The following is a 273171-nucleotide window of genomic DNA, read 5'->3' on the forward strand; positions in this document are numbered from 1 at the left end:
CAGATTTGAGATTGCAAGTCATAAACTTTCAGACAATAATTAAGTCCATTTTTTTAGCTATTTAGATGAGCAAATGAGGTTACACTGTCGGCTGTTTGATACGCAGTTGTCATTATGAGTTTAGATTCCCATTCGGTGGGTGCAATAACATGCGGGAAATAGACGGATACTAATAGGAAGAAATAACTTGCATCAGTGTGCTGATTGACGCGTCATAATTACAACCCAGCCAAAATGCCCGCACGACTTGGCTATTTAAGACTTGAGGAAAATCCAATGTGACACTGCGCACCAAGTTTGGAACCACTAAAAATTAACAGTCGGTTGCGTGATGCTCGTGCTTTAATGTTGTTTTGTCATGTCAAGGTGAGTCATATTTCAGACTCACATTACTAAAGGTACAAATAAAAGTTAACCAATGGAACAAGGGAAAAAAATTTGCTGGGAAAGTTTTTTTTCTTTTAATTTAAGAGGTTCACTGAACCAACATTTTGTGTAACTTAATGGTGAAATTTTCCTGATACGTTAAAATAATAATTTCAATAACTGTACAACCTTCAGTGTATTTAGAGGTTCCACTGAAATGAGAATCGAAAATCTGATGACTTCTTTGAAACAGACTTGCACATCCCCAAAGAGGTCACAGATGAGGGTCAGGCACAAAATTCATTCATTTGACCTTTTTTTTTTTTTTTTTTTTTATCAACACCTACAAGTGTGACTGAAGCTTAACCCCAGATTGTCTATTTGAGTTCCGCCCCCACCGCATTGCATAATCTCTAACCCTCACCCTATGCTCCCTTTTTGCACAAGGTCTTCACTTCAAACGAGGACGCTTAAACTGTCTCCAACTCAAGACCCCATCTTCATTTCCTAGACTCATTATAAAGAACAGAAAGAACCTATTAGATCCAATTTTAGTGCGTCACACTGACATATCAAGTGTAATGTTGTATCATTTTTGTGTAGTACAAGCTTAGTCCTTTCATTTTATACAAAAAAATTCTGTGGCCCTTTGTGTGACAAGAACTATATCAGTGTTAGTGACGTGCGGTGAGGTTCATGACTGGGGAGGCACTGACCCAACCCTAACCCTTAGGGGGGTATATGGTTTTAACACACACGAGCAACTATGTTGCAAATTTTTCCAGGATAAAATATTTCAGGTCCCTCCGAGATTCGAACTCGCTGGGTTCAGAGTGCAGAGTGTTTCTCATTGAATAAGAACTAAAACAATTTTGCACATACATGTAAATAAGGCCTCAAATGCATCTGATTGGCAAACGTGATGGTCCGTGTCTCTTTTGGGCATTACGTGAACTTTATTTATGTGAGTGACGTCACAGGAAAACAACCAATCGGGAGGTGGGGGTGAGGGCAGTTAAGATTTGACCAAGAATTTTCCCTAATGAAGTGGCCTGTTATTAGGTACACCTCGTGACGTCACAAAGACAACAGCCAATCAGGAGGTGGGGGTGAGGGCAGTTATATACTTTAAATTTAATACTTTAATAGGTACACTACACGAGGTAAAAATAAACAAAACACGAACTCCAGTCCTCGGGGGCCGCATTCCAACATGTTTTCCAAGATTCCCTCGTTAAGTGCACCTGTGGCAAAAGTTTAAAGTCCTGCAGAACTTGAAAACGAACAAAATCTGTTTAACGAGGGTAACTTGGAAAACATTTTGGAACGCGGCCCCTGAGGACTGGAGTTCAACACCCCTGCACGACACTATGGAACCTTGGCTTGTATGGCATGGAAGCTATATTGTTTCATCGAGCAACTAACAAGCGGATATGGATAGATCAATGCCAGAATGATTTTATGGGGGAGCACCATTTTTGCAAATTTTTCCAGGATAAAAAGTTTGAGTTCCCACTGAGATTTGAACTAACATCAGATTCTAGATCACTATCCACTACACTATGGACCCCTGGCTTGTATAGCATTAAAGACATATGGTTTGATCGAGCAGCTCACAAGCGAATATGGATAAGCATAGATCAATGCCAAAATGGTATGATGGGGTAGCACCAAGCACCTATGTTGCAAATTTTTCCAGGATAAATAATTTTAGTTCCCACTGAGATTCAAACTCACACCACTGGGTCCAGAGTACTAACCACTAGACCAGTGTTTCCCAACCAGTGTGTCGCGGTTATACTAGTATAAAACCCTACTTTGAAACCTTAACCCTAGCTTTAAACCCTACTTTGAAACCCTAACTCTAGTATGAAACCCTACTTTGAAACCCTAACCCTAGCTTTAAACCCTACTTTGAAACCCTAACCCTAACCCTAGCTTTAAACCCTAACTCTAGTATGAAACCCCAACCCCTAACAACAACCCTGACCTCTAACTCTAACCCTGATCCTAACCCTAACGTCAACCCCTAACACTAGCCCTAACCCCAACCCTATATGGTTTTAAGGGGCAGCACACGATCAACTATGTTATGTAAATTCTTCCAGAATAAAATGCTACAGGTAGCTCCAAGATTCAAACTCAGGCCGCTGGGTTCAGAATCCAGAGCACTAACCACTACACTATGGATCCTTGGCTTTTATAGTACGAAAGAGATACGGTTTCATCGAGCAGCTAACAAGCGAACATGGAGAATAGATGAATGCCAAAATGATTTTATGGGGGAGCACCAAGAAACTATGTTGCAAATCTTTCCAGGATAAAATGTTGGAGTTCCCACTGAGATTTGAACTAACAGCACTGTGTTCAGATTCCAAAGCACTAACCACTACACTATGGAACCCTGGCTTGTGTATCATGGAGGATGTATCGTTTGATCGAGCATCTAACAAGTGAATATTGCTAAGAATAGATCAATGCCAAAATGGCTTTATGGGGTAGCACCGAGGACCTATGTTGCAAATTTTTCCAGGAAAAGTAATCTGATCTCCACTGAGATTTGAACTCACATCACAGGGCCCAGAGTCCAGAGTGCTAACCGCCACACTATGGAAGCCTGGCCTATAAGGTATGGAAGATATATGGTTTGATCGAGCAGCTAACAAGCGAATATAGAATGCCAAAATGGTTTTCCAAGCCATTTTGCTCATCTAAAGAAACACGATGTTACAGACAGATGACAAAAAACACTAGATATTATATACATCATCTTAACTACGGCAATTAGTTAATAGAACCACAGTGTTTGAACACTTAAACTGCGGCATAGAGACAGAGAAGTTCAGTCTAACTGCATACCCTGTCAGCATAGGCAGCCATATGATTTCACAATCCTCAGTGGAGGCAAGGCAGGAAGTTGCCTCCTCCGAGCGACTCGTCTTCGGTTTAAACATAACTATAAGAATTCAGCGATTTTGGTTTAAAATAATACAAAGCTACTGAAATTAAAAGGAAAATGACTTTATAATAAAAAAATTGGATGACTATGACAACTGAATATGTTTTTCCCCTTTTCATGATGGCAGGGGAGGCACGGCCTCCCTTGCCTCCCCTGACTGCACGTCCCTGAACAGTGTGTACGTCCATCTGTAGCCATTATGGATCAGGACTGTAGAGCCCACACACTGTCAAACTATCCGCCTCAATGCCCTCAGGCACACGCTTGTTGTTTATCGTTTTGTATATCCCTCTAAAACGTAGTCGGGCATATCTTAAAGGTGGGACCGTGCTCCATATTTATGAAATTGGCTCTGTGTGAAATTGATTTTTACCTAATGGATCCTTTGCATGGGTGCTCCTCCTGATACCGCTGCTTCAGCTTATTGGCACGGGAGTCACACACAGGACGCAACTGGAAGAGATAAATAAACACTAAAATAATGGCTGGCAAATGAAAGGGAAATAGCACTCAAACGAGAGGAGAAAAGAGTCACGGGCGCCATTTATATAAATAGTAATGATGTACTTGGTGTTTTTGCGGCATAAAAAAGACAATCTAGCAATGTATCACAAGCTATTACAATACATCAAATAAACTCCATTAATTGCTGCGGCATAATAGATAATACAGAATTAACAATTGTCGCCTAGCTCTGATTTTATTCAAAGGCAAACAAATGTGCTCTAAGGATTCTTTCACAGGTTTTAATAAAAATGATGATTGAAAAAATGGTTTTAAGCATCAGTGTAACCTTAAAAAGCCTCAGATGGTAATTCTCTGATATTGCAAACATGGATAAGGTATGTTATCGACTTCAACATTAATGTAGTAACGACAGAATTTAGAATATGAACCTTTTAATCAAAATAGTAATGGTCTATCTCTAAAGGCTTATAATCCTAATAAAATACAAACCTGGATTGCAGTTTTAGGCATTACGGAAACTCCCAAGGGAAAATTAGATCGTGGATTTAAAGCGAATGAGTGTTTATATGTGTGTTAAAAACATTTATTGACAAATTAATGCTCCCATTTTCCCTTCATTCTAATTTATATATTTTATTTATAGCGTCAGAAAAATGAGGACAACTGCACAGTGGGAAAGGAGGAAGAGGAGAGAGGAAGAAAAGAACGTGAGATGGATGGATGGATGGATGGATGGATGGATGGATGGATGGATGGATGGATGGATGGATGGATGGATGGATGGATGGATGGATAAGCCCCATCCCATTCACCCTCATCCATCCTTAGTGTGTTGGCAGCAGTGCCTGCATACCAGATAATTCATATTCTCTACCTTCACAGCCCCCCAACACACAAAGGGACCAAAGCAAGATAGAGAATTAAATGATTGATGATTAATATTCTTCCACATTCTGTTGAAAAAATAATCATCATTCTAAGCAGCACAATATATTCTCTGCAGGTTTAGTGTTGTACGTTCAGGGACATTTCTTCTTTCCTTTTCGAAATGCTTGCTGACCTCCACAGAACTTTTCAGTGTCATTTTAATGTAAATAAAAAAAATAAAAAATACGGAGACTGCTGCAGCACACAATGTTAGTCCTGGCCAGGAACTGTCAGATGCTCAGGGCAGTGTGAGTTGCCTCGTTATGATGAAGCAGCCATAAATTTTCTCGCCACACCTTTCACCTCTTTGCACTCAATGAAGCAGACATTCGGGACCTGAGTAAGGTTCTTTCACGGAACATAGTCATTAAGAAACTAGCATCTGACAAGATACCAAAAGTTTCCTCACAACATTTTAATTAGCCTTGTTTGAAGAAACTCTCTCCTCATTTCCTCCTCCCCTTGCTGTCTCTCCATTGGTTCGTTGCAATGCAGCAGACGTCGCAAGCAATCTTAACCACTGGATGAGGACAGATTGTAGGCTTCGGCAGCATAGCGGAACCGATAGGTGATTGGATTGAGAATAATTCCCTCTAATGACGAGGCCAGCTCAAGGCTGTTAGTGGTAATTAGAACACAGTACGTGCGAGGAACCAAACACAGCCTCGTCTCCCAATGCACCACCGGAGGCAAGGAAGCTGTGCACGTACGTGCACGCCAAAACACAAAAAGAGAACCACAGACAAGGACGGGCACACGGTGCAGTAGTACAATTGAGTCATTGTGAAGCTTCAAGTAGATGACACAAGACCCTGGGGGTTTAAATATTTTGGTGCTGGGACAGAAGCACGATTTTTCCAAGGACCACGTCCATCTGTGTATTTTCACCCAGAGCAGGGCTGGACTAGCACACACACAAAAAAAATCGTCTCTGTCATTTTGACCAGTCTGACTACTGGTTGTATCTTGTAAATGGATTGATGGGCTAAAACGGTTTCTTATGTTAAAATGGAGGAAAATAGTAATTAGTGCCCCCGAAAATTGCCGGCCCACTATGCATTTAACCAGTCTGCCAGATGGCCACTCCAGCCATGAAAAGATTTTCATAATTTTTGCCAAATTGAACATTTCAGCATACAGTTCATTCCATCACATTAGCATAACACAGCTATTAAAAAATCCCTCCGTGTTTACACATGAGTACAAATGTTTATTTTTGTTGGCCATTCATGCTTACCTGCTCGCGGCTGTTTATTCTTCCCTGAAAGAGGCCTGAGGCATTGGCAGGAGATGTTATGGCCGGGCGCCGCTGTCTGGTGCTTCTAACTGGCACGTGGGCTCACCATTGGTGTGTCGCAAACCGCCGACCAGGCGCACATGTTACATGTATGTTGCCAGAAAAGACGTTTCCGCACCCCTGCCGCACATGCTGTCGTGTGAAGGCAACGGAGCATCCCTATGTCATCTTCGCCTTTCCCCACACGTACAATTATATGTGCACTTTGCTCACCTACAAGGCAGGTGACTTATTTAAACATAAGCACAAACACATGCTGCCACACAAGGGTAAGAAATTAACAGATGCCGCTACACGCATATATACACACTCAAGGTGGCATGAAAAATGCAAATAAACACACAGTCGCCCCCACACACACAGACCTATTTGTCGATAGTGTTCATAATAGCAGGCAGATTGTGTTTCCGAGTGTTGGGAGCGTAACCAAATGATGCCTGCTTGTGGTTGATTAATCATAAAGCTCAATCGCCGTCCCCTGTGTGGGAGTCAGAGCAGACGATGCAAAATAGTAGCACTTCACGTGCACTTTTTAATGACGGATCGCCAGATGCTCAATGGAATGCTCACTGGAGCCCGTCGCTGCCGAGCGTGATGGTGAAGGTCCTTGTGTACCCGCGATTCCCTCGTCCATTGGCGAGGACTTGACCGCTCGCAGCAGTCAAGCAGGTCATTCCAGACTCTGGAGACAAGGGAAAGTTTTAGAAGACTAACAAAATGCTATGTTGTAATTCCCTTGCACCTCGAAGGACCTAGGTCAGAGGGGTGTCAAACTCATTTTTGTCACGGGCCAAATCTTAGTCATAGTTTCCTTTGGAGGGCTATTAAAACTCTAACCCTAGTTTTAAACCCTAGTTTGAAACCCTAACCCTAGTTTGAAACCCTAACACTAATTTTAAACCCTAGTTTGAAACCCTAACCCTAGTTTAAAACCCTAATTTGAAACCCCAACCCAAATTTGAAACCCTAACAATAGTTTTAAACCCTAGTTTGAAACCCTAACACTAGTTTTAAACCCTAGTTTGAAACCCTAACCCTAGCTTGAAACCATAACTCTTTCTAATGCGAAAACATTTTGTAATTTTAATATCCATCCATCCATCCATCCATTTTCTATACCACTTGTTGACATTAATTCGAGGGACAATTGGTCTTCGCGGGCCACATAAAATTATGTGGAGGGCCGTATCTAGGCCTTGAGTTTGATATCAGTGAGTTCTAGGAGATAGTTGTTTGCTCTAATCTACTGTGAATTATTTAGGAATTTCATAATACATCCAGTTTGTTTACGTCATCCCGAGCCTTCGAGTCTCCTAAAGCCACCCGGGGGGGAGCTACTGCAGTTCAATTTACATTTAAACACTGCGGCTTATCGGCAGGGATTTTTTGTGTATCCTGACAATATAGTAGGATGATTTAGGCAGAAAAATAAGTGATTCCAAGAACAATGAGCCTTTGTTCCCTGATTCTGCTATGGGTGTCCGCTGCTGCTGATTAAATGAATTTCCAATGATGAACAATCCTTGTGATGCGTCAACCTGCTGTGACAGTGATGAGCTACTACCTGCAGTCATGTTTACTAAACACAATGAGTGCTTAATGGGGAGGGGGGGCACATTGCTGCAAGCAATCTCCGCTCCTGTTTGTTGCATTAAAATCTATATTATTGCGTGGAAGTATCATTAATAGTTAGATGGGCATCATTAATTTTCAGTTTTAGTCTGAAAATGACTTACAATTACCCTGCAGTGCAGTTTGTGCCCTTGTTTTTTTTTTTTTTTTTTTATAATAATAAATGAGTAATTAAAAGTCATTTGGTTTCCTCCAAACAAGTCTAAGGACCATTTACTTTTTTTTTCTACTTCAAAAGGAACTCGGCTATTCCTTTTCTCCCCAAACAGGCAGCTTAACTACAACAAATTCTGCCATCCGTAATGCAATTGAATTGCGCCATTGGTTTTGAACCTCCGCAGCCCGGTAAGACACTTTACAAAGAGAAAGAATTGAATTGAACGTCTTCTTCGAAACAATAGCAAACAATAGCGTGCATTGAAAGCAAAACAAAGGAGGCGAGTCGCACTTCAGAGAAAACAATTAATCAGAAAATACCCAATTTTACTGGATAACAAGAGCCAGAATACAAATTGTCAATCAGGCTCCAGTCTCTGTCTTTTATTCTCCGCAGAGCTGTCAACACTTCCAAGTGACAGCCGACTAAACTCGTGCAGTTTGTGTATGATGTGCCGTATCAGTGTGTACTCATTCAGCAAGACATTCCATCCTGTTAACTGGGTTGGCCATAAAAAAGAGCTGAGATGGCACTAGATACAGGCTCCGAAAAGTAGCCAGTACAGTTGTCATCAAAACTCTTTTCCATCTTAATATATAAGTCACAAAAGCAAGATCTAGAATTTTGTTCATTTCACAATTCGTGGGATTTTTGTCCGGGTTGATTTCTAGTCACATACAGTACATTGCTGCTTAAACGAGAGCAGAGGTCCCAAAGGTAGAGGGCAGCAACATTAACTGTTGTGGTTTTAATAAAAGCATCAGGCATCACTCGGGGAGGAACCTTGATCTGATTTTATGGTGCATTTAGTGCAGGTTGATTAGTCGGCTGGGCCGCAATAAAGCGCTTGTAACACGGCTCTTAAATTTTAACCTGTCGCCAGCAGCCTTCCACCTAACAGCCCACCAGGGTTTGTCGTTCTCGTATAATTGCTCCCTTTGATCTGATCCACTATTAGGAAACATAACTAGTGTCTTGTTCTCTTGACATTTTTGTGAAGGGTGTTACCAGCATGGCACTTGAAAAGCAATTTAATGGCTTTTGTAGCAGTAGGAATTTTTGCATTAACTGTAAAAAAAATTGTTTTCTTTTCCAAACCAGTAATATCTGATTGACCGCTAATAGAGGGAATGATTAACATTGTAAATCATCAAATCATTTTTATGACAGAAAGGTCAGAGTAGCAGTAAAAAATATAAAGACAATTTTATGTTAGATTCTCAAATATTTGCTGCCATCCAGACTGAAACACTTCAACATTCAGGTTTTAATGTGAGACCTGAATTCCTTGTGAGTTTTAGAAAAGAAAAAAAAAAAAAAAGAATATGTTTTCGGTCTAAGGTCAATTTTATTGACCCTGGAAGTTCCACTATTAGAATAAATTCAATCACTCATCATTCATCTACTTCAATTATAATTATAAAAAGCTTTCAGAGAATTTCTAAGTTTGGCTTTTGCATTTGGGAAGATGTGATGAGACTAGTTTCCGAAGCTTAGATAATCTAAATTAACTTTGGCCAAGGTAATTCTTTGGTAAATTGACGGACGGTACACATTTTTAATTAGAAATTGACCTCTTTCTGCTGTGCCTTCTGATTGCTTTGTTAGAATTGCTTGTTTTTCCCTCACCACTTGTCTCATGCAAGAAAAAGAATATAAGAATAATAATAAGAAAAAAATATATCTTTTAAAAATAATCACGGGGTGCATCCCGTGTCGCCATTTTGGCATAATCTCCAGTACATTTTCACACAGCCATGCAGAAAAGGTGTTAACTTAATTGACAATCGCGAAAGCACAAACCACCTCATCCTCTCTCTCTCCAATGTGCCCTTATTAAAATTTCAAGATGTCAAATATGTGTGCGGCTTCAGAGAGGTAAAAACGTCTTTTGGGTCATTTCTGAGTGAAAAAGATGGCCGTGATAGGGAGCATAATGAGAATTAAAGACGAGAGTTACAAAATGATCCTGAACGGGGCTCTCTTTCATTCACACGTCTATTTTTGGCCGCATAGAGGAGTCGATATGAAATAGTAAAAAAAAAAAAAAAAATCCGTCCAGGCTGGTCTTTCACCGTTTACCCCTTCTCCGTGTCTCCTTGTACTCTGTTAAACCCATTACTTCATTTCACTTACTGCCTGCTTCAATTGGCAAGAAGCACACACATTTTTCAACATATCCAATGTGATGGAAGAGCAAAATGATATCAGTATTGAAATATGGTCAAGGATACCTCTTGTTAGATGTAATCATCATATATAATCCTGCCCATTATTTTCGTAATCATACATCATGAAGATAGTCACATTTTCTATCTCTACTCCTGTGCATTCAACACAATTTCACAAACGGGTACATTAGTGGATGTAAAGTACTTTTGTGATATCTGGCTGATGCAGATTTGTGAGCTCATTTGTAGGCGTCATTGTGACGCTTGAAGTAGATGACGCAAGACTCTAACTAGAGGTAAAAGAATATCTTGGCATTATAACAAAAGAGCAAAACTCATTTGAGCTCTTGACACTTCTAGATCTTTGTTGTACTAACAAAGTATATTGTAGATCTTAAGATTTTTTTTGTATTTGAAAACAAAGGGTAAAAACAAATTACCTTCATAAAACGTGTCTACATGTACTAATGCATGCGTATTTGGTCTAAACATCAATTTCTACCGCCAGTGCAATATTCATTCTCATATACTTGAAAGTAGTCACCTGTGCAAAGCAGCCAGGAAATGATTAGCAAGGACAATTACCCAGAAATGACCTGGCAAACAAATAGAGTAAACAAAAAAGCATCCATTAGCGTAACGTACACCTTGTTTCCAATTGGGGATCTTTGTCCAGGGCTGCTGGCAGATGTAAACAGACGTAATGGAATGTTTTTAATGTAGTCCCACATGTAAACTAGGTTCTTGGACATGTTAACAGTCCAAATAAAACCCACATGGTTTCTAATTAGCTGGACTCAATGATGAGCTAGACCGGGCGGCTGTTCAAAGAAAAACATCGACAGTTATAATCCAGAACCAATCGGAGATATCAGATGAACAGACGTTTCAATTTGGACCGTCAATTTTCCACTCAGCAGTTGATAATGTGTTCTGAACTTGAAATGGAAAGGAAGCTCCAGAGGTTCTTGGTTATATGTATACTCAGCGTTTAAATCAGGGCCTTCCTGAACACCGGCTTACTCCATTCACATCATCCAAGGCTTCATTTGCCACTCAAAGCACGGTGACTTCTGAAGTCAAGACATGTACATGCCATATCTTATTCATGTCAATTGAGTGGTCGGGTGGCTCTTCTTGAAAGTCGGACGCAATCACTTTTACTGGTAAACACAAACTTAATGGGTGCGTCTGACAAAGAAGAGTTGCTGCCGGAGAGGTTGGCATGTATAAAAAATGAGCATCAAGGATGTGTAAGACACGGACAAAAAGCAGACAGACAGAAAATCCAGCCTTGTAGAAAATGTCTCTTACTAAAAAAAGGATGAGACAATATGCTCGGTTGAGCTCTCCGCAAGAAAATTATGCTCTCAAATTTTAGATAGCACTGGCCGTCTTTGTGTATCCTGACAAGTTGGAAACACATTTTATTTTATTTTATTTTATTTTATTTTATTTTATTTTATTTTATTTTATTTTATTTTATTTTATTTTATTTTACAGCCCTATGCCAAAGATGGCTTTGTCACAGCAATACATTTTGATTATTTATACATTCCAATTCTGGTGTCATATCAAGTTGACTAAGGCGCTTTCGAGTTGATTTGTTAGAGAAACAGCTTTCCACTTCTCCCTGGCAAAAAGATTCAAATCCTTCAAGAAGTTGTTTAGGGGATTTTTGGACCAGGCTTTCTCCCACATCCCACCCACAAGCTTGTAGAATATGCACAAAACTCATTTGCATGCACAAGCTGGTGTTCAAGTAGGAAGTGAATCCAAAAAGTCGAAACAAGACAGAAAAAAAAAAAAGTCTCCTTTGGTAGTTTTCTTCTCTGTTCATTAGTGCAAACCTATAATGGATGCAGTATGAAAATACGAATATGGCTAATTGGGCAAGGCAAAGAGCAGTGCACAGCACGTGAGGTCGACGCACAGAAACATTCATCCATGCTGAACATTTTTGTACATGCTGATGAACTCACATTCGCAAAGTATGTAAAACATTTTTTCATGTTGTTTCTTTGAAAAGCATGGATTGTAGTCAAATGTATGCATGACATTAATTGAGAGCATCCATCCATGTAAGAGTCCCGAGAAGCTTGAGACAAAGGCCGATGACATTTTTGACGAGTCAGCGGGTAACTGGCACATGCACTGCCCCCTCCCACCCCTTGAAATGTGTTTGGACCCCCCCAGGTACCAAACCAGACTTTGGTGTATTTTTGGACTTTTCCAGTATTTTCTTTTCATATTCCACCCATCCCTTGTAAGGAACAGGTGATAAATCTTCATGACCATTTTATGAATACTTTTGCGGATTTGTAAAAATTGTTTTGCAAAACGAGGCAAATTGTCTTGGCTTTCAAAGTTAATTTATGGAGATTTCACTTGATTACACAAATGTTGCTTTTGGCTAAATGCACCATACTGTGCTTGGTAATACATGATGTTTCTACTTTTACATGCTGGTTAGTGCTTTCCTAGGTGCTGATTGTGCCCGCATGTAGACTTGGGACCACGCTATGTGTAATCTATTTCTACCAACCATTTGAAGCAATTGCGTGAGTGGGTGTGTGAAAGAGTGGAGAACCTGCCAATTTTTTTGCCCGTGAGATGTACAAAAACGTTCATATGTGATTATTTTCGTTCCAGCAAACGTCGACTATTGGTGATTTTTTTTATATATATTTTTTTATATATTTGTTTTTACTAATGAACCAATGAAGCAGTTTGTCACCTGCCATTTTTTGTTTTTTGTATTTTTTAAAAAGTTCCATCGTGCAAAGTAGGTGGCAGATATTTTAAAATCCTTTATAGCCAATTTTTTCCACACACTCAGCAGACAGCGCTATGTGTCAAATCGTATACGTAGCTTCCCTTCTGCGCTCATTCATAAAACGTTTCATACTGGTGTGCTGATAATGTCACCACTAGATTTATGCAGTGCGGGCAGTAGTCTATTCTCCAAATGGAACTGACGCAAGTTTATCTGTTTTATATGCTAATGAATTCAAACGGGCAAAAAGTCAGGTTTGCGGTTCGACTTTTATCATGCCAGACAGTTCTACAAACAGCTCGGAGAAGTGAGAAGACTAAGAGGTCAATTGCATTCAATTGCGGTTGCCCTCACCCTGCATTTAACAGGTCCGACTGACAAACTGAATAACATGTATAGAAATAAACAAATAGAGGGGGGAAGGGAAATCAATGGCATTCATTTCTCTCCCTCATTCACATTCACACAGTGAAGGCCCATCGCTCTCGGGCGGGTGATCTTCAACTGATTTCTTGGCGCTCGTACCCATCAGCGTATTTTCACCGTCATGTATCAAAGCTGTCGTGTGTATGAATAAACCCCCAAACCAAGACGTCACAACCTGGCAGAGCCCCAGCGATATTGAGGAGCACATTAGAAGTAAGCGGGGGGCCACGGTGCTGGAGGGACTTGCATAGGATCATCGCGGGAGACGACGCTATACATCAGCAAGGACATTGGCTGTCAGAGCGTGAATAGGTTTTGTCATGAATGAATAACTACTAGAAATGTACAACGCGCAGAAGAAGAGAGCTTTGCTTGCCTAGGCCTTTTCATCTTCTGTGAGACTAACTTGGGAGAATGTGCAGAAATAAATGTTTTTTCTTAATTGGAAAAAATGCGTAAAGACAGATGCATGTTCACTGTGAAATTTGGGAGACAAAAATGGAAATCGATCTACTGTCTGTGTATGTAAGTGTCGGTTTCTGATGTGAACTGTCAGTGAGCTTGGCTTTTAGAATGAAGAGACTGTGTCATTAACATGATCGTAAAATTAAATATTTGTATGAAAAACGTGTAATTTTATGCATTTATTTTGTTATTTTTGATTATTTTAATAAATAACAGAAGAAGGTGTGGGTTGTACATTGGGGTTTTATGTGGTCGATGAATGCAAGTATTTGAATCCACTTCACGTGTCTTTAAAATACCAAAATTACAGAAACTAGTTCTCTTTTGAGGGATTATAATCATTTTTGTTACTAATACTGAGTAGATTTATTAGTGCACTTTACTAGTACAATTTAAATTTGTTAATAGTATTTTAACAGTATTTTGCTGCAAGTGAACGTGAAAATAAACAGTTCGCCGGATAAAAGTGGTTCATAAAGATTGAGTCCTCCATCCCATAGGAAGAAACAGTCCATACTGTGAAGAGGTGGGTGAGAATGAGAAGGTGAGGAAGCTGGGCTGAAGTGGGAGTGGACATCAAATCTTGCTTGTACACTTGCGCCACACTCTAAGCATACCACCTGCTGATTTCCCGTCTGCCTTGGCACTGCCTCTCCTGTCAGTTGGCATCCCATCCAGGGAATGAACGCAACAATGGTTTGGAAGGCTAAGCTGCCGGTGGTGTCAAAGATGAGCTCCACCTCTCACTCAAAAGCTTCTGCTCTCCTAAAACCTTTTGACCTTTGAGTCTCACTCATTGATGCGATTCGTTCACGCGTCAACGCCAGGCGACACGAACAGTCCGAAAATGTTCTGCCCAACCATTCCAAAACTCACTGAGCAATATAATGAAAGTTATGTTTTTATGTATATATGCACTCAAAAGCCACAGCATAAGGTGATGTAATTTTTACCATGTCATGAGCATCACCTCAATGGGAACACTCCTTTTAAGCAGCTTTTCTATTCTTGACAAAAAAAAAAAAAAACATAATTCTTAGAACTTTGTGAACTATGGAAAAATATGAAACGAAGTGAATAAAAACGAATTAAACGACAGACACCATCAATAATATGTTCTCAGAAACTCTGAAAAACACTTCAAGGAACTCTTGAAGATAAAAATTAATTGTCAACCACACAAGCTGGGCACGCAAGATTTCACCACAAAGCTAAGTACGGTTGATGGAGCTATTCTTTCATCTCACTGACAAGCCTGTCATAAGTGAAAACAACCTCCATCTTCAATAGAGGTCAGGAAAACTGTTTCTTTGGAAGCCCTTGTTCAAGGAGCTCTAACTTTCTTTTTAAATCTGTGCTTGAGAACGAACACCAGCTGTCATAGTCCAGAAACGACATGTCAAAGGTGCTAGATATACAAAGCCAGAGTACATATATTAATGAAATTCCATTGGGAATTGAGTTAATAGGGAGATTGTGGACTTGATAGCTACGCCTTTCCATTCATCACCATGTCCTCTGCTAAGTGCAAAGTTACGTCTTGTCCACTGGGGAACGATTGGTTGAGCTGGACTTCTCATCTGCATCCCTGATCATCATCCAACCTCTCTTGGGGTGCCATTGTGTTCTCTCCTTCTTCATTAAGATAGACCTTAATGGACTTTTTACACTCCTCAGAGTGCCTGCGTAGAGCGATAGAACCACAAAGATGTGAAAGGGCGCAGGAGCTATTGGATAAATGCGTACTTGCGCTTCTAAGAGGTGGTCAGAAAGGAAGTAACGACTCTCATTCAACTTGTTGACCCATTCAGAGATGGACAAATTAGAAGAACGGAAGTATTATGGGCAAGCAATGGCAATGTCATCTTGCATTAGGTTTTTAATGCTCTGCAGGCAAAATGAAGGTCTCAACCAGAATAATAATAATGACTATTGAGTTTACTGAAGTATTGAAAATTGACAGATGAACGCAAAAAAGTCATGGTTGCATTTGGTACTGCACCTTAGCATTAACTGGACAAGCAATTACAAATACATCACAGCAAGAAGTCATTGTTCAGCTCATTACTTCAAGTCTGAATGGCTGAAAAGAGAACAAAACATGATGAATAGGCAGAACATACTGAGCTTTTTTTTTCAGACCAGCTTTGCAGTAAACATACAGTGACTCATAAGCCAACCTCTTGTATGACAGATAATGAATTAAATTAGGTAGCTCATTAGCTAGCGAGTACGTGACAGACAAGCAATTTGAAGTGTTTTTTTTCTGGCTTTAACGCTAACAAGCAACATTGTTGCTAATCTTTCAAAGTGTGCTGGAAAGCAGAAAGAATATCAATTATATTGATAAAGAGCTCTTCCAAAAGAAGTTGGTAAATCCCAGTGACCTTTTAAAATAATAATTGTGAAAACAAAGACTTCAAATAAATAAATTAAAATAAAATGAGAAATAAAAACTTCAACATGAATTGTAATATAAAGAAGCTGCAGCCGTTAAAAAAAAAAAAAATGTACAATGGCATTAAAAAGGTGTATTTTTATGATAACCTGGATTGCATTGTGATTAAAAGACCAAAAGATTACCATACTCATGTTGCCTAGCAACTTGTGCTGTGGACTCCTTGAGCCAAACCTTGGAGGAAAGTGGCCATGTGACTAAGTGTGAGCTGTTTGTTTTTATTTTGTGGCAATACTTCCAAAGGAAAAGGATCAAGACTATCTTTTTTTTTTTTTTTTTTAACCACGATTAAAATGTGAAATTTCTTGTGTTCAGTCTTAATTGCTCGTTTTTCTTTTCACTTATAAGTGGAACAACACTTAAGTTGCACACTTTTTCAACTTTGGAGTGTAATGTGTTGCTCCTCTTTAAATCCGCTGAGATAAAACTCACCACACTGGCAGGCCCACAACTGAGCTGAAAACCAATAAAGAAGAAGCTTCCCTGACTTTTTGCAGCTCTACCTGTGTCAATTTCAGCGTTTCTGAAGTACATAATCCGTGACATGGGGCTCTGATCAGGCACTTGTTTATGGTGCTGCATTTCAAGTTTAATCTGCACGGGAGATATCAGACAGAATCTTCTCGGGGTGATGTTGAGTGGCTCGCCGAGTGTCTGATCGTGCCTTTGTATGGATAGTAAGGGATTAGTGAAGAGCGATTCAGTGTGGAGCAAGAGAAGCGGAGAAGGTATAAAGCTGGATGTGAAACCTGCAATATAGGGACTGAACGACATCTATGGTCATTGGTACATCTTGTACTGAGAAGAAGAACTGCTCCTAACAGAAAACAGGTCGGTGGATGACGCAGGCAACATACCTCGACCACGCAAGGCTCCATTTGTGGATTTGAGCTTTGTGTTCAACACCATCATCCCTGAAGTCCTCTCCCTCTTCTGCGCAGCGTCTCCTGCCATCTGCCAGTGGAGCTATAGCTTCCTGACAGGCAGGATACAGAAGGTTGATGCATCATCAACACACATCATCATCTTCAAACAAGGGTTTGAGTTTCAAAGTAGGGTTAGCAGGTTTGTTTTATGTCTGAGCAACCATGACATTTGACTGATAGACAATTCAGTAAAATGTCAATGAAATTGAGTAATACCAACAGTGCAGGCATGCGACTTCCACGTAGTCATAACAATTAGACAAAAAAAAAAAAAAAAGTGATATGGAAGCCAAGTGACTGCATGGTTTTTCAAATGGAGGCTTTCCCCGAGACCCGACTGGGAAGGAGAACTGAAACACAACAAAATGAGGGGAAAGACACAATGAAATGCTAATATACACTGAAATTAATTAAGGGATGTCAAGTCTGATTTAATCTGACAGGGAGGTAATTTGTCTGTCTCTGTATGCCTGAGGATGGCGTTGTGTGTGTGAGATGTGTTTGGTGTGTGTGTGTGTGTGCATTGGATTTGTAATTGCTTTGCGCCAATGAGGGCAACTTCCCTGAGTGGAATGTGACTGCAAAGTGAGCGTTTTTCATTTTTTTTAAAACGTGCTTACTTACAACTTTAAAAACGATGCATCAGCTGAATCAGACAGGTAAAGGACACATAGCGAAGTCACAACCCACAGAGAATACACGCATGAGGAAAACCAGCTGTTCAACCTCCAAACCCAATCCGGGGTTGATTCTTGGCAAATGCAAATTTCTTTCAGACGTTATGAACTTTCTACATCCTTAAATAAGTAGCTTGCCATATTTGCTCAAACAGCCAGTATGTCCTAATAGTAATGCATGAGGAAATAAAAACTGCCTGTGTCTCTCTTTTGATATGTGAGAAATCACTACGCCCGAGGAAAAACTATCAATGAGAAACAGAAGGCATGACTAATGAGGTGTCAATCATTTTCCGAGCTTGTCGAAGCAAAGGTAATTCAACCAACAATATCTAGCCTCTTCCTCCACTGTGAATGTTTTATTTTGCTTCTGCAGTGGTGTTGGATATTTTCACAGCTTTTCAAAGAGCTTTTTATGTAGCCGCAGACATAAGGTCAAAATACGTATCTGCAACCTATAAAGGAATCCACACGGAATCAAGATCTAAAACTGCGTATCTTCAGCTGGCTGCTAGCTAACCCAAATCAAGGTTCTTTTTCTTTTTTTTTTTTTGGAGTGAACATTTGAGCGTCATAATGCTAACAACGTCTATCAACTGTGAAAAAAAACAAAGCCTTTGAAGACTCTAAAGTCTTTATTAGCACTTTTCTTATTACTGCGTGTCAAACTGTCGTCTCTGAAAAGGCGTTGGCGGGATAAAAACGGAACTTCTAACTCACTACAAACAGAGTCCAAATCGAACATTATGATGTGCCTTTTTTTCCCCCCCTGACTATGTGAAAGGACACAATTATGCTTCTGCTGTAAACCAACAAAGAAGTGTCTTCAAGTCATTATGTTGCACATGAATAGCGCCGCGTAATTGCAATGGAGAGTTGATGTGAACAATGACGCCTCCTCACTTAAGACTGCTGCTTAATTAAAATTCAACATTGCCCACAATTGGTATCATTTATCACTATGCCCGCAGTGGTATTTTCTAGAAGAGGAAGTCACTTCATTCCTTGCCATTAACTCAATAGACATGAGGAAATTATATATTTTTAATGTCGTGGCTTTGACTAATTGTAATGACAGTGCTCATATCGCTCTTAAATGGAAATTAGTACATTTTTGTTCTGGTCATTGAATGCGGTCTGTATGTTTGGAGGCATTACGTGCTTGTTGGTGTGTGTCGCACTAATGTAGTAAATATGTTGCACGCTTACACAAGGAAGATGTTTTAGATAAATGCCGGACTGCCCAGTGAAAACTGAACCAAAGGTTGAACAATGTTGAATTCAAACCGACTATTCAGAGCAAACTTTGTTTGTTGGATGGTGTTGGATCTAAGAAGTGTCATATTTAATTTGAATTAATTGATGTTGGGTGCAGTAAATCGAAATGTGAGAACTGAATTTGAATTATGAGAAAGGAATATGATAGTATGTAGAGTTGAATTTCCAAATATAGTTTTAGGTTCACTTCAGGTTCACTTTTCCAAAGCAAAATTCAAAATCACCCATATTTCAATCTATAAACAGAAAGCAGAGATAGTAATTCATCAAATTTTGCAATACATTGTGTACTCCTAAAGTGTCTGTTGGCGTCACGGACAGACAGCCATGGAAAAAAAAAAATCCAATATAGTGTTTCATAATATAAAGTCTCAAGGGGGATCGTGGAACTGCTTAGCAGGCTTTGTACCGTCCGTTCAATCACAGGCTGCCAACATGCTGGGATTTCGACGCAGGCTGCACCCGCGCCGCAAGCAGGCTGAGAAAAAGTGATAAAGGCAAAAAAGTAAATTCTATTGGTATACATGCAAACTGTTGAATATGATCATCTGAAATGCTGTTGGACACATACATGGTGCACCCACTGAACATTGGCCAGGTTTGTTGCTGTGACAACGAAGGAAACGCTCTTTCCAATAACATTTATTATTGAAATCAAACTGAGTTTACAGCACTGAAAAGGCGTTTCGGCAAAGATTGATGAACTGTCAAAGTGCTGTCAAAGGCTTTTTGCGTAGACGCATCAGTCAATCAATTCGCCCAAAGACGCTTGGAATCATTTGCATTCAACAATGCCGATCATTCTTCACATTTGATGAAAATCTATCCGCTTTGTGTTGTTGATGTGTAAAAGTTAGAGAAATGGCAGGAGCTGCTTGTTTTGATCTCACTCTATTACCTTCTTTAGGGGAGCTATTTGACAGGGGCTAAAGCTTCTTATTGGATTTGTGATGATAATTCCGTGACTACCCATCATGCGGCTGATGTCTTCATGCTTGAGCAGGAATCAGACCGTAAAAACAAAATATTGCCTTTATCCAGGGTTTAGTCTTACAATATGTCTTTCTTGGTGGCCAATTTGGCAATTCCTGTAAATTTGTATTACAAATCCATGCTGGCCCCAGTAGACGATCCGAAGGGTCACTTTCAACAATGCCAGCTATAAATGACATCGGCATAGCCCGTCTTTAAATATTGACTGATCTTTATTTATACTGAATTAAAAATATAGTTTTGACAGATTCATGTAACAAAACAGGAAAACATGGAAACATCTTTAAATGTTGTTTTGACAGAAATTTACTAATGAACCAGTGAAAAGAAACTATTTCTGCCTATAAAGTGGTTCATCGTAATACAGTGTGTGTATTTTATATAATATATATATATATATATATATATAATTTTTATTTTTTTTTCTCCGTGAAAAGTGTACATGAAAATGACTGTGAACTTTAATGAACTGCAAATAGACATATTATCTTACATTAGGCTAGGTTTGCTGCCAAAATAACTATTCATATATTTAAAAAAAAGTAATTAAAAAAAACTGTAGTAAACCTACCTTATCAGGCGGAGACATTTAATTGAACCAAAATGTATACCCCCCAATGAACATTTAAACATAATCTCAGTAGTCATTAGTTTACAGTGTATTGTAAAAGCACTTCATACACAGTTTCTATTTACAACACAAGTTGTGCTTCATTCTGATTGGAAAATTGTGCATCCACAAAGCGGTTGAGAAATAACCCTAACCCTCCTGAAACTGTAAATTTATAACTAATTATGCAACTCTGAAATGAAAGACGTGCCCAGTAAACCTTGGTGCCCCAATCTATACCGCACCATTCATTCGGCGTCTTCTCACTTGTGACTAATGTACAAAATACCAAGCATGATCATACGAAGATGTCAGAAAAATCCTCATGTCAAGAAATGATTTGAAATATTTTTCACACCACATATAGAGTGAATACAGTATATAACTGCAATTATTGGTGAAGCACAAACAGTAGTTTTCAAGAGATTATTCTAAAAGACCAGATTTCAACAAAAGGACGTTTCCCTTTTTGAGTGGATCATTCAATGTCCCTCTGGGTCGTGATATTATATTGCTACAGAAATCCGCACTGCACTCACGTGTGTACTCACCCCTGAAAACAAACATTGCAAAGTGATATTAAACTACCCAAGGAAATCCAACCTCAAATAATCAGAGCGTGGATTGCAATTGTTGAGAAAAACGTATATTGAATATCTGTTAGTATTGCAAGGGCATCTTAAAACAATACAAAATGTCGATAAATACCATTGAGTGAATTATGGAGAATATGTGAGTATACCACACACATGATAATAATGATAATAATATAGAAACTGCAAAAAAAGTGAGCAATAGCGGAGGTCACAGTTCACCAATTTGTGCTGAAAGTACAATCCCACAATCACAGGGAGATGACGGGCTAACAAAGAGACCCAGCAAGCATTTTAGAAATTTCTCAAATTACGCTTACGTAATATATATATACTGTATATATAAGTAGATTCTAAAGCTATTTACAGAAATTTAGCCCTGAAAAAAAAAAAAAAAAACAATCACACAAATGCAACAATGCAAAGAGAAATATCGACAAAATCTTCAACTCGGAAAAGAAATTTCAGAGCTGTAACCTACTCAAGTTCTGTCAATGTATTTTGAATTTAACAGTAAGCAATGATCGGCAAATTATCTTAAAATATTTGTGATTAGGTTGTAACAAAAATATCCATGAATTTACAGTCGCACTATAATATAATTACATTGTAAAACTGTGCTTGGTCAAATGTGACTTTTGTGACGGCAGTGTATGAATGCCGACGTTAGAAATCATGTGCGGCTGGCACACACTTCGGATACAGTTTATTTACAGACACAGATTGTTCTTGTAAAAAAAAAATTAAAAAAACTAAATAAAAAAAAAGTGATTAAGTGATTTCGAGTGACCTTCTCATAGAAGAAATATGCACATTTCCAGTTTTTCTATGTAGACCATTTCTATGTTGTTGCAGACATGATGAATGTAGAATCAACTCAACATCTTATCAATTTTTAAATAAGAATCACAGCCTCTCCAGAACCTAAAAAAAATATCCCATCATGTTAGTGAGTAGATACAGACAAAGAGTTGAGATCAATCAATTTGAAGTCAAGTACTATTTACTCGAAGTACTCTTTCAAATGAAATCACCGAGACGCTGAATCAGGAACCAGTCGAGGTAAGCAAATTGTTTGTATACAATCAATTAATAATAATAATAATAATAATAATAAAACCTCTGTTTGCAAAATATCTTCCTTCCAGTTTCTTTTAGGATGCTTATAAGAAATGGAGGCCTCAAGCCGTATGAAAGCTAATTAAATTACAAAAAAAAAAAAGGCTTCTTCAACAGTTGACTTGTTTAATACAAATATAACCACGATGATCATTTTTATTGCCTGCTATATCCTTGGAATTGGAAACAAAAACATTTTATTCCCTCCTCCGGATATCTATACATATTCTCCTTCCTCTCCAATAAATATGACCGTAAATCTGAATTAGTAGATGAGCAGAACTAAAAGGGTGTTCGGCTATAAAAACACGGATGTAACTAAGCCAAATTTCACATTAAACAACATCATCATCATCATAAAACCGAGTATATCTTTCTCCTGAAAGATAAGCAAGAGAAGAATGACATTTGCGTTGCACTATCTCACTGCTTTCACAACACCGATGCATCGTTTCTCGGATGCTAATACGCAAATCTCATACTGACTGTGAGATTTCAACCTATTGCCTGTCATTGAGGGTTTCTGAGTGGGCGCAATGGGTGACATGTTGGGAAGTGCAATTTCTCCCAGGGAACCACAAGGAAAGTGGATAAAGTAGCATTCGAAAAAAGCTAAAAGCCACTTGGTTGCAAGAGAGCCCCAATTGTTGTTTTTTTTAAAATCCATAAGACTGACCTTTTTTCCCCCCCATTGAGATCCATTATGGAGCCTTATGCTGACTCTCAACAACTGATACTTATGTACATACGTGAGTACCAATAACACCTGATGCCTAAAATTGACTTATATAACCACATGAACAACTTAGCATACAAATTATGGACTTGCTCTTTCTTTGGAACTAGGAAAATAGAAGAAAACATTTGGGGGTTTGACTGTGAGAATTTATGTCCATCCAGAAGAATATTTACCTTTATAAACCGTGATTGGTCCACATTGGTTTAGTCATGCTGCGTACAGAAAGGATCTTTCCCAAAACCAAAGCACTTAGCTTGTGAATTTAATATGGAACAACAGAATTGAACCTAGACTGTGATTGATGGAACGCTAGCTGGATAAAACTATTTTGACAGATATATAATTTATTTATACTAGGTGCTCTTTTATTTTCTATTACCAATCTTCATGGCTGAGTGGCAAGAGAACAATAAGGAAAAGTAGATAAGGTTACTTGAGTCAAACCTGTAATCCTTTCAATGCTTTCCGCCAGACGTTAAGCTAAGGATACATAAAATTGCACTGACATTTATTCAGCGTCAACTCTTTCTGCGCACAGCACCTGTGTCATGGTATAAGAACACCGTACATCCGTCTGACAGTTAATGGCGCTTCTCTCCAAGAATACATTTTAGGTGGCAATGGGTTTATCTGAAACGTGAATGCATTTAGTTATGAATTCATGTTTGGCGTGTCGAGGCTGGCGGCAGGTGATCAGAACAATACTGCATGTGATAAATATTTGAATTCCATTACTGGTGCAAACAAATGCAAAAGAAGTGTGTGGGTTTGCAACATCTGGGCTTTAGCATGACTGCAGCTTTTTGCTGGGAGGTCACGACAACTCTGCGGCCTTGCATCATTTTCACAGGCTACTCACAAGCAATGCCAATGTGCGCTTGGTGCCATCAGCAAGTTCAACTCCGTGGGAAAAATTCGCAAAAGGCGACTGGGATTATTAGCGCATGATTAGGAAAGTAGTAGTTTAATGAATCAGTCATGGCAATTATCCTCTCTTTGGATTTTTGGATCGTTTCCACCTTCATCAGTAATTTTAGTGATGGATTACTTTTGTCTCTCTGGACATACTACACTAAGTGCTGTTGCGTTAAAAAAATAAAACGAAACCAGAACATTAGGGCTGTGTAAAAGAAAAGAACGTTTTGTAATACTGCTAATGTAGCACTGTCGGTACATGCTGAGTCTTTGAGTCGGGATGAAATCACAGAGGCGTTTGCACCGGGTACAAGAAGAACTCACTTGGAGAATGTTTGCTACTGTGAGGGTCGCTCAAGGCTCGTACTCCCGCTTTCGGCGTGCTACAGGTGGGCGACTACACCACAGTGTTCCTCTGTCTGTAGGGCGGGGGCGGTAACACATTGCCGGCTTTCATAGCCGCCTCGGACAAGTATTCCTGGTTTTCGGCAAGGGCGGGGCGGATGCGTCCGTTCTGCCTGTAGAAGAAGCGTGTGCTGCAGTCCTGCAGGTACTCGGGGTTGTGCAGAGAGGTTTTGGGAGGGAGACTGTGCTGCCAGTATTCAGGATTGTCAAAAGAAGCTTTCTTGCTTTTCTTATCCAACATGATGGTGCCGCCGGTAATGCCTGAGTGCACGGCATGTCCCGTATGCCCTGGATGCAGCGTGTGTGACGGATACGCAGGGTGGGGGAGGTGGCCAGGGGCTAGGACGTATCCAGAGGAGGGGACTGCGTGGCTTGATGACGATTTGTTGACTGTCTGTGATACTGTCTGGGCAGCGGAGGTCCCCGGGATAGCAAAAGATACGGTGGAAGCTAATCCGTTCTTGTCCCCGGGGTTAAGAAAGGTATTCAGGTAAAGTGGCTCGTTGATGTATTCATCGTTCCTGTGGCTGCCGGAGGTGCCGGCGGCAGAAGCGGCCATGACCATGTGCAGAGTATGGCAGCCTCCGCCATCAACTCCCGCGTTGGCATCTCCATTTCTGCGACGTGTTATGAAAGGGTTCTCCTCGACAGGGTTGATGTACTCTGCAAACAGGAGGAGGATTTATATTATTATTATTATTTTTTTTTTTTTTATAAATCCGCAGAAGTCAAAATTATGTGATAGTCCTGATGTTTTTGTAGTTTACAAACAGCCTACAGGTCCTACTGAAAATTCTAAACCAATAAAACCAACGACCTTCTCTGTTTCCTTTAATCATGTATACGATGTACTCACCCTGTATTTCTTTATATAAAAAAGAAGCTAGCTAATAGCTAATTAAGGTAACCAAAAAGAAATCTCATTCAATATGTAGACACTCACATTTGAGTAACTAGATGATGTGAGGCTGCAAAAAGGTTTGTATTAAAAATGACATGAACATAAATTATTTAGTAGCTTTCTGCTGTCCGGATTGTTTTGTTCTTTCCCTCTAGAAAAAAAATGTAGATAAAGTGTGGCTAGCTGTCAAAAAATGGAAATGGTTTCATCTTTTTTTCAAACGTGTTTATCCACCTCAACCTGCTGATCCTTTGCTAAAGTCTCCAGGCGCACCACATCATTTAAAACCAATGTAATAAAGCGTTTGATGATGACTCCTCACTGCATATATTTAGTTCCGCAGAAATGTGTCTGCTCATTACTGTCAAAGTAACCTGAATTCTTTTTCTCTCTCATGGTACTCGCAAAGGGATCCTTTTCCTTCTCCCCCTTGGCACCTCGTTCTGCAAGCAGACCAGTTGGGTCGGCACTGTAACGCTGTCCGCCGCAGTCCTCCCGCCCAGCTATTGAATAAAAAAAAAAACAGACATAATGACCGACTTATATCGTCATCTTAATCTAGATGATGGAACCGCAGTGTTAAAATGGAGGTTTGAATTATACCGACCCGCCTCGTCATAAAATAACATTCTCAGCAGGTTTTTACCTTGTCCTGTAGAAAGTGCTGATCCAGCACCAAGGACGCTTGATCTCGGGGAGGCTTGCTTCCTTAAAGTGCCGTTGCATCGTGGATCGTCCTGTTTAGCACGGACAAATCCACCAGCGGTCTGCCCTCCCGAGGCCAGGTCTGGGGAAATCAGACAGGCGCCGCTGACAGGCGGAAGAGAGACCACTCTTTGGAGGGTGGCCATTGTATCCTGCCTGCTAAATTTAGAATCCTGGCAGCAAAACTGTTTTTGGAAAGAAATAAGGATAGAGCAGAATGGCAGGAATTTTAGATGAAAATATATGATGAAAAAAAAAAGCCGGAACATATGAAGATTACGACAACATCACAAAATACACACACACACACACACACACACACACACACACACACACACACACACACACACACACACACACACACACACACGCGCACACACACACACACACACACACACACACACACACACACACACACACACACACACACACACACACACACAAAAAAAGGAAATCAGTATTTTCTTATTAGTGTCATTTCTATTTTGAGCTGGGAAGATCAGCATTCATATCTGTCCTTTTGGAACAATTATTACAATAATCGATTAATCTGTCGATTATTTTGTCAATTAATCGATTAATCAAATGATTTTTTTTTTAATTTCCATCCAATGATTAAAAAACAGGCCATCATTTCACCAGTGCAGAAAATGCATGTAATAGCAATATAAAAACAATCCACTCATCCATTATCTGATTCGCTTATCCTCACCTCCTAATTAAAAAGCATAAAAAGTAGCCCGCAGCCAGTAATCCTACCATCTGTATTCCCTTATACTGCAAGGATCTTTGAATTTCATCCCATTGCTATACAGTCCACATTTCCTTCACTATTCCTTCAGCCATAATTTATTTTTCATCCTCCCCAGACACCCGTAACTTTTCTGTACAACACGAGAACATCTTCATGGACAGAGGCAAATCGACAGTACCCCTTCAAATGAGACATGAAGCAGTCAGCGTTGCGAGTGTGCGATACGAAGCGATGAGTGAAACACAAGGAAGATTATTTCCTCCCCTCACATCGCTACTCGTGGTACGCCCGCAGCTATTAGATAGAACTAGCGAGCTCATGCCGTGCTCTAATCTGTCTGTTGCTATGCGGTCGAGATCACTTCCGCTTCAAATTTTCATCATTTCAAAATACCTTGCTGGGGTCCATGTGTGTTTGCGAAGTATATGTCAGAGGTGGGATATTCAGGGAGTGTGGCACCACATACTCCTCAGCATCCATCAGGTCTTCCAGCTCTTCTTCATCCAGGAGGCTTTGAAAGAACTTGCTATCGTTTGGACTTGGCAACTTCATACGGTCATCGCCCTAAAAACAAAACGATATGTCTGTCAAAATGTCTCAGATAAAGAGCCAGCGCTGAATTAACTTTGTCAAACAGTGATCACCTCTGATGGAATTTCCTTTTCATTGATCCGAAGGGAACCAAACACAATTAAGTGTGACAGTTGTTAAGTTGACAAAAGGGATGCATGCAATTTGGCATACAGATTAATAATTTCATCCTTAAACAAAACGACAGCAGTTTGACTACAATCCAAGGTGCTGGAAATATAAATGTGTTAAGGGCAGTTCATGTTTTCAGCAGACGTAAATAGTATTTAAGTCTAAAACAGCTTTCCTTAGCAAATAATCATATTAACCTCCTTGACATAGTAAATATTTGAAATCCGTGTAAATGTTTGACTTGCATAATAAAGTCGTTGGCAGACGGACACGGTCAATATCAAGTTTACTTTCGATTATATTCATACATATTCATGCAGGTACGCGCATGGGGATTACTCCAACCTCTCTAAATTGAGTTAACATGGAGAGAATATCATGACTTCATTTGTAGTGATGAAGATTTTAATTCTTTTCATTAAGGTTCAGCGAATCCCTTGGGACCAAAGTGGCACATTCCAAGAGTCTTACATACTTGAATAACAAGGTATCGCTGCGGATCACGGGCCATCCTGGTGAACTCTGCCGCCAGCTCTCTGAACTTGGGTCGGCTGTCTGCATCAATCATCCAGCCTGAAGACGTGATGATAATGTCAAGTTTCAATACAACAAAGATGTCGATTGTTTGTGTGATTTATTTAATGGTTGAGAAAGAATATGCGGTGAAAAAGGAGATAAGCGTAGTTAGCTGTGAGCTAGGACCTCTTCTAGCTTTTGAGTGTGTGCCTGCTTGCTTGCTTGCCAGGTGGCTGCTGGTTCAAGGTGTCACCAAAAAGCAAGGTGACTGGCAGCCGTCAAGCTGAGGTGACACTGGCATGAAATCAAAGGTTTACGCCAGGGCAGGGTGAACAATCAATGAAGCCAACGAGCTAGTGCTGAGGTCACGGACAGCTCGGGTGACAGAAGTTGCACGCCTTACAAACTTTATCTGATGCATTTGCCAGATAGAAAATATTATATATATAATATTTAGGAACGAAAGGCCACACCACTGATCAAAATCTTGATGACATACATTTGACTAAGACCATATAGACATCAATGGTGCAGATAGGCGGCTGTGGCAGACGTTCCCCTTTCTCCAGTAGGTCTGGAATATCTCTGGTTGAAATTCCATCATACGGCTTCCCTCCGAAGGTCATCAACTCCCAAATTGTTACCCCTGAAATCAATTAGGGATAAGAAAAACTCATTTCAAAGAAAAAACGGGATTAAGAAATGGACAATAATTAAGGCTACTTGACTAAAGGATACAAGAGATCTTAATATAGACTTCGTTGTCCCGAAACTAATGAATCAATCTTACCATAACTCCAAACATCACTCTGATGAGTAAACTTCCTGTAATGAATACACTCCAGAGCCATCCATTTAATGGGCATCTGTCAAGGAGAACAGTGACACATTACTTCAGTCACACACCAGGGATTGGCACGTTTCAATGAACTTGATTGGCAACCGATGACAATATTTGATTATGTCAAAGTTACTGAAGAAGTGAGAACTCCATGACTGATATGAGGCTTATATATACCGCCGGTCCCAAGCCTATAGACTACATTAAACTTTTTTTATTGGGTAAAGTTTGCATAGAAAATTACTCATTAATTTTGAATCATTGTTATCACTGTCATGTTATCAGTCTGGTTGAAAACAATTATATATGTCAATGTATAATATACATTGACTGAGATGCTTATAGCTTATGAATATTTATGAAAATAATGCATTAACATAGTACGGATTGTACTTTAATAAGATTCTTGTTCTTCTTATAAGCACAAGCGGCTATACATGCATTTCCCGCTGCCAGTTAGACTCCAAATCGAATGACATGCTGTTGCTGATTAGCGACGAGGCGCTACATGGCCGCGCTTCTGGCTGCATTAATGACCTCGTTGTTCCTCATGCCGCCTAGCGACTGTGAGCGTCTTCAATTCGCGGCTTGCAATCTAAACAGAGGGCCTGCCGCGAAACAAAAAGTGACGTCTCACTTACTCTAAAGCACTTAGACTATATCTTTTCTCTGGTGTGTTTTTTAATTTTGTTCAATTGTACAAACAGAGCTTGCATCATCCATCTTAAATTCTATGAGTGCTCTAATTGAAATGATTAAATTAGTATTCCATGAAAATTTCCATAATTGTCTTGTTCCATTTAACAGCCAACACCGGGCGTAAAAAATTGTTATATATATTAATTATTTGGTGTCTCAATTAGCGGCTCACTCATTCATGGCCGAGAGCAAATATTGCTTTCCACATTCTTAGCCTAACCGAGACAGAATATTGATGATATTTTATATTGACCTGCTTCTGATATGCAACATTGTGAAATTAAATCAGCTACATTTCTCATCCTGAACTTTGGCTTTACTTCTGTCGTATGTGTAAATGCAAGCGTTTATGATTTACCTTTCCACCATCTGCATTATATTCCTTCTCATTAACATCAAGCAAGCGGGCTAATCCAAAATCGGTGATCTTGATGTGGTTGGGGGATTTCACCAGGACGTTGCGGGCTGCCAGATCCCTGTGGACCAACCTACGCTCCTCCAGATACATCATCCCCTGCAAACACGTACATTGTACAGTACATTTACTTTATATTCTTCTCATTCATATGCAACACGCAGTCATGCGGGCATCGATACGTACTGGCAGTGACCTGCACAAATGAACACACGTAAGATGGAATCGAGTTCAACATCGCTGTCTGTCTTGCCATTCTCATCGATTTAATGTGATACGACCGCCGAGACCTCATTAGCTTTTTCGTAATTATTGTTGTAATTATCATTATTACCACACTGTTATTTTCCCACAAATTCTCATCAATCAACAACCCGACTGTGGAAAACTGCAATAATGTGAACCTCCATAAGAGTAAAAAAAAAAAAGAGTAGGCTTTTCAATTAAAACAGAAGCTATAGGAGGAAGAACACCCATTTTACCAAGTACATTTCATAATAAATCAAGAAACCATCCAGTCTGACATTGTCTATGTTACAAGTTTGAAGTAATTATCTCCTTAATTAAGGCTATATATGATTTTGTTTGGCAAGTCAGGAAGCAAACATTCTCACTCCAACACAGTCATAACAATGGTATAAAACTTTGTAGATTGTTTTACTTTGAATTCAATAAAACACATCTCATTTCTTATACAAACAAAATATGGCGGCCCCGTCATATATACCATACAGTAACTTTCAACGCTTTGTAAAGACATCTCCCTTCTCTCAAAATCCAATTGTATGCCTAGAGTTTCCAGTTGATGAAAAAGCCACCAGATCAGCAATGTCAGGGGACAAATCCTTTGGGGACTACTGAAAATGTCACCACAACACTATCTGTGTCACCAGCCAATCATCACTCGTGGAAACGGACCGACTGATCAATAAGACGACATTCTACTCCTGAGCTTTGTTGCTGCCCACAAACTCTTCATAAGATAATTTTTTTTGTGTGTTTATTTATTTTGTCTGCTCGTTTGGAAAATGTAGTTTTACTTCTGACTCTACTTCAACTGTACAATAACACGTAGCTGATCACATTTTTGACACAAATGAATTCATTGATCATTAGAGAGAGAGAGAGAGAGAGAGAGAGAGAGAGAGAGAGAGAGAGAGAGAGAGAGAGAGAGAGAGAGAGAAGTTAATCCACAGACTATCGCCATGCTAGATATTACACCTCAAGATGCACAATGCCTTTAAATCTTTAAATCTTTGTCACGACTTTGAATACAAGAGAATTTCCATCACTTATGCATTTACCAACATGTTATGAAAGAGTGGGTACAAGGACTCTTACTTCCCATTAATAGCCATATACCAGGTCAATAAAAATGTTTGTACCCCACAAGGTTAAAAAAAAAATGAAAAGAAAGAATGAATGAAAGAAATAAGAAGAGGAAAAAAAATAAGGAACAAACAAGAGGAGAAAACGAGTGTACATGTCCGAATACTTTGTGCTCAGCCGCACAGTAAAGAAGTTATTTATGCTTATTGCACAGAGTCAGAAGGAAAAAAAAAAAAAAAAACGGCTCAACAATATTTCCCTCCAATGTGTTTTGGGAAGACAGATGTGGCGGTGAATAAAGTGAAGGGCTCGAGATCAAATCAATAGCAGAAGAGAGTGGCCAGGTAGCGCCCATTCTTCACCACTTGGCACTTCCCATTGCAGTTAATTCTGACAAGAAAATAAATACACAGAGGAAGCTGTCAAGACATTCCAACGCCACGTGGGACACTCCTAACGTGATTCATGAGGAAACACTCCTAATAAGATTCAACACTCACTTTGAGATGTGTGTGTGACTTACTGTTTTTTGTGGTCACACTATCTAAACTGTTTTTCATCCTCAGCGGGCAAAGAAACTGATTTGTTGAATAATCCAAATCACGACAACAATAAACGGAAACCTCTTTCACCGCATCGTTATCAGGTTGTTTTTTTTTAACAGCTCCTGCACTGAGTTTAATCTTTGTATAAAACATGACACGTAATGTTTGGAAATAAAAGTTATTTGACGAATTGGAAGGATGAAAGGAAGTCTGGTTTGATTCACCTTTGGAAAATTCACATCAACAAAAGACGGTGTTTAAAGAGCTTCTGTTAAATCTGATGAAAGTGACAATATAAAATATACTTTCTGATAAAGATAACCACATCTTGGTCAAGTTACCCAAAAAAACTGAAGAACTATAGAAAATGGATGCATGAATGTTTTCCTGTGGCCTCAGTTCTCTACTGTACAAACAAATCAATTAGTTTACTTGAAACATCTTCATTAAAAGCATTATTTCAGATGCAGCTTTTGGAGTGGATCTAATTTAATTGTGCAGATACAATATAGCTAATTTCATGGCTGGTGATTTTAAATCAAATTAATAAATCACCCTCCCTTGGTTTAATCCTTTAAAAGCAAAGGAGATTTTGTCGAAATACCAGAGTTCATTGAAAATAGTGCATTAACCAAGGTAGATTCTCTTTGAAAAAATTGTCTGTAACTCAATTTGTTCAAAAACTAGGCCATCCGTGAACCGAGTTTATCCTGTATTTGAACTGCTTCATTTACTCATTTTCATAAAGGATGATGGTATTTCTCAAACATACCGGATGTTTGGTTATTATTTCTGTGTGATCATATGACGAGTGAACATAATCGGAGATTTGTGGCATCGGCACATCATTTGGCTGATGTAGCACACGCATAATGAACGCTATGGATAAAAAAAGATCCCAGTGGGCATGGGAGAGGGTGAATCATTGTTTAAGGAATGAGGTGTGACAAATCAGACCAACGTGGGAGAGAAACAGAAATGATTACACAATACTGATGAAAGCAGCTTTTCTTTCAATTCGAACTAGCATGTCAGAATGGATTTAAATGATGACGTTGGGGGAAAGCTTCAATATGAAGCAGCAGACGAGGTAAGCAGGAAGTGCGAAGGGCAGACTTTGTGTTGATGAATTTATTCCCTCTGATGAATGCCAAATGCAACAGATATAATTAGCAAGCCTACAGCACATATATCGGAGTTCCTACCCGTATGTGAGCGTCATCAATTTATATTTAAAACGACAGCATATAAAGACCACAACAAAGGTGGAAACAGCTCGGTAAATATTAATTCGGTCAGCTGACAACACTCAGCTCCCAAGGTATAGCCCAACTCATATTGTTCAATTTCACTTGCAGCCTGTTTAGACAGCAAACAGGTCGTGTCGAAATGTATTGCTCACACAGCCGGTTGCAACGGATTGTGGAAGTAATATAACACAGCCACGGAATAAATCTAGATTAAATAAAATAATTCTGAGAAAATGAAAAAGCCACAAGTCATGCCCATCTCTGTAGTAGTTTTTTCTAAATAAAGACTAAATAAAGAAGTCTTTCTTTATTAAAAACAATTTAAAGAAATAATATTTAATTTATTTCAAATTTTAAAAAATGCATATAACTGTCTTAAAATAATATTTAATTTATTTTAAAATATACAAAAAAAAAAATGCAAATAACTGTCTTGACTACAAAATTGCCAAATTGAATCAAGCATCATTTTAATCCACGCATCTCTACAGCGATGTTGCTTGCAACGTAACATCATGGGTGAAAAACCTAAAGGCCTTTTGATGAAGGTTTCTTGAAAGTTCAATGAGGTGAGGAAGATCCCCTTGCTTCCTGGTGGGAATTACCATCTCATTTCTTAATAGATTGACCCACTGCTGTGAATTTTCCCACGCTGTCAGAACCCATACCTTCACAATTGTAATGTTCTAATCATATTGCGTTCTTGGAGCCTATCACTCTCTGACACTTCCATGCAGATCAAAGTACATATTTTTAACATGGTAACTTCTTCACCATCTTCCTTGTTTATTTACAAATAATCTTTTATTAAGTTTACCAGAGCAATAGAAATGAACACCCACCCCAGAGGAAGAGAAAGGACAAATTCCAAAGTGCACAGAGGAATTTTTTCAGACCCACAAACTGTGTTCCAGACATTTTTGGCATCTTGTTACTACGAGTGCGTGGCTGTTGCCAGAAAGCTGGTGTGCCAGGACCCTGCAGGCACATTTGGGATCAGGTGGCACATTCAAACCATGAGCCAACAACATGACCTTGTCCTGCAAAGGCCAGTCCAGCGGTAATGGGGGCGGGAGGGACTTTTAGAGTGTTAGAGGAAGCAAAAGCATCAGACACCAGATGGATATGTTAATACACTTGGCAAACGTTTTACGTACTACTATGATTTTCAAATTATAATTTTTTCAATATTTGTTCTGCATTTGTAGATCTTTCCCGTAATAAGCTTCTGTAATCCAGATAGTTCCTTGAACACAGCGATAGGATTTATGCAATTAAACGACACCAAGAGACCCAAAGATGCCATCTGCTTGACATATTTAGCATTTTTATTTTACTGTTGTATCTGAAAAATAAAAGTTGGCCCATTCCTATAAAAATTAACGGCAAGTTAACTGATGTTAACGGTGCTCCTCGTTAATATTTTCGACATTTCACGTCAACGGTTAACATCAAACTTACAATGAAACACTCATCAGTAAATTATTTGTTTGAAGTTACCATCTTAATATATGCAAATTTACAATAAACCAGTCTAAGCCTTTACGCTAACTGCAGTCCAACTTTTAGTTTTTTTAACGAGAGGAAATTTTCAAAACAAGCCATAGGCTAATGACATATTCTATTATTTAATGTAATAGTTCAGCATGTACTTTTAAATGAGCTATTTATATTTTTCCTGATGAAACACCTTCATAAAATGACATTCTTAATCGCATCGGTTGCACATTGACTGTCACAAGCTCGGGTTATGACGAAGGTTGGCGACTGTTTGAGACAGAATCTATTTATACAGCTGTTCTAATTTCTTCCGGGTATGGGTACTCCTCTCTTTCTGCTGAGCTAATCGCCTTCTTGTGTTCAAGAGTAGGCAGCCCATTTTGGTTGTGCTTTTCAGCGAGGCAGCGTGGGGATCGCCTCAGGTTGTTTGCAACAGGGCAGACAAGTTGAAACACATTTTGCTTACAAACATTCACTGCGCCTGGTCGAAACAATATAATCTTTTGCCCGCACAAGAATGGCTTTAAAATGTGAGGTTTATTTTGAAATAGATATCACAATGCAGTTTGTCCAATGCACTATGAATACTAAACAACTACCAGTTGTTATTCTGACCCTCTCAAAAAAAAAAAAACACAACAAAATTAGATGCACAAGTCAACTGCCACTATTGGAAAAAAAAATGTGTGGCATTATGGGAAAAAAAAATCTATTTGTAGCATTTAACCTAGATTTCACCAATATATTTGAATGACCAATTATCTCTACTATCAATACGTTTGAATGACTTTGGATAACGTTCCAACGACATTCAAAATGATTACTTCCACAGTGGCGGTACCTTGCCTTCCATAAACACATTAAATATACGCTTTGCTAAAAATACCAGGCATGGGAGAAGAACTGCCCTGGGCTAACAGAATATACAACACACTGTCTATGCAAATTGGGAATAGTGGCAAAACAAATGCAGGCCATCTTTCCAAGTAAAGCAACCAATCGGAACAGTCTAAGACGCATTTGTTTATACAGCTGCGCAAAGCAGACGCTGCAACCTAGACTAAAATTTTCATCATTATCTGTGTTGTAAAACCCAATTTATATTTCAGCAAAAGTGCTCATTTGACCACCACTATGTATTCCAGATCATTTGTCACAGACGATCAAGAACATTTTGTGGCCATTTTGTGGCTACAATAGAGGAAGTCCATGAATGTGAACATCTGAATGGATAGTTGTCACATTGCAGGTGTGTTTGGTAAGCTTGAGAGAAGCTGAGGTCAAGAAGAGAGAATAAAATATTCTACAGCTTCTTCCTCTGAGCCTTGAGATGTGTCGCTGTGTACGTGCCTGGATGGACGAGTGGGAGAGTGTGACACCTTTATAGCCAACTTCAGTCATGCGAGTTTGAAATGTTTCTTTGGTAAAAAAAGAAATAAAAATAACAATGTTGAACTGAAGAGCCAATTAAGGAAACCAATAGTTTGGTGTCATTTGCTCCAAAACAACCTTGAGCTCTAACAATTCAACAAAGCATCACCTGGGATTTTGAAAAAGAGCCGCAAGCAATGAAAAAGATAACATTAAGCTTTTCAAATATGCTTGAAAATGTCCACAGACACCGGCGTGAAGATTCTGGTTAATGACAGATTAAAATAAATTGTCATGGAGACAATTCATGTATAACACCTTTTGATAAATATTGTGCACTGTGATATAAAGTAAAACACCTAATGAAATTCTGCTAGAGAAAATGTAAACATTTAGCAAGACACTTTGACTTGCTACTACAAAAAATAAAGAATACAAAGAAGAAAAAGCACAATGACTTTCAAACAAAAATTCCGAGCAAAAGCTCACAACTTCAATCCTGTTGAAGTAATTTGGATACTTAAAGGCTTACATGCCCATCGGATATGTAAGCTGCTTGTACTCTCATACATTTCTCACAATGCCCTACCTCATCTGTGTGTGTGTTTGGAAAAGACAGCGACAGACTGAAGGTCTGAGATACAGTTGCTGCCACAACAGCAAACGGCAATAACAAACTGTCACCACAGCAAATTAGTGCTGGACTAATCTGTTTCTTTCTGTATTTTTTTTTTTTCTCACTGTTGAGGGAAATCTTAAAAGCATCTAGCAGGACTCAATTAAAAGAATTTATTGTAGCGGAGAGCCGGGTTGTATTTTACAGATTGATGCAATGGGACTTGCAAAGATAGTAAGTCACCAGTGAATGTAACGCTGTGATTTCAATTCTGCTAAATATCGTGAAAACTGGGTGCTAAAAGCTTAAGAAAACAAAAGTCCTTGGATTCATGTGCAAACCAGGTCAGACCAAGCAAACAGAACATGCAAAGGGTGACTTTAAAGCACACCGTCCCACGGAAACGTAACAAGATAAAACAGAATAACATCAAGTGTGCCTACATCACAGCGCTTATAAATCTGCTCATTAGTAGATCTCTTGAGGTGGTGATCATTACGAAGATATGGCGCTGGTGACAGAGGGGGAGCGCAGAGATTTACCTCTGGCAGTGAAGTTCTGTCACTTGGAAGAGACCAGCGTACATAACATAGTGCAAGCCAAACAGAATTGATGCAAACAAATACGATGTCTTATCTGAGAAATTTGGGAACGTGAGTTCTGTTGTAGGTTAAACTGTGCATGAACTTGCAAGCAGCAAAGAGACATGATTCACCAATGAGCTTAAGGTTAGCTTTAAATCACTGCCATGTTTTTTTTCCAGAGACTCGCACATGTAATTGAAATCCATCACCGATGATCAAAAGCGATGACGATACAATTGCAAATGTGCCTCATCACCGAAGATGCTGTAACAAATTTCTTCATACACTCCCCAAAACAAATATAATGGAAAACATCTAAAAAGGCTTTGACATTTACCTTAGCAATCTGGACACACCAGTTGAGCAACAGCTGTGATCCAATGTTGTCCTTATGCTCGTAGACGTAGTCGAGAAGGCAGCCGTGAGGCATCAGTTGCGTAACAAGCTGGATTGTTGGACTCAGGCAAACACCCAGCAGACGTACCAAGTGAGGGTGCTCCATGCTGGCCATAATTAGGGCCTCCTGAAAGACACACATTTGTATCAGATGTGTTTTAGGATCATTGCATTAAAAAGCGCAGTTGAACTTGAACAGTTGAATAATGGAGCAAAAGAAAAATGTAGTAAAAATTACACGCAGGCATTTTTTTTTCTTTTTTTTTAATTTTGGTCAGTTTTTTTGTTGTGTGTCAAAAAAAGCAGTTCAAAGACTCAGCATACCCTGTTTACGAGTTAAGCAGCAAAGATCACAAGGCTCCTTATTCTGTTTAAAGCTCAAGATTCTCCTGAAGCAGTCAGGTTCCACCCAAGTCAAAGAGTGTAGAATTTTATCTGATCGCAGAATTGTATTTTACCATAATGGATGGTTGCACAACAGGATTCTTGCCTTTTTGTTATGTAATAAATACACAATTGAGTTAGTCCCATTATATTCTATCTAAGGACGTTAACTTATGGGTTAATTCCTCACTAGCCAGCTCGTAATGTAACACGTGCAACACATTACGTTAATGCGCTTTTGTGCATATCAGGCAGAGCGACATGTTGTACGTGCGACACGTCTTGTAAAGCTCCGGTGAACACCGACAGCAGTGATATCACAAAAGAGGATTAATACGTTGCAAGTATCACAAGGCTTGGATAATAAGATGGCGCAGAGATAGGAGCAGTAGGATAAGAGGAATTTATGATATGTTTAGATGATAAACACAATACCAGCAAAGCATATTTGCTGTACTGGATACTTTACTGGATCAAGTGAGTGTACTGTATAGTAACTATTCTTCTATGCTCTCATAAAATAAAATTTAGTTTCTCCTTTGGTTGCCAAAACAAGCTCTCAAAGCACACTGCATTAATTATAACAAACACTGAAGGACAGCCAAAGTAAGTGTAAAAAAAAAAAATTGTGCAATTGGGTCACTTTCCGTATGTGTGTGTCAGAAGTGTGTGTGTGTGCTAATGAGAATCATTTCATCTGCATTGCATCATCACTAAGAAATAAGCTTGATCTTTTTCGGGTTTTCTTTTTAAAACAAGATGAACTGTGAATATCGGGAAAATGGATTTTAGTGAATGCGCAGTGGATGTGAAAATCTAACGAGTCATGACAATTAGAAATGAGGAAATTGTGACTGTATTTACTCACGTCCATGAACTCCACATTTGCCTTGGGCCCTGTGGCTTCGTTGAGGATTTTAATGGCTACAGGTATCTTAACTGTCTCACCTTCAGGAATCCAAATTCCCTAGAGAGAAATACAAACAAACAAACATGGAGCAAGTGAGAGCTAACCCTTCAATTTTTTTTTTATATATTTTTTTTTATATATGACTTAAGCGTAAACCAGAATACACAACTCTGAGAACAACCATTTCCACTTGGTCAGTTTTAAAAAGTTAACTTATTGATTAACGTTAGTGACAATATTTCAGTCACACCCCCTCCCATCCCCAAAAGCTTTATTCCTGAACACCCTTTTCCACTTTCATGTTAAATAACGGCTATGCTCTCTCTGTCTCAATTAGTAAATTGATCACTCCTCCACCCCTGTCACCTATTTTATCTCCTTCCTTTCAACCCGTCATACAAAATCCCACCGGGGTAGTCGGTACTCTGATGAAATAGTGCATGCTGAACGATTAAAAGTTATTTTGTCCTTCAAAAAGGGGGCAAAACTATTTTATCATGTTGAAGGATCCAATTTCAACTGTGATTAAAGTGATTTAGCAGCTGCCAAAATGGTCAAATCATTTAAAAGAGGAGGGAGAATTCAAGTGGCTCTCAACTTTTCAACAAGCTTCAAATGAGTTGTGCTGCCGCCAGAACACCCCCCCCCCCCCCTTCCTCCCCGCCCCCCCATGACAGCAGCCTTAACACCTCCACTAAAGTCGGGCTAATTATGGCGCACTGAGGTTTAATTTAATCAAATTGAACTGCGTTTCTGAGTAAAAACCGTCAATATTTCAGCAAGCTCATAACAGTTCATAATCCTAATTGTCCTGTGCTACTCTTTATTCTTACCACCCACTCCCACATTAATAAAGGGCTTTTTATTGGCTTAAAGACATTTTTAATTTTATCTCATTATTAAACCGTACCACATCCTGCCAATGGGAATATTACAGTGCTGTTAAATTCTGATTAGGGGCAAAAGAAGCAATGCCCACCTAAGACAAACATGCTACAAGTAGACAATTTGTTCTACCTTGTATACTGTCCCAAAGGCCCCAGAACCGAGGATCTTGACTCTTTTGAGTTCTGTCTCTTTCAAGATTCGTAGCTGAGCTTGGTTAGGTGCCGTCCCACTTGGTGTCAAAGGTTCCACCAGCTGACGAAACAGAACATAACACTCAGAATTATTAATTACACTGCAGTGGCTGGTCAGTACTTTAGAAATGGTTAAAAATGACCATCACATAATTTCCAACCTTTGACTTCACACTGTTGTATCATCACTTCTCTTGTACAACAGAGCAATAAATACAAGTGGGAGGAAATTAGAAAAGGGGAAAAAAAAACCTTTACAGAAATAAAACAATAGGAAGGCAGCAGTGAGGAATCAGGCAGCTGACTTGCTTAGAGAGGCAAAATCACACAAAACGGAAGCAATATAAGGAGGATTAGGGAAAATGGTAGCCGGTATCCGAGAAGAGCGGGCGGGGAGGCAAAGATAATCACAAAGTGTAAATCAGCCAGACATGAGTCGGCAGCCCCGTTTGCCTCTGGCTGCTGGTTGTTACAGTTTGATTAAAAACAATAGCAATCTTTCAGTGAAACTGAATAATAAATCAACATCTGGAGGGAACCACACACAGACGCACACAAACAATCCCGAGTGAGTAAACAGGCTGCAAGGAGCTGTCCAGCACGGTGGTGGTGCTGACGCACAGGAGGAGCTGTCCACATTCTCACTCTAACTAGTGGTGCTGAAATGGCACACAGGAGGAGCTGTCCACATCCGCACTCTAACTTGTGGTGCTGAAGTGTTGCATGCGATTTTGTCAACTGGGTTAAACAGCATATGAAAAAGGGTCCAATCAGCAGGCCCAATTTTTGCTACTCTTTGCGGCTTACATTAGCTCGGCATCCTAAAGGTTCCTCCCACATGGCAGCGGATCATAACACGCTTGGCTACTTTTCTCCCTAACTTTCTGCAAGTTCAGCAGTGCTCAACTTCCCGCCTGCTCTACCCACTCCTCCTTCAAGCACCTGCTTCCCTTTGACTATGTCTGCCATTATCCACTGCCCTATCACTCTCCACCTCTTGAGGATCATCCATGGATGAAGCACCTTTTTTTCTGTAGGTAGACAACCACAATAGGAGGTCGGAATAGAAAATGTAAAGGTAATGTTCGACAGAGCTGCCACTTTTGTGAAGCACTGGACCAACCACAGCAAACTCTGATTTTATTTTTGAGTCTGTTCTCCCATAAGGACCTTACTCACCTCTGTTTCCAGGAAGCGACGAAGGGCTCGCTTCTTCTTAATGTTGGTCCGGCGCACGGACACCGCCACACTCAGCACAAAGATAACCACCATGAAGAGGCTGCCAATCACCCCTGCTGCGATCAAAGGGGTTCTGAGGGCAAATATTTGGCATAGCAAGAGAAGGAGGAAACATGGTATAAATTAGTAGAATGGCTGAAGAAAGAGATTTTGTCATCATCGTTGTGAGCGTAATTAAAGGTAGTGACACCACCTACTGTTTGTTTTGCATATGGAGAAAAACAAAACAGACACGTATATAAGTGGGTGGATTGTCTCGATGTGTCCTGTCAGTGAGCGCTGACAAGTCTAAGCTGTTCCCATGTGTTATATAAAGTCATATGTTCTAATGATATGTGGTAGACCAGGGGTCACCAACACGGTGCCCGCGGGCACCAGGTCGCCCGTGAGGACAGCACGAGTCGCCCGCAGGACTGTTCTAAAATTAGCTCAAATAGCGGCACTTGTCAGTGAGCTGCATCTATTTATTTTACAGTCAAACCTCGGTTTACGAACGTCCTGGTTCTCGAACAAATCGGAATTTGAACAAAAAATTCTAGATTTTTTTGCTTCGGTTGTCCAACAAAATTCGGAGGTCGAACCTCGCGAGATGAGCCGGGAGGACCCGAGAAAACCCGACCGCGCGGCCCGGATGCCGACTGACTCCGTTGTTATTATATTTTCGTTACTTTGAGGATTGTATTAACCCCTAATCATGCCTCCAACGAAAGCAAGTGGGAGCAGTAAAGCCATCCTAAAACACAAAGACGCTCTTAAAGTAATGTGACAGTGAGTGCCCGGCGCGCTGCGGTTACGCGATTGGACCATATTAAGCTTCCTGCGCACTTAGGCCCACTTACATTTTGGAAAGTACATCAGGACTTAGATTTAGAGTATTTTGTAAATTTTAGCGACGGCTCTGTTACATTACTGCGACCAGCGCGGTGCAGTTGCGCAGTTGGCGACGCGCTACTGTTGCGCATTCGGCGGTGCGCTTCAGTTGCGCGATCGGACAAAATTAAGCTCCCTGCGCACTTAGGTCCACTTAAATTTTGGAAAGTACATCAGGATTTTAAAAATATTTTCTAAATTTCAGCGACGGCTCTGTCACAATAATGTGACCAGCGCGATGCAGTTGCGCGGTGCAGTTGTGCGGTGGGCAACGCGCTACGGTTGCGCGTTCGGTGGCGCGCTACAGTTGCGCGATCGGACAAATATGCGCAAGTGAAAAAATGCTTAAAAATTCCATTATTTGTAATGGGAAAAATAGATTCGGAATTCGACCGATTTGCTTCTCGAACCGCCTTCTGGAACGGATTGTGGTAAGAAAACAAGGTTTGACTGTATTTTTGCTATTCTTGTTAAAATCACACTTACATGTAGTGAAAGCCAAATTGAGCAAATTGGCTATTTCAGAAGTGTGTGTCAAACTGGTAGCCCTTTGCCTTAATCAGTACCCAGGAAGTAGCTCTCGGTTTAAGAAAGGTCGGTGACCCCTGTGGTAGACAATGGATGGATGCAATGCCCTTTACGTGACTCAATAATGTTCCTGTAAATCTACATCACATTATCTTTTTTTTTTTCCTGCCACAGACAAACATCAACATCAGAAATATGTAACAAAGTCCATCAAAGAAGGCAGCCTTGATTAAATAAAATGATAAAGAACCACGGATGAGAATAGTCAATTTTACCGAGTGAATACAGAGTGACATCTTAATCAAATGTCCTTTCACTGAAATATTGGCCTATTGTGATAATGAATGTGTGATAAGCCGCTTCAAATCATGCTCAAAAGGCAACGCTGCCATTGGGCGGCAGATTTACAAGACATGTGACACCCAAGCTACTGGATGAGCTCGACGTTGAATGTAGCACAGCAACTGCTATCAGAGATCTGATAAGAGCTGATCCGCTCAACAGGTCAGCTGAGTTACATTCGGCTGCTGCTCCTTCTTTATCCTGTTAGCCGTGTGTCTCAGTGGTGAGTAGAAAAGTCGAGATTTTCATCAGTTCTCTAAAGCTTCCCCAGGATTTGTAGTTATCTACTTCACCATCATTTGCCCTCAGTAAAAGGATGCCTATTCATCAGTGAAGAAGCTGCTAAAAATAGATGGGCAACAGGAAGTGAAAATAGAAATAAGGTGAAATCACCCTCCCACTTGGCAGCTATAACAACTCCCACTCTTCTATAAAGATTTTCCACAAGATTTTTGTATATGCGTGATTTCTTTGTCCTTTCGTACACACAAAGGTCAGAGGTCACTGATGTTGCGCAGGGCCTACTGGTTCATCATTTTTGTTGTATTTCACTCAAAAGCCATTTAGTAGTACGAGTTTGGGTGAGAGAATAATATCAGGACTGGCCAGTCACGGTGTGCTGATCCGATATCAATATCAGATACCAGCCCGTATCAGCCAAAAAAGCAGTATCGGATGTTATCAGGCTATGTCCAAAATATCTGATTGGAATAAATAAATGAAAATAAATTAATACATGTATTGTTCCTGCTGATATCGTGTAGAATCGGTAGCAGATCTTGTGCTGGATCGGTAGTGGTATTGGACAGTATGCTATGCTGCAAGAGCGGTATCGTATCAGAATAGAAAAAATTGTATCTGACACACCTAATTCAACAGTTATGCACTGTTGGAGATGGATGTGATTGTCTCTATGTATTCTCTGCACAGCACTACAAGCATGCTGCGGTTTTGAGTTTGGACGGTAACAAAATACTAATATTGTACCTGTCCATCCAGCCAATACAGTCTTGGGGTCTTGGCCCAGTGCACCTACAAAAACATAATGAAGGGAAGTTAAAAGATGTCTGAAAAGTGTATGAGTGTGTTATGAGCATGGTTAAGGAACAAATTAAAATTAAATCTCAATGTGCCATTATATATTTCATTGGATGTAAACAATTTTACAGTTTTACAATATACACAGCCACATTTTAACAAATATTTAGCTAATAAAAGAGGTACTAAAGCAAACTTTTTTTCCACGTAGCAGATCAGCTTATGTAAGCGATCGAGATAGAAAATAAATTTTAAAAATGGATAAGGGATACAGGACATTGGTTGAAGTCCTGCTTTGTCACTTCATTTTTGTCTGATCCCTCTAATTCCCCCGGCTTGTCTTCTTGAGAGGTAGAGCTGCTTATGAAGCTGTACCTGTGACAAAGTGTCAGCCCGGTGTTTTCCATTTACGACTACATTGTTATGCTCCAGTGAGCCGGGGGGCTGTCACTCAGGAAAGGAGAAATAACACACTCGAATGACACACGCTCCCCGTGGAGTAAAATATAAAATCTAGCCTCACCAACCAGTGTTGAATATTACATGGAGAGATGAGTGGCTAGAGTGAGTGATGGAGAGAAACGTGAAGGACTCGGCTCATTTTGTTCATTCGCTCTTCTATCTCATTTTCTCTATCACGCCTCTATTGCTCTGGTCTTGAAAGATCTCATGATATAAATATATGTTAGAAGAATGCAGTATGAGATTGAGAAGAAAGGAATCATTGTAACAATAGAATCTAAATATACGGTATGTTGCTTAAGTACTCTTGTCACTCTTTGATTTGTACGCCAAAAAAACCTGCAAATTTAGTCCTTTGATGATACTCGAGTTTCAGCATTTGAAAATACACATGAGCGTCTTCATCAAGTCTTTCATTACTTACCCTTGTGTGCAGTTAGCATGGCAGGGATGACACTCATTGTTGCTTTCTGCATACTTAAAGATGAAACTGTTTGCGCCTTGCACCCCGTCTGGGCACTTTTCCACACAGTTAGGACCATCCTTAAAATGGATGCATTTCTCACAGTTCTCTGGGCCCTGCAGAAATAATTACAAAAATATTTTTACGCGGCTGTAGTGAAATTATAAAAGCAATCAATTATAAAATCAATTACGAAAATCAAGTCCAAACATGTTACTTGGAATTGTCCGCCCATCCATCCATCCATCCATCCATCCATCCATCCATCCATCCATCCATCCATCCATCCATCCATCCATCCATCCATCCATCCATCCATCCATCCATCCATCCATCCATCCATCCATCCATCCATCCATCCATCCATCCATCCATCCATCCATCCATCCATCCATCCATCCATCCATCCATCCATCCATCCATCCATCCATCCATCCATCCATCCATCAAAAATTTAGTCTTCAATTAACCAATCTTGTTTAGAATAACAAGTAAAAGTAAAATTGACACCCTTAAAAAAAACACAAGATAATCAGCAAAACCCAGTATTTCTAACAAATAAATGAATGAACAAGTGTGTGTGTGTGTGTGTGTGTGGAGGGCCAAAAGCAAATGAGAAACATAAAGCAGTGTGAGAGGAGCAAGCTCATAATAACCATTGCTCAAAGCACTCACTATGACCATAACAATCCGCCTCGAAGAGGATTTATGGTACTAATATATCCGAGGAAGGAGTTAAGGAAGGAGAGAAGTGTTCTTTCACACAATCAACAGGCACGAAGAACACCTAATTGCCAAATGGCACACATGCACCCACACTCATATATGACCACATTGTATTTCATCCTCAAACCATCCAATCTGAGGACCTCAGCCTAGCTGCAACCCAACCACTGTCAAGATCGCCTTGTGCTTTTTCTGTGATTAGAAAAGTACTGTACATGTATAATTCCATTTAAGAGCAGTATGAAGGTGAATGAGTTTGAAGCAGAGGGGATTGTCATTCAGAAAAACAACCTTATTGATCTTTCTCGTGACAGTCATCTCATATGGCGTCTACAACACGGCCTGCCGTGCTCACAAATGTGGTCATGTCCCCCGGACACACTACACGGGGCATTAGGCCAATCAAATCACTTTGTGTAAACTCTAATGTAATTGCTATGGGCTCTGCAAGCATAACACGATTGGCGTAATCCATTTGGCCGCCGCTGCTGCACACGCGGTTGCTACAAGGGTGCAACAGGTTAATGTGAGACATTCCCATCATACACTGCATGACAGAAGACAAGGGAGGGAGGAAAGGGCTTGTGTGCACAGGTGCAGACATGTCTGTAGCACTAACAGCTTTTTTTTTTAAACATATGGGCCCAGAATGTCACATAAAATCATAATTTGAATTAAAAATAAAAATGACAGCTCGCTGGATGAAAAGAAAATTAGGACATAGAGGTAGGTGAGTAATTAATTTTATTGATTAATTCATTTTTTTTCTCATAGTGGCAATTTATTTAAATAATATATATAAGTTTATTCTACTTAATGCTTAGAAAATCGTTTTCAGGGCTTATTTGCCATGAGAAAAAAAAATTCAGAAGGGAAAACAAAAAAAAGAACAAAACTTTCAATAGTTTATTGGTATTTGTATTGCGAATGGGCAAAAAATGATAAACATCAGATCATATATATATATATATTTTTTTTTTTTTACATGGTCAGGCCAATCTATTGAAAAACACTGAAACACCAACCCCATTTTTTATTTTAATATTTCACCGATAGACATAAAGGTTGAGCACTAATTTGTCCCAGGCAGTAATTGCACGTAACAGCAAATTTGAGGGAACTGGGAAAAAAAAAAAATACTTATAAAAGCTTCACAATAAAAACTCTGACATTTGCAACCTTAATGATTACAAGAATGACTTGACCAATCTTCTGAAAAGTGTAGTTTGTCAACCTTGTGCCCTGACCGCTCCACACCTGTCAATCAAACAGCAAGATAAGCTTTTAAAGGTCTTCACTTGAGCGTGGGTGCTGTGCAGCACACCCAGATGGAAACTTTTTTTTTTTCCCACTCTCTGACAAAGTCAGGCAGATAATACAAAAAAAAAAAGCCTGCCTTTGCTATAATCCCCAAAAAGAAAAACGCAGTGTAAAAAGTAAGACTTGTAAAATTTACGGTATTTTATTGGAAATTAACTATGCATATATATTTTTTTCATTTTAACAAGAGCAATATTCCATCACCCATTTTCTCACCTAATATGAGATGATCGATAATCTCCACATCAACATTCAGGTTGCTGACTCGAGTAGCGTACTTACCGAACCGTGGCAGGTCAAAGAGTTGCCGTCAGCGCGCTCACATTGGGGATCACACTCCACACACATTGACTCGTTGGCAAACTCACGAATCTCCCTGAGTGATAAGTCGGGCGGGAAAGACAATGCAAACAGCAGCTAGTTACACAATATATAATATTAATATGTATTCATAATATTTCCACATTTTTTGCCACTGCTGCCGAGTTGTCACTGTATTTTTATTTTTTTTTAGCCCTTTTCCACCTCTGATGCATCCGGTCGGTGCACGGAGGGTCTCAGATAAAGAGCAACACACCGATATAGATCAGTCCAATATGCAACAGTATTGGGACACCTGCAAGATGTGAAAAGAAATATTCAGTTGGGCCTCCCCCCTAAGCAGTTGGAGTTCAAACAAACGTAGCTAAAAATTGAATTGGTTCAAAAATGAAGATTCAGACATCTTGCCCAGATGTGTCCCAAGACTGCGTTGCCGTAATTTATAATATAAGCAACGGCACGGTGAGGGATTGCTTATGGTGCTGTGAGGGTGCAGGCGGTGCTGACGATTTTTTGGACAGGTAGGCACGGCGTGGCCCCGTGCGCAAGCAGTGACTGTGACACGCAGTGACACGCCTAGCCCCCCCGCCCTGTCCACACCTCCGGTCCGCCTCTTCCTCTTCCACCACTAGATTGTTCTTTCTAACAATCAGTTATTATGTTGAATCATTTTGGGGGTTATTGGTCGAACTCACCAGAGGGACAAGCTGTGTTGGGTGTGAGGTGGAGAACATCAAGCTAAATGTTCAAAGTCAAAACATCCCCCTAATGACACTCCTCAGGGCTGCTCTTCAAAGTGACTTACCTTCACACTTTAAATTGTTCTTTTGAACCGTCGGAGTTATCAACTATTAATTACTATCCTGAGTGGCTTTACAATATTGCCGGACTTAAAAGCTACTGCTGAAACTTTACTTATGACTGACAGCTTATGCCACAATTATGTTTCATGGAAAGTATCATCAGTTCTGGTAATTGCCTAGTCAATTTCATACATTTTATATAGGCAGAATTCTAAATGCAGCTCTTGTATTGAATCTCATGTGATTATTAATAAAACAATAAAATTAAAATAATAATAATAATGATTATTATTACAATTATTATAATAATAATAATGTAGCATTTAGCATCGGTTAAAAATCGTTTACATAAAAGTAATTAATTGTTCATCGCTAATCTCAAAAACCTTGCAGTTTTGTCAAGAATAAATAAGCAAGGCTAGAAGATATTCCTGTAAATTGTCAGGAACGACTTACCCTTCATACAGGTTGCATTGTTCCACACAACCTTGTCCCCTGCTAAAGTCCCTGCACGAGAGACATTGGTCTTGACCGGGACCCCAACATCCAGAGTTGGAACATAACGGATCGCACACCAGGTGCTCCTTGGCTGCTCAAGACACAAAATCAATTTGTACACATTGTCATGAAAAATGCAAATGTGAAATTGTTTCATAATTGTAGATTGGATACAAAATATTTAAACCACCAATTTTTAATAAGACATATTGGCGGGGAAAATTTTGTGTTTGTGTTTAATATATTCTTCATCCTTTTGAATGTATATGTAAAAAGTGTGAGTGTGAAAATGTGTGGAGCTACGCTGCTCCTTTATAAAACTACAGAGTCAACAATGACAGAGAGGGTGTTCTTTCAGTCAGTTTGTTTGAATAGAAAATCAGGAGAGAACATTCCAACTTCAGGGTCTGGCAGCTTGAAATAAGTCGTTCAACAGTAGAACACAGCATCCCCCAAAAGATGGCATTTTAAATTGGTTACCAGTAAAATATATTGGCATCTGCTTCCAAAAATACACATCTGCCAAAGAGATTAAAGTGGCACCTGCATACTAAAAAAACACATTGTCGAATGCTTGGAAAAGCATGAAAAGCTCCAATTAAAGCACCAATGAGGGCGCCTGGGATGAGATGAACCAAAATGCGTCACCAACCATCTCAGTATTGCTGTAAATATTTTACCTTTTGTCTTTGTTGTGTCTCTTTGTCACCTTTATAAACATAAGTGACTTTTTTTTTTTTTGCTAACTTGCACACAAAAAAAGTGAACTAAATGAGGATGAAAGCTCCATCTTTGTCTGTCAGGTCCGCTTACAATGAAATACTCAAAGAAAAGGTTGCATTTATTTTTTAACACGTACTAGAGGATCAAAACATTTCTTTTTTTCTCCTTTGATGCGTCTGGTAAAGAGACGTTGATGGGTCTCGAGCTGACACGGTATTTTCAGGTTAGCGTCAAAACACTCAAGCGGGGGCTTTCGTCTCAGAAGGATTTATGATACAAAATCCGGTAATGAACTCTTTCAAACGGTGGCCTTTTGAAAAATATCATTGACCCTCTCGCAGTGTGACATTCTCTTTAACTATTTAACTTGTGTAGCATGCTTGCTATTGATTGCTATTTGATTTTTTCTTCATGATTCTGTTCTCTGTGACCTTAGAGCTGAACTTACAGCACGCCCGTGGGTCTCTGTTGTTGTGGGTCAAAGCTTTCTGGTTGGCCGCACGGAACAGTCGGGTCCAGTTGACTGTGTTGTAGTAGCACAGCTGGCTATTCTCTACAATGTGCACATTGCCTGCGCTGATCTCACGGAGAGACTGAAGTTGAAGTGATATGATGCCATGCTGCTTTAACACCAGCAGGGAGATTCCACTGAGAGGGGAAGAGTAGGCGGATGGAAGAAAGGAAACCAAAAAGAAGAGGTTGAAGAAGAATCACATATAAGGGAATGGAAATGAATATGACTGATGTTTGTCTTTACTCAAGATCACACTTCTTTTTTTGTTTGAATTTAATTAAATCATTTCTCCCCTGACTACATTAACAACAATGTTGAAGGAAAGTGAAGTGCAAATTTAGAGCCAAGTTTTGGTCAGAATATTAATTTTACTTTTTTAAAAGTGATTTCCTTTCTATGTCTAGCTATTTGTGTTATACCAACTTATGAGCAGAAACCTTATTGCTAATGTATTCTTTGTGCGTTTGGGTATTCTTGGTGGACACGCGTGAGAACATCCATTAAGTTTTCTTTTAAATGTCAGAGAAAATCTTTAGAGCACATTCGAAGAAGAAAAATGAGTGGAAAATTAATGATCTTTAATGATTCACTTGTCCGACATTTCAGAAACACCAAGAACAGTACAACACATAAGCAGACTTTATCGTATTATCTTTTTGTAACACGCTGTTATGGCAAAGGCTGTTGTGAAAGTGTTACAAATCATGTAAAATGTGTTTACAAAGTATTTAAAAATGTTTAAGTGTGGTTATACAACCAATTCAACTGTGTTTATTTATTTATTTTTTTTTTTTAATGAAAGTTTATTTTTGCACATAACACAGTTTTCATGGAATTTACCAAACTTTTGCAGAGCGATGTTACAAAAAAAAAAAAAAAAAACCTGTATACCTGTAAAGCGATCTTCCCCCTATCGTTACCAAGTTGCTGAAAACACTCAAGTCTGTTATGTTGTCGGGCCAAGACTGGATGCTCAAAAATCCTAAATGGGGACACAAACACAGGTTATAATGAGTCACTGCCAATGACAGAACACAAAATATGGTGTGTGTTTGTGTGTTGGCATCCCTCGAGAAATAGCAGCATTCCAGGATACGTATAGTAACCACGCTGCTCAAGGCTAGAGTTGGGTGCCAGCTGTGTGTCTGTCTCATCAATTCCCATACATCAACATTTTTTTGCATTTCCTTTAAGCGATCCGCATCCCAGGCATTGAATCATTTAAAAAGACGAGGGAGCCGAGAGGGTGGATGTGGCTCATTTAAGATTTTCAATAATGGATTGAAAACTATGAAATATTCAGTAGAGACCAGTAGGAGGTACAATCCTCTAGCCAATATCAGAAGACAAACAAAATAAGTGGATGGGGGAGTAAGAAAGTAATATCAGGTGGAATAATGGATGGGAGGTGGAATGAACTGAAATGCAATGAAGAAAAAAAAGCCTTTCTTGAAGATTAAAACAACACTTTGGTTATGTTTCCTTAATGACAAACACTTGCATCATAGCAAAGATGTGGTGGAGATAGCAAGAAAATCATTGTGGATGAGATGGGCAGTGTTCTGCTTTCTCTAATCAATGAGCAATCAGACTCCATTAAATTAAACTGCATGTTTTTTTTCCTCCTCTTGAAGGATGCATAATGTTTACTCAGGAAAGGGGAGGGAGGTTGCTGAGAGGTAAAAAAAGAGATGAGGCAAATAAGGAGCCTGGTTTTTTTTCTGTCAACAAGAGGCCAATAACCTTCAATGGCATCTTTATCAGTTTGTGGACATTCTTTTGTTTATAGTGATCTCCCTGGAGAGCCGCAGCATCAGAGTGCTGTCGGAGGCATATTAAGAGTGTTTGATGAAAAAAATGAGAAAAGACAAAAGTTAGGTAAATGTGAGAAGACACAAAATAAAATGAGATTACCAACAAGATGGCTACAAGGAAAGAATTTTTATTAAAATTATAAGAGACTGCTGCCATTAAGGAAGAAGTAATTTTGATTAAAAAACATTTTAGAAAATAAGTGTCATGTAATAAGATTGCGTAACATTTTCAGAAGTTGTTATAGACTCAGGTGAGGACTGTGCTTCTAAAGAAGACATGTCAAAATATCTGAAACATGCTTCAGTCCAAATGGATATTAAATGACAGTCAACTATTCCTCCTCTTTTTTAACCATGAGTTTGAAAAAGCAAATGGTGGAGGATCTTACTCCCCCCCACCCCCTCACCAGGCAAAGGGAAAAGATCACGTACTTCAACACATTCTGCTGAGAGCACATTCATGTCCAAAGCAAATTACAACATGTACGTCGCCACTTAGGAAGAAAGGGTCAACGCTCACAAGCAACGCTTCGGTAGGTTCGAGTTGTGGTAATTATAGCACCAGTCCCAATCATGAGAACGCCGGCACAAGACGGGTTGTTTTGATTCGATTGCCTACTCAACAATAAATATGTCGAAGAGACAATAAAAAAAAAAAAAAAGGGCGGGGGGGTGGGGGGTGGAGAAGAAAGCAAGACGAGTGTGTTATGTGTCGGATTGGCTCATTTAAAAGCAGAAGGAAAAGCACTTGTGACCTTGAGGTCACAGAGGCAGGTTGGCTGCCTCCGTCAAATGTCTTGTAGTCGTGACAGCTCAGGGAGATGACAAGCTGAGGGGACACAGACTCTCTTACAAAGTCCTGTTTGGTTTCAACACCCACTAATCAAAACAAAATTGTAATTCATGATAAGAAACACCTTTCTAAAATGGATTCATTTATTATGATTAAATTTGTATTTTGTCCTTGACTATCAGCAAGTAAATTAATGACAAGATGAAGGAAAGGTATGAGTTGCTGAAGGATTCATGATGCAAGCCACATGTTTTCTTCATGGTGTATGAAGGCAAGACTGGAAACGTGTAACTGAAGGCTAGGCACCTCCTCAAGGGAAAAGCAGCAGATTGAAAGACTCATCAGATATTCAACTTATGCTGCTATGTCTGTCCTCAGTGTGGAGCGTCTCTAGCGGGAGAATGGTAACAAGACTTAGCCAAACACTTAAAGCAAAACACACTCTATATGCACCGAGAAAAAAATAAAAATAAAAAATAAAAAAAAGGATTTGCACATTTCTGAAGACCAAATGGTGCCTCTGCCAAGGAAACCATCATTGCTTGTATGTTAGCAGGATTAGCATAAAATCCAAATTGTGGAGGAAAGGGAAAATGGGGCAAGTAAGAATCTGATGATCAAATTACTGCAAGGGTAGTTTTGCTTTATCTCAGGCAAATATAGAAACGAGGTACACATCTAAAAAAATAGAGGTAATTCTGTTCAAATTCCAACTTGATGCTTGTAACTTCGCTGGAAGCCAGAATATGCATGAATAAAAACAAAGAAAATCTTCTGTCATTGCCGTTCTTCCAAAACAAACAGTGAGTATATAAAATGTGTTAATATTCAGTAAAATATTCAGTATTAATAATTTAGCAGTACTATTTTTAAAAGTACATTATCTTTTTTATTTCTATTTATTGAAACAGTACTGTTAAAATCCACACATATTAAACATTCAACTTTAGCAATAAAATAACATGTCAGTCAAAGAGCTTCTAAAATCTGGTACATGAACCATCAAAAAAATTAAATAAAATGATTTTGTGAATTACAAATGTTTACTTATTTAGAGCAGTGCTTGAACAAAACTTACCGGTAATTTCTCTAACAGTGCGGAACACATTCAGTTTTTCTGGATCCAAAGCTTCAATGTCATTATAGACATCCCTGTGAATGATAACGAGACAACAAAAGAATAGGAACAAAGTTGTTATTCTTCAACTTAATTTTTTTTTTCATTTTTGATACAATCAATTATGAGTATGTTCTCACCCTTTAATTCCAGTGATGAGAAAAATCAAATTGCCATTTATTTTTGTGCAATTTACAAACTTGTCAATGTTGCTGGAGTCCACTGTCTGAGCCATCTGTAAACTTGCAGTTCCGATGCCATCGCAAGCTGCAAAACACAGTAAGACAGCAAAATGCATTAAGTTAGTCAAGCCGGGAAATTAAATTTTTTTATAAATTAAGCCAAGGATATGGTATTGCACATTTTTAGGGGGAAAAATGCCACACAAACCTTTTAAAAAGTATCTTGATTTTTACAACCACACCCACCTAAAAAAAAAAAAAAAAAAAAAAAAAAATCACCTTTTGGGCAGATGTCGGAACAAGGAATGCACATCTTGATGCGGTTCTCCTCCACCTCCATGGTGTTACTAGGACACGCTCGCACACAGGAGCTCTGGTCCACCACAAAGTTATCTGAAAAAACATTTAACTGTAAATGTCAACTACAGATTGTTATACAGGCAGGGTACTTTTAATAAAAAAAAAGGGTGAAATGTCACTTTCTTCTGTCTGACTCACAATGGTGGAAAAGACAAGATTTTTTTTTTAAGCTACACATAAACTGCTGTCTTTTATTTTGAAAAGGAACAGAGCCATCTTAGAAGCAATTCTCTTGATTGATTATTTGAACAAACATATAAACACAAAGGTTCTAAATATAGAAAATAATCCTGTAGGTGGCCATTGTTCAGACATACGTGGACATTTCTTGACACAGAAGGCTCCGTAAGTATATTTTGCCCGAGGGTTGTGTTCAACCTGGAAGGTGGTGGGGTTGTACAAAAATGGCTGTGGACACTGCGTCACGCACGCCCCGCTGTCGTTGAAGTTAGTGCATGCCTATTGACAAAACAAAATATCGCACAGTTAGTAAGAAAAGACTGAAGATTACAAAAATACAATAACTACTATTTACAGTAAATGGTCTTGTGGTAGATTTCGAAATCCAGAGCTGTGTGCATGTATGTGTGTGTGTGTGTGTGTGTTTGTGTGCGTGTGTGTGTGCGTGTGTGTGTGTGTGTGTACTCACAAAGCAGTCAGTGTCTTTTGGACCAAAGCAGCCACCTGCACACTCACGATGGCAGCAGTCACTCACATAGGGGCCAAAACAGCGGCCATCGCACTGCACAGCACACACCGTCTTAGTTACTGTGGATATAGAAATTACATAAAGGACCCAGGAAAATCTTTAAACAGCACTCTGAGGGTTGTTTAACATGTACTCAGTCACTTTTGAATGAACTATCATTTCAGGTGTGTGGTTCAAAATAAAATGGCTGACTTTATTTTAGAATGCTTTTCAACCAAATGACCAGGACAAGACACCACGCTGATTTGAGTATTTTCTTTTATAATGAAAAACAATGCATCGCTAAAAGCATGCCCGGAAGCTTCAATTTCAATAAATTGTGGCTAACAGCATTCGTCACATCCTCCATTTTTAAAAGGTGACAAACAAATGAACTGAACAAGAGAGGTCTGATAATGTCTGTGCACCTTTGCAATGTTGACTTGATGATGATTTGATCATAATATAAAAGTCTATAAGTGAGTGTGCTTCTAAACTTTTCTCCCCCAATGACTCAATAGTGCAAATTCCCTAAACTGCCCGATAATTCTGTAATCTTGTCTTTATTGAGAGTAATTTTTCGTTCCGGGCTTGCTCGGAAAGGGTGTGGGGCTAACAATTAATTAATTGACAAACTGTTTCACACATTGTTAATTGTGTGGTCAACACCGAGCAAAGCCGACCTACAGACTCTGCGACTGTGAAGTGAAATGGGGCGAAAAATGAGGAAGCGACCTGCTGTTGCCAGACAAAGACGAAGACGCAAGCACCTGTGGTGACTTTTGGCATAACGTGGCGCACAAGTCAGTCAAAAAATAAAAAGTACAAGGAGAACCCCATATAGGCTAAAGGTTAGCCTAAATCTTCCATTTTACTGAGTACTCTTTATTTCCCAGATATGTTTATAATTACATCTGAAAATGTCAGCTCATTTTCCTTATCATTTGGCGCAGTTAAGCAAAACAGAACGAAAAGGTTGTGAGCGCAAGTAAGGCAATCAAGGATGAATCATCACATGCCTGTGTCTGGTGTGAGATAGAAAGCATGATAATGGGAAACAAGACGGACGGGCCCCCAGTGCTTATCCGCGGCTCATCTGTAACATGTTGCTAGCAGTGATCTCCAAGTTCATTCCTCATTATCTTAATGGGATCATGACCACGAGACAACTACATCAAGATCTACCCACGTTGAAAGCCCGAGATTAGGTGGTGTGACCAGAGAGATGGACGACAGATGAGAAAATGGATGTCAAGGAAAAAAGCGATCAAATAGGAGTAGCTGGGACATAAAACAAACAAAACAATGTATGGGGGTCAATTGCCACATCTGTGCTTATTTAATTTAACCTGTGGAGAGAATTGCCAAGAAAAAATGTGAAGTAAAAAGACAATAGCTGGCATTGGGATTGTCCACTGTAGAGTGCTAATCATTCACAAACAAACATAGATCTTTATATGAGGAGAGTCATGATCAGAGTTGCGTCACACCCCATAATCGTCGGGGTTATCGGAAGACCTCTTCTTACCAAGCCATTTTGAGAAATTCTTTTGTGAACAGTTTGGGAAGTCATTTTCTCTTCCTCTGTGACAATACCCAGAAGATGAACCAAAAAAAATTGTGTAACAATCAGCATTCTAGTCCACACTCCTTATCGGCTAAGTCCGAGTTCCAAAGTGGTAATCGCACATACCAGATAATAACATGCAGTTTTGTCCCCATAAAGATGCATTCACACGGAAAGTGACTGATAGGATGGGATGTTAATTGAATACAGTGATGAGAAGAGATGACAGCAGGCACACACTCTATGATAATCTCAACTTTTTGGGGTGCGACTGCACAGACTAGTAATGGTATCTGAATAAACTACTCATTTAAGAATCAGTAAGTGTTATGGCAGCAAAACACAGCCCGAGATGTCTGAACGAGAAATGCAAACAAAACATTCTTTTCAAAAGTGACTTGGAGTAATTCTAATTAATTTATTATGATTAAATAACTCACAGGTTTGACACTGATCTTGTTTAGGTCCCCAGCAACGACCATTACAGGATCGATGGCACTTCTGACCTGCAAAAAAATACGGAATACTCATGATTAGTTTTCTTGACAAAACACACCAAAAAAACCTCTACACATCACACAGAAGTAAAAAAACAAAACAAAAAAAACCCGTCATACTTTTCAAACTTTACTCAGTGCAAATTTGGCTGGTTTTGGAGAGCTTAATTGACTGTCTGGTAATTGAGTGAGAGGGAAGTGAGCCTGTATAAGTGCAAGAGTGCTGTCCTCTGTCCATCAGCCTCTCCAGATGAGAGCTATTAGCGCCGAGATTTACTCTCATACCCAACATAAGTCTCCATTTTCCGCCTTTCCACTGCATACTTTCATTCTCCATCTACCCTCCCTAATGCATCGCCACACCATGGTTCTCTTTCACTTTATGCCCAACATTGTCGTATACATTTCTCTAGCCTATTGCTATTTTTTCTCCCTCCTCCTTCGGCCTGACTCCCTCTAGCGTGTTGACAGATCTCAAGAAGAGGTGGACTGCATTTAAAGCGGCGCAGAAAAACAAATGACAAAATGACAGCGTGCTCTGAGTTGTTGCCTCAGAATCTGTCGGCCTGTGAAATCAAATCAGACCAGATTTCATTTAAAGCTCAAGATTTGATCTCTCTCATCTAATAAATTCTTAGTGACTCACAATAAACATGTCCCGGTACTACCCTCATATTTTGCAGTGATCTTTAAACAGTCCCTGAAGATTGCGTTGCTGAGTTCGCTTCCAAACTAGGAAGGGCAAGTAAGACATGTTGTGCAGATGTCAAGCTTAATGGAAATAAAAAAGTGAAACAAAATAATAAAATTCCGGTTCAGTTCAATTTGCGTATTTTGATACTCACATGTGGTACTACTGTTTGTGGGCACAACCACGGGATAGACACCTGAGTTCTTGACAATGTCCTGCCAATGAATGGTGTCCGCGTGACACAGGAAGTTGTTTTGGTGAACATAGACACCTCCACTTAGGATCTCTGTAAAGATCAAAGAGGAAAAAAAATCAATTAGTTGGAGCCAACAATGGATCATATGCTCCTTCAATGTCATACTTGAAGTATTAAAAGAAAATTTAAATTAAAAATAAAATATGCATAATGTCTCCTGTGCCATCTGAGATGAATAATGGACACAATCATATTACATAACACGCTATGAAAAACATGTAGAACTCAGTCAGGGTTTATTTTTATTAACCATTAAGTGCAATTTGTGGCCAGGGGAAATCAATTGTTCAATTCTACAGCATTAATGATTGTTTTGGGCAAAAAAACAGTTTGGTTTGTTGATGTACTGTAGCTAAAGTGTTTATTATCAAGCGCTTGTAGTGAAAAATAAAATCTGTACTCATTTGTGAATACGACGAACAGGAAAAATAATGGACAACAACGCAGTGCATGACTACTGGAGGAAAACAATAAGAAATTCAGGGAGGCAGAACGAATGCATGCGGGCACTTATATCGGCGGTAAGCGTCTGCTGTGAGTGTTTCTCTGTGTTTTATTATTGCAGCGGGGGGATGAATATGATTAAGAATGCGAGGCAAATAATGAACCAATGATGAGGGGAAAAAAAAGAACATGTTAATGAGTCTGTGAGAATGAATAAATTAAGTCTTGAGAAGATTGTTGAAGATTTGCGTAGGAGAAACATGGGATTGTTTATTCTTGTGTTGGACAACTGGAATAATTCATATCACGGATTGGAAGTACCTCGTGTGACTACCATTAATTCTGCTCTCAAATGTATTTTTCTTAATAAGGATGCCAATGACTTTCAAAAGGAAACCCAGCAAAAAAATACTCAAAAGTACATACTAGACATAAATCATTCACTTTGTGTAATCCGAAACTTTGAATATGCTTTGATACCACTAAGATTGATTCTTAAACCTTTTGGTATTTTGTGTATACAATATCTTGCCAGAATGGAAAGCAGTGATATCGATTAACAGAAGCACACAAGTGATCACAAAATGTGCATATGCTGCAAAATATCAGATTGGTGTCAAGTTTTAGACGCAAGTAATTGTAATACATACACTGCTATAATACATTGAATCATTTAAACCTTTATATTACATTAAAGGATTTTTTTTTTCCAGATCAATTGTCACGGGAGGGTGGATGATAGGCGGGCAATTTAGGGATTATAGTATTAAACCGAAGCAAGGCTGCACATCCGCTTAAAGATGAGGAGACCACCCCCCCATCCTCAAGAAAAAAGAAAAACAAAACAGTAAATTATGACAGTATGGTTGTGAGATATACAATAGGATTGCGTCCTTGCTTGCTTTCTTTAATCTTAAATTGGTATAAAACCTTGGTGAGCTGTGTTTTATGGAAAAGCAGAAGGCCTATACACTGATAAGATAAATCTCTGCGAAAGAATGGAAAACAAAAGAAAATAAATGGAGACAAAAAGACAGGAAAGAGAATATTATCAAGGCAGTCAATGATTAAAATACGAGCAAAAAAGACCTTCAGGTGAAACGGCAGAGGGCCATTTAGCTTATCAGGGCTGATGTGTGATCAGCCTAATGCTTGAATAAAAATGAGCCTGTCTCCAAAATAAGCAAAATTAAACAGCAGAAGTCAAAGACACAAGGCTGGAGAAAGGAGAAAGCACGTAGGTAAAATAAAGAACACCAAATTAGTTGTTTGCAAAGGCTGTTAGCATGTGCTTGACTAAGGCGACAACAAGTCAGATGGTTAGACCAGAGGGCAAGAATCAATAACAACCAAGTAGAGTCTTATAAAAAGAAAAGAAGGTACTGATCATCTTGATAGAGCAGGTCAAATGATAAATTGAACAGGATTGAAGACAAGGTCTGAAAATGAAGACAACAATTTATTGACCTTAGATACAGCTGAACAGGGAAACGGACAACTGCATTTCTGTGGGTATTGTGGAACATTTTGACCTCAACTATCAAGTTTCTCATGACTGACATCCCAACTAAACATAGATATTTGACGTGTACCTGCAGCAAATGATCAATATCATGTCCTTAAAAAAAAAAAAAAAAAAAAGCACTGGAAAAAAATCTATAATGTACGTATGTAGGTGTCAAACTCAAGGCCCGGGGGTCAGATACGGCCCGTCACATGATTTTATCTGGCCCGCGAAGACAAATTGTGCATTGACTTCATGTGTCAATGCTAAAATTGAAAATTGTCTTCATTTTTAAAAACTACAGATATTGCTAGCAATTTTTATTACCATGCATCTTTTTATAATATTTGAACAATTTTTCTAGTGTCTGATTCTGATTCTGAAAATGGCCAAATTCTGAGTTAAGTGTATTTTTTAAGGGACAATGGCATAGATCAGTAAAATTACTAACAATGAACTAAAAAAACAAACAAAATATGGATTTCAAGCAGATAATGGTGTCTGAAAATGAATTATGATCATGCTTGGTGTTGCATGCAGTAACACCCTTTCTATCCCTGTGGAAAGCTGAGATGCACACGAGAGTCCTTTTCATGTTCCATTACCCACCACTGCTCCCATCAATATGTGCTCCACTAACCAAAGACTCCAGGCTCAGAGGGAATAAAAATATGTACATTATATCAATTATTAAGGTGCCAGAGGCTAGTCTAGGGTCGGCGGGTGAGAAGTCCAAGTGCATTCATTGCGGCTATTTAACTTGTGTGATGATTATAGTTTGGAAATTAATGGTTAATATTGAAAACGTGAAGGGGTTTCGTGAGCAATCATTCCCTCATTTATGCCTGATATTTTTATGGCGCCCATTAGATTAGAACAAAATTGATCCCGAAGGAAAGTCTGTTAATTAAATTACTCCTAATTTGGATTTACACAAATATTTAGTGTTTATAAACCAATTTATGCCAATTTCTACTTAGAAGTGGCAGAAAAAAAAACGTTTCAAGGAATGTATCACTTGTTTCACATTTATCAGCAAACCACCTTCTATCTCTAGCCTCAGTATCTCCATCACAGAGCGGCATTACTGAGGAATCAATTGATAGAAAGCACAAGTGATGGCCAGTTTTGGACTTCAATTTAACACTCGCTTCTTCAAGATTCACATTAAGGGACTTGCAAATGTGACAATATGAATGTCGTCCTTCAAAAAGAATGTCCCGCTTTCACCCTTCCTGAAGAAGTGAAATATTGAGTGTGACATGGGAGTAATTGCATGGGAAGTAATCAATTAGTCAGACAATTGAAGGAGACCTGAGGTCTGTGTGCTGCCAGGCAAACGGCTCAACTGAATTCTGCTAATGCACACTGAGCTCAACTTGATTCCGTTGGCGTAATTGCTCTTTTTTTTTTTTCTTCTCTTAGTAGATACTGAATGGTTGGAGATCAGAAGGTGGTAGCAATTAAATGCCCTTTCCTCAGATGCACATGGCCACAGGACTCAAATTGTCCTATTTCACCTTGACCATCCATCCGTTGTCTTGCCCATCATTTAGCTTTACGTTCCTCATTGACCCTGTGACTCTTAAATGAGCCGAATACCAGCAGTTCTTTATTTATAAATTCAGAGTATTCATCAGGCGCACTTTACATGTCGGAAACAAATATAAGCATAACATTGCTTGTTCTTCACGCAAGGTATCGATATGGAAAATCAGGAGCATGAAGTGAAACAAATGAGGGACTGAGAGCCAAAAGGAGAGTGAGAAGAAATGAAAGTGAGACAGTAAATGAGACAAATAAAGAAAGAGCAGATGGGCCATGAAGAAGTGGATAATGCCTTTGGCGTATACTGCGGGCTTCTGTACATGCGTGCAATGAGAGAAGATCATTCAGCAGATGGGGCCTCAGTTTGGAAGTTTCATTTTTGGACAGACGCAGTGCAGGCGTAGAGGCGTTTAGAAAGATGAATCAACAACATTGAACAAACAAGAAAGAAGATATTGTAGCTAAAATGAGTACGGGGGGGGTGCAAATTGTGTTCAATCAGAAAACTGATTTGAGGTTTTTTTTTTTTTTAGTCGGGCTCTGAAAGTATTCTTCGACGGGGTTCATGTTTATTTGAAAACACACAATTTCACATTGTTTACATTTAAGGTAAGATTGTTTGTAAGATCCTAAATATTGAATAAACACCCTCAACTTTGATTTCTAATTCACTTTGTGTTCACAGAACATCCCCAAACTGTTTTCCTAACATTTTTTGCGCTTAAGTTGGCTAAGCTTGATTGAAAGGTGCATCGGAGGGAGTCCTATCCTCAGCCAGGGGACCTCCTCTACCCCATCCTTTAGCCCCCACCCCCCTCAAGTCCGCAGAGTCTATTCACAGCACTCAGCGAGGAAGCCGGGAAAATCAATAAGTGCACTGCTACAATACACTAGCGACAAATTGATTTCATCCAAGGCAATTTCAAACCAAGCAAAATGCACGTGGATTTCATCACCAGGGGGTTATTTTACACCACCTTCCCCCCGATTAGCACTTATGTGGTTAATATATTTAATCCTCTTATATATGTTATATTGTACATCGATTCTATCGACCTCTTTCACCATCTCCTGGGAGCAACTGGCAGTTGAACAATGAACTAATTTGACAGCAAAGTCAAAGCCTCTGTGATAAATGAGACAGCTGACCCAAAGCCGCCAAAGCACTTGAGGGTAAAAAAAAAAAAGTTTTGAACTTTGCTGTAAGATGTCAAATAGTCGATCGACCCTCATGATTCAAACACGGAGAGTGGCTTTGGCATAACAAGTGAGCTGGTGGCTGAGCGAGAAGAATGGTTGTCAAGAGAATGACAATTAGACCTCAAGTTTGGAAGTGAGTCACAACATTTTATCTGGATTTTATTTTAGTTAATTCAATGCTAACAATATTTTTGCTGAGACTCATTTTATTTATATTTTATTTATAATAATAATAATAATAATAATAATAATAATAATTATTATTATTATAATAATAATAATAATAATAATAATAATAATAATAATAATAATTATTATTATTATTATTATTATTATTATTACTATATTTATTTTTCATTTTATTATTAAGAGCTGACAGTTAAGAAGTTGAATATTATTTTTGTTTAATTTGAGAAAAATAAAATAAAATAAGTCCCAATCTCTGCTGTTGACTGGTCATTCCACAATTGCTGATTTAATTGAAATTACTGCTTAAACTAAAGAAAAGTGTTTTTTATTATACTGTATTGACAAAAAAAAAACAAAATTGATCCGAATAAAAAAAACCTCAACTGTGAAGATGAACAGTGATAGAGACTCAGCAGACTCAGACTGCGGCTGTTATGCACAACTTCCCTTGCACATAATGGCTGGAGGCCACGGATGGCGCATCAAACAGCGGCCTTTCACAAAGTCCAGCCTGAACTCCCCAAGCACTATAGCATCAGCCTGGCACTATAATAAAACGGACCATCTTGGAAAAATAAAGCTGCCAGTGGTGGTATAAAAAAATAAATTCCCAAAGTATAGTGCAAACAACATGTAAGAAGAAATCCAAGTTAGAATATAATACACAAGCTCATACGAAAGTTCCACGAACAACTGCTGCATGCTCTGCTGTTTCTTCGGGCTAAAAGAAAGGCGTGAAATACTCACTAATGATTACTGATCAATTTTCCAGTCGTGGTCACCACCCCCCAAGAAAAAAGAAAAGAAAAAATAGATCTTTCACGACCACCAACAGTGTAAATAAAATTTTTTGATTCACTGTTTGGCAACTGCTTTATCAACTTTGCCCTGAGGTTCGAGATACTTTCCAATTTGTCAAGAGCTTTATTTCTTTCTGGCTTTTGGGCTCAGAATGCCTAAAGGAAATCCATCAACAAAAATGTCCATTGTTCAAAAGGACACCGAGTCACCTACAGGTCTCCAAATCAGCGTTCATAGTCTACTAAATGAATGAAAAATAAATTACAGACACTTTAACATTCTTACACCTAAACCAGCCAAATGTCACTCACCTGTGAGGTTCCTCAGACCCAACTGACGCAGTCCAAAGTTTCCATCATGTCTGTAGTTGAGGAAGATGGCAAGCGAGTAGTGGTCCTCATACAACTTTGTCCCTCGGATGATACGCAAGTTCTCCAACGGCAAGTAGTCAAACTGGTTCAGAGCCACCAGGACATAGCCAGTCACTTCTCGGATCGACTGGAAACACAACGATGGCATCTGTTAGTAAATCTTAAAAATGAAAAGAAATAAAATCGGAAGTGATCAAACAAGGGTCGTCAATGTCCTCTCAGTGAAGACCCTTTCGCTTCTCCTCATTTGCTGGATACATTTATTTACATTTCTTTTAATCAAAAGAAACAGATCGATATTTTTCTTTGATTATATTTCTGTATGTTAAAGGCTTGTGCATGTGGTATTCCCCTTGGGCTGACTTGGAGTCTACCCTAGATTGAGCTTTTGCCAACTCGCTGTCTGGGCTGTTTTCTTTCACTGTGTTAAGGCCTCTTGCAGGTTAATAGACTCAGAGTGGCGTTCTGCCAGTTGCCTTTGCAATTAGATGTGCTCCTTTGGCCCAATCTGTCTCATTCCTGGACCTGATTCAAATTCCTCTTTTGTTATTGTTGTCTTTTTTTTTTTGTATAAATGTTCAATTATTTAACAGGAAGAATAATTTAATTTAAATAGTGTTGCAATTTGCCCACCCACATTGATTTTAGTCTCAGATGCTTCATCTTATATTGACTTGTTTCATTCTATTTTTAATTTTTGTCCAACTTTTATGAAAACAGGTAAATAAAAACTGGATCTTTTTGATGCCTCAAGCCATCCATTTGAAAACCAAACAATATTTAAATAACCATATGGCTTGAGAAAATGGTTACGAGTGCAGAATGGAGACAATGAAGTAGTGGCTAAATGGAGAACGGGAGGTGTATGCATCATATCAATGACAGCATGTGCCTCCGAGGTCACTCCCAACATATTCAATCATGCCAGTGAGTTGAATCAGAGCATTTGAAGATTTGCTCCAGGGTTGGAGAACGCACAGCAACACTAGCAGCAGCACAGGGTTCACTGCTCATGTCTCATACGAGGGCCAGCAGGGCAGGCATTACTTCACACTTTAAATGTCATTTAGGACCGAGTCTAATGTCTGCGGTGACTTTGGCGAAAAAGCCACCGAGAAGAACCCGATGTTGAATAAATCAAAGCGACAGGCTGTGCACTCTTTTCTCCCATCCGCCATCACGGTTGCTGTCACTAATAGACAGGCGGTCGGATACATCTTTCCACGCTGGTCTGCTGATTATCAACAAGTGTGTGTCTGTGTGAAATGTTATTGCAGCTGATGCACAAAGCTGATATGAGGAGGCCCCGAACCTAGCGGCATAATCATAGTGGCTGACAGCTGTCAGAGAGCATGGCCATCCGCCAACAATAACTAAGTAGCGGCTGCAGCTCTGGTATCATTGGTATTAATCGGAACAGACGGTCCCGAGTCTGGTGACTGGATGTGGATTCTGTTGAAACAATGACCCCAAATATGTTTAACTGCAGCGGCAGGGTCTGATAGCTTTATGGGGGACTGAAAGGTTTGGCAAGTTGACACAAACTGAGTTGAAGTCTTTCACTTTGTTTAGTGATAAAAAACAAGAGAATTTGTAGGAAAGTAGTACACATTACAATATTATGGTTATATGCAGGAAGAAGTTGCTTTGTCTATGAGGACTTGGTTATAAAGACCTAAGAGCCAGAAGATAGATTATTAAAGAGATGGATAGTTTCTAGTTTGCTTCTTAAGCACGGAGGAAAAAAAATAAATAAAAGAAAATTAAAGAGTGCTCATTAAATTTACCCTCAAGGCATAAAAAGGGGGCAGCGATGCGGCCCAGTACACAGCTTTATGGGAATAAAAACACTGCACTTGGCAAAGGGTACACAACTTGTTTTTCATCTTGCAGATGTTTTCATAAGAATTTAGCAAGGAATCCAACAAAAAGTCGACTAACAAATTACTGATGTCAGATTGTGATAATATTGATATTTAACTGCCATCCTGAAACAAAAAGCAATACACTATATTCAGTAAATGGATATTCTATCACACCCCTAGAAGCTACTGAAATAAAATAAACGGAAAATTGGAAGGATTACTAATGACCCAGAGGGGATTTTCTAAGCTATAGTTCAGACATCATATTGATAGCTCATTCAGGAATACTGCCCACTTATCCAAATTGGAACATTTTTACTAAAATGTAGTCATGTAACTGCTGGGGCCTGTTCGACAATTCACATTCACCCTATTGGGAGGGACGGCTGCTCAACACAGAGAGACAACCTACAATTCTAAGTTGACAGACTAAGAAAAGCTCCAAGTTCAGTGACACTGCCTGGGGAACTGTTCTATATTCTTTCCATTTAAATCTACTAGAAAAAAAGCAAAGAGTGTCGCACAGCAGTACTGTCATGAAATTTTGCTACCTCAATATGGGCGGTAAGTAAAGTAAGACGACTATTATTTCAGGCCATGATTTTTTTTTTTGTTAGCATTTGTCTATTATCGGACTTAACACAGAGGCCAGCTGTTTATGTTCAAGAGTAGACTTGCACGGAATGATAAAAAATGTGCTAGTGCTAAATTTGCATGCAGTAAAGTACTTGCTAAATATAACATCACATGCCTTGAATGTCCTGAATTTATATATTTGCCTTGTTGTATGATCTTGTAGAAGCACATGTTTGCACTTAAGCCGATATACAGTATGTGGCACTATTGCATATTTTAAAACATACTGTAACAGTAAACGGTGAAGTATGCAACAGCAGAATGTTGACACGGTGTCGAAAGTCAGCCATGCATTCACCTCACACACACACGCACACCAAAAGTCCCAGTAACAGTGAACAAAAGAGACAGCGGGAGCCAGATTCGCTAGATTAAAAGGGATTTCTCCCTCTTCCTTCTCCCAAGGCCGGAGCATTTGTGAACGGAAGTGTGGCGGCGGAACAAACCCCTCACTTGAGTTACTGAGACGTGCCCAGTTTTGAAATGGAATCCCCCAATCCCCAACTTGGAAATGGGATGGAGAAGGAGGGAGGTTTGCTGGAGTCAGCAAAGTGAAGAAGGTGAAAGGATGATGAAATAGATAGAGGGATAGAGAGCGCAGGGTGATCAGTCAAATGAATCCGAGTCCACGTGGATTTGAAGATGGAATTAAAAAAGCAAATGTCGGTTTGCATCTTAAAGAGGAATTGCTGAATGAGGTGAACGATGGCTGGAAGTCTAAAGACACAATCAGCATCTCCACAAGGTTCTGTTTAGGGATGCAACTAAAGATTAATCGATTAATTAGATCATTCACTAAAAACCATCAATCCATCCATTATCCAAATTGTTTTATCCTCACAAGGTGTTGTACTCATTTTTTTTCCTTTTTTTTTTTAACATTTACATAAAAATATACTTCTTAGAACCTCTGCAAAGGAAAACCGCGATTTCAAGAATTTTGTTGAAATAGCAACTGAAACACCAGCACATTTTAATACAGCTCTTGCAAAGGATGCCTTGATATTATATAAAAGTACTGTACAATTACATCAATCACCATTAGTGGATAGAACTCGCAAGTGCTTAAGACAGCAATATGCAGTGTTGCAGATTCAGAAGTAAGAAAGACGGAAAGCTGCAAGATCTCACTCCAAGTTTAATGGATCTCGGGTCCGCATTTATTTAGACAATACCGAGCGTCTGATATTTTTTCTGGAGCTGCAGTTGTCACTTTATGGATTGCGATGCCAGATAGCAAGCACCATTAATTTTAGCCTCAATTTGTCTCGCGCATCCCACCTTGAAGAAAGAGATGAAGACTGATATCGAGATTGAACAGAGTAGAGACACCACTTCCCATGAGGAAGACTTACAGCTCCATCAGAGCACTTGTAATGAGTGGACCCCTGTTGGGAATTCTACAAATAGACTAATTTGTAATTGATTCAGTGCATTAATTACCGTCCCGGTTATGCCTGTGTCATGGTTAATATTGCGGCAATCTGACGAGGCTAGGAGGCCCCTCTGCAGTGGGACCATTCGGGTGAAGCAGCCATTATTCAATTATGCCCCACATATCGGCAACCAGGCAAGTCTTAATCCGTGAGTAATCACTTTCCTGCACTGCCTAACTACAAGCTGATGTGAGGGAGGGGGCAGTGGCGTGGACCATGTAGCCCCTGGTTAGGTCTTTAATCAGGCTTGAGAATCAAATCCCATCGGAGTTTTGATTGTACTACCTTTAGAGAAGAGAGATGGCAGAATGGAGGTTTTGCATTTTTAAATAATTTACTGATCAGTATTTTGGGGCTATGCATGCAAGCGTTCCAATTTGCTGCCAGAATTTTCTTTGAAAAAATGCAAACCTGAGACACACATCCGCCCCTCAAGATGCAAAAACACAATATACACAACACATTTTCATCTTGGCGAACAGTATCTGCTTTAATTCTGAATGTTTTTTCGTCGCTGCTGATTTTGTGAGATATAGAATGTTGAGCTATTTGTCTCATAATGGTTTTATTTCGAGGGGATAGTAGCTGTACGGCATATATATTCTTTGCTTCTTTCATAGAACATTTGTTGACATAAGCAAGGACCTAATATTAAAAAAAAAAACAGAATTGACAATATTGCCTTTTTTTGGTCACAGTGTCCTACTAACAAACAATTGGACCCAACACAACAACAAAAACGACAGCAATTTTTCTCAGAACAATGCCACTATTTCCTGCCCCTTTCTTCAGATTTCACCATGGGACTTGTAAAACGTCCCGAGGCTATGTTAAATAATCTATAGCCCCCTTTATTGAGAACATTTACCTTCTATGTGGACAGGGTAATTTTCCACAGATACAGGGAACACACTCATTTACAAACGGAGGTACACCTGTCGGCAGGAGAGTATGAAACAGTTGAATCGTGCTTCAACACAAGACAGATGTTGGTGAAATGCTGCAATTCCAACACTGGATTGAAAAAGGGTTGTTGTTTGTTTTTCAAAGGACTCTTTGATTTGCAGCACAACATCTTGGAAATCAGTCATGGGTAGCTCTGAGGAAAGAATACACCGCCTTGGTTGGAATTAATTTTTAGTCATGGTATCTTCTTGGAAGGATGCCAACAAGATCCCTAAACATGCTTTGCTACAATTCTGTGAGAACATGACAGAAGGAAATGAACTAAAGTCAATGAATTTGAATTCCTGTCACACTAGGAGCGTATTTGACTGTGCCTAAAAAAACCCTATCAAATTGTTAGTCTAGTCAGACACCTTTGTGCAGGTCTGATAGCCACATTAAACTCTGAGCCCTTCAGTCCTCGCCTGAGAATCTGTGTGAAACTCTTAACTGTTGCATCGGGAGGGCTACCATAGCAACACAATAGCCTTAACTACATTATTAGCTTATAAAGTTTGATAGGCCTCTCTGCATTATAAATTTAAGAGACAGAGGAAGAAGCAGTGGGTCTGTTAAGATGAAACATTAGTTTAGGAATGTAAGGGGGGGAAAAAAAGCACATTCATAAATTATTGTATAATGTTGACATTATGGATGATACAGATTAATGATTCATAATGTTTGTTAATTATATGAATATTTCCACTATTCTCAGGTTGACTGTATAGGCTGGTGGACCGAGTGTTGTCTATGGCCTCTTCGTGTAATCACAGAGGAACTCTCTAAAATTGGACAAGAAGGTCTTGCTCTCTCCCCAGGGAACCAAAGATTCTGTTCTCTGACCCAATTGGCTGCCCTCACGCCTCGGAGTCATGTGCCCCATTGTGCCTCATTTGGCTGCCAATGCCATCAGCATTTGTTAAGAAGGAAAACAAACTAAATACAGCCAATCATGTTTCAATAATAAATCTTTTGCATTTTTTGTCTGCTGGACGTCAGTGACTCGCCCGGATGTGGTTTCGGTACTAAAAGTGGTCATAACGAAAACATGCTTAGCCATTCCTCAGCTAGATTTTACAATTCCACAACATAAGCTGTGGGTGTTGTCATCTTTTTTATGCTCATTGTTGAGTAGATGGAAAATGGGTGTAAAAAAATATATGAATATTTTAATTGTTCAAATGGACATTTCCTGTACAAGGATTTTACAGCCAGAAGCGGGAGCAGTAGACCATTCCTTGTGGTATTGTGTCCTTAGGATATGATTTATTTACGTGATTCGGGCTAAATCGTTATATTGTGCATCTTCTCATTTGGTTTGAGTTTTCCCCACACACATAGTCAAGGGTTATGTCACATTTTTACTCCCCTCATCTGAATAAAATGTTTGTGAATTGAGTGATATATATAGTATAACGTGAATGGAGTTCTAGGATAACAGCTGCAATTATGGCTGAAAATAAGGTCTTCATCTCCATGTTTTATTCCAGTCTTCCTTTTTAATCACATTCTTTATCTTTTCTTGTCACCAACAGACAATAAGATATCATGAGCATAATTTCGTATAATCAGCTCCAACCGATGTTTTTCATCCAATTGAAGGAGGACTCACCGGCAGGAACGACAACATAAAAGCTTCTCGTGTCTTCTGTTCTAATACAAAGCTTTTTGTCTTCTTTTGTGGTACTTTGGAGATGACACAATTCTTTAGTCGGAAGACAGAGCGTGCCAACAATGGTTTCTTTTTCCCGCAGAGGTCTCGTACGACTTTTCTTATCTTTGAAACTACCGGGAAATGAGTTTCATAGTCTCCAAGTTAATTTGGCTTTCACGGGTCAGCAATTTTCACCACAGTTGCCTCTGACACAACCCTTAACCTCACTCGCTATTAATTCCCAAAAGCCACGGGTGAGACTGCTTGAAGGCTAATCAACATTTGGCTCTTTGAGTGTGTTATTATGCACAAATTGATGGATGGCACAATTACACCCTGTGTCACTTAGCTAAATGGCTATGTAATGCTAATGAGTTTTTATCCAAACACTGAGTATTTAGTAATAGTAAAGAGAGAGGAGAAAGCTCCATGTGGGGTGTAGGAAGAAAAGAAAAATGAATGCATTACGGGGCGCTTGGGGATTTCCAACATGATAATTTGGTGGAATTTAGCTAAAGTGACAGGTGTGAAATATTTTTATTTAGATTGTATTCGTAAATCACTTTCACTCATTCATTTTCACAACTAAAACATTTAAGAATGTATGAAAAAAAATGTGTCAGGTGTATATGCAGCATGAATCACTTTCACATTCAAGCTTTGTTGGGAAAACATTTGCCCCCTGTCAAGTACCCAAAGTAGCTCCTGGTTAAACGTCCCCTTCAGCCTTCAGCTTCACCTCACTGGTGATTTCTCAATGGTCTCGCCTCCCACACCACACTGTCCTCCTTCGTGTCAAATTAAAGTGATGGAAATGAACTTGAGGGGACGCTAATTGCAGTTGTCAATCCAATGTGGGTCAGGGCTGAAAGACAGAGGCTCTCTAGCACTTCATCAGTCTTCATTAATATTGAACGAGTTTGGTGAGTAGCAGGGGGCCAACGTAATCTGCACTCATCCAACAGTGCATCAAAAATTAGGAAGATGGGGAGGGCACTACTGGTTCCTGGGGGACAAATATGCCAGTCAAGAAGTATGAAGAAAGATGTCAGAGGATGTGAATCGAGTGCAAGAGCAAATGCTCCTTCCTGGAACCTGAATTTTGAAAGTACTCGAGGATGACATTTCCCTTATGAAAGCCTCCAGATGGCCAAAACGTGATTGAAATATCTAAACTAATGAATAATTATTTTGGAATTGACATTCTTGAATAAATAAGCAGTAAATAATCTAAAACATTTTTTTTAGACTATTTATATCATTGAGATCATCAAAATACAAATCCTGCCCGATCGATCCAGGTTTTGGAAGACTTTATAGTAGTCTCAAAATCAGTGGCCTTTAACATAATCTAAAACAACTTGAAAATAAGAGAAACACAATCTCACCTACCAAGCATGAGACAGAAAAATCCAACAGAGTAGAGTTAAGTTGCTCAACAAGTTATAATAGTTCACTTATTCCTTGCTTTGGACCCCAGGAGGATAACATCTAATCGTAATATTACACTTTTCACTCTGCAGAGTGCAGTGTCATTATGTACGCGCCGTCGTGTCGTGACGAGGCAACGCCGTGCCGTGTCGACAGGGAAATATTCGATTTGGGCCCTGCGCTGATGTGACGACAGGCGGTGCATGCAAAAGGAAATGAGGTGGAAGAGTGATTTCAAAGTGACAAAACCACGTCCACACGAATGAGAAAGGTAGATACAAGCATGAGGCACCTGTGTTGTAGCTTAGCAACATTATTTTTTATTTTTTTTACCTCAAGCTACGCTGTGTGCTTCTGTTTACTGGTGCACTGGAGTGCTTCTATTGGCAACACTATGATAGCTGGATCAAGGCAAGGGCCAAGTTCACGTACGTATTTGCCACTGAGTGCCATATAAAAAGAGTGCAGCATAAGTGGGGGCCATTCTCGAGCTTTATCACTGATTCAGCCCGATGAGGGAAGAAGCACATTTCCAGTATCTAATAGTATTACAATTTGTACTTGTTATATTTACTGTATGACTCTAAAATAATACAGGTGTTAAATAATATATTGAATCTGCTAGAACTTATAATAGATGATACAATACAATATGAATTATAAAATACATACATTTAAATATTATCTGTCCTTAGTAAAAGCATGAGAACACAGCCTGGTCCAAGCTTTTTTTTTTTTTTTTTTTCTGAGCGATCCAGCTGAAATTCGGAACTAAAAAGGTGAGTACAGTTGTAATTTCCTTATTCTCATTTAAAGTGTGATAAAATGTCAAGAGCTCACTAAAATTGAAAGCGTCTGCAATAAAGCAGTTCATGATGCTGGATGGTCTCTTTCTCCTTGTTTCTAATAAGATTGCCTAATCAGTTGCTTCAGTGCTGTAAATCCAAATCGTAAGACCACTGCAGCTGTTCATTGTTGGCATTATCGCATTATTTCACAGACTTGAAATAATAACCAGGATTATTAAAATTTAACAGGACAAAAGGAAGGAGAAAAGAATGGGGGTCACAGTAAATGCTAGACCTGGACCAAATGATAATACAGTAGATTAATATTTAATATTTTTTGTGAAAATGTCACACTGATAAAAAAAAAAAAATGTTTGGTGCAGATATGAAATATACCCATGTGTCAAAATATGAATTTATTTACAACTACACAACAGTAGTGAAAAACTGGCTCATCATTGCATTAATACACAGAGAAAAATTACATGTTTACTAATGTTTGCAAGGGATGACGAATAATCTAATCTAACTGTGGCTCCCTCCTGAGACCAGCAAGGGCAAAGAGAAGGAAACATGAATATTTCATATTCCCAAGATCTGCTTTGGAGCACATGCAGAAAGTGACAAGTGGGTAAAGAGACACCCAAGTGTGAGTTTACCACTTTTGGTGTTCTGTTCATCAAACAGTGATAAATAGTGATGAAAAATTCAAATGTCACATTGGAAAATGACGAACTGTTTCATCTCTACAACCAAATACAGATGCGCATGTAAAATCATGTGATCATGACACACTGCACTATATCTAATTAACAATATGGGAAATGATTAATTCAAAAAATATCTGCAGCTAAAACTCACTATCGTGGATCTTTAACTGCATCTATTGAAAGCAGGCCGAAAACCTCAGCGCTGCAATGTAGTTCTTAATCAAAGCGTGAGCGTTGAATCATCTATTGTGGGGGTAGTTTGGAAGATGGACTCTGTTTACTGGTAAAGGCTGTTTGGAGGGGGGGGGCAAGCCATCCATCTTTGGTATATCTTTAAAAAAGGAGCCCAAGCATCAGTTTCAATCACCTTCAAGAGACAACCAGTATGTGTGCCGCTTCGCATTAGCTACTTCTCCTCTACCTCAAGGTAAGGTCTCATCCTCCCTGGGGACCCATGTTATTACTTTTTGTGGAATAATAATAATAACATTCCTAAAGATACACTGAACCTATGCCCTCCTGATCCCCTGCTGCCTGGCACCCTATCTTCTTAATTAGCATGTTCAATTAACCCAAGTTAATTGCTCACGATGATAAGGTGTAGAAACCTTGTGAGTTGGTGCCAGAGGGAGTCATTTTGTAAATGAAAGCTAAGTTGTGTGAAACGTAAGCAGGTGTGAAGAGGATTGAGGACTTATAACATCAGGAAATACGGAACGACATCTGAGTTGGGACACAGTCTTTGTTCATGACTCCCAAAGGAAGTGGTAGAAAGATTACTTTGTACAATAAATGGCCATTCAATGTGTGGGATACAATCCAGATGCACCTACTCAATCCACATATGGAGGAATTAGTAAAACATTGATACCATATGCACGATAGCAGCCTGATGTATAACTTGACATAACGTGTGAGTGGTCGAGCGTGAGCTGCGGCCCACAGCAGCTCTTATCTCGGTACAAAAGGCCTCAACTACCGGACATTTCCCTTCCTTTTCCCATTTCTTAGTCCTACTCACATCATCGCCATCCATGAAGTGTGTTTATAACCTCATTCTATCTTTCCCCAATAGCTGTGCTCTCTGCTTCTGGAGGTGCGCCTTCACATTTATCTCCTTGTTATCAGCAGGAATAAGGCCAAGGATGGTGATCATCATGAAGTGAAACTAGATTCAAATCATACTAGCAGCTTGGAAATCAATTACTGTACCTTTAAACATAAATTTCTTGTTTTTGAAAGTCGTATGCTCTCCTAAATATTTTACCTTCCCCTTTTGTTTGAAGCTCTCAAAACACCTTCGCTTTATTTGACTAACTTTTGCTAGTTTGTTGGCATTTTTTTCTGTAAAAAGAAAATGACAGAGGTATGGGTGACGGCACCAGGTTAAATAAATAAATAAATAAACAAATAAATAAATAAATAAATAAATAAATAAATAAATAAATAAATAAATAAACAGTGATGATCAATAAAATTGTGTTTGTTCAGTCACTGTTGCAGGCCAGTAGTGAATGGCTTGAGGGCTTGAGATCCTCGATCTAAATCACTGCAGCTGATTACAACCATAGGGGTCTAATAGTTGCACTCAACCATCCATTATGCACAAACTTTTCTCAGTTGTGTTTTACCTCACAGGGTGCATTCAGTCAGTATTGTCCTTGATAACATAAATGGCTGTCCTATTGACCAATCAATGTTTTGTTTCATTGTTAATGTTCAATCACAGCTGAACTGTTACTGCACAAAATGTGACAACGCAGCTTACCATGGTTGGTGTCTAACTTCATTGAAAAGCCCAGGTGATTCATAAAGTAAAACTACTGGCCTGTTAATGCAGGAAGCACATAAAGTTTACCACCAAGGGAGTGCTCCAGTCCCCCAGATACACTGGAATCAACTGAAGCGGGACAATGCTAGTGCGGCACAGAGCACTTAACACGCTCTGTAATAATGTTGGAAGGTTCAGGGTCAAGAAGTTAACGTGAACGGCTGATTTCACCCTAAGCCGCTTTTTCTTCTTGCAAATATCACCACAATGACATCTGCTGCCTCCTCCACACCTCTCATCGCCGCCACACTATTATCACTCCTGTCCTGAAGGGCTCAGGGCTGACATCACCCGTCGCCACAGTTGCATGTGGGTCCATCAAAACAAAGTGGTGCATTGAAGTGGTGGATGACTCAGCATCAAAGCGTAGCTGTGAGGCAGGGTTGACGTTACTGTGACCAAAACACTGCCACTTAGGTCCTGATTGTTTAAAAAAATAACAATAGGAAAAGTGACACATTCTTTCTCAATCAAATGCATAGTTCATAAATGATGTGTGAATCATTTGAGACTGAAATACTATATGTAGGCTGACCTGATACTTGTTTTTATCTTGATAACATTGGGAGAACGTTGATTCTTGGATTTGAACTTTAAGGCTGTTTTAGCAATAACGAATCCGCAAATACTAATAATTGAGATTTGTATGACGTTTCATCATTAGTTGAAGCTAATTAGATTGCTTTGGTGTATCTTGTAGGCCTGTGGCATAGTTGTTTGGTCAAAATGTTTCAACTCAAGAGAACCAAGAGCTTCTTTTAATTTTAGCCATTAATTTATACAATAGATACAATTTGAATGATTTAGTCTTGGTTTGAAGCTAAGAAACAATCACTGTAACCAACACAGCCAATTAAATGCATATAAAGACAATAATGGCCAAAGTATGACCACTCGAGGCATATTGCCATAAACACACGTCACAATGATGTCATCGTGTCTGCTTTCTTGCCCTTACTCTGAGGAAAGTGAGGTCTCGACTCCGGTCAATGCTGGTGATTTCGAGATTGCCCATTACGACTTCACAACTCTCGTAGTACTTCCTCAGGGTGCGATATTGCTGCTCCAGGTCGGACAGCGTACTCAGCTTGTTCTCTGTTCCGGCACATACTAGGGAAACAAAAGAGTGGCATAACAGTGTTAATTCATAAAAGTCGCTTTGGAGTTTTCAACAATCACATCCGAACAATACTGCTTCATGCTTTTTAATTTTTTCCTCTCTCAGCATTTGGACAATAATATGTTATGACAATCTATACAGACAAATGAGATTGCTTCAGAGGAGTTTCAAATCTATTCAGATTTCTTCCAATGTGACCTGGATAATACCCGATCGAGGCACGAGTGATTAGCTTGGTTGCACATAGCATAATGTGCTGCTCAGGAATGATATATGGCAGATCTGGGTGTTTTCAATAACAGCTGAAGGAAGGTAGGGGGTAGGAGGCCATAAAGTGAGGATAGGTATAATAAACTGTTATTGCACCCTTGGGGAAGGCTACTGAGATCAGAGAAAAAGGATATCACAGTGTGACGTCTGGTTGATTCAACTTTTTTATGAATTATTTTAGGGTAATACTTCCTTTAAGTCTGCTTATCTTGGAAACCTGGACTTGGAGTAAACTGAATTTGAAATGGATTAAAAAGACAAAAAGCAGTCGGATTTCTAATGAGATGACTGAGTCTGAGAAGATGTGGTCCTTGACTATCAAATGAACCACGGCAAAACTATCTTGGGTTATCCATCCATCCATTTTCTGAACCGCTTAGTCCCCACGGGGGTCGCGGGCGTGCTGGAGCCTATCCCAGCCGTCATCGGGCAGTAGGCGGGGGACACCCTGAACTGGTTGCCAGCCAATCGCAGGGCACACAGAGACAGACAACCAATCGCACTCACACTCACACCTAGGGACAATTTGGAGTCTTCAATCGGCCTACCAAGCATGTTTTTGGAATGTGGGAGGAAACCGGAGTGCCCGGAGAAAACCCACGCGGGCCCGGGGAGAACATGCAAACTCCACACAGGGAGGGCCGGAGGTGGAATCGAACCCGCACCCTCCTAACTGTGAGGCGGACGTGCTACCCAGTGCACCACCGAGCCGCCCTTATCTTGGGTTATGTGAAGCATATTTTCAGAAAGCATGATCTGTTGCAGGTTTATCACAGGGACCTTCTTTGAGATGTCATTTCATTCTGTATGTGAGTATGTGTGGACCTTCTGTAAATAATAGATCTCAGCATGTACTATTTCCCTCCTCTCACTGCATGATTGAATCCATTTGTCTCCATCTTGACATCACTGGAGGTTTGCATAAAACAGCCAGTGGTCTTTTTATCGGTGTGACCTGGCCATCAGTGCGGAGTCTAAAAGCCTTGTGCTAAGGAAATAGAAAAAACAAATGGGTGATGATATTTTTAAAACCTGTCAACCAATGAGAAAAATCTAGCTAGGCTCATTCAAAGCTAGACTCAAAAATCATCTTAAATGGATATGCAATGATCCCCGACTCAAATCATTGGATTGTGTTCCAACACATCAACCTTACCAACAACGCACTGAACTGTTCATTAACATTAAATCAAATTACAAATATCATTTTGGCGTATAAACAAGTTTAATATTTTAACTAAGGTGGATGAATAAGAGGAGTCGGAATGCAATTTCTAAGGTCAGAGCAGTCCTTAGTCCAAATGAGCTTGTGTGACTAAGTGTGAGTTACAAGGCACTAATACTGATGCTAATCATGGCCTACATTAGAGTCCATCTGCTGTGCACTTTAAAATTCATCTGAAACAATAACTAGCTGAGAGGCTGTCATAACTATTACACTCTAGCTTCCGGTCACCAACCGACAATGGTGTCAGTGCCTCCATATGGTTCGCCATTAATTCACATTTCTGCTTGATAGGTCATATAACCTCCCCGGGGGAAATGTGCCACTGAAGAGAAATCTGCAGAGGCACCCTTTGTTTGACGTCATTGTATTGCATATTTTGGTGGAAGAGAAGTCATAGTCATGAAATTTGTAGTCTGTGCCAAAGATGCAGCGCAAGACCATAAATTCACCAAACAAAACCTGAAATACATTAAAAAAACGTCTGCCACAGTGCAAACACTACATTTGCGTGATATTTACTATTTCAACGTGTACTTCTTTTTGGCTCATACTGCAATCCATTTTTTTCATTCCTCATATCGCTCTACCTCCAATACAGTAGAAATCACAATCATATCTCTGGTTATAATATCTACAATGGGTGAACCTATAAATTATTACTATTAAAATGTCTAATAAGAGAGTGTAAGGTACTCCGTGACTTGCTAATATGTGGGCTATCTATCTCCATAACTACGGCCTGATGGGCGGGGCTAAAGGGGCTTTAATACATTAAAAAGCACATAGAAAGTTAAAGTCTCAATGATTGTCACACACACAACTGGGTGCGGTGAAATTTGTCTCTGCATTTAACCCATCCCCGAAGGGAGCAGTGAGCAGCAGCGGTGCCGCGCCCGGGAATCATTTGGTGATCTAACGCCCCCGATTCCAACCTTTTATGCTGAGTGCCAAGCAGGTAGGCAATGGGTCCCGTTTCTTATAGTCTTTGGTATGACCCGGCCAGGGTTTGAACCCGCAGCCTTCCAGTCTCAGGGCGGACACTCTACCACTAGGCCGCTGTGAGATGAGAACTGAGAAGTACGTATGGATATGCGCTTTTGCATGCAGTCAAAGCTTCATTAACATTCATACACACAGTCTAATTCACTGCACGGACTCTCTCTTGTACAATTGGCCATGGAGCAGTTCTGCTGGGTCGGTTGTGGTTAATGCACAATGCCGAAAGGCTCCTCAAGGGTACTTGTCAAGGGTCTGTGCGTGTTACTCATACACACAGCGAACCTTTTTCCAGCCAGTCTGGGGACTGGAAGGACTGACCCACCCTAGCCCCATCTAAACTTGTTTCTCTTGTCTCTGGGCTTATGTCACTATTTCCCCTTGTTTCTGTTTTCCGTTGCATTGAGAAGGCTTTCTATCAATTAAGCTAGAAGGCAAGATATACTTTATGCTTCCAGACTACACCGCTTTCCATCCCCCACGTGTAGTCCTCGCCATGAATCTTAATCTGGTCCCCAAACTGTTTCCATCAATTATGTTGGCTCCTACTGCTAACTTTTACCCCGGCTCCCATTTTTCCCCATTAAACAAATCTTTTTTCCCCTCTTTGCTGCAACACAATCGCCTCGCTCGCTTACACAAGAACGTATTTCTCAGCAAGCTTCAGGCCCTGCTACAGATCACACTTTGAATGGATGCATGAGGGCTTTTCCTGCTTTTACTGAGTTCAAAGCTTGTGCAAAAGTAGCGGTTTATAGTCCGGAAAATACGGTATGTCTGTCAGTCATTCTGCAGCCTGTCAGATTGTGACATAATTTTCCATACAAGAGAATACTTGTTACACTTTGATGCCGTGCATGAAGGTGTTTGCATGATAAGATTTATTCCATTAACCTACCGGAACACTCTGACAAGCAGTCAGGTTAAATGTTTACGTGGAAGACATCAAGATGACAGGAGAACACGGCTGGAGGCATTTGATTGTCCCACCGTTTCATTCTTATCATTTTTTGTCTTAACATTTTATAATGAGTTTTACAAAAACATTTACATTGCCTTTTTGGTACTAGAAATCGGATTTACGCAGACGTAGCCATTTCAATTTCTTAAGAAATTTCTTGTTTAAATTGAAATACAAAAAAATTATTTTTGAAGCAAATTACCCTGTATCTGTTTGCATGTGCAAATGAGCCAGAAGATGTTACAAAACAATAAAATGCAACATGAATACATCACAAGAAAGTGCTAGTTTTAAAGTTAATCAAATTAACACCAGAATATTAAAAGATTAAACTCATCACAGGCAAGGCTAAGCAATCCAGCATGGGTGGCAGAGAGGAAATTCAATGTTGCTGGAAATCCATGTTCTTATTAGGAGGAGACAAATACAAATACAGGTTGTAATGCAATATCGCACTCGGCAATAAATAACAAATGTCAGAAGCCGGCTGTAGTGAGGCAAAGTAGAGTGCGATTTCTCTCGGTGAATCAGTGTAGGCTGCCGTGATATAGTACGCACACTGCATCATACTGATACTTCTAATATTTATTGTCTGTGTAGCTATATACAGCAAAATGATCAGAATATTAAAAAACATTGTTTTTTATCTTTTGAGGCAAACACTTCTTGTAATGAATGTACTCGTAGCCAGTTTCTGTACAACATATCGTAAAGTTATAATGCTCATCACATTGTTTATGTTAGTGGTTGAATGGTGCACGGGCGGCTTGGTTCAAAATATATTGCTTTCCTAATTACACCAACTTCTATATTGTATGCCCCTGTGCCATTTTAATTAGCTAGGAGAAGTGCGGCACTGTGTGCGTTTCCAAAGGATGGACAGAATAGCTTAAGTGTGCAAATGATTAATTCTTGCGAGTCTGGATTCTTAACAACATAGTGACTTGCACATACGGACAATCCTCCAGTGGATTTGAATTTGTAGCACGTTTAAATGCCTTTCAAGCAATTTCAATTGTTTGTGCATAAATAGATCTTCGAAGGGCCACAGTATTTGTTGTGTTCTGGTGGGGTGTTGCTTAATTGTTTCTACTACCACACTAAAAGTAGTCGGCCAATAAGAGCTTAGTATTAATTTTCCTGAGCTACAACCAAGGGATAAGAGATATGCTCTCCTGTGGAAATGCTGTTTGGCAGCCACATTGATCAGAGACGATTTAGAAGGCTTACTGAACATTACGTGCAATTATCTTTGATGGTCTACATTTCCTTCTGGCTGTCAACACTCAATGATTCTCCACTTGAAGCTTTTATTTTGTTCTTCCAAAACACAACATGAATATCCCAGTCCAAAGAGTGCAGAGAGAATGAAAATGTCATCAAGTTGAAATGGATTCTCAATAAAGCTGATGGCATAGTACAACGCATTTAAAATCTTGATTGATTTTGAAATTCTTTGGCATCATTCATCATATAAAGCTATAGATTGCAAAGATTGTTTTGCCACGGTTGTTGACAGGCTCAAACTAAATGATATGTTTAACTGTCGGAACTGCAAATAATTTGCAGTAGCCAGAAAACCACATAAAAGCTTCTTCAGCATATTAAAACAATAAAACCGATAACACTCACAGGAATGCAGTTTGAAAAACACTTGCATAGAATATAAAATGAAGGAAAAAACCCTTCATATTTAGAACATACCCAAAATCGTATTGACGATAAATCAAATTCAACATTGTACTCGTACAAACCTAAATGTTTGTGTGACCGTTTCCAATTATTACTTTTTTTATGATGACATCAAATTCCAACAATATTTCCAGTACTTACACAGTCAATTTACTATGGGTGTTTTTCTTGGAGAGGACAATGTCCCAAAGTGTGTGGAAAGAGAAAAAATGGCCTGGCAGACTGCATAAAACAAACACGCACACGCACTGATGCAAGACAAAGAGCTTGTTGAGCAATGACTGCTCCACAGCACGTACAAGTTATGCTTCCTGACACATAATTTGATTTTAATGAACAACAAGTCACAATGAATAAAGCTCAAAAAGCCTGTTTCCATCAGTGTCCATCTGTGTAGCATAGCTAATAATAAAGTGCTTTGCGAATCGCACCTGGGCATGGTGAGAAGGATGAGTACGGTTAGTCACTTACTAGTACACAGGCTCCCCAGTCCAACGTGTTTATGTAAATAATTTACAAATGGAGTCATGATCTACTTTCATGTTCCAAATTCATTTGAACTATTTCTGATATATTATCAAAATTCTATGGGCACATTTTGGCTTGGTAGGTTGTCACAACGCATTACAATGTTGCAAATTCCGAAGCCATAAAAGCAAATACGCTTTAAGATTAGAAACCCTTTGCTCTTTGGCATAATTATTGGATGTTGTTTAATTAGCAAACGACAAAGACTGACATGCAAAATTATGATAAACTCATTACACTAATGCTCGAGGGTAGCAACTGAATCTGAAAAGCACCTCGAGCTTCATGCGGTCCTTATCAATCACACTGTAGCAACCGTTTGTTACAAAGCTACAATTTTTTTTTTGTTTTAACCTTATTACAAGTACAAATAATATTCAATAAAAAAAAGGCGGGAAGCCAACATAAATCCTCATCTTGATTGCGACTATCAACTTGTCATAGTTTGCAGAGATGGGATCATTGATCGGACAAACACATACCGTAATTTTCGGACTATAAGTCGCATTTTTTTTCATAGTTTGGGTGGGGGGGCGACTTATACTCAGGAGCGACTTATATGTGAATTTTTTCACAAATTTTCAAAATTCAAAAATCCGCGATGTAGTGAAACCACGATAAACGAACCGCGATGTAGCAAGGGATTACTGTCATGTGAACTGAAAGTGACGTCAGCAGCGCGGCGGTTGTTTACATAAAGGACAAAGGATTCAATCACGGGATGGCGAAGATGACGAAGGGCCCCACGTTTGAAGGATTTAATGATTTGGAGTGACACAAGGTTTGAAAAACTTATTTATGTTATAGTTATCTGATATATTTTATTTTGTGTAGCAACTTGTATTTGTTTTTATCGTTACAGTTCAGTAGTTGTTGGCTCGTTGAACTCTTGTTTTGTTAAATAAAGAGCTGTTTACCAAACCCACGTCTTTCCTGGTACTTTGTTAACGCTACAATATAGTTATATACTAGATCTTTGTGGCGCGCCCGCGGCGTTGTTGACATAAAGGACGAGGAATTTGATCGATGGATTTAATGATTTGGAGTGACACAGATGGTTTGATAATATTGTTGTAATATGATAGTTATTTGAAATATACTTTATATATCGTTATACGGGTCTGTGGAATAATTAGAAATGCAACTTATAAGTCCGATGTCAGCGGCGCGGCGCATATGCGGCTCCATACGCGGCATTGTTTACATAAAGGACGATTGATGGATTTAATGAATTAGAGCTCTTCTTCTTATCGTGGCTACAAGGCAGTTAGTTACAAGGCTTGGCTAGATGTGGTTCAGCCACAGCTGAACACATTTCTGTCCCTTCTCAATAAACTGCTAAGTCCGGTGCTGTGCAGGGCGGCTAAGATTGTTTGTTTTGTAGAGGAGAACCCTTCGATGTTCACAGATAGAATTGTCAATGCTGGTCGTGAGGAGGTTCCTCATTTCCAAGATCGAGCTTTGTGTCTATCTCCAAGCATGATGTTGTTTTCTGTTCTGTAGCTTTGTGGCTTGTAGCTTGCAGCTTGTAGCGTAGCTTGCAGCATAGCTTGTAGCATAGCTTTGTAGCGTAGCTTATAGCTGTGTTTTAACTTGTAACTTTGCTTAGCTTCATGAATTGGAGTGACACCGATGGTTCGATAAACGTGTTATTTATGTAATAGTTATTTGAATAACTCTGAATGTTACATCAGGCCCATTCTCAGCTCCTCGTTTGTGTATATGTCACGTTAGCATACCGTATCCTTTAGCCTGTTGTTGCTGGTTCATGTCTGTTCTTGGTGTTGGATTTTGACAAATAAATTTGCCCCAAAAGTGCGACTTATACTCCGGTGCGACTTATATATGTTTTTTTTTTCACTTTATTGTGCATTTTATGGCTGGTGCGACTTATACTTCGGAGCGACTTATAGTCGGAAAAATACGGTAGTAGACTTTTTTTAAGGGTCGTCACATCTTAAGATGGACTGTGCTCTTTACAAGGAGCATGCAGAAGATAAAGGCCGCTCAAAGAGAAGTGGTGCCGTTTTACGGTGGGTATGGTGTTTAATTATGTGGCCATTCAGTGCAAGCTGTCATGTTGCTCTTCCATTTAGATCGCATCTCCTCAGGGGGAAACACTTGTTCGTCTGTCTGCCGCATACCGTCACGGCATGGCAACCTCAATCACATCAAACAGACGGTCAAAGAGGAGAGAGAGAGAGAGAAACCGCCGTTTGGAGTAGTGTCGAACTGGAGCTTGAGTATATTCGTTTTTTCCTCCCCTTTCTCGTCCTTACTCTAATGTGCATGTGAGTGTGTGAACAATGAAAAATTAATTTGAGCAACTGGATTTGTAGAACTGCAATACATTATGTTTCTATCGTGACAGCAAGGCTTTGATTAAGCAAGTTTCTTCACTTAGTGGTGCAGTGTTGTGACGTTCGGGCACACACAAACAAAACATATTGACCTTTCTTTCCGCATGCCATCAGAACCAATCATCAATGAATTAGGTAAATTAGAGGCTGGCAAGGGCATTGAGATGGATATTCGAAAGGGAGTGTAATGAAGTCAATGGTGCGAGAGTAATGCCCCATCACCGGCACACATTTCCCAACACTTGCCACCCCGCCGCATCACCTCGGGGCATCGCGGCAGAAGATATTAAAAAACTGTGGCACATCCTTTTCAAGGACGATTAGACATTTCCCCCCTTTGGTCTCGTTATTTACAGACTTTCTCACAGTCTACCGAGACAGCTCAGGAGCAACATTTTTCCGAGCTAGCATTCACACGCGTCCTTGTTTTTGTGTTTGACCATAAACAGGCTGGCTGTTCTGCCTTCACTTGTTTTGATGCTGCATGAAAGTCTGCAAGTTGGAAGCCCTCTTTGACAACCACATGCTAACTGAAGACGATTCCCAAAAGGCCTGAAATGTGAAAAAGCTCATCTTGAACACGATACGCTTTGTGTACTGTGTACACACAGTTGCCGGATGGAAGTAGTTAGTAGTCTGTCATATTTCTGCACTCTCTTTTTTGATATTTTGGGATATACAGTATACATCTTTTAAAATTAACTGCATCCTGCTACATTGTCCATAAAAAAAGAGGCCTTGAGTTATAACAAAAGGTATTCCTTCTTTCATTTTTCATCCTTTAAGTATTTTTCCACTTTCTCTTGCACAGTCCGAACTTTTTTCCTGTTTAGGTTAAACGTTGCATTAAATACGGTGAACCCGTCGCTAACAAATGGAGAGAAGAGAGCAATCTCATGTGGCTTGTTGTGCAGTATTATGGTTCACTTGGAATTTTTATAGCCCCAATGGGAGAAATTACTTCGGGAAAAATACATAGAGGAACAGATTTACAAACTCATTACTGATTAGAAGGCGAGAAGACAAACTACCTGCGTGAAAGCGTTTTGTTTCAGTGATTCAAACTAGGTGCATCACTTTTTGACCACGTCTTAATCACTATCAAAGGACAATTTGCTATTGCTTAATGGGTCTGACTATTTCCTGAGGAAAGGGGAAAAAATGCAGAGCATCGAGGATGGCCTATTACTATGCCAATGGAGACACGATTGCAATTACAAATGTCAGGATGGATATTTGAAATTCATGCCCTGCCATTTAATTTAGTTTCTTACAGACCTTGATGTTGCTGGCACATCATTAAAGAACAGTTGACATCATTATAGGAAACTTTTGTTTCTTTAGACGGCTGAGGAATTGGATGACGGGGTGGGGTGGGGGGTTGCTTTATATCATCATGACATTTTGATATCTGTATGTGTTGCAACCTCAGGGTAATTTTGTGTAATCTGACATGAGGCAGCAAAAGGTCATTTGTGGGATATATTCAGGTCAACATTTTTTAACCAACTTGCTGGGATCTGAGTGAATGCCCCAATAAATTGTTTTCCGGGAGATGACATCATGACACTGGCTGTCTGTTAAGCCTACTATCACCCAAAGAAAGTCATTTTGTCCTCTGGCATCTGAGAACAAAATCCAAACTTTGTTGTTTTATCTTTTGCATATTTTTGATTCCAATCACTAAAGAGACTCCTTTGAGCTTTTTAACTACCAAAATCAGCCTTGTGGAAACAGAAGACGCCACACTGCATGTAGAAGGACGATTGCATTATGGGGCCACCTCCTGTAAAGCCACCTTCTGTCAACATTGGACCATATCAACAGATTCACTTCATTTTGGTGGCGAACACACATTTCCACCAAACTTGACATGTTAAAAACATATTTAGAAAATTCCAAGAAAAACTAATGTACTAATGAATGAGTAAGGACCCTCTCAGACTTCACTGTCTCTATTTAAATCAAATTCTCCATGACGCATGTTTGTGCCTGGTTTAGCGTTATATTTGTCAAGCACCTCTGCCTCACCTGTGCTTTTTTATACACTTGGCAAATGGGATTTGAATCTACCAGCGCTAACCTCCCTACCCCACCATTGGCAAGAGGAATGAAATGCTTAGCATGGGTAAAATGCAAAAATGTGAATGTAAAATGACGGTACTGTTCTTTTATCTCGGGTTTGGATGACTTGTATAACAGCTGGGAGTAAAGGGCAAGCCAGTCAATGAATCCCTATTTGGCTCTTCCTTTCTAGTGCCTCTAAAGGATTTCTATTTCATCTCTCTGACTGATGTATTTTTAAGCAGAAACCACAAGCCAACATAAATATGAGCAACAGTCCGCAACACAAACACTAAAACACTCGATACTTTATTAATCCTGTTGGGTAAATTTAGGCATCTCGCAGCTCACAGTCAATGGACTGAAATAAATCCATATGTATATATTGTAAATATCAATTCACCGTATGGGTGAGCCGCCCGCTGCGACTGTCACCCCAGCAGAGAACAGGCGCAGACAGCACTGTCCACTCTGACACCATGGTCCCCAAACTGTAGGGAGTCCATGGCATAAATGGCCGGTAGTCTCACAAAGTGGAGGAACAGTTGGGGTCTTCATAATAAGGACCCAGCCCACCACCACCCCTGACCCAAAACAGGATAAGCAGTGTTGAAGATGGATGGTTGGTTGGCTGGATGGATGCTTTTAGCCACTGATTTGAAGGTCAACTGGGGTAACACAGCAGCACTTCAAGCAAAGTCTAGATCTCTCAAATTGGCCCAAAAAAAAAAAAAAACAATGCTTGTCTTCTGAGTCCATCTCTTATCCATTTACTGTAAGCAGGAGTGATGAGACTGAGGGTGAAAGGTTCTGCCAGTGGCCACTGATCCCATTACAAACCTGTTTTTCCAGTGTGAAGGTCAAGCGTTCTGAAACAAGTGATGCAGGACAAGCAGAATGACAGAATGTGTAGGTCTTTGTTTGCGTCCATATTTATGTATGTGTATAAATATATGTATATGCATACATGTGTGTATTAATATACACATATACATTGCACATATAGCATATACATATACATATATATGTACATATAATTAAACTCCATTTTCTATAAACTCCAACAGTTTTTGTTTGGCCTTTGTAACACTTATGCTGCCTTGCAAATTTCTTAGTTGCTATTTTCCCAACCATGCAACGGTGCAACGGGTTAGGGGAAAAAAAAGGCAGGTCTTGACATTATTATGAATTAATGCAGAAAACCATTCTGCAGGATGGATAATAGTACTTAAGTTTTCATCCCAACAAATGCCAGAAGAGGTAGGCAGACAGACAGAAAGATTGGCAATTGCTTTTTGAGCCATCTGAGTGCAGGTGGTGCGTCAGGTTGAGATGAGGTCATACATGGTCTATGGCCCGGAGACGACCCGCTGTTTCTGCCTCATGACGATATGCAAGCATGCTGAAAGTTTTTTTTTTTCTGCTGCTGAGCTGTGCATTGTGTTTTACCACTATTGGGTTTTTTGTTACTCCCATATATAAGGACACAATCACACAATTCCATTCACTAACAAAATGCCCTTCATTGCAGACATACTGAAAATGGATGCACATATAACATCGGTTTCATAGTAATGTGCGCATTTACTCTCTACTGCCCTCACAAATACTTATTGGGACGAGTACCAGAAAGCCTAATTGAGATGCAGTGACTGACAAAATCCCATCTTGGGTTTGAGCAGTTATGTGTGCATAGCGATTATATTTACAGCTGTTAACAAACTGCTTTAGGGGCGACAGGGAGCAACAAAGAGGCAGCGGACGACAACGTAGTACTGATATAAACTTCATGGAAATGAATGACTGGTCCCCTTCCGAATGTCGAGCTGCATAATGCAACAAAGGAAGGGAATGATGTTTGCGTCAAAGTACTTTCTAATATTCATACGTTACACTCTCCCATTTAATTGCAAGCTGTCAGGATGCATCGGCCATGAGTGGCATCTTGGCGTGAACTGGGCCGTTTCCCCACAGCTGATGAGATTCAATGAAAAAAAAAAAAAAGAGCAAAAGAGGGAAGTGTGCTGCAGAGCGCCCGATGAAGTGCAATTTCAAGGCAATGGGAGTCAAAAACACATTACTGCAAGCGTAGCCTGAGTAAACCTGTAAACGCTGCAAATACTTTGTGCGATTCAGACCCATCTGTTTCCTCTGGAGTCTCTGCCATCATTGTCTGTCTATTTTCTCAATGTCTGTACTATCTTCCAGATAATGCAAGTGATGTCCATTGGTGGAATTATATAGAGCAGCTGTCACCATTCATAGTCTCAAACACTTCTGGATAATTCATGATATACAGTTCTTAGACATACAAAATCATAGCTAGTATGTCTGCAGTAGGTACATCATATTTTTACAAACTACACAATCAACTTTGAAAAGGTCGGTGGACAAATAATAGTGAAGATCTAATGCCATAAGTCAGCTATTATAATATGCAAGTATGTGATCGTTAATAATTTATTTACTCTTGGACAAGCATTACAATAAAAAGAGGGAAATACAGATTAAAAAATAAACTTCAAATAATTTCCAATTGAATAAACTTTAAAGGTAAATATATGGAGTGTATTAATCATTATGTATTAATATATGTAATGTCCTGAGGAGTAAAAGGTTTGTTAAGTAGCAGGAAGCTGTGATTCAGTAGCATTCAGCTGTGGATTTTATTACATCTGCAATATAAGATGCAATGATAATAAAATGGCTGGGGATTTTATCTTGTTTAGAAAAAAAAACAAAAAAAAACTGCGGTGTGTCTTTCCATCGAGTTTAATTAGGTTCCTTACAGATGGTATCTCCGTCTACTACAAAATTCCCTTAAATGGGCTGAAATGAATTTCTGCAATTTCCTTAACAAATGCTTTCAGTGTAGAGGACGCTCAGAAAAGATTGTCAGGTGAAAATAAGAAAAAAGTAGAAACCAAGCAGTCATACAAGTTATAATACTCGACATGACAACTATGGCCAAATTATGTGGCATGCGACCCACACACAGCATATTTGTTGTGAACATCTGGAGCTGAAGTCAACTGGAAGTCAAAGCACACAGCTGGCAGTGAACCAAAACAGAAGGTGACAAGGTTGGGCACTCACAGCGAGTGCCATCATTGACCTGCTCTGTCCCTTTAAAAACTTGCACTCCCAAATTTAACACAATGACTTTGACAGTAAGTCTCTGGTGGAACAGGTTGAAAAATAAGAACCAAAGACAAACATAATTCATTTTATCAATGTGAAAAGGGAAAATTAGCACGGAAAGGATTGGATGACAATATGTAATGTAATATATTACACAGAATATAATAGTTTTTACTCACCCAAAGTCAAGATTCTATAAATTGTCATTGAGTAAAGGTAAAATAAAAGGCATGCAATTGCGCCGGCAACATGATACGAATTAGCTTATCCGCCTCGCCATTCCCCGCAGTTGCAAAGAAACTACAATATTATGAAAGGCGATACATAAGATAATAGGTTTGTTTTTGAGTGCCACACAGAAATTATGAAAAAACAATATTTGTATTTGAAACCTGACACCATGTACGGTTAGTCAACACCAAGCCATTGGTGGCTGTTGTTTTTGCAACTTCAATTTACCCAGGATAAAAAAAAATAATAAAAAAACAAAAGTGTTCTTTAGTGGTACTTTTCCACACTATTCATGCAAAGTTGGAAGCATCACACTGTCCAAAATGTTTTGATGGGCCTGAAGAATCATCGGAAACTTAGGAGTCATTGGTGTTAAACAAATTCTACAGACTGGAAGTCAAGTCTAATATTTCCTTGTAATGTATATATGCTATGTCTGACATAACCGCATAACTGCTAGGCATCTCTAGCCTGGATCCTGACAGCAGTGAGAGCCGGCCTACAGATCACACTGGACAGCAGTGGAAGAATTTTATTTGGGGTGTCAAAGTGGTGGCCTCAACAAGTCTGTTTCAGTTACAAACTTATGCGGTTAGATGCTCCAGACGTGATCGCAGTTACTTTAAAATTTCAAGCTCCAGAAAATATGGAAGCCAACGATAATACCAAGTGCAGTTAGAAAACCATTACAAAATGTTTTTAGGACACAAAGCACAGAATAAAAAGACAAGTGCCCCACAGGTGCAGCATGCCTACACAAGATGATGAGCCAGTTTGGGCTTGGCAGAGAAAAGATGTTTACATCTCCCACGACACTTGTTTCATGCAGCTATTTTTTCCCCCATGTCGAGGGTCAAGCCTCTAAAGGTGTGTTACCATTTAGCGCAATGAAGACGCGTTCTGCTGCTGAATTGATTCCGTGGGTGGAAGACTAGCTATCTCCTCAGCACGTAGCGCATAACTCCATCAGACTTGCCTACATCGTCTCTTGTTCTTGTCCAAAAACCAAAAAGGGTGAACACAAAAAAAATCTTTCGAGGGAGGAATGTAAAACCTTCCTTGAAGGGGAACTCGGGCTCTCCATCTATCTTTTTTCTCTCCCGTGGTACACAAAGATAGCTGCAGACAGGCGGGTAGAAATCAATTCCATGGAGCCATAAGATGAAAGTAAAGAAGAAAAAGGAGAAGAAAAGGAAGTGCAGCTGTATGAAGATTCCGACCAACGAAAAGCAAAAATAAACATTTTTTAGCAGGTTTTCAACACCAAACATGAAAATGTTGCCAACTTAGAAGGCAAGTATTTTTGTTGTAGCCTAAATAAAAATTTTACTTTTGGTTCTTTCTGTCAAATCGAGATTCATCTCACAATTGTATGTCAGAAAAAGTATTGACTTCACATAATACCGATATAAATATGTATATATAAAAAGGAAGAAAAAGGAAGAAAAAAAAACATTGGCCATAAAAAATTTCTGGAAAATGCCAAGGTGATATAGTAATTTAAATAATAATTTAATAATTAATTTTAATTTGATAAAACTGAAAGCATATAAGCATTATTAAGCATAAGTCAATTATGCCCAAAATGTATTCCATACTATGTTTACTTTTATCATGTGAATCGCAGCAGTAATTCAATTCAGAGTATCTTTCCTGTTTTCTTGGTTTCATCCCCAAATATGAAAAAAATCTTCTCATCCGAGCAGATTTGAGGTGGCAAGATATCATTAGATTACAAAGCTCATTTCACTGCAAGATTGCCGCTTGACACACTAGCGCCCAGGTTGGTCGGGCATGCAGATGGAGCCGTGGTCTGCCGTCGCTGGCATTTGCAAAAAGGCCACTTCCGCATACTAGACACGACAAGCTCGAGCACCATCTGCATCCCATCATTGTTCTGTGGACTGAACATAACAAATGCTTTCCAAGCCACTGAGGCAACTGGACGTTTTAGAAGCCAGGCGGCAAAAAGTTACACACACACACAGGTAAAAACCATTAGTACGACAGCACTAATACGGTTTTCTCCGCTGTCTGCGTCTTTCTCCGCTCAAGGAGACCACTTGCTGGCCCAAGCGCTGGCCCTTTCTGGGAAGAATACACACTCATTCAAGCGAGATAAAACAAAGACATGCTTGAGGGTAATTGAATGTGCGAGCATTACCAAGGCTGTAGATGGGGTGAAAAAAACATGAAAGTGCCCAGCGCTACAAGGCTAGCGAAGGCGTCAAAGCTTTATTAGCTGTGTGCTTGAAAGCAGGCCTACTTTCGCTCAAAGTACTCAGCCCTCACCCCTTGAGCCGAGAACATTGCAACCTCGAGTCTCACCGTGCTAAGGGAACGAGAACTTGTGTCGGCTGTCACGGTACAGAAATGGCAACGGGCCCTGCTGAGGTCCTTCTGAACACATCATGGACACTCAACTATTGAAAACCTAATTCAGACAAGAGTTTGTATTTTCCAAAATAATGTATCAAGTGGAAAACGGTTCTTCCATGCAAATTCAATGCAGTCTTTCTGCTTATCATATCTGTATGGCCCTTAGCCACCTACGAGGTTGCCAAGGTATCTACTTTGTTTTGAAAAAATAAACATTTTCCAACTTATGTTTTTAACATATTGCAAATATCTCCCACTCCTGCTCTTTTCAGATAAATTCGTGCAAATGTAATCTTGTGCACCATTACAAATCATCCTGGTAACTTTAGCATATCAAATCTTTTCAAGGAAAACTGTGGAGATTCTTTTAGAAATATAAAGATAATGAAAATATTTTTCTTTTTTTTTAGTCATAGTCTTTCACTTTGTTCTTGTTCCATTTCTAGCTTTGTTTCATTTACCATGTGTTGTTATTTATACCTATGACGTTTCAGAAAAATCCACCTGTTGTTGAAACAAACTCTCAATAAATGTCAATAAATATATTAATATACTAAATTATTATAATTATAATTATTAATACTATGACACATTCAGAAATAGTGCAAAAAATACATCTAGAAAAGTTTAGTCGCATCAACCATTCCAAATGTGTTAACTAGACTGACTGCCATTGCAACTTCCACTCTGTGAACTTTGTTGTCATATATTTATTAACAACCTCTTGGCTCGTTTTGAACAATTATGTTCTTTCTAAACAGCAAGGCAGGCCAACCTTGGAAAAACATGAAATACATGACTGCTAAGTGGAAATCGATGGCATGAAAAGGGACAAGAGGAGGCACGGAGGAGGTCAAGACAGCCTTGGAGTTTGAAGGGAGGGGGTCATTGAGCTTATGTAGTGGGTAAGATGGTGGGAGGGGGGGTGCGGGGGCATCTGTCTCATGCTTAATTTGCCATCTGTGAGGAATTCTATTGCCAGGCTGCCTAATCAGGCAATCCATCACATCCCAACAGAAATACTGTCAATTACGCAGTGTCAGAGGGGCTGACAGTGGAGTGGCCTTGATGCATTTCCGGGAGGGGGAACAAAGTTGTGCGCACAAGAATCACTGTGTAAGTCTGGGAATTCTGGTTATTTAACTGGCATCGGCGCTCAACGACCAATCAGAGAGAGACGTTACATACATCACAACATAACCGAGCAATCTACAAAGATGCAGTACGGTGTGTACTGAGGGATATTTCAGCATGCTCATGAAAACTCTAATTGACCAAACCTCTCATATCTTTTACTGTATAAACCATCAAGAACAACAAAAACAAACCAATTATTTTTATGAACGCTTGTCTCACAGTCTTCAGACACCTACGGATAACGCACCACTGGTGTCTAATATGATCGGTATTTCAGTATTAATATTTACATTTAGTACGAGTACATGTTTATGAGTGCATTAAAAAATAATGAGATGCAGATTTACTCTCCCACTTGGAACTGCTATTAACAACTCCAACTTAACAAACATGTGTTCGTTATAAATTATAAAAAAAGAAATGTTACTTTCAGTTCTTCCCATACAAGCGTCCCTACGGAGAATTGGGTGTCAATGATAGTCTGCATGTCACAGTCAGAGAGAAGTATCGGTTTCAAAAAGTATCTACATTGCCAGGTGGAGCCCATTACTTTCGCTCAACCGCTAACATGCCCCCATCGGACTAATTATTGAAGAGTTGAACCTTCTGGGAGGATTAAATGTACAAATGTGCTCCTAAACTGAAAATGGTAAATGTCAAGGGAGCAAACGCAGTACTTTTTCTTTTCTGTATCTCACACTATGTAAAATGTATATCGTACACCCGAGATAATTCCACTCCTTCCAATAGCAGAGATAAGGCAAAAGCATATCGCATACAAATAAGCACACAACATACCATAATGTTGTTTTCATGTCAGTGAGTTGCGTACACACATTAAAGATTACCATCTGCCAGAAAATAACAGAACATAGACAACAGGCATTCAAAATATCTGCCTTGGTGTGATGCTGTGTGCATAAATATGTATGGTAATACAAAATAACATTATTATAAGCACCTATGTGCCTCTGTGTAAGATTTATTAAGTCAATTAAAGACATCTGCAAAGGAACAAGGAGACAATACAACTTGGAGTGATGCGCCACACGAGACTCTACGCTCAAAAAAAATCTAAGCTCCCTTTTCAGTCAAGGCAAATATATCGACACACATCATTAATGAAAAATCAAATTAAACATTTACCAAATTTTCAAGGAGCCGCAGCGGCTTGTGCATCCTCTGAGTAGAAACTACCACAAAAGTATGTCTGACTATCTTTAATAGATGTACTTCCACTTCATCAGCTTGCAAAATGCACTCTAATCATCTTTGGCACTCAGGTCATAAACAAATTAATTGGCCTGCCAAGTATTTCTCCTTCGCAAAACTGTGTCCTTTGCTATTACAGATACATACAAACAAACCCGTATACGCACAAACCTGTGCGCGATTAATGCTGAAATGAACTGTATTATATTACATAGACATATAGATCTATGTTTTGTTTCATCATATCCAGCCTTTGTATTTCGATACAATTACTATGTAGATCTGAACTATTATACAGGAAATAAACTTTTTTATCAAAAAGAAGTTGGCAAAAAATGAAGTGTCAGAAAGCGACACTAAGTGAGTCTTTTCAAGCCAAGTAGCGGAGGGAAATAAAAGACCTCAGCGATGCGTGAAGTTTCTATCTCCGATTCTAAATGAATTCGCTCGAATTTGCATAGGTAGATAGATTAATGGCACTTGTTGAATTGAATAAAAATGGGACTCGTTCTCTGATAGATTCAGGAAGACAGATTAACCTTAAAAAAGCAAAACAAAGAATGATCCATTGAGGAAAATATCATATGAATCATAATTTTTTGCACAAGGGCATCTCAGTAGCCAACAACTGCTTCCACTTTCATTTGTCGTCATGGATGAGCTACATACAAGACAGCGTGCTTGGGTTGAATTCCTGTTATGTGTTTCAGGGGAAAACAGAATAATAGGTCTAGCCTTCATTTTTTTTCCCAAGGTTGCCTAAGTCGTGTTTGCTCCATGTGATAGGAAAAAGAGATAATGATGACAGAGAGATTATAAACAAGGTTTTGAATGTATTTCATAGCGATGGAGCAGAATATCAATGACTTGCGTTTAATTCCACTTTCAACAGATTAAGCACGAAACTTCGCTCTCTGGCTAACCTTACACCGCCTTTTAACCTTCCCTTGCATTCTTGTCATAACACCATCATCAACGCAGACATCTGCTCTCCGGTTTAATTATGTAAATAGCTTTTGAGATATTTTGTTTTGTTCTAAACGCTGCTCGTAGCTGTGTTTAAAAAGGTTAATCAAGTATATTTGTTGGGTCAAATGTAGTCATGAAATGAACACATGCACCTTGCTCAAAGGATCACATGGGACATTGGGTTCTAGTTGGAAAAAAATAATGTATTTGGGCTTAAGAGTAGGATCAGAGCAAAAAAAAAAAAAAAAAAAAAGGAGGAGCTATTGATGTTCCCATCTTTTTCAGCACTCAGGAACATCCTGTGGTGACGGAATTTAAGTGGTAAATCCTTTTAATCTGCTACTTCAAAAATCATCTCACTTATGACACTGTCTGAAGCAGCTAAACCAAACGTAGACTGGCTTGATCTTGAAATAATAATTCAACGACACGACTGTCACAGATAACATCAATGTGGTGTTCACAAGAACTTGAAAAATGTAACGAGAAATAAATATATTTTGTTATACGAGCGACAGTATAAGGTTCTTTGTGACTATAATGGATATTGTATCTCATGTAAAAAAAACAGTCTCTTCTGAATGTTAATCTATTTGTTGCCCTTTTTTCTAAAATCCAAATTAATCCTAATGTAAACTGAAATAAATTAAATTTATGGTTCCTAGGTCTGTCTGTTTTTCAAGAGGCAATATATTTACATACACTATCCTCTTCCAGACAAAGCAGCTTATGGTAATATCATGTCAGACAGTATAACATTGCACCCACAAGCCTTTCTCCTACAGGGAAGTTAGTCAAACAGACATATGAATGTCAGTGTTCTTGTCCAACCTCCCCGTCGCGAGGTTATCATCTCTCGACATCGCAGCAACATGCATCATGTTTGATGACTGCAGGGGACGATTCATGTCTACTCCCATCCCTTGCATTATAACCACTACACCATCAATCAAGACATCCTTGGACATACCAAATATATTGTACATACTGTGCATGCAAAGGCTTATGAACATGTGCCAGGTCACATTAAACAGTAGATATCTCACTGGCACGCAAACATGAAAAATGGAAGCCCTGCTTGTAATCATTTACAGAAAAGAAGTCTGGAATTTATTTCCAATTTTGAGGCCTCTTTTTCAGCAAATAATCATCCATTACATTTACATGACATTGCGTGTGTGTGCGTGTGTGTGTGTCTTCCCATCAAAATACAAGATGGCAGCAAAAAGTAAAAGTCAAGCTACTATCAAAATAAAACGATTGGATAAAAGCAGGAAAAGGAATATAATTACAGAAATGGTACTTGGAAAGTCATTTTACAAATGAAGCATCGTGCACAGATGAACAGTGCCTTTTTTAGCCTGACCTGGAAAACTGAAATTATGTTAAGAATCATATTTTACTTTATTATCAATACAATATCAAGACGATGTAGGACACATACATGGTGTAACAATGAAATTCTTGACCTTAACTGATTTTGCTCTTCCTGATACAAGGTACAATAGAATAAAAGAACACAAAAATTATGCATGTTCCACCCTACCATGTATTGACCTCTTTTTTCATAATGATTGCACAAAAAGGTATCGAACGTCATAGTTGAACACGGATGACCTGACCTGCAGTACTTAATGGCACTAAAACAATCGAACAGAACATGCTCTTAAATGTCACCATATTTAAATGTCACCAAGTGGAGGCATTTGACGGCAGACACTATGGAATCTGAATTTAAAAAAAAAATAAAAAATAGGGGGGGAGCTGGAGATTACATGTGATTTAAAGAACATTCAGTGACTTATGGAAACATAACAGTTTCTTTACCTTTGTCTCCACTCTGCAATGTGTCACACTCTTGGCAGTTTTCCAAATCACAAAGAAAATAGTTAGCGACATTTAGCACCATGAATGGTAAAATGGGGCCCACACACAAAAAAAAAAAAAAAATAACACACAGGAAAGTACAGCACCTCCAACACAAACATTGATTACATTTTAAGTCATGGAAATATTGCCAGTAAACAAACCCTCGGTGAGGTAATCTTGAATCACAAAACAGCCTTTTATTGCTCTTTCTTTTTTTAAATAGCACAGAATGTTTTAATGCCTGGCAGATCCGTTCTCGGGCAAAGATCGTAAAAAAGAATGGGTCAGAGTGTTCAGATGGTCTGCCAGCTAATTAATTTCAAGTCGAAGGGCCGTTATTTTGAAGTGGAAACCACTCGCAACTGAAACTAACAGGACCAAAGCTACAGCTCACTCTAAAGCCATTTAACTCACACTAATCGGTGCAAGAGCAAAAAAAAAAAAAAAAAGTAGTAGCGATATGCAAGAGAAACCAAAACTTTATCATTTATTTGTAAAATTAAATTGTGTGACAAAATTAGAATGAGACAAAATTATTATATATTAAGATATTTTCTTGAGAAAAAAAGGCATTTAATTTCTTAAAAAACAAAAATCAAGGTGTGTGTTCGTATAGCATACACGTGTGCTCTTCTTGAGAAATTTAGCTGCCAAAAATACAATATGAAGATTCAATGAATACTTAACAATTATAATTCGGCGTACATATTTGTTCATACTAAATAAATCCAACATTTGTGAGAAAAAAAAAATACAGCTCCAAAGTGGCTCAAAAGTTCAGAAATGCAACTGCAGTCATGTCATGCATGATGTAACACAAAACCTCAGCACAAGAGCTCAGCCCAGCAAGCCTCAAAGGATTTATTCTTCTTTGGCTTTTACTGCCCGGGTGTTAGACGAAGAATGTCAAAGGAGAAGAATAAGAATATACATAGCAGAGATATTTATTTTTTTGTTAGTTTTATGCTAGTATGACGGTTAGGATTAACAAACTAATGTGTTTGCCTGTAAAGTGAATCTTTATTTGACGGGCATCAGTTACTTGTGCATTACTTGAAACTGTGCATTAATAATTTATAGAAATATGTCTATATATCACTCACCATGCTTGCACAAGCATTTGGCACGGGAAATACACGGCATGCTTACGTGTGAATCACGCTGCGTGTTTTTTCACCGTTTTCACCCAATTTATAGATGTGTGACTGCTTCGCCTTTGATTTGCTCTTGTGCACGTGCACATGAAGTCCAGGCAGCGTCACACATTTAGTAAAGATAAAAGCCATGGAACAAGACAGCAGCATTTTAAGCACTGCGAGCTACAACCACAGTGTGCTTGTAAGCATATGTTTATTTGTTTGCAGCTACTCGGTGTTGCCACTTTAAGTTAGAGTCAGCTCCTGCTTAATGTCAACATTAAGTCACTCCCTATAAAATTCTCCCTGTGTTGAGCAGATTAAGAGGTGAATTTTGTCAACACACGTCCATGTGCACACCACTATATTCTTGTGATGGCCACGAATGAGTTTAAACATCCAAGTTCAAAGTTCAGATGAGGCTGAAGAGCAAATTAAGGCAAATTGACTTGCTGTGATTGAGTTTGTTTTATCACATTCTTCATTTCTCCTTTACTTTTTTTTAAAAGAAAATCTATTTTACCTTCAGGATTTAGATTATATTATTTTATACTTAACTGATTTGGTTGGAGCTGGTATATTTAACAGAAGAGACAAGTCCATATATGAATGTGCACACACAACCAGACAAACAAGACTGCAAGGTCTGCCAGCCAAGTGCCAGAAAACCATGCCAACGGCAAACAACAAGCTGTGTGTGTGTGTGTGTGTGTGTGTGTGTGTGTGTGCGCGTGTGTGTGTGTGTGTGTGTGTGTGTGTGTGTGTGTGCGTGTGTGTGTGTGTGTGTAGTTCCCACCTTCCCACTCCTGCACTTCATAAAGATGTCAATAACACACCTGCACGTATGCTCACACACAAACACACAACATGGGAAAATACACATTGCTGTTGACAGAGACAAAAACTCGTACAGACTTCATCATGTTGTTGTGTCTCTCAGCCTGTCATTGTTGCTCTGTTCTAAGTTGATGGACTATTTTCTTAAAGGTTGGGAATGCATAGTACTAACCCCAGTAATAAGTAAAGGTTAAAAAAAAAAAAAAGTGCTTACTGTCTAGCTAAATATAGTTCAAGTCAACCATGGAACATATTTGGCAACTTTGTACATTTCTCAATATAGCCCAAAATGAATGTTTTACTTATCACTGTTGACAGATGGAATGATCATCACATTACCTGTAAGACAAGAAAGATACATACAGTTAGACATATAGACAATAATTCTATTATTTAAAAATCAATCCTGCTTCATGACAGTAAACAAAGCATTCTCCATTTTGACTGAGGCAATGTTTTATTTCAAAGCTAGTAACATGAAGGCAGAGGGTTAATGTTTTTTTTTTTTTTTTATGGGGGGGTTCTCACTACTTGCTTACCTTTCCTGCAATTTGGCTTTACTTTTTATCTTTTTTTTTTTTTTCCCCCCAGACAGACCGGTTGCTCATTTAGTTTGGCAGCAGCAGCTAAATCCAATCTCACTGGTACAGAGGTCCCACTGATATTTAACCCATTCACACCCATGAGACAGGAGAATCAATCACCGGGTTTGAAATAAATTTTAAAAAAAGTGCTGCTTTAACACTTATTTCTATCGTTGGCAGACAAGGAAAGAAAACCACAGGCGAGAAACCAAAATCAAACTCATTTCCACGACTATGGGAAAATGGCTGATCACAAGTTTTTGGCAACCTAGCAACAATTACCCTTTCATTCATTATTATTATCAATATTAATAGTTGCTACTTCTATGTTGTTATTGGGTGACGCTGCTGTCCGCCTTACTATAGGCACAATCACATTAGATATGGCTCACCTCAAAGCAGTTCGATAGATCTATAAATTGAATATAGAACATTAAAAAATGCTTTTCATAATCGCTCGCTGCCAGAAGCTATAATATCACAAGATGTCCTGGTCTCTGTATAGGCTCAACAATAAATTGTCGTTCTCTCACAGCCAGTTAGGTCTCCCCAGGTGCCACTTGAAGCAAGAAAGGCTATGCATATTAACCCTGGTTGAATGAGCAGAGGCTGAGCTCTTTAATGGGCTCAGTCACTCCATTTGCCCTCCCCCGAAGAACATGGCACTGAAATTTACATACAAAGATTCGCTGTGATGGAAAATTGTTGCAGAAATTAGTGTACGGTTATGTCATTACATGCGCACGGATGTCTTCTAATTCAGGCCAGAAGGGAGCTGGCACTGTGACATATTTGGATATTGTTCAGCAGTTGAGTTAATTATTTTTTTTGCAGTATTCCTATATTATTATTATTATTATTATTATTATTATTATTATTATTATTATTATTATTATTATTATTATTATTATCATCCTTTAAATCTGTGTTATGGGTGATTGAAAATAATATAACACAGGGTAAGTGGCTAAATTTTAAATCATAACCTGCATCTGCTGGAATTGTGTCTTTAAGCTTCATAAAATATTTACTGATACACATGAGGGTAAAAAAAAATGCAAAAAACATTAAATATTATTGGGATGGAATGTGCTGAGTTATTCTTGAGCTGGAGGCTTCACAACGTTTTATGCAAATTAGTCATGTAGAAAAGAGAACACGGTGAAAGTAATAACCGCAAGTTTTAAAATGTGCTCAGGGAATAAAGAACATCGGTTCACCTCGCCCAATTGCCAACCCAAAAAGTGGAAGTGAAGCTCTTTTAGCTCTGTCAATTACATGCGGGGACAGGTGGCTGGCCTAAGGGTAGAAAAGTGAGGCAACAATGATAAAGTGGGCTAATATTTCCCCCCCCCACACACTATCCATGGTCACAGCCTTGCTCCCCACATTTCCTCTTCTCCTTCCTTCTCTCTTTCCTAAAGGAAGACAGCCAATATGTGCCACAGCGACATATCCTTTCCCCAGATAATGGAATTGCCCGGCTGTAATAATAATTTGAATTTCACGCCCTGGTGCCTCAGTTACGTGGGCTTTCGAAGGAGCACTGGCATAAATTAGCCCCTATGCACTGCGGTGATCGATAACTGCCCTGTCCATCACCTATTGATCGGAGGCCGTCAAGGGAACTCAACTATAACCTGACGCGCGCGCACACATCGACACCTTTTGGACTTGAGGTGCAAAGTTCAAGTGGAAGATGTGTTTAGGTGCAACCATTGGGTAGGTTAAATAGAAAAAGGGACTGGGATGACTTTTACTTATTTGGCGAAGAGGTGGTATTGACTTTTTGACATAATTAGATTTTAAATGTTGACTTGAATGTCTGAAAAATCAATGAAATGCCAAAGACTGCGTTTAAAACCAATAATGTATTGTCTGACAGTGCCAGAACTGGCTTTCAAAATATTTCCTGATTCTAACATGGACGGATATAAAAATTAACACCGTCAGGAACGCACATGAAACAGCGTTATGTAAAAGTACACCAAGTTTAATTTACCAGGTATCTCAAATAATAATAATTATGAACTATAACATGAAAACAACAGAAAACCAAACCAATAGAGACCCAAACAATGATTGAGACAGAAAGAAGCAAGAGGTAAATTTGATGACCTTTCCAGAGCTACAGTACGAGTGCAGCATGAGGATTGTGACCGATAATGATGAGGATCAAAATGTCACTTTTAGGTCTTTTCCCATAGTGTCACGTAAGCAGAGCTATGCCGAGGAATCAATGAATGTCCAAAACAATACAAAATACAACAACTGCAAATTGGAGGATGCCGACTAATGATTTATTTGTCTGCATTTGTGGAACTTTAGAAAGTCTGAGTCATTATGAATTATTATTGCAGAAGGAGTCACATTAGTTTTACTTGGTCATTTATCATTGAACGTGATCGCCCCTTACACACATTTTTTTTTTAAGTCAAACGATTCTCAATATTTAAAATTAATTCGCTTTAAAAAAAACATAGCCTGATTTATAAAGTAAAATGTTAAGAAATTATGTTGTCTTAGCAACAAAAAAAACTGATGTTGCACTTATGTACCAGAGTGGACAGCCACTCTCCGTAAAAGAAGAGATTTTGAGACCTCATGCTAATTTGCAAAAAACAGCTGAAGGCCACGAACTGTGTTGAGAATTCCCTTTGAAGCATTCACTCGTACTGGGTCACACTCCCACAGAGAGTCGGTCAGAATTGCAAGGTGGTAAAGTGGTACCTTGACTTGTGGGTTCAATTTGTTCCATTTCTAGGTTAATAACTCAATTTATTTGTGTCTCAAATCAATATCCCTCATTGAAATGAATTGATGTGCCATTAATTCGTGAAATCACCCCATTAAAAAAAAAAAACACCATAAAATTGATCGTGTTTTAAATTGTGAAAAATCTATTTTAGCATAATGATGAAATCTTTCAAGTGTGGCATTGGACAGGTCTCACTATTTTTATATGCTCTTGATGCTAACTAAATGAAGCCGTCAGAGGCTTAGCTGCAGTGCCAAAAATGAATACTTAACTGGACACTTTGCCAATACAATCATTTGCCCTTCAAATAGTCACCTCTGTAATTATTTTGGTAATTTGCCATGAAAACATAACATTGCAGCTGGGACAAGCTCTCGTTAACCTCCCATCTGGCTGTCTGATTTAATCAAGGATAGCATCAATTCAGTTTTACTTAAATACTTTGAATCATTTTTTATTTCAAACTCAACTTCAGTTTGTATGCACTCCGTTAAAAACCACAGACAACTTCAGTGAATATTGCTTGTTCTGTTAAATATATCACTTCATTATCTATATCAACTGTAATGTCCAGAAGATTCCTTCTGCTCCTCCATAAAGGAATTCACTGTGCATTGCATTGGCACTTTGTAAGAGAATGTCTCCTTGAATCATTGAAGTTGTGAATTTCTGTTTAAGCCAATCCTTCATGAACCGTGTAAAGCTTATTGAGGCTTTACAAATGGATTTTGAGACAGCAGCGATAGTTCAATTCTCGACTGACACCTTACTTTTTCTTTTTTTTTTTTTTTTTTTTGGTAGTTCATGAACAGGTGAAGAGAGAATCCAAACCGTTCTATGTATTTTTTGGAACACTTGAGGCCTATTTTAGAAATGCTCTGACAAGACAGCTCATAAAAAAAAAAATAAAAAAAATGCATTCCTTGAACTTCAAACAGTTTGGAGCATTTATTGAAAAGGGCAAATGGAAAAGATTATTTCCAACATTGCCACCCTTCCCCCTCATAAATAACAAGTGAATAAATGAGTCTGTTCACTTAACGTTCAACCAGATAATTACATGGTGCATTGCAGAGCTAGGAGCACCGCAGCGAGGTAGCTCTGTTCCTGGTTTGCCAATAGGATGCTAACCCAGCCATGACATTGGGGCGCTCCTCATCAATCTTAATGAGACCCACATCACCACTGGACTTTCCAATGAGACTCCCTCTTGTACATCCACAGAGACCTGAGTGACACATTAATATACACATGCATTAGCACAAAAAGGGTAGCCTATAGGAATGTAATAAAATGAATAAAACAGTAACTAAAATTGAATGTCAGACTCAGAGGTAGGTTCTTGCAGATTCATTTCTAGCAAATAAATAAAATGTAATAAAATAAATAAAACAGTAACTAAAATTGAGTGTCAGACTCAGAGGTAGGTTCTTGCAGATTCATTTCTAACAAATAAATAAAATAAATAATGAATAATCAAATAAATAAATAAAAAGATAAAAAGAAAAAGAAATAAAATAAATTGTCTGATTATCTAGTTCGTTTGCAACAATCGTGGATCATAGACATTCAACGGCGAGTTTGGGTAGGCCTTATCACAAATCCTCTTCTCACTCTCTCAACAGGTGCACTCAACTTCACATACTGCAGTCTTACCACTCTGTCACTGCTTGCTGTGTGAACTAAAATTGATCAGAAAAGAGAGGTTAAGACAAAGGTGTCAATTGGGTCTTGGCAAGTTTTGTTTGTCTGAAGAATTTCAGATGAGACCTGCAGTGATCATTTTATACAGAGAATATTTACAAATAAAATGTGTGTCATATCTTGCACAGAATAAATTGGCAATTCAGCATATTATTACATCCCAAATAGAAACACGTGCAAAGCTTGTGTTTCTGTATGTCATATGCCCTTGAAGCAAATTGCTTCAACGGGCTGACATCATTCAGTACCAAATTTGAACTAATTACATGAGGCAATTAAAGAATGACTAAGCCAGCAGTGATAATTACAACCTGATATGCAAGCGGCAGCCATAATGAATCTTCCATTCTGCTCCGGTTGGCTTAGCTGGGGCTCTGCAGTCACAAGATGGGCACACTAGTTTGTTAGCACATACATTTGCTATCATGTGCCACTTTGCTTGCACTCGTAAGGCAAACTCCACAAATAACTATACACACCCCTTAAAGGTAGAGTTTGAAAATACACAGTGGCCAAGCAATGGAAGTGAAAGAGAGAGCCAGCCTTGTGCCAGACAGAACATCTGAATTACAGGGGAGGTCAAGATAATCAGCGAGGAAGAAGCTGGTCTACATAAGAGAGGAAGACGTGCACCTATAACGACGAGAAAAAAAAATGGGGGAAGGTGAGAAGCAGTCTGGCAGAAAATTGAGACTGCTGGCCATTTTCAACTGGCCCTCATCCCTCTGGGTTTATAGCCCGTGAAGCCTCTTGTCATTGGGACTCGTCAAAGGGCCAAGTTAACGGGCCTTGTCTTTGCCTCGGCAGCACACAACATATTCTTCTTCATCATTAACGCAACGTCGTCATACACATCTGCTGTGCGGTTATTCCAGAAGAAACCAGTTACAAAACCAAACTAACACCATATTTGGCAAGTCCAATAATGATATTACTAATTGCAAAATGTGTACTGTTAACCTAAATGACATGAAAAAAAATTTTTGAAAAATAAAAATCTTAAATGGTATACAAAGTAATTTTGATTTACCGTATTTTCCGGACTACAAGGCGCACCGGACTATAAGGCGCACCTTCAATGAATGGCCCATTTTAAAACTTTGTCCTTATATAAGGCGCACCGGACTATAAAGCGCAACATTAATGCATCATGTCAGATTTTTAATCCAAATCAAATCATTCTCCATTTTATCTTTTTTATTTCAACTTCAGACGCAACAAATTACTTTATGATCACAAAATAATGATTCATAGTCTTTTTGATTCATGATTCATAGTCTCCAGCGGGCCACTTATGATTGATTTCATGACACAATGCTTCGGGCCAGTTTAAATTTAAGAATTTGGTCCACATATAAGGCGCACCGGACTATAAAGTCCAGTGTCGGCTTTTGAGAAAAATTTTAGGTTTTCAGGTGCTCCTTATAGTGTGGAAAATACGGTAAATATGTTTTCATGGTGCTAGCGACAGGAGCTTTTGTCAGCATTATGTTACTGGATTACCAAACAAAATGTATGCTTCAAAACAAATTCAAAATCTAATTTTTGGTGATGTAATATAAAATGTCTGTCAAAGTTTAAATAATTTAAGTTGAAACATTCTTTAAAACTCCAATCCTGTTCCACAAGCGAGCGAGCAAGTTTTCCCAAGCCAGTTCTGAGGCGCGGCGATCATAATTGAAAAGAAACAACTCATAAGTCAAAGCCACACATAGAGTGACAACGTAGCCTTGAAATGTTTTCAAAGGTAGCAGTTTCTAACACCTTTAATCTCCTCTGCTGTTATAAAAGATCCAGGCAGTGTTGTTCTGGCAAAACACTCTGTTTATCTGTTGGTAATCACTGCCTTTACCTCTACGGGGACAAATGGAATCCAATCAGTCCAGCGAGGGACTGACAGGGTCACGGGCCTGACTCGGTGGCCAGCTAACCATTCATCAGTGTGTCAAACAACAAGAGTGGTCTAAACTCATTGTGCCAACCAATTGGTCTTGTGTGCCATTGGCAGTAGACGAGACAGAAAGTGATACAAGAAAGAAACAGAAAGCAAAGCACAGGTTTAAGTCCGCAGGGTTTAACGGTGACATAGTTGCAGAGGTTTAGGAGTTTATCTGTGCAATGCAAGTCGTGCTTTAAGCATTGGCAGCATTATGGGCAGTTAGCATCAATAATTAAGTCACTATAGGCAGTCAATGTGCTCGCCGGAGATTTAGGAGACCATAAACAAATGCCCTGTGATGACTGTCCTGCTGACAGGTCGCACATGAATTATCGAGCCGTCTGCATGGGAATGCATTGAAAGCGTGCGTTTGAACTCATTCTCGTAGCTTATTGAGAGGGAGTTTGAAACTACAAACGGATGAAAATGTCATTTCCTGTTGAGGAATTTGCAATTAGCATATAATTGTTTTTTTTTTTTTTAAAGAGTGGTGCACATACTGCACATACTGTATAACAGTAGACACATCTGAAGTACATTGGCATGTTTTGACAAGAAAAAACGACACCTCAAACATAGCAGGTGGAAGAGAATTCCCCAGCTGTGCATCCCCCAACACAGATGTTGAGAAGCTCTCAGGCAAGCTGTACTCTTGAGGGAAAAGATGGGTTCAAGAAGTGACTTGGAGTTGAAACTGTCAGCACTTCAACAGCTGCCGGTTCTTAATTCTCAGAGGACTGAGGTAATAATAATTCATATTAGCTTGATTACCTTAATGGGCTAGAAATGTGATCATAGATACAAGCATCCTCTAACTGTTTATTAGCCTGTATATAAGCTATAACATTATAAAATAATAATAATAATAATAAAATAATAAAAATAATATTAAAATAAAAATAAAAAGGATAATAATACTTTAGAGCGCCTCATTGTCGCAGCATGACCCCACTGAATATATTCCAGTAATTGGATTCTTTAAATGGAAATATAATTAGCTCAAATATGTATGCATAAGAAAAATGCTCGACAAAGTAGCATCCAATTCTCCAGGTTGTGGGACAGGTTTTTGATTGACAGTTGAGCAGGTTTGCACACTTTTCTCTGTGGTGTGTCAAATCTAGAACACATCTGTGAAAACTACTTTACACGGACTTAAAAAGTTTATTTTAAATACATTTAGCTTCAACAGCTTTTTGGGGTCCTTTGTTGTTTTCATGATGCCTTTTTAAACTTTGCACATATATTTTCCTTTTTATGTAGAGTATATTCATTTTTCAAAATAAGCTTGCTTATAAAGTAGCATGGGGCATTGGTTACTTGAACAATTCTACCAGTGAGACATTTATAACAACACAGCCTTTTTATTCACTCAGTTTGTCATTCATCTTGGAGCTGGCGGGAATGCACATGGGTGTGGATTCAGCTTTAAACATCCCACCCTACTCCCTCACAAGAAAACAACACAGTGTACGCATTAGCACGTCCCCAAATGAGTGTCAATAATCTAAAATCATTATAAAAAGCGTCTGCAGCCGAAAGGTTAGCTATCTAACGGTGTCTGTAGGGAAAGCTGTGGCCTTTCGAGGTGAAACCCTTAAGCTACATCAATAAAGCAGCAGTGTTTAGGTCACGAGCCCGGGGAGAACAGCAAAGGTTAAGAAATATTGTAAACACAAAAACAAGGGTTCTGCAGTGCTATTTTAAATTTGCATACTTTTCTAACTGGGAATCGCTGCTTAAATCCCAAGAGATGAATAGAAAAGGAAATCAGTTTCCACTTGTCTAACTTTCTTGTTATTGCTATTGTAGATCATGTCAGCTAGCATCTGCTCTGGAAATGCAAGTGAAAATTAAAATGAGCAGCCGAGGCTCTCTGGAGTTTCAGAGGCAGACTAGATCTTCTTTATGGTTCAAAAGTTGTTAAAAATCTTTTGTATGGTGGGTTGGCTGCTTGAAAAAGAAAAGGATCTCAAAGTCAAACTGATAAAGATAATGCAATAGAAGGAAGGTAAAATGGGGTGAATATTTCAAATATTTTAGGGCACAAATGGGTATTTTAATGGAAAAGTAAATTTCATTAGAAAAAGAAATAGAAGAAATGAGAAGAACTGAGCTGTCTGGCAGCAGATATACATTCTGTAAAGCGTACAGAGAGTGTGTAAAATATCTCCAAGGTTTCATCAACCGACAGAGTGGCTACAATATGAGAAGCCTCTGCTGTGACCAGACAGTCTCGAAATCACAGCTAGAGAGAAATTGCCTCCCAAATCATGACAAATCACTTTGCCATAACAACAGGTACAGAACGGAAGCAATAATTTTTTGATAACTGTGGAAGTTTGAAGAGCAAACGTGGAAAAAGATCAGTGAGCGGGACCAATGTATGACTGTGCTGTAAAGTATGACCCTCCCTTTGTAGTCGAAGAAGAAGCAAGTCCCCACAATCATAGACGGAAAGAAATACATGACCAGGACATAAAATGTCCCATTATTCAGTTGGTATATAAAAAAACTATCTAATTTTGAGCATCAAGTCATTGGAATCCCAGATGGACATTGGAATACGTTACATGTTGGCACGCCTCAACGATGACATCAGCTGTCGCTTGGCGACAGTACAAAGCAGCTTGTAGAAGTGTAAATAACTGGATACAGACACTTGGATACATGTTAGCTTTATCTTCTCCAAACATTTCTGTCCAAAATGGACCTCTGTTTATCCCAAAAGAAAAGAACAAGATTGTGGACAGATGGACACACATTACAGCTTTCAATCTGACTAACGCTCTCTGATTATCCGACAGGGATATTTTCTCAAATGATCAAATATCGTTTTTTTATTCTGTCACTGTGCACATGATGATTCCTATCGCCAAGCCATCATGTGCCGCTGTTTTACTAGACTACCTCCCATGCAAGTCTACATCTGCCCTGAGGGCATGCTGCAGGGACCACCCCTGTCATCTCACAGCATATGTTACTAAGGTGCAATGTACTAAACACTTACGAGGACACAAGAGATGCTGACAAATGCGGTAACATCCAAGTCAAATTCAATAACGCTGTAGGGCAGAGGAGTTGAAATTATTCAGATAAAAGTAAACACAAGTCAAGATAATAGAACTGCAGATAGAACCTTTCTGCATACTGCAACAGGTGCAAATCGCTGCTGTGGGGTGCTGCAGCTGTAGCGCCGCGTGTTGTCTGTCATGATGTGCTAGACGCCTAAATTCGTCCCATTTCCACCAGGTGGGAAGTCATGCAAAGGCTATGAAATATTTCCGCGTTGTTATATTTTCCAGGTAGTCCTTGACCAGTTCATACAAACACACAGACACGGAAACGTGAATTCACTCCAAGCAGCTTTTTGGAGTTTACAATGAGAACTAGTTGAACCTGCCACTGCTGCCGATTTAAAAAAAAAAAAAAAAAAAAAGAAGTTTTTTGTCATAGAGTTCATTTAAGATAACCCAGTGGGTTGATTAATTTTATGTTTGCCAGTATTTCATTAAAGGAAGGCGTCAGGAAGAAAAACCCAGAGAGGTGCTCAGATGGTCTCAGTCGGCCATCAGCTAATCCTTGAAATCACATCCGTTTGACACGCGCTAGCAAACATTGCAGACACACAGCCAAGTATCCTATCCAAGAGAGACAAAAGAGGGGTTGCAATAGAGTTTAAAGAATTGTCAATCAAAAATCAGCTTCACTTTGAAATAATTCCCATCTGAGTCATCCCAAATCTTAATTTCTTCCACTTCTTCTGTTCAGAAGCACAGATGGGTTGAGCTAAAGCTCATCCCTGCTGACTAGAGGCGAGAGGCAGGGTACTTCCTGAACTGGTCACCAGTCACTCACGGGGCAATAATTTAATTTCAACCATGCACGCACGCGCGCACACACACACACATAGTTAAGAAAGCACTGGTTGCTGTGGTAACAGTTCATCCCTCCCGTACCATCATCCAAAACCCTGGCTGAAATTCAAACAGTGTAAAAGCTTTCCACTTTCCACTGATTTATTCTATCAATGTTTGAGAGGATCCTGATGAAAGACCACATGTAAAAAATAAATAAAAATAAAGTCAGTGGGTACAGTGGATGTTTTTTACGACTGTACACACATGGCTCAAACGTTAAAAACAACTTGGCAACTGTCAACAAATTTGATCATGACCATGTCAGGCATTATGTTTACATCAAATGCCTGATTATATTTTTACAAAGAAATTCATTGTAAGGTTTACTGACCTTAAATTCCATTGGAATGAAATCACATGCATTCACTGTTTTGGGAATATGTATGGTGTTTTCAAAAAAGTTCCATTGTGTTGCACAGCTGTCATGAATGACTGCTGTCCGGAAAACGATTTATTAAAATCCATGTCTACTTTTCTTTTCCAGCTTTTGTCACATGCGCCTACTACCATACAACTCAAGTATCACATTACCCTCCGTCTGACCCTCCACTGCCACTATAGGCCTCATAAACCTCAATGTGCCCCCCACCCAACCATCGCAACCATTCAAGTGTCCCCATCCAGCAGCACCTCAAGGGGGTACAGTGGTGGCCTCAGCCACTTCAACACAACTGACCAAACTCAATTACATGTGCCATTTATCTCCACTGGGGATGTTTGGCCCCGTGGCTTGAGTGTAAATCTCTGGTCCCAGTCAATAATCTATTCTCCAACTCATCCAAGGGCCCCCTATTGTTATTTGACATCCGTTTGGCAGTTGAACGATGAATAGTGGGGCGGGGAAGAGTGGCTGGGAAAATAGAATCGAGAGAAAGTGAAGTGGTAGGAGGTTATGGGAGACTGTGAGGCCAACAGTCATCTATCTAGCAAATGACTTCACGGTTCATTGTAGGTTGTAATGTATCTCGGCATCGCACACAGCGATGGGCTGCTAAAGGTCAAATCGAGGTCTCGGACAAGTCTAAACATAAACAGACATAAAACGTGAAGATTGCAGACATTTTCCACTTCTTTCAGATATTTTGAAAAATTTATCAAAAAGGTTACAGGGCACCACAAGTTAAGCCCCGGACATCTCTGAGGAACAAACTTTCCAATAACAACTGTTTTTCTACCAGACAGTCTGGCAATGTTTCTGTCATCGGGGGATCCCAAACGTGGACAGTAAACACTAACAAAGTGCAGGATCAGATGTCAAAGCAAAGCTGTCATATTGGCTAGATAATTACGGGAGCAAAAGTGGCATGAGCCGTTGTTGTGTTTTCCCATATATTGTAGCAAAAGCGATCTAATTAAACCACGAAAGGGCATATTCATCCTGTTGTCTGAGAGTCCACCGGTGATGGATGGGATAATGAGTTTCCTGAAGAGCAACAAACCGGGATAATGAGTTTTATCCAGGAGAGGCTCATGGCGTACTCTCGGGGAGCTACCGCAACCCGAGCTTGGTGACAAACAACTCAAGGCATTCAGTCAAGTATGACTCTAGAAGAAGAAAGTATTTTATTTTGGTGAGAATGAAAAGTGTCAGTCTGTTCAGCATAACAAGTAGCCACGTTTGAGCCAAATACATTTCGTAAGGACTCTTAGCTCGGTGTGATCCAAAATGTTTTTAAGTGAGCAGCCGGTCCTCTAGTCCAAAACACCGCCGGTCGTCATGGCCACGGAATAGATTGTAGCGTAGTCGTGATCTCATCCACATCAAACACTTTAGGGATGAATTACGACATAAACTATGAGCGAGGACCTCTCTCATGTTCAACCTCTAACCTGACAAACGTTCTTCTGTCCGAATGGATATCAACTCGTCATTACAGCAGAGGGCATAAAAGAAGTGGCTTGATCACAATGCAGGATCATTAGCAATCACAAATATTGTTCCATGTTGGACACTGTGGGACAATGCCATGAATAATAACAGAGATGATTGTAGGCGTAGGAATAAATGCCCCCCCCCCAAAAAAATAAAAATAAAATTGGGAGAAAGATGCAATGGACGAGCTAATGACACGGTCTGTTCTACATGGCGACAAGCAATTCAGTGTGACAGAATAAAGCAAAGCCAGCAACTTTACGGTGGTCATAAAGGAACAATGAAGAGACTTCTTACTGCCGCTTTATGTCAGCTGGCAGCTGCTGCTGCTGCTGGTTCCAGCGAGTGCCAGTTACAGACAGGCACAGGAAACAACAGTCAGAGAAACTCTCTCAACGTGTTTACTGAGATGCACAATGTAACACAGTATGGATGGGAATGAATCCAGTTTGAAGATAGACAAGGGATACACATTTAATTTGCTTTTGTAAGAAAAAAAATAACTTCCAGAGAACTCCTTTAAATGTATTTCAATATTTTATATATATTTTATATATATTTTATATATATATATAAAATATTTAAAATATTATTCCTGAAAAGAACTTATTTTTTGCATTAAAAAAAAAATTACATACATCCTTAGCCTCTGGAGAGCTTTATGCTCATAAGCTGTTTGATGATTCACCCTGTCCTATTTGAAGAGCTCCAACCGCTTTACTTTGATTATTCATCCGCCATCATCTCTCAAAATACTCTGTGTAAAGACAAAACAGCATGAGGGATTAAAGGTGTCTGCAGGCCCAAAAAAAGAACTAAACCTTTTGAAACTAAAAAAATCATATATAAATATAAAAATACAGCGTCTGATGTTTAGCTCGGTATTCGCAAGACATCAGAAAGACAAAATGCTGAAGCATCGTCAATCTGCCCTCGGGCCTTCATGATGTGAGTGAGGCCAGAGACAATCTTGACACGTCAAACCACTTGAAGGAGTCAGACTGAGATATAAAACAATCATCTCACGTCTTTTAAAGAATGATGCAATTGCATGGTTTGTATCTTTTACGTTTTTTAAGTTTCCTATTCTCACCCGAGTGAGTTATTTTAACAAACCAGTCAAGCACAATTGTGGCTGCACCTTTTCATCCTCTTATACCTTAAAAGGCAAAACGTATTCCCGACATCTACCGGGTGTCCTGTTCTCCACCTCTAACTCTGTCTTTCCGTATATATATACTGCCCTCTTTCTCACGACAGCGACGGTAATGGGATCTTTGCAGAAGTCTGATTAAAAGGACACTTCCTCCTTGGAGACCACCCAACAGTTTCCCTTTTTTCTTCCCCTTGCTTTTCCTCAGAGCGTCAGAAACCTTGAGCATGGGAACACAAGAGTCTGATTATGAGACGAGCGCAGTAAAAGCTAATTAAATTAAGCTTCCCTCAATAAAAGAGGAAGTGAACTTAGCACTTTTATCCTAACTCTGCCATCAAAGGAAAAGAACAAAAATACTGCAGCACAAGAGAAAACACACATCCTGGAGATATGAATTGCTTCCTGTTACATTATTTCCACTTAGCAATCTTCAACCTCATGCAAGGGAGAGGAACTTTTTTTTTTTTAAAGAATCAAAGCAACCAACTTTAAAGGCATTCAACTTTTCGGCTCCAGATCCGGGATGAAATAATTTCTGGGTTAAAACTATACAGTCACATACTTGACAAGAAACTACGGTTCCCTTAGAAATTGCTAACAATAAATCACTGTGTTATGGCAATCTTAAAACATCAAGTACACTTCTCCCATAATATTCCTACTATATTTTAAATGAAATGGCAAATTTATCCAATTAAGGATTTTTTTCCATCCAGAACTAGGCAAAAACTGTTCTTTATGTAAGGATTATTACTAAGAGACTAATTCATCACAAAGAATTGTATGGCATTGATCGTTTTTTTTTTTTTTTTTTTTCTTTGAAGATATGATGCAAAATAGAACGCAGTATTTGGCTACAAACAAGAAGTGACATGGCTGATTTATTTCAAACAAAACAGATAAAAAAAAAAAGAGAAAAGAAAAAAAATCACTGCGTTATTGTGACGTGCTGATGCACTTGCATCAGCACGTCACAATAAAGGTTTGCAGACTCAACATGATGAAGTTGGAGACCTAGTTAAAAATCCTTTTATCTTTATGGCCAGAGGGGTCCACTATTTTGGTTGCCAGTTGCCTGAAGGGTGGATAACACAACTTAGTTAAAATAATTCCGCACGTTCAGTTTGATCAAGGAGGATGTGGTCCTCGCACACATTTCATATTTCATATTCTAAATCTTCCCAGTGAGGCAAAAGTCTTTAGTCAGGGTCCATCATTTTCTCCTTCCACAGGGGCATAGAAGGAAGGTCAAAGGGATTATCATAAATTTACATGATCAAATGTATTTTTTTTCATATAGGTATGCTTGAAATTCAATAGAATGAGAACGGTGGAGAACCAATCCATGTCAGGAATAATTGTCGATTTGGTTTCCATTTAATAAAGAATTAGTTTTGAAAAAAAAAATTATCCTTGAACAAGTTCCCAATGAATACGAGCGTACCATTTTGGGTCAGTGTATGACTTTGGTCATACTCGCCAATGGAATGTGCTGCTTTGATTTGGTTCAACAGGCCAACAATGGAGATTGATAGAGAAGCTGGGAGGAACGGGGGGAAAAAAAAATAGTAAAGCGCTCCTCTCATCCTCATTATGTAAACGAGGTGCATGACTGTTCAGTGTGTCCCTCGAGAGTTAATTACCAGTGGCTTCTCAGCCTAATTGGCTGAAACTAAAGAATTTGCCATTTCTTATTCCTATGCTCACTCTACCCAGTCCATTCTCCCCTTCTCTTTTTTCCACCAACCTGTTTTCTTGTTTTCTCCATCCTCAGCATCGTCCCTTCGGCTTCGCGTCACGCCAATCCAAAATCTGGCACTGATGCTTAATTTGAGCATCTGTTCCAGAACTGGCAAAGAGCGAACACACTTTTACACTGCTAATTCCAGTTATTTGGTCAGATTATGCCATACTGGAGAAAAAGAAACAGACAGTTGCTGACATCCCCCCCCCCATCCCCCCCCCAAAAAAAGGCTACAAATTTTGCGCAGTACGACATTAAGAAAGGTCAAAGCTGGATAGCGTCTTATTTATTTGCTTTTCTGCTTTTAGGTTCAAACTTTTGCTCTTTTCATAGACTTTTCTGGCTTGTCAAAATCATTAGCTTGTGTCAAAGATACATGTAGCAGGGGACCGCTAATGTCCGTCTTCAAAGCTTTGATCTTTTGTTCGGTTTCTGCCATTAGCGTGGTGAGACGCAAATAGAGGCCCTTCGCCCACAAGGTTATTAGATGTAAATAACACGGACAACCCAGATAATCCTAATAGATTATTTCCTCTGTGAATGCATCTACTTCAAACAGAGGAAAAATGACTCGAAAACAACCTGGGTCTGATTTGGAGGGTTGAAGAATACTTATTGGTCCGGGCTTTCGTACATGCTGGGCTACAAACTCCAACACTGAGGAAGATCAAAGTTAAGTCTTCTCTTAATTAGGCTGAAAATGGGACCTGAGTAGCCAGGGACTGGTTTGTTTTGTTTCGTGCCAGTAATCTTTGCGTGTATGTTGGTGTGTATGTTTTTCAGTGGACAAGGGCATTTCCGTGCTTCCGTGTCGCTTTTGGCTTGCCTCAATAGCAGAAGGATGGAAAGAGATGGGAGAAGCACAGCGGTGCGACATAATGAGACTCCTTCTGCTGCTCTCAGTTTCATGGTCATGCATGTCCATGTGTTGTGATGCTAATGAGCCCTCACTACCACAGACACTCCCTTTAATTGTCCTTTTTGATCTAGCACTAATTCTGCTAATTAGCAGTCCAACTTTCAAAGTTAAACGTTTTGTGTCCACCTCTGACTGTGCTTAGTGTGTGCTTAGTGTGTGCTTAGTGTGTGTTTTTGAGGTTCTGTCTGTCTGTCTGTGACAAACAAATATGTCACAAAAAATACAAGCTGCAATGCTTTTAAGCCCATTTGTCATTTTACTTAATGACACAGTCCATTAAAAACAACCTGATAAATCATTAAATATAGAGCAGAACAATTTTAGGAAATGCAATTTTTGATTCATTTCCTCCCCCCAAGCTCCTCCTCCCAAATTTAAAAACATAATCATGATGATAATTATAAATAATATTAAAGAACGTCCAAAAGGCATTAAACTTTATTTTAAAACTAAAACCTAAAGACTTTTAGCATAGTCAGTGACTTGCTAATGGGGGTAGATTAAGAAGTGATTCAGATTTAACAGACCTGGAAAGGGCACAACCACAAATAGCTGTTTGTCTGGTCCACTTGTTTTCTCAGTTGTTCACACAGTCCCTTTAAAAGGAATAGCCTTTGGATATTTTTTTTAAACTCTACTGCATAGTGACTGGTAAAAAAAAAATGTAAAGAAATATAACAACCAAAACTAACACAAAGAAAACCACAATGTCTAGTTTTAAGACTTTCCAACCGATAATACATTTTGGAATCAAATTAAGTGGATAATGATAAAAACAAGTGCCCCGGATTCATGTCATGCATTTTAAGCAGTGAATCATTCTCAAAGGCACTTGTATAATCAATATTAATCCCTGGGAAAATAAAACATTGTTTAATTTATTTATTCACCAGGTTAAAGGAAAAAATGCAATACAGTGCATATTCCACTGAGGCTCAAGGTTGAGTCTACTTCTAAATGTGTTGTCAATACTGCAGGCCTTAGTAATGTACAGGACGAAAGTTTTTCAAACTTGTCGCGCACAGTTCCATTATGTTCAAATAATATAATATAAATAAATAATAATATAATATTTTATAATAATTATAATAATGAAATGTAAAAAACAAATTAATACTAATAAATCAATTCCATCACCCACCCGTAAATGCAATAAGCCTTTGCAAAGTTTCTAAATAATTTGGTTTCTGTGTCTCAACAGCATGCAACTAAGGAAAATCAATCTGATTTGTGACATGTACTAGAAATTTTTATTTTTATTTTTAAACTGACATTTTTACACAAAATAAAGTATATGTTCCCAGTATTTTCCAACCAAAAGGAAAATAAAGAAAAAGGAGAGGGAGAGTGGTTGACAGCACAGCCGGGGGATCCCATGCCAATCGGAGCATGGCCCTTTAGCCGAGCGTTCATTCTGAGATGCCAGTTTGATGGACGACGCTGCTCTTAGTGACATTTCTCCCGGGTAGGAAAAAGTGTTCAAGAGAAAGAAAGTGGAGGTGGCACATAACAGCATCCATAAGCAATGACTGGCATGACCATGATTGTATTTATTTCTCATAAACTAAAATAAACACTGAAGCTTGATTCCTGGCAATACTTTTTTTTAATTCAAATTTGGCTGTCTTGTTACCAAGACCAAAAAGGTGTTACATACATATTACATTGAGCATTCTGCACCAGCACAATACGGAAATGCAAATCTGACAAGGCGCCTTCACTCACCTTACCTGCAAGTATGGCAGACAAACAAGAAAAGATCAGAAGGGAAAAAAGGAGGGGGGAGGCACTTATTGCCAGAGAGCTCATTAGCATCACACCTATTAGCAGCCTGCCAGCTACACTGGCCCCTGTTTGTCACTCAACCCTGAGAGACATCCATGCTGTCAGTGTGGAGAGGCAGTCGACAAACAGACCGACTGCTCATTTTTGTCCAGCCTTGCGTGTTTGTCCACATCAGAAAAAAACAGACAGTTTAACAGACAGGCGAGAGTATTGCAGCAAGCCCGTGACTGTTTGAAGCTGAATTAAATAGTTATTGATAACAATTAACTATTCAATCCTCCAATTGTATAGTAAATATAATGAGGCATTAAAGAATTTGGAAAATAACATCATTCACTTGCGCTACTTTCAATGGGGGGAAAAAAATGGATGAGTTGTAAATGTCTTGATTGGGTTAAGGAAGAAAGTGGCATTGGCCCACGAGGCCACTGAAGCCCTTTAGGCTGATGAGTTTTGGCAGCGCAAGTATAGCTGGACTTACTGTTGAACTTGAGCCCGCCTCATGGCAAGGTTTAATTAAACCTCAACCTCATCCCTGATTTCAAGATAATTAGCTGGAGGGGTTAACTGGGACTCGCAGCCACAGGCTGCCAAAAGGGCTGTGTAAAATATGCAAAATAAATATGTTGTGCTTTTCAGTGACAACACAATTTTGAAATAAAGAACTGATTAGTGCTTTACACTGACAGCACAGACACATTTTCATAATTATCATTCACAAATCTATTTTTACATCAAGTCATCTGCTTTCTCCTTATTTTTGATTGCCTTCAAATTATGACAACTAACATTTTGATAATTACAAATGCACAAAGTGCTACGAAGCGCAATGTGTACAAATCCTTTTGTGTTTACAGCAAACACTTTTTTTTTTTTTTTCTGTAAGCGTAAAAACCAGGATCCAAGAGGTTTTGTTATTCAATAATCTTCAACATAACTGTGAGGATGTGATGCTTTTTGGAGACACAACACAACCAAATAGCCCCACTGCATTTTAACCGTCTGGCCCTTGGGAATGGTCCTATAATTTCCCATTAAACTACACTGACAGCATGACATTTCCCAAGGTGGGAGGGCTATGATTCGGAGGATGTTTTATTCATCCTATTGACTTGGCAATGTTGCCCTAGAATGAGAGTAAATATCTGAAGTGTGCAAGGTGGCAATGAAGGTACTCGCCAGTGTTGTGTTTACTACCGAGATCGCCAGTAAGGCTCAAAGACAGCCGGTTGACAACTAAATAATATACCCGTCACTACTCAGACAGGGTGATTGCAAAACATTACCTGCCATGAATGTGTGTTTCTATTCGCACATACAGAATAGAGGAGCGATGGCACTTCTTTCAATGTTACTTTTACTTTGTCGTTATTCCTCAAGAGATAATCCTTGGATTTTGCTGGTTATGAGTACAATTGGAACTAAGGTATTAGACTAGCCGGCGCTAATTTGCAGACATTTTTCTCCCGGTGATGTTCATGACAGTACACATTCATCATCTGATTGATACGAGTCCAAGTTTCACCACTAACATATGGAATTCAAATGTCCGCCCAGTGAGTATATTTAGCTTGACGGACATGTGGCTAGATGATGACTTTAATGTGTGCATGAAGAAGAGTTCTCAGGGATTCCAACAATGGCAGCAATATGAAAATAATTTGAAATATGAAAGTAATTTTTCAGTCCACACTAGTACTGTTTACACAGGTGTGCTTTTATTTTGAAGGCCTAACTTTACAGGCTACAAGATGTGTGGTGTTTTTTTAGGTGTATTTTGCTTCCAAATTGTTACTATTTTCATTCAAAAAATCGTATTTCAGACCAATTTGTCTGCTTCTTATTAGTTGAACAGAGAGGATCCATCCCATCTACAATGACCATGAGACAAGTGCCTGCCCTCATCTCCAGGCAGGTCACGTGGGAACCACGGCAGGAGCCTCCTCCAGGACGCAACGCTGGAAACAGGGAAACACTGCGGGCCTTGTTCCCCTTCGCATGGCTCTTTGTTACATGGCTTTTTGCTTACCAGCACGATTAGACCCCAGGCCACTTGGCTTGCATTCCATCAAATAATATCATCTCAACGTTGGCATTCAAACATTATTTCCAACATTTCAAAACATGCTTTCATGAGCGTAAAAGTTCCCCAAGGCCTCTAATTTTTCATCTTCCTCTAAGACGTAGTATTTAAAGTCTGTTTTGATCAATCATATTGCGCATGCTAAATGAATCGTTCATATTACGCTTCTAGAATTTACTGAATGAACTCTGCGGCAATATTGCCTCTTTGGCAGATACAATCTGTGCCAGGGTAGTAGATTTGCATCCACATCTGGTTGCATGCGCAATCAAATCCACACCTGTTTGCAAACCTCCAGTAAATCATCATCGGAGCGCTCAATATCAGCCCACTGCTCAATAGTCTTCCCTTTTTTTATTCATCTTTTACTTCCCTTGCCTTCTTTACTGAACCCGATTTTTCCCATTGTCCTTGCTGCTAATGCCCCCGGGGGTGAAACAGGCCATGTCAAACTTGAATCCATCAATCACTCAGCAGCAGCTGTGGGGATAGCGAGAGGGAAATGAAGGGATGAGCACGGAGAAGAAGGGAGGTGCAATTCGGGTGAAGTATCGCCACCAGTCTACCGTGGCTTTCCTTACTTTTCTTTCTTTCTACAAACAAACCCCTCCCGTCTCTCTTGTCTAGAGCCTCAAGAAACTTCAACTCCGACAGAGTTTGGACCCGACTGTCAAGTCTTACGAGGTTACTCTCAACTGATTCAAATCAAGAAGAGAGGCGAAGACAAAATGAGGAGACGGGTAGCAGAGTGGGAAAGTAGGAATCGGGAAGAGGAATGGCGGGGAGGGATGGGGGGGGGGGGGGGGGGGGGGGGGGGGGTGACACGTCATGAGAAGAAAAACGTTAAAAAATGAAGTGTGGAGTAGAAGCAGTGGGTGAGCCAGCCAGCCAGCCAGCCAGCCAGCAGGCAGGCAGGTGAGTGTGTAAGTATGTGTGTCCGGTACAAAATGAAGTGTCCCTGTCACAGCCCCATTTCCCCCTCCGGGCCGCTGCTGATTAATTGTCCATACAGCTCCTGTGATAGCGAACACTTTAACCAAGACTCCCAGGACACGGGGCCCATATTCCATCCCGACCAAAAGACACCTTTCCTCCCTTGTACCGGGTTGCCCTTCCCTGACTGAAATCAAGGGAATTTCTCTTTTTCGTACCCCCCCCCCCCCCCCCCCCCCCCCCCCCCCCACAACAAATAATCCTACATCAGCAACCCATTCACCTTGCCATCGGGGGATAATGTCTCTCTGTGGGAGGGTGGTTTTGGAACAAAGGCAAGGTAGCTGAAAGCAGCATGATATAAAGTATGCCCCCCCCCCCCCCCTCCACCTCCTGTGTGTTTACTCATGCACTAGTGACTGGCTGAGATAAAGCACCCCTGTCTCAGGTAAATAGTCTCGCACAAGAGGGTTGAAATGGCACGTTTGACTTTGGTACCGGACTGCACCAAGTGGGCAATGCTCATAACTATATTCTTAACCTCCATTAGAAGTCCACACACACACACACGCACACACACACACTCTAATGAACAAAATATTCAACTCCGAATATTCTACACTTGCATTTAAACAAAACTGTGGAAAGATTAAAGGGAATGATTTAAGACATTTTTATACCCTCACAGGACCCAGACAAAAGGTAATTAATCACATCATTGTATTGTTTTTATGGATTGGAACACTTTCTTGCTCGGCTCTTGTTTACAAAATCTCTTGGCCATGTTTTTACATAATCCTCTCGTATTTGCACTTCGGGGAAATAATACTCATGTTTGATTGACAAACCCAGAGAGCTGTATCCATTTAAAATTAGATTTTCTATTGTGATTGCAATAAGTAGTATGTTTCTACAGTCTTAATAATAGTTGTCATTCTCTGCATTGTCCCTTTCACCACACTGCAGGACCATGGGGTGGCCGTATAGGGACTGAGCCCCCCACCACCACCCCCAAAAAGCTACCAAGGTCAATTGCCTTTTCTGCTCCTCTCATCCTGTGCTTTATGAACCTTCACATCCAGAAGAGAGCAGCGCTATTTCTACTCTGTCCAAGGTGACTGCACCAGTGACAGCCACACTATTACTGCCAAGCAAGAAAATCACTTCCTTCTTAATAAGTGGTAATTCAAGACTAGTAAATTGAAGATATATTCCTAGCTCATTAAAAGACAGAAATGGCCACCAATATTTATATAAATATATATATTTACGATGGTTGTTAGCAATGCTAACACATTTGAGTAATATTGGGGCAATTCTTGAGTTCAAACTAAACAAATGGAAGGATTGAAATAAGATGTTATGTTTATAGCATGAAAATAGCTATAAACTATTATAGCTAAAACCTGTGATTTAAGTAATTTATTCCGAAATGTGACACAGCCGGGAACATGTTTCCGTAAATTACTTTGAATTTTCTTACCAATCTTATTTCTCAACCACATAAAATGTAAAGAGTGCCTCATATGTATTCAAACACACAAATCACTGAATCAAGACTTTGAAAGAAATGTGTGTTGAGCCTACTTTATCTGATATCACTCAAAGGCCGTCTGTAATTACATTGTAAATGTAGATTAGCTATGAATATTTTAGAAGGGGATTACTAAAAGAGGAAAGAGACAGAGAGAGGAAGAGATTTGAGAGGAATCTGCCTTCTAAAGCACCCACATGCGGGACTGAATGAAATGCTCACATGAAGGTGGTACTTGTCTTTCATGCCAAGTTGTCAGGCTATTATCATCCTTTCATATGTTGGCTACCGTTATTAACCGAGAATAGAAAAATAACAAAGGAAATGACAATAAACAAGCATCGCTGCAACATGGCGTGCTGTCATTTCCGAGAGGAAAAATAACACAGCAACTCTTTTCTTGGGACGCTCATCTTAAAGACCACTTAACCATTTTATGGTAATTTCAATTGTAGTTCAATTAAGAAGCGGCAAAAAAAAAAAAAAAAAACAGAATTGATGACCGACAGAAGTTAAACTGTCAGTCACATAACCTTCAGTCTAAGACAGACAAACATTGACAGCCATCAAACATACAAATCCACAGAAGATGCTTCCTGGAGCTTTTGTCACCATATTTTGAAACCTTCAAAAATATGTCTGTCAAAGATTTGAGTAGCTGACAGCATGCCGCCGCCCTCCAGGAAGACGATGAGGTCGTATTGTGCGGGGAAGGATGCAACAATATCATCGGGGATCAAAAGTCGAGCATATTGAGAGACATACATCACACGCTTGAACAGTTTTTAAAGGGTCTGAGTGACACTTGTGGCCCTTCCATTTTAGGGTGATAGCTCAAAGTGTGTGTCTTGTGAAGGAGAAGGGAGTGGAAAAACAAAAAAACAAAAATCAACTTGTCTGTTTGCTGAGCTGCATATTCTTGTTTGCATTCCACAGACGCATAATTTTAAAATGGCCTTACAACGAAGCGGGATGCACCAATCCCATTATGAAATCCTTCACAGTAGGGGCGTCTCGCAGCTGACAATAATGATGATGCATGGTCCAACGTATGGACTTGTGTTTTGCCTGTATAACTGCGTCTGATAAATGAGCTTATAGATCTTGTAAAGGTCACATAAAATATGATCCAATCACTTCTGCTGCCAGCAGACAGTCTAAATGTTGATGAACCCATCAACAAGTCAAAACTTGTGAAAAAAAATTGCCCTTCTGGGCATCAGCAAAAAAAAAAAAAAAAAAAAAAAAAAAAAAAAAATTAAGCAGATGACAGCTATTTTGTTCAAAAGCTAGGGCATTATTAAATATAAACACAATCATGATATAAAAAGAGACAACGGAGATCATGATAACATGCTGTTAGGCTTGACTTCACAGACAGTTTAATTTCAGAGCTCACAATTCTTGGCATCTATTCCTATCATTATCCTATTTATTTATTTATTTATTTATTTATTTATTTATTTATTTGCTAAAAAGTGTAGGTCCAAACACTGAAAGACTGTTGTACATAGTATGCCAGGCCTGAAGTGGCGCTGACGCGCAACAGAAAGTCACCAAGCCTGTGCAGCGTATAAACACTCACAACTAACTTCAGGTATGGCCAAAAGAGCAAGAAAGGAGGCATTTAAGAGATACAACCTGTTCTTATCAGAAGAAAAGCTCAGATAACTGCCGAAATAAAGAACGTGCAAGTTGTTATTATTGGCGGGAACTGGGACCACCAAGCCATGCATGAGAAATACAAGCAAGGGCAGTGTTTGTTTTCAAATATGATCATTCTGGGAAGAGTTAAAAAGAAAAATGGCTTCCCAGAACAGCAGGATAAAACATATAAACAGTATAAAGCTCTTTTTTATGTAGACGAGGTCTAATTTGAATATTCTGAACTCTTGGGCTCAGACTACTCCACAATATACAATTGCAGCCGTACAGTGATGTCACATGTCTGCACATAAAGTGTGGATGAGCAGTGTGAGTGCAGGCTAGCAAGAAACAGAGTAGAGGAGTAATCGCCCAGAAGCACTGTCAAGTGCAAGTGCGCCCTCAGGTTTCATGGTATAGCACAACATCATATACATCCAAGTGAAAAACACATCAGTGCAGCCCTATTAAAAATGTTCACAGTGGTGAAAAAGAACGCCATCATTAATGAAAGAATAAAAAAGCATAACAAATCTTCATGTCAACTTTCCCTCAGCCTCACTCCATCACAGCAAACGCCACCAGTTCAACAATGAATGCTCCAGCCACAGTCAGCAGAAATATATTTCCAAATCTCATTTTCCACGGAAATCCCAAACACTAAAGAAACAACAGAAAGCTGCAGGATAATTAGCGGATAGAGTTTAGCCACATTGCGCCGACTTTACTAATTGAAAGAGCCCACACAAAAACATAGACGGATGTAATTCCTCCACTGTTCCCGCATATGGAATACATGAATATTCATACGATAGAGAGCTTTCTTGAATGAGGCCATATGGCTTGGAATCGGCAGTTATTTGCCATCCCTAGCTTCAGTGTTTTGTAGCACACTAATGAAGAGCGTGGTGCAGTGCAGTGCAGGAACTCTGCGGCCACTCAGCAGCCTGCACACATGCATCCGATTCCCAGCGACAAGTTTGGCTGCTTAGGTGACAAACTGTTTTAATTTCTAGCAAAGGACTACACTGCCAAAGGAAATGTTCCATTTATTTTCCAGAGGATAACAACTCAAGAGGAGATAAATCAGCATACACGGGCACATTAGAATGCATTGCACATACTGAGCAGCTCAAATAAAATAAGCTTGGATTAAATAAAGCTAAAAAAAAAATAAGAAATCAAACAGGAGCAAGTGTTGGGATGCAGATGGGCTTCTTTACACAAACAAGTCATGCCCCCCCCCCCCCCACACACACACACACAATCAAACAAACACACACATTACACTTTCATCACATTACTCTCTCCATGCCAAATATTAACCAATGTATACACTATTTTATTTGCACAATCCATTCTTTCTGCCCTATCTGCTGTTCTGACTTGATGTGGAAGATGTTGTGATGCTATGTCTGCAAAAATAAAAAGACCAACTGTTATTGTCTTCATGGATTGACCTTTCACAGGCATGCATCAAAAAATTTACATTGTTGGAAATGAACGCATAATGCCACATTGCGAGTGGAAGCCTTTTTCTGATTGGCTACCACTTTGGTGGTTGTTGACACACACTCTTATCCTATTTGCACCTGTTCAATCCACCCAAACATCCACAATTCGATATGCCTGCCCTAGCTGATTGTGCCTCATTTCTTTCTCATACGAGAAGACAAATAATTCAACTAATCTATTTATACGACCAAATCTTATATCTTGTGCCATGCATGCTGTAGAATAAAGCTCCCACACGATCGTCAGTGTTCACACTTCACGGGACGTCAAAATTCCACATTGCATTTTCATTTCATTGTTCGCCTCGTGAAAAGAATCGAAAGATTAAATACAGCGCGTTTTTCCAAATGTTTAAGTGTCATGACAAATACAAAGTGTAGAAGAAGTGCATTTGCTGGTGCGTAAAAGAGCGTCGCTGCAGCGCTCGTCAAAGTGAGGTGCACAGGGTCCCCGGGGAGAGTTGCAATAAAATGGAATAGTGTAATTTCACGGTAACCCGCTTTAATATCAAGCAGTTTGCAGATTGCATATGGACAACAGTTCATCACTGCGTGCTCGTCCCTGCAGGATTTACGGTTCGTGCGTATTTGGATGAATGGGTTTAAGATGATCTGTTGAACGTGGATTATCTATCCCGTAATCACATATTTTATATTAAAAGAAAAACAAATAAGATGGGACTTTATGAAACGACTAGTAAAGCAGCTTTCAGACATTTCAATCTCAGTCTGACAAAAAGACAAGCACACATTCATAATCATCACGAAATGTAAAAATAACGTGTCTGCAAAAAGTCTCCGCGCGGAGCCCCTCATGCGCTCCGCGCGTCACTTGGAACCCACCAAGCAGCGCGCTCAGGTCGGCTTTGCTTACCTGATTGTGACGAGCTCGACCCAAACAGGAGGCACGTCAGGAAAAAGTCGAGGCAATACAGGACAGTCGCTTGTTTCATTGTTGCGCTTATTTCCTTTAAATTCACATGTCCAACAGCGTATCCTTGTTTGAACCACTCAACGGGTTTGCTCGTTTTGAGCCAAAAACGTCACTTTAGGGACTTGGATGGGCTTTTTTCCCCCTCTCCCCTCTCCTTTAAGTTTGTCAGACTGTGCTTCGGGTAAACCTCTCAATGTCCACAAGCTGAAATTGAAACTGGCTGGCTAAACAAGTTTCCAACGCGCGCACAGTGACGCTTGTCTAAACAGTAAAAGGCTGTATTCATGCCATTTCTCCCCACTTGTACTCTGTATGCACCGCCAGACTTGATTTTTTTTTCTTCCAGACACACCTCCGAGCCCTGGAACTCCTCCTACGCACACTGTCATTGGCACAAGTGGCCGACCATCACCTCGCAGACGACCACGCACTCATCCACTGGTTCTGCCATTGGTTCACATAATTTGACACTTATTTTAAATTCTTGCACTGCACCTGTCAAACTGACACGGTCAAAATGTATTCTGGGGAAGGGGCGTGGACTATGCGTGCACTATAATGTTTACCAGAAGGTTATCAAGTGGATCAATAAAAATAACAATAGATGCAGGGATTTTGATCTTTTTGAATGGCATACGTATACTATATTCCTACTCTAAGTAGTATTTTGGCAACAAGTGATCTGTGAGTCAAACTCACATGTGGTCAACTACATCATATCCTACAGATCAGATATGACTACCAGTTTATTAAGCTCCATCTGAGACAAAAAGTTGAGGGCTCCCCTCAAAAAACAAATTTCCTGGCATTGCAGAACTGCGTGGAAGTGAATTAAAGAGCTTTGTTTAAACAAAATTAGTGCTTTGCCACCATCTTGTGGCATCTTGGTAATGTTAAAAGAAATTCACCTTGGGGGCCAAATTTGGAAGGGTTGGTTTTGCCCCCAGCTATTCGTGATTTACTATTCTCAATTTCATCTACTTGCCTTTTTGTTTGTTGTTTTTGTAACCTCACCTTCTTTAATTAATTGCTGAAAAACTCACTTAGTGGCAGAGGTCGCAAATACAGGTCCAGAAAATAAAACTCCTGCCACAATTTGGCTTTAGCCACAGGCGCTTTGAACACCTGTGGCACGTTTTATATTTTCATGACCTGGATTTGCAAACTCTGTCGGTCTATAATTTTTCTTTTCATAGTGTTGTGAACTGCCACAAGATGGCATCAAAACACTTGGTATGTTGTAAAAACAGTTAAAAATGGCATCATAGTTCTTACTTGTGTTGAAAAGCATGTGCCGCACATTCAGGGTGGATGAAGGATGAAAGGAGAGGTCATGGACCCATGCTGCAGTTACAAAGTTGGAACTTTGAAGGTGCATCACCTCCAAACATCCTATTAAAAAAAAAAAAAAAAAAAAAACATCACAGCGTTCGTTTGCGTGTAATATTCCTCTCAATATTATCCTTGAATTGAAAGCAATAGATAGTATATCAGCAAAAACACACACACACCAGGACACTGTTGGTCACACAAAGCTGGACATTTCTGACTTGAAGGTTTTATGGAATGCGGCAAGAAATGCGATTATGCCCTATTAACATTTTTGCACGGTATCTGCTCATTGTCCCGATATGCTGATATATTAGCAAAGGTTACAGACATTAATTTCATACTTGAGACCCAGCAACGGCGTCTCAAGGATTTCACGGGCATTATAATTTCTATTAATCTTGTTATTTATTATTCCATTGCTCATTGTAGCTGCTGAAACAGATTCTGACTCACTGGAAGGGAAAAAAAAAAATGGCATGATGCTAATTTGGGAAGTTGTTTGCTCTTACTTTTCTCAGTTCAAACACAGTCATCATTAATTCTGAAGTATTGGATTTGTTTCTGCAAGTTCATCAAAGGTGAGACAGAAAAGCAATGATGAATTACAAGATCCACACTTTTTTTTTCCCCGAGCAATCTAATCCAACTGTTCTGATATAATTTTTATAAACAGCCAAAGGGGGCCATATTGCAAAATATGCTGTAATGAATCGATCAATTTCTTACCAAGTTTGAAAATGTCCAATATGTTCTCACAACCCCTCCCAAAAAGTCATATTTAAGGTCAAGAGAGCTTTACCACTCCTTGGTATCGTTTTTCTATTGAGTATAATCCTTAGACTTTGATTTCTCCTGTAAGCTATTTTGTTTTGATGTGTAAATAACAGAGAAGTCAAAAAAGGGCTTTACAAAGTGATACTGTACTTGATGGGTTGTTTCGATTACTTGGAAATCAACGACGCAGGTCTTTTCACCAGGAAACAATGTGACAAAGGCTTATTACCTTCCGGACCATATGCTGCTTACTTTTGCACTTTGAGAGAAAGACGAATGCCACCTTGAGTCACAATATGTCCACACATCTGGACATTAATCATGCACTCTGACTGCAACCTCACACACACACACCTAAGTCAATCAATGTTAAATGTGCTTGGCTTTGAAAATGAATGTCAAGTCTGTCATGTTTCACCGTATAAGTAAAAAAAATAAAATAAATAAAAAATAAAAAATCCCAGCAGCTGACAACATCCATCCATTTTCTTCACTGCCTATAACAATAATAAACCTATTATCTTCAAAAAAATAAAACTGTGTTATTTTGAGGGGCATCATTTTTATATTTATGCACTTCCAAAAGACATGATTAGGTGCAATACCCCTGAAGGAGTCAGGCGGCTTACCTTCCTTTTAGTTTTCCAATACATCAAAGTATAGACCCGAGCGATAATCGAGTCAACTTTGTAAACATCCTTTCTTAGCTATGAGCAGGTGGTTCCTCTCCTGAGAATTTTCAAGGCTTTTGTTTGGCTCTAAATGAGAAGTGGTTTGCTTGAATATGCACACGCACACACAATGTTTTTCCACAAGTTTCTAGATAGTGCAGAAAAAAAGTTAAGCGGCTTTTGTAGTCAAAAAAAGTGCACTGAACTGTGAGGGGCACTTTTTTTGAACCTCCGCTGCAGTTTGACCCCTCACCAGTGGGTGGCAGTCTGTGTCTCACCTCCAGGGTCAACACATCAACAGACTGACTCCACGGGGGGGGCAAGCGAGGCAAGCTGCCCCCAGCCAGCTTCCCGTGACATTGTCTTCCCGGCGCATATAAACTCGAATAAATATTCCTCGGCTTTTAATATCACTGACGCTGCAAATGTATTTGTAAAAATGAGACCCGGCAACTTGCTATGATGACTGGAAGCTTCCCTCTAAATACAGCTCAAATGACTGCTGTTTATCACTCTTAATAACATCAAAGTATAATTTGGTGAGGTGGTGTTTTCATTTAACATCATGCTTGAAGAGACACCTTCTGACAGTATCACCCTCGTGCTGTCAATAAGGTAATTTATTCCTGGCGCTATGAGAGGCAATGAGACAAGGTTTCAAGTATTCTTGCAGACAATCCCCGGTGTCTTCTGTACAGCTAATCTAATACATAACCTCCTGATTTGTTTAATGGATGAGCCTTTGCTGCAGCAAGAGGCACGCCAATAAAAGCCGGGGCCCTCCAGAGGCTATTGTGCCTCATAATGATGCCAGACACACAATGTGAGGCTTATGAAGCAATTTTTTTTATTGCCCCTGTACATTGTTTTGCACCGTCGGTGGCGAGCCAGTAAAAAGCAATCTTTTTCCCACACATGGAAGAAAAACATTTACTGTGATGAACTATGCACATGTTGGAGGCTTTAGAGGACTGGTGTCAACCCCAAGGCCCGGGGGCCAGATATGGCCCACCGCATCATTTTCTGTGGCCCGCAAAGACAAATTGTGCATTAAATTTATGTCATACTAAAATTGCAAATTGTCTTAACTTTTAAAAAAATCATATTTTTAATATATTTGAAAAGTTTCCATTAGTCTGATTTGAAAATAAAATATTTGGCAGTTTGTTTTGTAGCTTATACTGTATATAATATGAGGCGTTCATTTATTTGGGTTGACAGTCATAATGGCCTTTCGAAGAAAACTATGACTACAATGCGGCCCGCGACAAATATGAGTTTGACACCCCTGCTTTAGAGGAAGGTTGGATTCGCAGAGATACTACATTTCCAGTAATATTTTCTGAATGAAAGTATTGATGGAAAAAAATAATAATTGCCTTGCTTGCTGAGATTAGATGAGCAACACAGCCAGGTGAGTTCACATTTTCTCAATAATTCTACATTTCTGGACAAACTCATATGGAGTGAACTGAAACTGCAATGGCGCCGTCTGCAGACTGGCTCAGTGAGCAATGAGCAGCGTTAGCCCATTACACACACATGATTACGTGGCCATTTCCTCAGCGAATGAGTCTCATCAGAAGTCAGTGGAGAAGCCACCAAGTGTGTAATTGTTTCCCATTAGAGGAAACATCCACTGCCAGAGAGTTGCATCTCACTGCTGCGTTAGCTGATGAATGCTTACAGAGTGAAGAATCCACTGTGGGCTGGGATGAATTTCTTGAAAACCCTTTTGTCATTCTGAAGGTCAAAATAATTCATCTTGTTAATTTCCCCCCATTATGATGACATATTTATTTATATTATTGTAGGTTGTTTTTGTTACTTTATTAATGGTATTTGTATGTTGTTTCACTGCAGAGTTACCAAAGTTATGTCAAGTTCAGATTTGGCATATTGACATAACATAACATAACATAACATAACATAACATAACATAACATAACATAACATAACATAACATAACATAACATAACACAACACAACACAACACAACACAACACAACACAACACAACACAACACAACAGTCTTGTAATTCAATTAAAAGAGGAAGTTACTCCAAAACTTCAACTAGTAATAATGGAACCATAATTGTGCTTATAAATGATAGAATTTGGAGAATCATGGAAAGTCACACATTTGATTGATGGGAATATTTCAGGCACCTCCCGTGTGAGGCTTTTGCCTATTCGAGGATTTACACAAGAGATGACACCAAAGGACAAAATAAAGCATAGCACTTTGGAGTTAGTAGCTGTCCACCAATCACTTAGATTAGGTTTTCACCATCAAGTTTTTTGGAATCAAGTCATAAAAACTGCAGTATGCATTTTTTTTTCTTTTACAATACTGACATCTGCAGGACTACGACAACAATACATCCGTGTAAAATAATGGAAGAAAAAAAATAAACCGTGTTCTTCTGCATGATCTTGTTTTTAATTGATTGTAATAAATAAATAAACAAATATTTGATGGCACTAGATTAAATTATCTCTCAGGTAGTGATGAACAAATAAAGCTTTGTGAAGCACTTGTGATGTTTCTTATTTTTACTCCTCTAGATGGTAGTCTTGTCTTCAATATGCAGTGGAAATGTAGTAAACTTATTTCATTTTTTTTAAAACATTATCACCATCCAGAGGAGAAAAAAATATATATCACAAGCGCTTACAAACCACTTTTCACACGCATAGATCGGAAAAACAAGTAAGAGGGGGGTTTGACAGCCCACATTTGTATAATATAAAGTGAAAGCAACAACATAAAGGGCTGACATTTACTTGTTTCCTTTGGTTTACAGCATGTACGCCTTACCCTTTTCATCACTCAAAGAAATTCCTCCTGTCAGCCTCAGTTAAGTTCCACCACTCAAAACAAGTGTTGGCCTTCTTGAGAGACCAAAGTAAAAATGATGACAACAAATTAAAATGTCATTAGGCACACCTCTGCAAACGCAACACTGCTTCTGTAGCATGGTTGCCCAAATCATATGTGAAGATTTTCAGAAACCAAAAGAAACATACTGGTCACACTATTTACGTATCTTGGTGTGTGAAAGTTCTTCTCAATCATCAATTTCACTATTGTTGCTTTTCTTTCCTTTGTGTCATTTTCCGATTTTAGTTTCTCAGGATGCATTTGAAAGATGTGCAGCATTGGGCCTTTTTATGGCTGCCGCCCAAATGTCAGTTGGCTTTCTCCCCTGCGCTCATTTGACATAATCACACTTAATGGATAAGTGCATCAGACATGCTTTCAGTGTACCTCTAAAATGCTGCTCACTGCACATGTTGTTCAGCGCTCATAACGTAGCCAAGCAGAGGAATTAAAATGGAAGTTCCCCGACAGTCCTCCATCCTCCCCACATTGAAACTTGTCACATTTGAGAAGTCTGACCACAAACCTATACATTACCCAGAAGCCTATGCAAATGTGCTCTATGAAGAACATACAGCTGCAAAATGTTGGTTTGAGATGTTTTCATTCCCTTAAGTGCTTCGATGTGTATCTTGAGTCACGTGGCTGGCTTTGTCGTCTTCTCTCAGATTTGTGATTTCCAATTGCATTGAGCATATAAGGCCATGCTTAGAAATGTGATTGTGCTTTCCTATGTACGTATATTTTCAATTGGGTTTCAGTCAAACTAAATATTTTTTTTCTAAAGTCATGTTCACATACATTCTCAGTATGTGTACATGACATCAGAAAATATATATATTATAAATATATAAATAGATAATATAATTTATTTAAAACAATATATAAAATATATTTACAATATAAATATATATATATAATTTATTTATTTATTTTTTTGCAGTTCAAGCTTTTACACCAAAATTCCCCAAACACACTTAACACCAAAGTGTTGCGCAATACCACATTTCTAAAGTAGAATATATTCTAAACCAATTCCACACCTTTGGATGTGTACAACATGTCTTCACTGCATGTGAAGCTTTAAGGGCAGGGCCAGCATCCACCACAACCTGGCAGGAAAAACAGGAATAGGCCTTGTCAACTCATGATTACACAACCTTGCTAAGGATTCTCACTTGGCTGGAAAAAAAAGACAGCAAGAACTGTTCCTTGTTCTGTAATTTAAAACCATGAAAACAAGTCACACCACTTGTAAATCAACATGTTCTGTATTCTTTAGTGTTTGGTTTACTGGTTTAGTTAACTGTGCTCTTGCTACTTGTTCCTCAAAAAATTACTTGGTTGGTTCAGCTGGTTATTGTGAAGGCAGATAGCAAGGGCAACATATTTGGCTAGCTCAAAGAAAAATGATGTTATCTTATGTTTATCACAAAAGGCAAAAATGTCATCTGTCCAGGCATACACAGATTTATTTGAAGTGTCTCGGAGGTTTTCTAGTAATTTTTTTCAATATATTCCAAAAGTTGAATTCATTGTGGGGCTTTTTTTTGTCCACTCCAAATTTAAGTTCATGAAAGACAATTAGCAATAATTTTTTGATGAAATTATTTTTTCAAGCACTCATCACAAGAGCTATGACAGAAGACCTTGGCTTCTTTGTTTTCATTTCAAAAAGTGCGCTCTGCGCCATAAGTGCATCAAGTGAGGCCAGATAAAATATTGCGCATGACAAGTAAAGATGAGCGCTTGCTTTACGATAAAACAAGCAAGCCATTAACGCAATGAAGAGGAAAATAAAAGATGCAGAACTTGGGTCTGTTTAGAGTTCACACCTCTCACTTCTGTTACCAAATATATTCTGGAAACTTTGTGATGATTGTGCGGTAAGGGTGTGAAGTACTGTGACATTTACTAAAAGGTTACATACAATTTGATGAATAAATACTTTCACATGGAATCGTTCATTCATTCAAATTGTGAATCATTAAAGTCATAACATTTTGAGCCGTGTATGTCACAAATGTGCGTTATATTTTTTTCTTGTTATCTCATGGTGTGTTCTAATAAACTAGTAGGAAACAGTTTAGTAGTTAAAAGAAATTTTATTGTAACAATGTTTGACTTTCTGCTCTAGAACAGGTGAGCCAGTATTTTTTTTTCTTTTAAATGAGAGAAACCCATTCCTTACATACATAATATTCACAGCAACGTGCCTTCATTTTATTTGTTTTTTGTTCAAATCCTCCTTTCAGTATTTCAGAGACGATATTACAAGAGAAGCTCAATTTATATGCTTTGTTTGATGGATGAACGCAATTTTTTTGGAGACATAAAAATATACAAGCTATGCAAATACCTGAGCTTCTGTTTGATGATCGAGCGCATTTTTTTTGTCTAAAATGTAAAATACATAATAAATCACCCCCCAGATATATCAACACACATTGATTGACATATATATATATATATATATAGTTTTGTTCTTCTAAGCATTCTTTGATTGTGCCCATTAGACAACAAAGTACATTTCGCAGGTTCAAGATGTAAACAAAATTCTGTGCCATGGTGTGCATACATTAAGTTGTTTGGTTGCTTAGCACCAGAGAATAAGAGCGAGGGAGGGGGGGATAAAAAGAAAATGCTGCCTTTTGATCAAGATATTAAAGGAAAAGTTGAGGCTAATGAAATTGCAGAGCTGCCCTCTGACGGTTACGGTGTGCTTCCAAATGAAAGAAAAGTTGCTTCGACAAAGAAATTATTCAGCAGGTAGTATAAGAAACTGACATTAAACCATTTTCACATCAGCCTTAAACACGTACTTTTGGTTTGAACAGGTTTTAGCGTGGGACTTGAATAAAAGGTTACTTTGTTGCAAATGCATGACTAAAGTGCAAGGTTAGCTATACATAACACATCTTTATTTCTTTTCACAGGCTGCAATGAAGCCTCTCTGAGGTAAAATTCCTTTTTCCTTCACAGTACGATGCATTTTCGCTGTGATTTGAAATTGCATTTTGTACTCACGACCGATGGTTCTTGGAGCAAATAGAATTGAGCATAAAGAAAAAGTTTTTGCAGTGGAACTCAAGAGGTCAAAAGATTAGCAGGCAAAAACCACAAATAGAAGTTCACACCTAAAAAAAACAAAAATAAATGCCTTAATGTGCATATTAATTATGTTCATAATCTCATTATAATTTAAAATGTCTGAGGCACAATTTAAGGCTTTATGTATAGAAAGTACTCCACACACAGTTGGGAGAGAACATTATGTTTGCAAGAATACTGTGCGATATACAAACAATTATTTACAGTGCTTAAGACCCACCCAACAACTAAAAATGAAGTAAACGTCACATTAAAAGCTCCAACCGATAAACATTGATTCATTTGATGAGATATTTTCTTCCACAAGAGTAACCAGGCTTCCAAACGTGTGAATAGATTTCCATTAGCCGAGAAGTAAATGAAAAGGACGTGAATGAATTCAAAGTAATCGTTACGCAATCCATTCTAGGAGTAGTACAACAATTAAGTGCAATTTCAATGAAGTTAATTGTTCCGCTGCAATACCATTGTATGGAATGTATTATTTTTGTGCGAGTATAAAGTTAAACCCCTACATGCACATTATTTTAGATTTTGTGTATTTCATGAAACCTTGACAGTGGGCTGTGCAGTAAACATTCCAACCTTACAGTCATGTTTGCAGTATTGTTACGAGCCATCTGAGACATTAATGTGAACTCTTGTCGATTACTCAACAGAGCCGTTTTGTTCTGTAAGTTTTAAGAGTCTCTGTTTATCTTGACTCATCGGTGCTAGATTGGTTTTTTTTCAGTGGCATGTAGCAACCTGCCATAGTGATGTGCATTCTCATGTTGGTCTGCCTTGACAGTTCCGTTAAAATTAAAAAAAAAACAGTTCATGAGAATTATTTAGAGTCTTTGGTGCAAACACGCACACAGTATGTATATTTTTCTCCCAAAAATGTTTGAGTAGTATTGGTATAAGTATTGGTCCAAGTTAAGTCTCCGAGTTAGTTAAGCGTCCATGTAAACACTAAAACCGGTGGAATGCCTCATGTCTCATTTTTTGCTGTAATTAAAATGCAACCTTCTCAAACACAAAGGAAAATTGACCCTTCAAAATAATGCTAAGATTACAATAAATACTGTACCAAAACAGCTTAATTATGATAATGGCACAATTGTTAATATTTCTACAAATGCAGTACACAACGAGAGACAATATTACCACTGGCAAAAAAAAAAAAAAGTCCAAATGCATCAGGCAACCAAACTATAATTTGCAGCACTTTTTTTTTTTAATGTTACGCACGTCGAAAGGGCGAGAAAAAAGCAATAATTTTAATCTCAAGAAAAAAAGCGGTAATGTTACAATATTAAAGTCATAATATTACTAGAATTTTTTTTTGATTCAAGTTGCTTGTGCATGTTAGACTGATTGTTTCCGTCTGCCAACATATTGCCCGATTACTTTATTTTCATAATTACAACTTCATTCTTATAATGCAAATATTTTATTTAGTCGTAATTTGTTACTTTTCAGTGTACTTCCCAAACTCCTTCATATAGTAAACAAAACAATCAACCACAAACCCAACGCCTGCTACTTTGTGCACTGGTGCAGAAAGTAGTTTTGGTCAAAGTAATTCTTGAGGTCTGTTTTAGGAATCTTGAAAAAAAAATAAAAAATTCTAAGCAATAAATCTGATCTCATTTATAGCAGCCCACACTGCTATGAAGCCTTCATATAGTTATTCAGCCGTCCAAAATCACACTGCTGTGCTACATAACTCTGCAGCAACATTAAAGCTTAAAAAAAAAAATGAGAATAAAAATCTTCCCCTTACATGTCTCCATCTTTTCACTGAAACGTATGTTCACCGCGGACGATATGTGAGGAGAACTCATAACGGTCTTTGCTGTGGTGACCACAGATGTTACATTCCAGTGGATCCCTGTATCCATGGCAACCCATGTGGATAGTGTACATGACATGGTCCAGAAAGAGCACTTGGCAATGGTCGCACTGGAAGGCCCGCAACTCACGACCCTCTCGCCCAAACACTCGCACCCCTTCCTGGACTGCAGGCCTCTCTGTAGCTTCTTGCACTACCCCGCTGGAAGTTCCTGAGCCATTTCTGGGTGACGCATCTACTGCGTGATGGCCTGAATAAACCGTAGGACTTGAGCGTGACCTGAGCCTGAACGGGTGATTGCTAGCGGGGTTAGCATGCTGTTCCCGAGGGCTGCTGCGAGCCGACTCGGGTGAGTCTCCTCCGCTGTTGCTCGGCGACTCTTGGTGTCCTGACTGGGTCGGCCGACCGTGACGAGTCAAGGAAACGGGCCCGTTGGAGTTGCTGTGACTGGGGAAATCAGAGGGTAATGTGGCCTGAGGTGGCAGTGAGTCAATATTCCCTGAACGCTCCATTCTCTGGTCAAGAGGCAGAACGTGATGGTAGAGTGGGTTGACCATGGGCATAACCTCCGTCATGGAGAGCGGGTGGCCGGTGTGCTGGAGAATGGGGCGAAGTGTTTCTGATCCTAAGTAGGTCATGGCATTGCCCATTGCTTGGTCCATCATGTGGGCTGACAACAGTTCAGCCTGTTTCTCAAACTTGAGGCCCATCTCATATCCCATTTCAGGGTAGTTGTAGCGCATCATCTTTTCACCTGTTTAAAACAGTAGAGAAAGTTGAAGAACCAGGCTTTCGTTGAGGTATGAGTTTTTGAAGAAGGTGGCTATGGGGGGGAATGACTTTTGAAGCCATAAAATGGCAGAAGTAAGAACACGCTTCCTTTCGAGCTTTAGTCAAACTTATCATTTAGATCTTGCACTTGATGTTCAAAGTGTGAAAGTATGAGGAGTGGAAAGCCCCATCCATTTACCAATATACATCAAACCTTCCAGAACAGGGATGCGGTGAGCTGTTGTCACTTAAGATTGCAAGTAGCAAAGTTACAGGTGTACCTAACCGCAAAATGAAAACCACTTCCTTGACACTCTGGCCTGAGGCTCCTCTAACTTCCTCAATCTATCTATTTTATATACTTGTAGGCATATGCCAAAATAAAGCACCGTTCGGGTGTTTTTTTCCAGTACTGGATATGATTTTGTACTTTAAATATATTGTGCCAAACAACTTTGATTTTTTTTATATTTCTTGTTCTTTCATTTTATCATCTCAAATGTGACACATTTATTCATCATTTCGTCCCAATATTTGACCAGGCTTTTCCTGATATATGAGACACCACATTTAATTCAGTGGATGAGCTAAATGTGTTGATAGATACTTACCCACAAATTTCTGTGGTGTGGTGCTCTTCCTTTTTCCAACATTACTCTGCAATCTTTCAATGACAAGCGGCCGCTCAAATGTCGTCAAAGGCCTTGGCTCTTTAGGAACATCACCTGGGGGGGAAATGATCAGGATTAATAATTACCTTCATCAAATTTAACTGTAGATGTTGGTGCATTACAGAATGTATTGTTTTTCCAAATTACTTGATTTTAAATCTACAAATATCAAAATAAATGTAATTATGTATTATTATTATTATTATTTTATATAATTTTGCAAACACTATTGCAAGATATGAGCTGTGGTTCAGTAGGTTTTGCGTTGTGTTTTTTTTAAATAAATTTGAAACGCTTAATGGTAGCAGTGGACGTCACAGTGCTAGTTTTGTTCTTTCTGCTAGAACAGATGTCATCTCCATTCATTGCAATGGGGGAAATAATTTTTGAGAAGCTCTTTTGAGAGAGTCTTCTGACGTACAAGCAGATTCATGGAAATAATTCATTTCTTAATTCATTCATATTCTACACTGTAAAAATAGAAATTACCTGGATAAGGGCATGTGTTGGCAGATGGGTCCAGACCCAGGCTCTGCAGGTAACTATGGCAGCGTTCTTTGTGCTCCTCAAGGGAACTGCGTTGTTTGTAGCTCCGCCCACAGTAGTTACACTTGTGTGGTTTGCCAACTAGAAGTGAAGACACGCACCAGACAACATATTATCCTTTGGTTCATTCACTGTGACGCTGACTAAGAATGTGGGCAGAATATATTCTTTCTGTACTGTACTGTCATTTTCCAGCACAAGAAGAATTGACAGCTGTCCAGGCCTATGTCAATATAGAGTTCAACAACCTAGTGGGTGTGGCTGGCATATTAGATTTTTTTTCCATTCACAGGTATTCATCCAAAGTCTGCCTAGCGACACATAAGGAACGTATATGACCAGATAAAATATCCAAGTAATTATGTATTGAAAAGATAATTAAGATTCACGTTCAGTTCTAAAATTCTTGTGGTCGTTTAAATTTAAAACACTGGAATAGAACTGGGCATTTGAATCAAGTATCATGTCATTACAAACATGAATGGTTTATCATGTATGGAGTATTTTTTTTTTATATGTACATATAGAAAACCCACGGGCTAAATACAGCAGGTTTCAATATTGCTCAAGTGTGGGCGCAAGAGCGCCCTGCTGTTTTATATTTAGCAACCCGCTACCATTTGACATTGTGCAGATGTTGGATAGACCTTTAGAATTAACCTTTCAAATGCTATTCATATTCATTGGAATAGTTCACATTGCTACTTGAGACTTCAATGCAATCCACATACATGACATTTTTATCGAACTTCATAGTCCATATTCAAGAGCTGAAAGCACAGAAAACTGCAGGAAATGTTGAAACTATTCCCACTAAGTTAGAAACACAGGTTTGTGTAAAAGTGTGCTTCCATGAGAACGGTTAGAAAGATTTGTAGACTTAAAAGGCGAATGTTTTTTTTTTTCTTCTCCCAAGTCAACTGTGATTAAAGTAAAAAGACATTTCAAAGTGGACCCATGGTTCCAGGCAAAGTCTATGGTGTATATGGGATTTTATTTGTTTTTATCTGACCTCAAAGTCCTTCTATTTAATGACCACCGTACAAGACATAGCAGCACAAAAACTACAAAAGAAGCAAACCAAACATAAAAAAACACACACATACCCCCCATGCCAAAAGTGAACTGTGTGACTAAGTCCTGAACTCAGAAATGAGTGTCTTCCGACCTTGATTTTAAAAATGCAAATGAGGATACAGCAAATCGTATCTGATGGGAAAGTGGGTTACAGTTGACAGACTCCACCTATGCTGCCTTTTTAACCAACACTTTCCACTTTCAAGTCAGATGAAGAACGGCATGTCCTTGGTTCCTAGCAACAAAGCTTTTACAGCAAGATAAATGCATTTATAACTGACAACACCAGAGTATATTTGGCCTTGGTCACTTCTGTCGCCACGTGATACTTGTGATGTGATACATAGATGGTTTTACATATTTATATAAAAAATACATACACACACACTCACACACACATATACACATATATATAATTTATTATTATTATTATTATTATAATCTTACCAGCATGAGTACGTAGATGACCCGTGAGAGCGTCACGACGGCGACAGGCGTAGCTGCAGAAGGGGCACTTGAAAGGTTTTTCACCTGTGTGTAATTTAATGTGCCGCAGCAGATTCCCCTTCTGAGTGAATGAGACACCACACTGGTTGCACTGGAATGGCCGGTCACCTTAAGAAGGCATACACGGTAATTCATCTCACCGCACTTACTTTCAACATATCAAGGACATATTTTTTGGACTATGAGGTGCTCTTAAAATCTTTTCATTTTCTCAAAAGGAAAGCAAAAGTCATATAATGAGTGTGCCTTATATATGGATGCCGAATGCAAGTTGGAAAAAAGTTCGACTTGGTTTGATTCCCTTAATATTACGTAATATTACCCAGCATGACCGTACGCCTTATACCCCAGTGTGCCTCATATATGGACATTTCCAAAAATAGAGCTGTTGGGCCTTACAATCCGGTGAGCCTTATGGTCCAAAAAATACAGTATATAAGGGAATCCAAACATTACAAACACCTCTATGTAAGCCAAAGGCAATTCTACACCTACGTACCGTTGTTGCCGACATGTGTTGTGTGGGAAGGTTAAACAATATAGGTCACTTGAAAATGTAATGCATATAAATGTTTTGCTATATTTTGACAATGCCCTCAGAAGCAGGGAGTATTTGTTGCTGTACAGACTCAAGGTACACTGTTCTCATGTAAAATCATTTGATCAGCAGTCAGTTGGAAAGGAGAAATGTGATCCTATGCTGTGACAACCACGGCTGTCATGGTGTCACCAGGAACAGGTTGCGGGGGATTCCGAGGATATTTTTCCCTGATAATAATTTCAAGTCTGAGTTGTTGTTTTGGAAAAAAAAAAAAAAAACACAATAAAAGAAAAGGTTCCACACCCTGTTTTGAAGAAAAACAAATGATGTGTGACTCATCTTAAGGACAGGAAAAAACAACAACAACAAAAAAAACTGTCTTATTTGTTTCAAATACAATACCGTTTGGTTGTCGACTGGGTGCATCCACGGCCATATTTTGTCCAGATATCCCATCCTGTGTATTACTCGGGCTGCCAGCCATAGGTTCCCCCGCAGAAGTCGCTTCGTCTCTGTTTTGGGCTTCACACCCTGGACTTCTATTGTCGGCTTCTTCACTTGTGTCTTCTTGTTTGATCTGTTTATCGCTCAGCTCTTCAAGACAAAAACACAAGGGGTAGTTGACACAATTTACCTTAGAAAAACCATGGTGTTGAACAGAACTGGGCTAAACTTAGATTTTGTTGCAGTACAATAAAAGATGAAATAATTAGTCGAGTGGACTGGAGGAGACACTGTAACCTGGCAACTGAATGTGTAGGGAAGCTTTAGGATGGGCTGACACAATGCCAAAAAGAGAAGAGCGAATGATAAACAGGCTGGTCTGGTTCCTGGCTGTCTCCAGGGAAAGAGGGAGTGTCGGAGGCTCTGTCGTTTATAGCACCTTCCTAGTAATGGACACTAAACCGATGATAAGGGTAAGACGTTGCGAAATTGTGCGTCTGTGAGTGTGGAGATAATACTTCTATGCCTTGCCACACTCACGTCTGGTTTGGAGCAAATTGACGATTCAAGAGCAGCTTGCTGGCCTTTAAACTATAGAACACTACATGGACAAAGCTATTGAGACACAAATGCCAATAGGTTAATCAATCCGGGATTAGATTTGAACTTTTAATTCTACCTGAAACATTGACTGATAATTTTTAATAAATGAATGAATAAATAAATGAATAAATGAATAAATGAATAAATGAATAAATGAATAAATAAATAAATAAATAAATAAATAAATAAATAAATAAATAAATAAATAAATAAATAAATAAATAAATGATTTTAAATATGCATTGTTACACTTGCTTTTTATTGTTTCTTTAAGGTGGTAAACGTGCTGCCTCCGGTGTAAAATGTCATCACAGATCTAAAGGGGCTTTGTAGGTTGGAGTGTGTGAGAAAATGCCAGGACAAAACTTACTGGTCCAGCTGATCCGGTTTTTGGGATACAGACAAGCATAAATAAAGCTGTGACCGCATGTGGCTGTTTAACTGAAGAGTCCAATCTGACAAAATCCTTCAGGTGTCCCTTTAGGCAACTGGACCCTCGGACAATTTGACTCTTCAAAGTTCAGTCAAAGCAGTTGAATGATGAACAAAAAACAAATTAGCAGCATACACTTCCACAAAGCTTCTAAAGCTTGCAATTTATATTTCCACTTTAGGAGGAGCATCATGAACAAGCCTCTTCTACAAGGCTGTATCCTGGCAACAAGGAGCGGACCTTGCATCTTTACATCGTCTCCTCTCAATATGTCTGAGTTGAAAGTTTCAAGCGGTCAACTGAGGATACAAATATTTTCTACAATAATTTGCATTTGAAGCAAATGATCAACCCTGTCCTTCCAAGTAGGAGCATTGTGCATATATAGCACCACGTCTGAGAATGATTATAATTATTTGACAAAGTGTTTGTGTAGAAAGTCAAGCTGTGCACTCACCACTGGGGGAATTATGACCATTGGACTCATTTTGTCCATTAGACATTGACATTCTTGACTCCTCCTTACCTGGAGAGCATTGGCCGTTACCTATAAGACAAAATGAAAGTCGGCAATCTTTATTTTGCTGTTACAGGGGCAAGGAGAGCAGTGCCCACACAGCTCCAGTAGATGACAGTGTTTCGATTTCATTTAGAGTTGTAATTGAATTGCAAAATATGAAACAAAACATTGAATCTGATGTTGTTTTGGAGGAAACTGTTACATTTTATTCCCAGTGTGGACTTTAATACTGAATCTTAACCAGTTGATGCTGTCTGTACAATTTAATATACGTATGATTTTGTGACCGCTCGACAAGTTGGACAAAATAAACCTGACGGAAAGAACACCTAGTCAATAATGTCACTGAAAGGGACAATGAGAATAACAACTTGGAGTCGAGCAAGGCAGATTGTGAAAGAGAATGCATTGACTTTTATGTCTACAGGTGAGGAAAACAATTAACGGAGATAGAAATTCTTTCAGTTAAGGGCAACAAAGGTCAGTGGAAATGCATTGAATTTCTACGAAAGCAGCACATACTTCACAAACAGTACAGGATTTTCTTCGATCGAATTTAATAAACCACAGACAGTGTTCTTCTCTTCCTGAATGGCAACAGTGAAGGTAACACCGCTGAATGCTGAAGGAAACTAACTGAAGCGACCTTACGTAACGACGCTATCCTAATGTCCGGCAAACACGGATCGGGTTGCAACCTCCCACCAGCTCAGGCTATGGATAGCCTTCGTCCACTCAGAGGGAGAGCAAAGCAATCCCTTATCCTCTTACAGCCTCCACCATCGAATCGAACAATACAGCGGCTACAGGCAAACGGCACAATTGAGCTCGCTGTCAGATCCCGACGATACCAGAATATGAGTCATCATTCGGCTACTACACTGAAAATCTTTACAAGCAAAAAGTCATCGCAACTCATTGGGACAGCTCAATTTTGTCTGGGCTTAGGTCTGGGCTCGGGTAGCGTGCCTTAAAGGGAAGCTCAGGTGACCAGGGTGAGTTAACCTCCCCTGGCAATTTCGTCCTGGAGACATTCAAGAATGCTAATGCGTTAATTAAACGAGTAGTTTGTGCTTGTACCTTGAGGTAGTTCACATTCCTCTCCTTCGCTAAATGTTACATTGAGTCACAATTCCTCCTAACATAGCCAGAACCGAGTTGATTGTTTCAAAACACACAATTTTGAATCTAACTGTCGCGACTAATGCTCATTGTTAATTGAACAAGACTACAGTCACACTTGCACACAATCAGAATGGCGGGCAGGACACAATTATTCTCCTGTGTGGTAGGGATGTGGTTTTTCCTGTCGAACACTCCTTCCACCCCCACCCCCACGTCTTCCATACACTAAAAAAAAAAAAAAAAAAAAAAAAGCATACATGCAACAGACAGTACCGGTCCTACAACGAACCCTGCTGATTTTTGGTACAGATTGAAAGCACTATCCCACATTGTGTACCACAAGTTATATTTTGAAAATGATATTCAACTGACTGAATGTGAAATTGTTGGCATTTATTATATTTCACCTCGAGGCTACATTTTACATGCAGTTAATTCAGTCATCAGTTAGAATGTACAGATACTAATTTGTGTGTTTTGACTTCACATTGCTGTCAGTCTAATTAAACACAATCAGATGATTCCCTCACATGACTTGCATACACATCAACAATGCCAAGACGGATGAGCTAGTATTTGTATCTATTTACCGATTATGACCCATAATCTCGCCGCTGACATGAATTCAAATAACTACAAATCCCCATCAATGTTATGAAAAAACAAGTATTTGTTTTTAGTGACTTGTAGAAAGCTGCAAAACTTTTTTTCTCAGTCGTTTTTGGAGGGTGGCACCATATTATAATGTCACTGACGGCAATGAGGAAAAAGTGAGGCGGATGACAATTGAACTTATTGTGACATTGGAAATTGTTCGATTATTCCTTATGTGACAGTGGGTAGGCGTCATTATTAAAAGGACAACTGATGGAATCCTGCCTCGGCATGTTTTCCTGCATGCCATGAGTGTCATCAAAGTAAATGGAAAGTTGATCCTTTCTTCATACTTAAGTTTTCAGTCATACCATGAAGAGAACTTCTTGTTTTTTGAAGGTTAAAACATTGCCTTGTACGGTTCAAGAATTCAGTTTTATGATGGCAACAGCAAAAGTTAACCGTGTGTTCAACATTGGAGGTTTTACATTACTGTCTGGATCTCAAGAGCTTCAAAAGTGAGTGAGGTCTGATAAATAAAATACTTTTCAATTCAATTTTTTATTACGTTCACTTCTATGGAAGTTGCTTCACATTGACTGTCGTGTAGATGCAATAGAAGAACTTACTCGCAGAGTAGCCGTTGGGCACCTCCATTTCCAGCACTGCGGTGGTGCGGCTGTGGAGACAATAATATTTAAAATAGAATGTTTTTATTAAATATATATATATATATATATATATATATATATATATATATATATATATATATATATATATATTGTAAATACCGTCCATGCATTTTTGCTACATTCAATTCATACGCATGAAGAATCGACCAATCATTTACAAAGTAACAATACATTTGAAATATTATTTGAATAGCCCGGCATAGCAAGTTTATACAAGTGTATGTATTAATTATTTGCCTTCATTTTTTTTCATCAGTGTACAGTTGATTTCACTTATTGTAGAAACAATCACTGCAATTTCATTACCCATGAATCAAAATCATTCCATTCCATAAAAACGCCATCCAATAGCGCACTGGTGAATTCATTTAGATACAATAATTATTCGCGTAAAGCATTTAAACACAATTGCCATCATCTTAGTCAGTGCTCACATACTATACAGGCATCTCACTCATCTGTCACTTGGGCCTCTTTACACCTCAAAAAAAAAAAAAGCTTTTGTATATAATATGTAAAATTACGTGTGAGCAATCATGGAGATGTAAAAACATAGAATAACTTATAATAGGTGAGTTGATATAATTACCTTCAAGTGTCTCTCCTGAGTAAAATTACTTGGTAATTTCAGTCGAGGACTGAGGGAGGGGGGGTGGTAGGTCGTCTCCACCTCCCTTTAAAGACCCAGAAAGTCCAAATCACTTATTTCGTCTCGTGATATTTAAATAATGCAGAGCAGCTCTGCATTATTCATTAAAGCTATTAGAGAAACCCGGCCAGAAAGGTGATGCAAGCAAGTTTGAGAAGCGCATGGAAAAGTTAAGGAGCGCATCTTCCCTCAATGGTAACCAAGTCGGTGTTTCTTTTTTGCGCGCCTCCTGATGAGTTAAAAATATTAGATTACTCCGGGAGAGTTCGACACGAACCCGACTCAACCTGATGTACAAAAGGGACGTCGGAAAGGGAAGACTCGACGGGCTGCTAAGAAGGAAAGAAGCAGAGGGATGGATCAAACTGGATCCACCGGTTCCTAAGGAATTAGCCATAGCGACAGGGAGCACCCAGTCGCTTTTCAAGGGACTGGAAAATTCGTTGGTTAGTTGGTGTCGAAAGAACGCAAGTGTTGGAGATATGTGACTCACTAATGCTGGAAGGACCTGCAGCGCCACATGTGTTTTATTGCAACCGATAATGAATGGATACGTGCCATGGCCACATTAGGTACAAGTTCGGATTCAAAACGTTTTGGCTTTATATACAGTTTTGACGGACACCGTAATCATATTAAATCACATTTTAAAAGATCTAGTACTTGAACTGTGTTAGGGTATCTATTTTCAATTTTTATTGGTTTAAAATAATCCGCTGTGTGTTTTTACTACCACACCACCTGAATTTCCATTTTGAAATAAAGAAAAATTCTAATCTTAAAGATGTGCATTGTGTTTGAGCTCTGGGCTGCTTGTCACTTTTTGCCAATTTAACTAAAACGCTGCGATTTTTTTTTTTTTTTTTTGCATTTACACCGTATGTATAATTTTAGATTAATGCTAAACATATTTTTGTTGTTATTGAAGCTTAGATCTCATTAGATGAATGGTTATGACGATGTCAATGGGTGACGTAGTTTATGAATTAAATGCTTAATTTGGTCACTATTTTGTACAAGCCACGACAGTCATGCAAAACTATAATAAAACATGCGAGGAAAGTTGGGTGTGATTTTTAATGTGTTGCCCATATATTGTTGAAATTCTGCACCGACTGCCATGCAACAGGTGATCACACCGATCAGCTCCGTTCCTCACCAGCATTGCAGCACATAAGATATCCAATTTTGTACTTTTGTCCTTTTTTATTTCGTTTTTTCCTTTCCTTTTTTTTTTTTTTTTTTTTTTGGGTAATTTACCTGAAGCATACGGTAATCTCCCATTGAGGTGCACGGCGATCCAGGGAGAATATCTAGGTGCGGATCAGACTTCATTGCGGTACCATGCTGGAGGCGTTATTAAGCCGGTTCCGAAGCTCCCGCAGCAACATTCTCCTGTTAAGATCCACCACCGCCTTTCGTCTCCATCTCCCGCAGAGAGCAGCTGCAGAGTGACAAGTGCCACTTGTGGTGCAGGGGATGTTCTGTTAGTACATATAGGTTTTGTCTCACACTGAGAAATGGACCACCGGGTACTGCGGAACCATTTTGCATGATTGGCACAGTCAATGATTCGTTTACTGCGTACCTTTTATTTGTGACCATTAAGTCAAGTTGTGTTCATACATTGAAAACAGTCATATTTTTTTGCCTTAAGAATGTGGACTTTAATTTGTAAATTGTAGGATGGTAGTTATCTCATGTACTTAATAAACATTCCATGAAGTGGTAGAGGCACAAGGATTATTTTTTTTAATGCATTTATACAAGTTAAGTTGTTGGTCAAAATTTTAGACCTTGGGGAACGTCAATGCCCTGAGGAATGTACACTATAGCAAAAAAAAAAAAAAAGCTTTACTTGGGCTCTCTCCTGTGGTGAGGAAGGGATATTACAAGTTTGTAATACGTATCACTTCATTTCCTTACACTTCCCCTGCAAGAAAGCATGGATTTCCCCTGAAACTTGTCAGCCTCACCAACCTTTTTTTACATAGATTTATTATTTTATTTTATCACAGCAGTTATTTTTTGTGTTGTGAAATATTTCTGTGCAGCTACAGTTCAGAAAGCACCTTCGAATCATTTGTTTTTCAGGCCAAAATGTGTCAATTGTTCCACAAGTTTAATTAAGACTTCAGTCAATGGTAGAATTCAATGAGACTTAATTTAGAACTAAGAATAAAGCATATAAGCAAAGATTGTCTTATATGTGAGTGTATCTACTTTTATTGATCAGAATAAACGATGGTGGCTATTTTTGCTCACCTGGACTGAGTTACAAGTCCCCAAATCCCTACACTAGTGAGCAATAGCACATAACGTTTGCTCAGAATCGTATTTAGACTGAATTAGTCAGTCTCCCTCAAGAAAGATGCATGCCAGCAGACTGTAAATGAGCCTCAACAAAACAGACGCAAAAATACTTCATGTTGTTATTACAGGGAGAGCAAATATGCAAATCATGGGGGCCAGAACACATACACATATTTGCTTCTGTTATTTTTCAATTACAGTATCTGATTACACTTCAGTGTAAAGTATTACAGGATAGTGATTCCAGAGATGATAAAAAAAAAAGGCATTAAAATTCCTTTGTACTCATTTCTTGACAGATAGCTTTTAAAAGTCCAATACCTTGATTGTGATTGGTCATTTGGGGCGTTCTGTACACAGTCATTGAAAGAGGGTGTCCACATTTATGCAACATATTTTAATTTTAGTATCCACCCCGAATATTTGCCCGAATATTTGCATGTTTGTAATATTGTTTTGTAAGGTCACCTCCTCTACTAATGAGACAAAGTTTAATGGACCTACAACTATAAAATGTTATGCTTTGTCACGTGATCGACAATGCTTATACAGTGTGCAAAGACCCAAATATTGTAGTTTTTTGTACACCACTAGATGTCACTAATCACATAGAAATGAGTTGGTGTGGTTTGGAAGGAGGCTTCAGGCGATAAATATCGAGGCATTTTGTTAATTTTATGTATTTTATGTTTTCATGCGTGATTATTTGCAGTGCTCAGCCACATTTGTTGGAAAACAGTGCATTTCCTTCCAGATCAGTACTTTTCCATGCACACATTAAAATGTGTCCAAAAAGTGTGTACTCAATGTTGCAAAAAATGAGTGCACACCAGCACAGATGAGTCTCATGTAATGTTCCTTTTGATGAGAATCTTACTTTGCACATACGTATATTCATATATGTTTCCAAAAGTACAGTACCAACACATTAAGAGAATATAAAAACACTATTTTTATATATGTATGTATTTTCAAAACAGCTACGAGCTAGATCTACTCTCTTGAGTGTTGAGACCATAGCTTCAACTTCACATTTCAGCGTGGTGAATTATTGATGTTTCTTATCCAGCCATTCTATACCATGGTATAATACACTCGCAATATAGAGCTTTCCAAATTCCTTCATTCTCCAAGACTGAACCTCCATCGGGAATTAAGTGTTTTCAAGTCGATGTACAATAGCAATTTTATTTTCAACCCATGCAAACATACTTTATGCCTTAATACACTTTTTTATAACAATCATATTTGCACCCTTGTGGAAATTGGTATTTGGAAGAAGTTATTTTATTTATTTTTTCTAAATAACTGGTCACTTGAGTACACGACCACAACCTACTACATTCACAACAACAAATATTGTTATAATCATCCTATCATAAACAACTGATATCATATGCATTACAGAAGTGATCTACAAAACCTTTTTCCAAAGATGCGTTATTAGTGAGGGAAATAACAGGCCTTTAAAAAAAAAAAAAAAAACTCGGATGAGTGGGTCTCGATTACATTTTGCCATGCTGATCATGTAAATCGCATAATCATATGTAATACGTGGAATAATTTGAGAACTCACTCCAATTTAAATTAATCCTATTAATTTTTCATGAATTAATCTAGAGTACTAATGATCTTCTCTGGAGAACACATTGTTAGTAATAAAGCACTTTTCTTTTTTTTTTTTTTTTACAAACCCAAAATAATCTTCAGAAAATGCTGAGAAACATGCAGTATATGCTCTTTACAGAGAATGGGGGTAAATGTGGAAAATAATTCCCAGAAAAATACCCCAAAGTCTGACTTGGCACCTTAGAAGTCCACGCATAATTTTCGTTTGGCAAAAACTGTTGCATTTGAGCCACGTAGCTGGCCCCAATGCCAATCTTGTTAAATTATTTTTTGATGGCAAAATATAAATAATGCGAAGCTGTGGAAATCATTCATTAAATAATTGAACCTTGTTCCTCCAAGTCGATGAGCAAGCTTGCCTCATGATCATAACGGAATATTTATCCGATGTGACGTCCACTAGCATCTGGTGTTTGTGTAGCCTCCTGGCGTGCTCCAGTTTCTTCTTCCGCTCATTCTCATATTTGGCTTTTTGTTCCTCTACCAATGCACTCTGTGCAATCAGTTCTCTGCTGTTATTTTTGTCCATAATATCTTGCATCAGCTTTTTCTTGAATTTGCCTTTTGTCTCCTTATCTTTTTTAACATCCTGCTCATCCAAATCACGTCGTGCGGCTCTTTCCCGCTTTTCTTTGGCTCGCTGCCGCTCTAGTGCTTGGCATGTACTGTTTCTCCTTTATTTTGTTGAAGTTGTAGTCATAAAAAGACTTTTCATTCACATCGCAACGACACCTCTCGTCTCTGTCCTTCCAAAATCCATCAAGTTATTTTTTTTATCCTCTTCGAACACTTGAGCTCTTCTGCTCTCCAGTGCCTGCAAATCTTTTTTGAATTCTACCAGTTAATGTCTCCTCGCCAAATACAGAATATTGGATCAGGGTGTCAACCACAAATCTGACAAAAGTAAAAATCTTCCGAAATTATTCCAGCCACTTTTGTCTTTCCAGCTTTCTCAGTCGACTGTTTTGTATCAAAGCCAATATGACAGCGGCAGCTTTTGTTTTAGGGGCAGTCGATGACATCATGGTCATGGAACAGATTACATCGTGCCTTTAATTCAGGGTAGCTGAATGATATCATGGGGTTAAAACAAGTAGCATGACCTGTCTCGGCTTCTTGAGCGGTGGGTGACATCATTGTGTGTGAAAGCATCTGAGTAACAAAGGAGATTATTAATTGCTATTAGCACTGAACTTGAACGGACTCCACCAAGGAATAACTTTGTTACTGTGGAAATAAACACTACCAAATCAATAAATATTAATTTGACAGTTTAACAAAAGAAAAGAAATACCTTGACACCTTTTTTCATCACAACTGCAAAGTTAGCAGCTAGCGAACAGGTTTACTAAAATAATTTCAGACTTTTATAACAGAACATTTACCATTGTTATAAGTGTGAGGATTTTATTTTGTACAACTTGTCAAAGAGCAATGACTTTTAAGAAAGAATCAAATACATTGTCTGCCCTCGTCAAATATGTACAGTGTGTTCAGGTGTATTTGAACAGTCACAACAGATAAGTTTAAAAATACTCTAAGATGGACTCGGTGAACCTGATGGAAACCTATTTGAGTTTTTAAGGCTCCAGGGAGCTATCCGGGGATCTGTTTTATTACCACCGAATAAAAACCGTAAAAGTTTCATCTGCTACAACATCGACTCGTAACTGGTGTTTGTGTTTTCCTAATGTCTGGTTTGGTCTTTGCAGAGCTTCTTCATCCGATTGGAGTTGTATGTTTGTTTTTGCATCCTCTATTTTTACAGTCTTTGCCAGCATTTCACTTTGCATGTCTTTTTCCAAAATATCATCCCGCATTTGTTTCAACAACCGTCTCTTTGACTTTTCACGCATCTCTTCTTCCTGTTTAAGCTCATCCATGTAGAACTGAAGATAGTGCTTAAGTTTGTCATGCTCTTTCTTCTTCTCTTGTCTCTGTGCTTCTTGCCGTTGTTTTCTCATCTGCGTGAGATAGTAATCATTAAACGTTTGGGGATGAAGTCGTTTCCGAGCAGCAGTGCCAGATGCATCATTCCAAAAATCTGATATTTTATTTCTGTTCTCTTCAAAAGCTCGATTTTTTTCATCCGCAACCACAAGCTGATTTCTGCTGCATTCTGTTGGTCTCTGATTGGCAGTGGGCTGCCTGGCCAGCACATTGCAGAAGAACGAACTGGGATTTGATCGAACAAATGAAACAGGTTTGTTGCCTTTCTCAGTTTCCTTCACTTTTTCTGCTTCCTTTTCATTTTCCAATGATGCGTGTCCCTGTGCTTTTTCGGTCAGTCTGCAGTCCTCTGCTTTTGACTCTGAAGCAGTTTGAGTGGATCTATGCATTTTTACCACAACTTGCTTTTATGTCTTTAAATCAAAATATGCTTGTCAGTGTCAATTTCTACAAATCAGTCATTGTACCTGGTGTTGGGGTGTCACAGCTACTCTGTGATGTCACTTTCTTCTGTGTCAGTGCAGCTGATGATCTCATATTATCTCACCTCATTTTCTTTCGACAACAGCAAGTCATAACTTTGATCCAAATGATCAGAGACCAATCAATACACATCTATACCACTTGGAACACATCTGAAAGAGCAACTGGAGCGTGTTCCCACACTGGCTTTTGTAAATTGAATGTCAGTTGTGATCATTTCGCATTGCAGACGCATATACAAGCAAATTGTGTCTTGTTGGCAACGCAGAGTATCACAGCAGCGGTTTTATCGGCCTCTTTAAAGACTTACAAGTACAGATGGTGATTATTGTGGTAGTGTACAAAAATATACTTTGGCAAATGACAATCTAGTGACTTCCGGAATATGATCCAATTATATATTGAAGAGTCTCAACATATAATATCAACTTCACTCTCTTCAACAAAATTTTGTGTCACAGACAGTATATTTTAAATCCAAGCTACAAACGGTATGTTTTCCCTTTCAAAGTGTCCCCCTGGAGATTAACGACTTTTCGCTGCCATGTCACAACGCACTCCTTGAAGGAGTCTTCCAGGATTCTCCGCAGCCCCGTTATCATTGTCATCTTAAAAAAAATCTTGATTATTTCAGCAGGGAGTTGGATTTTTAAGACACCGTGTTGTCACAGTGAAACTGCCTTGAGCAGTCCTGCCACAATTCGGCTCTTCTGGTGTACTGTAGGATCAGTTTATAGACGTGCGGGGTGACTGACTGGCCCTGTGGCAAGAGCTCACAGCGGACGATCATAATAATGGCAGTAAACAGCAAAACATTCATAACAGCTTATAATAAAAATGTGTTAATTTTGACCAAGGTATAAAACCCATGGAAGGAGAGCCATTTTCATTCTTTCGAACTGTTTCTTCATCAAGGGAGAAACAAATATTTTGGAGAAAATAGATCAAATTTCCCTCAGGTGTTTTCCAACAAATGTTTCATTTCAGACAGATTTCCCCCTTTTTCCCCTCTATTTTTTTTGTTAGTGCCAAATACTCTACAGGGAATTGAAGAACATTTGCTCATTGCACGCGGAAAGCGAATTCCTAAGACAGTCCAGATGGATGCCATTCTGGACCGTCATTGAAATCATCCCAATGGCTCAACCCTTCTGTCCAAATAATAAGCCTCTGCATGTCATTTGGCTTTAGCGCAAGTTCATTCAAGCCACTTTTTTCAAATTTAGGTTTGGATAGATGATTTCAATTCAATGCTCCGTTAAATCGCAGCCTTGGAAGATTAACGTTTTCAGTCATAATTAGATTTTTTTAGGTCTTTCTAGCTGAGTGTCATCTGAATTAGTTTAACTATTTAGTATACAGCAACTCAAAATTTCAGCCAAGCATTAACTCCTGATGAGATCTCAGTCAAAGATCAGCCACACTGTTGCAGTGAGAAGGCACTTTTTTGGCTGTTATTTGAAGATGTGTCAACAACCCCAACCTGGTTTTATTACTTTGCATACATAAAACAAAAAAGCTTCCAGTATCCCTTAAGGGAAAGGGATATGACACAAGATATTGAAATGCTGCATAAAAATACTCCCTTAGCCCCATGGCCAGCAGGAGGTTCTCACAAAGGATTGCTGAAGTTTGGAAGGAGAACTTGGTAGGAATCCAAATAGGAGTACTGAAAAATACCAAATCCAGCAACTCCATCACTTTGCACAATGCACGCTAACTAGACGCTTGACTAATAGTTGTAATAGTGCGAATATTTTATTCCAGAAAACACTGCACTAATAATAAAACAGAAGCTTAAAGAAAATGCACTAATTCATGAGGAAAAATGTTTCCACAGGACATATACGCCTACGGGAAGGCATTAAGAGAAAAGACTGACGCAAACAAAACAAGCACACATTTCTTTCCCACTGCCCCACAGGGTTCATTCACCACATCACTGACTTATGAAAAGGGCCGGTTGTTGTTTGACTGTTTAAAACTAATCCGAGGCAAAGGGTGGTTATTTATAGAACGCTACTCAGAGAAAGAAAGATAATGCTTCAAAGTGCCAGACAGACATGAAAATTAATAAGCTGTTAAATTAAATGTGAAACGCTATGAAAACAAAAGTCAAAATTGAGAAAATAATTGTATGCATGAATGTGTTGCTAAGGCCATGATGTAGATTTAATGCACTAGTTATTTTACACAGTATGATAACTTTTGGCTATATTTGTATTGCAGTGAAATGTGTACATCTGATACAGGAAAAGCTAAAATGTTCCCGATTAGGTGTCGACTACAAATAACTTTCAACCAGTCTGCAACTATACTGTGCAGTATTTTATACAATCATTTATGTGAAAGCGCCTTTGGACAAATATAAGTGGTGGCCTCACAATGGCGATGCCATGGCAACCTTCACAAACTGCAACACATTCTTTGCAATTTCTCATTAGAATGTAAGGTCATAGAGCATTTAAATAATGAATTCAAATAGTAAATTCCAGCGTCACAAGCTTCTGAATAGGATATATGGAAAATAAATAGCTGCATGACTGGTTCGGTTAAGGTATGTACAAAATAACAATAACGAGGGCAAAAATAAGCACATTTTACAAAAACTGGCAGGGAAAAGGGAAGAAACGCTGTTCCAAATCCCAACAAATATCCAACCCACATATGAAAGCACAGAATTTATCAAGCAAAGAACAAACACAGAAGGGGAAAAACCCACAGAAGGGGAAAAATCCAGGGAGGCAAAACAAAAGAAAACAAAGGCAATGAAAGGAACAGTCAAACAAAATTTGGCAAATATGTGACTGATTCATCACACTAACCAAATAAATAAGGCTCGCATCTGATTGACCAGGTGGGGGGTAGGAGTCGAGTATGTGGGTGGAGCAGGTGGAGTCGTGACAACAAGTCAGGACAGATCACATGCTTGTCGAATGAAACCGCAATTTGGTTTGTTTGAATGCGCATCGCGGGACATGAAGTGGGTGCAGCTGAGAAGCAGCTGGCCAGATCACAAGTCCAGAAACATCAAAACATCCATCGTAGTTAAAACCCAACTAAAGACACAGCAGATTATTCGGGAGAGTTACTGTATTTTCAGGACTATAAGCCGCTACATTTTGCACAAGTTTTGAATCCTGCGTTTTGTAATCCAGTGCGGTTTATATGTATTTTTCATGATTTTGATACTGTATAATTTGTGCATATTCTCTCACATATGGAAATTCAACATTAAAACACCTGCGGTTTATAGTCCAGTGGGGCTTGTATACAAACAAAACAGGAGTTTCCTCACATTTTAACTGGTGCGTCTTATACTCAGATGTGCCTTATAGTCCAGAAATTACAGTGTATTGTTTGTAATTTGCTCTTCGCTGTCTTAGTCTTGCCTGGTTACTACGATAGTAAACGTACGCAGGCCGAAAATGTCTTCATTGCTTATTCTACTGTTCTACTGTTTGTAAGAGGATGTTGCAAAAGTACGTCCAGAAGGACTTGATAACTAAATAACTCAAGAATGACACGAATCGGGGCACATGCCATCATTTATTCATTCATGCTGCTATTCTTGGCCCACACATCACAAGATCATGTCGAAAATATACACAGTGAGAAGATAGTGACAAGCGGGATGATGGCACTTGAAATGTGGTGCAAGTGGTGGATTCCCACCGGACTGAAGCTCACGGCAAGGCCGTCAGACTGGAGAAGATTCACTTGACAAAAACGTTATCTAATTATGTTATGTAAACTTTCTGTAAACTTTCAGGACGGGAATATTTGCTTTTGTCGCGTTATATTAGCTTCCATTAACGATTATGATTCTTGTTCCCTTCCTGCCTTTATAATGTGACACATTTTCACCTTAGACATTTGCACTCTCTGAGCGCTCTTGTTAATTTAATGGCTTTTGCTGTTAAAATTAATGTGTTGACTTGTTGTAAAACTGCTTTCATTTTGATTATCCTCATTACTTCGCGGGATAAAGAAGTAAGACCATCAAAAACATAAAAGGACAACATCTCTGGAAAAGATTTCCACTTTGTTTTTATGGCTGTAGTAAGCTTTTAAGCAGAAAAAGCTGATCCCTGACAGGACGGGGTTAATTTGGTGAGGTCGATAGACTGTAAAGAATTTCCCAGGCAGGCAACAAACTAGCTGAGAAGTGTTTAGACACATATAGGGACTTCTACCTCCAACATTTTCTGAACTTAGTATGCAAGGAAGCTATAGATTGTGTTTCCTTTCACCTTCGACGCGTGCATAGTCACCGAGTGAACATTGACCTCAGGGGAAGTCTTGTATTGAAAAGATTTATACATAATACAGCGTTGATGTTTTCAACTTAAATACAATGTGGCTTATACAGGACTCATGCAAGCGTGACGTTATTGTCGCTCTGCTCTTGTCCTCGATGGTTGTCGAGCCTTTCACAGCTGAGAAGACAACAATAGCTCCAAGCCGCCTCGGTCACACCATGTGGAACAGATGAGCACTTTAAGTCCATCAGCCTCAAAAGCTAAAGCTTCACACATATTTTTTTGACTTTCTTTACCCGACCTCTTGATCCCAAATCCAAAATGGGCTGATAAACGGACTGTCTTGCTGGCATCATTATAAAGTGCACAAGTGGGCATCGTGTGGGATTTCACTGATCCAGTTTCTTTACCAGTGTTTGTGCTTTGATTTATGATTACATTTTTTTTTTCCTTCTTCTTCACCAGCACAAGCTCTCCCCTGTCATCATGCCAGATGAAAACTGTACCGCACCGTGTCTGCCTAAAGCTGTGATTTATGTCATTGTCTGGGACGACGCTATGATTTCCCAGTGGTGTTTGTAGCAGGGGATGATGCTTTATTCTATCAGCTTCTCAGATTGACCATTTATCCGCCCGTATCCTGAAATGGTTCCACTGGGCCAAGAAACAAATTTGTTGGCTCAGAGGGTTGACACCTGCCTGATATCATAACCAGGTCCAATTGCAATTGAACTCTTTCTAAAGTCAAGCCTGTATATATTTCCAAAGGTCAACCAAATTACTGGCAATGATCTCTGGGTCCACTGGACGAGAAATTGATAAGCAGGCAAAACAACTTTGTCTTGTTACTTTTCTTACGGTTCTTTCCAAATTGTACAACAGTCAAATCACAATCAATGCCTCATTGAACCAAAATGTATTGACCTGAAGTTTGCTGTTCCAGGAACAGCAGTTTTGAAAATCTGTCGAAATTATTTCGATTTGAAAAGTGAAATTGCAACAATTACAAGGCTGGCCAATGGGACTAGGATTTATTAGAGCTAAACCAGATAAGAAAAACACGTTTGAATTGTGTCCTCTCATCATCTTGCTCCTCCAATCTCCTCTAAATGGTGTTATTAACTGCTTGATGGCGCAGCTGCGGAAACTCTGCAGAATGTGGCGATTGTGTCCCTCCTGCCAAGAGCATACAAATACCTCTTACTGTATTTTACTTTCCTCCCTCCCCCCACAACAAGCCCTCAGAAATGTAATCTTTATCTGCACCATCCTTCTTCCCTGTCTGATATTACTTCATCCAGTAATAGAAAGGAAGCACACTTTACGACGAGTGCAACAAAATAAATGGCCCTGTGTACAAAAACAGAGAGCTACACAGTCTCGGGAGAACAGTTGTCTCTTGCAGGAGGACTGGTTCAAGGTAATATCCGTCCAACTTATTGGTACATGATATGCAACGAACCACAGCGTACTATTTTTCTAATCAAGCTATTTTCTATTCAGTTTTTGAGGCAGCATTACAAGCCATATGATTTTTTTGTCATACTTTCTCATAAATTATTTTACATGTGTTTTAATTGACAATCTATCATAATTATTGGCATGTTTTGCACAGTATGGGACTTAATTCAAGAGAAGCAGTAGAAGCCAAGTGTACTGAACAAAACCATTTTACCAGGAAATAAAACAAGTAGAAGCAACAAAAACTCCCAGCAAAATCTAATCCTAACCCACCAACAACCAAAACCAGACTGAAAGGAAACTAGAGAACTAAATACAAGCAAACTGACAAGACAACAATAAACACTGAAGTGGGAGAAACAGCAATATATACGTACATATTTTGTTAAGTTAGACAAACTTACTTTTGCTTCTGGGTTGTCCATCGATTCAATGATGCCCATCTCCTTTTATTTGTTCTTCTTCCGCCATTAAACAACCCAAGATCTTGCCAATAAAGAACCAAGTGTTACTCCACATCTTTGTTTTCCTTGCTCAACAACGGACACACAACAACACTTGGACAGGACACAAGGTAGGAGGGAGCTGATTGGTTAACACAAACCTGGTTGACAAGCACTGGTAGAAACCAATGAGTTTATGAGCAAGACAAAAAAAGGGCACCTGAAACATGATTTGAAACAAAACCACATGTAATCTAGTCAACACAAACTAAATCATGACATTTGTATTATTTTCTAACATTGCGTGCTGCAATGAAGTTGAAATTCAATGTTGGGAATCTGAAATGGGCTCCTCTAGCATGTTTCAATCAAAGTTCTAACACAAATCAGTGTCTACATTTGCATGGAATAAAATTCTTCGATCCGATCAAAATTGGGATTAAGTACTGAGTAAGTAGTAAATATTGAAGTGTTTTCATGCGCACAGATCGGATTATCAATTGACATCTCGTTCGGAATAAAATCTTGATGGGAATGGGCTTGAGCCAATCTAAATAGTCTGAATGAGTGAAGCATTTTTATTTCGATCAGGCTTTTAATCCGAATAAATGTGCGGCCATGTAGCCAATGATGCAGAATTTTGATTTGGACCACTTGCTATATACTAAATTATTTAACTCTGAGGACTATGTTTGAGTTGTAACATGTTCAACAACATCCCAAACGGCCTTGCCCCCGTATACAAAATTCCACAGACCGTACGATGAAAGCAATGCGACATCCACAATGATGACCTGTTTGTAGATATATTTCTCTCATCATCATAAATTAATTTTGCCCGGGGCAGGCATTTTAATGACGGGCATATGAACATCTTGCATCCCGCTCTGTAATACCATTAATCTTAGTCAGCATATGATTTAGTGCCGCGATCAAGGGGCCACTTTTAAAACTGCATTAACATTAATGTCTCTTTACTGCCTTTGAGTATGATTTGTGGTTGCTGGAGGTGTACAGCGAAAATGAAAAATTGGGAAAAAAAATCTTTCGAGAATAAAGTCGTAATATTGCGATAACGGGGGTCACAATGAGAAGTACAGTACAAGTTCTACAGTGACGTTTGGGCACATTAAATTCTTGCTCATTCAAAGCAAAACTAAAGACAAATAATGTCATTACTATCAATCAATTGATCGTATTCTAACTTAATTTATCTGAATTCTTAAATAGTAGGGAAGCATGGGGCATATGCTAATTATTTTGTCTTAACTTACCAAGAAAATAATGTACCTTCCTCAGCATTTCAAAGTTCATTTCATAATAATTCACTACCATCCAAAGGCCAAATGAAAGTCAAATTGAAGGCACAACCATTGCTCTGGATCTGCAGACTTTCACCTTCTCGTAAGTTATTTATCATCTCTCTAGATCGTCTTTTCAATATTTCAAAGACATAAAAGAACTACCCTCAGGAAGTAAGAATCCCCCCGTGGTTGCCTCTGCACAAAAACATAGGCAATAGGCAATATATATATATATATATATATATATATATATATATATATATATATATATATATATATATATATATATATATATGTATATATATATATATATATATGTATATATATATATATATATATATATATATATATATATATATATATATATATATATATATATATATATATATATATGTATATATATATATATATATATATATATATATATATATATATACAGAGAGAGAGAGAGGGAGAGAGAGAGAGAGAGAGAGAGAGAGAGAGAGAGAGAGAGAGAGAGAGAGAAAGAGAGAGAGAGAGAGATGACCTTGTCGTAGCACCGTAATGTTCTGGTTGGTGTGTTGAAATAAAAAAGTTGTAAAGATCATCTGGATATGGTTGTCAAAACAAAACCCTAAAGATCTGTTTATGAAAAGAACAGCTTTTCCGAATCAATTAATGAGGACATTTTATTAATGGTGCTAAAGTAAAAAAATAATAAAAAAAATTGCAATGTATATTACCTCGTCCAAGGTCATCCTTTCTATCCTTTCAATGCCTTGACTGAATGTGCATAACAAAATGTTAGTTGAAGAATAGTTACGACTCTATCTATGGCTTTATTCCTCAAATCTTTACTGTTACTCCAAGTATCGTAAAGCTTGTGCTTATGTGCACTGACTCCAATATGTCTTCCAATAAGTTCCACGGACAAGCCATTAGACCTGCGGTGCTTCGAAGCCTAATGGCCTTCGGGGTCGGGACAGGTGCTCCACAAATTGGTTTACTTAAATGATTAATGGGGATGGATTAGAAAAAGGGGCGGAGACTTTGACAATAGGTGTTTTTGAATTGAGGCTGAACCCGTTTACACACCGGCCAGCCAAGCCATCTTTTCTTTAATCGTTTTTTAATGTATTCTATCTGATAGTGACAAAGTGGGGTTTTTTGGGGTTTTTTTTAACTCTTCCAGCGGTTTCCAATTTCCAAAGACGTAATCTAAAATAATAATTTCGCCCTTGCTCACCAGCCACATGTTCACAGTGTGAATGTCAGGTATTTTAACGCAGATAGATATCAGATCTCAAATTACGTACAATATGGCAGCAATTACCCTGGCCAAGTGTTCTAATGGTCTTTCAGTTTTACTGGCGCAGCAACATGGGGTTGTCGTAATGGTCCCCAAATCATTTTCACCTTCCCCGCTGCTACATTGAGAATTCAAATGACAAAGAAGATAGAGGCAGAGATCTGGACCCCCCGATTAGCCGTTTATCTTAAAAATCTTCCATCCAGCCTCCAAGGGCGTAAATCAGAAAGGAAATATATGATTTCCTCATCCTTTCCCCACACTGCTGAAATTTTCTGTCAAGTAATCTCACTGGAATATTTTTCCCCCATAATATGCAAATGGGTATATTTAGAAATTATCTCAGTTATTCCACATTTATCATATTTCAGCTATTTTTTCTTCTTTAGTCGTATATCTTAAACGTATTTGATACTGAATGAGAACAAAAGGCAAAATCATCTGTGCTCTTGATCAAGAGATCATTAATCTGCCCTCCAATCACCACAATGTCCCCTGCTGTACATTCATTGCTTTCAAAAATCCATTCATGTCGATACTTTCGTGTCTGCTTCATCACTTAAAGATTTGAGCACCCCGCTGTGACACATATTTAATCTCGCCAGCATGGGCGGAAAGAAAAGGAAGATTTGCCATTAGTGAAGCTTTAACCCTTTGTTGGACACACATTGAGCTACGAATCAATACTAAAAATAGAAAAATAAATCTTCACGTGTGCTGACTAACCCAACTTAAAATTCGTATGTACTGATAAGTGATAAAATTATGCCACTGATCCATATATTTTGTGATTTAAATTTCAAATCTGACTTCCCAAAGAATAGTCCTGAAACACAAATAAATCAACACCTCAAGAAATGTCATTAAATATTACGACCACTTTTTCATTTAGTGAGTTCCTCTTGGATTCACACTCTCAATATCTCACTGCCGCTTCAACCCATGAATATTTCAGAGAACTGACAAAAGTGTCTCATTCTCGTGAAAAATCAGACTACCAGAGGGTATGGCTAGATTGATGAGGAATAAGCCTCGCCGTCTGAAAGATTGGAGATTCAAGAAAAGCCTTAATGAGCATTTGGAGGATTTCTTTGTAAATAATCTTTGATTTTCCTGCTCATTCGTAATCATGCCCGACAATCCCATTATGCCTAAGAATAGACAAATTATCGACGCATTGTGCTATAAAATGAAAATATAACATTCTCTGATTTATTGTGCTTTCATCACATTCATATCTAACTCGTGTGCAGTGCAACCAGTCTGAAGAACGAAACCAAGATTGAAACCAAAATTGGCAGCCTCGGGTTTTAAAGACACGTTTCCATGCCTACATCTCCACTGAGGTTGGCAAAACGGGAGTCTTTTTCGTTTTGTTGCTTTCCATGTGTGACCCTTGACTTCAAATGTTACGCTGTTATTTAACTGCACAGCAGGGCATGAAAAGACCCTTTGTTCTACATCTGCCCGGCACTAAACAACAGACAGACTCCCCCGCTGCGAATACAAAGCCAGTAAACATTCCCGTCGGAGTTAATGAGCAAACATAAGGCTGAAGGAAAATGAATGGATTTGACTGCGCTTTTTAACATAGAATCGATTTTTCTTACAAGTTAAAATGAAGTTGAGCTCTTGTAACAGCAAATAGTTCTAAAAAAACCAACAAAGATCTTAATAATTATTTTAAAGGCAAAAACGTTTTTTAATAATGTCAACTACATGATTTTTTCCATTATCACATTGACAGCAGAATCATCCTACAGATTCTTTAGTTAGAAGTAAGAGCGATCATATTGGCAGAGTTGTATTATGCATTTCGAACAGCCCCGAGAGTCCATCGTTTCTCAAGTGCGGAGTCGAGTTAAACCAAAAGCTGCTGAACTGAGCTGAACTCTGACCTGTTGTACACCACGGATAGCTGTTTGAGCATGTGGGAGCCATAATACATTTATCAAAAGTCGGATTGGATGTCTTTTTGAATTTGAATTTTGGTTAACAAATGGTTGATGAAATGAGACTTAACTTGAGGTAGACCTTAAAAAAAAGTATGTCTGCAGTGGACTGAACAGGTAAGCAAGCACTGAAAAATAATGATAATAAAATGATATTCATAATTTACATGGCCTGGCAGAAATTATTCTCCATGTCGATGATTATTCTTGAATTTGATTTGTCATTTACTGAGGCTTTCATCGACTTTCTGTCTGAGTGAGGCTTCTCTTTTAAATATATCTGCCGTCGTATATCATTGTAGCAACAAAGTCATCCTCGCCTCACTCGATCTGTGCAGCGGATTTATTGTTCAAAGGCACTTCTCGATAATCACGCTTCCTTCATGTGTCCTCACATCTCCAACTGAGTAGCACATTGGGGTGAACTAGACCGCCGATGTCTTGGTGGATCTTAAAATAAAATTCTGGGAAAATGTCTGTGTCAGTGCATTTTAAAATAGACATCAGCTTACGATAAATCAGCCACTTTGACACTTTGTAGAAAAGGTTAAAGAGTTCGAGGAGGGTGAGTGTAGCATTGATTTAAATTTATCACCATTGCACCAAAATAACACGTTCCCTTCAGTGTTATTGCTGCAATGATTGACATCAAGTCTCCAACACAATTTTTTTGTCATTTGATTAATAAATAATCCATGAAAGAAAGATATTGTCCAAAAGAAGGGACAATGCAACGCTGTCGTGTGTCGCTGAACATGTTTTTCCATTTGACCTAAATAGAGAAGAACGTGTTCTCATCGATCTCTGGTGGAATTGACATAAATACACACTCTCCATTAAAAGAAATTGATTTTTTGATTGATTGATTTTTTAATGTGGTTGACCAGGCCTATCAACCATCGCTCACCACGACGAGAGATCAAAACAAAGCAACTTCAAATTCTGTCAAGTATGAGATGGGGGCGGGTTTTGTTTACTGTCAAATGAGCCGGCTCATTATCTGCTCTCCTTCTTCTTTGATAGCCATCATGAAGAGTCATTTCTTCAATAGATGTGCATGAATATTAAAATGATCATTGACACAGCCCGATATATTATTCAGAGGGAATATTTTTCTGATCACAGGCTCTATTCCTTCAAGTACTAACTGATAGGAGATGTAATAAATTATGAGCGCTGGCTATGCATTAGCTGTTAAAGGAGACGTGTCAGTGTCTTATTCCTCATTGGATATATCCATTTTGTAACAGACAGAATCTAAATGTCACAAAAATATTGTACTTTTGTACTCTTGTACTTGGAAAGCATTTTATTAGATGCTAATGCTAAAAGAAAAATATTTTGTGCTATGGTACAAATTATTTCTCCATGAATGCAAGTGCACAACTTGCATTCCAAGAGTGAAGCATCACCAAGTGAAATCATTAATTTCCTACAGCTATTTTATTTTTTTGTATTTTTTTATCATTACCTTGGGTGCTCAATCTACATTCAGTCCTTTTTTATTGCTTTCTTTCAGGATTGAGGAAAATAAAGTTATCCACCTCTGACTCAACTTTGGTTTGTTTCAAAAATTGATTACAGAGACAATTTTGTTAGAAAAACACAATAGTCTGGAAATATCAAAGAGAACATTGCATCAAATATTCATATTTAACTGTTTTCTTCTCAAATATCTTATTGGACAATCGAGGTAAAGGAGAAGATGAAGCTGAAAGGTAAAAAAAATCACTTGCAGGGATGTTGCAAAATGACATACAATTGTCATCTTAAAATTCATTTCTAAACTTGAAGTTCTGTAATCATCATTATTATTTAAAGTCACTTAAACATGGAACAAACGGTGCCGCATAGAGCAAAACCCACCGGAGAACTTACAGTGCATTCAAAAACAATGTTGGTGTTGTTTTATTTTCGCATGTGTTAACAAATACAAACTCAAATACCCACAGCGCATAGTGTGATGTTAAACAAAAGAAAGAGCAGCCAAGAGCAAATTAAATAACCGGCAAAACCTTTGTTTACACTGACCTAGAATTGTCACGGATATGCAAGGGAATCCAATCGGCACACAAGGGGGTTGTTTTTGAACATAATGAAATGTATCTAAGCATGGCTGATTGTGATGACTGAACTCATTGCAAGCAAACTGAATAAAGAACTGTACAGAAAAGTGTTCCACAAAATAATTGGCTCAAACATAAAAGGTTAGCAAAAGTCAGACAAAGAAAAGAAGACAAGACACCGTTTTATAATCAGAATCTCTAATGTCACTAGTTTCCGTGAAAGAGGCGGAGTCGAGCAAGTGACAGGGAGATAAACACGACTATAAAACTGTCACTTAGGGTGATATAGAGACGTACGGGACATATATGTTGCCATTAGCCATAATTTCTTTGAATTCTTAAGAAATGTTTGATCTCTAATAATTGTATAATTTCTGCAATTTATACTATTAATAATACAAAATATGCGAGGGATTCAGATTACATTTAAAATTCATTGTTGCCGAGGGACCTAAACATGAAGAAAAACTCACCAAACTTTGCACACACGTGATGAAATAAATGTGAAATTTTAAAGTTATCATACACAAGTTAAAAAAATAAAATAAAAAGAATGCAAATATTAAAGAGACAGACAGCAACTCACATTGACTGGAAGGTGAACTATGAATACTTTGAATGACCTGCACCACGGTCAAGTTTTGTAAGCTGAGTCAGAATTGCAAACACCACTCTGAATATATTATCTAATGGGTTGTCTATTTATGTAAATGTGACATATTATTCACAAAATTAGAATAGAAGATTGACAGTATCTCCAAGCAGAATCTCTAAGCACCGGATCAGTCAAGGACGCATTCATTCATGTTACTACAAATAAATTGATTATAAGACGCCAATGTATCAATTTATCCTATGGTATAAATTCAAAGGGAATATTTTTCTAAATGAAAAGCCATATTGTATGGAAACACAATCCGCTGACACAGCTTTCACATTATTAAGAATGTCTCAGTCAGATAAGTTTAGAAAAACCTGAGGCCCTCCTCAGTGTGTGTCACTTGCCTCAGCTCGTTCGGCTTTTTAAATATCCGATTTAGAAGTTCGCCTGAAAAGGCGTTGACTGAATAGAATACCCAAATCCTGCTTGGCGGCTGTGAATGCTTCAGCCCTAATGGCTAAACCATGACAACTGCTTCCTTGAATGTGCTGCTGCAGGAAAAAGGGAAGGGGTAGGGGGTGGTCTTGGAAGATGCCGAGGGGAATGATGAGCTTCCTTTCCATTAGCTGATTGAATTGGAAGTTCTGCTGGCGAAGAATTGTTTGCTTGCAAGCATTCGATACAAGCATTAAAAAAAAAAAAAAAAAAGTCCCATCCAGCCATGCCACCGTTTAAGATGCAGGTGGCCTGTTTTAAAAATGCTTTGGCGCATCCCCCCCCCCAGCCAGCCTTGCCATGTTTTGGGTGAGCCAGAGTGAAAGCTTAATGGAGCATCGTGTGCTGAAGTAGCTGGCCAGCTGTGCTAGACATACCTCGTATTAGGATCCAGCTTTTACTCGTGTGCGATGACAGATTGAGTAAATAATACATTTTTACCTTCCAGCACCATGGCTGGCTTCATTGAGAGAAGAGTAATGGAGAGGAGGTTTAAAGTGTTGCTTTTCTTCAGAACCAGGTCAATAACTGTAATATTTCTGGGGGGGGAGCTGGCACATAGTTTAGTCCAGGCAATAAAAATGCAAAATTTAAGTCGGGGTTCTAAACGTTTCATATGTTTGAGTAATCATTTGCATGGTATGAATATTAAAAGATTTGGGATCATGGTCTGTGGTAGACATTTATAGTTGAAATTATGTGGTAAACAATATTTAAAAAATTAGGTCAAATGTTTTCTTCCCCTCACTAGGTCAATCACATACATGTTTCAAGCCTTTGTGTTAAATACTCATGAGTGAAAGCCACAACCCGCACACACGTGCATGCCTGAAAACAAAACAGATGCTTGGCTGCATGTGCTTATTTGCAAGACAGGAGAGCCTCACTCACATTTTCCCCGATGGACCGATAACCTTGTGAATTCACCAGCTGCTCCTGCAGGAATAAGTATCTGTGATTACTGACCGTGTAGATCGCCTTCCTGGGCTTGATTTTAACCCTTACATGAATTAGATGATGCAGATGATGACGCAAACGGGTGGGGGCGCTCTGCACTCAGTACACACTGCTGCTCCATAGCGCAGCAGTCAGTCAGTCAGTAGCTTTCCAGGGTGCTGAAAGTCAGAGCGCGTCCTCCTCTGTGTCGACTCCGAACCTCCACTACCCTTTTTCTTGCAGTGTTTCTTTCACTTGGACCCTCTGTGGGGATTTTTATGGACTCTTGGATGGATGTGTATGCACCCGTGTATGTGCAACAAGATTGTGCATTAATATTCATTTGCACCACCGGGGAATACTGAATGAATGTTCAAGGGATTAAAAATCAGCTCTCGTTCACCGTTTGGACTTGATTTGATCTCTGAGGTGAGTTGGCTGAGGGTGAATTTGACGCAGAGCTACTTTAACGAGGACGTCATGTCAACACGGAATCACACAGGTTAAAAGGTTTGTGTTTATTTGTTGTAAAAACAAACAAAAAAATACAGCATCCAATTGTATTATTTTTTTTGGAAGCTGGTGAAGTTTTCAAAAAGACAAACCGATTACCTACAGGTTTGGATTTGGACGAAGTGAAGAAAAGAGACTGATAATTCAAAACACGGTGAGTTAAATAGTAATACTATTAAATGACATTAACAGAGTGCATATTGTGCACAAATTAAGCATTAGAATCATTTGAAGCTAAGGAGACAACATGGGGAGTAAAGTAAGAATATTTAAGTATTATTGGTTCAATTATTAAGCGTGCATAAATGATGCCACGTGCCTGTTGAGCGGAATGGGGGATGGAATGAGTACCATAGGATAACCTTCAGTGGATACAAGAATAAAATGCAAGTGGCTTTAAATGCATGCATGGGGGCTGCAGGTGCATGACATTTAAATTTATGGTTGTCCTTGTTCCCCCGCAGCAAGCGGATGTGACAATGATGGTCATGCTACTACAGGGTCGGGCGGATCCAGAATGGACACCGCTGGTTTAGGGATGTCATCCCTGTAAATCCCGTTGAATGTGGATCTTTACATCGCGGTGAAGGATGGCTCCCGCCCTCTCGACCGCCTTCGTCCTCCTGTTGTTGGCCCTCCTCGGCCTCGCCGCCACTATGGTCACTGACCCCGAGGATTACGCCGGAGACGAAGCGGAGCGGGCGGCTGGTGAAAGCCTCGTGTTTGATGACTACCGGGGAAAAGGATGCGTGGACGACAGCGGTTTTGTCTACAAGCTCGGAGAGCGCTTCTACCCGGGCCACTCCAATTGTCCATGCATGTGCACGGAGGACGGGCCCGTGTGCGATCAGCCCGAGTGCCCCAAACTTCATCCTAAGTGCACCAAAGTGGAGCACAACGGCTGCTGCCCCGAATGCAAGGAAGTCAAAAACTTTTGCGAGTACCGAGGCAAAACGTACAAAATTCTGGAAGAGTATAAGGTGAGCTGTGACTTATTTTTCCAGTCATGTCTTGCATTGGTGGTGGTGGAATTGTGTCAAGTAGAACAAAATGAAATGTTTATTAATTATTGTTTATTTATTTATATAAAAGAATAAAATTTAGATTTAAAAAATATATTATATATATATTATTATTATTATTGAGCCAGGCAATGATCTTGACCACATGCTCTAAGAGGTTTTAGGAATTACAATGTGATGGAAATTATATTTTATTTGTGGAGAGGGAAAAATGTGGGTTTTATTTTGGCATGAAGGAGGTCCAGCCAGCCAGCCAGGGGTGTAAATATGGCTTAGTGTTGGAGTCATTTCATTGCCCCTGCAGCATCAGACATGCCCTAAACCTAAACCACCGCCAGAAGACAGATGGGAGTAATATTTGTATTTATAGACACTGATTCATAGCTAGCAAAAGGCATTTTCTTTTCCTGGGGCCCGTTAAAGATCGTGACATCACTGTCTGGGCTCAGATATGACTTGTGATCCCGCCTTAAAACTCCGCATAAAAATCTCATAACTACAATTAAAAGATTTTGGAGACAGTTTTGTAACTAACAGTTAATCAGAGGTGGTCAATTTGCGCTGCCTTCAAAGATATTGCTAAAACAGTCAAACCAAATTGTAATGGACAAAATTGTGGGTACCATAAGGAAAATGGTCAATGAGCTAACTTGAAAGTGACGAGACTAAAATTTGTTAAAATGCATATTGGCAAACTAGAATGTCCTTAATTTAGACAGATGAGACAAAACTGGACATTTTTGGCAGGCCACATTGTTTACAGCTACTAAAACAAAACAAACGTGGTAGCACTTATCAGCATGAAATTTTAATTTGACTCCGTGTTACAAGAAGACACTTTTGGGAAAGTTTCACAGCATAGCGTCTAACAAGAGTCAACCATGTAAGCAAGACGTAGCTCAAGGACAGACATCAATCCCAAGTCTGCTCGGGATTGACTTCTATTGTGAAAATCTTGCAGCGAGCCCTGCCCTGCAGGTACAGTGTTGGATTACAAAGAGCGCCGTATGTTTCTGTCCAATTTTAAACAATACGATGCCTGACCCTGAAACAAGATTGCTCTCCCACAACACAGGAGAGAATTGAATTATTGTGTTAGTGAAACAAACAAAGCATTTATTTGGCCTAGACTGACATAGACCACATTCAAAAATCTATATTTTGGCCGGAATTATGATTCACCACAGGTGTGTTACATCCACGGGTGCATGGATGCCATTGATCGGAATATTGACGTTCAATCTTTCTGTTAACATTGCAGTTGCATCGGCAGACATTTTGATATGAACTGGAAGTCAAAAATACTATCATTAAATAAAGATAGAAAACAACGGGGAAATCAAAGTCACTCACGCAATAGCAAGTAACTGACAAAAAAATGGAACAAAAGATAAATAAATCCTTCAAACTCCAGACTCTCATGATGTGGAGAAATTTGTAAACCAGTCAAAAAAACAAATACACCAATTAACATCTTACAGTTCCAGCTCATTGTGCCATCTTCCATATTTTACTGCGTCAAAAAGATTGAAAAGTTTGGTCAGACGTTCTAAAATAAACCGAAAGAACCGATTACACCCAAGGGCTTTCGTTTTCAGGCAACCTTATTACATAAAGGCCAATTGCCTCTTACTGAACTCCCATTTATGAATACAAATAAGAGAAGAAGTTCACATTCGGTTAGGGAAACCTCTCTAGTGCCATTTCAAAGCTGTTCAGAGCATCAAGACGTCACACACAAACGCACATCAGTAATTACTCGAACTGCAGCGTCTCGACGCTGACATAAACGAGATCATACATCTCATAAAAAGTGATAAAAACGATTACTCCGATTGATTTTACCGTCCTGTTTACCGCTGTCGACAAAGGTTCTAATTAAGGAACTTTATGAAGTGCACGCAATTATGACTTTTATACCTGCTTGAAATGACTTGTGACTTAAGTAGACATGTTAAGACTGTCTTGCTCTTGTCTATGACCTTAATTTGAATAGCAGCAAATTGCACATTGGGCCCATTCCAGTCATTCTTATTAACTCAATATACGTAAACTCAATGATTCATCCTAGAGTGCTTTAAATTGTGAAATGAAATGTTAATGAGGAAAGACTTTTCTCCCCACCTAAACTATTTAAGCACAAGTGCCGCCATGTTTCCGCTACTATTTTGTATCGTAATGGGAAATGCAGTCCGGCAGAAAAGCTGTGCCAAATATAGATGCACTGTAAAATGTGTATTGTTGTCACCATTGTTATTCATAGTGTAATTTTCCGGTTTGGCAGCCGATCAACTAAGAATCCAAATGGGTGTAAACTGGATCTTTAAGCCTCATTTAAATAATTGTCCTGCTCCAGTATTGCATATCTGTTTGCGCTGCACTTTCTTCCCTGTTTAGCAACTTCAAAGTGACACATAATTGATAATCTGCTGCTGAGCTAGGACTCTGTAAACAAGATGGGTGCAGAGTAATAATATTAAATTCACATAAGTGAATTTTTGTCAATAGGGCTCTTATCTTTTAGATCTGTTGAAGAGGTTGTAGACAGTTGGTAAGATAAACCACGTGCTAAAATCCGTATAAAGCAAAGTTGAGCAGGATTGTACCAAGTTTGAGGAAGCCACTTTGCTGAGCTTGCGCTATTTTTTTGTTTACAGGAACTCATGTTATGATGATATAATACTAGATTGACACACAGTATTTATTAAAATTGTGTTTCAACCAAACCGACAGATTTGAAGTAAACTTTATTGATTACACTACTTCAGGGGTGTCAAACTCCTTTTTTTCACAGGCCGCATTGTAGTCATAGTTACTTTCGGAGGACCATTATGACTGTCAACCCAAATAAATGTATGAGCACCTCATATTATATACAGTATAAGCTACAATTTGTCTTCGCAGGCCACATAAAATGATGTGGCGGGCCGTGTCTGGACCCCGGGCCTTGAGTTTGACACTTGTGCACTACTTGGTATATTCACATACAAAATCAAAGTTTGGTATTCTCATAATGGCTGTTAACTTTTATGTTAGTTGAACGATTATATAAACAAACTAGTATGCAACATCTTTCAGATGATTTGCATACACAGTAGAGGGGATGTCATGTAACAAATGAATGAGTAGGACAGCAAAATGTTTGTTCATTTTTAATAAATAATACACAATGTCGGCTCCTGGACTTGTTGCAGTCTGGTTGTTCATTTTAAGACTGGAGCCCATAGGGGTCCTCTCCTAAGGGGGGGAAAAAAAATCCATGTTTTATGTCGCACTCTATTTGATAGGCTACACCAGCTGCTCTGAGCCAAGTTCTATGCACGTCTGGATATAATGTTTCTCCTTTTTTGGACAATAAATTTTTAACTGGCATTTGAGAATTTAATTAAGCATTGTAGTGGCTGACAAGAGTAGGTTTCCACCAATGTGAAGCACATGAGATACAGTATGGACTGTAAATTGTACTCTTTCGATTGGAAGGCCCGTTTGAAGGTTATTTATTCATTGATTCTCCTTTGTCCCAATGTCCTTGGATTATTTTGCGGGGCTGGATGTCACAGATTATCATGGTGATTACAAAAGTCTGGAAATAATGAAAGCCACAGAAACACAAACGTAATAAGAGCTCAGAGGGTTCAATTGATTTCCTTATTTGTTAGAACTAGTAAAACTCCAGCAAGTCACCTTCAAGATTCTTTTCCCAACATTGACTCACAATATAAAGTAGACGTGGATTGAATACTGAGATGAACTCAAATGTTGAGCGCTGCAATTTTGTGATGTGAATGCTAAAGAGCTCACATTTCATTAAGGATAAAAAAAAAAAAAAGATTTTACTGTTTGAGGAATTTTGATATTACACAACTGGGAAACCTTTGAGAAGACTTTCAAGGCAACAGAAGATATTTTCAGCGATTTCATTCAAGGTCACCCCTGGCCGTGACTGATGTTGGTTTCGAAACACTATTTCACTCCTTAACAACATGGTCTCTGTTAATCAACTGATATAATTTAAAAATAAGCTTGAGAGCATGGACAATTTAATTTAGACAAAGCCAATTTTCCAAAATGGAGAAAATGAGCACATTCAAGCACAAACATTCCCAGCTCAGTGACTCATCTAACCCGTATTCCTATTTTTCCTTCCCTTTTTTTCCAGCCGTCACCTTGTGAATGGTGCCGTTGTGAACCGAATAATGAGGTACACTGTGTGGTTTCCGACTGCGCCGTCCCGGAGTGCGTCAACCCTGTGTACGAACCGGAGCAATGCTGCCCCATCTGTAAAAACGGTAAACTCATCCACTCACACGCTCTCTCGACAAGTTATTAAAAATAGATGAAATGATGGGAAGTTTATTTGGGAAGCGGATGTAATTTATGTAGGCCTATTATGAATTTGAAATATTACCACAGGTCCGCTGGACACTAATGAGTGGTAGTTACTTTTAATTCTAAATGACACACTAAGCGGCGTATACATTATCACATTGATTAAAAGGCATGGTTGGAGGGGAGTAATGGCTCTTTGGAAAGGCTTTTATCTCCCAGTTGCACAATGTACGCAGCCGATCCACCAAATTAACACAAAGGGGGTCGGTGGTTATGGACGCGGTGAAGTCGGCCAGATGGATAAGACAAAGACAAATTGCAAAAATCATCAACAAAGTGAGAAGGACAAAATAACCGAATATATGAATAATATATGAAATGCGGTTGGAATGGTACTTGTACTATTTTTGATACAGCAGACTTTGGACTTTCACTTGAATAATTTTGTAAAGAAACATTATTATTTACTGTATCACTGATCTATTTATTTCCAAGGTTGGTACAAAAGGCAGGGAGGCTAGGTGAGAAGAACTCGAAATAAAATGAATACATTTCCATAAAAGTAAAACACAAGGCGTGTGAAATAAAAACAGGCTGCACATTGACAGAAGTTAAAAAAAACTGAGACATGGAAGGATAACATTCAACAGGAGCTACAAACAAATGGAAATGATTCAACCTTAACCTTTTTGGAGGTACACAACCCCACCAGTTTCATATGCGCATTCACCGAGCCCTTCTTTAGTGAAAAATAAAATATTAGTTTTTAAACTCAAGACATCAGTGTTTTTTTTACTGGTGCACAAAATGAGCCAGACATTACATTCTTCAAAATACAAAACCAACGCAATGCATGAATTCAAAACAAACTACATACCTGCAAATCAGTGTGACTTGGGAGACAATACTGCTGTTGCCTTTGCGAGACCAGTTCAGATATGTGTCATCATGAATTTACACGATAAATCAGGTGTGTTCGGACCTCCGCAGTGGAGCCTCTGCCAAAACCCAGGTTACGAACCACCGGATTAAACAAAGGGTGCAAGGAGGCTGCAGCAAACTAAATTCGAGCCAGCTCATGAAATAACAACGACCACCTGGACAGGAAAACTGGGTTGGAGAGAGTTGATTGGTTAACAAACAGGAACAGGATGATGACAACAGGTAGAAACCCTAACAAGGCAAAAAAACAACAACAGCATGAAACTAAACCAGATTTACCTCCAACAAAACCAAATACAATTTCTGGTTCATGGTCACCTCCATGTCTCAGCGACTCAAAGAATAATAATAAATTAATGGACTGTAGAATTAAATATATTTTTCTGAACCTGAATATGAATTAGCTTCATAAATCAAGGAAATCCCATCTCTTCACTTAGTTCTGCGATATTAAGCCCAACGAAATGACCCTTGTCTGCAGTATGGTCATACAGTCCGTCATTACCTCGAAAAAGAGAATAACCCTGAGGCTGAAACGGCGCTACTTGACTGCTTCTCTTTGACCCGAAGCAGAGATAATCACTCCCGTGCGCTACCAAAGGTATTTTGTGCTCACCATTGCATTCCTCAAAACGCCATTTAAAACTTCTAGCCAGATTACTTTCATTGTCAAGTGGTGAATGCCCTCTAGGCCCTGGCAATGTCGCTCATTAAAATTCATGCTGAAGTTTGTACCTTTTTTTTTTTGCCCCCCATCCCCCTTTTCTTTGTAGAACTGTAGCGCTCATCTGCATTTCTGTGGAATCGTCTCTCGCTTCCCTTCACGGGCCATAGAAAGTGATGTGAAAATGAACTCATTAGCTAATGATTGATTACTCTACTAATCTCTTTGATTCTAAATTATGAGGAAAATTCTAGTTTGTTTTCAATTTATTGCATGAAATGCGCTCAGTGGTGTGTGCCTCGTTGTAACGTTACCAAAATGAACTCAATTTCACTTTTTGACTTAGAGGAGCACATACAGAGGAAATAAATACATAAATACAGGACCTCACTTCACTTTTTCCTTCCCACTTTCTTTTCTGTCATCCGCCTCCACCCACCCTTTTTTTGTCTTCATGTTGACTACATAGTGTGACTTAATAAGGCACACCTCAGCAGACCAAGAGATGCTTCTTGGAGAGAGATATAATCCATCCCGAAAGGACACGGTGACAACCCATGGCATTTAAGGCTAGGTTTGTCATTTCGACGCTCCCTCGAGGGCTCCGGGTCGGGCTCCGGCAGCAAAATAAATCTCAATGAGAAAGCCGTCCCGCGTGAACGTGGAAGGAAGACTATAATAAGGGTCGTACTGCTTCTATAAACATTCGGGACAGATGGCAAGCGAGCAGGGAGGGCAACAACGAAAAGTTGCCTTGGGGAAATTTCGAAATTGAAATACGCCGCACTCGATCTTGGTATATCAGAGTCATCTTGCTATTAAGACATTTGTCAATACTTTTTTTGTGAAGCCTAAGGTGGAACATTTTATGGGCTGATTAAAGACTAATTCAAAGTCACTGCTTTGCGTTTTAATGGCTGAATGATGGACTGAAACAATTAAATCCGGGAAGGATTCATGGCATCTGCTTGTTCGTTTGTACCCAATCATCTGAAGAAAAGGAGAAAAGTATTTTTGTCAATGAGCCGCACAGCTGTACTACAATTGTTCTGCATGTTGCTGCAGAACCGTGAGGCCTTTTTTTTCGTGACACATCCGATGTGATGAACATCCTTCCCGAGCGGATTTTCAAACTCTCCCTTCTGTTCCTTTCTCTACTTGAGCCAGTCCCGAGCCAACGCCTGGCACTCGCCCATGCTCAAGGCGCATTAGGATGCAAAGCGCTTCGTGTCCAGGGAGAAGGGGAGACTAACAAAAGAGCTTATGTGTTGCAAAAACAAGCCCGTCTGTGCACGGCCGTGAAAATAGTCTGCCCTGACTCTCTCTCCCAACTGCATCTCCTCATCTTGTCGAGTTAATTCCTCCCTTTGATGTTTTCCTCCTCCTTCCCATGCGGCAGGTCCCAATTGCTTCGCCGGATCGACGATCATCCCAGCCGGAATCGAAGTCAAAGTGGACGACTGCACCATCTGTCGTTGCCACACTGGCGATTGGTGGAAACCGGCGCAGTGCTTGCGGCGGGAATGCCTCAACGGGCAGTCGTCGTAGAGAGACTACGGCGGGGATGCGAGATCAGCCCAGGCGCAGCCCTGCCGACCATTTTATAGGATTGACTGGGCAGGCAGAGCACAACTCTGAAACAATATAGGACAAGCGTCACATGATTGTTGATGGTGACGACGACGATGGTCTTTTCCCCCCACAAGTTTTCTCGCATATTTGCTCATTTTGACTCGCTTAACTTGTTGCTGTCAATCACCGTGGGCAACGTGAATTCATCATAGTGATTGTTTTTGTTGTAGCTGTCTGACACAACCAAACAGCTGGGAAAAGAACTGGAAGCACACTTGTCTGTGCTGGGTTGGGTTTTTTTTTTCTCTCTCAGGAGAATCAACACCAGAAAGCACAGAGTGTCAATTATTCACTCTGAAAGCTTGTTTACGAGATGCACACCACATTTAAACGTGTATTTTACAAGCGCGGTATTAATTCACATCCAGCACTGTTTAATAAGTAGATTGTGTTAATTAGTGCTGCGTCAGCATACAATAAAAAAAAGACTATTAAAGTTTAAATCTTTGGTGTTGCCAAATTTACAATGGTAAACCTATAAATATGTTAAATTAAGAACTGTATAAATTTCACAAAGAATGAAATCGTTAATGTTTTGACACACTGAGACCATCAGTATGAGAAATTTGATTGCAACTGTGATTGTCTTTATGTCTTTTCATGCGGGAACAAAAAACTAGCAATGAAAATTGTCTCTTTTGTTGAGTTTGCCCTTTCATCAACCAATTATATTTTTAGAACAGTCCGGTTCATAATAATTGGGGAGGTTAAACATTAGTCAAATTGCATTGAAAAACAAATTTTGTTTTTAACTGACCTCCACTGATGTGTGTTTTTTTGGTAAGAGAATCCTATCCTCCAAATATGACAAGAAACCAAATGTTTTCACTCGCAAACAAAGTCATTAGCGTGCCATGAGAGGTCCGCTTCCATTTTCTTTAATCAAGTCGCTTTCAATGTTTTAAATCCTCCAGCTGGGTGCTTGGTGCTGCTGCAGCAGCCTGCAGACGTAGCAGACAAAAGAGGCAATCTGCAAATGCTTTTAAGCAGCATTAACATGCATATTGTCATCTTGAGGAAGCACTAGCACTCAATTCCTTCAACTGCAGTAAAAATCTATGCCTGTTTTTGCTAAATATTCTATCTGCGTTCCATTTCAATAGCACTGATGTGTTCTGCTATTTAAATTGAAGTTTCACAGTACTGTCAAAATGCACCATGTTATTTTGCTGCACTGATAGCAAAAATGTCACTTAGCAAACCTCAAACACACTTCATTGTTTGTCCTGTTAATTAGTAGACTATTTTTGAATTCATGGAGGGTGAAGAAGATCTACATACATTTAATTGCTTGTCTGGCGTATGATCAACCGCTCTATTTTTTTGCCTCTATTAATCATTCTATTTGCTGTTTCAAAATGACTGCTGTGAATTTCAATGCACGTGGTTGCTAGGATATTACGCTAAATTGTATTTCATGAAATCAGAGGAGTGCACATAAGGCCAACAAGCTAACATTTATCACATGAAAAATAATCGACTACATTACTGTCTAGTTGTGTCATACATCACCTAAGCCCCGCCCCTGACCTACATCCAGATGATCTCTTCCTGTTAACCTTTGACAGCCATTCTTGGGTACTGATGGATGCGTTGCCTAATGGCAGCGGCTTGCAACCTATAATTAAATAGAAGTGAACATCAGATAAAGACCAATGACTTATGAGCGGTTGGTTGATGCTGGGGGAAAAAAAAAAATTGGTTCAATCTCGGGCACAAAAACTGAGCTATGGTCAAATCCATTATTAAGAGGTGGTGATTTAGTGTCTTTCTATGTGAAAAGACAGAGCCATCTATCCGGCTTGAGCTATGTCGACACTTATGCTTTATCAATCACAACCATAGTGCTCCCAGACATCTTAGGGCTAAAAAACTGTTATTTATCTTCATTAAACATCTCGCAACCTTATTAGAATTCAGTCTACGTGTATATGCTGATACAATTTGGAATTACTCGACCGGGCGGCAAGAAAAAGACACAAATGTCTGTGAGTGCTTGACGAAAAGAAAAGGCTGTAAGGAATCACGCTCACCACTGAAGCCTTTTAGCTCAAAGAAGGATAAACGAAGGTAGCTCTTTGACTTCATGCAAGAGCACAAAAGGTTTCGACGTTAATAAGCAACTGTTGTCTAGACTGGTTGAAGGCTGTCCAATGGCTAGGAGCAAACGACGGACTGGACCCTGGAGCGCTCCACCGGTTAATTACAAGGCCATCCCAAATGATGCATTGAGTGGATATTGATCCCACGGAAGATCTACGGAAATCGTCTACGTCAGCCACGACATAGCTAACGGCCTTTCCATGTCAATATAGCTTGAACCACGTTGGACTGTTGACTTATCGATTGTTATTTTTAAAGCAGTTAATCAATCGGAATGTTTTTAAAACGCCTCATGCCAGGCCACCAACTAGTTGCAAGTGAATCGACAGCTCCTCTGCTGGTTGCAGCCATGTACTGCATCCAATCCAAGCAGTGGATTCCTCATCATTGACTACTCAGCAGTAAATGTATTCATCACAAGTTAGAAGGACAATATAATCAAAGATTGTTTTATTTGTATTACTTTTGTCGGGATATATGTCGATAAAATGTGCCTGGAACAGAAAGACAAACACTGTTTGCATACAATCAGTTGTTTTCATTTTTGCTGAGCATTACGGGTTGTTTTGTGGACAGTACAAATTGAGTTTAGACTGAAAACACAAAACAACCCTCAGTGCTCCACATGTTTCGATGTATATAACTTCCAATATACTGTATCTGTGTGCAAAGTGTATTATCATGATGCAAAACTATTTTGTTAAATAGACATGAAATGAAGTGTTATTCTGCAAAAAGGGATTGTTGGTCTTATTTTTTATTGCTCTGTGCAACATTTTTTAGGAAAAACTTGTAAATGTGACCAAACCAAATGATTTAAAGCAAAACTGGGGCCCAACATGCTTAATAGATCATCACATCATCATAATCACCAGGATTCTTTCAATAGATTGCTTGAAAAGAGTATGTGAGGAAAAAAAAGTGGCTTTTCTTTTAGTTCAAGGACATAAAATGTGGTTTCATTAGAAGCGCTTCCTTGCCTCTTACCATTTAATGGCCTACTGCAGCTTAGAACGGACAAGGGATGAAATTTTAGCACCACAAAAGTAATCAATAGCAGTTAGGTGCATTCTAATAGCGGGCCGGTCGCTCTTGAATACAATTTACACATATTATTTTCACAATACACACCACCCTAACAAAATGCTTATTTATTCTCCTCATGCCAGTGCGGCAGCAGTTTATCTGCATTTTTATAACATCCAATTTAGGGTAACAAACCACTTTCAATCAATTCTGTCAGGGACTTTGCACTTGCATTTTCAAAAAGATTTTTCATTATCTTTTCCTTGGAAATTAGAAGGATTTGTTCAGAGCCGCTTGCTTCTTCTGTTTAATTTGCAGCACAGCAAGAGGAGCATTTTGTGTAGAGTGTGGTCAACAAAATAAACCAGAGGTCAAAATTTTTTAGGAAGCCAAGTGATAAGTGAATTTTTAGCAGCCACAAGCTTCAACCTTTTGCAACAGAATATAACATCCATTGAGCAAAGATAGAGTGAAATGATTATCTACAATTTCCATGAACCAAATCCCTCAATAATTCTTCAAACCTAATCTACAAAACTATTTTTCCAGGTTATTACGCTTTTCAACACCACTTTGCTGCTAACAAGTTCTTTTTTTTTATTTACTCTGCCAAATGTTAAACAGAGTGACATCTGGAGGAGTTACGAAAAACACAACTGGTTCATGAAGCAAATTTGAAGCTTCATTTTCCCATAGTACAAAGTTTGATAGACGCTTCTGAAATTTCAGGGGGGGGGAAATTTGTTCAAATTATCTTTGTTATTGTAAATCTTTAAGCGAGAATAGAGTGAAGAAAAGATTGAGACTGTTGAATGATTAACATGATAAGGAGCAATTACAAAAGCTGGCGTTAAGAATACTCACGCTAATTTAAAGTTTGGTACAGGGAGAAGTCGGAAAGATGTGATACAGTCAATGACCCAGGTGGAAGGAGCAGACCACACTTTGCCCTTCCGAATCAGTGAGGGTCTGTGAGGACCCTGCCGGTCAAAGATGATGTACTGGGTGCAGAGGGCTTGGTCCGATCCCGGCAAAGCGTGGTAGGCAGCAGCACTGAGGGTTTGAGTCACATCACTGTCGGGCTTGGGCCGCCGACTCAGGAGTTGACCTCCTCCGTCACGGAGTAGCTTGGCTAGCTCGTCTTTTTTGTGCGATTTAAAGGAACCCAAGAGAAAGAAGAAACATCCGTCGAACAGCGGTGGGAGCTACAAGGGGCACATTATGAGAGAGAATGAATTCCTGTACTTGTTTCAGATTTTATAACTGCCTTTTTTTATGTGTATAATAATCTAGGAACGAATTGATTACAGACTTATTTGGTCTCAAACCAATTAAGGTCATCAATAGCATAGCGTGTCTGTGTCTCCTTTACCAAGCTGCATCGGTTGATGCGACTGCGTTGGGGGCCTTCGCCCGCTTCGTGCTCGTTTTCTGGCATCCGCTTGCCTGCCTGCAGACATGCCTCCACCCCTGGCATCGAGAAATCAAAGCCACCACTAATTATATTGACTTGAAAGAGCGGGACGACAAAGCTAATGTTGTTTAATGAGTTGGAAGTCTTCAAGTACTGGCAAACAGTGCTTGCTTGATAAAAAATAATGCCAGCAGCGTGATTAAGTTGATGACGCGGCTCTTGTTTTGTCTGTCTTCAGAGAGTTAAATTTCAGCATTGTGAAAGCTAGCTTTGTGTTTTTTCAAGTAACCATTTATATAAAAGTATCTGACACACATTTGTTTTGATCATGCAACCTAACGGTTATTTAATGTCATCCCGGCAGTATTTACACAAACCTCAAAAACCTGTTACATATCTAAAACCACGTTCCCAGGAGTCGCATCTTGAGGCTAGTGAGTAGAACTACTTTTGGATGAGAAAACGCGAGAACATTTCATAACCACGGTGAGCCTCTCTGAGTTAATTTCCAATGCACATGACATCAGATAGTCTTCCTACTTATTTGCATATTTAGAATCAGCCTATGCTTCACACTTTAATTAAGCACAAGTTTAACAGACTCCAGCAGACACACACTGTGGTTAATTGCCACAGATAGAAAATGGTGCTAAGTGCACCGGAGTAATTAGCATTTTAGATAATTACTCTTATCAAGACTGAATGCAGAATTGGGTCACATTTAACAATTGATTACTTCTTAGTAATTGTGGTTGTTCTAGGATGGTATATTTTAAAATGTTTGGTATGATTAAATCAAAGCTAATTTTCAGATTGGAATTGTTTTTTGTGACACACCTAATACAAGCAAGATAAAAACTGTAAAAAAAAAAAAAATGCAAAGCATATTCCATATATATATACCGGTACGATTGGATATTGGATATGTGGCCATTAAGTTTAGATCATAAACATTACCTAGGATAGCTGATGAGAAGAAATATTTAGTTTTTTTGTACTGGATGCATAGTTTTATACTGGCAAAGTACTGGCTGCCAAAACCAATACTACTGGAATTGAGAGCACTCATTTACTGAACATTGGGACTGAAATACATTTTGAGGTGTTGCAATGGACTCAAAGTGGCACGGCAGACCTTGGCCTGGTTGACAGCGGTAGCATACAAAGACAGGTGGCGCTGACAGCTCCGCTGCCATATGTGAGCAAGGACGCACGTATACGGACAAAAACAGATAGCATGTCACTGAGACTGTCATGTGGGAGACAAGCTGTGTCGGGGACTCAGCCGGTGGGAATGAAATAAAGGCTTCTTTTTTTTTTTTCTTCTTCTGACACATCCCACCCTATAAAGTGACACATTAAGGTAGGAATTGCAGCACAAAATGACTCACTTGTGAAGAATAATAAGAAGTGGGTTGGCTACGCGACAGACACGGTCAAGAAATAGCTTTTAAGAACAAGAGTCAGCCCGTTGCTTTTTTGTTTCTTACTTGGAATATAATGATGTCAAAGTTGTTGGCCAAATTTGTAAATGTAACCTCCAAAAAGGTAGCAGAAAGAACATTTTGCCGGTAACACTGAAACACTGTGTTTTAAGAGAATGTGTCACAGTCAGACTCGTGCCCAATGCAACAGTCAGACAAATTGATATTTCGAGATGATAATAAACAGATAATGCCCCTGCTTGTAGCTTTGTAAGCATTTTTGGAATCTGTTCACTTTCATTGTCTGTGCGTGATTGACGACATTAAGGCTGTGCAATATTTTTCAAACCTTGAATTCATGGAAACTCTTCACTTTTTCTTGTTAGCAGAAAACGCATATCACATCTTTGAAAATGCATTGGATTCAAATTCACAAAATGAATGCGACATGACTATCAAAATAGCAACAGGGTGCTTATCACCATGATGATACTTAACTTACAGCTGTATTTGACAATCCAGCAGCCTGCAAGAAGTCCGAGGAGAGTGGAGTAAGTGCTCGGCATGGGTCCTTCTGGCACCACAAGATGACTCACTGGGAGACGGCAACACACGTAAAACACTATGTTAGCAGCCCCAATGTTGTCATTAGGATGGATATGTTTCTCCATTGAGACACTGTTGCAAACTTGCATCTTTCATAATTGTTTTGGCTTCCAAATACACCACTCGCTGATAATTAACAAGACTGCCTGAAGGCAATCAGAAACTGTGATTAGAGGGCAGTCCAAATTTTAACTCAAACTCATTGCTCGAACTAGTCACATCAGTGAAAATGATAGTGAAGCCCAAGCAATTACACCTGGAGGGTAAAACCCATTGCACGCTGCAGTTGCCATTGATTTGTTGCCTTCTAATTTGATTCAAAATCCTTGGCTGCAATCGCCGACTTGTTTTGAGCGACATACTAAAAAACCTGCAAAAGTTGAATAGGGGCAAATTTCAATAACAATTGCTTTCTGCATTTTGCACAGACAATACGAAGAGATGATGGAAGGAGCGGTAACAAGATTTATTTACTTCTGACGGCGATAGCGTTTGACTTTGCAATACACCAAACCTTTAAGTAAACGGTTTTTGAAAACATATTACACGGAATAAAACTATAGAACTAAAATGATCAACAGAGAGCAGATTTATAGGCAATCATTTTATGTACATTAGCTGCTCATAAACAATATTTAAAGCCAAAGGGGGGTAGTTCGGTTAGATTCTGAATGTAATGTGTTTGGCCTGCTTCTCCAAATTAAAAGTCTTACAAGCCATATTGAATCCTTCATTTTCTTTCTCCTTCAGTTGGAAGAGCCAAGCATCTGCTTGCATAATTTGTAATCATTTTTAAAAAATGTAGCAATGAGTTTCCACAGACCTTACATGCAAAATAGACCTGTAGTGTTTGTGAAATCTTTTTTTTGTCTTCAAGACAAAGACCGTACCTGATGAAGTAACGGAGTTCGTTATCCTCCCATCCAAAAGCCGGCACAGCTTTGCAATCTGATGCTGGTCTGTTTGCGACAGCTTGCTCGACACAAACAAAACCATTTCTTCTTGCTTAGCGCAATTACCCACCTATGAGAAAATGAGGAGTTTAGAATTTAATCTCTGCACAAGATACAGATTTCAATGGCAGGATTTTTTTTTTTTTTGGGACATACTACAGAGAGAGCAGCCAGGCTGTTAGTAGATGTGCTGGCATTTTGGGCTTCCTCAGACACTTCCTGGAAGACTTCCAGCATTTCTCGATTTGCAGCGTAGTCTGCTGGCCGCTTGCCATGAAGATTACTATGAAGAAGATGATTTAAAATGTAATAAGCATTCACAATTAGACGATTTGCTATGAGTGAGACAATCTATAGGTCACACCCAGTCATACTCTAAATTAGGCAAGGTTCAGGGTTGTTCAAAAAACTCCTGCAGAATAAACCTGTATTTTGACAAAAAAATGACATATTTTATATCAGTAGATGTGATTTGTATTTAGGATGATGGAGCAGTGGTAAAATGTGTGCACTTGACTGAAGACACAAATATGGTTTGACTACAGTTGCAGTTTTTCATCGAGTGCTTCAGAATTCAATCAAGTTGTCTTATCAATACTTGTCAGGTTTTATCTGAAGACAACAGAGCAGGGATTTTCTTTTTCTTTTTTTTTTTTTTAAATCTATTGAGACGAGCCCAGTTGGTTGTCTGAAAATTTAGGCATCAGCAAAGATAACACCTGGGGGATAATTAATAGGTCCACTGGTCCATAAAATGTTTCATTTGGGTTCTGACTTCCTGCAAACATTTTTGGGCACACACACACAAACTGATTTATGCAGCTGCACATGAGAGCTGAATAGGAAAGAAAAAAAAAAAAGGATGAGGAAGGCAGTCAAGAACAATCTCTCACAAGCCATTGCTCCAAAACACAAGAGAGAGGAAGCCATAAGTGCGGCACTTGTCAAAGTCAGGGAGAAGAGATTGTAGCTGTTGCACCGAATACATCACAAAAGCACGAGAGGGAGAAAGGCCATCTCTTGGATTTAGAAATTACAAGCGCCGTTTCTATTGTAAGACTTTAAGACGAAGCAAATGCAGAGCACCAATTTGGTCCTGTCACATGACTGCGCTGTGCATGTCTGCAGTAACATATTTACAAAAACCAAAGCTGCTGCATGCCAAAGCTTCCATTAGAGATTGCACTGGCACATGTCTTGAATTACTTCTTCTGACTGCATGCTGCATGAAACTGCTACCTGACAGAAAGAAACTTACAGCACATTCTGCGAGGCTCCACACTGCAGCAGCAATTTGACAACGGCTATGTGCCCGTTTCGCACGGCATCGTGAAGCGGAGAGTCGTTTTTGTAGCCGGGAGTGTTGAGCAGGGACCCCCTTGACAATAGCGTCTCCACAACTGCCAGATGGCCCAGGTTACATGCCTCGTGCTGAAATAAAGAAACATGTGCTAGATTTACTCTGGCATCTTCAATCCAAGCCAACAGCTTGTGTGGCATATATTCAGAAGGTGGAGTACATAAATGTGGTGAATTGCTTTTTTATTTTTTTATTTATTTTTTTATATGTAAGTGGGCTGGTGAAGTACGACTGGGAATGAAGTCACATCTAAGCCATGGTTGAATTCTGTATTTAAGTCCGTGCAGGTTCTTGGTCTTACCAGAGGTGTCCATCCTGCATTATCCTTCAGGTTGGGGTCAGCTCCCTGGTCCAGTAGTTCCTTGACACCCTCTACATCCCCCTGCAGCACAACCAGCGAGAATTTAACAACCCCGACATTGTAAAGCTGGTGGCGAAACAGGAAAAAGTGGAACTGTGAAGTGTATTCCAGTGCTTGCCGGGCAATCATTGTGGCGTACATAACGAGCGCCATAGTGCTAGTCAACTCAACAAGAGGAATTACATTTTATGACTATTCGAACAAACAGGAGGGAAGAGTCGGTCGGACATTCTGCCGGCCTTGAGGTGATTACATAAAAGCTTCCAACCAACTGTGAAGGAGCAAAGTGAATAGTACTTTCATCAGTAAAATTGCATTTCAATCATCACAGAAAAAAAACAACAACGATTGGTTCTGAGAATGTCAAAGGAGAGTCATGCTAGGAAACTAATTGCGTTTGACTTCTGCTGAAAAGTGATGACAAGCAAGGGAAACGGTTTAAGTCAATTCAGCAACCGTCTTTTCACTGACGTTTAAAATAAAATGAGCAATTGGCTATATGAAATGAATAATTGAAACAGCTCAGACGAAAATCTATGTAGGTTACCTTTATCGCGGCTAAATGCAGTAGGGTCTCTCCTTTGTGGTTCTTCTTCACGACTGTTGGGCTCCCTGGGTTAGCACGAGAAGCACGAGAAGGAGGAGATTTTCTACTTTCCGTAAGTGGAAGAATGGGACTCTTCCCGCCATCTTCTCGGGGGAGCTTTTTGCACCTCCGCTTGGGCAAAGACGGAGAATTAGCGACAGCGGGAGACGAGTGACCCAATGATTTTCGACAGCTGGTCGTTGAGGCTGTTGGCCTTTTCGGTGTGGTCTCCAGGGCAACGACCTCTCTTTGGCGTTTTGAGGAACGCTGTGGAGACGAAATGCCGGTTTGTTTTTTAGGGATCGTTTTGACGATGGAGGCGGAGGCGAGCAGTATGTCATGAACGGTGTCGGATTCGTTCAGCGTTGAGCTCTTGGGTGGATCGACACGACCTTCTGTGAGTCTGTCTCTCGAGGTGCGTGTGCTAGACACAAGTCGGAGATCATTGATGCAAGTTGCACCATCAGGGCTGATGAAGGAAACTTTTTTATGAGACGTACTTTCACCTTCCACGTCAAAATGCTCTGATTGCTCCTTCATAATCCTCCATTGCTCGTTTATACTATCAAGATTCTTCTTCACCATCTGTTTACTTTGTTTCTTTGAGGCTCTTTGTGTCGTTTTCTTGCTGCCAACAATCTTTTTCGCATTTGTCCTCATCTTCATGTTCTGTTTTTTATTGCTGGACTTTGCTGGCGAAGAGGAGCCAGAGTCTTGAGAGGACGAGGTAAAGTTGAAAATTGTCATGTCACCGACTTCTGCTGCGGAAGCTCCGGGCTGAGCTTCAGACTTGCTTTCAGGTGTGATGACTTCTCGATTTTTTTTCACCACGCAACGCATTTTGCGGCTGCGAGGGCTGAGCCAGATCTTGAAATTCTTCTTGCATTTTAAGACGGTGCCCTCATTTTGTGGACGCATTATCTCCGAGGAGTCTGTGCAATGAGAATCGACAATATGCTTAGGTGAATGTGGAACTGGCATAAAAACAGCTTTGTTATTTTTGAGTGAAAAGGAAGCAACTATTGACTTGTTTGTATGCTAGCCACATGGTCTGTGCACAGACCCGGCCATGATTAATTGCAGTACATAATAACAGTCATTAGAGAGACGCTGCAGGAAAGTAAAGAAACTGTCCGCCTACAATGTCATCACGTAAATGTTCGACTCTACCACCATGACAAAAGAGCGGAAGGCAATAAATAAAGCGGAAACGTGTTTCACAGCTGAGCACAATTTTACCTGCTTGTCCATCGGGGTACAACATGGACTCCAAGTCACAGAAGAGTGGTATGAAACTATTGAGCTGCCTGTTGATTTTGATGTCTTTCACCCAGGAAGGGCTGTGACAAACCACACAGCCATCACCTGCCTTTGGGCCTGCACACGACCTAGGAAATGAAAATACCCCAAACGTCATTGAGATCCCACTTTATAACTAATTTTCAAATTCGATGAATACAAATACTTGGTTGGAATATAAAAAAAGCTGTGTATTTACGCAACTCCAAGCATTTTTGAAGGCATCTACAGTATTTGAGTGAATGTCACAACACTAATACTTTATGCACGTGTTATGGCGTCTTGCACCCTCTGCATTGTGTTTTGCACAACACCCATTCCATCTCATCTTGCAGCCAATTTAAATTGGTGTGCTTCCACTTTGGCGTATGTGCCTTCAATTCCGTGCAGTTAGAATGTGACATTGACAGTAAATCAACATGCGGACATGATTGCAAAGTACAGTCGAGTCTTATTTACATACATACATACGTGTGTATTTCTGCAGGGTATAAAGTAATGGACATGTTATTTTACCTGCACAGCATATGATCACATGTCCCAAGACAAACAGGATCCTTCAGCAACTGAGAACTTGCATTAAAAGAAAAACAAAAATTGTATTCAATGCACAAGACTCCTAAATAAACGTTCGTAAAACAGCGTCACAAATTCTAGTGATATAACGTCGTTACGTGAAGGATTTGCAAGATCAGTTTGTCAAAATGAACTTACCATTTTGAACAAAGTAGCAGATGTCGAAAGTTGGCGATCGCTTCTTTGGTGTTCTTCCACTCGTTTGTTTGTGCCACAGCAATTGCATCCATTGCTGTAAAAATCGAATTCTCACTCTGTTCAGACTTTGGAAAAGAACCCCTGATGTTGACAAATAAAGAAAAAGCAACTTACTTCCTGGTTTCTCGCATCTCCCGCCTGTTTGAGGGACGTCACTGTTGCCTACAGCTACGACGTCCTTCCGGTGCCCTCCCAAAAGTTATCCCCCGCGTATTCGCGGTTCACTAATCATGCACATACGTTCTGTCGAAATTACCTAATCGTTTTTGTTTTCTTTTGAAAACACTCGCTGATGATAATTTAAGGAGCGAATATGTTGTATTTGCAATTCAAACTATCATAAGGGCCATTTTAAAGTCACAGTTTGGTATACTACAGATTGTTGACCTTATTTGTGATGGATTCATGCATGCCACTGAAAGTGAATCAACACGTCTGGTATGTAAAGTCCCTACAGCAGTACATTTCTGAACCAAATTACAAGCACATAAATTTACAGATTGGGAAAATTGTGCCACCCGTGGTACAAGAGCAGAAATCAAATAAACCGACACCTACGGCTTCATTGTTGTTTATTAAACTTGATCAGCCTTATAGTGAGGCAAAGTACTTCATCTGTGCAAAATACATCCTACAGCCAAAGATATACAGGTTTGACCATAAACAAATCTAAATGAAAGGATTATCTACACTGGGAGCATCAAAGTAACTGCATTTGAAAGTGCTTTTATTTAATCATGGAAAAATTATATAGCTGAATACATTCAAGACCATCATTAAATGGCCCGTAAGCACAGAAGAAATTCAAATCATTCTTGCAGTAAGACATTCATCAAAATGAAGATGTGCACATTAACAATATATTTATTTTGTGATGATACTCTCTATTGGGCGGCTCGGTGTCGCACTGGGTAGCACGTCCGCCTCACAGTTAGGAGGGTGCGGGTTCGATTCCACCTCCGGCCCTCCCTGTGTGGAGTTTGCATGTTCTCCCCGGGCCCGCGTGGGTTTTCTCCGGGCACTCCGGTTTCCTCCCACATTCCAAAAAACATGCTTGGTAGGCCGATTGAAGACTCCAAATTGTCCCTAGGTGTGAGTGTGAGTGCGATTGGTTGTCTGTCTCTGTGTGCCCTGCGATTGGCTGGCAACCAGTTCAGGGTGTCCCCCGCCTACTGCCCGATGACGGCTGGGATAGGCTCCAGCACGCCCGCGACCCCCGTGGGGACTAAGCGGTTCAGAAAATGGATGGATGGATGGATACTCTCTATTTAGAAACATATGTAAAGATTTAGAGTTTGGGTGACTTTTCAAGTACGGTTAAATAAAATGTATCAATAAATATTAATTTGTGCAGGTATGTAAACGTGCTTAAGAAGGACATTGTCAATAGAATTTGTTCGACCTCGATATAATAGTCCCTCTTCACGCTGAATCTTAGGAGAGTAAAACATGATTGACAGTCTAATAGTGCAGTCTCAAAGTATCTAGACGGACGGATGCAGTACAAGGAGATAATGTCCTCATTTCGCTGCGGAAATAGTAGTCAGCATTATGTCAGCACTATGTCTCGACTTCTTTTTCTCCATTGCTGTGAGTTGAGATGGATTTCATGTGGAAATTTCCCATGGCAAAGTTGATGAAGACCTGTGGAGGTTGAACAATAATATTATTGTCGTTTTAATATTCCTTGCCCTCCTTGAAATCCTCAATAACAGTGAATTTGGTTTCTCTCCTCAGCTCCCCCTTCATTTCTTCTCCATGTGGTATCTTCCAATCCCAAAGCTCCAGAAGAGCACCGATTGTAGAAAATCAACACCGGGTTGCATGATTTCTCTTCCCAACTCATATTCCATTTATTTTCCCTCAGGCAAGCCCTCCAACCTGTCAGCTTCCCTCTTGCCTTACTTTTACATTCCCTACTTGTCTTTTACTCCTACTCAAGCTTTCTTGACTGTCCCAGTTTACCCTCCTACCGCTTTTCAGTCACTTTATCCACATCAAGAAAAAAAAAAACAAGATGGTTCGGTTCGCTCTCCCAGTCGATGCTTCATTCTTACCTCATCCAAGGTGGTCTGGCTCACAGAGAAGTGCTTGATTTTCAGCGAAGTCTTGTTGCGCTCCAAATGTTGGAAGATGTCAGCCACCCCTCCTGGTGCGACAGGAATGTGATACTCCGCCATGGAGGAGTGCTGGTCCTGATAATAAACGAGAACATGGGATGTCTCACTTCATAAATGATACTGTTATTATAGATATGCATTTGCTCTTTATTCAGAAAAACGAGTCCAAGTTTGTATTCCTGAATTAGGAATTTGAGCTAATATTCCTCCTGATTTGAGAAGAGCTTAAAAGGTATGTGTCAAATATTGCAACAGCTTCCTAAGATTACCTTCAGATAAGTGCTCGGGAATCGTGTCTGCATGAAAACAGTGATTGCCTCTACATCACCGGTGGACTCGGCCAAGTACATTTTTACAGTGAACCCACGGCCAAACCTGCACATAAAGGACATGAGTGTCAGCAGATGGGGGGGTAAAAAAATAGCTGCAGCAATTTAACAACAGGGTAGAAATTTTATTTGAGGACGTGAAGCTGATTAGCTGTCACAAACCTGTTCTTAATGTGCTGCAAGGAGCCCAGGCAGCGGAACTGACCTTTCACCATAATAGCCAGGCGGCTACACAGTGCCTCACATTCCTCCATGCTGAGACACGGACAAAAATTGAAAGGTCAAGTTTGGACTCAAAAAGGGTAATGGACAGGATTGAAGTACTTCTTCTAAAAATCTATTGAATTTTTAATACTTTTCACAACAAGCAGCGCATGAAGGAAGATGGCTAACCTGTGGGAAGTGAGGACCACAGCAGATTTTCCTTTCACCTCTTCAGAGATAATTTTCCACAGGTGTCGTTTGGTGCGAGGGTCCATGCCGGAGCTTGGCTCATCCTGATGTGTGAGAGTAGGACAGTGTTTTTTAAGTCATGCTTTAAACAAAAAAATGAAATAGTAAGAAAAAGAACTTTCCGTTTTTTATGAACACTTAGGCCTACTATACTATTTCAATGTTGGTCAAGTCTTTTTTTTTTTTTTTTGAAGAGGGCGAAATGTTTGCGTGCCACTGATCCAATCCGAGTAATTCTATGTGACTTCGGAGAGATGCTATCACTGAGCCTAACGGCACAGAAATTTTGATTCGCATCAAATCATAGCGATCAGATGTCAAACAAATATGCTCTTGAGGACATGTGAGTATGATAGGTGAGAGCAGTCTGACTGGTTGCCTCATTCTGGTATGATAAATATATAAATAAATGCAGGTGATATCATACTTGGCTTGCTTTGAAATGGATGCAGCACCTTTCTTTGCCTATTTTTGTATCTATGTGTACTCACCAGGAGCAGGATCTGCGGATGCCCTATGAGGGCGATAGCGGTCGAAAGCTTCCTTCGCGTGCCACAACTATAGCCATCGGTGATTGTGTTTCGATGGTAGTTCAGCTCCAACCGTTTTAATAAGTAGTTCACCACCTGCGAGACCACATGTGGGTATTGTAAAGGTTATAGACGCAGCAGGTAAACAACACTTTTAAAACCACAAACGAATCATCGATTTAAGAGGAGCGTCATCACAATCAACATAACATTTGAATATTATTGGTAAAGGTGCATCAAATCCACATCATAAATGATATTTGAGGATTTGTCTTAATATTATTTTTTTGGGGGGACATAGATGCACTTTAAAATTATTTCAAGGCTCTCTAACATGAGATTGCACAGCACATTAAGCCTGACAAAAACATGCCAATGTGAAATGACTCCATTAAGGCGTCCCCCATTATCCACAACAAAGGATGGGAGACTGTCAGCGGGAGACAACATGAGAAGAACTCGTAGGTAGAGCCTCATCTTCATCTTTGGTCATTATGCCATCATCATTTGGCCAAAGGACCATAATAACATCATTGCAGACAAACAGGGACAGACGGAGCCACTGGTCATATTGTTGAGCTGTGTGAGCGTGAGTGTCTCTCATAAATACACGCACATACACATTCACTGTGGCTATATGAAAAAGATAGTCTACACAGCCCTGTTTCAAAGGTTTTTGTAATTGAAAAAATAATAATAATCAAGAACAAATAAATAATGTGGTGGTACAAGTGACCGGTCTATTTTAAAGTTATTGTTGTAGATGTAATTTTTTATTGTGGTTTTAATTTCTTTTATAGAATTAATTTCACAAGCCTGAATTATGTTTTTTTTTTTTTTTGCATTCTTCGTTATGTTTTAACCTCACTGCAACATAAAGCACGTCAGTCAGCTGAGTAGTTCTTAAAGTGCTCTTTAAATGTTAAATAGATGTTTGCATAATTTACATGATTTTTCTGCCCATTTTCACGCATGACGAATATCAATTAGGGCCTGCAAATGTTGGTCAGTTGCGTATTTGTGTCAATCGACACCGAAAGAGCTGATTGGGTCAGAGAGCGAGAAAATTAGAAAAAAACAGGAAAATTACACCTTGTCATTTTCATATTTCAAGACTTTTTGTGCAAGGGTGTCGAGCTGTCCGAGAAATAGCGGACATCACTCAAAATATCGCCACACCTGCTGATTATTTTGGCTTAGAATGCATCAACCTGCATCCAACCTCATTTCAGACATCAACGGAACAATTCTAAGGCAATGAAAAATATCCCGGCCTTTAAACTCTTACCCTGTCTATCTGTCTCTTTGAGATGCCTTGAATTCGAGCGTAAAAATACAAATGCTCTTCTCCAGTGAGCAGATTATCCAGCGCATCCACCTGGGGACAGTAGCCGATGTTAATTCCCTTGCGCCGACACTCCATAATGTCTACCAGCCGCCTGAGGAAACACACAAAATAGACACAAGCACTTGAAAGGCATTCAGGAATTCAATCGTGGAAATGGACGTGAAGGTTGTTCCAACTACTTTGTACTAGAAAGCCCAATATTCTCGATAAATCAGAATGTGCTTTCATATATGAATAATGACGTGCTACATATTTATTTATTCTTCTTTCGACTGCTCCTGTTTGTGTATGATGGACCAAACACAACATGTGTAGTGGAGCATGAACGTCCCCATTAACTAAAGAGTCTTGTCAGTTTTTAGGATCATGCATGGGGTCCAAGTCTTTATAGAAACACTTTCACAGGGCAGCAGCTGTGACGTACAGTTATTGAACCAAACAAGATGCATTAATAGCATAAATTGATGTCAGCGTGACATTACTGCACATATATTATGCAAGTAACATACTGTAGGCCCGACACTGAAGCCATTTTTCAACTAACAGCTTCATCATCAGAGATGATATGAGTCAGCACATTCGCAAAGTGCCATATGCTTTCATCTCACTCGCTTTGCGGTGCTTTTAAAATCTAAAAAATAATGAATGAGTGTCTTACCCATCCCAGTCCCTGATCTGCGCCGTGCCGTCAGTTGGGCTCACATCTCCCGTGAGCATCTTGAAAGTGGTTGTTTTTCCTGCTCCGTTCACTCCGAGCAGACCGAAGCACTTTGGGGGGAAAAAGATGAATCATTTATTAAGTCTGCTTGACACAATGTTCAAAATGCAAACACTTTATAAACAGCATCGTTTAAATAAGGTGTTACAAGTAAATCATAGGATAGAACTATTCTCCATTGGTTTAATAAAAAATGGTTTATATGTGATGTCAGTTGATTATGACGCCTCTTGCTGGCAGGATTACCTCTCCTGCGGGAATTCCCACAGACAGCCTCTTGACTGCATAGCTCTTCTTGTTGAGATGCTGATATATTTTGGTGAGCTGGTTGACTTGTAGGATGTCTGCACCTGCTGCTCCACTGGAAACCCGCAAGCGCTCAGCTGCAACATCTTCATCTTCATCTTCAAATATCTGCGACACCTTTTTACGGCCCAAAATCAAATGCCTGCAGAGAGGAAATGTTGATAAGAAGATGAATTGCACAAAAATGATTCCAGACATTTTTAAAAGCCAGTTTTTTTATTTCTCTCACCTGACATTGCGCATGAGGGATGTGTTGAGTAAGAGGCGCAAAGCAAAGAAGACCAAGCCTTGGATGATGGAGGAGATGTACATCCAGCCAAGAGCTTCTGTGGAGAATGGGTTCTTGTAAGCATCGATGCCGTAGCCGCTAAGGAGCTGGACCTCCACATTCATCCGGGCCAGCTTCATCAGCCCGTTTCCAAAGTTGAATTGAGGGAAGATGAGGAAGGCGTTGCACAATGTTGTGAAGATATTCTGGATGTTTTCTTTCTGAGACGACATGAAGTCACCAAATAAGGAATTGCAGTGCAGCGCATTCAATTTCCTGACTCAACTTCCCAGAGTTATTGTGTAATAAGAATAAATCAATACATAACACCAGAAATGATTCTGACCTCTACAGTGTTTGTTGTGCTTTGACCCAGAAAGAAAACAATGGATGTGGACATGATGGTATTGATGCTGATGAAAAGGTTAATGCAGACGTAGATGATGAAGGCCGTCTCGGCATCCTTGAAGACGCCTGACAAGAGATACATCCAGGGGAAGGTGGCGAACCTAAGGAGTTGACAGTGGAAGCTTGATTTAATTCAGGAAGAATGCAACATCCAGCGTATATCGTCTATAGGTTGAAATGAAATCTCAAAGTGCCTCGTAAATTATGCTTATTTTAGAAAATTGAGGTAGAGAAGCTGCTGGCCTGAGAGTCACAGTGACAAGATGGAGGAAAACCACACCATGAGGAGTGTAAACAGAGTCGTGAAGAAAGGAAAATGGATTACTTCCTCCTGTATTCCCCCAAATCTTTCTTTTCTGGCCCACGCTTTCTTCTCACATAATCTGCTTGTTTATTTGATTGGGTCAAAACAACACAAAGAGAGAGAGAGAGAGGAAGGAAGGGAAAATAGATTCAAAGAAGTAAAGTAGCACAGGAAAACAAATAGAGCTCAACAGAGACGTCGCATCTGGGAAGCAAGCCCAAAAAAAAGGTGCTTGGTAGACACAGGACGGGTGCCAAAGCATAGCGGGGAACAGCAGCATGACGGCTGCAAAGCCGACCAGGTGGGTACTGGCTGCCAGATGGAGGAATGTGATTATTCATTGCTTGGGAGGGAGACATCTGTTTGATAAATGAGCTGCACAGTGCTGACTCGGCCTCCTCAGATCTCAGGCCCGTTGGCAGCAGAGCAAAACACAGGAGGGTGAACAGTAAATAGTAAAATTAAAATGATGTAAATATCGCCAAGGACAGATCTGACTTTAGATTAGTATGCAACAGATAGAAGCAATAATTGGGGTGAAAATATGTTTACAACCAAAGTGGATAAAGGTTGACCTTCAATCTAAACGTTGCTGTTAAATCGGGTTTTAAATGATTGGAAAATTTCAGATGATATCTAGGGGCGCCTGTGCTTCTTTTTTTGTATTATGGGCTAGAAAATGATTCACTCATCAGACAAGAAAAATTGCAATACATCACAAAGTAGCACTTGATTTGTTCTGTGACTGACTGGGTTGCACAATATCAGGAAATGGGATTTTGAATTTAGTGACTTCAAACAGCTAGTATGAGATGTGCTTTGAATCATTTCTCGCATCACAAATCAAGACAGGGAAAGCTTCCAGTGCGCTGAATAGATCACGACCCTAATATACGTATATGCACAATGATGGAGAAGCACAACTCACCCAAAGAGCACTAGAAGTAGCGCAACGGCATCTAAATTTTGTCGGTCCGTGAATGCTGGAACTTGGAAGGCCGCAACCACCACGATGGTCAAAGTGACGGGAACCAGATAGATGATCTGCGGGAAAGATTAAGGTCATAATCTATCGCTGACAAATTATTTGATGGTATCGGTTATTAAATGGATGAGGTGGTATTTTTCGTAATTTATAGACTGAGCAATTAGGTGTTACCATGTCATAAAGGAAGTTAATGGTCCAGTAGAAAGGCTCATTGATGCCTGCGATGTGTTGCAGCCTCTTGGAACCGCTGTGATGCTCTTTGACGACGTAGATGGCGAAACTGGCTGTGGTGATGGAATAACCCGTGATCACACATAAGGCCACAAGGATCTGAAGCATTCCCAGAGTGCTGTGGAGACGGAATTGTATTATTCACAAGTGGTCTTGCAGAAAGAATATCACAGCAGTATTTTTATGAATGGCTGGGCCGAGTTTGTTGACATCTGATAATGATGTTGGTGTGGCTGCACTAGCAATAATATATTGAATTGTGCCTTATATGAAAAAGGTTACGGCACCGTGCACTATTTTGACGAGATTTTTTACAAGATTTTAGAATGTCTATAATATATATGCATTTAAGATGAAGAACATTTGTGAGTTAATCGGCTGACTGACTGGATTAATCAGACGATTAATCGGTTATCAGAATTTTAATTTTGATAAATATCAGAATTGGACCAAATGGACAGAATTGGAATATCGATAAGTATTATATAGTATAATAGAAATAGATAGATATTATATAGTCAGAATAGACAGAAATTGAATATCAACAAATTGGACCAAACATACCAAATACCACTTTGCACTGGGGCACAGTCCTGCTTGGAATATGAAACTGATCAATTATAGGAAGTGGAGTAAAGTCATAAGACCACTTCCTGTTCCTGGTCAACCTCTCTAAATCGGCCAGACCACAACAACTGCTCTAATCAGCTGCCTGCAGCTCCAAAAGGACAAAGCCAAAGCTGGCTGAGTGACTAAATGGGAAGGAGGAATAAAAATGAAGGAACATGTGGTGGGAGCTTTACGGAAGCTCCCATTACTTTACTCCACATAGTCGGCTGCAACTGATCAGGCTCATTATCGGCACGGCCAAGCTTTAGCTTGAGTTTTGCAGTGTACCCCAGGGGCTCCCACACTTTGAGAATCAAGATATCTCATTGTAATAAGTCGACCGGATCCTTAAAATGGCCGAGACTAAATCAATACATCAAAAAGCTCTCCATGGATGCAAAAACCACTTGAAGGTTTGAGGTTGACACCATAACGGCTATTCAATCCACTTTCTGAATCATTTATTTGCTGTGGTCCACTGCAAAGCGTACATTTTAAACATTTATGTACTGAACATAGTTATTCATTTCAGGAAAGAGGTTTCGGTTAATCAGCTGCTTGGCCATCGAATGACCGAACATCATTATATTGGAACTGTGTAAATGGATTATTTACATTGAGTCGTCTTCATCTGCTCGACCAAAGTATGGATGACTGGACACTGAAATGGCTGCAAGAGAAAAAAAGGCGGAAAATGAGCAAAATGTTGTCAACAACTGAATTAAAAACATTCTAACAGTGTCAGACTGAACAGCTCATTATGTTTGTATAGAAATATACTTTTTAATCTTGGAATGCACCTAATTACCCAGTTAAGATTTTGTAAAGAAGCGTCCGATGAAAGTAGTACATAGTCTATATAAAATAAAATAAAAACCGTGGCAATAGATTATCCACCCTCTCTGCTCTATGTAACTCCATCCATTTATTTGACACCAATTGCTCATAAATAGTTGAGTAACCATATATTTTCTGCTGAATGGACTGGATAGGCTCTCAAATGCAGTGTTGGAGGTGAACACAAGTGCGATGACACATCCGTGGGCAGGTTCTAACCTCGAGTGGGAAGTCTATTACATAAGGGTAAGAACTGACATGTCCAAAGCTAAAAGATCATCACTGTTATAAGTAATCTCTTGGGACCTTCTTTATTGAGATATGCTAATACGGAAAGCGTACATAGAAGCACTATATAATGTTATTTAAATATCGAGTCTAATCTTTACGGTGATGCAATGTCACAATCAATAATCAATGTATCAACTGCATACAGTACCATATTTCTTTGGATCCTTATCTGCTGGAAGTTTGGAGCGTAGGATGACATTGTTGAGGCTGTTTAAATATGCTGGAATTGTGTGGTAGCCCTCAGGGTTGAACCAAACCTACACTCATAAACACACACACACACACGCACACACACACACACACACGCACACACACACACACACATACACACACTATCATGTGAGGCCATCTATGTATGTCATGATTTCCTTTCCATCAGTATAATTACGATTAATTAGAGGTTTGCAGCAGCGAACAATACCTTCGATAAAGTGGCGTTATCAGACATGGCTAGAATGTCGTTTTGCAGGTCACGTGGGAACGGCATACCAAATTCAAATCCACCGTACCTGAGATGAAACACTGTTTAGGGAATGGACTCATTCACACATGTTCAGGTATAGCCGCAAAAGATGCGTACAGGGAGAGACGTGCAGCTATAAAAGTGGCAAATTATATTGGCAGTTTGTTTTTTGAACCGTTTACCTGTTCCTAATAAAACCATTGGCCGTGCTTAACAGGTAATTCTCTACATTGATTCCACTTAGGTTGTAAACGATCTGCGAAGATGGGACCTGCCGACTGGCTGAATTGAATCTTTCACCATCACAAACCTGCATTATATTTGAGAATGAAACCAAAAGCATAGAATAACATTGTAAATGTGAATGAAGGCATGGGATGAAACAAATGTGACCTCACTGGACCTCACCTGACCCTCATTGGTACATTTGCAGTTACTAAATGAGTTGTTCCCTCCGTAATTCCAGCTGTGAATTTGGCTTTTACAATCCCTTGCAAAAAAAAAAAAAACAAAGAAGGAAAAACATTCAATGAGTGAAATGGTATCTCAGTAATATGACAGGAATGAGGTCACATGCTAGAACATAACTTCACAAATATAATGCAAAAATTCTGTACACAGCCAAGGAGATGGAAAGCAAGCTGAGAGTGAATTACTCGTACAGTAAGGCAGCTGCAGGCACTCAAGACAATATTTTGAAATGTAAATTTGGCAGCTTAGGCGTCACGTTTTTTTTAACGATGTTGGTGGGGCACCAATTCGGGTAATAACTGCAAGGCAAGGCTTCTTTATGGCAATTCATATATGAAAGTTTACATTTTAAAGTAAAGATAGAAGATTCTGCTGCCTCAGGCTTTTGCATTATGTATTGCATATCATCACATCACTCGGAAACCTTCAATATCCAAACGCGGTCAGTTTCATATTTTATAAATATATAAATATATAAATATAAATATATACAAACTCATATATTTACTATGTATACATATACATTTATATATACACATTTATATTTATATGTACAGTATATATAAGCAAAAGGACAATAACAGATGTAGATTTGTGAAGCTGGGCAGCACATTCGCTCTCTTGTCATTTGAAGGCAAAACATTCAATCTCCATTGCACCGTTAGATTTGTATGCTTCTTCTGCGGGTCCAGGGAGCTTTAAAATGGCTCCGAGGTGTACTTCATGAGTCTCAACAGTGATTCAGTGACAGTAAGGGGGAAAATCTCTGCAATAAACGGGAGGTGTTTATGGAATACAAATTATGCTATTGAGCTGCAAGGCTCTCTGCTGTGGGCTTTTCACTCACGTACACATGGAGCCAAGCAATAGGAAAAATAAGTGAATTTTTGAAATTTGGAAGGAGGCAGACTAGTAATGAAACAAGGCACCAGGCATGGGAAGAATAAGAATGAGATGGGCAGGAACTGAATGTTAAATATGAGATCTTGTGTTGTTGTGTTTGCATACCGGTTGTTAGCATTGTCAAGGCAGCTGTTATCCATTCCTGGGTATGACATCATTGTGTCCACCAGCCGGCTGGATTTACTGTTCTGGTTACTGTGAAAGTTCAGAACACAAGTAAGGGAATTGATCATACCTGGAAAGTTGTCACTTTTTCAAGTGTTATCAAAATAACTTGATAATTAGGAAAGACATGTCAAAATTGGTCTTAACTGTATAGCAATTTTGAAACAAAACAAATCATCTGGTACGTAAATCTTGTTACTGGATAAAAAAAGATAAATAAACCATTGATGGATGTGTACTTGAACAACTCAACACTTTTTTTTCCGGTACATATCCTTTATCCTTGATCAAATAGTACTTCTCGAGGCGAAGACAACCTCCCTTGACATTTATAATGGTATTCACTGTGATCGTGCATTGCATCGACACACATCGGATTCCGTCTTTATTTCCCCATTGGTTATGTCTGCCCTTCAAAGCCCCTCAACTTTGTGATACCCAAAAAGTGATGTGGGATCACGCTGGGCTAATTCAAGCAATAAGATGCATCAGTCCTTCATTAATATTTCATCAAAATCCAATTGCCTTGCTGCGGGATGTACTTGAATGATTTTTGTGCCTCCTACAGGTCTCATATCACAAGCGCAAGGTCTTTGCACGAATCATGTCAGTCAGTGAGTACTTGTCCAAAGTCTTTGACATCAACTAGATGGTTTTACGAGGTCTTTTAATTTGTGACGAGAACTGACCTGAAAAAAGAGTAACTTGGTTTAAGGTTGTAGAGTGCGGGGCTAAGCTCCAACTCAGGATAGTGCCCCAGATCATTCTTGATGGATCCCAAGCCCATGGCCAATGTCACAAACAAAACAGGAAGCAGGATCTTGGACAACAGGCCTTTGTAGTCTCGGCGGCTGTGATGGAACCTCTTGATCAGAATGGCTTTAATTTGCTGCCAGGCCAGAACTATGCCTCGTGCTCTCCTTGAACTGTGAGTCAAGTCTGGAGGATATGATGGAAACACACAAGACTGAAGTGAATCATTTGCTTTGTTTACTCGAGGAATACGTTACAAAACAGTTCAAGTACAGCATGAGATGATTTGAGCAAAGAATGAGGGGAGATATAACTTCAAAGAAGTTGGATGACAATTATTATTATTATTATTATTATTATTATTATTATTATTATTATTATTATTATTATTATTATATTAACACAAAACAAATCCAAACATAATCTAAAACAGAAACATATACTTACTAGTTTTGTCAGAAGTGGAGAATATGTCAGTTGGATCTGCAGGGAAACTATCAATGGAGCTCGTGTCTGAAACTGTGTCTGAGATAGAAAAGGGTCTGTCCTCCTTAGACGCACTTTCTATGTTTTCCTCTGTCAACTGGAGGAATACCTACAAAGACATAAAAAAAACAAAAAAAACAATGTAAAGTATGAAGAATCCTTACCGTATATTTTGAAGATCATCCGGTTGACATATACGTTAACCTTGACATGCATGTGCGCTTACCTCTTCTAGGGTGGTATCAGAGATACCGTAGCCGCCCAGCTTGAGGTCATCCAGGTTGATGTCCAGGGCCGACAAAAGAGAGCTATATGAGGAGGCAGTGGTCGAAGCGAACGGGGGCAAGGAATAGATCAAGTCATTCCCCTGGGCCTCTTTTAGCCTTGCTTCCGGTACATGTGCTTGAATAAAGGCCTTCATTTCAGCGTCGTCAAAGCTCTCGGACTCGTCAATCTGCACCTGAAGTGGTTATGGAATTAAGTTAGTACGTTCTGTGTATGAAGAGGAAAAAAAATAATGTGTAATTTGTGCTTTCATCAAATGTTTACGTGTCCGATGCGAAATAGCATTGGGTGCTGTTTCTAAGCCTTCACACAAAGCATCTATTTTTTTCTTCCATAGAAAAGAATGGGTTAGGGTTACAATGTAGTATTTAATGTCATGGTGGAGTTTGTTTTAAGGGTTACCTCTAAGCATCCACACAATAACCTGTCATTAGGTAATACTATATTACACTTAATCCAGACACTGAGTCCACACATCAAATCACTTGAATGACCTTTTTGGTGAGAGTGAGTTTGTAGCCCTGGCCCAGCTTGTCTTTCAAATAGAAAGGGGAGCCACAGCATTTTAACCCGCCTCGCTCCAGGAAAGCAATGCGGTCACTCAGCATTTCAGCCTCATCCAGGTGGTGGGTGGACATAATGATAGTGTGTCCTGAGAAAATACACAAAAAATATGATTATTTGTGTGTATATTTGTGATTCTCACACAGTAATAAAAATATACAAAAAACAAGTATACTCACGCTTTTTATTTTGGATAACAATGTCCCAGATGCTTCGCCTGGAGCACGGATCAACGCCCGTTGTGGGTTCATCCAGCACCACCAAACGAGAGCCGCCGATGAACGCAATGGAGATCGACAACTTGCGTTTCATGCCGCCTGACAGCGTGCCCACACGCTTGTGTCTGTGTGCGTACATGTCTGTCTCCTCTAAGGTCCTAGAAGATAAATCAGAAGAACTCAAGACAATCCCCCCTATTTAATGTTTATACCTGTATATATTTATTAGACAGTTTTTTTGGGGGTGGTGATTTAAAGCGCAACAAAAATAGAGCAAAACCCTTTACAGCCCTCAGCCCACATTAGTATTCTCGACTTGCACCTAACGGCCTTATAAGTGCCTCGTAATATCGCCTCTGCTCCTCAGATGGGAAATCGAAAACCATATTTCAGGAGTAACAGGTGGAACAATTACGTTATCTTTACCACCGGAGATGCATATAAATTAAGAGTGGCTGTAAAATGTGCTTGACTACGACCATGTTTAACTTTTTCTCCAGCGTATCATAGGCATTCAATTCCAGCCACTGTAACAACTTCCCACATTTCACTTTTATTAGGAGGGGAGATATTGTCAACTGAGCAAAGACCACTGTGTCGCCATGGCTGATGAAAACTAAAGGCTGTAAAATTCACACTATATTACGTTATTGCATCAATGACGCATCAAGTTGTGATCCTTCGGGCCTAGTCCAACCTCAATCAGAGCAACACTGTGTAATTGTAAGCATTCATTAAATCCTGCTTGTGTAAACACTTACGTTCGAACTTGCTCGTGCAATTCCCTCTCGGACCAATGCGGGGCTTTTATTTGGCCGTAGAGCAGGAGGTGTTCCTTGGCGGTCATGTGATCAAAGAGAACGTCATATTGCATGCACACACCCAGATCTTTGCGGATGTCGTTCAAGTTGGTTTGCATGTCTCGGCCATACACTTCTATACTCCCAGATGACGGCGGGAAGAGTCCCGTGAGGAGAGACCTAACCACACAGAAAATGGAATATTTAGAAGATTATATTATAATGTGATTATCTTACGTATATTGGAATGATAATTTAAGTGAACAGTGCAGATGGCCACTGGTCAATTTTATCTCCAGGATATAACTGGGGGGAATACAAGCACCAGCGTAATGGCGAGTACTTTCATGTAGCAGCCTCAAAATAATGAGACCCGATACACAAGGTTCCATCGGGTGCGTAAAATGTCATTCATTCATAACGAGGAAGCATGTTTGTAACTAACGTGTCTTGGTATTCTCAAAAAAGAAAACATGACATTCACATACATGGTGGTCGTCTTGCCAGCGCCATTGTGACCGAGCAGCGACGTAACGTGGCCCTCGTAGAAGGAAACGTTCAGGTTTTGAATGGCCACCCGGTCGCCGTAGATCTTCGTGAGACCGTGAAGGTTAACACCCACAGGGAGATGAGAGAAGTCCTCGCCTGTCTGGGAGAAAAGCTGGCTCTGGCCTGAGAAAATGGACAAATGCAAACAGTAAATCAAAGAAGTACTGTACTGGACATAAATAGAGAGCGGAGGAGATATATAGTTCGGTGCTTCAAAATGGGTGACCATGAAAACAAGTGCGACAAGACAAGGAGGTAGAAAAAGAATCCCAGAAAAAAAGAAGCGGTCTATGTTCTCTTGTAGTTGCTACAGTGTAATTGTTTTTTTTTTTTCTGTACCTTTCCCCTTGTCATCTGAGAACACGGGCAGGTTTATCTTCATGGTGTTGGCGAACAGATGTCCTCTGCCCCCCTTCTGTGACTTTACACAGCAGAAAAGGTCAGCCCAAAAGGAGGCTGTAAAGGGGAAGTACCACGGAGCTGGAAGGCCATATTTGCCTGAGTGAACACCAAAAAGAAAAACACATGGTCAGAGTTAAAGCGTGAGTCTTAGCTTGGGGTGATAACAATGTCGGATGAAATATTGTATCAAAGGAAATATATCACACTTGTCCATTGATCTAGAAAAAGATTTGACCAAATTATGATTTACCAGGAAAGACCATGCGGATGTACGCCCCGGCAGTGAAGTAGATGAGTGAGTCGAAGAGCATCATCCAGCACAGCCAACCGAAGGAGGCTGTGTCTCCAGATAGGGGCGAGGAATATGAGTTGCTCCACTGAATTCCTAAAAAAAAAAAAAAAAAACATTAAACACGATCGAACACCTTTTATGTACTCGCTTGTTTGCGATGTCTCATATATCATTTTGTGAGGGAAAGTATTAATTCATACCTTCTTCTCGAGCTTCGTAGAGAGCGATATACTGACTAGCATAACTGAAGCAGGTTGGGGAAAATAAGCTCTATGGGGAAGAGACATTAGTTAACAAACCAGAGCTAACATAAAATGAAACAAATATGCGTAATACTGCGATTGAATCTGGAAATTAATCTAATCAACTGTGACAATCTGGATAATTTAAATGAATGAAATTGTATGAATGTAAACAAAATCATGACATAATAATCAAAATGAAAAATTCAGTCTCTCACCAGTGCACTTTTCTGGAAGAGGTTGAGACTGGACTCCAGCGCCATGACCACAATAAACGGGAAGAAGCAGATGATGTAAATGAGGCTCCCGCTAAGACCAGCAATGTAGGTCTTGTCAAAAAAGGAGCTTATCAGGAAGCTGAAGGCCAGGATTGTCAAGCCGTAGTCGCAGAAGTACAAGAAGAGGAGGAAGCCGTCACTACGCGAGAGGATGCCGCCATGCTTGAGAATTATTGTGAGGATGATGATGGTCACCATCAGGTGAGCAGCACACTCCAAGAACCAGGCCAGGAAGTGGCTGAGCGGGTTTACGCCCATCATCTTCATATACTGCAGATTTAAGGGAAAGGAAAATTCAGTGTCATTTGGATTCCAATCCAACAATGATTACTTTGATGTAATTATGTAAATAGGGGGAAAAAAGAATCCTTACCTCATGCAGCCCCAGTTCTCTTTCATGAACCAATTTCTTGACAAAGTCAGCCACAAACAGAACCCAGGCTAACATCAGCATAATTGGAAAAACTAAAGAGATGGCCTCAAGATACCTGATGAATGCAAAAAATATACCAACAAATCAAAATGAAACCTTTGGAATTGAAGAGAGCTTGTCAAAGATGCCCTATATTATGATGATTATTATTTATAACAGCATAGAGCAATAAATCAGATCAACACAACAGCACGGATGAACCCATCTCATAATCAGGCTTGAAGGCAGCATGTCAGATACGGTGGCGTGATGTTACATTTGATACGGGTTCTCCGCATTGTCTTAATAAAGCCCTTGAGGGCGAGCACATACTGTGCTCAGTTATCAGATACTAAGCTGCATGTTGGCAAAATGTTCACGTCAAACGTTTGACTGTCAGCTTGCTTACAATGTGCATCTCAAACATTAGCAAGGGGGGGTGGTAGAGTGGCACGTGTCTGCATGAAAAAGCATACACACTATCCTGAATATTCATGCACCCAATTATCACGTGAGACTTGCCACTGACTGACGACTTACTGACAGTCCCAAGTGGGAGATGAATAATGAGAGAGTTTGCATTATTCCACATCAATGCCTGAACTTCACCCCTGAGACACTGTGCATCTTTTTATGTTTACAAAAACTGTATGCAGTCACACCAGAGTGCATAAATAGTCTATGCATGTGTGTGTGTGTGTGTGTGTATATAACTCACTGATCACGAAGATAGCAAGGATATGGGAAAGGTTGGAGTTGCACAGCGGTGTCTGTGACTCCTCCAGTTTGCATCTCAATGATTGCCCGATCAATGTTCTCCTGCAGGTACACAAAGGCCCGGTTGTAGCGCATGGTTCTCCTCGACGATATGTGGTGGTCCTTCACAAAGTAAGGACTGCGGACTCGGTCTGTCCGCATGACGTTGTCCAGATGCATTCGGATGGTATAGCTGACTTTGGGTGGCAGTGGAGAGGAGTCGTTCTCTTTGGGGAGCTTGAAAATGACACCTTGAAGACAAATATTATTATGTTACAAATTCAACTCAAATTAATGCACGTTGTTGAAGTATTTTATGGAAATATTGTTTACTGTAGCTATACAGAATTTATTTTCTGGACGGTCTTTTCTCTGACTGTTGAATTAGACTCAGGATTGACTCACTTCCATAGAGACTGCGGTCCTTGGCGAGTTCCTGAGCTTCAGCGTCAAGCTGTTCAGCGGATTGGTAACCTTGGTAACGATCAAATTTGATGCAAGACGAGATGTTGACCATCAGGGTGGACAAGGTGGTGATCTGATCCATTATGTGTTTGTTCTTCTCCAGCAAAAATGTCATGTTTGCTTTATCACACAAAAAACAAAATAAACATTCAATTATGAATCATGAACTGCTTCTCATCACTACATCATGGGCACGCTGGAGAAGACCCCACCCCCACACTCACAAAAATTGTCGAGCGTCTCCTTCATTCTCATGACATCGATGTCTGTCTGCATTTCAATGAAATTTCTCACAAAGGCATTAGCCAAGGAATTCTACACACACACACACACACACGCACACACACACACACACACACACACACACACACACACACACACACACACACAAAATTAAGATTTTGAAACAGCTCCTCGAACTAGTCATAAGATATTTCGCTCGAGGGAAGCCCTGAGATGTTTTACCTTCAGCAATGGTAAAGTCTGCCCCAACATTTCGCTCGATTTCACGATGTACTTTGAGGCTTTGATCCAGTCGTCAGAGTGCCTCTGTAGGTTACTAAACTCTTGCAGGGTAGTGTTGGCCTGAATTAGAAGAAGAATAGAAATATATTTTCATTTGGCATGTAGAGACAAAATAATTGTTTGGACCTTTCTGAGAATTTCGAAGTAGTATGTTGTTGTCTATTGCAATACCTTCTCCATGATTGTCCTGGTGATTGGTGTGTCTGGTGTGAAGAGGATTTTTCCCATCAGCATTGGTTTGAGGAAGGCCCACGCAATGGCGCCCCCTGTGGTGTTGACCATGTCTAGGTACATGTTCATACAGTACGGAGCTACAAATGGAGAAGAATGTGAGACGTTGTAGACTGCATAATAGATGCATTGGCAATAAAAGACTTATGTCTTCCCAACATACTGGCATTTCGTGGAATCTTGAACCTGTCAATCAACTTTTCCCTCTCGCTGCTGTCAAGGGATGATGGGTTGAAATCGGTAGAAAGTTTGGCAAGTCCAAAGATAGGCATGACACCGTATTTGCACATGGCACGAGTCATTGTGACAAATGTGGCTTTGTTGGAAAGTTTGGATCTCAAGCGCCTTGTAACCTAGGGGGTAGGGGAGGACAAGCATCAACCATGAATATTGACAAGTACGTTGATTGATTTTAAAAATGATCTACACACTTCGCGAAACTCAGTGTTGGCGATCAGATCGAGTTCTCCCATGGAAAGTATGTAACTTTGCAGCTGATCAATGGCGGGAATGATTTGGTCCATCATGCCGATGATATTGCTGGCCACGTGGATCATAAGTCCCAACAGGCTCTGAAGTTCATCTGACAACACCATCTGAAAGCATGGACACGGAATTAGTGCGGTTCCACCGTATATTTTGTTTTAATGTTTCATCACTTTATACAGCAACTCCCTGCATCAAATTTGAACGTTTTTGCAAAATACATTTCTTAGTATGTTCTGCTGTATTCTAAAATGACATTTACATTCAGCAATTGTAGTGGAAAAATGATTCAATCTTTGGTTGAATTTAAATTCAAGTGAATTTCCAGATTGAGTCCAAGGAATGTGATTACATCAAGGTCCCAGTTTTATATTTTTCTTTCGAAAATCTTGACACTTTTTTTTTTGTGCCATGAAAGACAGGACAGGTAAAAGAATTGCGACTGAACAGACTAAATCATGAACTGCCACATCTGAAGGATGGTCATGAACTAGTCTATACGTACATTAAATCTGCATACATTGGCACAAATGTGTGATTTAAATGTAGATTTTCCATCTTCTTTTGACAGGTCGCAATATACTGGCAGGAGGGTCTTACGGTATGAATGCTGAGCATTTCAAGCATTCATATTAATAATTTTCTAAAGTGAAGTACAATTTAAGTTTAAATGGCACATACTAATTATCATCTCATTACAAAAACTGTGCCTTGTTGCCAGTGTGGATGCTAATTTAAAATGATGAATTAGGTCAAATGCATGGATAGAAATGGAAAAATTGTTACTGGGTAACTCTTAGCACTCATAAGGGCTTACAAATGTATCCGAGATTATTAGATCTCAGTGAATTGAAGATTTATGCATTTTAATTCATGCCAGATGTGTTCCTCATTATCCACGGGATTATAACGAATTGGACAAATCCAAGGCAACCCGCAATCATTACGTGTCATTTCAGACATGATAAATGGTGATGTTCTAAAATGGGAGACGCTAGAATTCATGTTTTGTCGACTGTCATTCCTGTCATCGGACTTACTCGGAAGAGGAACTTTTCCATGCGTATATGGCGACTCATGAGCACAGCGAAGGTGTACCAGTCTTCACCGGACATGGAGCAGAAGGTTTGGAACAGAACTGCTTCTGGCTCTGTGATGGTCAGACGTCTTGGGGAATTGCAGTGACCCAGCTTCATCAACCACGAAAGGATCTGTGTGAGTTAATACACAGTAAAGATATATATCATCTCCAGACGCCAAGATATATATTTTTGGGGTCAAGATGCATCTTTTCATGGACTTGACCTGATGCAGTATGAAGGAAAACAAGACATGATCTGATGATGGGGCACTGTGGCTTCTGCCCCACGAATAGAGTCTCTACTACTTACCTGTAAATTGTTGGTGGGAAACACTGTTTCCGTGAGCATCTGGAGAGCATGGGGATTGAAATTCAAGTGCTTCTGAACATCATGGACAAAAGCACTTTTATTCCGTAGCATCTCGCCAAACGTCATGTCCTCTGGGCAAATAAAGCAAGATAGCGTAAATGCCAACATTTCCATGTTGTTTCCCTTTGATACTAATAGTCGTAAGTTCTTAGGGCATTCAGATAAGTCGGACATTAAATTAAAAAAAACATACACAAAACAAAGTCTATTTAGCTGACCAATTTATTTTGACAGCTTGTAGCTGTTACGTCATTACCACATTATGATTGAGTGCAATGTATTGATTCACATTGGGTAATCAAATTAAAACTTTCGAGATGTACAGCAGTTAAGTGCTTCACCTTGAGATGTGAAGTTGATATTGAGAGAACTCAGCTTGCTGATATCAAAGCCAAAACCTTGACTGAGGACAGATGGCCTAGAGCACACAAAAAACATAAACCCACATATGCATATTTAGACTTGATTGTTTTTTAAAGTCAATGCAATGTTTTGACACGAAGAGATATAAAATACACAAAGAAACCAAACGCTTTACCAATCTATGTCATCATCGTAGGTGCTGGGGTCTCCAACTAATGTCTGGAAGATGGCATCATGCAGATCTGTGGTGTTGACCAGCACACCCTCCAACAAGACCTGCAGGCCTGGTAGGAGGGTGTAACAGAGGTGACCAGGTTCCACGGAGAGAGCATCCAAGAAGCTACGGGCGAACTTCGTATTCTCCACTCTGCACACCTGAAAGGCACCAGCAAACAAGTTATCAGGGACTGTGTGTCTCACAAGTGCAAAAATCCCAACTCTACTTTGGAACCCCACTTTGAAACTTTAACGCTACTTTAAAATCTGTTCAAAACTAATCAACTATATAAACAAGGTTTGGACATTGCTAGCTTTGTAAAAGCAAAAATGTTTTATTTTTTTTTGTAATTCTCCATTCTGAGCTACTATTTTAACCTGAGATCTCAGTTGATCAAGTTGTTCTGCGAAAAGCGGATCACTCAGGTTGGTTTGGGAAAGATGAGAAGCTGTCCGGAAGACTTGCTGTAAATCCATCAAGTTCCCTATAATGAGGAAAAAAAGCAAATACATATATGATGTGAAAGATTAGAAAGCAGAAGAAAGAGAAAGGGGATCATTAAGCATTCAGGTCTTGTATGTGTGAAAAGGTGACATATAACGTTCCACTGGGGCTTCATTACAACTCAGACTGTTGCTGGCAAGCGTTGTTAGGCAACATGCTGCAAATGATCTGCTTACAGAAAAGGCCGGGAAGGATGGGAACAGATGGGGTCAGTGGGACGTCAATGATGTCATGAATTCAAACAAATCTGATAACACCCTGGGCCAAACAATGCGACGACAGAATGTGTAATTAAAATGAAATGAGAAAATCTTGAATTTCATGGTGGTCAACACCTTGAGGCTTTTGTAATTAAAATGTGTGTGTGCAACAATGTGACAGTCTAATGCTGAATCTGGTGAGTGCAAACTAAAATGAGAAAAAAGGTACGTATGGGAGGGTGTGAAGTAGGCTGAAAATTGAAATGCTACTTTATTTGCAGAGCTTTTTTTTTTTTTTTTTTTTTACAAGTTCGGTGGATCATTTTGACAGAGGATGTGAAACTCAATGTTACCTTGAGATTCACTGGCAAGCGCTCTGGTCATATTTTTAAGCAGAGCAGAAAATGGAAAGCTCTCCGGCAGCATTTCAGCAGCATCCCTCAAGAGAGCCAATGATGACCTAGCAAGATAAGACACTGAATTGTAGTACAGTACTTGCAATTTAACATACTGGGGCAACTTTTTCCATTTTTAACTATGTAGAAGACACAATTGTACTCACGTCAGAGTGTGACTGGGGAGAGTTGCAAACGAGAGGACCTCAAGTGCGGCATTGATGGTCTTGTCGTGTGAGCCATTCGAAGCCCACGCCATGTTCCTTGTGGACTGCTTCAGGATAGTTTTCAAATCGGGATTGGAAAAGAACATGTGAGCTGTCTCCATGATTTCCTCTGGAGAAGGGACCGCCATGGATCTGAACATTGCTAAGTAGTCAATGGACACGAAGTCTCGGAAGTCATTCACAATGTCCATCAACGGCATCATCGGTGGCATCATCGGGGCGTCTCGTTTGTGTCGGCTACTCCTAAGCGGATGGTGTACCAAAAGGCCGCTGCTTAACAACTGCCTCAGCGTAGCAAAAATGTTTTCAGCAAACTCCTCAAAAACATCCACGATCTCCGGCATGTCCACGCCCATCTGCGTCAGGGTGGACAATAAAGGCCTGAGGAGTTGGGATATCTTGGGCAGAGCCTGGGTCAGAAGATCTAGTCCAGATTCGTTTGAAGTCGCTAACAATGAAGACAGCTCAACCACCTTCTGCATTAGTGCTTTAGCGCCATTGGAGGCCAGAAATCGTCCCAGGCCTTGGTAAACCATGGCCTCATCCCCGAATACCTTCATGTTGGTCATGGCTTCAATGGCATCACTTATCATGTCAAGGAAAGATCCGTCGCTGAACCCAGACAAGTCACCCTCCACCATTGAGAAGATATTATTCAAGGTGATGTTTGCACAGGAGAGGACTATCGCCGCTGCCTCGGTGAAGACAACCTCAGATGAGTTGGTGTCGTAATTGAGGTGGTAGTTGTTCAGAATGTGTCTCAGTGCTTCCTCCAAAGCATCTACGCATGGCTCCAGCATGGGTGCCACTTTAAGCAACTCATCCGACAACACTTCAACAGCGGATAAACTGTGGAGCACAAAAGTTCCGTATCAAGAAATCTCATTGTAGGCTTCACTTATAGCCTCATATATAAAACTCATAAGAAAGCCTGGGAAAAAAAGGATTGTAACGTCTGTGAGGAAGCAGCTCAAGGGGCAACTGGGGATTCTTTTGAAGACCGAGATATTTCTTTTTTTTAATTTCAAAGATTATTAGTGTCCTTTCAGCCAAAGTAATACTTTCTCTATCATTAATATTCACACAGTTGCTGGTTTTCCATTCCTGTCCCTGTTAGTATTAAAAAAAAGAATATTTCCACTGTGATCCCTAATCTTCTGATCTTTACCTCTTTTAATCTGACCCTGCTGTTTTTTTTCCTGCACAGTATTTTATTTCATTTTTTTTTCTTTTATCATATTCAATATTTTTCCATGCTTCATATGTAAGAACACATATAATATCAGACTTGCATTAGTACTTCTACTTTTACTCAAGTCATTTTTCAAGCATCCACCCTACTTAAGTACTACTGAGAGAGAAGGTAATCTGCCATATGGTGAGTGCAGTCACCTGTTTTGCAGCTGCATGTTTTGGAGCTGCATGTACCAGTGAAGCTGAGCACTATGGCTTAACGGCTGGCCAAGCAACTCCGAGAACTGGCTGGAGACATTCATGATGATCTGTTCCATCACGTGTGATTGGTTTCTGCTGGCTTGATACAGAGATTTTGTAGCATTGACAATCCGGGCAGCAGCATCACCAGCAGTGATTGTTTCCGAATCCATGTGCTGAAGGGAAAATGTTCAACAGTAAAATGTTCTGTGTGTCAACATTGCCACCAAATGGTAAAAATGTGACCAGCACTGGAATTTGTGATGTCATGGGGACACATTCAATGTATGACTCTTATGATCTAACTTTCTGATATAGGCAAATCAATTTTTGTTGTCTGTACTCACACTTGTGTTGAGGTGGGGGCAGATATAATGACTATCAGCATAAATCTCTAGAACGGGCTGCAGACTGATGTTGCACCACATTTCAATGACGCCATGGCTTAAATTGGCTGCGACCCTGATGGGCTCCCACAGTTTCACAGCTTCATCGCATTCCAAAGTTCCATTTGCCTGAAAGAAATGTCATCAAAATACGACAATGACAATGACCTTCCTTCTTTTGTTGGACGTTGCTGTCTTTTATCACATTCCTCTGAGGAAACCAGTTCAGTTAGCGAGACTGTGACAAACACAACGATGGACACATGATAATGTCTCTCCGTGCATCTACACAATGTAAATTCCACAAGGCTCACACAGGTATCAGCATTTCTTATCACTGGACACCCACACAGAGAATGAATACAAACAGTTCTCATGACAGGCGTGTCCTGAATAGTGACACGCTAAAACACCCTGAAATGGGAAATAAGAGATTTGTTTTTCCACGCATTATATGTCTTCATTTAGATTAGTGGTTATTTGGCATAATTGCGATATGCTAGCAAGCTATGCCGAGAACCCGAAAATGTATCTTCCTTTGAATTTTCATGATATTGAAGCCTTATTTTATACATTTTTTTCGGCATTTGAATATGGCAGGGTTGTTAACAACCTGTACTGTCAAACTTAGAAGAAACATCAGCTTTCAAGCATACCTTTTGTAAAAAACTGAATTTTAAAAAAAGAAGACCTTATAAATTAGACCCAGTCACTAAAAAGACAGTATGCAGTTGATCATGAAGTCTCTGACAACCTAAGCGAGTCACTCAGCATAGGTTACCTGCTCAGCAGCCAGCAGGGTTTGTTGTATGGCAGGCTGGATTCTTTCCGAGATCTCCGACAAGTTCAAATAACTTCCATTTGCAGACTGTACAATTTCTCTCATCAGGGTCAACACAGGCTTTGCGAGGCTTAGGAGCATCACTGTAGAAAAGGACAACATTAAAAGCTTGACCAGTCAGACTCTTTGGAAACTATTATACAAATTGTGAAACCTGCAAAATGCAACCTGCAAACAAATTATTTTATTATTTTACATCACATGATTGCGAATGTATTAATTTTATTGTGTCTTTAACCTACCAAATGCTTAATACTGAGCGGTATACTCACTTTTCTGTGCTTGCTGCGTGTTTACCATACATGCTATGATTTTTTCAAAATAGGGGATAACGGCCGTGACATTGTCCCATTGCTGCGTTTCACTGATTGTTGTCAGTACAATCCCCAACATCTTTTTAAGCCTGTTCCAAAACAGAAAGTTCAGACTCACATTCCTCTAATCATGAACGTTCTTTGCGTGATGAATCTTACATGTGCCACGTCTCTTGGTCAGCCTGGCCAGTCAAAATCTGTTGAAGCACCGAACCGAGATGGGATAAGGTCTCCACAGATGGAGACATATTCAATCCGGGTCCATTTGTAAAAATCTGCCATATCTGCTCAGAAAATTAGGACAAGTGGTACAAAACATGGTTTGTATGAATTTGTTCGAATTCGGTTCTAAAGTGCTATCGCCTGTGACAATCTGTGAGAACAAACTTGATGGAAAAAATTCAGATGGGATCAACACATTTCAACTTGTGATCACCTTCTTCGTAAACATGTCCATCATGATCTAACACCAAATCTGTCTGACATGCATGCATGACGTGCCATTTGAAATCGTACCTGGTTAAAAATCCCCATCAGAATTTGTGTCGTTTGATTTTCTAGGCTGACGTTGCCTGAAGTCACACATATGAAAATGTGGTTAACACAAATAGCAGAGCTGATCAAACACAATCTCAAAAGAGAAAGATTGTGAGAGTTGAACTACATTTTTTTAAGAACATAACACATCCACCATTCCAGAGTTAAGACTGAGACTGATTTACCTTGGCTTGAGTCCAAGATGAGATGAGTGACATTTATGGCCACAGAAACATAGTATCGAGCTATGGTGTTTGGTGGCAGGAAGCTCCGAATCGTCTTCAATTGGTTCAAAATGCTTTTAAAAAAATCCAATAAATATTCCCATTATACACAGTTAGAGCATTGTAAAGAAATTTGTTGCATGGCTTGTATTTTCATTGGTCAGAGACAGTGAATTAAATTTACCTTTTGCTAACTAAAACATGCTAATATTCCAGAAAAGTATTTATTGATTACCGTATTTTCCGCACTATAAGGCGCACCGGATTATATGGCGCACCTTCAATGAATGGCCCATTTTAAAACTTTGTCCATATATAAGGCGCACCGGATTATAAGGAGCACCTTCAATGAAAGGCCCATTTTAAAACTTTGTTCATTTATAAGATATATACATTTGGCCCGCGGGCCGGACTTTGGACACGCCTGCTGTAGTGGCTCACTATTGGTCCATATATAAGGCTCACCTGATTATAAGGCGCACTGTCGGCTTTTGAGAAAATTTGAGGTTTTTAGGTGCTTCTTATAGTGTGGAAAATACGGTAGCATCTTCCAGAAACTGGCGTTCATACTGAAATACTTCAAAAGCGTCAAAACTGCAACTCACATGATGTTCCAGTTGTCTGGTCCATAAGCGACGGTGATCGTCTCAAAATAATTGGTGAGTATTTTGAGAACAGGTAGCATGTAAACAGCAAACTCTTCCGGCACCAGCTGTTGAACAGCTATTTGTGTTCTATTGAGGATGTCCAGGGTGAGGTTGAGTGATGTGGGAAAACTCAAGTTCTGCTCGACAAAGAGCACCACAGTATTGTGAATAATTTCCTGAATGTTTTCCTGCGCAGACTGTGGCAGCGGGGTCGTGTCTTGGGTCAGAATTTGCAAGAAACTTTGGACGGCTTCCATGATGGGTTCCAGAATTTGTGTTATTTGATTTTCTAAGCTGACGTTGCCTGAAGTCACACATACGAAAATGTGGTTAACACAAATAGCAGAGCTGATCAAACACACTCTCAAAAGAGAAAATTTGTGAGAGTTGAACTACATTTTTTTGAGAACAGAGCACATCCATTTCAAAGTCAAGATTTAGACTGATTTACCTTGGCTTGAGTCCAAGATGACATGAGTGATGTTGATGGCCACAGAAACATAGTGCTGAGCTGTGCTGTTTGGTGGCAGGAAGCTCCGAATCAGCTTCAATTGGTTCAAAATGCTTTAAAAAAATAAAATAAAATAAATATTCCCATTATAAACAGTTAGAGCATTGTAAAGAAATTTGTTGCATTTCTTGTATTTTCATTTGTCAGAGAGACGGTGAACTAAATGTAGCTTTTGTTAACTAAAACATGCTAGTATGCCAGAAAAGTATTTATTGGTTAGTATCTTCCAGAAACTTGCATTCATACTGAAATACTTCAAAAGCATCAAAACTGCCACTCACATGATGTTCCAGTTGTCTGGTCCATAAGCGACGGTGATCGTCTCAAAATAATTGGTGAATACTTTGAGGACAGGTAGCAAGTAGACAGCAAACTCTTCTGGCACCAGCTGCTGAACAGCCATTTCTGTTCTATTGAGAATGTCCAGGGTGAGGTTGAGTGATGTGGAAAAAGTCAAGTTCTGCTCGACAAAGAGCACCACAGTATTGCGAATAATTTCCTGGATGTTTTCCTGCGCAGACTGTGACAGTGGGGCCGTGTCTTGGTTCAGAATTTGCAAGAAACTTTGGACTGCCTCCATGATGGCAGCAAACAGGTGGTCAAACTGTTGCTCTCCTGGATGCTCCAGCACCATAATAGCTTTGCTCAAGGACTGGGTGATATTGCTGATGATGGTGAGGTACGCCTGCTGTTCTACAGAGAGATAGCTAACCATCGACTGTAAGAGGAGGTGAAGGTCTTTTACAGGCGTGGAAGCATTTATGGAAGAGTTTCCCCAATGGAGCATACTGTTGAAGACTGCTGTGACATTGGGTTCCTCCATCCAGTCATGGATAAGATCAAGGTAGAGTTGAATTTGTTGCTCAATTTCATGTAGCATGGTTGAGTTGATGAATGGAACCGAGCTAAAAATTTGAAAATTCTCATCCTGGACTTGAATGTCGACTATGATGTAGTTCAGAATTTGCTGCAGAATCGCAACAGTTGCTTGGCCGATTTTTCTCACGTCCGCACCGTCTGTCGGGTCCTGAAAGTGGTCAATCTGGTTGTTGATAAACAAAGTTAAATTTGTCTGGGCTATTTGCAAGGTCACTTGTAATTGTGTGAGACGATAGAACGGGTGAAGAAGTTCTGAGACAAAGCTGGTGCTTGTCACATTTTCCAACCGTTGCAAATACCACTGCATGATTTGCAAGTATGCAATGGTGACTTCCTCGGAGTATGGCACCGACATGGCCTCGAGAATGAGGTTCAAGGGTTCTGGGTTAGCGGCTACTTTCAATAAACCTTCCATTACTTGAATTTCCTTCAGGATCTCTGGAGTACTCAGATTGTTCATCTGGAGGTTCATCTTAATATTGTTCAGCGTGTCATTAAGAACATGTATGATGGGCATTTGTGCGTTGGAGGTAAAATTGACTTGAATGAGCTCACTTGTGGTTTTATTGACAATTAATGGGACAAGGGAGATGATGGTTGTGTGATTCTGCAGAGCAGGTGTGTTTGCCAGGAAATTGCTGGCCTTGTCTATTAATCCCATAACACACTGGGCTGTCACAGATGCGTTGTGCTGTAATTCAAAGCATTTTGGAACATTGGCTATCTCCATTATATTTACTAACAGCTCATTAACATTGGCGGCTCCAGCAAGGTGAGAGATGTAGTTTAGTTCTTCTAGGGTAAGGTTGGACTGTCTCAGAGCATCCTGGATATGAGGGATTGTAATAATTGGCATGGCTATAACCAGTTGGATGAAATGAAGTGTCTGATTGAAGGCGTTGACGTAGACAGTATCATTCGGAGACAACATGAGTGAAAAGAAAGCGGATGTGACGTCTTCATATAAGTATTCCCCACTCCCTAGAAACTTGTTGGTTATGTTGATGGTGACGTTAGCATCGGCCGAGAGCGTCAAGTTGACGATTTCGTCCAGAAATGTGAAGAATTCAGAAATTCCAGATGAACAGTTCTGTTCTGAAGCGCATACAGACAAGTGGTACTGCAATGCTTTGAAATCTTGATAGTATAAATCAGCTGGCTCTTGGAATTCTTGTGGTAAGAAAGGAAGAATTTTTTCTATCACCAGATCCAGGGCAGCTTCTGGGCCAATCTGAGTGAGGTTGTCAAGGCTCTCGGGGGTGAGGAGGTTGATAAGGTCAGTGGAGACTTGGTGGAGGTCAGTAACTTCAGCTGTGCTCAGTTGTCCGTTTGGCAACAAGGTTTGTTGGATTCGTCGCAGTTTGAGTAGGGATGCAACACATTCTTGAAGTTGGTGGATGTATGAAAGAATTAAATTACTTGGGTCACCATTTGGTGAATCAACCACTTCCTTGAGGAGCTCCATAGCACTAAGAATGGCCTCTACAATTCCAGATGAGGTTTGGTTGGTGAACGGCTTTAAGGCGTCTTGGACATCAGCAACTTTCTCTCGATCGAAGTAGTTGGAGTAGGTAAGCAGGGTGTTGCCCATCACATAGGAGAGGGACATTGTGAGGTTCCCCTCCGAGGAAAGGAACTGCATTATCAACCGCTCCAGTTCAGGCATCGTTGGATCCGTCTCATTGAAGGTAAAAATGTGCTGGTTGCCTCGACCGAGTTTCACAGCTGCATCAATAATGCTGGAGGCATTGACTGAGCCGTTGCCAAAGAGCAGAGGCAGAAGTGGTGACAGACCTGTGCACTCAAACAGTTCGCTAACGATGGGAACCATGACTTCGGGGTCGACGATGTTTTCATCTGAGAGTGCGGTGACGGTCCGAGTAAAATTGTCCAGTTTGTTCATTAAGTTGATCAGGTAAGCTGAGAGGGCATCTCCACCTTTAATTTCTTGTGTTAAATATGAAGCAGTCATATTTTCAATGAGGTCTCCATACAAGTTTTGTAATAGCGTGACAGTCGCTTTGAGGTAACTACAAAGGGTCGAGATAAAACAAAAGAGACAGAACTATAGTTAGACTTGTTGAACTGGTGCGTTCGGATATTAATTCAGAAATGTTGCCACTTACTTAACCAGGATGTCTTGGCTTGGTGACATTATAGCCCGAAAGAGACCTTCAACAAATGTATCCCAACTCAAATGGGCATCACAATAAATATTGAGGGTGTCCATATCAAGAGAACCTAAAGGTCGTATTTCAAAACAAACAGCAAATGTTGAAATTATAAAAAAAGCTTCCGTCCTATTTCTTGTTTCTTAATAACAGAATACATTGATTAACAGCAAAGTGACTCACAGTTTGCTGGTTCAATCATGGCACCGTAGTCTACATAGTTAAAGACCCAGGAAACCATAATGAAGTAGCTTTTCATCTCAGGCCACTGTGGACTCTTCTCAATCTTTTCTCCCAAATTGACCATGAAAACAAAAACACTGAAAAAGCAAAGAAAGAAATGATCTGCTGCTTTTCATTCAATGCATACATGCAATGTTACTCAAATGCTGGATGCACTTTCTCCAAACCTTTGTTGAAGAGTCTCCGTAAGATCTGAGCTGTTTCCCGGTAACCAATTTAACGCATAATCCGGCCCCAGCTCTGAGGACAACCTGTGCAGGAACGCTCCGAATTCCAGGGAGCTGTTATACAATTGATGCCACTCGGAGAGAATCATAGAAAGAGTAACATTGAAGTCTTTTTCTTCATCCCTCAGAGCGTTGTAAAGCTCTTTTCCCTACGAACGACAGCATACCAATATATTTTTTGCAACTTTTGCTTTAGTTGAACTAACCAAAAATTTACAAACTTACTTTTTCAATCAGTGGCATCCACTCCACCAGAAGAAGATTCTCAAGTGTTATGGAGTTCTCGCAGATAATAGATTTCCACACTTCAAATTTAATGGTCTCAGTAGACAACAGCCACTGGAAGGGTCCCAGTGCATCCTCACATGTCACATTTGGTGATGCCAGACTCTGTAGAAGCATAATCATGATGATTTTGATGATTTCTGTTTAATTGAGCTACACCCGTGTAGATTTTGTACTCTGGACAGCAAAGTGTTGATAAAACCAGACAACACAAATTTCTGAAGACATACCTTCATTATGACTTGAGTGACGCTATTAAGGATCTGGCTGATCCAAGCACTTGCTTCACTTTGATTTGTAAGCAAGGTTTGATAAATGTTTTGGAGTCGAGCAGAATCTTTCAAGGTATTGTCCATCATTTCTGCAAAGTTAAAAAAATAATACAGGCAGGAAAAGTTTAAATTTAAAGTATACTGTGATGTCAGGTTACAGGATAATACAATGACCCTTGGACCACACCCACTTACTGTATGTGCTATTTACTTTTGTATAAAAGCTCAATGGGGGATGTTTTCTTTTTGAGCGAGTATTGAGTATCTCGCAAGTACGTAAACCCTTTGAGTTACTCTTATCTAAGAAATCAGTCAGCAGTCTCTTGAGAAAGGGTGTGAGCATGCACTATTTACCTTTCAGTTAAAAACTACCCGTACTTCAATAGAGAGAACAATAGAGGCCTTGCGTGACACGAATGTATGACTTTCTTCCGACTCTAAACTCTTGTGAAATATTTATTTCTAGCGTTTACTTGTATAGGTTGAACATTTTAAAAGGAAAGGTAGAAATTTTTGTGATTTTTTTTAATGTTGTATGCCATAAAATTGCTACTCTAGTGCAATTCTTCTATTTTTTTTTCTTCTATTTTTTGCCAGCCACTAAAATGAGATTATAACACGAAACATAATTAATGCTTCCTGCATATATGACAGGATCACTGTTTGCCTGTTGTTTTTTTACCTTCAACGGTAGCTATTGAGAGACTTGTTAATTCCATGGACTTGAAGCCAACACCGAGGGTCTGCTGAACAATCATGTCCACGTCAGGATGAATCTCACTCAACTTCAGCACCACTTCACCGACTGTCAAAAATCTGCCAAGCGTAAAGCATCCTTAAAATCTTGTCACGGTAGCTCTCTAAAAATGAGGTAGTCTAACAAATTGTGTGTTAAAGTTTGTATGAACAGAAAATATGGTACGTACAGCTCCTCCTCAATTTTTCGTGGTTGTGTATCTATTTTATGCCAGGGTCTTGAGATGTTGGACCCTCCGTTGCTGCCTGTGAGATTGTGGAGCAGCCCTTTGAAAAATGATACATCATGGGAAGCAACGTGCTTACTCCAAGCCAGTAAAGCCTGTTTGAAAAGGTTCAGGGGACAAGAAAATTTAAAATTAGCTTGAGACATTGTTTTTTATTTCAATATTTCTGAAGAAAATGCATATTATGATGTCATTTGTGAGCACACGTCTTTGCACTCACTGGTGAGTACGACTCTATAATAATAAATCCTATCTATTTTCTCAAATTTATTTTGCATTGGTCTCAGTCAAAAATAGAATCCAGAAGAGTGTTTTCTAAGGTAGTTGACACTATGAACGTAGCCTACCTGCTGAGCGACCTTGCCGGGACTTATGTAGTCTAGAATCATGTCCACTTTACCAGACATGCACATGGCTGTGAGCCACAAGGGCTTACTACTGTTGTCACAAATGTAGTCTTCCAGAATGTCTCTATCTAATGTCAAAAACAAAACCTGAGGAAGAGAAAACAGTCAGACTGAATGCACGCATATTTGTTTACTGACATTCATTAATGTGCATTGGCCCTATTCAAATAAATGAACCAATAAAAAAAAAAATAAATAAATAAATTGGGGAGAGAATATTACACAGACAACACCTGATTGCGTAATCTGATAACAGAAAAGCTAATACAAGCAAAAGACTACGCATACATAAAATGTTCCTTCTGCTTCTAGTAAAGTTGAAAAGCACTTTAAATATGAAGCCACCTGGATTAGTTTTGAATAAAAACAGAAAAATTGTTTTGCCACACTCCATAACAAACCTGGGTAAGTGGTATCCGGATAGCTCGTAAAACCGGTTGAGCCATTACACTGACTGAGTCATTGTTCAGGAGTACAATGTCTCCGAGGGAGATGGATATGTCTAAAGAGAGGCAAACAATAGATTTACATTACACATGAATGCTATCGTACGGTAATTTCAACACGGGTATGCCAAAGTGCAACGCTATTATATTCTAGAAGGCATTCTATTCTATTCTATTCTATTCTATTCTATTCTATTCTATTCTATTCTATTCTATTCTATTCTATTGCTTCATACGTCTTAAATACACATGCTTAGTTACCTTTGCCAGGCCACTTTTGAGCATAGCGGATAATGTCGATGCCTCCAGCAATTAACGGGTGCAGTCCAAAGATTGTCTCTGCAGTTTCAGGGAAATTGCTCTGGATAACATGCTGAATGCTATGAAAAGAAGAAAAAAAGAGCAGTAAGGCAACTGTGACAAACAGCCAAACAACTCAAAGCACCTCACCCCTGTATGTTGGTGAGAAGAACCGCTGAGGTGTCCAACATTTGTTCAAGTGATCCAGCAGAGTAGAGCTCGGGAATAGCTAGAAGGCTCTCCCATAAGGAACTCTCATTCTGCATCTCTTCAAACACCAACGTCACAGCCCCGAAGACCTTTGCCAGCTCGTCGGGTTGAGTTAGCATTTCTTCTTTGAGGAGCTTTGAATCACAGAATCGAATAAGAAACCGATTTGCGTGCTGATAACCAACTTATTGGCACACACACATGCACACACACACACCTGGTTGAGTGTCCGGAGAAAAACCTCAAAGACAGTACTGTTTGAGTTGCAAAAGTTGATTGTTGCATTGCCGATGGGGCCGGGTGAGCTTGCGTTGATGGCCGTCAGACTTAAGGCACAGATGGGCCGCTTCAGCAGGTTTATTGCTTCCATCATTTTGTGCACGGAGTCCTAGAAGGGATTTCACAGTCCTGGTCAGACAATCAACTTCATACTACCGTATTTTCCGCACTATAAGGCGCACCGGATTATATGGCGCACCTTCAATGAATGGCCCAATTTAAAACTTTGTCCATATATAAGGCGCACCGGATTATAAGGCGCACCTTCAATGAATGGCCCATTTTAAAACTTTGTCCATATATAAGATATATATACATTTGGCCCGCGGGCCGGACTTTGGACACACCTGCTGTAGTGGCTCAATATTGGTCCATATATAAGGCGCACCTGATTATAAGGCGCACTGTCGGCTTTTGAGAAAATTGGAGGTTTTTAGGTGCACCTTATAGTGCGGAAAACACGGTACTCCATATTTAGCACAACTATTGCGACATTGCTTTTTATACCCAAATAACGCAATCGATGTGTTTAGTTGGACTTTCCCTTGTTCACGCCCTACGTTACATTCCCGCAGTACCTGGTTGCTAATCAACGTTGAATTGTTGATGTGGGTGGCGGTGGCATTGTGGTTTTTTACATCAGCTGCGACTGTAACAAAAGAGAACAAACAATTAGAGTAATGACTGTGCTGATTATTATGGTTACGACGATGCTAAATTGTAAATCAGCATCCCTCATTGGTTAGGGAACAATGAACATATAAAAACAAAGGATGATTGTGTCTACAAACGTGACACATGAAACATAAAATTCCAGAAGAAACTTACACAATATTTCTTTCAAGTTGAAAAGCGGTAAGTCCAGACTGGAGTCGTTTGGGAACGTGTAAAAGCCATCACCTTGAATCATCTTTGCCAAGAGAGAACCCGTCGCCGATGACCTACCAAAGGCACAACATTGGGCAACTGTGGCTTTCTCTTTGAAACATTTGCCTTGTATTTTTAAAAATGATAAAAACAGACATTATAGTAAGATTTTGATGATAATGCCTACAAGAGGTAGACACACACAAACTTTAATATTTTCACAAAACGAAACTAATATAAAACAAGATGGTAGCTTATCTCCCAATTACAAACCGTGTGACAGAAAAAGAAATTAGTGTGAGTAAAAAATTCAAATGTTTATGTAATGTAATGGGAATACCTTGTATTCTGAGTGGATCTTTTTGTCAACTTTGATGGGGTCACCAGACGTGACATGTTGCGACATCTGCTATCTGAGTCGCACATGACGGTCTGCAAAAATGGGAAAAAGCCGGTGCTGGGCAGATTCCGGGGTGACACATAGCCTAGAAAACCAGACAGACCAGACATATCTCACACCCCTTAAATAACTGTAATGTTCCATTGGATGACAAAAAATGCGGGCAAACTGGCTCAATGAACTTTGAACATTAAAAACATTCGTCATTGTTTGTTTTTCAAAGTTTGGGCAGTGCCAAAAACGTCTGTCAATCAGGCTTGTTTCCACAACAAAATTCTTCCTGTTGAGATTGGCGGGATTCGTGGACCACATCAAGACGAATGTTTAAATGCTTAAATAATGGATATGTAACTTTTGTTTGACGTATGTCAGTTTTACAATTCAGAATAAACGTTTGAAACTATTTTTGGCATACGGTTGCACCTTTAGCAATTATCCATTCATTTGGGTTTGTACCAGTTGTCAAAATTGGGAGTGGGCCTGCCATGAAAGGTTTGGCACCCTGACATAGACCAAAAAAACACAAGCAGTATAAAGACTGTTGTTCCACTGCATTTTTAACTTTGGAAACCATCCTCATACAGCAGCTACAAGACTGTTTTTGGTTATAACAATACCGTGTATACACTCCTTTTCAAATGTCCTCAGTGCATGTCAAAAATAAAGGTATAATGTCCGACTCACTCAGTTGAGAGTAAACTATAAATATGAATACAGGTTTGGTTAAACCATCCCACTGAAAGTTAATATGATTTAATGCCTTTTTTATAAAGTACCCAAACAATTTCTCGATGCTCATCTAAGGAATTGCCATGTGTCATGTTTGAGAATGAATAGAATAATTTAATTACATTACATGTTCTTGTAGCCTAACAAAAAATTGTTGTGGCGTGATTGTTCTAAGCCGATTAATCTGCATAGCAATACAAGTCAATATATTATTAAACGGAAAATTAGGAGAATTCACACAACTACATTTGTCACAAGTTATGTCTTGCGCAGTTCGGTCAAATTGCATCATAAAGATCACAAGTGTGCGAGAAACACCTACATGGACTCTTCCGGAACACCTTTAACCTTGGTTGACTTAAGTTTGTTGACTTGATAAATAGGAGGAAAATATGTGGTTCAAAGGTTGGTTGCTGAGGACTTGTGATGTTTGGGGAATTATCTTTTTATTTACTCTCATTGTGAAAAGGTAATGCTCCAAATTGTAAAGCTGTAAACAACATTGAGATAACAAAACATGGGTCATTTTAATTGCTATTAAAATAATAATTTAATAATACTAATATAATAATAATAATTATTATTATTATTAATCCTTATTATTAGATAAATCTAATGGTTAAAATAAAATAAAAAAATGTGTGGGAAATTACACTTACTTAATTACACACTGTTATGTTTTCACTATTTTGAGTTCATGCTTGTTATAGACTTTATATATTTATTCTCAAGGAGATATTTGAGAAAACAATTTATTTCAAATGATATTTATTATTATATGTTTATTTCCAGTCAGTGTGACTTTAATGTATTTCTTTATTTTATATTTATTTCTAATTGTGACTGCAATCAGACACAACCTCCCAGGTTAGACTGGTATATCAGGTAATAGTTTCAATTACTTAGTAAAGTACTTTCTCTGTTGTGTCCCTTGTTATCTTATTCCGCCTGCATAGTTTATTGCCGTTGAATGATTATCTTTTATGATGACTCATTTGTAAATATAAAAATTAAGAAGACTTAACCCGGATCTTTTCACTTACATTGGGAGCTTAAAATCAGGGGATGCTTTGAGAATAATTCTCAATTTTTGTCTATGTGAAGCCCTTTGAGACTGTTTGTGATTTAGGGCTATACAAATAAACTTGACTTGACTTGACTTACATGGCTCACGAAGCTGTGGTGGGTAATAATCTCGGGTCACAGCAACAATAATAAAGATGATCAGAGGCCAGATGATCAGAGTCAGCGACCAGACCTATAAAACACCAGATCAATTCCATAAATCCCCTTCAATTGCTCCCCTGATTGTCTTAGAATAAACGTTACACTCACTGGATTTCGGATTATATTCAGCCCATTTTTCCAAAGAAGAAGCTTGACTTGCTGGAAGAAGCCCATCTTTGGGCCAGGCTGTAATGGAGACAAAATGTCTTAAAATATGTCATGTTTGTGTATGTTTTGAAAATTATGTTTTTTAAGCATATTTTGTATGTTGACTTTCTACATGGACAAATGTATATTGATTGTATTTGTAAAGATATGTAAATTACTTGTCCAGTACTATATAATTTCTTATTACAAATCATGTATCTTTGTTGATCTATCTATCACAGTGTTTCCACCGATTGCCATTCAATCAAGCGAAAAATAATAACAATAATAATAATAACAGCTGTGTTAAAATAAGCAATGATTTCACATTGAATAAGAACATTTGCAAGTTAATAGAGACAAGTTCATCATTATTTGAGGATACGTTTTGTAACATTTGTATTTGTTGGTGTGCTCGGCTCAATACAATTTGGGAAACTGTAATTCACGAAATGTGCCTGTATCAAATAACTAACCGGCATTATATATATATATATATATATATATATATATATATATATATATATATATATATATGTCTAAATTTTGTAATTTTATTAAGTCTAGAATAAAATTACTAAATTTAGACTTATATATATATATATATATATATATATATATATATATATATATATATATATATATATATATATAAAAGTCTAAATTTAGTAATATTATTAAGTCTAGAACACAAAAAACTGAAACAATTATTGATTATATTGTATTTTAACCGAATAACCTAATTGAATCAAGATGTCATGATACGGTAACACTCACCTGTTTGTTCTGCAAATGATCTTTTTTTTCGCTTGTCTATTCGTGGCGTAAGAAAAAAAAAAACACTCGAAGACCTCGCGCACAACGACCTCTTTAATTAAGTCAAAACACGACGCGCTTGTTCTTCTTAGAAAGAAGAAAAACAATAATTTTAGACTTTGGCTTTGATTCGGCGAGCTCACTCATCCCGTGGACGGAACTGTTGAATTTCCACCTGCTCACCTAACACTCCCGTCTCTAGCACTGGAGTGGACCAATCACGAGCGCGCATTCTTGCCTCTAACAGTAGATAGTTGCGCAACGCCTAAGTCTGCATCTCTTTCACCTTTCGTGACATGATTTTTTTTGGTGGGAATTCTCACTTTAAAGTCAGAATTCTGAGAAAAAAAAGTCAGAATCCTGTCACTCCCCCTTTTTTTTCTTCACTGGCCCTAATCCTCTTCTGTAATGTAAGATCTTTTCTATGCACATTTGAAATTTAAATAAAGATACTCGTCTGTACATTGACTCAATAAAAAAAAAAAAAATGAAACGGTTTGTCCTGATTTTTTTAATCCCAGATGTCATTTGAAGAGGGGTAGACTTTGTAAACTGAAAATACTTTTTTTCTCCATGCTCAACAAGACAGGGGAAACAATTCAAATGTTATTCTGTGAAATCTTTACACATAAAGAGGAAACAGGGAACATTACACAATAGCCACATAACGGGTTAATTGTTGCATGGTGGAGGTTGGGGACCCAAAGGAAGAGGTGTAAAAACTATTCTCGTTTCTCTAGATCACGTGTACCAATGCATACAGGTTGGTGAAAAGGAAATCAGGAAGTCATTTTGCATGCCCATTGTCACGTCCACACCTATATATATATATATATATATATATATATATATATATATATAAAAGTCTAAATTTAGTAATATTATTAAGTCTAGAACACAAAAAACTGAAACAATTATTGATTATATTGTATTTTAACCGAATAACCTAATTGAATCAAGATGTCATGATACGGTAACACTCACCTGTTTGTTCTGCAAATGATCTTTTTTTTCGCTTGTCTATTCGTGGCGTAAGAAAAAAAAAAACACTCGAAGACCTCGCGCACAACGACCTCTTTAATTAAGTCAAAACACGACGCGCTTGTTCTTCTTAGAAAGAAGAAAAACAATAATTTTAGACTTTGGCTTTGATTCGGCGAGCTCACTCATCCCGTGGACGGAACTGTTGAATTTCCACCTGCTCACCTAACACTCCCGTCTCTAGCACTGGAGTGGACCAATCACGAGCGCGCATTCTTGCCTCTAACAGTAGATAGTTGCGCAACGCCTAAGTCTGCATCTCTTTCACCTTTCGTGACATGATTTTTTTTGGTGGGAATTCTCACTTTAAAGTCAGAATTCTGAGAAAAAAAAGTCAGAATCCTGTCACTCCCCCTTTTTTTTCTTCACTGGCCCTAATCCTCTTCTGTAATGTAAGATCTTTTCTATGCACATTTGAAATTTAAATAAAGATACTCGTCTGTACATTGACTCAATAAAAAAAAAAAAAATGAAACGGTTTGTCCTGATTTTTTTAATCCCAGATGTCATTTGAAGAGGGGTAGACTTTGTAAACTGAAAATACTTTTTTTCTCCATGCTCAACAAGACAGGGGAAACAATTCAAATGTTATTCTGTGAAATCTTTACACATAAAGAGGAAACAGGGAACATTACACAATAGCCACATAACGGGTTAATTGTTGCATGGTGGAGGTTGGGGACCCAAAGGAAGAGGTGTAAAAACTATTCTCGTTTCTCTAGATCACGTGTACCAATGCATACAGGTTGGTGAAAAGGAAATCAGGAAGTCATTTTGCATGCCCATTGTCACGTCCACACCTATATATATATATATATATATATATATATATATATATATATATATATAAAAGTCTAAATTTAGTAATATTATTAAGTCTAGAACACAAAAAACTGAAACAATTATTGATTATATTGTATTTTAACCGAATAACCTAATTGAATCAAGATGTCATGATACGGTAACACTCACCTGTTTGTTCTGCAAATGATCTTTTTTTTCGCTTGTCTATTCGTGGCGTAAGAAAAAAAAAAACACTCGAAGACCTCGCGCACAACGACCTCTTTAATTAAGTCAAAACACGACGCGCTTGTTCTTCTTAGAAAGAAGAAAAACAATAATTTTAGACTTTGGCTTTGATTCGGCGAGCTCACTCATCCCGTGGACGGAACTGTTGAATTTCCACCTGCTCACCTAACACTCCCGTCTCTAGCACTGGAGTGGACCAATCACGAGCGCGCATTCTTGCCTCTAACAGTAGATAGTTGCGCAACGCCTAAGTCTGCATCTCTTTCACCTTTCGTGACATGATTTTTTTTGGTGGGAATTCTCACTTTAAAGTCAGAATTCTGAGAAAAAAAAGTCAGAATCCTGTCACTCCCCCTTTTTTTTCTTCACTGGCCCTAATCCTCTTCTGTAATGTAAGATCTTTTCTATGCACATTTGAAATTTAAATAAAGATACTCGTCTGTACATTGACTCAATAAAAAAAAAAAAAATGAAACGGTTTGTCCTGATTTTTTTAATCCCAGATGTCATTTGAAGAGGGGTAGACTTTGTAAACTGAAAATACTTTTTTTCTCCATGCTCAACAAGACAGGGGAAACAATTCAAATGTTATTCTGTGAAATCTTTACACATAAAGAGGAAACAGGGAACATTACACAATAGCCACATAACGGGTTAATTGTTGCATGGTGGAGGTTGGGGACCCAAAGGAAGAGGTGTAAAAACTATTCTCGTTTCTCTAGATCACGTGTACCAATGCATACAGGTTGGTGAAAAGGAAATCAGGAAGTCATTTTGCATGCCCATTGTCACGTCCACACCTTTGACATACCAACCAGACGTAACCTAGAATGCCAGCAAGATTCTAATTCCCAAACCGTGGAATTCAATTTGGAAAATGTCATGACCAGTGGCGTGTGCTGATCAGCTTGCAAATGACATATGTCCCCTCCACCAACACACACACACACACACAAATAAATAAAATAAAAACCGTGAGTCGTGATTTGTCATTCTCATGTCATTTTCAGTCGACAGCAAGTGGCAAAATGACTTGTAGTGCTTTACACTCACAGTATTGCCCTCTCTGTGTAGAACATATTCCGAGCATTACCTGCTTCAGTAAAATTGTAAAAACCCACGAGTTATTGTGCAAGAATGAGAAACAAGTGAGAGTGGATCTTTTCAATTGGAAAAAGCGATAGAATGTGCAAGATTAAGGCAAACATACTTGCCACTTTGCAAATACAACTAAATGATGGTGTCCGCCACAAAAAACATATCCAGAATGTCAAATTCCACTTCTTTAAAAACACTGATTCAAATCCTCTACAAAAAAACCCGAAGATGTTTTCCACCCATGCCAATGATATGAGTAATTAATGATAGAAAAATATCACAACAATTGAAATCTGTCTTCAACTATTATGCAAATGAGACTGTTTGGCAGAACAATATGCTCTTGGTGTTAATCCAGGTCAGTCACTCCTTGGCATAAAAAAGTACAAGACAAAAAAAAAAACAAGAGTTCAAATACTGTACTGTGTCCTTGATTGACATTGGCTTTGGCACTTGTGTAAAGTAGCAAAATTCAAAGGTGCCATCAGTAAACAATTTTCCAGTGTGTAGGTTGTTCACACTCTTTCTCGGCGTCCCCACAGAAGCGGTTGTATGTGGTCTTTGGATCAAAACCAAGTATTTCACGCTCTTCGTGGATACGGAAGGAAAAAGTCGAAACCGATGTTCCAATGAAGAATCTAGATTGAGTGATAATAGCAAAAAAAATAATCAGTTAACAGCATGGCTGGTTCCACTAGTTTCCCGAAGCAGGTTTTTGATTTTCAAAGATTCACATTATAAAACAAACTGAGTTAACCATGCAGGAGATGGTGGCGTAACCTCTTGTGTCAATAAGTTATGCTTGTTTTGCTGCACAATAAGGAAGTGGATTGCTCATTCTTGACGGGAAAAACTCAAAGCAGGAACACAAAACTACACAATGCATCCATCCCACGGTCCCAATGATCACCAGGTTACCTTGCATGAGCGCAAATCCACTGATCAATGATTGCCACTCCTCCATCTTTAAAAAGCTCCAGGTCCTCTGCGGACGCTTCAAATCGCACCATCTCAGGCAACAGCCTCTTTAGCTCCTTCAGTTCTGTGGGATGGCGTAAATACGGAGATACACTGATGGCGCTTTCAATACAATGCGGACAGAATTCTCAATTCACTTTGATTATGAAAACAAAGATAATGGAAAAATAATTCCAGTTAATAAGACATCACCTTCCTGGTCTGCATCGGTTGCAACAAAGACTTGCTCCAGTTTGTGCTTCTTCATCAGGATCCGTATTTTTTTCACAGCCCCCTTCAGGCTGGGCACGTCCTCTCTGTGACCCCAGATGAAATCCTTTCGCCGCAAGTGGACCCCGAGGTAAGGGCCCCCTTTGGCAGAGCCCAGTTTGGCCTGAGAAGGAAATGCTAGTCTCGTAATAATCGATATTTTGATACTTATGCGACAGTCATCGTGACAAAAAAAAAGCTGTTTCAGCAGTCACGGCAAAGATGCTGACTCACCTTCATGCGAGTCCAGTCTTCATTGTAAACCGTGTGGTCGCCATCATCTGTCGAGTTGAGGTACTTTGCTCTGAACTCATCTCCAATGAGACGCAGGTGCTTGGCAAAGACCATACTGCGACGGCTCTATGTTAAAATGCGGTAGATATTATTTTCATCCCACATATCTATATCAAGAACAAGAGCAGTAAATTAAAACAGCAGCTTGCTGCATTTGTCACGCTTGTGTTTTGTGTCACTTACATCCCAGTAATCCTTTCCAGCATAATGATCATGGAGAAGTGTTTCTGCTCGGTCGAGCATTACAGAGCTGCAGATGACGGAAAAAAAAAAAAAAACGAGTTGGACAATTTACGACTGCCACCTGTAGGGTCAACTATGCAAATTACAAAGCAAGGTTAGTAGTCTAGAATTACTCTTGACTACAAGTGCTTTAAAAAAACTGAAGATGAATCTAGAATAACATTCAATACCAATTTAACTGGCTTCATTTTTTAAAGATATTTACTCCTGTCACTTCTTGTTTGTATTATCATATACACTTGCCACAAATAAAACTTACAAATGTTGATCTAAGCATGAGTTATATAATATTTCTCAAAGGACTCACGTCCACGTAATGTTCTGTCGAAGAACCGGGACCATGATGGAGGCATGACCTTGTGCTGACAGACAAGTTACGTTTCGAGCTCTCGTCTCTTCGAAGCCCCAAAACCAGCCCCTTGGAAAGGCAGCACAGAGGAGATGGATAAAGTTGCTGATAAAGTGACCCAACCAATGAGCAAAGCAGAAAATAATTTGTTTCGTGGAAGGTCTATATCACCTGTAGTAACCCTGTTTATCTTTGTTGTACATTAATTTGTCAATGCACGGCCGCTCATCAACCTTTTCCTCCCATTTCCCATCAGTCCATCCCTCCGCGTAATTTTGCAGGACCACAACTTGATCAATAAATGGACCTCCATTTTCTGGAATTTAAAGAAGAAAAAAGTGAAATTCACACAACAGACTATAGGTTGGTGTGAGTCCAAATTACTCACCGGCAATGAATTCCTCATACTCGATCACCGGAACGTTGGCCTGTAGGCTGGTGAGGCTGAAGAACTCTCCCCAAGGGATGCGGATCTGATGGAGGTTGGGGCTCTGCCAGTGATACAAGCGACCCCAGGGGGGGAGCACGAGGACCCAGTCATCACCGTTCTTCCTCAGAGATTTCACCAGGGATGCGATGCGAATATATACATCTCGCCGCAGGTTGAAACCCTCTGGAGGGTTCACATCGTACAGAAGGTATCTTAGGTACAGCAAAACAAAAAGTGAGTGAGTCTTGTTACTTATGGACCTTGAAAATTTGGAATCTAGGCAATATTGAACTCACTCAGTTAGGTAGTAAGAATGTTAAACTGTCTTTGGAGCGCTTTTACTCTATATTTTGAAATTCAGAGATAGAAGGGCAGCACATTTATCTCAGAGCAGTGCAGTCTGTCATTCAGACTGATGACACGTCAGTAGAAACGTCGATATCGCATTAGATTTTAATTCTAAAAAACAAATTGACAAATAACTCGTTTTCAAATCAGACGAGTAAAACCTGGTCAAATATATAATAAAGTGAATACAATTTGCAATTCTAGTAATGACACACGAATTTGATGCACAATTTGTCTTCGCGGGCCACTTAAAATGATTTGGCGGGCCGTATCTGGCCCCCGGGCCTTGAGTTTGATACATTCATTAGAATATTCCAGCATTCACAACAATATCGCGGAATTTCATCATTTATAATGATCATTGAGCAAATGTGCTTAAACGCTTTGCTGCGGATGCTACGTGGCTCAGTTGTTAAATAAAGCATTAAACTTTCGATTTTTCGAACGGTGTGTCGTGACAGCGGATCGATTCCAGTGTGACCTCCGATGTGGTTGAATTGCAGTTCAGATACGACACTGGGGCGTCAAACATGCAACCTCAACCACGCAAACCTTTAATTACTTTCGAAATGAATCACTGCAACGAATTTCACAGTAGCCAAGGGCTGCTAGCATAACTGAACGTGTCACCATGTTTACCGTAGATCCCTAGCGGCGGCGATGGGTACAGTAGGCGTGTTGCTTGCACTAAACACGTCTCCGCTATCTGCCTTTGCAAAGCCTGCGAAAGCAATCAAAATGGAAAAACACAAAATACTACGAAAGGACGTTGAAACTACAGCAGCTAATGATAAACACGTTTCCCTGAACGCCATATTTCCTCAAAGCCACGCACTTCCGGAATTCGACAAACGTTGCCTTGGCAACCACCCGCATCCGGGAAACGAACAAATTGAGCGTCATTAACTTTTGTTTCGCTATCACACTTTAAGATCTCACTCAATTGTAGAAGTATGATCTTTTTTTTTTTCCTCCGTTATTTTTCAAAATGTTTTACTTCGGTCCTTCTGGTTAGACTCCACTAGGGGACGCTTCAATACTTAAAATGTGTCCATAAAATGGGTGAGTGAAATGGCAAATCGTATTTGGAGGTTCTGGGTTCGAATCACTGCTCCAGCCTTCCTGATTACTTGTTCCAAAAAAATTACGGCACATATAATCCATCAAACAAAAAAGACAACAGACAAGATAGTATGTTGAAATATTTAATGGGTAGAAAAAAAAAGATTATTGTTGACACTTACTTTGCTAACTATTTAATAAATAGCTAAATGTGTCTAGAATTCTTCTCCCTCCTCATCCTCTTCATAGGAGTCAATTCCGACCTCTTCATAATCTTTCTCCAGTGCTGCCATATCCTCTCTGGCCTCTGAGAATTCTCCTTCCTCCATTCCCTCTCCCACATACCAGTGCACAAAGGCCCTCTTGGCATACATCAGATCAAACTTGTGATCCAGACGGGCCCAGGCCTCAGCGATGGCTGTGGTGTTGCTAAGCATACACACTGCCCTCTGCACCTTGGCCAGATCTCCTCCAGGAACCACTGTTGGAGGTTGATAGTTGATGCCTACTTTGAAACCAGTGGGACACCAGTCCACGAACTGGATGCTGCGCTTGGTCTTAATGGCAGCGATGGCAACGTTAACATCCTTGGGCACTACTTCACCACGATACAGCAGACAGCAGGCCATGTATTTGCCATGACGTGGATCGCACTTGACCATTTGATTGGCTGGCTCAAAGCAGGCGTTGGTGATTTCAGCCACAGAAAGCTGCTCATGGTAGGCCTTCTCGGCAGAAATGACAGGAGCATATGTGGCCAGAGGGAAGTGGATACGAGGGTAGGGCACCAAGTTGGTCTGGAACTCGGTCAGATCAACATTCAAGGCTCCATCAAAGCGAAGAGAGGCTGTGATAGATGACACTATCTGACTGATAAGGCGGTTGAGGTTGGTGTAAGAGGGTCGCTCGATGTCGAGGTTCCTGCGACAAATGTCATAGATGGCTTCATTGTCCACCATGAAGGCACAATCGGAGTGCTCCAGGGTGGTGTGAGTGGTCAGAATGGAGTTGTATGGCTCTACCACTGCAGTAGAAACTTGAGGGGCTGGGTAGATTGCAAACTCAAGTTTGGATTTCTTCCCATAATCAACAGAAAGTCGCTCCATGAGGAGGGAGGTGAAACCAGAGCCGGTGCCTCCACCAAAGGAGTGGAAGACCAAAAATCCTTGGAGACCCGTGCACTGGTCAGACTGCAAATGCAGACACAACATTCAGACGACAAGCCTAAAATAAGCACTTTTCTAAACGTTATTACTTTTCAATACTGCTGGGATAAGACGGATTCGATGAAACGACCCTCACCAGTTTTCGGATCCTGTCGAGGACAGAGTCAATTATCTCTCTGCCGATGGTGTAGTGTCCCCGGGCATAGTTGTTGGCCGCATCTTCTTTTCCTGAGATCAGCTGCTCGGGGTGAAATAGTTGGCGATATGTGCCTGTGCGCACTTCGTCTAGAAATGTGAAAGATTTATTATGGACAAGAATAACATCTAATCTTTTGCATCATTATATTACTGAAATGCAAAATGCTTTTTTTTGCACTGACCAACAACCGTGGGTTCCAGGTCTACAAAGACTGCCCTTGGGACATATTTTCCAGCCCCGGTCTCGCTGAAAAAGGTGGTGAAGGAGTCATCATGGCCTCCAATTGACTTTGGAGTGGGCATCTGGCCGTCTGGCTGAATGCCATGTTCCAGACAGTAGAGCTCCCAGCAGGTGTTGCCCATCTGGACACCAGCCTGACCTACGTGGACGGAGATGCATTCACGCTGGAAAAGAGAAAGAAGCAGAAAGAAGACATGAGGATAAGGTTGGTTGTATAGTAAGCAAATAGCCGAGCAAAGCAGTGAATTGCTTTCTTATTATATCAAGTTTGATATTTCAGCAAGCTAATCAGCCATTGGAGTTGAAAAAAAAAGCTTCTTTCATTTCTGAGTAAACTTCTTTGATATTTGAGTAGGCTGATCTTTAATGTGTATGAAAGAAAAGAATTGTTTATCGTCACGGTATATACAGTCAAAACAGAGAGGAGCTCATTTGCATTTCCTCTGAAGTTGACGGACCTGTTTGGTGGCATCCTCCACACGCACCCTCAGATAAAACTTCCTCGTGCTATAGTCATCAGTTTGTTGAACTAGATTAGCAGGAGAAATGTGGTTGATAGTAATGTAACTGTTAAAATGTCTTTAATGATTTAACGATTTGTGTTTTAACACCAATGATTAGAAAAAATGTTTTTTTTTAGTCTAGTACTTTTTATTGAGGCACTATGGTAAAATCACTGATTTATGATTGAATGAAACATTACACAAGATATGTTTTTTTTTTATATATATATTCCTTATCCTGTGTGACAAATTCAAGAGGAAGTCAAGTCAAATATATTCCTAACAATACTGGTATGCTCTCAGAGTCTCCTGTTTGCCTCCTAAATTTGGCTGTGACATTCACAAGCTGAGCCGTGATTGGTTGTAACATGTGATGTCAATTTCAGTCAACAGCAAGTGGCAAAATGGCTGTCCCTGAAAGGAATAAAAACACCTTTTTTTAATTTTTATTTTTATTTTTTTATTTTGCAGCTTAATTGATTCTCCACAAACATAATATTGATGTTTATACTATTATAGCTGCATTGAACATATTTTGAGGAATTTTTTGGACTTGGCGTCCTTAAAGGATGCAAATTTTGTAGAATGTATGCAAATTGTTCCATCCATCCATCCATCCATCCATCCATCCATCCATCCATCCATCCATCCATCCATCCATCCATCCATCCATCCATCCATCCATCCATCCATCCATCCATCCATCCATCCATCCATCTTCTTCCGTTTATCCGGGGCCGGGTCGCTGGAGCAGCAGCTTTAGGAGGGACTCCCAGACTTCCCTCTCCCCAGCCACTTCATCCAGCTCATCCCGGGGGATCCCAAGGCGTTCCCAGGCCAGCTGAGAGACATAGTAACTCCAGCACGTCCTGGGTCGTCCCCGGGGTCTCCTACCGGTGGGACATGCCCGGAACACCTCCCCAGGGAGGCGTCCAGGAGGCATCCTGATGAGATGCCCGAGCCACCTCCTCTGGCTCCTCTCAAAGTGGAGGAGTAGCGACTCTACTCCGAGTCTCTCCCCGATGACCGAGCTTCTCACCCTATGCAAATTGTATTTTATTTATCTCTCTCTCACTGTCTGATTTCCCCTTCTTTCTGAGGACAATGACATTGTCCTAGCATGGAAAGGTCACTGCCCATTGGAGAGATTTAGGAAATCAACTTCTATTATTTCAAAGTGTGTTAAAGCTCATTAAACCCAAGTTGAGATCAGTTCAGTTCTCCAGTGTCCTCTTTAGTGAGCCAAGCTAATGTGACATCATCTCAATTTCCAGGTATGCAGGTCACAGCACAGCACAGCCGCTATTTTAGGGTGCTCATTTTGACAGATGACACCCAGTAGCAGTAGTTTGAGTAAACAGGCAGCCACAGAAATAGTCCTTGCCACTTTAAAGCAAAACTCACAGACCATTAAAAGACTTTTAGATTCAATTGGCAATTTCTGACCCTATTGTGTCCCTCAGCTTTGTTTTATGAGTGTTTCATATAATTTATTTTTTCCTCGTTGCCTTTTTAAAATGATTAAGAGCCTATTTGAGCAGGGTGGGTGTCCTGTTGTTCGATGGTTTTATCAGCTTGACTAACAAGCTGTGTTTGTACTACACTGTGCAAACAAGCCTGCATGCAGCGTTCAAGAAGAACTGTTATAACCTTGGCGTGAATTACAAAACTTTGTTCCAAAACGTTTTGCTGGGAGTGACAGCAAAGTCGAAACCAAATTTTGTCCACTGAACTGGTCCAGGTTTGTCTCAATCTGATCTGACTTGTTGCTACCTGCATATTTTTCTGACACACCTACATTTTTGACTGTCACATACTCGGTCACACACCGAGTCACCGAAGGCAACCTTAGTGTGTTATGAGGGCGAGCAATAACAGCTCTAAAATGCAATCAAATGATACAAATTAAAACAAAATAGCTCCGCAGTATTTCCAAATGATATTTGTCACTCTTTTAATTTCATTTTGACACTCAGTGACTTTAAAAATAGGCCGCCTTAAATGTAACTTTGACATCTTGTGTCATAAATAGCTCATTGTCCCAGAGATTGGCGGAAAGGCTGAGCTGAATTTGGCAGCTGACCTGAATGAGCAGGTGATGACAAGCCAAACCTCTAACTTGTGAGAAATAATCAGCAGCATTGAGAAAAGCATTGTGCAATAAGAAAAAAAAAATACTTACCATTATGCCTGCTAAATTGAGGGTCCTCACCACAATCTGGATTTGACTGGATTTGAATTTCCACAGTGCCTCTCACAGCAGTCCTTCAATGCGGTCTGAGGGAGTTCAACTGCCAAATGCACAGAGACTACAAGCTATATTCAACTTCAAACCACTCCCTCCTGTCTCCTTGACAGGAACTGTGAGTGCTCAGTCTGTTTGCATGACCACGAGGTACCGCCAATATAATTCTTCACATAGTAAACCGATCTTGCAGCCTGAGTGGAAACTTTCACTACTGACAAGCACAGACCTCCAACGTTCATGAAATGTTTCAATTGCTTTGAGTAATTTATGATTGGCTAGCTTAATGAAATATTATGTTCTCTTCATATGTCATCCAAAAACACTGAGATAAATGTAGATATTGTCAGTCAAAACTCACAGATTGACGTCACTCCTGTCAAATAGTTGCAGTGGTTTATCCTTTCAAATGTTTGCAAAAAGGGAAGCGTAGCAAGTTCGACCGGTTAACTGACCCATTTCTGTGTGTATACAAACCAGCAATGACATTTGGGGAAATATTTTTAATCCCCCCAAAATATGGCAGTACATCCCCTTTTACAAAACACATTATCTTGTATTATGTATTAAAAGGATGAACCAGATATAAGGGTTTTTTTTTTCATAAAAGCTACTTTTCGCCGATATTTTCTATGTTGACTGGTTGGGGGAAATTCCATTCTTCTATTTTGTTGTACATTTTAAAATAAATGCATCCTTGTCCCTGCACTGTAAAATGACTGCAATTTTACAATTTTGGATGTCTTTACAGTTTTTAGCAGCCAGAGGTCATAGTTGCTGCACAATGAATACTCCTGCACATGTGACAAGCTAACGGAAAAGGCTTTTTTTTTTATTTGTTTATTTTATTTTTCGGAGCATGACAGAAAAAAAAGCCAATTTGTTTCCTTTTTCAAACTGCCTCTTTTTGATTAAAAAAAAATACTGTCTTCACATTAGTTTCATGCGCTCATTTTTTGAATCTTCAAATACAGCTGGTCTTGATGTTGAGAGTTTGGGCGTTGTCAGTAGAGTACTCAAATAACACAAGTGGGTCATGGCTTTGTGGAAACAGCCAACCGTCTACTTTCCTGTATTATTTGGCATTATACGTAAAGTAAATAAGAAACTACTGAAGATTGATCATATTCATTAGCAGAAGTGGAATCTGTGAGAATAAGAAGACAAAAAAAAATCCTCCTCATTGACTGAAAAAGCTGTTTGTCTCGTTTGAAATGTTTCTGAGGTTAGTTGGGTCGTCTGCCTCACAGTTATGCGCCGTATCAACAGATCCATTTATCTCAGTCAGCTGAACAGGCAGCGACTGCGGAGGTAGGCAAATAAAACTCAGACTGGCTGGACTTTTTCTTTTGTTTAGTTTTTACTCCTGCAAAACCTTTTGGATGATAACCACTTCATAAAAATCTAACAATGAACATAATAGCGCATTTATTGACAATCAGTTTAGATCACTTGTACATTCTTAGTAGGCTGCATTTTTGCTGACCTTTTTGTTTACACATCTAAGCAGTTGCTCTGTGTGCAATTCGGCATCCATATTAAGTGAATCACGTCAAGGCTATTGCATTTCATTTCTTTCCCAAAGGAGTGAACTGACTATTAGGAATAATAACAGTGTACTTTGCCTTTTCTATCATTCCAGCTTTGTGTTTTACTTGATAAACAATGTGTAATAATTTCAAAGCAAATGTTATTTATGGGTGATTTTAGTTTCTGCTAGCAAATTATTTCCATCACTTTGTATTAGCTTTTTTTTATACTATTTAATTTTTATATATATGAGTTTGAAATTCACTATGTTGGACCCAATTCATGTTGCATTCTGTCATTTATTGATGCACCGTGTGACTTTATCTTATCTCATATAATATAAGTGCGGAACAGGCTTGAAGGTCAAAACTTCTGAAACGAGCTGTGCGAAACTGTGAAATTATCTCCCCCCTCACTCCAAAAATAATAGATACACACTCCAATTCCCGTGCACACATACACAAAACCCAAACAAAGCTTTGGGTGGTGACATCCTTCCTGTATTGTGTTGTCTATTGAGCGGATGAACGTATCATTGTCCCATCAGCAGGTTCTCCAATTACAGCTCCTATCAAATCACTGCTCACCTCAAAGTGCAGGTATATAAAGTCGAGCAACACCAGCGGCTCAAGACCTACATCTTCTTACTGACACCTGAACGTCGGCAAAAGAGGGATCAACAATGGTAAGATGAATACAGACAGCATCAATGTGAATTATGTAAACAAACTATTTTCTCTTTTCACAGCGTGAATGTATCTCCATACATGTGGGCCAAGCTGGGGCTCAGATTGGCAATGCATGTTGGGAGCTTTACTGTCTGGAACACGGCATTCAGCCAGATGGCCAAATGCCCTCTGATAAAATAATCGGAGGTGGGGATGACTCCTTCAACACTTTTTTCAGTGAGACGGGAGCAGGGAAACATGTCCCAAGAGCCATCTTTGTCGACCTGGAGCCCACAGTTATTGGTCAGTGATTGACTGGATATTTTTTTTAGGAAATCATTGTAAAATTGTTCTGTTTTGGTGTTTATGTTCAGATGAGGTACGTACGGGTACCTACCGTCAGCTATTCCATCCAGAACAGTTAATCACAGGGAAGGAAGATGCGGCCAACAACTATGCCCGTGGTCACTACACCATTGGCAAGGAGATCATTGATCTGGTTTTGGACAGGACTCGCAAACTGGTGAGACCCTTACATATTTTAATCCTGAAAAAGTTTAAAATTACTTTATGGGTGAATATAGGATCAGTAAATTATGTTTGACTTTTTGCATGGGCCTTTGTCTGTGGAGCTAGCATGTTGTTCCCATTCTTGCTTAGGCATTCTTTGGTTTAACGAAATATATGCAAGCGAGGTTAATTGATAACTTTAAATTAGCTGACTAGTGCACCCTGCCTCTTATCTACTACAAGTCAGCTGCAATAAGCTTCTAATGCATGCATGGATTATTCATCTTCCTGTATAATGTTACATTTTCAGGCTGATCAATGCACAGGCTTGCAGGGATTCCTCATCTTCCACTCCTTTGGTGGAGGCACCGGCTCTGGTTTCACCTCCCTCCTCATGGAGCGTCTGTCTGTTGATTACGGAAAAAAATCCAAGCTTGAATTTGCAATCTACCCAGCCCCTCAGGTGTCCACAGCAGTTGTAGAGCCCTACAATTCCATTTTGACCACTCACACCACCCTTGAGCATTCCGACTGCGCCTTCATGGTGGACAATGAAGCCATCTATGACATTTGCCGCAGGAACCTCGACATTGAAAGGCCAACCTACACTAACCTTAACAGGCTGATTGGCCAGATAGTGTCTTCGATCACAGCCTCTCTTCGCTTTGATGGAGCCCTGAATGTTGATCTGACAGAGTTCCAGACCAACTTGGTGCCCTACCCTCGAATCCACTTCCCTCTGGCTACATATGCCCCAGTCATCTCTGCAGAGAAGGCCTACCATGAGCAGCTTTCTGTAGCAGACATCACCAACACCTGCTTTGAGCCCGCCAACCAGATGGTCAAGTGCGACCCTCGTCATGGTAAATACATGGCCTGTTGTCTGCTGTATCGTGGTGATGTCGTCCCAAAAGATGTCAACTCTGCTATTGCCGCCATCAAAACCAAACGCAGCATCCAGTTTGTGGATTGGTGTCCTACTGGTTTCAAAGTGGGCATCAACTATCAACCTCCAACAGTGGTTCCTGGAGGAGATCTGGCCAAAGTGCAGAGGGCGGTGTGCATGCTAAGCAACACCACAGCCATCGCTGAGGCCTGGGCCCGCCTGGATCACAAGTTTGATCTGATGTATGCCAAGAGGGCTTTTGTGCACTGGTATGTGGGAGAGGGAATGGAGGAAGGAGAGTTCTCAGAGGCCAGAGAGGATATGGCAGCCCTGGAGAAGGATTATGAAGAAGTGGGTGCAGACAACATAGGAGAGGAGGATGAAGGAGAGGAATATTGACTCAAAGACACAAGAAGAATCATTTTAAGAGGTTTAGTTTTTGATAAGTTAGGCCGAGTCATGCTTGTCCTATGACAGCATATTCCGCAGAGATTCTTTCTTTTTTGTGTCAGACTCTTTTGTGCACCACCCCCACACTTATTCCCCCACATGTGGAATGTCAGTTATGAAAGGGCTCCAATGTCAGCTTCTATGTACCATTCAGCTGTGACGCTGAATGTTAGAGTGAGAAAATAACCTTAGTGTCTGCTGTTTATCTGTGTAGTTCCTACTGTAGTAACAAGTAACTTCTGCAAAACTTATGCTACAGTACATACACAGTGATAAGGAAACGGCTGAACCAATTTGAGTGAGTAAAAATATAAACTACATGTTTCTCTCTTGTTTTTCTGGGATCATTTTTATTTAATTTATAAGTGTGTGAGTATATTATTAACAATCATATACATACTAGATCTAATATAGCTAATAATATACTACATTTTAATACATCTTTGTGTATTAAAAAGTATGTGATGACAATTGGTCTCTGCAGTTTGCTATATCGTTCGGTTCATTTTTTTTAGCTTACAAGATAGACATTGGTGCTATATTATCATTGAAAGCGGTTTTGTTTTACCAAAATGATTATTACTCAGAAAAACGGGAAAATAGTATTCCAAAACTTGGTGGTGAGGGGGTCCAAACAACAACGGAAAAAAAAAGAAAAAAGGTTTGGAAGAACTGAAAACAATTTTAATCATTACTCAAAACACACAAAAACTGGGTTTCAGAAAAATAAAATCGTTACAACGATCTACATATCGAACTTCGGCGACATCCGTTTTTTGTTCAACCAATCAGCATCGGAGCTGTTGACTGAAGTTTCCTTCCTTTCCGCTTCCCCTTCCTATATAAACCCTCACTCCCCGTTTCCGCACCACTTTGCCTTGTCTCTGAATCCTCTACGTCGTTCAAAGGACAAGCAGCCAAAATGGTGAGTAAACGCCCGGCCAAGTGACGTTGACTCAGTACTCCTTGTTCTCCACATTAAGATTACCAACCTGAGCTAAAGCCTGCGTCATGCGAGCGCAATTAATTTCAGTCCCTACGGTTAGCGGGACAAAAACTAGCGCGTCTCCGTTCGGTGACCGTAGTTGTATGCTGACGTGCCACGAATGGGAACTGAGAATGGAAAAAATACATGTTCAAACGGTCAAAGCTTGAAATATTAAGATGATGCGATTAAATGTGCGTCGTAAATCTTAATTGGATTATAAACTAGGTCAAACAAACAATTTAATAAATCACATTCTTACTCGAATAGTTTCTAAACCAGTTTGAAACTTTGTGGTACTACTAAATGTTCAGTGTGAGGTTGGTGTGGTCGAAGAAATGTGGGGGAGGGGGGGATAAAGGAGTGGTCAGTAGTCATACGTTTCGTGTCCGCCATTTTTTGCTTCTCCGTTTAAGCCGCCATTTTTCAGCCTTTGGGCGGGTTTTTTTCTTGGTTGAGGGAGGGGCGCATCCCCTGCATTACACAGCACTATGCAGCTGGAAAGAATGGAGGAAGGGAGAGGCCGCAAATGGGGAGTTGGGAGGCAGCGACGTGGGCAAACTTCCCGCATTGACGAGGGGAACTTAACTTTTTTTCCCCAGAACTGTTTTTGTTTTAGTATACCTTATTTTACAATTTTGCTTGTTTTACATAGAAAAAAAAATCTTTTTGCACATGCGGTACTCATGTCAGTGCATGTAAAGTTGTGTATGATAATAAATTATATTGATTACTTGTGCATAGATCTTTAAGTAGAAAAGCTAAATTGTTTGTACTTTCTCTTTCACGCAGCGTGAATGTATTTCAATGCATGTCGGCCAAGCCGGAGCCCAAATGGGCAATGCCTGTTGGGAGCTTTACTGCCTGGAACATGGCATCCAGCCAGATGGACAGATGCCCTCTGACAAGACAATTGGAGGGGGTGATGACTCATTCAACACCTTCTTCAGTGAAACCGGGGCTGGGAAACATGTGCCTCGAGCGATCTTTGTTGATCTGGAGCCCACTGTCATTGGTGAGTTTAGATTAACACACCTAGTGATAAACTTTCAGGTTTTTGCATCAATAACATGAACATCTCAAAATTGTACGATTTTCTACAGATGAGGTGCGTACAGGTACCTACCGTCAGCTCTTCCACCCAGAACAATTAATCACAGGGAAGGAAGATGCAGCCAACAACTATGCCCGTGGGCACTACACTATTGGCAAGGAGATAATTGATTTGGTTCTGGACAGGACTCGCAAGCTGGTAAATGCTTTGGACAGCCTAAGTTTTATTTTCATTATTCATTTTAAATAATGATAATATTGATGATTTTAAGTGATGTGATTACAATTTATCTTTCAGGCTGATCAATGCACAGGCTTGCAGGGATTCCTCATCTTCCACTCCTTTGGTGGCGGCACTGGCTCTGGTTTCACGTCACTCCTCATGGAGCGTTTGTCTGTTGATTATGGGAAGAAGTCCAAACTTGAGTTTGCTGTTTACCCAGCACCTCAAGTTTCAACAGCAGTTGTAGAGCCCTACAATTCCATTCTGACCACTCACACCACCCTTGAGCATTCCGACTGTGCTTTCATGGTAGACAATGAAGCCATCTATGACATTTGTCGCCGAAACCTCGACATTGAAAGGCCAACCTACACTAACCTGAACAGGCTGATTGGCCAGATTGTGTCATCAATCACAGCCTCTCTTCGCTTTGATGGCGCTCTGAATGTTGATCTGACAGAGTTCCAGACCAATTTGGTGCCGTACCCTCGTATCCACTTCCCTCTAGCCACATATGCCCCAGTCATTTCTGCAGAGAAAGCCTACCATGAGCAGCTTTCTGTAGCAGACATCACAAACGCCTGCTTTGAGCCCGCCAACCAGATGGTCAAGTGCGACCCTCGTCATGGCAAATACATGGCCTGCTGTCTGCTGTATCGTGGTGATGTGGTTCCCAAAGATGTCAACTCCGCCATTGCTGCCATCAAGACCAAACGCACCATCCAGTTTGTGGATTGGTGTCCCACTGGCTTCAAAGTAGGCATCAACTACCAGCCTCCAACAGTTGTTCCTGGAGGAGATCTGGCCAAGGTGCAGAGGGCAGTGTGCATGCTGAGCAACACCACAGCCATTGCTGAAGCCTGGGCCCGCCTGGATCACAAGTTTGATCTGATGTATGCCAAGAGGGCCTTTGTGCACTGGTATGTGGGAGAGGGAATGGAGGAAGGAGAGTTCTCAGAGGCCAGAGAGGATATGGCTGCCCTGGAGAAAGATTATGAAGAAGTTGGTACTGACAGCATTGGCGAAGAGGATGAAGAGGGAGAGGAGTACTGAGGTGTCATTGCTCAGTCTTTGAAGTTACAAGGTCCAAATATTCAGTAATGCCATTGACCTGGTCTTTTGCTTGTTGGCTGTGATTGCGCAGTTAATAAAGAATACCAAGCAGCATCAATGATTGCCTGTTTTGTTATTTAATCCAGGGAGAACTTTTCAGACTGCCAACACTCAAGTCTGAGCTAAGTCACAGGCATAAGCAATGTATTCAGTGTTTCAAGTGACCAGACTTGCATTAATAAAACATGCTAACGCTTAAAAAAAAAAGCTTTCAGAAAATGCATGTAAATTCCAGTTAATGCGTGAAAGGATGCCACCTTCTGCAGACAAGTGGTACTGTTTCTGCAAGGCAGATCATTCCTGACTCTACTTTGGAAAATGGTAAATCCAAACTTTGTTGCTGCAGTGGATATTGACGTCAATGTTTGGATAAGGTAAAAGGGCCCAAGATATTCAACAGCTCCTCAAACTTGAACATCAGGTTGTTTATTTTTTCCCCACATGCGCATTTCTCCTCAATGCTAAGAATGAGCATTGCAGATGCTGCCTGAAATAACCTGCGGACGGACCCGACTCTCCATCCAATGTATTCTTCCCTTGTTTGAGACCCGCACAGCCCTGCATAGCGTTCCAAAAGACAACCAGACGCAATGGTAAGCGACCGCATTCATCGATGACGTCACCTGTAAACTTGCGTTGCGTGGGCTCCCCCTGTTTGTCCGCCCGGTTGAGATTTGCAAGCTAAGCTAAGGAATGTTGTCATGCTAACAGGGCCTTTGCTCATGTTTTGGTTGTCCGTTAGGTGACAGTATTTGTCGCATAACGTTCTAAGACAGCATGGGCGTAACTGTTTTATCGTGGCCAGGGGGGGCGTAGCCCCATGTAGATACAAAGGATGTAGTGCAATACAGTGTATGCAAAAACTATATAAAATGATCTCTGTGTATCCAACAGATGTCAGCTCTTAACTGTATATTGTTGTATGTAAAATAACTAAGCTACAATCAAAACTTGCCGCACAATGTCCAAGCTGTTCAGTTGGTTGGAGGCAATATGATAAATATATTCCCTCTCTTTCATCCAGCGTGAATGTATCTCTCTGCACATTGGGCAAGCTGGAGTCCATATTGGCAATGCATGCTGGGAGCTTTACTGTCTGGAACACGGCATCCAGCCAGATGGGCGGATACCGTCTGACAAGGCTACTGGAGACGATGACTCTTTCAAGACTTTCTTCAGTGAGTTTGGAACTGGGAAGCATTATCCCAGGGCCATCTTTGTTGATCTGGAGCCCACTGTCATCGGTTAGTAACCTCTGACACCCCAGGTAATATATGTAATAGTTATTTCAATATCGCTTTGACTTTCAACTTTGTTTTCCACAGATGAGGTTCGTACAGGTCGCTATCGGCAACTGTTCTATCCAGAACAGATGATCACAGGGAACGAAGATGCTGCCAATAACTATGCCCGTGGGCACTACAGTATTGGCAAAAAAATCATTGATCAGGTGCTGGACAGGACTCGCAAGCTGGTTAGTTTTGAAATTAATAAGTGTTTAAAAAAAACAATACAACTTTTAGACATGTCGTGTGTTTAACTGACTTGTTGCTTCAAACTATTGGTGTACATTATGCTGATTAAAAATATGACTCAATTCCTTTATCAGGCTGATCAATGCTCAGGCTTGCAAGGATTCCTCATCTTTCACTCCTTTGGTGGCGGTACCGGTTCTGGTTTCACCTCTTTGCTCATGGAGAGACTGTCTGTTGATTATGGAAAGAAACTAAAGCTTGAATTTGCAATCTACCCAGCTCCTCAGGTGTCTACAGCAGTTGTAGAGCCCTATAATTCCATTTTGACTACTCACAGCACCCTTGAGCACTTTGATTGTGCCTTCATGGTGGACAATGAAGCCATCTTTGACATTTGCCGCAGAAACCTCAATATAGAAAGGCCGTCCTACACTAACTTGAACAGACTGATTGGCCAGATTGTGTCTTCAATTACAGCATCTCTTCGCTTTGATGGTGCCCTGAATGTTAACCTGACGCAATTCCAGACCAACTTGGTGCCCTACCCCCGTATGCACTTCCCGCTGGCTACATATGCCCCCTTCATCTCTGCTGAGAAAGCCTACCATGAGCGTCTATCTGTGGCCGACATCACCAACGCCTGCTTTGAGCCAGACAACCAGTTGGTCAAGTGCGACCCTCGTTATGGTAAATACATGGCCTGCTGTTTGCTGTTGTTTGTTGGTGATGTGGCACCTAAAGATATCAACTCTGCTATTGCCGCCATCAAGACCAAACGCACCGTCCAATTTGTGGACTGGTGTCCTACAGGCTTCAAAGTGGGCATCAACTACCGGCCTCCGATGGTGTTTCCCGGAGGAGATCTAGCCAAGGTGCAAAGGGCTGTGTGCATGCTGAGCAACACAACGGCATTTGCTGAGGCTTGGGCCCGTCTTGATCACAAGTTTGATCTGATGTACGCCAAAAGAGCCTTTGTGCACTGGTATGTGGGAGAGGGAATGGAGGAAGGAGAGTTCTCAGAGGCCAGAGAGGATATGGCAGCCCTGGAGAAGGATTATGAAGAAGTTTGTTCTGACTGCATTGGGGATGAGGATGAAGATGGAGAGTACTGAAGTGTATGATTGCTTTCATGGAGTTATTGCATATTCTGCCTGTGGTAGTGATTGCTCATTCTTAATAAACACATCCAAACATGCTTTGATGCATTTGTGATTTTGAATAACAGTAGAGAAAAATGGAGCAAATAATATTTTTTTCTGGTTATATCCAGGGTTAAGTTACTACATTGGTTACCTTATTTTTTTTGTGTGTCTATTTTAACAAAACTGACTTGACGCATGTATTTTCCACCCTAGTTTCACCCAAGCCCATGCATTAACGCTTGGTGAGTTTTCTTCAGTGGAGAAATAGCGTCATCTGCTGAAAACAAACGGTACAACACTTAGGTGACGAGGCACACAATTGAATTTCCTCATTGGTGTTTTTGCTTTTTTAAATTTTGATGTCATTGTATTTTTCTGTTTAACCATTAAAATATGTTCTAACCCCAGCCAAGGTTTTCTGTTTACCGAGAGGTCAATTTAATTCCACAGGCAGTCGTTAAGAAGACTTATGTTGCATTGAGGAAAGGTCAAAAGTGGGATATTTTGAGAACTCTGTTGACAGGACCGATTTTGGTTACCAGTTTGTTCGTACTAATCCGCAATTACCATTCAGTAATTCTTTTATTCTGTTCTTTTGTTTTTAATTCACCCGTATTAATATACAGCAATCCCTCGTTTATCGTGGATAATTGGTTCCAAAAACCACCCGCGATAAGTGAAATCCGCGAAGTACGGTCCCCAACAAGACTACCCTTACACCTGTCTGTGGACCCCGTGGAGGCTATTTTGTGTGTTTTGGGGTGTTTTCTGATACTGAGGGGTGCTGGTTGGGCACTGTTACTTTTTTCTTTTGTCTTTTTGCTTTGCTTTGATGGCTTTTATCTTTCGCACTTTCTGGCTTTCTTTGTGGCGCCGTTGTATGGCAGCCTTATGAGGGCCTATTGAGTTGCGCTCATGCCATCTGTGTGTCTTTTGTATACCCGCTCTGTGGTATGGATACTGCTGGGGCCTGAATTTCCCTGAAGGAGTAATCCCAATCGATTAATAAAGTTGAGTCTAAGTCTAAGTCTATTGGGCAGGCTAACGAGTTAGCGGAAAGATGCTGATTCGCGATCGTGCTAACACGCGAAAACAGACTTCTAAAAGAATGTAAACGAACATTTGGAGCAATACTACATTGTCGTAAAGGTTAGAGATGTGTTTCCTCAATTTAAAAGTTTTATTTTGATTTTTAAATGTTTTTTTTTTAATTTGGATAAAAAAATCCGCGATGTAGTGAAGCCGCGATAAACGAAACGCGAAGTAGCGAGGGATCATCGGATGAGACTGCCTACTTTACGAGTTACAGTGAATGCAGCATTTAGGGGCGTGTCAGATGACGTCTTTAAACTCCAGCATGTTCTCGGCGCTCTATTTCTTCTCTCAGCTGATTATGACGTAATATGCAACAACAACGAGTCTAACTGGGCTGGAGAACCGCAAGTTTTGTTACCCGTTGAGTGGAGCTCAGAGGCGACAGCTCTGCTGCGGCGAGACACACCGTCAAGAAGAGACTGTTGTAGAAACACGGCGATCGCTGTCAACAACCGCCTCATCTTCTGTCAAACTCACAAGGTAGGTCAGGTTACACCCTTAATTTATTATTTGTCCCTCACTCTTGTCCATGTGTGTCCCCAAACACTCACGGGACATCGAAAAGAAGATCTAAGTCTCAATTAGGCAAAATGTACAGGTTGGTTTAACACCGCTGCCTGTGAGTGCGATGCCATTGCTCCCAAAATACACTTCTTGCAGGTCCCATGGGCCTCACGGCTGCATGCGGGGCTCTTGCATCAATTTGGAAACCCCCCAGACCCCCCCGAACACTTGTGGCAATCCACCAGTAAGATGGCATGACAGCCTGAGTGGGCTAAAATAGTCAAACGATAGCTCAACTTGCAATGTATTCAATGTATTGCATTGATAATTATTTATATTCACATGACTGTAATACCGTGTGTATAGCCATTACGGTGACTAAAAAGCTGAATCGTGGTTCCTCCATTGCTTGCATGAAAAGATCTATGTAAAGTAGATTCCCCACAAAATATTTTTTTTTGTGGAAAAAAATTAACCTACAAAAATTCTTCCACCTTCACTGGAATATGTTTTTCTGCCTTCCTTTGTCCAATCCCTCACTCCACCCCTCTGTCACCTGTTTTTATGTCTGCCTTCTTTCCTTCAGTACAAGTGATAAAAATAAACAAGTCAGTTTACAAATGATTCACCTACTTTTGCCTTCTGCATCTCTATTTTATGGATGAAATTTATGTTTGGCCTATAAAAAATTTTTCATCCCAGGAGAGTGTTGGAGAGTGGTGACAGGAGGCGTCATGGTGGATTACTACAACATTTTGGGAGTATCCAAAACAGCCTCTCAGGATGATATCAAGAAGGCGTGAGTGTTGCTGTCTCATTATATTCTTTTGTAATTTTCTGATGCTCGTAATGTTAAGACGTGTAGTATGGTTAAAACATTTAGTGCAGGTTTCCTTTGGTGTCAGAATGCCCTCATCTGTTTTTTTATATTTTTCTATGAACTCAGCTACAGGAAACTGGCACTTAAATGGCATCCTGACAAAAATCCAGACAATAAAGAGGAAGCAGAAAAGAAGTTTAAAGAACTCGCCGAGGCATATGAAGTTCTCTCTGACCGTAAGTCTTGTTGACTTGTAATGTCATGTCATCTGTGAGGCTTGATGTACTTGTGCACGTGATCATAAATTTTGCTGATGTTGTTTTGTACAGAGAATAAACGCGGTGCTTACGACAGATATGGAAGTGAAGGATTGAGACACTCAGGTACAGAAAAAAAATCTTGTTGCTTACCTTAGATCTGCTCTCCTTTTTGATTTCCATTTTTTCCCCTATCTCACGGTGCACCTTCCACTTATTTCCCCTCCTGCTCATATTTTCTATTAAAATGTTAATTATCTCTCTCCCCCCCAGGCTCTTCCTCAAACTTCTCTTCAGATTTCCCAGGATTCGCCTTCACATTCCGCAGTCCAGAGGAGGTTTTCAGGGAGTTTTTTGGTGGCCAGGATCCTTTCGCCAGCTTCTTTGGTAAATAAGATTGGTAATTAAAATAAATGGTTGCTTCCATGTTGCCCATAAATGTTTCATTCCAAAACCTGCATTAGTCTTTGTACATGAAATATAAATGAAGAAAAAAAAAAATCATGAATAATCAGTACAGCATGTATATAAAATATACACACAAATAATATTAAAACTTTCTGGGTTATTTGTTGATGATTCAAATAACAACAAAATCACCAAACACAATAAACAAACAAAAAACACCACCCTGACAATTTGTCTCTCTACTTTCCATTAGATGACTTATCATTCGGGGGTTCGACCTCTCGCCTGGGGCCTAACCGGTTTTTCTCGTTCCCTTCAGCTGGAGGTAAACTCATAGTGACTATGCATAAGAATGATCATTTTCTAAAATTCTAATTGAATTCATTAGTGTTTTTCTTCTGCAGGTGAATTTGCATCTTTTTCATCCATGGGTGGTTTTCATGACCTGGGAGGTATAGGAGGTGGCAATTTCAAATCTGTGTCTACTTCCACCCGCATCATAAATGGCAAGCGCACAACCACCAAGAAGTAAGCGCCTTCCTTTGTGACCATTTCAGATAGACATATTTTGCAATCATGTTTTTTTTAAAAAGATGTTCACGGCACAAAAACTTCAAATCCAATTTGTATTGTACTTAGAATAGTGTGGCCTTTTTTTCCATACACTGAAATATTTTTTTTATATGCGTTCTCTGTTTTAGGATTAAAGAGAATGGCCAAGAAAGAACAGAGATCGAAGAAGATGGTGTGTTAAAGACTGTGCTGATTAATGGTAAGCTCAATCGTGCACATTTTGTGCTGAAAATATTCATTGAGTGTACGTAACATACGTAATTATTTTCTCTCCCTTAGGCGTGCAGGATGAAATGGCTCTGGCACTGGAGCTGAGTCGACGAGAGGGACAGCCTCACCAACCGAATCCCGCAATCGAAAACCGGTTACGTCACGAAACTGGCAGAACTCGGCTCAGCCCGTTCTCGTCAGGCACGCACCGTTCGTTCAGTGCCGCCCCTTTCTACCGTTACGGAGGAGTCGGTGAGAGCGAGCAAGACGAGGACGATGAAGAACTCCAGATGGCGTTGGCGTGCAGCTTGTCAGAAATGGAAGCCCAGCAGAAAGCAGCTGCTCCCGACGTCATATCAGGTGCCGGGGGCGGGGTCAGAGATGTGATTGACACAAGTGCTGAGCACAGAGGGAACACGGTTGTTGAGACACAATATCCAAACACAGACGCTAGCAACAATGTTGTTCCGGTCCAAAGTGGGGCTGCGCTTAGAAAGGATTCAGGGTCTGGTGATGTCGCGTCGCAAGAAATTAGTGACAGCGGTATGAAGCAGAAAAAGACGGTGTGTCTGTGCGTCGTGTGTTAATGCGCCTTGGCTTTTCATTGAATTGAATCGCATTTATGCCCGAAGACACTGAGCCTTATAAACATCATCATCCAAAAGTGGACCACAGAACATTCTCTATTAATACACGTCTGGTTTAAAAAGAGTCCAACAATGTGTTGCCATGCACACGTGCTTAGTTTAAGCAGCACGCATCCAATAATTTAAATCATGGATGCACAAAGAAACCCTATCCTTGCAAATGTGCCAAATCTTCTGGGACAAAAAAAAACCCAAAAACAGCCAAAGAGTATACTTGAAAGAGTTCAAAGCCTTATTCCCAAGTTGAGAATTTTGCTCTCAAGTGCTATCAACAAGCAAGAAGTATTTTTGCATTGCTTACTTTATTTATTTAACGCTGCCACATGATAACTACTAAAGAATTTCTGCAACGCACCTCAAGGCATAAAAAGTTTTTTTTTTTAAATATATGTCTGCTTTATTGTCATTTATACTTCACATTGTTTAAAACGCAATAACAAATAAAAAGGAGATGGCGCCAGTTGATTTGTTTTGTGTACTAATATTTGTTGCGCTCTGACCCGCAGCAGTAATCGTATTCCATATTGAGTATTTGAAACAACATGAAAGGCATAAACAGAAAAGTGCTACAAAAAATGTCAAGTCAGGTTTTATTGCCTCTTAACACTTATACTATTGGGAAGTTGTTCTTAAAAGTTCTTACTTGCTGTTGCAGACTCAGACTTTAAGGCCTTCACCAGCTAACCCGATTGCCTCAAGCTACGCTGTGACCACGCCCCTCATCTTCTGGTAAAATGTCCCAACGTGTTCCGTGTCAAAGCTCCATCTTATATCTCATTAATTTTAATTTATAAACCACACATTTTATTTCTGCTTTTACAGATCAAAGTTCAATGTCTCATGATGCATTTGTCTTCCGTTGCCCAACGAGACTTCTACATGATGAATGGCTCTTACATTGAGGTTTGCTTCGTGTGTATGACTGTGAATGAGCATAGCTACTCCACACTGGCCGGAAAAAACTGGAAAATTAATAATGTCTGGATTAATCAGTTTTGTTCATGCTACGTTGTCAATACTGGACAATAATGTACAGGATAAAAGATGGAAGAACAATTAACGTAACCATTTGAAATCTTTTAACATATAAGGTAAAGCAAGGAAATAAAGTGTTTCCTTCTGATGTTGAGTGTCTTGGACATATCTCCATGATTGCGCAATGTGTAGGTTTGAGGAAAAAGACCAGAATTGAGTCCAGCCCCCCCTGTGAAAATAGAGCCCGCTGTGTACAAAAACACAATTGTAAACTGTATTTATTTTTGCTGCATCACATCACAAATTTATTTATTCATTAAGTCAAAAATACATTTTTTATAGATATTTTATCTGCCTGCTACATGAAATAAATACAATCATCGGAGAGAGTTTTACATGAATCACATAGCTTCACGGAAATTAAACAATTTACACCGAAGATGATTGAGAGAAACGTGATGGTGTGCACTTTTTTTTAAGTACGTAAGTAACACATGAATGTAGACAATCGTGAAGGCAAAGCCAAACCTCACGATAAAAAACATCTAAAATTGACACAAGACAGTCGCATACAGTATTCTGGTCCACAGAAATTCTGAATTCAAACAGGCACTGTATTCTTGTCTTCAGACTGCCCATACTTACCATATTCACATATGGTAAAAATAAAAAAAACAAACGATTAAAATTAAAACATTTTATCAAATAATTTATTATTAAATTAAATACTTTTAATGATTGAACTTCTTGAGTCCCATGATATGTGACTGTTTCGTCCCGCTGGCCGATGTGGCTGTCTTACAATATTTTTGGGTCTTGGTGTGTGTGTGTGTGTGTGTCGGTCGGTGCCGCTGTTCATTGCGGCAAGGCTTTCAAGATGGCATTCACCTCCTCAGCAACGGCTGTCAGTGCAAATTCAAATTGGTCCTGCGTGGGGGAAGCGAGAATAAGAGGAGTGAATAGAAAAACACTGAACAAATTAGACTCAATTATTTGCAAACACATACGTAACTGGTACCTTAGTTTTGACCAAACCGGGTCTCTGGTCTCTGACGTGTTCCAGTGTGGCAGCAATATCAATCTCCTTGACTCCTAAAGACAAGATCAGCCAAAATCTTCAAATCCAGAAATGTATTTGTGTTTGGAAAAGCGACACAAATTATGGCTGAATTATGAGTTAGGTGAAATTTCAGGAGTGAAAAACAAAATAGTGGCGATTGGCCAATGTCTTTTATTGTGAAATAGTTTTCCAAGATAAGATTGAGCTGTATAGTACATGAAATTATGTCATTACTCTACCATCCGCCATTTTAAGCTTCCTGTGATCTATTCACTCTAATCCAAATATGCTCATGTAGGTGCAAGCAGAGCAAACTCACCTTTGGCCATGCGGTTCAGCACCATGTCAATGAGAATGTAAGTGCCGGTTCTGCCGGTCCCATCGCTGTGGTTGCGGCACAGCAAAAGAAAGGTCAGAGTACGCATAGCAAACACCACCATCAATTTATACTGCATAAATTGATTGGTCGCATCCTGTAATTCTGACATTATATGAGGTCGTGTATTCAATTTTTTTTTTTTTTTACCTGCAGTGAATAATAATAGGGCAGGAGCGACCTCTGTAGCATTTATTCACCTTCCTGAAAAGTATCAAAGAGAGGAAATAGAAGAAAAAAAATAGAGCAAAAGCCAGACACAACAAGAGTGCATTACTGACCTCTTTCACTGGACAAATTGTAATAGAGTGAAGTGTTTTGGGAAGGAGATTTATGACTGCAGCCACAGTTACTCGTGGTTCGTGGTTGAATTAAAAGCAATTAGAAAGCGGAGCAACAAGAGGAATGAAAAGGATAATGTAGTCAAGGATGACAAGATGAGATTTATGAGGTGGTGGAGGCGGTTAAATGGCGGGAAGCCCCGGATTCACTGTCCCTCTTGCAGTAGCCAGTCACACCTGCCAATGCTCATTTTTGTGACTATGCAACTGGAGCCAGAGTACTAGCTGCAAACCGCAAAAATGACACTGGGAGATGTTCGAGTACAAACCTGCACATCTAGAGATGTGCACTGGGGTAGAGGGAGAGAGAGGAGGAGCAGTGAAAGAACACAAAATGGAGGAACGGCAATAAGGATGTCGCTAGGTTGATGAGTTTTGTGGTAAATATTGATGATACGTGATAGGACACAACAAGGTAGGAGAAATGTGAAGGCAAAAATGGTGATAAATGACAACTCAACAGGAAAATATTTTCTTTCCCAGGTTGTGTAAACACAACGTGCACATTTGTGTCGGCGTGTTTTCACACCTGCGGAAGTCAAGCAGGGGCCGCGTTGAGGTGGGGATTCCGTCCGCCGGCCAGCTCAGCAGGTGAAATTGCGTTAGGGTTCTCGTTTCTTGCGTCTGGACATTCTTCAAGTAGAAGCTACGCACCAGGAAGTCCTTGCACCAGATATGCTCTGACACCAAGTTCACCTAAGAGGAGAAAGAAGGTCATCAAAGTCGATACGTACAAATCTCTCTAAAATTTGTCAGTACCATCATTGGTCACCAGGGGGAAACAGAACATCTCAATCTTACCTCATAGATATGGTAGAGTGACGAACCCTCATCTGGCCAGTATCTTTCGCTCTGTTTTTGTCCGTCTTCCGCCAGAGCGGACATCATCACGATCACCGTGCAACCGTTCTCCCAAACCATCTGAAGCGTGGTAAGAACACACACATACGGTACGTATATGGCTCTACACACATCCAATAATGATTTGTGAAACGTATGTGCTCACCTGCCAAAAATCTGCCACTGTGTGAGGCAGAGGTCCCTGAGTGGCGATATAGGCTGGCTGGCGAGGGTCATGATCAAACTATCAGTCCAAATGAAGAAAAGAAGAAAATCGTAAGTCTGACAAGCCAAATTTTAGTTCAGATCTGGTAATGAATTTCTCATTGGGAAATTTGGCTATCGTACATTATGTAAAAATTGACTTACAATGAAGCTGGCATTGATGTAATCTTGTTTTCTGGGGTTCACATCTCTTTTCAGCTTCACTCGTGAGTGATCGTCTGCCGAGAAAAAGGTGAGACTGATCAAAAATGAAATTTGATGGATAAACCGATTGGGACACTAAAGTGATAGTGTGCTGAGGCAGAACAAAACACTACTTGAACTGACATGGGAGCGATTCAGCCTGTCTGTTTTTGGCCATGTTGTTGGGAGTTTGAGCCGCGGCCACTGAACTGGGGTCGGCCTGGTAGGAGCAAAGCGCCTCCCATTCCTTCTGAAGGCGGTCCTTGTTACGAAGGTGGTCCTCCATATAGGCCTGATGGAAAGTTGCAGAACATAAGCACATAAGGTTTCACGTCTATTGCCTGTGATCGTGTGTCTGCATACCAGAATCATGTGACCGGTGGAGATGTCCATATTTGACTGGGCAGGCTCCTCACTCCAGGATGGAGTGGAGCTGTGGGTGGAGGACGGGCTGTGCTGCGGGCCATCGCTGAATTGGGAGGAAACGCTACTCACACGGGACGTATCCGTTCCCCGTCGCCCACCGGCGCTGGCTGCTGTACCCGCCACGCCACTGCTCGCAGCGCCCACGCAGTCCTGACGGGACAGAGATGATTTGGATGCCATGTGCTGTCGACATAACTCCTGAATATGCGATAGAGACAAAGGGAGAAGTGGACCGGTGATTGATAGCCAGCTATGGTTCATTCAGCCACTAGTTTTTTTTCCCACTACTAGTATAAATGAACAGTAGTGGAAATATATTAACGCAAATGACCGAAATGAAACGAGCGTCTGAAGGTCAACAATGCCTCACCTGATAATCAAAGTGTGTTTCGGCACCTCCCTCTGGCCCCAGACCAAGTTTGCCATTGGCCACTTGGTGAGCATAATGTCTGAGGCAAGCAATGGCCACAGCCAGTAACAACACTCCTCCAACCACTGCCATGGAAACCACTGTGATGACCGTCCCACTGGAGCCCTGGGAAACCCTGGTTACCTGCGGGAGACCCTGTGCATTTGTCCTCTGGAAAAACACACACACATTCTGTTAATGTACAGTACATAATGTACCTGCAGTTTTACAACATCACGACCTCCCACACTGCTGTGCTTGCACACCAACCTGACATTCATATTAAAAAGCCCTTTTGTTTGATAATCCATTATTTAAGAAAGAAAAAAAATCACTGGTGATGATTCATGCAGGCAGTCAGTGCGGAACGAGGGAATAGGTTAATGACACCTGTTGTCATAGTACCTCGGATCTGGGCGCCACATTGGGGGAGAGGAAACAAAGCACCATGGCAACAAGTGAAATGGTGCCGTGTGAGCTGTGTTGTCATTCGTTCACTCGAGAACATTCAGTGAGTATGAGGGAAAAAAAATGTACCAGGCAGAAAAATGTATTACCTCTTTTAATTGCATTTAAATTAAGTCTAATGAGATTCAATATGTCATCTAAATTAAAAAAACTGTTTTGGTACATAAACCCGAATTTACAGTATTTGTCGAGCACTGTATGGATGTGTGTGTCTATCCTGTACCTCTCCCACACCAGTCTGTAGAATCTTCAGGCTTGTCTCAGACTCCAAGAAATTCTTTTCAGACACTATAGTAAGAAACAAAAATGTGAGTCAGTCTCAACTATCAGGGGAAAAAAAAGAAACCTTGGAAAGCTTCACTTTGAATGTGCGTAAACACAACTTGCGTGGGTGCAAAGCTGCATGGGTATGTTTGTTTTCCTAGTCTCACCGGCTTTATCCGCCACCTCTGCAGCTGTCACATTGTGCTCATTCTGGCGAATACGAAATGTCAGTGCCGGTCCCACCACGCTAGTGACGCAAAACACACATGTGCATATAAACTGTCAAGAGATGTTTGCATGATATATTTGCAAGCAATAAACAAAAACACATCCTACCTTATATTGATGAAGCTGGTGGTTGTCAGGTGCATTTTCTCAGCCAGTAGCTCCACAAGCTTCACACCATCATATAAACTCAGAGGGCTGGACAAGAGATTCTTTATTATGCTCTTGTTTTTAATCATCATTTAAATATTTTTTGCCAGCAGAATGAAATGGCTTCTTCTGACCTCTGGTTGGTGACAATGTAGCCATACTCCTCTTTGGCCCCCGTAGCCTCAACTTGTGGCAGTCCCTCCTTCTCTAAACCTGCTCCTTCTCCAGGAGCAACCAGTGGCATTTGGGAGGCGGACGAAAGGGGGCCTGCGCTCTTCGTCATGGGTGTGGTTACAGCTGACTCAGGTTGGGGGGCTTGAGGGGCCTCAGGTGCAACAGGGAAAGAAGGAAGCTTCTCCGGCTTACTGGACATGGTGTCCGTTTTTAATAGCTGCATCTATTTAGAAGAAAGACAAGGGAAGGGTGACTGACACAAATCAACACAAGGTACATTTTGGGGGGTTGAGACTTTTGCAACTGGTCATACTACTTTAGCACATTATTCCCTGTGCTCCCAATTTAGGTAACTGCAAATCCTTACCTCCTTGAGAGTGACAAGGTCCTTCTCATTTTTATCTGTGTAGAGAAAAAGACACAAAACAAGCTAATCTTATTCAACTCAAATTTCAGGTATTTAGTGGACAGTAAAACAGATTACTTGCTATTTTTTTATTATAATTGTCTAATTAGCTCTGGTATGTCGTATGTAATACCTTGTGTCTTGTCTTTGGCTTGCAGCAGTTGCAGTATGAGGGCTAATTTGTAGAGCTGCTCTTGGCTGAGCTCTTTCGGGTCAACTCCATACTTCTGAAGAACGCCTGACATTTTTTGCAGCAAGCCATCTAACAAAGCTTAAATCAGAATCACAAATATCCAAAGCATCTAGACATGTGTTGCTGGTTTTCCTTACCATTATTTCCTGACTGGGTGCTGTAAACCTGAGAGGCCTTATTTTGAAACGGCCGTTGCCTGTTTGTAGATCCAAGTCTCTCTTCTGTATAGTCTACTGGTATCTCCATTTGAAAGTCATCATAGTAAGGCAGGCCTGAGAATATGTAATGATATGAAATCACTGTATCGAGATGCGTGACAATATCAGTGATGTCTTTACCTGCAGATGCCAAGGAGGTTGACCCACGGTGGCGATAAGAGGATGGTGCAGAAGCCAAATAGACGGACAGTGCCTCCTGAAGTAGTTGCCTATCTCGCTCTCGCTCTTTCTGATTGGCCTGCAACCATGCGGAAGGGCGGGTGTAGCCTCCTCCTCCTCCAATGAGGGATCTCTCCGCTTCTTCTTGTTGCCTGTGCTGGCATTGGGAGAAATATTTGTTAGCAGGTAGTTCTGGTGTTTTTCATTGTAAAGGATTTTGCGGGCTTTCATGAAAAAAAGTTGAACCTGTTGGTATGTGTAAGGGTTGATGGAGGCTCCCTGCATTTGCGACCGAGGAGGCTCGACAATCATGTAACCTGCATAGTTGCCAGCAGGTGCTGCAGACCCTGGCTTGGAGATCTGCTGCTTGGACCTTGCAACCCCCCCAAAAAAACCCAAAAGGATTAGGATGGACACGGAGTGGTGGATTACAGACAAGAGCTGAACTGCAGCAAAGGGAGGATTGAAGGGATTGATCGGACACCTCCGCTTGACTTTTGTTCTGATGGGTGAAAACTTACGGAACATGCGAGGAAGCGTTCGGTTTAGATGATTGGGTGGTGTGAGGAACTCTCTTCAGTTCCTTGGATAGAATATACTGTGTGATGTCATCCTGCCAGGAAAGACCTACATGTGTACACAAAGTATGTACAGTTTAGCCATAAGAAATTATTATTCAATCGTCCAAACTTACCTTGTAGCATGAGCTGTTTCAGGACTTCTTGCATTCTCTTCAATACAGGAACCGTTACTTGGTACTGGACCCGGTCCTGCTTGGAACTGCGACACTGACCAAACAGCCCATCTGTTAAGCAAAATGTTGTTTTGTATGTATTCATGGAAAATAACCCCCCTCGCCAATCCCTGCTTTCTACTTAACTTGGAGTATGAAATATGCAAAGCTTTCCTGATGCAACCTTTCTATCCAGTGTGGCCACGGTAGCACTTAACAATGACTCATAGAACTGAGGTACAGCCCACACATTTTATCCTGATTGCTACAGTAGCCTCAACAATGGCCTTTCACCGTCGCCAATCATTATTTTCAGCATTTTCTTCTTACCTGCAGGCAGCCGCCTTATGGCAACAATATGACAGACGACTGACTTGATCACATATCTATATGTGATTTACACAGACATTATTCTTCACATTTGAATCAAAATCCTGTTGAAATATAATATAATACAATACAATACAATACAATACAATACAATACAATACAATACAATACAATACAATACAATACAATACAATGCAATACTATACAATATAATATAATATAATATAATATATATAACTTATTAGCAAATAACGACAAAAAAAAACAAAAAAACTTTCAGACTGTGATATGAGAAACTGACCAAAACTGAGAGGATATTTTTCTGGCGCAGAGATGACTCACTGCAGTCTTTCTGTACGCCCTCTAAATCTGACACAAACCCGCCTGCTATGGTGACACGGTGAATTGTTAAAGTGAGCAGATTAAAGGGGATTAATGTGTTTTTTTTAGCTTCTAATTATGCATCAAAGAGAAGAGTCTTTTTTTTCCCCCCAACCCTGAAATATACATAAACTGAATGGTTTTGCCTAAATTCTATTTTCTTCGACGTGAGGTTTGGATTTAACCTGCAGAGCAGACAGTAAATTATAAAAGTCAATTTGTAATATAAAATAAATAATGCCATATAATACATTTTGATGGAATATGTGTTAGTTTTTTTATTTGGTAGATTTAAAAATAAAATGTCCAATATGCATCTTTTTGACACAAATGAGGCCGCACACAATTACAAGGATCAAATTGCTTTGCTACTAACGTTTAGCGTTGCTATTCCGAGGCCACAGATTATCTTCCAGTTAACAAAGATGTTATTTAAATTGTCTGTAGCCTGTAATATTGGTACTGGAAAACTGCTCTCTTAGTAGTTATTTTGTAATCGGGGAAACAACTACAAACTGGCCATTTTAAAATTATGCTACAATCATTCACTGTTTACATGGATAATAGAATAAATTTGTAGAGTTAAGGTAGATGCCTCTTTAGCCAAATGCGATCTGGCAGCTGCTGATGTTTATTATCTGCTAGTCAATGTGAAACTGGCATTACATTACATTACATTACATTACATTACATTACATTACATTACATTACTCTCTCTCCCTCTCTCTTCCCATTTGAAAAATAAATGTTCTAGTTTATTTTCATTCAGGAGTTCATATGCAGTATTCTGCGCTACGGCGATGCTATGTGCGTAAATGCAATTTTCACCGAGAAGCACGTAAGCCTGTGTCAGTGACTCATCACTGTATTAGCACAACAACTGTGGGGGTGTCGACCTCAACGTGATGTCAGTGTTGCCATGGAGACAGCAGAGGAGGGAGGTGGGGCTTCGATAAAGCTAATGAAACCAAGATGGGAACGTCACAGTGGGAATCGGACACATAGAGGCATAGAGGGAAAAAAAATCCTTGAATTGATTTGTCTTGATTTTTTTGCTGAGGCCTTTTGTCAATGCAACCACCAGGACATCATAATTGAATGCTATGAGTGTGTGTGTGTTTCTTACCATCTGAGCAAAACTGATCCCTGGAGCACAGTTTTCTCTCAAACAGGCAACCTGATGCAAAAAAACAAACAAATAATGTCCACAGGTAAAATGTGTGAATTCGACAAAGTCCGACAGGGTGGTGGTTTTACACGAATGCACCGTGATGGAAACAAAACAATCAATTACAATATTCACCCAAGTGGTTACAATTCATAAATCCGTTTTCAATATCAATTATTCTCACTAGAATCATGGGTATGTTAGAAGTTTACTCATCCAAGTAGCAACTGCTGTAGGGGTACTGTAAAACAATGTCTTTCTTTAAAAAATGGTACAATTACAGAATTTCCACCATTGAATTGTGATTTTTAATTTGTAAATTTTTTCTGTTGTTTCTCATCAGGTTTCAAGGGGATGATATTTTGCTTTTATGTGAATGAGCAGGTGTTTGGTTTGAGATAGGACGCAAGTGCTTCAGGTAATGTACTGTTATCGCTGCCTGCCAGCTTGCCTTTCTGATTTGCAGCTTTCTGCTCTCCATTTGTACGTGAGAGACAATCAAAATCACATCAAAGTCAACACTAAGCATGTTTTTGTCAAAAGATGAATCATGAATGAATTGTGACATTTGAATTCCTGTCATCAGCGTTGATTGACAGTGTTGAAAAAAATGTCATTAGAAATTAAGTTAAAAATAATGGCAGCCTCTAAAAAGATGTTGAGCACCTTTCACATTTAATAAGGGAAGCAGAATATTAGAAACAGCTTTCATTATGATGCAGCACAGTTCCAGAATTCTTATCAAGACTTGTTGACTATAAGCAAATACTAACATTTTAACCAAATAATTACAGTAAGCCCAACATATGTATACAACTTTTATTATTGAATTTACAATCTTGTAATTTTTACTCAAATTAAATATGAAATCCTGTTTTTATATGAAAATGTATCATATGTATTTTATTTTTTTGTCAAAATAATTCAATAATGATGTAGGGAAATTATGATATTGGCTTGTTTTTTTTTTTTACTTGAAGGCTATTTACTCTACGAAGATATGATCTTAAAAATAGAGGGGACCGAATAAAATAAAGAATAGAAGGAAAAAAACCAGCTAAGGAAAGGTGAACAGAAGCATCCTAAAAAAATGTTTAAAAAAATACATATATGTATACGTTGACGCCAAAGATGCAATGTGGTAAATGGTAGTAAAGTAGTGGCCATATATGGTTGTCATCTCTATTTGAAAAATACATCAACAGAGAATGCAAATGCACTCCTTATCACTCCTCACTTGGCATTCTGTAGCTAATCATCAGCTCCTGTTACAGATAACAATCTACTGTTTGTTTAGCAAAATAAATCACAGAAGACAGAAGCACCACATCGACAATGAAAGTCGCAGCTCACAGTGAAGATTATAATAAAAATAAATAAATAAATAAATTAATTAATTAAAAAAATAATATAAAATTAAAAAAAAAAAACTCGACTATACAGACTTTAAGCATTAATCGCCTTACCGTATCTGTCTGACAACCCCGTGCGAAGCACGATTGTGAGGAGCAGCACAGCTCGCCATGCCCTCGGATGCTGCATGGTGCGTTCAAGTGTCACGGCAGAACAACAAGAAGAAATTTTTGCAGTTTTTTCTCCTTTAAATCCCCATTGTGTACAAAAAACGGCTGCAGAGCCAGTGTGGATGGCTCACATTTAGAGCACAATCCCCCTTGTGGCCAACAAAAATATCAGGCTAGAAATGTCTATATATTTTTTAAATATCTATATACGACTGGTGGCTAAAGGCAGACTGAGCGACTGGCTGGATGCAAAAAGTACATTTTTCTCCCGTTGAGGAGGAGGAAAGTGATGATGCTGAGGAGGGGCGGGGCCAACAGCATCATTGCGGAAACAACGTAAAACCAAATGAAGGAAGCTGCAGGTGCGTCATCTCAGGCTGAAATAGCAAGGGGAGACGTGGACGAAACACAGTCTTGGAGACATTTTTTTTTTATATGACACAAAGTAGATAATTAACCTGTAAGTAAACCAATGCGTGGCAATCAGTTCTTCAACTTCTAGTTTTTGTGCATGTGTAATTGAGTATCTTTCCTGATGACAACTTTTACGCCTTACTTTTTAAAACAAAAAGGCCTACTTGTATATTGTACTCCTTATTTTTTGTTGTTGTTTTTTCCCCCAAGAATGTAAAGAAATAGAGAGAGATAAAGGTTCTGTCTACTGTTAAATTTGAGAATAAAGCACATATGGACATGTCTGTCGGGTAAGAATAGGAGACTACAATTACTCCAGGCTCATAAAAATTGCACAACAGACAGCAATATACATTTTCAAAGCAGCATCCATTTAGAATTCTTTTTTTTTTAAATATTCTGTTGCTCTAGAGGTGCTGACATCCGAAAGGCCACAGTGCTGAGATCTGCAGTATGACATTGCAAACTTAAAATGTAAACGTCCCTCAGATTTTATGCTCAATATCACCTTTGGGGTTACAACCCACCTATTTTTTGCAGCTCAGTTCTTCTCTTACCCTCTTCTACCCTCTAGTGGTGACGTTGGATTGAACTACAATATGTTTTAACTATAGCTGCTTAAATATGAGGCCAAAAATGCACTTTAAAACTTGACATAATGTTAATTATCCCATAAAACACATTATGTACACTTGTTAGGGGGATAGAAGGTTTGTGGATGGCACGGATTGACGATGTGGTTGTCAGGCAGGGCACACAATAAAACAACAATAACAAATGCACTCCACACACGTTGCTTCTTATATTAGAGCGATTACAACCTGAAAACCCATCATTACATTTTATTTTTAGAACCCTATGAAACCAAGAAAAGCCTGCCATTTGAAATGCCAGATTCCTGGCTTTGAGCTTGCTATTCACACATTTGTCCTATTCTAGGGTTGCTGGAGGCGGTGTGCAACAAATGTCCCATATTACCATATGGCTTGATGGAATTGCATACATGCAAGAGGAATTTAATTTCCAAATGAAACAAGTATGTGACAAATGTGAAAATGGGTGTGCTAAGCTGTGCACATGTTTTTTTAATGTATTACATACTGACTATTGCCCTATCAGTTTTACTGTGCATTGAGATGTTGCAATGAGACTGCAATCTACCAGGATGTGCTCTTTTAAGCCGGTGTGACTCATGAATTACCGGGTTTGTTTTAATGGCCACCGCTGGCTTTTTTTTTTGTCACACTGAGTTGCCAACGGCCCCGTGATAGACTGAAATAGATTTGGAAACGCTTTGGATATTACACGTTTGTATGCAATCACCAACACACACACGCAGGCATACCGTCATGCCTTTAAACTCATTCTGTCGTCCTCGTCGCTCTTGTTTGGCAGCTCACCATGTTGGCATGTGTGTATATGTGTTTGTTTGGTTGCTAGGTAACAGGCATCCCACATTTATAACGGGTTACACCAGCTGAGCGCCATCATCCATCTGCGCTATCGGGGTCCCTTTTAAACATGTGATTTTTACCATCAGATTCTCCAGCTCAGTAGCAGCATGTCTAGACATGACACATTGTTTAATCACTAAAAGATAATGAGATCGTGAGACATTTTTTTTTTTACAGAGGTCTCAAACGTGGGCAATTTACAGCCTGCATAATGATATTTTGTGGATCACTACTTGACACTAATGTTCAATGCTAGTGTGGCCCTGCATCTTTTTTTGCCATGTCTATGCCCCGGGCATTTTGTGTGTGTTTTTTTTTTTCTTTTTATATAATGTTAATTTAGATTAACAAGATATGTTCATTTTATAACTGGCGTGCTCAGTTTGGAGGTTGGACAGGGAAGGAGTTTGGCTCCCATGTACTATTATAATTCTCTGACTTGTTTGGGACATGTTTAGCCGTGATGAGATCCGAGAGCTAATTTAAGTTTGTTTTCTGGCTGCCAGAATGCTTCATCGCTGTATCTGATCTCGTTAGTCAGCTCAGAGGTTATTCATTTTGTGTTCCGCGCTGGTGATTCAACAGTAATTCTGTGTCTGAGAAAATTGATGAGAGATGGCTCCCGCTATCATGTCATCAGACAGTGCAGTCAATTCTCTTTATTTCCTATTGGATCATTTCCCTTTTATAGCAATGTAATGAGGACACCATGCATCACCCCTGGAATATGAACACAGTGAGAGAGTAATTAGCATTCAACTTTTTTTTCTATTAGCACTGCCATGAAGCCCAATTAAAGCACAGAATATTTGATGATTACAATATGGATCAATACATTTGCTGTAGTAGTATCAAATTGTGGTGGTCAATCACTTTTATTGGCATTCAATCATCTGCAACTTTTGAAATCAGTTGTAAGGATATCAGAAAAAATAATAATTATTTTCCTCATTTGTGTCAAGCGTTTTGGTACCTGTCATTTCAAATGATCCTTTGGACGTGTGGGCTGGACGAACAGGAATGCTAAAAATAGTGTGACACCACCGGCAGCTGACACATGTGCCTCGTGAAAGACGACTACTGGCAAGGCCACACACACAAGGGCCCTTTGAACCATTGGATCCCCCCACCCCTATAGGCACATGTAGTAGTCATGCTCGGATGCTTGCACGGACTCTATAGGTGCATAATCAGTGCTTGCGTCACTTGTGATTGATTCCCCTCAAGTCTTCATTCCCTCTTTGTGTCTAAGGTATTGACTCTGGAGAAAACCAGAGAGAGGTTTGCTTTTGTGTTTATTATTGATCACATTGCTTCTTTCCAGCAATGTCTATCGACCTACTGTACATTATCACAATAATTTTCTTTTCCTGAGGTAGCCAACACGGTTCTATAGAGTGAAACTCTCTCTGTTGCTTTCACCTCCAGTGGTTCAAACATCTTGTGGAAAGATCAGCTCTTTGTATAATTACAGGCAAGTTAAAGTAACAAGACCTTGTTTTATGACAAAAAAAAATATCTTGTAATAATAATAATATTGTGTTTATTTTAAAAATGATCAATTAGTTTGTTCCCGGGAAGTCAATGCTTACTAATTCTAGTTTGTACTTGGATTTACTTTTAGAAATTCTTTTAGGATAAAGTGACACACAAATAGCATCGTACTTCTGTTGTGTGACAGAGTGGCGTTCCCCTATGGCAAAATTATGTGACCTTCTTGGCAGTAACTCATACTACTCCTTACATAACTGAGGGAGGGCAATGCATGACCCAGCTATAAGTATAGCTACTGACTGGGTGGCAACTCACACTATGTTTATAGAATTGTTTTGATATTATAAAAAACAAAATAGTAGTAATCTTTAGGAATTGGCTTTCAGATTGTCACAACTCATTATTACGTGCTAATGTAAAAAATAGATAAATAGAGTTTTCATGTTCGCCTTTTGACGTCTTTACTTACTGTATACAGTGTTTAGGAACTATCCAACTCACCATTTTGGGTTGTTGAAATGACCGCATGCAAATGAAACACTCAATTATATTCAGGATCCATCTGTCATGCACGCACGCACGCACGCACGCACGCACGCACGCACGCACGCACATGCACAACCACAACCACAAGCAGTTGAAACCAGACTCGCTGGACAGCTGAATAGGCGTCTGGCAATAGGAGGCTAATGGGGGTTAGGAGGGAAGGAAAGCACTGCAACAGCTGAGTGGCTACAGAGGGGCGAGGAAATGTCCAGCATAGGCCTTTGGAGTATGAATGTAAGCAGTCGGAAGTTTCTAAAAAATCCTCCAAAATGTATTTAGCCACATGATATGGGCGAATACCTGGAGATGACGCAATGCAGGTATGCCTAATGTTATGACTAGTGAGTGTAAGTGCTGTCAAAATTATTATGATAAAAGTTATGCAAAAGTGATTTTAAAAAAATGAAGGCAAGGTGGAGTCAGGTGGTAGAAAGACAAAAGAGGTAATGGGTGGACATTGAGGCGGTGTCGTGGTGACGGTGGGTGTGGCAAAGCTACAAATAGCCACGCATGCTGCAGGGGGGTTCTTCACTTGGTTCCTGTCCCATTCACCCAGCGGCTCAGTTGGCTCTTGGCTTCTCGAGCAACTCCACCAACATCAAATACGTCAAACCAGCAGTCATGAGCAAGTCCTACTCCTCTTCCGCCCAGTCGGCCTCTTCGTACCGTCGCACCTTTGGTACTGGTGTTGGTTCATCTCCGATGTCTTCCCTCTTCTCCACTCATGGAGGAGGAGGTCGCAGCTCCTCGAGCCATAGTACTCGAGTGTATGAGGTTAAAAGTGGTGGTCCGTCGTATTCCAGCTTCAGGGTGTCCTCCGGGGGCGCCGGCCTCGGCCTGGGCTCCTCCACAGCCATGCGCACCTACGGCGAGAAACTTGACTTCAACCTGGCCGATGCCATGAACCAAGACTTCCTCAACACAAGGACCAACGAGAAGGCCGAGCTTCAGCATCTCAACGACCGCTTCGCCAGCTACATTGAGAAGGTTCGTTTCCTGGAGCAGCAGAACGCTGCTCTGACGGTGGAGATCGAGAAGCTCAAGGGCCGCGAGGGACCCGGGCGCGTGGCTGAGATGTACGAAGATGAAATGAGGGAGCTGAGGAGGCAAATTGAAGCTTTGTCCAACCAGCGTGCCCGTGTGGAGGTGGAAAGAGATAACCTGGCTGATGACCTTCAAAAACTGAAACTCAGGTAGGTGAGCGGGTGGTTGAGGGCAGTGATAGAAAGCTTAGGCTTCGAATTTGTTTCATGAACCAGTTGTTATATTTTTTTGCTCTTCTAGATGACATTGTTGGTTTAAGAAATGGCAAGTCAGTGTGAACAATAAGTGCCATCTCGAGAAGAAAAATAATACAACTGGTTCATGAAGCAAATTTGAAGCTTCATTTTCCCATCACAATAAATACCTTGATTTGTGTTCTGTAATTTTTCTTCCACCCAGTGTCCATTGTGACAGTTGTGTGATAAACTTGGTGTCAAAAGGGTGTTTTTTTTATTTTTAAAATACAAGTTTCATTGTTTCCTTTCTTCATTGCAGACTACAGGAGGAGGTTCACCAAAAGGAAGAAGCCGAGAATAATCTGTCTGCCTTCAGAGCTGTACGTCAACCCCCCAGTTCATTAATGCTACTGCAATGTCCCCCACTAACTCAATTTAATCTTCCTATAGACAGACTATATATCTGCTCTTCCCTTTTTTTTTTTTTCTAGGATGTGGACAGTGCCACTCTGGCCCGGTTGGACCTGGAGAGGCGTATCGAGAGTCTGCAAGAAGAGATTGCCTTCCTCAAGAAGATCCACGAAGAGGTTTGTTGAGCAGTCAGTTAAATATATCTTTTGTAGCTGTTGACCAATGTCCAAAATACTGTAAATAGACTCAATCGGATGCTGGCACATTGAGAAGTTCAGGGGTTGGAAAATATACACACGGGATATTTATGACACATTTCACAGTAACTCATATTCACTGAACTCCATGATTACGATCTGCTTGAAGAAGCATATGGTGAAGTGCAGTTTTTTTACACCTCAACTTTAACCTTTGGGAAATTCTCAACTGTGGCCTGCTTGAAGAGAGCTTGTCAGCTGTTGTCTATATCAAGAACAAAAAAGAAGAGTATGCATGTGAACAGATGCAATGCTATTTTGGTTGGTCCACAGGGCAGCTGAAAGCAACCAAGCCTTATCAGTTCAAATGTAACAGTTGTGCCTAATTCAATGAGCCTAATATAGTTGTCTGTTCTCTGCTAATATCGTACGTGCCATAAATAATACAATGGCATTTTTACTTAACATCTATGATTGCCATGTGTGTTGAAAATACATTTTTCCTCCAGGAAATCCGTGAGCTGCAGAGCCATATTCAGGACACTCAGGTGCAGATCCAGATGGACATGTCCAAACCCGACCTGACCGCCGCTTTGAGGGACATCCGCATGCAGTACGAGGCGATCGCTGCCAAGAACATCTCAGAGGCCGAGGACTGGTACAAATCTAAGGTAGGACGCGACATTCACAAACCAAATCTTGTTATGTAGATAAACGTTGGTCTGGTATTCTATCGCTCAAATGTCAACCTTCTTTCCTAAGGTCACAGATCTGAACCAGGCTGTGAGTAAGAACAATGATGCCCTGCGCTCTGCCAAACAAGAGAGCATGGAGTTCCGACACCAGATCCAGTCCTATACTTGTGAGATTGACTCACTCAAGGGCACCGTGAGTAGCAAACACATATGAAGCATTTCTTATTTTCTCTCGACTTCTCCACTTCCTTACATCTCTGTTACTCCATAGAATGAGTCTCTGCTGCGTCAGATGAGAGAGATTGAAGACCGCATGGGTCGTGAGGCTTCCGGTTACCAGGATACGATCGCACGTCTGGAGGAGGACATTGCTAAAATGAAGGTCAATATTTTATATTCCATCTGTCACTTAAATAGAACAGCATCCATCTGATGCATAAATGGGAAATCGAGCGCACTTAATCCTTGTCACAGATGCGTTTATTTGCAATCGTCGCAGTGCTTGAATGTTTGGAGAAGGGTGTTTATTTGACGACAGCATTTGGTTTCCAGGATGATATGGCCCGTCACCTGAGGGAGTACCAGGACCTGCTGAATGTCAAAATGGCTCTGGATATTGAGATTGCCACCTACCGCAAGCTGCTGGAGGGAGAAGAGACCAGGTGCGCTATTCTTATATAAACTTGTATATAACCCCAACAAGACTTGCTGCTAACATATATGTTCATATATATAACATATATATATATATATATCAATTTGTTATTTATTTATTATCCCCCCAATGGGCAGCAATAAAACACAAATTTTGGCTATTTATGGATCAGCTTGCAAACAGCAAAATTAACTGTACGGGAATTAAACAAATTGCTGTATATTATATTATAAATATTGTATATCTTTGTGTTTTCTTATTTTCTAGGATCACCACCACAATGCCTCTCCAAACTGCCTATTCCGCCATTGGATTTAGAGGTCGGTGAAACTGTGCGGTCTTTACACAAACATACCCATAAAATAAGCATTCGAAATTGCGGAGGAAGGGTCAAAAGACTAAGTATAACCCCTTACCAAACACGGGGGGTTGCTATTTTCAGCATATTACATAACTCCAATGACCCATACTCACCACTGTGTGGGGATATATGACATGTAACCAACCCTTGAGGCTTGCTGGTTCAACCAACTGGTGTGTGGGCTGAGCCGAAAGTCATAAGTGTCATTAGAATTAAAATGAGGCTATGTTTGTGTATGTCTCATTCCAGAGACCAGTCCCGAGTCTCAGTCCCAGCGTTCCTCCGAGATGCACTCAAAGAAGACAGTTCTCATCAAGACCATCGAGACCCGTGATGGAGAGGTTGGCGCAAGCACACACAAACACCCATTAGAAGTCACTTGGAAATAAACCAGTGGCATCTTTTTTTCATATCCAGATGTAATGAAAATATTTTTAATTTATTGGGGGTGCTAAGTTGATCATGTACCATTTTCCAACTTTTTTCTACTATTTTCTAACTTCTCACAAGAGAAGTCTGCTCTGAAAAAAGAAAGATTATATTAATAAACCTGCAGTCATGCCAGAGTTTTTGTCACGTTCCCACTTGACTGACACAAGACACTTAACTGTGGATGGAAAATATTCTCCAGCATTATCTACAACATACTTTGATCCTTAATGTTGCACAATAAATAGATTCTTAACCAGCAGTCAAACTATTTTTTAATATCTCTCTTAGGTTGTCAGCGAGTCCACACAGCACCAGCAGGACATCATGTGAAAGGGAGGTGATGACATCAAAATCTATTACAATAAGCTGCAAAAAAATGAATAAAAATTAAAAATATAGGCATCTTCCCACTGTTGCGTATTGGTTTATGCCAAACCTTGCAAGCCACAAAGCATCAAAGCGGGTCAGAGCGAATTGTGACGGCACATTTTCCACGTTTTGTCTATGTTGATATGCATTTGTGCGATTGAATCGAGAATGGCTTGTGTTAGTGTTAGCGGCCGGAGCAAAAAATGGGAAGATGGTGGTTAAATATGTCAAGAAGCATCTCTTGAAAAAAGGAACTAAGTCATGTGTGACATTATGATCTTGGCCTTGTGCCGAGAGCGTGTGATTGTGTGTGCATGGGCAACCATGTCAAGCTGCTTCACTCTGACTCAAATAGCACAATAAAAGACATTTGTTACTTGTTCAAAGTTTTTTTTTTTTTGGTCAGGCAATCACCAACTTCGAAATTCTTGTTGCCTGTGCGCACTCAATTTATCATCTGGAACAATTGCTTTGACACCAAGCCTACCGTTTTGCTGTGCACATTCAATTGATTCTGAGAAAACAAGATGATCAGAAACAGTCTGTGTGAACAATAGCTCATTAAGGAGCTGGGCTCAGCTTGAGCCAGATCCACAATGCAGCATGTGTCTGAAGTCATTGGACTGAAAATGTTAGCGGAGAAAAGAAGCGGTGGGGAGGGGGGGTAACAAAAATCCAGAATGCAGCAAAATGGCAAAGCTGAGAGCAGCACAGGCCAAGAGAGTTGGTAAGTAATATGACATCCTTATTTTAATTTTATTTCAACGATGAGTCATGTGCCCACTTTTAAAAAAACACACAACAGTAATTGTAGAATTACACGTATGTCATTTAATCATATCATAGGTCCATTTAAAGACATGCTTAATAATAACAATACTCATAATAATATTAGAAATGAT

At 39.7% G+C, this 273171-nt stretch overlaps 13 protein-coding genes across 25 annotated transcripts; 6 read left to right on the plus strand and 7 right to left on the minus strand.

The window, feature by feature from the left end:
- Positions 1–20513: 20513 nt before the first annotated feature.
- Positions 20514–126545, minus strand: LOC125973651 (receptor tyrosine-protein kinase erbB-4). Of its 3 annotated transcripts, none has more exons than XM_049728071.2 (28): positions 126114–126545; positions 75978–76129; positions 63664–63850; positions 57565–57696; positions 56663–56728; positions 54617–54735; positions 54285–54426; positions 53887–54000; positions 53566–53692; positions 53387–53460; positions 50593–50683; positions 49636–49835; positions 48423–48555; positions 47125–47218; positions 44758–44912; positions 43821–43865; positions 41034–41166; positions 39793–39915; positions 38734–38832; positions 37423–37608; positions 29834–29989; positions 28726–28801; positions 28435–28581; positions 27895–27992; positions 27111–27281; positions 25905–26148; positions 25696–25761; positions 20514–25020 (listed from the first exon to the last, which is right to left on the minus strand). In XM_049728071.2, exons 1-28 carry the CDS (start codon positions 126190–126192, stop codon positions 24350–24352), a joined length of 4080 nt encoding a protein of 1359 aa, XP_049584028.1. In that variant the 5' UTR covers positions 126193–126545; the 3' UTR covers positions 20514–24349. The 3 variants fall into 3 exon arrangements, with proteins under 3 accessions (XP_049584028.1, XP_049584027.1, XP_049584030.1); XM_049728070.2 differs by having other exon boundaries at positions 25633–25761; positions 126114–126544; XM_049728073.2 differs by lacking the exons at positions 75978–76129; positions 126114–126545 and having other exon boundaries at positions 25633–25761; positions 54617–54709; positions 63664–63806.
- Positions 126546–133919: 7374 nt separating this feature from the next.
- Positions 133920–147439, minus strand: ikzf2 (IKAROS family zinc finger 2). Of its 5 annotated transcripts, XM_049728102.2 has the most exons (9): positions 147216–147439; positions 145896–145980; positions 145244–145293; positions 142833–142922; positions 141298–141489; positions 140295–140462; positions 138714–138851; positions 138165–138278; positions 133920–137536 (listed from the first exon to the last, which is right to left on the minus strand). In XM_049728102.2, exons 3-9 carry the CDS (start codon positions 145269–145271, stop codon positions 136728–136730), a joined length of 1539 nt encoding a protein of 512 aa, XP_049584059.1. In that variant the 5' UTR covers positions 145272–145293; positions 145896–145980; positions 147216–147439; the 3' UTR covers positions 133920–136727. The 5 variants fall into 5 exon arrangements, with proteins under 5 accessions (XP_049584059.1, XP_068507701.1, XP_049584060.1 ...); XM_068651600.1 differs by lacking the exon at positions 145896–145980; XM_049728103.2 differs by lacking the exon at positions 147216–147439 and having other exon boundaries at positions 142902–142922; positions 145896–147187.
- Positions 147440–167286: 19847 nt separating this feature from the next.
- On the plus strand, positions 167287–179084 carry vwc2l (von Willebrand factor C domain containing 2 like). 4 transcript variants are annotated; one of them, XM_049728152.1, is made up of 5 exons: positions 167287–167648; positions 167757–167805; positions 168116–168631; positions 172833–172962; positions 176008–179084. In XM_049728152.1, exons 3-5 carry the CDS (start codon positions 168242–168244, stop codon positions 176154–176156), a joined length of 669 nt encoding a protein of 222 aa, XP_049584109.1. In that variant the 5' UTR covers positions 167287–167648; positions 167757–167805; positions 168116–168241; the 3' UTR covers positions 176157–179084. The 4 variants fall into 4 exon arrangements, with proteins under 4 accessions (XP_049584109.1, XP_049584108.1, XP_049584111.1 ...); XM_049728151.1 differs by lacking the exon at positions 167757–167805; XM_049728154.1 differs by lacking the exon at positions 167757–167805 and having other exon boundaries at positions 167287–167567.
- Positions 178772–188564, minus strand: bard1 (BRCA1 associated RING domain 1). The gene is made up of 12 exons (XM_049728092.1): positions 188261–188564; positions 188087–188180; positions 187889–187945; positions 187313–187461; positions 186035–187005; positions 185428–185508; positions 185025–185197; positions 183923–184049; positions 183704–183836; positions 182710–182802; positions 180742–180839; positions 178772–180574 (listed from the first exon to the last, which is right to left on the minus strand). The coding sequence occupies exons 2-12, from the start codon at positions 188176–188178 to the stop codon at positions 180230–180232; spliced, it is 2319 nt and encodes a 772-aa protein (XP_049584049.1). The 5' UTR covers positions 188179–188180; positions 188261–188564; the 3' UTR covers positions 178772–180229.
- A 137-nt stretch (positions 188565–188701) lies between these two features.
- On the minus strand, positions 188702–226069 carry abca12 (ATP-binding cassette, sub-family A (ABC1), member 12). The gene is made up of 72 exons (XM_049728053.2): positions 225917–226069; positions 225746–225839; positions 223793–223937; positions 223414–223526; positions 223164–223234; positions 222524–222694; positions 222247–222440; positions 222058–222176; positions 221752–221852; positions 221291–221437; positions 220887–221038; positions 220643–220776; positions 219919–220049; positions 219629–219793; positions 219344–219552; positions 219117–219253; positions 218889–219003; positions 216165–218792; positions 215824–215936; positions 215331–215676; positions 214687–214799; positions 214481–214536; positions 214124–214248; positions 213923–214053; positions 213591–213733; positions 212771–212938; positions 212382–212599; positions 210930–211838; positions 210721–210827; positions 210041–210147; positions 209622–209821; positions 209425–209501; positions 209024–209154; positions 208673–208843; positions 207578–207742; positions 207310–207499; positions 207087–207226; positions 206856–206975; positions 206615–206705; positions 206331–206510; positions 205888–206176; positions 205131–205245; positions 204698–205027; positions 204438–204507; positions 204196–204330; positions 203883–204041; positions 203483–203666; positions 202956–203174; positions 202156–202352; positions 201907–202064; positions 201354–201587; positions 201089–201236; positions 200578–200827; positions 199829–199918; positions 198758–198839; positions 198532–198659; positions 198308–198395; positions 198035–198143; positions 197374–197428; positions 196090–196267; positions 195859–195974; positions 194565–194727; positions 194180–194439; positions 193891–194092; positions 193585–193694; positions 192867–193017; positions 191540–191674; positions 190989–191092; positions 190758–190850; positions 190536–190641; positions 190204–190341; positions 188702–189790 (listed from the first exon to the last, which is right to left on the minus strand). Exons 1-72 carry the CDS (start codon positions 225980–225982, stop codon positions 189707–189709), a joined length of 13773 nt encoding a protein of 4590 aa, XP_049584010.1. The 5' UTR covers positions 225983–226069; the 3' UTR covers positions 188702–189706.
- A 3250-nt stretch (positions 226070–229319) lies between these two features.
- pofut2 (protein O-fucosyltransferase 2) lies at positions 229320–233686 on the minus strand. The gene is made up of 9 exons (XM_049728114.2): positions 233470–233686; positions 232441–232694; positions 232224–232368; positions 232011–232121; positions 231644–231710; positions 231401–231526; positions 231110–231290; positions 230858–230981; positions 229320–230577 (listed from the first exon to the last, which is right to left on the minus strand). Exons 1-9 carry the CDS (start codon positions 233643–233645, stop codon positions 230424–230426), a joined length of 1338 nt encoding a protein of 445 aa, XP_049584071.1. The 5' UTR covers positions 233646–233686; the 3' UTR covers positions 229320–230423.
- A 336-nt stretch (positions 233687–234022) lies between these two features.
- LOC125973669 (tubulin alpha chain) lies at positions 234023–238373 on the minus strand. Its single transcript, XM_049728109.2, has 4 exons — positions 238183–238373; positions 235439–235661; positions 235195–235343; positions 234023–235082 (listed from the first exon to the last, which is right to left on the minus strand). Exons 1-4 carry the CDS (start codon positions 238183–238185, stop codon positions 234108–234110), a joined length of 1350 nt encoding a protein of 449 aa, XP_049584066.1. The 5' UTR covers positions 238186–238373; the 3' UTR covers positions 234023–234107.
- A 790-nt stretch (positions 238374–239163) lies between these two features.
- Positions 239164–242760, plus strand: LOC125973671 (tubulin alpha chain). 2 transcript variants are annotated; one of them, XM_049728113.2, is made up of 5 exons: positions 239164–239556; positions 240323–240460; positions 240524–240746; positions 240818–240966; positions 241264–242760. In XM_049728113.2, exons 2-5 carry the CDS (start codon positions 240458–240460, stop codon positions 242236–242238), a joined length of 1350 nt encoding a protein of 449 aa, XP_049584070.1. In that variant the 5' UTR covers positions 239164–239556; positions 240323–240457; the 3' UTR covers positions 242239–242760. The 2 variants fall into 2 exon arrangements, with proteins under 2 accessions (XP_049584070.1, XP_049584069.1); XM_049728112.2 differs by having other exon boundaries at positions 240326–240460.
- A 294-nt stretch (positions 242761–243054) lies between these two features.
- Positions 243055–245721, plus strand: LOC125973667 (tubulin alpha chain). Its single transcript, XM_049728106.2, has 4 exons — positions 243055–243214; positions 244067–244289; positions 244378–244526; positions 244626–245721. Exons 1-4 carry the CDS (start codon positions 243212–243214, stop codon positions 245601–245603), a joined length of 1353 nt encoding a protein of 450 aa, XP_049584063.1. The 5' UTR covers positions 243055–243211; the 3' UTR covers positions 245604–245721.
- Positions 245722–245861: 140 nt separating this feature from the next.
- On the plus strand, positions 245862–248333 carry LOC125973670 (tubulin alpha chain). Of its 2 annotated transcripts, XM_049728111.2 has the most exons (5): positions 245862–246256; positions 246688–246907; positions 246989–247137; positions 247273–247825; positions 247949–248333. In XM_049728111.2, the coding sequence occupies exons 1-5, from the start codon at positions 246254–246256 to the stop codon at positions 248248–248250; spliced, it is 1227 nt and encodes a 408-aa protein (XP_049584068.1). In that variant the 5' UTR covers positions 245862–246253; the 3' UTR covers positions 248251–248333. The 2 variants fall into 2 exon arrangements, with proteins under 2 accessions (XP_049584068.1, XP_049584067.1); XM_049728110.2 differs by having other exon boundaries at positions 247273–248333.
- Positions 248334–249603: 1270 nt separating this feature from the next.
- dnajb2 (DnaJ heat shock protein family (Hsp40) member B2) lies at positions 249604–253917 on the plus strand. The gene is made up of 11 exons (XM_049728132.2): positions 249604–249855; positions 250582–250678; positions 250826–250935; positions 251029–251082; positions 251230–251343; positions 251618–251689; positions 251769–251892; positions 252066–252136; positions 252217–252507; positions 253450–253523; positions 253617–253917. The coding sequence occupies exons 2-10, from the start codon at positions 250614–250616 to the stop codon at positions 253476–253478; spliced, it is 930 nt and encodes a 309-aa protein (XP_049584089.1). The 5' UTR covers positions 249604–249855; positions 250582–250613; the 3' UTR covers positions 253479–253523; positions 253617–253917.
- A 114-nt stretch (positions 253918–254031) lies between these two features.
- On the minus strand, positions 254032–264294 carry ptprna (protein tyrosine phosphatase receptor type Na). Of its 2 annotated transcripts, none has more exons than XM_049728089.2 (24): positions 263965–264294; positions 262457–262507; positions 260581–260691; positions 260408–260513; positions 260133–260259; positions 259848–260043; positions 259647–259781; positions 259450–259578; positions 259278–259312; positions 258871–259133; positions 258698–258784; positions 258529–258608; positions 258321–258385; positions 257591–257800; positions 257158–257370; positions 256939–257086; positions 256756–256829; positions 256553–256630; positions 256348–256467; positions 256076–256242; positions 255356–255409; positions 255149–255213; positions 254788–254861; positions 254032–254696 (listed from the first exon to the last, which is right to left on the minus strand). In XM_049728089.2, exons 1-24 carry the CDS (start codon positions 264038–264040, stop codon positions 254625–254627), a joined length of 2736 nt encoding a protein of 911 aa, XP_049584046.1. In that variant the 5' UTR covers positions 264041–264294; the 3' UTR covers positions 254032–254624. The 2 variants fall into 2 exon arrangements, with proteins under 2 accessions (XP_049584046.1, XP_049584045.1); XM_049728088.2 differs by having other exon boundaries at positions 257158–257418; positions 263965–264293.
- A 4151-nt stretch (positions 264295–268445) lies between these two features.
- Positions 268446–272655, plus strand: desma (desmin a). Its single transcript, XM_049728105.2, has 10 exons — positions 268446–269122; positions 269469–269529; positions 269641–269736; positions 270267–270428; positions 270520–270645; positions 270724–270834; positions 271005–271114; positions 271375–271427; positions 271718–271809; positions 272189–272655. The coding sequence occupies exons 1-10, from the start codon at positions 268551–268553 to the stop codon at positions 272228–272230; spliced, it is 1425 nt and encodes a 474-aa protein (XP_049584062.2). The 5' UTR covers positions 268446–268550; the 3' UTR covers positions 272231–272655.
- The last annotated feature ends 516 nt before the right edge of the window (positions 272656–273171 follow it).

Source organism: Syngnathus scovelli, chromosome 8 (assembly GCF_024217435.2).
Source record: "Syngnathus scovelli strain Florida chromosome 8, RoL_Ssco_1.2, whole genome shotgun sequence".
In the NCBI taxonomy this organism is placed as follows: domain Eukaryota; kingdom Metazoa; phylum Chordata; class Actinopteri; order Syngnathiformes; family Syngnathidae; genus Syngnathus; species Syngnathus scovelli.

Excerpts from the sequence above, each read along its gene's own strand:
- LOC125973667 (XM_049728106.2), top strand. Across the intron at positions 244,290-244,377 it reads TCTGGAGCCCACTGTCATTG|ATGAGGTGCGTACAGGTACC; the intron begins GTGAGTTTAGAT and ends GATTTTCTACAG. Across the intron at positions 244,527-244,625 it reads TGGACAGGACTCGCAAGCTG|GCTGATCAATGCACAGGCTT; the intron begins GTAAATGCTTTG and ends TTTATCTTTCAG.
- desma (XM_049728105.2), top strand. The coding sequence starts at position 268,551 with ATGAGCAAGTCCTACTCCTCTTCCGCCCAGTCGGCCTCTTCGTACCGT. Across the intron at positions 270,429-270,519 it reads AGGACTGGTACAAATCTAAG|GTCACAGATCTGAACCAGGC; the intron begins GTAGGACGCGAC and ends TTCTTTCCTAAG. Across the intron at positions 270,835-271,004 it reads AGGACATTGCTAAAATGAAG|GATGATATGGCCCGTCACCT; the intron begins GTCAATATTTTA and ends TTTGGTTTCCAG.
- ptprna (XM_049728088.2), bottom strand. The coding sequence starts at position 264,040 with ATGCAGCATCCGAGGGCATGGCGAGCTGTGCTGCTCCTCACAATCGTG. Across the intron at positions 260,692-262,456 it reads GGATCAGTTTTGCTCAGATG|ATGGGCTGTTTGGTCAGTGT; the intron begins GTAAGAAACACA and ends TTTGCTTAACAG. Across the intron at positions 258,609-258,697 it reads ACCAGCTTCATCAATATAAG|CGTGGTGGGACCGGCACTGA; the intron begins GTAGGATGTGTT and ends TTGCGTCACTAG.
- LOC125973669 (XM_049728109.2), bottom strand. Across the intron at positions 235,344-235,438 it reads CCTGGAACCCACGGTTGTTG|ACGAAGTGCGCACAGGCACA; the intron begins GTCAGTGCAAAA and ends TCACATTTCTAG. Across the intron at positions 235,083-235,194 it reads TCGACAGGATCCGAAAACTG|TCTGACCAGTGCACGGGTCT; the intron begins GTGAGGGTCGTT and ends CTGCATTTGCAG.
- abca12 (XM_049728053.2), bottom strand. The coding sequence starts at position 225,982 with ATGGGCTTCTTCCAGCAAGTCAAGCTTCTTCTTTGGAAAAATGGGCTG. Across the intron at positions 207,227-207,309 it reads CAAGATTCCACGAAATGCCA|CTCCGTACTGTATGAACATG; the intron begins GTATGTTGGGAA and ends CTCCATTTGTAG. Across the intron at positions 205,028-205,130 it reads GAGAACTGGGGCTGCATGAG|TATATGAAGATGATGGGCGT; the intron begins GTAAGGATTCTT and ends TTAAATCTGCAG.
- dnajb2 (XM_049728132.2), top strand. The coding sequence starts at position 250,614 with ATGGTGGATTACTACAACATTTTGGGAGTATCCAAAACAGCCTCTCAG. Across the intron at positions 251,690-251,768 it reads CTCGTTCCCTTCAGCTGGAG|GTGAATTTGCATCTTTTTCA; the intron begins GTAAACTCATAG and ends TTTCTTCTGCAG. Across the intron at positions 252,137-252,216 it reads AAAGACTGTGCTGATTAATG|GCGTGCAGGATGAAATGGCT; the intron begins GTAAGCTCAATC and ends TCTCTCCCTTAG.
- vwc2l (XM_049728152.1), top strand. The coding sequence starts at position 168,242 with ATGGCTCCCGCCCTCTCGACCGCCTTCGTCCTCCTGTTGTTGGCCCTC. Across the intron at positions 168,632-172,832 it reads AAATTCTGGAAGAGTATAAG|CCGTCACCTTGTGAATGGTG; the intron begins GTGAGCTGTGAC and ends CTTTTTTTCCAG. Across the intron at positions 172,963-176,007 it reads CTGCCCCATCTGTAAAAACG|GTCCCAATTGCTTCGCCGGA; the intron begins GTAAACTCATCC and ends CCCATGCGGCAG.
- bard1 (XM_049728092.1), bottom strand. The coding sequence starts at position 188,178 with ATGGATGCAATTGCTGTGGCACAAACAAACGAGTGGAAGAACACCAAA. Across the intron at positions 187,946-188,086 it reads CTGCTACTTTGTTCAAAATG|TTCTCAGTTGCTGAAGGATC; the intron begins GTAAGTTCATTT and ends TTTTAATGCAAG. Across the intron at positions 180,840-182,709 it reads CTGGATTGTCAAATACAGCT|GGGTGGAGGCATGTCTGCAG; the intron begins GTAAGTTAAGTA and ends TCTCGATGCCAG.
- LOC125973671 (XM_049728113.2), top strand. Across the intron at positions 240,747-240,817 it reads CCTGGAGCCCACAGTTATTG|ATGAGGTACGTACGGGTACC; the intron begins GTCAGTGATTGA and ends GTTTATGTTCAG. Across the intron at positions 240,967-241,263 it reads TGGACAGGACTCGCAAACTG|GCTGATCAATGCACAGGCTT; the intron begins GTGAGACCCTTA and ends TTACATTTTCAG.
- LOC125973651 (XM_049728070.2), bottom strand. The coding sequence starts at position 126,192 with ATGAAACAAGCGACTGTCCTGTATTGCCTCGACTTTTTCCTGACGTGC. Across the intron at positions 54,001-54,284 it reads CTGTGTCAAGAAATGTCCAC|ATAACTTTGTGGTGGACCAG; the intron begins GTATGTCTGAAC and ends ATGTTTTTTCAG. Across the intron at positions 26,149-27,110 it reads CACACATGGACCCCAGCAAG|TTTTGCTGCCAGGATTCTAA; the intron begins GTATTTTGAAAT and ends TTCCAAAAACAG.
- LOC125973670 (XM_049728110.2), top strand. Across the intron at positions 246,908-246,988 it reads TCTGGAGCCCACTGTCATCG|ATGAGGTTCGTACAGGTCGC; the intron begins GTTAGTAACCTC and ends TGTTTTCCACAG. Across the intron at positions 247,138-247,272 it reads TGGACAGGACTCGCAAGCTG|GCTGATCAATGCTCAGGCTT; the intron begins GTTAGTTTTGAA and ends TTCCTTTATCAG.
- ikzf2 (XM_068651600.1), bottom strand. The coding sequence starts at position 145,271 with ATGGAGGTGCCCAACGGCTACTCTGCGA. Across the intron at positions 141,490-142,832 it reads TGGTCATAATTCCCCCAGTG|AGCTGAGCGATAAACAGATC; the intron begins GTGAGTGCACAG and ends TTTGTCTTGAAG. Across the intron at positions 138,852-140,294 it reads TCATCTACGTACTCATGCTG|TTGGCAAACCACACAAGTGT; the intron begins GTAAGATTATAA and ends CTTCACTTCTAG.
- pofut2 (XM_049728114.2), bottom strand. The coding sequence starts at position 233,645 with ATGGCGTTCAGGGAAACGTGTTTATCATTAGCTGCTGTAGTTTCAACG. Across the intron at positions 231,711-232,010 it reads CGACAGAACATTACGTGGAC|CTCTGTAATGCTCGACCGAG; the intron begins GTGAGTCCTTTG and ends CGTCATCTGCAG. Across the intron at positions 230,578-230,857 it reads TGGATTTGCGCTCATGCAAG|ATTCTTCATTGGAACATCGG; the intron begins GTAACCTGGTGA and ends CACTCAATCTAG.